The sequence below is a fragment of the Hyperolius riggenbachi genome, chromosome 3, assembly GCF_040937935.1.
Source record: "Hyperolius riggenbachi isolate aHypRig1 chromosome 3, aHypRig1.pri, whole genome shotgun sequence".
In the NCBI taxonomy this organism is placed as follows: Eukaryota; Metazoa; Chordata; class Amphibia; order Anura; family Hyperoliidae; genus Hyperolius; species Hyperolius riggenbachi.
The window spans coordinates 312,435,281-312,723,263 of NC_090648.1; the positions used below are offsets into that span (position 1 = coordinate 312,435,281).

The 287,983-nt window shown below is 42.8% G+C and overlaps 2 protein-coding genes across 2 annotated transcripts in view; both read right to left on the bottom strand.

The window, feature by feature from the left end:
* Positions 1-100,182: 100,182 nt before the first annotated feature.
* On the bottom strand, positions 100,183-233,510 carry MYRFL (myelin regulatory factor like). The gene is made up of 25 exons (XM_068273651.1): positions 233,456-233,510; positions 210,646-210,736; positions 206,259-206,317; positions 199,402-199,642; positions 194,740-194,831; positions 193,270-193,420; positions 191,755-191,950; positions 183,628-183,704; positions 181,318-181,428; positions 181,144-181,234; positions 171,651-171,851; positions 170,689-170,797; positions 169,393-169,502; positions 168,608-168,771; positions 166,859-166,943; positions 165,384-165,463; positions 162,738-162,812; positions 161,552-161,610; positions 160,388-160,540; positions 159,083-159,145; positions 151,953-152,040; positions 145,609-145,683; positions 112,615-112,723; positions 103,966-104,040; positions 100,183-100,775 (listed from the first exon to the last, which is right to left on the bottom strand). Exons 1-25 carry the CDS (start codon positions 233,508-233,510, stop codon positions 100,689-100,691), a joined length of 2,697 nt encoding a protein of 898 aa, XP_068129752.1. The 3' UTR covers positions 100,183-100,688.
* A 33,316-nt stretch (positions 233,511-266,826) lies between these two features.
* Positions 266,827-287,983, bottom strand: part of RAB3IP (RAB3A interacting protein) — a 49,650-nt gene continuing 28,493 nt past the window's right edge. Inside the window, exons 5-11 of the mRNA XM_068276686.1 lie at positions 287,653-287,730; positions 284,937-285,134; positions 281,518-281,646; positions 272,007-272,119; positions 268,813-268,912; positions 268,665-268,734; positions 266,827-267,172 (exon numbers count right to left, since the gene is read on the bottom strand). Of these exons, the coding sequence (XP_068132787.1) occupies positions 267,090-267,172; positions 268,665-268,734; positions 268,813-268,912; positions 272,007-272,119; positions 281,518-281,646; positions 284,937-285,134; positions 287,653-287,730 (771 nt within the window). The 3' untranslated portion in view covers positions 266,827-267,089. The remainder of the gene's footprint in view (positions 267,173-268,664; positions 268,735-268,812; positions 268,913-272,006; positions 272,120-281,517; positions 281,647-284,936; positions 285,135-287,652; positions 287,731-287,983) is intronic.

Consider the following 287,983-nt stretch of genomic DNA (forward strand, 5'->3'; position numbering starts at 1 on the left):
GTAAGTTTTTGTGTTCCGTCACCACAACGGACATGTGTGTACAGATCCTTAAAATAGGATCTGTTGTCATGTTTGTTGGTCTGTTGTGCTCAAGTGCAGAAAACAGAATTTTGGCTCATGGTATAAACCAAGCCTAACTGCTGCTTGGTTCCACTGCAGGTCTTCACTAGTCTGTTATTACTATATAGACCTACCACCATCCTTTATCTGCATCTCGAGTACCTTTGCCACTTTCTTATTCCAAGTTCTCCTGTTCTCACCTCCAGGGGTATTTGGACCCAGGGATGCAAGGAAGGCCATCCTTATCGACTGGTTTCAAACTCTGTCATCATCAGGGGATCCCCCGATGATGGCAGAGTTTGAAATCGGTTAGGAAGGAGACGGCGGCACCTCTTTATCTCCACTTTCTGGGTTCCTACACACATGTACTTGTGACTTCGGGGTACCCAATGCTTGGGCCCTGTATGTAGGTCCTGTTTTTACCTGATTTACTCTATTAACTATATGAGAGTAATACATTGCTGTCTGCACTTAGCCTTTGCGCTTGTGTTTTTATGCTCATAATTGGAGTTGGCTACTACCATTTCGGATCCAGAGGCTATACCAATACAGTATCCTGGACCTGTGGAGGTGACCACAAGCGCAGACGATCTAAAGATTACCGATAATGGCTTGTCAGATATCTGATTGGGGTCGTGAGTCCAACCATGCCTGCGCAGTAAGCCGGAGCCACTCGTGCACAGGCGGTTCCTTAATACTGCACCAGTGCAGCTATGCTCGTGCTAAAAGAGGACATGGGCCCCGGTCAGCTAGAGGGTCCGCGAGTGGCAACGGGACCAGAGGACAGTGAGGGAAGCATATTAGGATCCAGAGGCTTCCTTCTCCTTAGGTAAGTATGTGTTTCTGAACCTGGAGCTTCAGTTTGTGTTCACTTTACGGCTTGTACACGTTAGATGATTATCGGTCAAGATGATGGGTCTGGGCTGCTTCTGCCAAATAGTATGTGTACAGTGACCCGTTCCCCCTTGATGCGTGATCCACCTGGCGGATGTCAGGTGGAACAAGGGAAACATAGGATGGTTTTTAATTCATTGCTGTATTTTTGTATTTATAATGCAGCAGTGACATTGTTGTGCTACAGTTTATCACTGTATTTCATTTTCTCTGGTTTATCGCTGTCTCGTGCTTGAGAGTCAAGGATTTCCATGTTTATTGACCGGCAAAAAGTTTTTTCCCTCTCTGAACTGCTCAGCATTGATATCTCAATCCTAAAGGTAGAATGCAAATGCAAGTCAATTGGAAAACATCATCCAACAGGCTTCAGGCCTGCTATTGCTGTTGTTATTGTCAGGTTATTACAGCTTAACCGGTTCAGCGCCGCAGTGCCAAAAATCTCATGCATCCGAGCAACGTTCACCTCCCATTCATTCGCCTATAACTTTATTGCTACTTATCACAATGAATTGATCTATATCTTGTTTTTTCTGCCACTAATTAGGCTTTCTTTGGGTAGTACATTTTGCTAAGATTTATTTTTTTCTAAATCCATTTTAACAGGAAGATTAAGAAAGAAATGAAAAAAATTCATTATTTCTCAGTTTTTGGCCATTATAGTTTGAAATTAATATATGCTACCGTAATTAAAACTCATGTATTTTATTTGCCCATCTACTACACCCATCTATTACACCGTTTAAACGATGTCCCTATCACACTTTATGGTGCCGATATTTCATTTAGAAATAAAGGTGCATTTTTTCAATTTGCGTCCATCACTATTTATAAGCTTATAATTTTAAATAATATAATAACATACTCTCTTGACGTGCATATTTAAAAAGTTCAGACCCTTGGGTAACTATTTATGTTGTTTTTGTTTTTTTTTTATTGTATTTTTTTTTACTTATTTTTTTTATAAAAAATGTATGTGGGTAATTTTTGGTGTGGGAGGGAAACTGCCTATTTTAAATGTAAAATATTATTATAATTCTTTAATTAAAAATGTATGTGGGTGCAGTTTACTATTTGGCCACAAGATGGCCACAGTGAAAAAAGTCCTGGATGCGAATGATCTCGCATCCAGGAACTAAAATGCTGAGCAGAAGTTTCCTGGGGGCAGAAATACCCCGCTCTCTGGATAGAAAGCGTCGGTATTTCTGCGGGGAAGTTAGATCGGTGAATGGGAATTATATTCCCATTCACTGATCGGGGGGCTAGCAGCGGGCGGCGGGTGCACGCGCGGGCGCGCGCCCGATCGCACGCACCACGCAGGCAAAGCAGCAGTGCCTATCTGGACGAGAAAGCTCGTCCAGATAGGCCGAACCGGTTAATGTGAAACAGCACTAGTACTAAGAAAAAATATATTTTATACATTGCAGGGATTAGAGCAGCTTTACATTATTATTAGTAGTATTTATATAGCCCCCGACATCTTCCACAGCACTGTACAGTGTATATTGTCTTGTCATTTAACTGTCCCTCAGAGGAGCTCACAATCTAATCCCTACCATAGTCTTATGTCTGTATGTATCGCGTAGTGTATGTATCGTGCAAGGCCAATTTTAGGGGGAAGCCAATTAACTTATCTGTATGTTTTTGGCATGTGGGAGGAAACCCACACAGACACGGGGAAAACATACAAACTCCATGCAGATGCCAAATCCCAAATCCTGGCTGGGATTCGAACCGGGGACCCAGCTCTTCAAGGCGAGTATGCTAACCACTATGCCACCGTGCGGCCCGAATTGAGATCACACATGGTTTAACCCGTGTTGCCATGCGCTTTTGTATGTATTGCAAAGTAGTGGGTCTGCATCGCACAAAATGCATGCAGTACTGTGCACATGTGCTGTGTGAATTGCACGGAGGGGACCCATTTTTACGCACATTACATGCTCACTGTGTGCACTGTGTAGACAGAGCTCATCACTCAAACAAAACAAAAACTCTTAAAAAACAAACATAAAAACCCCCCAGTACTTAGGAAGATGTATCCCTAAAGAATGATGAAGAAAACTAATTGTGCGTCTAATGATACTTTATATAGAAGCAAATAGCTTAATTTAATTTCACTAGGTTGTCTTAATAAGAAGCACATACAACTTTATAAGTAATTTAAAAAAAGAACATAAAGTACAGACAATCCACAGTGTTCAATAGTACAATTCCTTCTCTTTTGTAACATCTTTACAAATTATACATACGTATTCTACCCACTCTGAAAATACCTGAACCCTATTTCTTTTGTTGAGTAACTTATAGAACGTTGACTGTGCCTACAGGGGGCAGTGTATGTATACTACAGTACTCTCAAGTATAAACGTCCTGGCACACAAAACTAATGACTATCTTCTCTGCATCTTGTGACACAATCAATCACTTCAGGAGTGCATTAGGTCAAAGACAGAGTAAGTATGAAAACACCTAAATAGTAAATATAACTTAAAATTAAAATCTCCATATCTATTAAAGAAAGTCATGCATAGGGGAGCTTAAGGAGGGTGACGAAGACAGTGAAGGAATGCGGGAGAGTAAGAGGAAAATGGGTTAAGGAATGGAGGGGTAGGAGGTAAAAGGAGGGTTAGGGATGGTAAGGGAAAAGGAAAGAGCTTTCGGAGGATGGCTGTTTAAAGCGGAATGAAACCCAGCATTTCTTCTTTGCTCTAAAAAATTATTTACAGCAAATTATGTACAACCAGCATTTTTTTTTTTTTACTAGAACAGCATTCAAAGGTTACACACAGGATTTGGAAGTTCAGTGCAGAGAAATCTGGACACATCGAAGTGTAGCTAATGTTATCTTGTGTTTACTTAAAGATACACTGAAGCGAAAATAAATCTCGCTTCAGTGCTTATATTCAGCAGGGGCATGTGTGCCCCTGCTAAAACGCCGCTATCTCGCGGCTACACGGGGGTCCCTTACCCCCCCAAATCCCCCCTGCAAAATCTACGACCACCTTGGTCGTAGATTTTGCTGCTGTTGAGGCAGGGCTAACGGCTGCAGCCCTGCCTCTCAGCGCCGTCTATCAGCGGCGCATCGCCGCCCCTCTCAGCGAAGGAAGACTGAGAGGGGCGGGGGAGAGGCGGAGATACGCGCTGACAGACGCGCGTGAGGCAGGGCTGCGGTGGTTAGCCCTGCCTCTATGCGGAAGAGATCCCCGGACACTACGGAGGGGATTTGGGAGGGAAGGGACCCCCGTTTAGCCGCGGGATAGCGGCGTTTTAGCAGCAGCACACATGCCCCTGCTGAATATAAGCTCTGAAGCGAGATTTATTCTCGCTTCAGAGTCTCTTTAATTGTATCAAGTGAGGAATGTGACACATTCTCTGACTGTGCAGAAGCTGCTGGACAGAGACAGGAACGCAAAGCTTTTCTGCCTTCAATACTGTAACGCTCGGTGAAGCACAGAGAGGTCTGATTACCGGTGATCTGCAGTATCACGGGAAATACAGACGTATACCAGATTATATGTGATCTGCAGTATCACCGATAATCCAATATACTAGCTAACCTCTGGTCACCTGAGTAGAGTGTTGTGATTGGTGCAACAGTAATGCAGAGGACAAGCCTCAGTGCAGCAAGGAGAACTGCACAGATTCCTTCCGCAGGTCTGAGCTCTCCAAGACGGGAGGAGTCAGACTGACAGTGGGAAGGGAAGTCCGAAAGTGACACTCAGGCGGAAGTGTCACTAACAGGACGGGGAACCGCCTCCAATCGTGAGGTCGGTTCTCGAGGTCGGACAAGCCAGGTCGTAAACAGACGGACAGATAAGTACAATATCAGTAGGCAAAGGCGGAGTCAAAGTACAGGCAGGGTTCGGCAACAGGGTGTCAGAAATATCGGGGTACAAAATCAGGAGGCAGAGGCGGAGTCAAAGTACAGGCAGGGTTCAGCAACGGGGTATCAGATATAACGAGGTACAAGGTCAAAGTTCAGGAGGATAGTCGAGGCAGGCAAAGGTCATAACAGATAATCACAATCAAACTAGTACTATCAACAGAATCTAGCTTAGTGTAGGATTACAGCTCCAGCTGGTCCCGGCACACTAACGGATCTGACTACGGATCTGGGTGCTCCCACATATGTGAACGCAACGCCAGACGGGGAGCAAGTGAACAGCCAGCAGTATATATACTCGACCCTCTTCCCAGCACCTCCCTAAGTGCTGAACCAATGGGAAGAGGAGTCAGAGTCAGCTGACCAGCCTGGTCAGCTGACTAGTCCTTGTAAAAGATAAATTCTTCCTGAGTGCGCGCGCGCGCGCGTCACTCTAACACCTGAGGGACTACGAGTCCCAGCCCCAGCAGCCCCGCTCTGCGGAGTCTCCGCAGCGGGGACATGCGCGCCGACCCGGCGCTCTGCCTGCCTCTCCACGGGGACAGCCGCCTCATGCTGGGAGGAGGCGGCTGCCTCCCCGTGTGCGCGGCCACTGGACGCGGAAAGAGCCGCCGACCGCTGGCTCATGGCGGCGGCTCTTCTGCGTTTTCTCACAGTACCCCCCCGAGTAGTGGACTCCGGACAGCTCCCTCCAGGCTTTTCTGGATGTACAGCATGAAATTCCTTCACTAACTCGTGCATGGGTTCCCAGGTACCCATTGCCTCTCCTCAATCCCGTACCCCTTCCAATGTACGAGATACTGTACCGAGTTCTGTACAGTACGTGAATCTATGATCTTTTCCACCTCATACTCAGGTTGGGCATCGACTAAGACAGGAGGAGGAGGAGTGGGACCCACCTGGACTGCGGGTTTGAGAAGTGATACGTGGAAAGACCTTACTCCGCGCATGCTGGTGGGAAGATCAACGGTATATGTGACATCTTTGATCTTCCTAGTAACTGGGAATGGACCCACGAACCTGGGACCAAGTTTATCAGAGGGTTGTTTTAGGGTCAGGTGACGGGTTGACACCCAAACCAAATCTCCTGGTTGGAATTTCCACTCTAACGAGCGTCTTTTGTCAGCCTGACCTTTCTGACTCTGGAATGCTTTTACAAGATTATTCTTGATGGTCCACCACATGTCCTTAAACGACCTTTGCCACGCCTCCAAGGCTGGGAACGGAGTGGCCGCAACTGACAATGGGGAGAATTTAGGCAGTTTCCCTGTCACAATCTGAAATGGACAGAAACCTGAGGATGAACTCTTTAAGTTATTGTGGGCAAATTCTGCATAAGGTAAATATTTAACCCAATCACTCTGTGCCTCGGCAACGTAGCATCTCAGAAATTGCTCTAACGACTGGTTGACCCTCTCTGTCTGGCCATTTGTCTGTGGGTGGTACCCCGAGGAAAATGACAATTTCATTCCCATTTGGTGACAGAATGCCCTCCAAAATTTCGAAACAAACTGGACTCCCCGATCGGAAACTATGTCTTCTGGAATGCCATGCAGTCTGAAGACATGGGTGATAAATAAATCGGCCAGTTCCTGGGCCGAGGGGAGTCCTTTCAGAGGCACGAAGTGGGCCATCTTACTAAAACGGTCAACCACCACCCAAATAACTGACATGCCTTCAGATCTCGGAAGCTCTCCCACGAAATCCATGGACAAGTGGGTCCATGGTTCACTCGGGGTGGGCAAAGGCTGCAAAGTACCCACAGATGCCAGCCGGGAGGGCTTGCTTTTCGCGCACACCGCACATTCCCTGACAAACTCTTTGCAGTCCGCGGCTAGCGAAGGCCACCATGCACATCTGGCCACGAGATCTTGCATTCTAGACGCTCCAGGATGTCCCGCGTTCTTATGAGAGTGAATCATCTCCAAGATCTGGAGACGGAATGGTAACGGAACAAATAATACCCCGTCTGGCTTCCCTTCCGGGATATCCTGCTGAAAAGGACTCAAGGTCTCTTTCCAGTCCTCCCAAGTCTCGGTGGCGGCTAACACCACACTTCGTGGGACAATGGTCTCGGGAACAGAGGGCTGTGCTGTCTCCGGCTCAAAACACCTAGAGAGTGCGTCTGCCTTGGTATTCTTACTACCTGGCGTATACGTGATCAAAAATGTAAATCTCGAGAAAAATAGCGACCATCGAGCCTGCCTTGGGCTTAACCTTTTAGCCCCCTCGATGTATTCCAGGTTTTTGTGGTCGGTATAAACCGTGATAGTGTGCTCAGCCCCCTCTAGCCAATGACGCCACTCTTCGAAGGCCAATTTGATGGCTAGGAGCTCCCTGTTGCCTATGTCGTAGTTTCTCTCTGCCGGAGAGAACCTTCGGGAAAAATAGGCACACGGGTGTAGTCTACCCTGAAGACCAGAACGCTGGGACAGCACAGCCCCCACCCCGATCTCCGAGGCGTCTACCTCAACAATAAACGGAAAAGAAGTGTCCACGTGCCTGAGTATAGGTGCTGAGCAGAACAACCCCTTTAACTTAGAAAAAGCCTGTAAGGCCTCGGGAGACCACTGAGTGGTGTCTGCCCCTTTTTTAGTAAGGCTAGTGAGAGGGGCGACTACTGTGGAGTACCCCTTAATAAACCTTCTATAATAGTTCGCAAACCCCAAGAACCGTTGCAATGATTTTAACCCCACCGGCTGCGGCCACTCCAGGACCGCGGAGACCTTGGCAGGGTCCATAGACAAACCTGAGGTGGAGAATATATACCCCAGAAAGGCAACCGACGTGACCTCAAAAATACATTTCTCGAGTTTGGCGTATAACAGATTCTGCCTCAGTTTGTCTAATACCATCCTGACATGGGTTCTGTGTTCCGGGAGGTTGTTAGAGAAAATGAGAATGTCGTCTAGATAGACTAAAACGAACTTTCCCAACACCTCCCGAAAAACCTCATTAATGAGTTCCTGGAAGATGGCCGGGGCATTACACAAACCGAATGGCATCACCCTATACTCGTAGTGCCCATCAGGGGTATTGAAGGCCGTCTTCCATTCATCGCCCTTCCTTATACGCACCAGGTTGTATGCCCCCCGTATATCCAGTTTTGATAATATCCTAGCCTCAGTGACCTGTGTGAACAAATCGTCTATGAGTGGTAACGGGTAGCGATTCTTCACTGTGATTTTATTAAGGCCACGATAATCGATGCAAGGCCGTAAACCCCCGTCTTTCTTTTTAACAAAAAAGAAGCCTGCCCCAGCGGGCGACCGGGACGGCCTGATGAAGCCCTTTGCCAAGTTCTCACGGATGTACTCCTGCATGGCGAGTTTCTCGGGGCCAGATAAGTTATATAAATGGCCTCGAGGAGGCATACAACCGGAACGAAGGTCAATGGGACAGTCAAATAGGCGATGCGGGGGTAATTTATCCGCGGCCTTGGGACAAAACACATCGGCATAATCTGAGTATTGTTCCGGTATACCTTCCACCTGTACCTTAGTTAGACCTAATGTCAGTCTCCCCAAACACTGCTGGAAACAATGAGGTGACCATGCTGTCAACTGTCCTGTGGCCCAGTCTATCTGCGGGGAATGAACCTGCAACCAAGGCATGCCTAGGATAATAGTGGAGGTGGACATGTGTAAAACAAAAAATTGTAACTGCTCCCCGTGCAATACCCCTATGGTGAGCTTCACAAGCGGAGTCTGTGACAGGGGACGATTCCGCTGCAAAGGGGAGTCGTCAACTGCCGTGACCTGAATGGAGGGTCTCACGGGAGTGAGTGGTAGACCCAACTCCTGAGCAAACTCAAAGTTCATAAAGTTAGCCGCTGAGCCGGAGTCAATAAAAGCTTCAGTGGCGACAGACTTATCATCCCATGTGACCGTACAAGGGAGAAGTAATTTTTTCTCTTTAAGGGGTGAGGTTTGTGTGCCTAGGGTGTCACCCCCCACTACTCCTAGGCAGACCCGTTTCCCGCCCTGTTGGGGCAGTTTAGCACCCTATGTCCTGCCTCTGCACAGTATAGGCACAGTTGTTCCGTCATCCTCCGCCTTCGCTCCACCTGGGTCAGTTTTGATCGACCATTTTGCATCGGCTCTGGTGGAGGCAAGGCCGGAAAGGGTGAGACAGGCGGAGATGCTGTTACAGAGGATGCAGCAACCGGTGCCGCGTACGAAGTCACCCTGACACGGTGACTGCCCCTGGCCTGCCTCTGATGGCGTAGCCTGCGATCTACTCGAATGGCCGATGATATGGCCTCATCAACTGTCTTGGGCTCGGGTACGGTTAACATTAAGTCGGAGACCTCCTCCGTCAACCCAGACAAAAAATAATCCATTAGGGCGAAGTTATCAAATCTAGAGGTGACTGACCACCTACGGAACTCCGCCGCATAATCCTCGACTGAACCTCTGCCTTGCCGCAAAAGTTTGAGCTTCTGCTCTGAGGACGCAGCAAGGTCAGGGTCGTCGTAGATTATGGCCATGGCCTTAAAGAATTCCTCTACCGAGGTCAGAGCGGTATCGGTAGGAGGCAGGTTATATGCCCAGGACTGGGAGTCCCCAGTCAACAAAGTCTTAATAAAGATGACCCGTTGGGTCTCAGTCCCCGAGGATCGGGGTCTTAACTCGAAATACGACAACACTCTACTCCTGAAATTCCGGAAGTCAGACTTGTGGCCGGAAAATTTATCAGGTACAGGCATACGAATGTCATCACTATGAGGGGATCGCACTGAATCAACTGACGTCTGGAGGGTTTTCACAGAGCCTGTTAGAGCATCGATTAAGGCTTTGTGCTGGCCCAGTGCTTGATGAATGTTATCCACCGAAGTGGCAAGCACAGTCAGAGGATCAGCGCGTGATTCCATCGGTTTTGTGGTCTGGCGTTCTGTAACGCTCGGTAAAGCACAGAGAGGTCTGATTACCGGTGATCTGCAGTATCACGGGAAATACAGACGTATACCAGATTATATGTGATCTGCAGTATCACCGATAATCCAATATACTAGCTAACCTCTGGTCACCTGAGTAGAGTGTTGTGATTGGTGCAACAGTAATGCAGAGGACAAGCCTCAGTGCAGCAAGGAGAACTGCACAGATTCCTTCCGCAGGTCTGAGCTCTCCAAGACGGGAGGAGTCAGACTGACAGTGGGAAGGGAAGTCCGAAAGTGACACTCAGGCGGAAGTGTCACTAACAGGACGGGGAACCGCCTCCAATCGTGAGGTCGGTTCTCGAGGTCGGACAAGCCAGGTCTTAAACAGACGGACAGATAAGTACAATATCAGTAGGCAAAGGCGGAGTCAAAGTACAGGCAGGGTTCGGCAACAGGGTGTCAGAAATATCGGGGTACAAAATCAGGAGGCAGAGGCGGAGTCAAAGTACAGGCAGGGTTCAGCAACGGGGTATCAGATATAACGAGGTACAAGATCAAAGTTCAGGAGGATAGTCGAGGCAGGCAAAGGTCATAACAGATAATCACAATCAAACTAGTACTTTAAGCTATCAACAGAATCTAGCTTAGTGTAGGATTACAGCTCCAGCTGGTCCCGGCACACTAACGGATCTGACTACGGATCTGGGTGCTCTCACATATGTGAACGCAACGCCAGACGGGGAGCAAGTGAACAGCCAGCAGTATATATACTCGACCCTCTTCCCAGCACCTCCCTAAGTGCTGAACCAATGGGAAGAGGAGTCAGAGTCAGCTGACCAGCCTGGTCAGCTGACTAGTCCTTGTAAAAGATAAATTCTTCCTGAGTGCGCGCGCGCGCGTCACTCTAACACCTGAGGGACTACGAGTCCCAGCCCCAGCAGCCCCGCTCTGCGGAGTCTCCGCAGCGGGGACATGCGCGCCGACCGCCGTGTCCAACGCCCGTGTGCGCGGCCACTGGACGCGGAAAGAGCCGCCGACCGCTGGCTCATGGCGGCGGCTCTTCCGCGTTTTCTCACAAATACATAATGAATAAAACCAGTTATAAATAAAATGCAAAGTCAGCACTCAAAGCAAAAAACTGTATTTTTGGGAACTTGTAATTTCTAAATGAATAATAATACTTATGCACAAATGCAAATATGATAACCGTATAGCATATAAAAAGTAGGAAAACATGTTTTTATTGAATATTATGGCAGGGTTTTATACCACTTTAAGGGTGTTTGGGAGGTGACAAAAAAAGCGAGAACAAGGGCTAATTGAGGGTGTTTAAGAGAAAGTGAATTTTGACTTAGGGCCCATTTCCACTTGCGCGGTTTCCGTGCCAAATCCGCAGTTTCCCCGCAGGCAAATCACGCGAGGGAACTCTGCCATAGGAAACAATGGCACCTCTGATGCCTGGCTCTTCTACTGACCACATATGCTATTGCTCCATTGTTATTGCCTGATGAAGCGGGATCAAACCTGTAAAACGCGTTGCATATTTGGAGTTCATAAATAAAATATATTGACTGTCTTTACTACAGTCGTTGTGTGTCTACTTGGAGGAGGTAAGTCCACCACTACCTCCTCTATTTACCAAGAATTAGGCTTTTAAGCTCATTTAGCTTCCTTTTATCCTTTTGGCGCCTCTGTTCGCCTGCATAATATTGAGTCCACCCTGTGTGGAGGGTTGAACCCCCTTTTTTCTCATCTACAGAGAGCGACTTCTTATTCCTGAGTGGGGTCAGAAAAATCTCCCCACCTGCCTTTACAGTGGTTGCCTAATGGTAACCCAGGTTTGTGAGTATTAATATTTACTCTATATAGTAAATATTTACCAGTACATATTACACTATTGGGGCTCTTGGTGTTCCTTGTTTTTAAACTTCAACTCCTGTCTGAGTTGCCTTCAAACCATGGTGTTGGAACTTGTTCCATGCAGCAAATACTCTTACATAATTAATTCAAACATCTTTGGAAAACATGAAAAGAACTTCTTGTTGTCTTAAATAAACTATATGCTTATAAAGGTGAATCAGGGCAAAATACTCCAGATGTAATATTTGTGAGTTACTGGTTTTCAGAACGACAGAACCACTGCTCACAAAAGCTTTTCATTTGGGTCATAGTGGTCCTGCTCCCATTCATTGCTACCCTCCGTATTATATGCACCCCATATTTTTTATCCTATTGCACATGCCCATAAAAATTTGTAGACCATGAGAAACTACTGAAAAAAACACAAAATGATAATAATAAATACACAATCATCAAACCCCCCCATAATAATATGTGACGACATTAAGATGCCAATAATAACAAATGCAGCCCCCATATCCCCTAAAATAACAAGTCCAACTAGATGGTGTAATTTATGAAGAAACTACATGATGTTGGCTTGATGTCTGATTGGCTGTATCTGGCTCAGCCCACTTTTCAAAATTTTACAGTTACCTGGAGACTTATTGGGCCAAGTTTGGGGTCTCTGGCTTGAAATCTGTGAGAATGACAGCTCTTTACATTTTATATTTTCTCATTGAAGTCAGTAGGGAAATCTGATTGGTTGTTTGTGACCCCTTCCCAAAATGTGACAGAATTTTTTAGGTTGACCCCATGATTAAGTGACCCGGGTTTGGTGAGGTTAACATCGGAGCTGTATGAGTGTCAAAAATTTAACACTTTCCAATGCAACTCTATGGGAAAAAATAAGGTCTTCAGGGGGCCGCCACAGGGGCATGGAGGGTGGGTTCATTTAACAAAGTAAAAGCAACCTGCATGGCTATGGGCTGAAGAAGTGTGCAAAGTTTTACTATTATACTACTAAAACTGTGGGAGGGGTAGCATATAGAACATGGCTTAATTTTCTTTGGCTGTTGGTAGCTCTGCCCATTTTTGGGCAGCCCCCCAAAATTTACATTTTATTTGGACTGACACCAACAATATGTGTTCTGAGTTTGGGGAGTGTAGCTTCAAAACTGTACCAGTGGCAGAGATTTGAAAATTTTCACTGTCAAAGTCAATGGGAAAAAAAAGGGGTCTCATGTTGTCCGCCACAGGGGCGTGGATGGTGGGGTCACTTATTAAAGCACAAGCAACTTCATTCCCTATACTATAGGTCAAAGAAGTACGAAAAGTTTGGTGCTTGTAACAAGTGGTGCCATGAATGTCTCCATCTCCATCATAAAAACTGCTGCTAAAAATGCTCCCCCCCCCCCCTTTAACAAGTGGTTCCACATTTATCCCTTACCCTGTAACAAGTGTTTCCACGAATGCTTCCTGCAGTAAGTGTTGCCCCCTCTCACCTTGCAAAGTTCCATTATTCCAATGTTAAAGATAAACAAATCTATTTGTCCATAAATATCACCCCATCCCAAAAATTGGTAAATAGAGGATATTTACGACCCCTTAACTGTTTACCATACAGTAAATAAACACTATCAACACTATAAACAAAAGTTTAATGAAACAAAACACTCAGGGTTTTTTTTTAAAGTATTTTATAAGTCAGTCAACATCTATTTCCACTTTTTTATTCCTCCTTTGTTCATCTATAATTCTTTGTATTTGTATTCTGGTTCTCTTTACCATCTAAATAAATCATAGTCATGAAATGTATTAACATTGACCTCAGACTTTTAACAATTAATCATTATCCACGTAGGCATATCGCTGACTCCTTTCTTGGTTGCAAAAACAAAATGTAATCATGTAGGACTACTGATTATTTATGAATAATCAAAATAAAGCAAGATAAATGTTTTTATTTACTTGTGTTATTCATTAGAGTAATAACATAAATATATCATTAAAGGAACTACCTTAATCTCACATGATTAGAACTATGACAAACGATTAATTTTACCAATAATGTATGAGAACCATTTTTTATATAACATCAGCTCATTGTTGGTCTTCAATTGAAAATGAGGCAACTAAACCAAATATTTCAATAAGTGGATGGCTAAAGTTAATTTCATAAAATAGAATAAAATTGCTTTAAAAAAACAAGAATTTGAAAGAGAGATAATGCTATTGAATAGTAGAGTAGAACATGATTAAGGCTACTTGCACACCAAGACGTTGCGTTAGGTGCTACGTTAAGGTCGCATAACGTGCACCTAACACAACGTATGGTGCTGCAAGTGAGGACGGTAGAGTGAGCCGCGTCAGGCGGCTCGATTCCTATAATGTCTCCCAGAGTGGCGCTGATTGGCCAGCGGGACCACGTGATGCGGAGCGAGACACTCCGCATCACGTGGTCCCGCCGGCCAATCAGCGACCGCCAGTGCAGTGAATATTAAGTAGCCATGTGCGCGGCTACTGTAGCTGGCTCTCCCCGCCTCCTCTCCGCCCCCCACTGCGCATGTGCAAACAGTCTAACGCGGCTATAGCCGCTCCAACGCCGTAGCATGCTGCACTTTCCGGAGAACGTGCAGCGTTACATGTAACGCAACGTGGGCTGTGTGAACAGCCCACTTGTGTTACATTGCTGTGCGTTGGGGGAGCGTTACAGGCGCACTTAGTGTGTAAGCAGCCTAAAACAAGGCAAATTCATAGTAGAAAAATTACATACAAATTAAAAAAAAAAGCAAAACAAGGTTTCATTATGAGAAAATCATATATTATTTATGAGTGGGTGAAATACATACAATTCTTGTATCCCATTAGACCTACGAGATTTTCCCCTTGGGTTTCCAGCAACCTAGTAGAATGCTAGATGGGACCTTAAATTATACCTGAGATGGAGAAATAATGATATAAGAAATATACATACCTGGGTCTTCAGCCATCCCCCTCTGACCTGATCGATCTTTCGTCATCCTCAATTTCCTCCTGGTTAATCTGCAACTGGCCCTAGTAAGTCCTCCAGTAGGATCAGGCGCAGTCCAGCCGTGCCAGGAGCGTTCTGCGCCTCTGCAGTAGTATTACGCAGGCACAGAATGCTTCCGGTGACAGGAGCGAGACGAGGGAGCACGTACTGCCTAGATGCGTATGTGCAGCTGGCCCCGGACCGGAGAACTTTTGCAGAAGTACCAGGAGGTGGAGTAGGACAGCGAGGGAGCAATTTAGCCGGAGGGGGCTGGAAGAAGCCCCAGGTATGTATATTATGCTTCATATTTCATAAAATTTAGATTGTTTTTATACAGTTTGAGACTCAGACAATTAGGGTTGATATCCTACTTCACCTAGAGTATTCTATGTATATTTCTTCTTTGCATCCCCATCTAAATTTCCATTTAACCTCCAATCTTGAATTTAATCTGGATTGGATTGTTTTCTAATCCTGTTACCTCTTGTGCAACATGGTTTTATACTTGTTACTAATTTGTATGATGCTACGTTTTGTATGATGTTACAATTTCTATGATTTTTCTTATTTGATTTGTATTTTCTGTGTCAAGGCCTTTAGCCCTCTACCACTGCCAGATTTTGGGATGTTCCAGTTCTGGTTATAAACAGGACAGAGCTTATATAACCGTGTTTTATATACATGGAGTTTAGTAATGACCAAGGACCAGTGTGGTTGGAAACATGTCGGCTCTCCTGTTTGGATATACATTTTCTAACATGAGAGAGACCTGATGCACTGGACAGTGACTGGATTTTTGCGATAAAATGACATTTGGTGCTTTTAGCTGAGGTGGCGCAGAGCAGATTCCTTCCTATATATACATATTTTATTCATGTCATACTAGGGGTCTCTTTAGCAGCTAGTGGTATTGCTAATAATAAGAGTGTTAACAGCATTTTTTTTTTTTTATAATAATTTCAAATTTCACTTTACATCTATCATTTAACCAGAGTATTTATTATTATTATTATTATTATTTGTTGTATTTATAAAGCGCCAACATATTACGCAGTGCTGGACATTAATTTAGGTTACAGACAATATTTAGGGGTGACAAACAGCAATATGACAATTCAGGAATACAAGAAAACCAGATCACACAGCACAGTATGAGTACAAGGTAATGCTTAGTCAGTCACTGGATGGGAGCATGGAGTTAGGCAAGTTAGGTTCACTCAAATGTATAGCATGGGTGCACAGTAATAGAGGTGCATGATCAGGTAGGACACAAAAGGAGTGAGGACCCTGCCCAAAGGCTTACAATCTATATATAAATATATATACAACTACAGACATTAACCAGAAAGAAAATGTTATAAAAATCTTGAAAGATCTTACCCACCAAATCCCTTATCAACCTCTATTAGATATGGCCAATGAGATGCAAATAATTCTGACTTGTATGCAAATATCATGCAAATTGTATGCAACGTGGAGTTGCCGACCATGGCAATTGCGTTGAAGGCAAGGTTGTATTCGAAGCCGCCATTTCCGGACCAGAAGCCGAGTCTCTCCCCATGTTCTGGCAGATGAAGCAGTGCAAAGTAAGCCCCCCCGACCACGGTATTTGCACTGAATGGGATCTTGTATTCAGCACTGCCAACACACATCCTCCGGTAAGAGCACAATTACATTTTAGCACTCTTGCACCTTCTCATCGCTGCATGGATTCACCTTAATGGCCCTGGTTAGGGCTTTATCAAATTATTTATCAGTGCATGCGACGCTCACACGGTTCCCAAGAAAACCGTGTGTGCGCCATTCAAGTCGCAAACGCAAATTCCATTGCAAAATAGAAAAAAATAACATTTTTGGTTTAAATCCACAGTTTTTTTCCTCTTCTTCCTGGCTCTGCTAGCAAACACTGGCTGTCCCTCGCATCCAAGTGTGGAATTTGTCACCTAGCATCTCTGGGTAGTTATATAGCTCATCCATCACATGAAGGGCAGATATCAGCCTGACAGAACCTCATAAACAGCGTCTTCTCCAAACTGATTGGCCCCGATCTCAGCAGGGAGTCTGACACGTAGCCTTGCTGTCCGAGCTTCAAAGACTTCTGGCCTGAGCTGAAAAAGACTCAGGAGTGATCCTTATCACTCCAGCTGGGGACTCCCAAAAGTTCAACCAACCTTAAAAACTATATTTAATAATAGGCACAGTTTTGTAATGTTTCTGGTGTTCCCAAGATAGCAGGTCCCTCAAATTCACGGAGTTTATTAGACTCCACGTGACACTGGTTCTGAGAGGTTTCTTTACCAATCGGACCCCCAGAACTGAAGTAAGACTGTTTTAAAATAGCCCTCTAATACCCCAGGGGTCTGACCCCTCAAGTTTGATATTATTGTTATCGATAAATTCTGATCGACCTAAAAATGTTATTAGATTGAACATAACCTGTATGTTTTTGAAGATTAGCACACCTATCATGATTCAGGTATATTCCTGTGTCCATGAGAAGGGGTGGGCACATCTCATGTTCCAAAGAGGTGTGTGATCCATGCCCCTAACTCCTCCTTGCTGAAGTGAGGGGTCCAGGGTCCTTCACCTTTAATCTGACGTCGAATTAACATCAATCGACCAGCCCGCAAGGACACGGGCCAAAACCTCCGTCTTGGATTATTTCTCACAAAGGCCTCAGGCCGCATGGAGTACCAATAATGGTATTTGAACTATACAATAAGACATTCTGTTTCTTTTCATCCTACTCTCTTTCTATCCAACCAATCTGTTCTGCCGGACAGGTATATTTACCTGTGGGCTAAAGTATGTTGTATGTGTATGTAGTTTTAGAATAAAACTAACTATTTTATTGTTCAGGCTTGTGCCTGTTCTGGTCATCTGATTGTTGCTACAACGAATCTGCCCTCTGAAGAGTCAGAGTCATACTACCGCATTTTATTATTTTCTTATAAATTGTTGATTTGCTAGCTGGGTTGTAAATAACCGTTTCCTTCCTTTTAGGAGTAGTTAGCGGGAGTCTCTTTCTTCCCTAAACACTAGAGAGTGGGGGCATTGAGATTACCCGATTTCCAGCGCGAAACCAATATTTTTAGTTTACCAATTGTACATACAGTTGGGATTGTACATGTATGGGCACCTCCAACCAATCTTAACCGTTTACTACGCACACAACAAATTTGCCTCCAGAATGCTCTAGTGCATGAGACCTGCATGGCAACAGTGGCCTAGTAATACGGGATTGGTGAGTGATTGTCCCATTACATATTGTCGGCAGCTGCGCGACCAATCTCTATGGTCAGTCTTTTCACCGTACTTCCTGCGTATGCTAACGGGAACAGATTAGACGGGATTGGCATGCTCTGTCGCATTAACCTCTGACGATCCAGCAACCGGTCTTTGTTGTCCGTCTGCTCACCGTACTTCCTGCGTACGTTAACGGGAGCAGATTAGACATGCAAGTGTTATTTATATTGGTTTCCGTGTGAAACAAGCACTGTAACATTTTTGTGGATTCATTTGATTTTTTGCAGATCATTTCATTATTTATAGGATTTTATAGTTTTTTTTTTCTTCCCAGGTTAGCTAGCATTTACTTACATTGTGCTTTATTTACCTATTGCATTGGCACTATATATTTATGGTTTACTGTTGTGAGTGGGAACAAAGCTCCACAAGATGCCCCTGTACCATGGACACATCAGGTTTACAACATATTTTTTTCTGTTTTTTAGTTCTTCTCTGAACCTAGGTGTGTCTTATGGTCCCGAAAAATACGGTAATAAACTTGAACTTTAAGTGTTTAATACTGGGGTCCCTCCAGGTTGAGGGACTGTTTCTCAGTAAATGACTAGCTGTTTGCTAAATAGCCTTGTGGAGACCCTTTATAGTGGCTGCAACGGGAGTGTGGAGCTAACACATACCGGTACATTGCTTTGATGTGGGAAATAAGAGAAGTCCATATCAAGGAAAATGCTGTGTTATGGTTAGTGACCTACCGTCAGGCCTTTTTGTTGCTGGTTAACTGTTTTTTAGCACCGTTGGCAAACAGATGGTTTTATTAGTGAATCTGATGTTAATGGTTAGGACCTGTTTCCACTAAACGCGGATTCTGGATGCAGAAAAACGGACTCTAATGAATGCTTATGCGCCTGTTTCCACTAAACACGATTTTTGTGATGCAGATTTCCCATAGGCATTCATTGGAGTCAGTTTTCTGCATCCAGAATCCGCATCTAGTGGAAATAGGCCCTTACTTGGGGTTAGAGGGAATTTTGTGGGGATTCGGGGAAGACTGCTCTCTCCTTACAACAAATATTAGAGTGTGTAGTGTTTTTCATGATTTATGATTTAGATAAATGGGGGTGTGACACTGGACTAAAGTCACGCAATCATCACAGTAGAATATTTCAAGGTCTTAACACCAGAAATGACCTCAACCTTCACGATCCTATTCACCTCTATTCTTAGGGGAAAACATTTTACTAACACAAGCAATGAAACCTATATAAAATGTATCCACAAGCAAGGAAAAGACCCCACTTCTCTGGCATCCTACAGGCTAATTTCCTTGATAAAGCAGAACATGAAAATTCTTGCCAAATGAATGGCAAATAGACTAGCAAGCGTACTGCCTTCACTTATACACCCAAACCAGGAGGGTTTTATATGGAGAAGAGCGGCGGTGGCAACAGTTAGGAGGCTCCTGGCAGTACTTGAGCAGGTAAAAGCTTGTCCCCAAATGAATAAAAAATTGGCTATTCTCACACTGAATGCTGGGACAGCTTTCAATGCTGTGCAGTGGAAGTGGTTAAATGAGGTCCTGGTAAAGATGGGATTTAATAGAGCTTTGCCTATTTTTTTTCACCTTCTTTACAAAGCTACCTACCACAGCAAGAATTTATTCCACAGCAAGAATTTATTCCAGGTTTCTTATCCCAACCTTTTGACTTGCTCAGGAGGTACACACCAGGGGTGTCCCCTGTCACTGTTGCTCTTCAGTATAGCCCTAGGATCTTTAGCCACATATCTTCAGTGAAAGGTTTCTATATCCTATGCAAACCCTACCCCTACTAATAAATCATTATAATATTACTAAACTGAAAAAGGCCATATCTAAAGCCATCTGGAAAGACAAAAAAGGCCACGTATTCAGCTGAAAAGACTGAAGATATCTAAACAGCTAGGGGAACCGAACATTCCAGATATCAGGAGGTACAAACTTGTACAAATAAGAGTGTTAACAGCATTTTTTTTTTTTTATAATAATTTCAAATTTCACTTTACATCTATCATTTAACCAGAGTATTTATTATTATTATTATTATTATTTGTTGTATTTATAAAGCGCCAACATATTACGCAGTGCTGGACATTAATTTAGGTTACAGACAATATTTAGGGGTGACAAACAGCAATATGACAATTCAGGAATACAAGAAAACCAGATCACACAGCACAGTATGAGTACAAGGTAATGCTTAGTCAGTCACTGGATGGGAGCATGGAGTTAGGCAAGTTAGGTTCACTCAAATGTATAGCATGGGTGCACAGTAATAGAGGTGCATGATCAGGTAGGACACAAAAGGAGTGAGGACCCTGCCCAAAGGCTTACAATCTATATATAAATATATATACAACTACAGACATTAACCAGAAAGAAAATGTTATAAAAATCTTGAAAGATCTTACCCACCAAATCCCTTATCAACCTCTATTAGATATGGCCAATGAGATGCAAATAATTCTGACTTGTATGCAAATATCATGCAAATTGTATGCAACGTGGAGTTGCCGACCATGGCAATTGCGTTGAAGGCAAGGTTGTATTCGAAGCCGCCATTTCCGGACCAGAAGCCGAGTCTCTCCCCATGTTCTGGCAGATGAAGCAGTGCAAAGTAAGCCCCCCCGACCACGGTATTTGCACTGAATGGGATCTTGTATTCAGCACTGCCAACACACATCCTCCGGTAAGAGCACAATTACATTTTAGCACTCTTGCACCTTCTCATCGCTGCATGGATTCACCTTAATGGCCCTGGTTAGGGCTTTATCAAATTATTTATCAGTGCATGCGACGCTCACACGGTTCCCAAGAAAACCGTGTGTGCGCCATTCAAGTCGCAAACGCAAATTCCATTGCAAAATAGAAAAAAATAACATTTTTGGTTTAAATCCACAGTTTTTTTCCTCTTCTTCCTGGCTCTGCTAGCAAACACTGGCTGTCCCTCGCATCCAAGTGTGGAATTTGTCACCTAGCATCTCTGGGTAGTTATATAGCTCATCCATCACATGAAGGGCAGATATCAGCCTGACAGAACCTCATAAACAGCGTCTTCTCCAAACTGATTGGCCCCGATCTCAGCAGGGAGTCTGACACGTAGCCTTGCTGTCCGAGCTTCAAAGACTTCTGGCCTGAGCTGAAAAAGACTCAGGAGTGATCCTTATCACTCCAGCTGGGGACTCCCAAAAGTTCAACCAACCTTAAAAACTATATTTAATAATAGGCACAGTTTTGTAATGTTTCTGGTGTTCCCAAGATAGCAGGTCCCTCAAATTCACGGAGTTTATTAGACTCCACGTGACACTGGTTCTGAGAGGTTTCTTTACCAATCGGACCCCCAGAACTGAAGTAAGACTGTTTTAAAATAGCCCTCTAATACCCCAGGGGTCTGACCCCTCAAGTTTGATATTATTGTTATCGATAAATTCTGATCGACCTAAAAATGTTATTAGATTGAACATAACCTGTATGTTTTTGAAGATTAGCACACCTATCATGATTCAGGTATATTCCTGTGTCCATGAGAAGGGGTGGGCACATCTCATGTTCCAAAGAGGTGTGTGATCCATGCCCCTAACTCCTCCTTGCTGAAGTGAGGGGTCCAGGGTCCTTCACCTTTAATCTGACGTCGAATTAACATCAATCGACCAGCCCGCAAGGACACGGGCCAAAACCTCCGTCTTGGATTATTTCTCACAAAGGCCTCAGGCCGCATGGAGTACCAATAATGGTATTTGAACTATACAATAAGACATTCTGTTTCTTTTCATCCTACTCTCTTTCTATCCAACCAATCTGTTCTGCCGGACAGGTATATTTACCTGTGGGCTAAAGTATGTTGTATGTGTATGTAGTTTTAGAATAAAACTAACTATTTTATTGTTCAGGCTTGTGCCTGTTCTGGTCATCTGATTGTTGCTACAACGAATCTGCCCTCTGAAGAGTCAGAGTCATACTACCGCATTTTATTATTTTCTTATAAATTGTTGATTTGCTAGCTGGGTTGTAAATAACCGTTTCCTTCCTTTTAGGAGTAGTTAGCGGGAGTCTCTTTCTTCCCTAAACACTAGAGAGTGGGGGCATTGAGATTACCCGATTTCCAGCGCGAAACCAATATTTTTAGTTTACCAATTGTACATACAGTTGGGATTGTACATGTATGGGCACCTCCAACCAATCTTAACCGTTTACTACGCACACAACAAATTTGCCTCCAGAATGCTCTAGTGCATGAGACCTGCATGGCAACAGTGGCCTAGTAATACGGGATTGGTGAGTGATTGTCCCATTACATATTGTCGGCAGCTGCGCGACCAATCTCTATGGTCAGTCTTTTCACCGTACTTCCTGCGTATGCTAACGGGAACAGATTAGACGGGATTGGCATGCTCTGTCGCATTAACCTCTGACGATCCAGCAACCGGTCTTTGTTGTCCGTCTGCTCACCGTACTTCCTGCGTACGTTAACGGGAGCAGATTAGACATGCAAGTGTTATTTATATTGGTTTCCGTGTGAAACAAGCACTGTAACATTTTTGTGGATTCATTTGATTTTTTGCAGATCATTTCATTATTTATAGGATTTTATAGTTTTTTTTTTCTTCCCAGGTTAGCTAGCATTTACTTACATTGTGCTTTATTTACCTATTGCATTGGCACTATATATTTATGGTTTACTGTTGTGAGTGGGAACAAAGCTCCACAAGATGCCCCTGTACCATGGACACATCAGGTTTACAACATATTTTTTTCTGTTTTTTAGTTCTTCTCTGAACCTAGGTGTGTCTTATGGTCCCGAAAAATACGGTAATAAACTTGAACTTTAAGTGTTTAATACTGGGGTCCCTCCAGGTTGAGGGACTGTTTCTCAGTAAATGACTAGCTGTTTGCTAAATAGCCTTGTGGAGACCCTTTATAGTGGCTGCAACGGGAGTGTGGAGCTAACACATACCGGTACATTGCTTTGATGTGGGAAATAAGAGAAGTCCATATCAAGGAAAATGCTGTGTTATGGTTAGTGACCTACCGTCAGGCCTTTTTGTTGCTGGTTAACTGTTTTTTAGCACCGTTGGCAAACAGATGGTTTTATTAGTGAATCTGATGTTAATGGTTAGGACCTGTTTCCACTAAACGCGGATTCTGGATGCAGAAAAACGGACTCTAATGAATGCTTATGCGCCTGTTTCCACTAAACACGATTTTTGTGATGCAGATTTCCCATAGGCATTCATTGGAGTCAGTTTTCTGCATCCAGAATCCGCATCTAGTGGAAATAGGCCCTTACTTGGGGTTAGAGGGAATTTTGTGGGGATTCGGGGAAGACTGCTCTCTCCTTACAACAAATATTAGAGTGTGTAGTGTTTTTCATGATTTATGATTTAGATAAATGGGGGTGTGACACTGGACTAAAGTCACGCAATCATCACAGTAGAATATTTCAAGGTCTTAACACCAGAAATGACCTCAACCTTCACGATCCTATTCACCTCTATTCTTAGGGGAAAACATTTTACTAACACAAGCAATGAAACCTATATAAAATGTATCCACAAGCAAGGAAAAGACCCCACTTCTCTGGCATCCTACAGGCTAATTTCCTTGATAAAGCAGAACATGAAAATTCTTGCCAAATGAATGGCAAATAGACTAGCAAGCGTACTGCCTTCACTTATACACCCAAACCAGGAGGGTTTTATATGGAGAAGAGCGGCGGTGGCAACAGTTAGGAGGCTCCTGGCAGTACTTGAGCAGGTAAAAGCTTGTCCCCAAATGAATAAAAAATTGGCTATTCTCACACTGAATGCTGGGACAGCTTTCAATGCTGTGCAGTGGAAGTGGTTAAATGAGGTCCTGGTAAAGATGGGATTTAATAGAGCTTTGCCTATTTTTTTTCACCTTCTTTACAAAGCTACCTACCACAGCAAGAATTTATTCCACAGCAAGAATTTATTCCAGGTTTCTTATCCCAACCTTTTGACTTGCTCAGGAGGTACACACCAGGGGTGTCCCCTGTCACTGTTGCTCTTCAGTATAGCCCTAGGATCTTTAGCCACATATCTTCAGTGAAAGGTTTCTATATCCTATGCAAACCCTACCCCTACTAATAAATCATTATAATATTACTAAACTGAAAAAGGCCATATCTAAAGCCATCTGGAAAGACAAAAAAGGCCACGTATTCAGCTGAAAAGACTGAAGATATCTAAACAGCTAGGGGAACCGAACATTCCAGATATCAGGAGGTACAAACTTGCATGTCGAGCTAAACATGTGAGTGACTGGGCCTCAGGAACTTGCTACTATTCCAATTATTCCTTAGAAAATTTGATTGCAGAACCCTGGTCCCTACTGGGTCTTCTCCACACCACTGGGATGAAGCTTGCACCCGGACTGAAGCAGAACCAGTCATTTATGGACACCATAAATGAGGAGTTAAGGAAACTTTTCAAATTAGCATGGAGAATTTCTAAGTACATGCCACTGTGAGGTCTCCCTTTCTTTGTCCGTGGGATGCTGCATGGAGCCTACACACAGTTCGAAAATAAGGGGATAGTAAAACTTAGTAATATGTTTGATATGGATAAGCATACTTGGTGTTCATCCCATCATCTATACCAGTCATATGGTATAGCCATCACTCATTTTCTAATCTATGTTAAGGTAAAATCCTGTCACCAACCATTTACCTGATGTGTCCAGCATTGCAAGGTTGACTATATTTGATCATTTTCCAAAACCAGGGGGGGAGAGACTTTCCTTATTAGAACTCCAGCACATTAATCATGCAAGGGATAATTTTCTATTGGTGTCGTACTGTATGATGTGTTTCTAGATACACAGTTAAACTTACAGTATTTTGATGCCATGGTTCTTTTTTAATTTCTTATGAAAAAGAGTTGAAAAACGAATAATAAGATACAGTATTTATTCCAAACAAAAAAAAACCTCTGTAAACCGGATATAACCAAAGGCATACAAAACAAAAGTTGGAGAATGTTATCCTTTTGAAAACAGGCACTGATTACAAAAGGTCTTCCTAAGATGTTCAGTAAAATGTAGCTTGTTAAAAAAGCATGGTAATCTCCTTGCCTCTATTTACATATCAATAACTGAAGAGAAACATGCATATGCATGAATGTCTGTATGCCCTTTTGGAAGAAAAGGAACTGACACAGTCTTTTCCCCATCTTTGATAAGGTCAAGTATAGAGCATAAATACAGCCTCCACAATGTTCTCCTAAAAATAACATACATGTATTTAACTACCTAGTGAAGTTATCAACCCTTACACATACATAACCGTAGACAACTACCCAGCATGTACTATAGAACAAAATAAAATGTGCTGTCATTTGATTTTCCCTTATAGAGTGCTCAGATGTAGAGCATAAACTGTGACTCCTTCTCCAAGGATACATATGGATTTAGCACCATTTGGACTTAAAGGGAAACCATAACCAAGGATTGAACTTCATCCCAATCAGTAGCTGTTACCCCCTTTCCCATGAGAAATCTTTTCCTTTTCTCAAACGGATCATCAGGGGGCTCTGTATGGCTGATATTGTTGTGAAACCCCTCCCACAGTGTGATGTCAGCACCCTGGTGCTGACATCACACTGTGGGAGCCTTGTTGCATTGTGCATTGTTGGAAATAACAGCTCTTTCCACAGACATCACCTGCCAGCAGTAAAAATGTCACCATGTGATAAATGTCAGAATGTAAATCGGGGAGAGGAAAGATTCTACAAGGGGCAAACACTGGCTAAATCATTTATAAATAATTAGTGTAAAAATGAAGCACTTTTTACATGATGTTATTTTCAGATCAGCTGAGTTTCTAACTGATTCCAATACTCTCATAGGCCTGGTGCATAGGCCAAGCGTTTTTGGTAGCATTTTTAAAACCGCTTCTGCCTGTCAAAACGCTTGGCTAATGTATCTCAATGGGATGGTGCACACCAGCGGTTTGAGGTTTTTAGCAAACCGCAAACGTGGCTCCTGCAGCATTTTTGTGGTTTGCAGATGCGTTTCTGCCTCAATGTAAAGAATAGGAAAAGCTCAAACCTCTCTGAAAAACGCTAGATCAGAGCGGTTTTCCAGGCGTTTTTGTTACAGAAGCTCTTCAGTAACAGCTTTTACTGTAACAATTTATGAAATCTGCTACACAAAAACGCTCCAAAAAATGTTAGGCATGTTTAGCAAACCTCTCTAAACATGCCTAGAATCGCTCTGAAAATCTGCTTCAAAAACCTCTAGCGTTTTGCAGATCTGCTAGAGGTTTTTGGTTTGCACTGCGCCTTATTTGGCTTTTGCAGCACTGTTTTGTTGTTTTTCTCAGGGATGCTCGGATGTGCCTCATCCACGAATTCGGAAATCCGCGTGGTTGCAAAAAAAAATCAGCATTCGGCCCCGCCGCATGCGGATTTTCGTCCGCGTCCACGCAACCACGCGGATTTTCTGCCGTGAATGGCGTAATCACGCGTGGATTCCCGCCCGGAGGCGGATTTTCTTTTAACGTTAATAACAAAGCCCCCATACATGCTACAATCCCCCAAATTGCATGGATTATCAAGGTGATAAGGGGCAACATAACTTCAACATAAAAAATTCCCCAAAATTTTTTTTTTCTAGAGAAAATGGATTTTAAAGTGAAATCAACACTTTAAATGGGGCTATTAATTGGTATTTTAAAAAGGGATATACGCGTTAAGCAGTCAAAGAGGTGAAGGCGAGTTCCAATGGCACTTGGCGGCGAAGGTACCGCTGGAGGAGGATGAGTGGCTGACGCCAAAAAGGCCCCAGAGAGGTTTTTGTAATTTTTTTTTTGTTTTTTTGCAGCAATTAGCAATGACATTGCAGCAGAGTTGTCAGTGGACACGGGCAGTGTGAACGCAGAGTGCAGTGGTGGTAGCGACTGAGTCAGGAGAAGGACTATGCGGGCGGTCAGTTCAGCAGCACAGAAGGACCACGGCAACATACTGGTAGTAGTAGTAGCAGCACAGCGTCATAGTGCTGGCCAAAAAATTAAAGGCACCCGGTGACCCGGGCAGTGATAACGCAGACAGAGTACATTGGTGGTACCGTGGTAGCGACTGAGTCAAGAGGAGGAGGAGGACAAAGCGGGCGTTCAGTTCAGCAGCACAGAAGGACCATGGCAACATACTGGTGGTAGTAGCAGTAGCACAGCGTCATAGTGCTGGCCAAAAAATTAAATGCACCCGTTGACCCGGGCAGTGATAACGCAGACAGAGTACATTGGTGGTACCGTGGTAGCGACTGAGTCAGGAGGAGGAGGAGGACAAAGCGGGCGTTCAGTTCAGCAGCACAGAAGGACCATGGCAACATACTGGTGGTAGTAGTAGTAGCACAGCGTCATAGTGCTGGCCAAAAAATTAAAGGCACCCGGTGACCCGGGCAGTGATAACGCAGACAGAGTACATTGGTGGTACCGTGGTAGCGACTGAGTCAAGAGGAGGAGGAGGACAAAGCGGGCGTTCAGTTCAGCAGCACAGAAGGACCATGGCAACATACTGGTGGTAGTAGTAGTAGCACAGCGTCATAGTGCTGGCCAAAAAATTAAATGCACCCGTTGACCCGGGCAGTGATAACGCAGACAGAGTACATTGGTGGTACCGTGGTAGCGACTGAGTCAGGAGGAGGAGGAGGACAAAGCGGGCGTTCAGTTCAGCAGCACAGAAGGACCATGGCAACATACTGGTGGTAGTAGTAGTAGCACAGCGTCATAGTGCTGGCCAAAAAATTAAATGCACCCGGTGACCCGGGCAGTGTGAACGCAGAGTGTAGTAGCGACTGAGTCAGGAGGACAAAGCGGGCGGTCAGTTCAGCAGCTCAGAAGGAGGACCATGGCAACTTACTGGTAGTAGTACCATAACACCAAAAAATTAACCAAGGTAGGCACTAGGCAGGTAGTAACTGTCTTTATAAAGGCAGGCATAGTTAACAACAGCACATGCAGCAGCCACTTCATGTCCCCCTGTGTCCGACAATAGGGGCCAGGAACTCACCTTCCACCCAAGCCTGGTTGATTTTCAGGAAGGTGAGTTTGTCCACAGAGGCGTGGGAGAGCCGAGAGCGCTTCTCTGTGACCACGCCACCGGCCGCACTAAAGCATCTCTCTGAGAGGACACTGGAAGGAGGGCAGGATAGGAGTTCCAGGGCGTACTGGGAAAGCTCGCTCCAGATGTCCAGTCTCTTGACCCAGTACTCCAAGGGGTCCACGGGGCTGTCGGTGTCATTGAGCCCGCTGGATGACCCCATATAGTCAGACACCATGGTGGTCAGTCGTTGCTTGTGCTGGTTGGTGGTGGATGCTGTGGCGGGCACCTCTGTTCTGGGCTGCTGCACTGCATACAGGCTCTTGCTTAGGCTCTTCAGGTCTCCGGGGCGCCAGTTGCTGCTGCTGCTGCTGGTGGTTGTTGTTGTGCTGCTAGTGGCAATGGCAGGCACCTCTTGCTGGCTTGGCAGAGCAGTTACAGTGGGGGTGGAAGGCTAGGGGAATGCTTCCAGTAGTCTGCGCACAAGGGCCTCCTTCAACTCCCTTGTGCGTTGCTCGGTGGTGGATGGCGTCATTAAGTTTCCCAGCTTCCCCTTCAGACGGGGATCAAGCATCAAGGTAATCCAGATGTCCTCCCTTGAACGCATCTGGATCACCCGGGGGTCCCTGCGAAGGCAGCGCAACATGTGCACAGCCATGGGAAACAAGTGGGCCCTGCCAGCAAGATCGTCCTCGCCATTGTCCCATAACGCATGCCTGTCCTCTTCCTGTGCCATGTCGTTGTCCTCCTCAAACCGCCATCCACGTACAACGCCTGCTGCACTCTGCTCCTCCTCCTCCTCCTCATTCAGGTTAGGGACCTCCAACTCTTCTACTACCTGCTGTGAGCCCTCCTCTGAGCTGGACTGTGCTGCCATCTGCTCCTGTTCTTCCAACTGCCTCAGGGCTTCATCCCCACGCTCAATTAAATTGTCCATTGCCTGCTCCAGTAGACAAACCAAGGGCACCCACTGGCACACAGAGGCCCGCTCCTCACTGACCATCTTGGTTGCCTCCAGGAAGGGACTCAGCACCAGGCATACTTGCTGCATCAGTGTCCACTGAGTGGCAGTAATCATGGGGACTTGCTGGTTGCTGGGGACACTTGGGTCTAGCATGTAGACCCTAAGAGCCAGCCTGTGCTGACACAGCCGCTCCAACATGGCCAGAGTCGAATTCCAGCGAACTGGCATGTCGATGATCATCCGGTGTTGTGGCCTTCCATACTGCTGCTGTAAGGTGGACAAGAGTGCAGAGGCAGTGGCTGACAGGCGGAAAAAGCGTACCACCGCCCGGGCATCCTGCAGCAGCTCGCTCATCCCCTGGTAGGTGCGCAAGAAGCGCTGCACCACAAGATTGAGCACGTGGGCCAAGCAGGGGATGTGCTGGAGGTTTCCCTGCTGCACTGCTGCCACCAGGTTGGCCCCGTTATCGGCTGCCACATACCTCACTTCCAGGCCTCTGGGGGTCAGCCACCTCCGCTCCTGCTTCCTGAGGGCGGCCAGGACGTTGGTGGCCGTAAGCCTCTCCTTCCCCAGGGTCACCAATTTTAAAAGGGCTTGGCAGTGCCGAGGCTTGGCGCTGCTGCTGCCGAGGCGGGCTTGCTTTCCGGGTGCAGAGGGAGTGTCGTGACAGGACCCTTCTGCATCCCCCCTGATCCCGCGTGGTGGCACCACTAGCTGGGCTGATGCGCTCTTGTCCTCCCTCCCTTCCATCAGTGTCACCCAGTGGGCCGTAAAGGACAGGTATCGACCTGTCCCAAATCTGCTACTCCACGAGTCCATGGTCACGTGGACCCGCTTGCCCACAGAGTAGTCCAGGGAACGGGCCACGTTTTCCACCGCAAACTTGTGGAGTGCTGGGATCGCGCTCCTGCTGAAATAGTGGCGACTGGGGACTTGCCACTCGGGGATGCCAAATTGGAGCAGCGTCCGCATGGCGCTCCCCTCCTGCACCAGGGAGTAGGGAAGCAGCTGTGATGCCATGGCCCGGGCCAGCAAGCCATTTAGTTTGCGGATCCGCCTGTGGCTTGGAGGCAGAGGCTTGGTCAGACCCTGAAAGGTGTCGCTCAGCAGGGTCTGACGACGCTAGGATGCAGGGGAGACAGAGGAGAGAGACGAACACTGGCTGCCAGCCTCAATGTCTGTGTCCTGAGTAGCCGAGGTGGAAGAGCGCTTGCGTGCTACTACTGCTGCTGCTGTGGGGGATTCACGACCCTGAGGGAGGGATGATGCTGCTGCGCTGGTGGGCCTTCTGCTCTCAGGAACCCCTGCCAGCAGTGCCTGCTTCCTCTTAAAGTCCGCATACTCGCGGCAGTGGCGGCTTCTCAGGTGGCCCTGGAGGGATGAGGTACCCATCTTGCTCAGACTTTTCCCACGGCTCAATCTTTTGCTGCATAACCTGCACACAGCATACCTTTTGTCATCAGTACATTCCTCAAAGCAATCCCACACTGGTGACTTTAATTTACTGCGGCCCCCACTAGCAGAGGGTGCAGCGGAACAATGTGTGGTAGTAGTTGCCGGGGGTTGCATGGTGGTGGTACCAGCTGAAGCAGTGTCCTGTCTACTTCCTCCACGCCCACTGCTGCCGATGCCCTTGCCCCTGCCTGACATATGGCGATATCCTTGCCTAGGCCGAGGTGACTCGTCATCCTGCTCTGCCTCTGACCATTCTTCCACGGACTCAGCAGGCTGCACATAGTTAGGGTCCACAACGTCGTCATCATCAGCAGCATCTTCATAATCCAGCTCTTCCTCTGACTCCACCGCCTCCTCTTCTGTCCCTACATCCCCAGACACAGACCCCTCTTCTTCATCACCAGAACTCAACAACGCTTGTGATTGTGGCCCGATCTCAATCTCTGCCACATCAGTCCCCAGTAAGTCCTGAGCTTCTTGCATCAGCAGGTTCCCAGAAGCCGGACTGAGGGACAGAACGCTGTCATCCTGGGAGGGCTGCTGACCAGTGGGTGCTGGGGTGGATGTCACAACATGCGTGGGACGTTGGCTGCTGCTGCTGCTGCTGCTTGGAGTGGTGCTCACAGTAGAGGTCTGGGAGGAAGTCATGATGTCCATGAGTACGTCAGGTTCCATTTGCTCAACCACCACACGGGGACCAGAAACTTTAAAATATTTGGACAATGGCGTCCGCTGATTTGGCCCAGGCTTTGCTGCCCCCCTTTCTGCTGCATCACGACCACGTACAGCTGGGCGTCCTCTCCCTGGACGTGGAGCAGTCCCAGAAGTGGCTGAGGCAATTGAACTCCCTTTCCTCTCACCCCGCGAAACCCTGCCAGACATGTTGCTAGTAATGAATCACTGGATGCAGTGGGCACAGTACAAGGTCACTGAAGGATGCACCAGGCACAGTACAACGGCACAGAAGGATGCAGTGGGCACAGTACAAGGTCACTGAAGGATGCAGTGGGCACAGTACAAGGTCACTGAAGGATGCAGTGGGCACTGGATATACAACTAGGTCACTGAAGGATGCAGTGGGCACAGTACAAGGTCACTGAAGGATGCAGTGGGCACAATACAAGGTCACTGAAGGATGCAGTGGGCACAGCAGTGGGCACTGGATATACACCTAGGTCACTGAAGGATGCAGTGGGCACAGTACAAGGTCACTGAAGGATGCAGTGGGCACTGGATATACAACTAGGTCACTGAATGATGCAGTGGGCACAGTACAAGGTCACTGAAGGATGCAGTGGGCACAGTACAAGGTCACTGAAGGATGCAGTGGGCACAGCAGTGGGCACTGTATATACACCTAGGTCACTGAAGGATACAGTGGGCACAGTACAAGGTCACTGAAGGATGCAGTGGGCACTGGATATACAACTAGGTCACTGAAGGATGCAGTGGGCACAGTACAAGGTCACTGAAGGATGCAGTGGGCACAGTACAAGGTCACTGAAGGATGCAGTGGGCACAATACAAGGTCACTGAAGGATGCAGTGGGCACAGTACAAGGTCACTGAAGGATGCAGTGGGCACAGCAGTGGGCACTGGATATACACCTAGGTCACTGAAGGATGCAGTGGGCACAGTACAAGGTCACTGAAGGATGCAGTGGGCACTGGATATACAACTAGGTCACTGAAGGATGCAGTGGGCACAGTACAAGGTCACTGAAGGATGCAGTGGGCACAGTACAAGGTCACTGAAGGATGCAGTGGGCACAGTACAAGGTCACTGAAGGATGCAGTGGGCACAGCAGTGGGCACTGGATATACACCTAGGTCACTGAAGGATGCAGTGGGCACAGTACAAGGTCACTGAAGGATGCAGTGGGCACAGCAGTGGGCACTGGATATACAACTAGGTCACTGAAGGATGCAGTGGGCACAGTACAAGGTCACTGAAGGATGCAGTGGGCACAGCAGTGGGCACTGTATATACAACTAGGTCACTGAAGGATGCAGTGGGCACAGTACAAGGTCACTGAAGGATGCAGTGGGCACAGCAGTGGGCACTGGATATACAACTAGGTCACTGAAGGATGCAGTGGGCACAGTACAAGGTCACTGAAGGATGCAGTGGGCACAGCAGTGGGCACTGGATATACAACTAGGTCACTGAAGGATGCAGTGGGCACAGGACAAGGTCAGTGAAGGATGCAGTGGGCACAGCAGTGGGCACTGGATATACAACTAGGTCACTGAAGGATGCAGTGGGCACAGTACAAGGTCACTGAAGGATGCAGTGGGCACAGCAGTGGGCACTGGATATACAACTAGGTCACTGAAGGATGCAGTGGGCACACAAGGATGTCACACTGTGTAATGAGATGCTCATATGCCAGTGAGCGAGCAGTGGGCACTGGGCACGGCACAAGGTCACTGACAGAATGAATGAACAGCGCTGGCAGAGAGTGGCGGCGCCGGCGGTGTGACTGGCTGCCTGCAAATAGTACAAGTGTATAACTGCCACTGGAATATGCAAGTGAACACTGCAGTTGCACTAACCTGCCTGCCTGCACTACACACAGATAATCCCCACTCCCACTACACTGACTACACTGCAGCACTGAACCTGCCTGCACTACACACAGTTAAATAATCACTAGACTCCCACACTCCCACTACACTACACTGACTACAACTAACTACAGCAATCACTCACTGACTAGCTAACTGTGTACAGTATAAGAGCAGTGTTAGCAAAAAAAACGCTTTGTTTTTAACACAATAAATGCACTTGCTCAAACAACAATGGCCTGGAGATAATCCTCTCAGCACCACAGTCTAGCAAGGACAGAGCTTTTCCATCATGGCCGCCGCTTTATATTCAGGAGGGGAGGGCATAGCTCCCCTCCTGTGATTGGTTGCTAGGGCCTGGCTGGGGCACTCTGATTGGCCTGCAATGTGTCACTTCCGCATAGTTTGACGCATTTCCGCAAACCACGACTTCAGCGCCGGGTTTCACGAGCGTGAATGCGGATTTCTGTCCGCATTCACGCGTAGCCGAAGCAGATTTACGTGGTTGAAAATCTATTCACGGCTTAGCGTGTCCGAGGCGGAATGCGTCAAAATGGTCGTGAATCCACGCGTAAGCGTGATCACGACCTGGCGGTGAGCACCACTGGTTTTTCTACCTACCCCAACCAATCCTTTTAATGCCTAATCTCCTACCTGATGTGTAACTATAATTTTACCAGTCCTATTTAACCCCTCTTCTGATGCCTACACATAGTCTTCCGTATTGTTTACTCTTTCATAATGTCACCATTTGAAGGCAATTCATTCCTAATATAAGAAAAATGGGGTATGGGATATCATAAACCTCCTTTTTGGCCTGTCTCACCCATAAACATAATAATAGTAATAGAAAAGGGGGATACGGGGAGCATTAGGCTAGTTACAAAATATAGCAAAATTTATTGAAAAAAGCTGCACATAGTATCACACATTCAAACCCCCCTTAAAAACAAGCAAAAAAGCCCTGGCTATGAGCCTCATGTGAAAAAAAAGCCAGGCAGTCCTCTCAGGAGTGCACTCCTATAATTGAAAAAAGACTGACATGTCAAATATTGATATCTTCAGGCCCATATGCTGCATAACCAGGTTGTAGGCAATTCCCAGGAATAGGACGGAAATCCTGCACATGTATATTGTAGATTATAAACCACCCGTGTGCTAAGCAAAAGCACTCCTCTGTGCAATAACACATACGCTCTCATTACAGACACATGGAGTGGTGTCTAACCTCTAACTCCTATTGCTCGCAACCCCTTAAACATGGGGTACCAGAGACTCACGTGACCCAAAGATCCGGCAGGCTTCCGCACGGAGGACCCAAGCACCTCTATTTCTGCGGCGCACATGTGTTGGTGAAGCCGGTCAACCTGGGCGTGTAGGACAGTCCTGTCTGGTAGGCGGCAAAGGAGGAGGAAGAGAAGCGGAGGCACGGGGGACATAAGCGTGGCGTGCGCTTCCGGGTAGAGCCGTCTCACGTGACGCGTTTCGTCACTCACACGTGACTTCTTCAGATGTGACGTCAGCGGCGTGGTTGCGCCCTTATATAGCCATAGCAACTACGTCAGCTGTTCAGTTCAGTCCCGGGAATAAGGATAATTAAAACTGATCACAAATGCACTGCTTTTGTTGAAAAAAAGGTTTCATATTTAGCAACACACCAAAGAGGCATAGTGAGTTCGAGGTAAAAGATCACAGGAACGCTTTTAGATTTAGGTCTCTGTTCAGACCTTGCGGGAATAAGCTGCCACACTCATATATGAACTTTGACTCCTTCTGTAAAAGTTGTTTATCAAAATCACCCCGTCGGGGGCTGATATTTAATTTGTGTATCCCCATAAAACGGAGTCCTGATGTATTTCCATTGTGCACCGTTCTAAAGTGTTGAGCTAGAGGATTAAGTCTCTTTTTGTCAATGGTAGTACTCCTGATATTGGCCAAGTGCTCACCAATTCGCGTATTCAATGGTCTGTAGGTTTTTCCAATATAGATTAAGTCACATGGACACCTAATCTGGTAAATCACTCACGTAGATGTGCAGGATATATAGTCATTAATGGAAAAAAATCTTGAACGGTCATGATTGTAAAATCGATTGCCAATCTGTACATATCTGCACACATCACAATCCAAACATTTATGCATCCCACTATTTTATTTCCTTTTAGGGGATTTGCTCCAGCCAAACTCGCTAGAGACCAATAAGTCACCCAGGTTGGTACATCTCTTGGCTGCCATATGTTGGTAATCGCCCACAATCTCTGCCATAATTGGGTCTCTTTGTAAGAGATGCCAATATTTTTGTAGAATCTGACGAATTTCAACGAAATGGGCACCATAAGTTGTAACAACTCGGGAAACTGACTGTAATTTAGGAGTATCATTGATGGGGGTTTCTTGTCCTTCCCTGGTTCTCTTTCTCAGCAATTCACTCCTATCACGGGCCAAAGCCCTGTGGTATGCAGTAATTACCACACGATTGGGGTACCCCCTTGCCAACAGCCTACCCCTCAACTCACCAGCTTCATTTTTGAATTCATCTAAAGTATTACAATTCCTCCGTATTCTGAGAAATTGTCCAGTGGGAACAGCCCACTTTTGTGCTGGAAGGTGGGAGCTGGCCGCTGACAAGAGGGTATTCCCAGCAGTAGGTTTCCTGTAAGTGTTAGTCACAAGGGAATTACCCTCCTTTCTGATCGTAAGATCCAGAAAAGAGATTTCATTGGGGTCACAAACATGCGTTAAGAAGATGTTTCTATTATTTAAATCTGCTTCAAAAACCTCTAGCGTTTTGCAGATCTGCTAGAGGTTTTTGGTTTGCACTGCGCCTTATTTGGCTTTTGCAGCACTGTTTTGTTGTTTTTCTACCTACCCCAACCAATCCTTTTAATGCCTAATCTCCTACCTGATGTGTAACTATAATTTTACCAGTCCTATTTAACCCCTCTTCTGATGCCTACACATAGTCTTCCGTATTGTTTACTCTTTCATAATGTCACCATTTGAAGGCAATTCATTCCTAATGCCTAACCCTCAACTCCTCTCAACATGTCACCCTTTGAAACCAATCAATTCCAGATCCCTAACCCTAATATTGCCCCAACATAAATCCCTTTGTGTTGCCTAGCCCTAAATTCCCTACTAACATTAACACCTTCCTGACACCATACTCCAACCTAAAAAAAATTCTGAAATCTAACACTAACCTCCCTCAACACTAGCCCTCCTATTTGACACCAAACTCTATCCAAAACTCCCTTTCCCTGGTAATTTCAGCTTCTCTATTATCTGATTGAGGGCAGAGACACACTGCAAAGTACTTTTCGATCCCTTTTAGTTTTTAAAAACATGCTCTCATTGAATTGCATACTTTTTTTTACCAAACATCAATGGAAGTGGGTTTTAAAAAATGAAAATGGATCCAAAAGCGCTCTTCAGTGTGTCCCTGGCCTCGGCTGTAGCATTCATCACCTGCCTATAACTTTGTTATTGGACATCCACACCAACCATGCTGTCTAATTTTAACATGAATCCACCCGCTTCCCTTTCCAAAATCAATTTGGAGCTGCAGCACTGCTCATTTCGTATAACATGAACACCGAATAATAAAACGCTGCCTGTTGTAAAACAAAAGTATCCTTGGATATGAGCCACACACAAAACTTCTGCCTTTTTTCTACCAAAATAAAATCAATTAAAACACTGCAATTAACAAAATAAGAAAAAGTGTTGGAGGCAACATATGTCTTGTATTTTAGCCAACATAAAATTAAAACATCTGTCAAGTTGTAATATTTAGTGACAATCTTTTGCTATGAGTGACAGTAATAGAATGCAGAGGGATATTCTGTGGTTGTAAGTAAACAATGTCAGGGAAAGTACTAAATTGTGGCAATGTTTTTCTTCTTAATATACAGTATGTTTAGCAAAAATGCAATCACTTTGGAAATGTACTACCAGTTACTGTACATCTTTATTATGATTTCCACTTGTGGGTCTCTGTATCCCAGCACATTCTGCCAGTGCTGGCAAGCACTGTACTCATAACTAGGTCCTCAGTTACCATGTGTCTTTGGGTCGGGGTTACTGCCTGGAGCCCAACGCTTACTAAACCTGGAAAACTGTGGAGAACACTAGAGAATACATGTAAATACAACACATTCACTTTATTCAAGTGGAAATGTTTTCAGACATCTCTTGGGTCATAATGTATATTATTATTATTTATAGGATTTATATAGTGCCAACATATTACGCAGCGCTGAACAAAAATACGGTTCCAGACAATGATAATAGGGGTGCCAGACAACACAATAGAGGTAATAAACAGTAAGATACACAATGCCAGATTGTGCACTGGCGTAGTAGTCCTAATAATTCAAGTTGTATGGAGTATAACTGAATGGTTGTTAAATAATCAGCCTGACCATACTCATATCCAGCCTGCGGTGAGAACCTCGTTGTAAAGGAGAACATTAGTGAAACTATAAACATTCTGCTTTAATGTAATAGTAATCCAATAAATCTGCAGTATTCTTTCAAGAGTAAAATACTTAGAGATGCCACTTTTTAATACCTGATAGATACTTAGCTGCTGACGGGACTGGCCTATTTCACCAGCAAAGACATCTACCATTACAGACCTTTAAACAAAGAAATACATTCCCCCATTGCTGGGCCGCTAATGTTTTCCAAGGTTCTCCATTGCTCCCCAGCTTCTAAATCAGCTTCAGTATTTATTCATTGTTTCTTGAAAACAGTATGAACAATGTTACCAGGTCATTGAGTCAGATCTATGTGATGGAAGCATTTTATTATGGTCCACCACTGTGAATCTCCAAAACCACCAAGTAAAATATTGTTGGTTGGTTGTGTCCACTCGCAGCAAGAGGACTACAAAAAGTGCTACAGATGGAGCATTCACAATGAGGGCTGGGACTCCACTCAGGCCTTAGGCTGTGTTCCGCATTGCAAAACTGACAGTGAACAGATCTTGTTTTATAAATAGGATACGGATCATTCACACTTGTCAGTTTGCAACGGATCAGTTGGATCTATTGCAGTAAGCAGAACACACTTCTTTCTGGTCCGCAATTGTCCTGTACTGGCAGATGTGTTTCCCATATAGCCTATGGTTAATCCCCATCCATCCCCGGCTCTAGCCAGATCACCACAGATAATCAGAGTGGACACTCCACTGTCTGCTCCCGCTGGCCACAAGTGTTTTGGCTGCAAATGGTAACCTAGCCTGAGGCTGCATTTGTTATCATCGTGAAACAAAAGTCACTGAAGTCAAAAGATCAGTATGATAGCCAGGGAAATGGGATTTTATACAATTCTCTCACCACAACTTTTACTTTATGAGGACTTCTTATGTACTAAATAATACATTTACTGTGTATCTTATGTACACATAAGGTACAAATGGCTGTTACAAATTAAAGTTGCTCACCCACTCACTTGTAAATCTAAAATACAATCAGGCCACCATGCTGAGGGTGGGCTACAAGTGTGTGTGTGTGGGGGGGCACAAAGATTTTGACTTGTTTGGAAAGGCTTCAGGGAAAACCATTATGGTGGTTTTGTGGATGAGGTTGGCAGGGTTTAAGAATGTTTTAGATTTACGGATGAGCAGGTGAGTAAATTTAATTTGTAACAGTCGATTGTACTGTATATGTAAATAAGGTACTGTATATAGTAAATTGAGTATTTAGTATGCTGGAAGTCCTCTTTAGGGGTGACTCTAATTACATACATGATGTTACAAGATTGTCCATTATCATTATGTACAACTTCTAAAAACGTATTGTACAACAATAATGACAATAATAATGAGATCAAAGCGTAACTGCATGGGGCTTTAATAAAAGTACTCCCGAAGGCACTTATTGTAGTTTAGTTGCATAGTAGAAGCAGTTAAGTGTTACATTTGTAAAGCCTTTTTTACATTTCTTGTAATTGGCATTGAACATTGAAACACTCCTCAGTTGGGTTAAGAATGATAAACAATTTTGTTCCAGGCAGAACCCACCTAATTTGCTGCCGCTAGAGGTGTGAATTACCGTAACCATTTTAGGAGGTATGACTAGTTTACTGTAAGTAGACAGCTTGTAGGATTTCACAAACTTATGCAGTTCATAACTTTTGGAGAACAAAACATTGCAAAAAAAAGGTATATGTTCATAATGAAGTTATGTGACCGGCTAGGTCTTTGGCACTCCTTGGGCAGACTTTGGAAGTACTCAGGTCCCCAAGTACTTCCAAAGACAAGCATATCTGTGCTGCGCGTGTGCAAGTTGGAGTGCAGTATGGATGCGCTGGTCTTCAGGAGTTCTCGGGGACAAGAGTAGTTCCAAAGGCTGCCTGAGAAGTGCTAAAGAGATTGTCATAACTGGTCAAATTACTTTAACGGGGGTAAGAGCAGGAACGGCAGAATGGATCGAGGACCAGGTATGTATGGTATCCAGAGCCTTTCCCCTCTACTTAGGAAAGTATGTAACTCCTCATTCTGGGTTCAATTTAACTGCATTACAACTGCAGAAGCAAGGTGTAAAAGATAATTAGATTGAGCTTATCTATGAAATTATGGCAATATATAAGATATCTTGTCCTAATTTATGAAAGCATTATTAGAGATCTCCAAGCCTGTCCAACAGGAATATGATATATGCAGTCTCTTGTAGGTATCAGCAGTGATAGGTATTGTTTTAATTAATCCAGACCACCTGCTTCTGCTGCTTTAGTTGCTGCATGTAACTGCAGTTACACAACCACGTATCCAGAATATCCAGAATATGATATGATCTGATATGATCCACATAGGGGTGACACGTCTTCAACCGCCTACTGGCAGGCAATTTTAAATAAAAAAAAAATCAAGGGTTGCTGAATCACTTATGATATCTAAACTGGAAATGCATTTAGATCTCTGAAGATGTCTATGGCTATGTTCACAATTATTTATGCTTTGGCGTTCTCTGACGTATACCGTGCATGTTCATATGATTTAAAATACACACATCTGTGGCGGCAATGGAATACATTGTATTGTAATGTAAAATCACAAAATGCCATGTGAGAAAAATACATTAGATGTGAATGAACCCATTGATTAACATGGGCTTTTAGTATTAATGCCTTTTTGCATTACATAAAAAATGTGTAGAAGCCCACACAGTGTGAAGGGGCCATTAAAGTAAACCAGAGACGAAGCACCCTCATGTATTTTACCATATATATCAGTGGAAACATTAGAGAAAACACCTACCCTGCTCTCTGCTTCATCCTTCACTGCTCAGCCTGCTTGTTTATCAGCCCTGATAAAATCCCCAACTGAGCATTCAGTCTGGCTTTGCTCAGGAATCATTATAGCTGAGTCTGTCGTCTCTGATGTCTTTTAAAGCCCAAGCCTGCCCCCTTCTGGCTCTGCTATAATTACTCGGCTATAATGATTCCTGAGCAAAGCCAGACTGAATGCTCTGTCGGGGATTTCATCAGGGCTGATAACAAGCAGGTTGAGAAGTGAAGAATGAAACAGAGAGCAGTGTAGGTGTTTTCTCTAATGTTCCCACTGATATATATGGTAAAATACATGAGGGTGCTTCATCTCTGGTTCACTTTAAATATCCAGACATTGATTGTGGTCAAGCGTGTCAGCGCTCCACAAAGTGAAATATCAGTCTTTGGTGTAGAGTAGTCTTTATAGCAGATTGACTAATTTATTCTTGGGTTAAGTTGATACTATGTTGAGAGGTTACAGAAAAATAATCTGACATTTGGAAATCTGTTATATCGTTAAATATAGCAACATTTAACTGATGATTTAATGTGCTCTAGCTTCAGTTATCTTTTTTTCTTTTTCTTCTTTGGCTGTGGTGTGTTACCGAGAGGCAGGCAATAGATGCGCAATGGAATATGTCTAAAGTAGCTTGAAACCCAAGGCCTAGAGAGAATAAGAGAGAGGAAAAAAAACAAAACAAAATATAAGTAATGATAATCCATCTCCTTTAATGGCACTGATTAAATGAGCAGAGAAATAGCCTCTGCAAGCCAGCATTTGAGTGCCACCAACCAAGGAAATAAATCCGCTATATGTGGAAGAGTAAAACACTATTCACACTGACTGCATACCATACACTACATAATGGTGCTAGGAAAGGCAGGTGGCAATTTATCCTTTGCTTTGCGCAGACACAGTCTCGAGATTTAATTAACTAGATTTTTTTGTAATGTAATTTTTAGTTGCTTTAGTGGAACTGTTTGCAGCAGCACATGAATTTAAATGGCTAGTTAGTACAAAGGCGCAGATCCTTCCTATTACTACTAAGTATAACTCTCTTCAATAAGCTGCATAAAGTCTATTTGATGTCAGCCAATATGCTTAAAGCAATCTATTCACAACTTTAATATTTTAAGTAATATTGGCTAGTGTGTTTTTGTTGTTGTAAGGATGCATTTATTTTAATGTGTACCTCTATCCAATATTTTCTTAGCTTTGGACTGAGCAGGAAAGGTGCAGAACTTCTGTTGGGAGAATTATGGGCTAGTGAATTGGAAACTGGGGTTGAAATGAGGTCAGCCAGAAGCCAAACTGAACTTGAAGTAAAAACTAACTAATCTAATCATGTCAAACTGTTCTGCAACTGATCTAAAACTGATATAAATTTTTATTTTTTTACTCTAGCCATATGTCTGCATGTGGGATTCATTCAATTACAACAATCACCAGCATTGAGTGCAATTGATCTTTTAATTCAAATGGCATTATACAGTTGCACTGCTCTGCCAGAATATTAGCTCCCCCAGTAGTGGCAAAGGATTAGTATGGACCTCTTTTTTAACCTCGCTTTCATCTGATCTTCGTTTTCTTTTCGTCTGATGTGGGGAGATGAGTTTTAACATCAAAATGAGGGCAGATGAGAGCTAAACTTATAAATGTAATTTATTAAGATACTTCCATATGCCGCACAATATTGATGTATCGCTACCACGATACTTCACTAGAAGTATCGCAGTAGGGATATGTCACTATCGCGTGGCATTTTGAAGTATCGGCCATTGCTAAGGAGCGCACACAACGCTGCCAGTAGTGCACGTAGCATGCCCGTACTAGAAGTAACTTGCGCTAATTACATTAACGCATGTAAGAAGATTTAACTTGCGCTGTTTCAGCATGACATCATTAATGAGTCAAGTTCAATGGCCCTTATTTAATACACCGTTTTTCATCTTCTGTTTAAAATCATTTTCCAGCAATTTTTCTGGGTATTTTCTTGCTTGCTGGAGCTTAAAATGCATTTTATTGATAACTTGTGAAAAATTACCTAGGAGAAAACTTGAATTGAATAAGGGCCCTTGTTTGTCAAAATTATTTTTCATTCATTATTATCATCTTATGTGAGCTTACCTGCTTAGACACTGGCTCATTGATATAGAGTGCAGATTTCTCCATCGCTGCCTGTTTTCCTCCTGCTCCAGAAATCCTTGTTCCAAGTCTTTCTTCTCCCTCTCTTTGCTCTGTTCTTCAAAAAGAGCAAGCTGAAAAGAACAAGAGGGTCAGAATGCTCTGGCATAAAGGTCTATCTATTCAGTCCCTAACAAAGTACTTATATTTCAATAGTAAATGAATGGAAATGCTCAATTTGTTCATGTCTGTGCTCAGCTGCTCTCATTAGACATCCCCATTGTAAGGCGCTCTTATAGGCCTACTTATGTATATGGCATACCCATTTAGCAAGAAAAGAATTCATAGAAGAACTAATAATACTGTTTTATGACGTCGTGATAGGTCAAGTGTGTGCCTTCATTTAATTACACACACTAAATGAGAAATAACAAAGAAGCAGACAGCTTAAACTAGGCTAATTTATATAGACTTGTAATAATATATATTTATTCATTTCATGTACTGTACATGTCATATGAATCTAGTGGAGTGTCAATGAATTGCAGATAATTACTGTATTTTTTCAGCATGTTGCTTGTGCAAGACATGATGAGAATATGGTATCTGAATTGAGCTATCTGGAGTTGCTTGCTTCTCCCAAACTATAAGCAGTTAAAGAGGAATTTTAGCGAAAAGGGGAATAAATCAATACATTGCAAAGTAAGAAGATTAAAAAAAATTGATATGCGCCATGTAATTTGTACATATTACTGGAACCACATTCAGCCTACACATCATCATATTTACTACTGGCAGACATGAAAATAAAAAAAAACCGACAGCACCAACTACCATTATTTCTAACCACACCTCCTAACCATTCAGTAGGCAAATAGGCTTTTTTTTATAGAAATACATATGCACAGATGGAGATACTGGTTGCTTGGCAGTTGGAAACAGCCGTTATTTCCTACAATGCAACAAGGCTCCCACAGTGTGATGTCAGGACCAGGTCCTGACATCACACTGTGGGAGGGGTTTCACCACAATATCAGCCATAGAGACCCCCCTGATGATCCGTTTGAGAAAAGGTGAAGATGTCTCACGGTAAAAGGGGTATCAGCTACTGATTGAGATGAAGTTCAATCTTTGGTTACAGTTTATCATTAGCAGAGTTTTTAATATACTAACAAGAGAACTGGCTGTGATTCCTATTTTAGCCAATGGCTGTTACAAGTTGGTGCGATGTCACATAATAGGATTCTTATGTAGACAACATTACTATCATCAAGTCCCTTTCTTTTCTTCCCATGCCCACACAATCCACACTATAAATGGTTATTAGTAGGGAGCCATTACTGACATGCATTTACATAACGTTGAGACATTTTCCACAGGCCTTTCCCAGTAATTATAATAAACAATTCAATACCCTAACTAAGACAATTAACTTATGAGTATGCCTTTGGGATATGGTCAGAGGCACGATACTCAGGAAGGAGCATACACACTGCTTGCACATATTATCCTAGCCGATATTTAAATATGGGACCCTAGTACATTTTGATCAACATTGCATTCATACAGTACACTTAAGTGTATGTCCCTTTTGTTCGCTAGATGGGTCTACTTTGCTAGATGGGTCTACTGCTGGGCACACACGATGCAATTTTCTGACAGATTTACTGTCAGATCGACTATTTACAACATGTCTGATTGATTTTCCATGGATTTGAATGGAATATCAATCGGAAATCAGATCGAACATCATGGAAATAGTCAATCTGACAGTAATTTTCTCAGAAAATTGCATTGTGTACACCTAGCATAAGGTTCATTAGAACACTGGGCACTTAGTTGTCCTTTTTATTAGTGCACTTGTTTTCCTAGATCAGGGTTTATGTAGCCTTCCAACAAATTCCCATATTCAGATTATCTAGGAAAGATCAGATCAACATTCATTTCCCCATTGATTTTTGTCAAGACAAAGTAAATAATGACAGTGCTTACTGATATCCTGGAGAGGCAGCTGAACAGGCAGAAACCAGGTGGAACCAGCAAGCAAACACATCCAGGATCCTTTCTAGCACAGTGTTCTATTTTAATAATAGTCACTTGTATATGTTGCCTCCCTGCTATTGCATATTGGTTTATTCTGAATGATTTCTGATCTTTAGCTGAAATGTTCCTTTCCACTAAAGTAACCAACATGTAACATTACATTAATACAGCTTTTTGTTTTAGGACAAAATAGATCCTTGGCTACATTTGTTCTAGACATAAGGATTATGATGGCCACATTAGTTTTATGACCCTTGCAAGATGGGGGCCCAGGCTATGAGGGTCACCAAGGGGAGGCAAAGTAAACGGTGCAAACATTGGGGAGGAGTCCCCATGATTTATAGTTAGGTCCCTGAATCTATGAGAATCTCAGAATTAGTAGTTCCATTTTTTATTGTGCAAAAAAAACAGCATTTGTTAAGTATTGGCAAGGTGTTACGCAGTATGAAACAAAAGACTGTGGCCGAGAGAACTTCTGGCAGGTCAGGTGGCAAGGCATAGTAAGGCCTTTCTCACGTGGACAGCGCACAGGCAATGCATCGACCTTATGGCAACTGCTCCAGTGGATTGGCCAGGCATTTGCAGGCCACTGCAGGCATTCAGCATAGTTAGTGAGGTGAGCTTGTCCCATGCCTGCTAGATGCTACACATAGCAGTTTTCTGCTGTACATTAACCACACGCTTTTTTATGTGAATATTTATGTGTATTCATTTTCCGCATAATAGCTTTGTTATTCTTATTTTGTTGCAATTGTTCTTACCTCTTCTAGGAAGCTGTTTGATCCTTCATCCTTAGTAAATTCTGCTGACCCTGATGCATACTCGGACCTAAAACAGAAACACCATAAAACATAATTTTTTGACTTTGAATAAGTATGTCATACATGTGACTACATCATTGTGAGTTTGAGATATTTTGATAATGCAACATAGGCTGGGTGCAGCTTCACCTTAGTTTCAGTGCAGTATCGGGCCTTGTTTACCAAAATCTACCAACTAGTTGGGTTCACTTTTTTGGGGGGAAAACATTTGCGATTGTTCTCCCCTCCCACTCTTTGATAAATGCTGATACAAGGCAAAGTAACACATTTGTGCCTATGTGCTAACAGAATGCATTGAATACCCATCAGCACTAGCATGATGCTTTACTAAGGCTGTTCTGCTTTCTGTTCCAGGTTCATCAGAATGATTAAGTTGTGTGCAGAGATAAAGCAAGCGTTGGGTTTCATTGACTCAGGTAGGAGAACAGTGGAGAACAATGAAAAGAAAAAAAATCATTAGATAGGAAAAGTTTGCAACCTTTAGGGCTCGTTTCCATGCACAGCAGAGCGATGTGGCTCTGCGCGTCACTCCCAGTGGGGGGCGGGGCTTGTGATCTCATTCATTATAATGAATGGGATTGCGTGCTGAAGTGACCCAAAATGCAGCGGTGAATCACCGCGCATGGTTGGAAACTGCAGACAGTGCAGGCTGAGCACTGTTAGCTGTCCCTGCGATCGCGTTTCCATAAGTGCGTCTGAAAGATCGCTTATGGAAACGAGTCCTTACTTGGTCATACCAGACTGGGTTAATAAGTTGGCATTTGTCTGATTGCAGCAATGTGCATGAAACCCATAACAAGATCCAGGGCATAGATTTATTTAAAAAAAAAATGTTATGACTGTAATGATATAGCTTCCAACGTGCCAACTTTTCTGCAGTGGTGTAGCTACGGAGCCAGAGGAAGATAATTTTTCAAAAATCCAATCCAGGTTTGCTGGATCACATACATTCGCCCGTGTTTTTCACTGTTCTCCATATCTAACAAATTAACTTCATCATGATCAGTTTCAAAGAGAGGCTTAAAGAGAAACTCCGACCAAGAATTGAACTTAATCCCAATCAGTAGCTGATACCCCCTTTTACATGAGAAATCTATTCCTTTTCACAAACAGACCATAAGGGGGCGCTGTATGACTGATATTGTGGTGAAATCCCTCCTACAAGAAACTCTGAGGACCGTGGTACTCCTGGCAGTTTCCTGTCTGTGAACCTTGTTGCATTGTGGGAAATAGCTGTTTACAGCTGTTTCCAACTGCCAAAAAAGCATGCAGCAGCTACATCCCCTGCCAACAGTAAAAATGTCACCATGTAATAAATGTCAGAATGTAAATCAGGGATTTAAAAGATTGTACAATGGGCAAACACTGACAATCATTTATACATAATCATTGTAAAAATGAAGCACTTTTTTATTACATTATTTTAACTGGAGTTCCTCTTTAAAGTGGACTTCCTTAGTAGGGATTAAAACAAGTTTTTATTGCCACCTTTAGTCCCCCTTGAGAAAATTCTCCTTGTCACAATAGCCCATCCCTTCTGCTGACCATCCAAAATGAGCAAGAAAAAAGTTTTGGTTGGAATTCTGTTTTAAGTTGCACATCTAATTGCGCTAAAAAAGTAATAAAAAATTACAAAAAGTTTTCAAAATTTTCCTCTGTTCTTGACCTGAATGTAGATTATTTCCCACAAACATTGCAAGCTAATATTTAAATCACAGCTCAATTACTTTGGCCTTGTTCTCGTCTCTGCTTGTTCTTTTCTCATGTCTTTGCGGGATGTACTTGTGTGTGAACGATACTGTTTGCTTCTCTGCTCTTTCCAATCACAACACTGTAAAACAAATGGAAATTAAAGTCTTAAATGTGAGACACTCATCTCTGCCTTATCGTATGATAAAATTGTCTGATTTTGCTATATGGATCAATTTTTTTTCAGGATATCGGTGTATGGTGTAGTATAAAGTTATATTAGCAATTTCAGTAAATTTACCTTGTTTATAATTTTGCTGGCATGGTGGGGGCTTTAAAGGTATTTTATTGGTAAGGTTTGAAAATATCTTGGAGTAAACAGGATATGGGCCATAGTGTCAATTGCTATTTTATCACTTGGTGAAAAACTGTTGCTTGCTATTTTATATTGGTGAAAACTGTCTGGCTTTCAGAAGATCACAATCTGCATTAAGATATTTTGCTTATATAAACCTGCAAGCAGTGATGTGTTTGGCAGTTAAATGTGCAAAAATATTTTTGACGACGACTTTTTCCCTTTATATTTTGTTGGACAAGAGAGACCTAGCAGAGGTAGCACTGTGTACATGCACATAATAACCCCTCAAAACTACAGATTGTTGTAAAGGGAGAAACAGCAGCAGTTGGCACTTGCAATCCATATAAAATAGCTTTATTTTTCCGACCACATTACATAAGATACAATACAAACATCAAAAATGCTTCCTACCCGTTTCCTTGCAAGCTGTGGGGTGAGGTGGGAGCTGGATCCAGTTTGAGCATGCAATCGAAGCCATAAAAAGCCACCCGTTCCAGTAGTAGCAACTCCACCCTTCTGCATTGTGTGCATGTGAAAGTGCCATATGTTTGTGTGTTCTACATATCCAATGCTGGTTTGATTTGTGACATTGAGGACTGTGGTGCCTGTTCTATCATTTTTTTCTACTTTTTTAAACTACAGATTGTAGTAGCAGAAGAGGACAGCTATCATCTAATGCCTTCGGAAAGCCTAAAGGTGACCATACATGTCATCAACCTCCTGCGATGTGTGACTATCACTTTTTTTTTAACAGCAAATACAATTTCAAAATGTAAGAAGAAAATAAACAGCATGCCCACCAACGCCTTATCTCCTATGCAGGCTGGTACTTGCCAGGACCTGCAAGTATGAAGATCTGTCCCCTAATCAGTGCCAACTCACATGGTTCTGAACACTGGGGAGTACCTTACAAGGAGGAATGGGCAAACAAACTTATATTAGGGGTGGGTGTTATAATCAGTGCATCTATTATATGGCGTGTATGACGGCTGCATATCTTATAGAAAGATATGATATCTGCATTTGTCATATGGAGAGTACACAAGAGCAATTATGGGTGGAATTGCAGTGTTTGCACTGAGGTCCATGGGGATCTGGTTGTGTCACTTACTAGTAGCCAATTGCAATGCAAGGAAAGGGCCAGGTTAACTATGAAAAATCTTGAAAAAGATAGTTGTGGTTAGTCTAAAGGTGCGTATACACGCACTACAAAAGGAAACGACGGGTCTGTCAGACCCTCCCGCTGGGCGGTCTTTAGCCGACAGTATGCACGTGTGGACACGCTGTCGGCAGACTGATAAGGCTGTTTCTGAACGATCCGCTGAGCGGATCGTTCAGAAACAGCCTTATCAGTCCGCCGACAGTGCATACACACGCGCATACTGTCGGCTAAAGAACGCCCAGCGGGAGCGTACGCACCTTATCTCTAGCAACTCCACCCTTCTGCATTGTGTGCATGTGAAAGTGCCATATGTTTGTGTGTTCTACGTAATCTACAGCAGTGTTTCTCAGCATTGTGACAGTAACAGTGCCCTTTACATGTATGCACTAATTAGCATTACCCTAATGGTGTGTAAATGCTTTTCAGACATTCCGAATAGCTTAAATTAACCTTGGCTATTTGCTTATTCAGTTTTCTTTAGGACCTGAGCACACTTCTGTCTGCTTTTTAGCAATGCTTACCAGTCTGTAATATTGATGTGCTGCTGAAAAGCTGACAGAAGCCTTACTGTGTTCAGGCCCTTATATATGATTTTTCATTTTCTAAAACTCAAAACTACTTATAATGGCAAGCGATTCAAGGTCGGTTGGCACACCAATTCAAGTTTCCAAGCACATTTATTGAATGACAATTGTTTCAGGGCCACAGAGGGTCCCCTTCATCAGATAAGTGCAGACATATCATCACTTATCTGATGAAGGGGACCCTCTAAATGTGCTTGGAAACTTGAATTGGTGTGCCGACCGAACTTGAATCGCTTGTACTGAACTGATGTTGCTTCTACATCAAGGTTGAGCACCCAACTACCCACGGCAAGGTGTGCCAATCCTAAACCTATACAAAACAATAATACAATAACATTTCTATAGCGCTTTTCTCCCAAAGGACTCAAAGCGCTTAGGCTCTCTCAGATTCAGTAATTGGTAGTAGGATGAAGTCTTCACACAACAAAAGTTATAATTCTGCAAATGCCAAACTGAACAGGTGGGTTTTCAGTCTGGATTTAAACACATCCAGGGATGGAGCTGTCCTGATCTGTTGAGGTAGGGAGTTCCAAAACGTAGGAGCAGCATGACAGAAGGCTCTGGGACCTAAAGTTTCCAAGTGGACTCTGGGTATGACTAGATTATTACAACCTGTGGATCTGAGAATGCGGGCATTGCTACGCAGCTGCAACATATCTTTCCCAGAACGTCATTTCGGACAGCACCCCTGGATGAGACCCATCTCCCTCCGCACTGTGGACAGGAAACTGTTAAAACAAACATTTGCATAAGCAATAGGCAGCAGTATATAAGATACATTCAAGCTACAGTACCTCAGTTTAGTTTCCTGTCCCGGACGGGATGCGTGGGAGATGTCTCCAGGAGTGCCATCCATGTCAGGCGGCAGGGGCAGCGTTTTTCAGGGCTCCAGGTGCAGCTGTACAGGGAGACAGTCTGGAGCCCTGCAGCGTGTAGGAGGCTTCTCCATTGGTGGCAGCGGATTTATGCGTACAGGCGCACGCATGGAAGAAAGGTCACTTCCGGTTGAACCGGAAGTAGTCACGCGCATGGCGTCCCGCGTGATCTGAGGTCTGAGCTGCGCGGCAGGGGCCGCGGCGGTGATTGGGATCAGCACTCAGCTGATCCCTGGAGGTAAGAGGCGAAATTAGCATACAATGGGCGGCAGCTGCCGCATGATTAATGAAATCAGCAGCATCTATTTAAAGTATGTGTGGACATGATTCAGTTGGTTTGTGACTGTGAATCATGGAGGACGCCGCTGGGTCAGCTCCTGCACAATCTGCTAAGACTGCCCAAGAACCCTCTCTGGCAAGTAGATGGATTACGATATTCTGCTTAGCTAGCTATACATTTGATATACATAATTATATCTGGAGGGAATGATCTAATGGCTGGTTATTTTTTATTATGTCTTATAGCCTAAAAGACAAGATAAAAGTGATAAAGCTAAAGAAGCTGAAAAGTCTGACAGATCTTCTGCTCATTCCAGCCAGCATGGATCTAGCAAGATGGAAAAGAAATGTGCCATTTGTAACAGCCATTTATCATCTTCTTCTACTAAGAAATTGTCTCGTCATTGTACAGATAAGCTTGTTAAGGAGGAATCCCCTGTCATATTCAAGGATTTAACGGGTTGGATGCGGGCTGAAATGTCCACAGCAATTAAAGAAATTAAGGATTCTGCTATTGCCTCTACCGCCTCAGCTGCTTCAGATAATCCTGGAACCAGTTCTGCTGTAGACTCAATACCTATAGTAATTAATCCATCATCTCCAAGTATAACGGTAGCTCCAGTCGTACCTCCTACTTCTAGGAGACAGAGAAGAGAAAGCGATATTGAAGGTTCTGGTTTATCAGATGGGGAAATTTCGCCTTTTGATGAGATTTCTAATGAAGAAGATGATTTATCTAAGCCTGATAAACCAAAGTTTTCATTTTCACCCGAATTAATGAAAGACTTATTGATTGCCATGCATGACACTATGGGTATCAGGTCAGAGCAGAAATCTTTGACACCCTTGGATGAAATGTATGAGAGTTTGGCGGATCCCCAATCCAGGTTTATCCAAGTCCACAATACGCTTAAAAATATGATTAAAAAGGAATGGGATAATCCGGAAAAGAGGGCTTTTTGGCCCAAATCACTATCCAAACGTTACCCTTTCAGTCCTGAAGACCAGGTTTTTTGGGGTATTCTGCCTAAATTGGATCCATCTTTTTCAAAGGTGTCAAAAAAGACTGACTTACTCTTTGAAGATTTTGGGAATCTTAAGGATCCAATTGATAAAAAGATGGACAATGTCTTAAGAAGAGCATGGGAATCTTCTTCTTTAACATTTAAGCCTGCCATAGCCTCCACAGCTGTAAGCAGATCTTTGAAGACCTGGCTTGTGGATGTACAGAATAAGATTGCTTCTGGAGTACCTAGAGAGGAAATTTTGAATGACTTTCCTAAAGTTTTGAATGCTTCTAATTATTTGATTGATGCCTCAGATGATACAGTTAAGTTAACTGCTAGAACTACAGCTTTGGTTAATTCGGCAAGAAGAGGAGTATGGGTGAAGACCTGGAGTGGTGACACTGCTTCAAAATCAAGGTTGTGTGGTATCCCATGTGAAGGGGGTTTGCTGTTTGGCTCAAAGCTGGATGATACTCTGGACGGAACAGCAGATACTAAGAAAAATTTTCCAGTTAAAAAGAGGCCTTTTCAGAATAAACGTCCCTTTCGTCCTTTATCCAAGAACGAGCCAGATCCCAGGTCCTCTAAGGGTAAAAGATGGGCCCCTTACAGACCACAAAAACCCAGATCCAATTTTGTTCCCTCTAAAAAGCCAGATAAACAATGACGCCAGGATCCCAGTGGGGGGGAGAGTTGCAAACTTCTTCGAGTTGTGGCAACCTCTGTTCCCAAACCAGTGGTTGCTAAAAGTAATATTGGAAGGTTACAATATAGAATTCAGCCAACTGCCTCCAACTCACTTTTGTATTACTCCCCATCCAAGAGATCCAGAAAGGGTTGTAGCTCTTCAAGCAGAAGTTCTCTCCCTACTACAGAAAAGAGTGATCCGAGAGGTTCCAAGATGCCAAAGGGAACAGGGGTTCTATTCCCCGGTGTTTCTAGTAAAAAAGCCACAGGGCAGTTTTCGTTTTATTCTGAATCTGAAAAATCTGAATCAGTCAGTAAGGTACAGAAGATTCAAGATGGACAACATCCAGTCAGTAATTCGTGTGTTACAAAGGGATGATTATCTAGCATCCCTAGACCTAAAAGATGCCTATCTCCACCTGCAAATACATCTATCCTCACAACAGTATCTAAGGTTTGCAATACAGATGGAGACAGAGGTAAGACATTATCAGTTTAATGCTTTGCCTTTTGGATTATCTTCAGCCCCATGGTTATTCACCAAGGTGATGTCTGAAGTCCTGGCAGTTCTTAGACAGAAAGGAGTTAACATTATTGGATATCTTGATGATTTCCTGTTTTGGGGTAATTCACCTGATAAGGTTAGGGAGCAAATTGATACTACAATAGACTTCCTACAGCATCTAGGCTGGATCATAAACTGGGAGAAATCTTCATTAATCCCTACTCAGTTTATAGAATTTTTGGGGTTTAATGTGTCTACTAGGGAGGAAAGACTGTTTTTACCTTCCAGAAAGAAATGCACTATTCTTAATACTGTCTTCTCTTTTCAGAAATCAAGAAGCATGTCATTGAGAAAGGCTATGGCTCTACTAGGTCTTCTCACTGCTTCCTTTCCAGCGGTCCAGTGGGGACAGTTCCACTCCAGGTTCCTTCAATTGTGGATCCTCAGATCCTGGAACAGGTCACTTACAGCTCTAGACAAGAAAGTACTGGTGCCTCACAGCATAAAAGTGTCTTTGATGTGGTGGCAGAATCAGACACATCTATCCACAGGACGTCTTTGGAGTTGCCCAGTTCAGACAACGATAACAACAGACGCCAGTGTATGGGGCTGGGGAGCTCACCTGAATTTTCTACCAGCACAGGGTCAGTGGTCTACGGAAGTAAGTTCACAATCCTCAAACAGGGAACTAGAGGCTGTCTGGCGGGCCTTACAACATTTCAGTACACAGATCAGAGATTCTCATGTCTTGATAAAAACAGACAACAGGAGTGTTGTGGCCTTCCTGAACAGGCAGGGAGGTACGAAAAGCAAAAGCTTATGGAAGCAGACTGCAAAGATCCTGTTCTGGTCAGAGGCAAACCTCAGCTCTCTGACTGCTGTACATTTGAGAGGGGCGTCAAATCAGACTGCAGATTCTCTCAGCAGGAAGAAACTGGACCAGAACGAATGGTCCCTGGATCAGGGGATGTTCCAGGAGATTGTTGCTCAGTGGGGACATCCAGAGGTGGATCTCTTTGCCAGAAGGGGCAATGCGAAGTGTCCAAGATTCTGTTCCCTTTATCCAGAGCAGTGCTGTCCAACTGGCGGCCCGCGGGCCGCATCCGGCCCGCCAGGCCACCTGCTGCGGCCCGCTCGTGTCCCTGGGATGCAGGCATGGCTTGCGCTATCGGCGCCATGCCTGCTCCCTCGTATTGTGGCCTCCTGTGTCCCCGCTGGCCTCTCCTATGTCCCCCCGCTGCCGCTGCCTCACAGATCAGACCTCACAGATCGCGGCGACTGAGGTAAACAGAGGGCGCATGGTACCCGCACGGAGTACGTCACATGCGGAAGTGAATCATTAGTCACTTCCGCATGTGACGTTCTGCCGTGCGGGTGTCATGCGCGCGCTCTGCTTGGCTTGCTTCAGTCGCCGCGATCTGTGAGGTCTGATCTGTGAGGCAGCAGCGGCATCGTCAGCGGGGACACCGGAGAGGCCAGCGGGGACACCGGAGAGGCCAGCGGGGACACCGGAGAGGCCAGCGGGGACACCGAGGTAACGGGCTCGTTACTGGTGGGGGCACCTGTCACTAGCTGGGGGGGCTCCTGACACTATCTAACTGGGGGGGGGGGGCACACTATCTAACTGGGGGGGCACCTGTCACTATCTAAGTGGGGGGCACCTGTCACTATCTAGCTGGGGGGGGCACCTGTCACTATCTAAGTGGGGGGCACCTGTCACTAAGTGGGGGGCACCTGTCACTATCTAAGTGGGGGGCACCTGTCACTATCTAAGTGGGGGGCACCTGTCACTATCTAAGTGGGGGGAACCTGTCACTATCTAGCTGGGGGGGTGCTCCTGTCACTATCTAAGTGGGGTGCTCCTGTCACTATCTAAGTGGGGGGCACCTGTCACTATCTAAGTGGGGGGCACCTGTCACTATCTAAGTGGGGGGCACCTGTCACTATCTAGCTGGGGGGGGGCACCTGTCACTATCTAAGTGGGGGGCACCTGTCACTATCTAAGTGGGGGGCACCTGTCACTATCTAGCTGGGGGGGTGCTCCTGTCACTATCTACCCTGGGGGGTGCTCCTGTCACTATCTAGCCTGGGGGGGTGCTCCTGTCACTATCTAGCTGGGGGGACACCTGTCACTACCTCAACTGGGGGGACACCTGTCACCTGGCATTTCAGCCCACACATCATCCCCAATCCGGCCCAAAACACAATTGCCAGGCACAGCAGTCAGTAGAGGAGAATTTAGAAGCCAGGTGAGAGGTGTCTACCATATTAAAGGGGCATTCTGCTTATTTATGTGAAATGCTGTCTATTTATGTGCCTCATGACTGCTGAATTTGTCGTGTTGGGGGCCTCATGATTGCTGAATTTGTCTTGTTGGGGGCCTCATGATTTGTTGGGGGCATCACGATTGCTGAATTTGTCTTGTTGGGGGACTCTAGATTGCTGAATGTGTCTTGTTGGGGGCCTCATGATTGCTAAATTTGTCTTGTTGGGGGCATCATGATTGCTGAATTTGTCTTGTTGGGGGCCTCATGATTTGTTGGGGGCCTCATGATTGCTGAATTTGTCTTGTTGGGGGTCACATGATTGCGAACTGTGAGACTATGGAAAAGCTGAATCGTCATCATGAGACAATAGCATTAAACCTACTTTTTTAGCTTTTTAAAACGGAAAATAAAACTGGGAGGTTCTAAAAAAAACCCCACATTTTTCAGGAGTAGGATGGATGAAATTGTTTATCTTCACAGTTTATTTTCAACTTGGATTTTCCATAATGTTCATGTATGAGTTAAAACAGTGGCGTAGCTAAGGAGCTGTGGGCCCCGATGCAAGTTTTACAATGGGGCCCCCCCCAAGCACTCTATACATAGCAATTGATACGGTGCACCAAAACCTGCCAATGGCAACTACAGAGTCAGAGGTGCAAGGAAGGGATGGGAAACAGTTTGTTAATGATTACCATTATTCAATGTATCTATATAAGTGATTATTATGAGCACAGGACCAATAGAGAGCTAATACTGTAGTTGAGGGAGGGCCCTTCGGGGCCCCTCTGGCCCAAGGGCCCCGATGCGGTCGCTACCGCTGCACCCCCCATTGCTACGCCCCTGAGTTAAAACGTTTGTATGTAGTTTAAATTGCTGTTGCCACTTTGCGATAAGTGACTTTTGGGTTGCAGTTTGGACACTCGGCCTCCAAAAGGTTCACCACCACTGTCCTAATCTAATGTCCCACATTGCTAAGTTCATGTAAATTTGTCTCCACCCGTGGCCACACCTGCATTCTGGTCCATGGCCACACCCATTTTTCGACGCGCCGCTCAATGGACCCCTCATGTTCTCTGGCGCGCGTAACTTCACCATTATTTTAAATTGCATTTTGTGAAAAGTGCTGCCAATCTAATTATCCTTTAATTGCATTTTTTCCGGGGGGGGGGGGGGGCGGCTCTAGCAAGAACCTTCGGCCCTCCACCATGGGGTCTGAAAAAAAAATGGCCCTCCATGCCCATGAAGTTGGACAGCACTGATCCAGAGGATACCCCTTGGGTAATAGATGCCTTTACGATCAATTGGGGGAATGCAACAATGTACGCATTTCCTCCAATCCCGTTAATCCCAAGAGTGATAAAGAAGATTGCTCAAGACAAAGCGTAAGTAATACTGATTGCCCCTCTATGGCCGAAGCGAGCATGGTATACAGGTCTTCAGTCACTGGCAGTATCAGCACCAATCACATTTCCACTTTTACCGAATCTATTGACACAGGGACCAATTGTCCATCCGGATCTGAGGCGCCTTCACCTATCAGCATGGAACCTGAGTGGGAGATCTTGAAATCTAAGGGTTTCTCAGACGAATTATCAGAAACTTTAATACAAAGTAGAAAGAAGGTTACCCGTGTAATTTACCAGAAGGCATGGAAGGTATTTAATAACTGGTGTATCGAAAGGTCATTCAATACAGCTTCACTCAGGTCTATTCTGGAATTCCTGCAGTGTGGATACAAAAAAGGTCTCAGGCTAAGTTCACAGTGGGACGTTAAAGTCGCACGTTAAAACAGCATTTAACGCAGAATAACTCACTGCAATGAAAAATCAATGCCCCGTTCACAGTGCACACGTTACGTTATTGACTAACGCTGCACGTTAAGTAAAAGTACTGCATGCAGTGCGTTATACACGTTATTAGCTGCGTTGGACTGTTTGCACATGCTCAGTAATGACTTGGATGCATACTTTTCATTGCCTGTATTTTTTACTGTATCTGCTGTATGCGACGGTAACGCTGCGTTGCCACTTTTTGGGCGCGTTGCGTTGTAAGCTTGCGGTGCGACTTTAACGTGGCATCAAAGCGCAACGTCCCACTGTGAATCTAGCCTGAGTGTCAGTACTCTTAAGGTACAGGTGTCAGCCCTTAGTGTGTTTTTGGAAAGAAGATTGGCACAAGAAGATCTGGTGATCCGTTTCTTTCAAGCATTGAAAAGGTTGAAACCTACAACTAGATCTAGAGTACCAGCCTGGGACTTGAATACTGTCCTACAGGCCTTATGTGAGTCTCCATTTGAGCCTTTAGAGCAGATTTCAGACAAATATCTAACTCTTAAAACTATTTTTCTTCTAGCAATTACTAGTGCTAGGAGAATAGGGGAATTACAGGCGCTATCCATAAAGGAACCTTACTGCATGATTTCCGAGGATAGGATAATACTACGTCCAGATATGTTGTTTCTTCCAAAGGTAGTGTCTTCATTTCATAGAAATCAGGAAATTTTTCTACCTTCCTTTTGTGAGAATCCATCAAATGACAAGGAAAGAAAGCTCCATAATCTAGATGTCAGAAGGTGTCTTATTCACTACCTAGAGCGTACTGTTTCCTGCAGAAAGACAGAGGCAATCTTCGTTCTGTTCGCAGGAAGATCCAGAGGTAATAGAGCTTCCAAAACTACTTTGGCGCGATGGATTAGACAAACAATTGTTTCTGCATACCAACTTCAGGGAAAACAATTGAAAACTACTATCAAGGCTCATTCTACAAGAGGTATTTCAACATCTTGGGCAGAGAGGGCAGGGGCCTCCATAGATCAGATTTGTAGAGCTGCAACCTGGTCAAGTCACAATACATTTGTGAAGCACTATCGTCTGAACGTATCTGCAAGCACAGATCTATCCTTTGGGCGAAAAGTGTTGCAAGCAGTGGTCCCACCCTAAATCTTTATCTCTTGTATATCGTCTCATCCAGGGGTGCCGTCCGAAATGACGTTCTGGGAAAGACCTCTTTACTTACGGTAAAGTCTTTTCCGGTAGTCATGAGGACAGCACCCCTGCAACCCGCCCTTAATTGGGTGGAAAAGAAGATAAGTATTTGTGTAAGCAGGATTTATGTCCGTGTCATTATTTGTATTAACTGAGGTACTGTAGCTTGAATGTATCTTATATACTGCTGCCTATTGCTTATGCAAATGTTTGTTTTAACAGTTTCCTGTCCACAGTGCGGAGGGAGATGGGTTTCATCCAGGGGTGCTGTACTCATGACTACCGGAAAAGACTTTACCGTAAGTAAAGAGGTCTTTTATGTATCCAGGGCCCAGATTATTCAGGGATTTAAATGTCAGTAGGCCGATCTTGAATTGGACCCTCCATTCTATAGGTAGCCGGTGAAGGGAGTGCAGGACTGGCGTTATGTGGCAGTGACGGGGTTGGTTGGTTAGCAGTCTGGCAGCAGTATTCTGTATCAACTGTAGGCGGTACAAGACATTTTTTGGAAGGCCAGTGTAGAGAGCATTACAGTAGTCCAGTCGGGATGTGATGAAGGCATGGACTAAGGTTGACAGATCTTCTGGGGGGATGAGGTGCTTGATTTTTGCAATGTTCTTCAGGTGAAAATAGGATGATTTCACCACAGCAGAGATTGACATGTTACCGCTTGGAAACCGAATCCAATGGATGCTAAACCTAATACTACTTATAATGGCAAGTGACAAGCACAAGTACCATCAAGTATCAGAAGTACCGTGTGAGCTACATGTGGTACATGCTGAGATCATGTGTTGTACAGACCAGTAATCAGTATTTGTTACAACTATATTTTATGGTTGTTAGTTCAAAATAACATAATAAATAATTTTACTATAGTGTAGTATTTCATAACTGAAAAACAATTGTGGTATCTTAGGTTAGCAATGATTTCATCAGCCTCTCACTGTGAATTCCAGGTACTGTGGCTGGATAGTGTACTGGTTAAGGGCTTTGCCTCTGACACAGGAGACCTGGATTCCAATCTTGGCTCTTCCTGTTCAGTAAACCAGCACCTATTTAGTAAGGAGACCTTGGGCAAGACTCCCTAACACTGCTACTGCCTATAGAGCGCATCCTAGTGGCTGCAGCTCTGGTGCTTTGAGTTCCCCAGGAGAAAGCACAATATAAATGTCCTGTGTGTTGAGCTCAGATTTTGAACACATGGAACATGTGTTCATCCTACAGTTTCAGGGGTACATTCGCATGTTAATTCACGAATGACAAGTTTTCTGCTTTAGGCCCGCTTCACAGTGGCATGGATGAATAACTGAGCCGAGTATGAACTGATTCATGGAGGAGACCAGTTTTTAAAAGGTATCAATTTTCCATCCCTAACCCTCTGCACGGTTATTGCGATGAATGCATCAATTCAGAAAAAGCGATGCAGACCCAAACTTACGGTCCATTTGGTGCAACGGCCGGCACGGATCTGTTCGAACAGTTCCTATTGAATAATAGAGGACCTGATCATCTCCCCTAGGGTCTGTTAAACTGACCTTTTTTTACTCCAATGTGAACCAGGCTTACACAACATGAAATTCATGTATTAACCAAACTTAGTAGTTGTAGTCATGTAATGGAATTTTTGAATAGCATAGAAAGCACACAAATAAGGTGTGCCACGTAGTCATTTAGATTATCATTATTATTATTATTTTATTGCTGGGTACTTAAGGCAGTGTGGTTCACTCCTGGGAGCTTAGTAAACAGTACCATGCTTCAGAGAGTTGAAAACAGTGCTAGAAGACATCCAAGAATCCAGAGAACGATATCTCTGATACAGCACTGCTTACCAGATCCACTTTACTGCATTCTACTTCATATTAAATGAGGAAAAAGCAAAAGCAGTTGTGATGGCTGGCATCAGTTCGAGTCCTTCTCTGACCTCCCTCTGACTGACAGCCGGCTACTGGAACATGCAAAGTAATAGATAGTGCCCAAAATCTAAAATACAGGAGCATTTGTGTGTCATTCCTGCCAGTCTCTTCCCAATTACTTGGTGTGCCCTGCAAAGCAGGATGGGAAATCTACTGAGAGTTACAAAAAAGAGTTGATTTTTTTTTCTTTTCTTTTTTTTTTTAGCTATGTCAGGTTTATGCATAGTTCAAAAAAAGTATTCAAAGCTACAATATAACAGATACATCTGTGGCTACCTAGATGAAGGGTAAGTAAGGTATTCCCTGCAATATCAACTCTAATAAAAAATATTATATATGGACACAGGCTGTCAGTTTAAAGGAAATCTTAAGTCTGAGTATGTTTAATAATAAAGTGATTACCGTGCAGCATTTTATGAGCGCTTCCTTATCCCATTAAAACCGCCGCTGTCCCAGCTTCAGAACGGCTGTTATCCTCTCCGTGATCAATTATTCAAAATGGCGCTGCTGGCCGGAACTACTTCCGGGTCAGCCAGCGCTTCTTCCCTGTAGCTGTCACTACTCGCGCTGTGCGTACTCGCACGGTAGTTTCACTGCTGGCTCGTGCACGTCCAAAGCTGCGAGTGCACGACCCGAAAGTTCCCAAAGCGCAGTTCCCGAGCGCAGTGCACGAGCTCGCACGATATGCTAATGGGCGCGCAGCACAGGAACTTGTAGCGTTGCTGTCGGAATTACGACCCAGCGCAGGAGGGAGCCTGCTACTGTTTATGATCCTGGGTCATTCGGCGACAGGCGCCGACAGGGGAGACTGACGGGGAGGATTGCCAGGCAATGGAAGGCTGCAGGAGAAAAAATACACTGCAGTAAGTGTCTTATGACAGTAATGTACCATTATGTACGTTTGCAGAGATTTTGCATTTGACTTAAGTGTTTCTTTAAAGGACACCCAAGGTGAAAAAATGATGAGATAAATAATTGTATCTATCCTCCTTCTCCTAAAAATGACATTTTATATTTCAATCTAAATTTTACATTTTTCATCTTTTCAATGACACATTCGTTGAAGTATGCCAGGGCTAAAATCCATGAACTATTGCCCCTGTTTATCTCTTTTCTGCCCTCAGAAGCCATTTTCTGCTAGAAAAGTGGTTTATAGCTGTAATTCCTTATCAGTGAGGGTTACCCTATTGTCCGACCTGGTCCTGACCCAGATAGAAACTGTCATTTGCATACCTGATTTTTAACTTTTCAGGCAGAAAAACTAAAAAAGGAATATAGCTTAGTTATTTGTGTGCTTGGCACTGTACATACACATGTTGGGTATAACTATAAGGAATTAATTATGTGGTTATAGCTCACTTCAAAATCAAAATAGTTTTGAGGTTAATTGCATCACCACATACTTGATATAGAGGAAACACATTTCACAACTAAATGGACTTTCAACATTTGTGTGTTTTGTGAGTGTCTGTACAAATATACAGAATATATGAAACAAAAAACAGATTGGGTCACATTTACTCAATATCAGTAAAGCTAAGTACTCACCTAAAGATGGACCAGGGATCCATGGCAACGACGAGGTGCTGAACGAGCGGATCCCCAATCCTTCTTCCGCAATCCCGTACCACGGAAACAAGCAGCGGGCACAAACGAGACTTCAAATGATTGTGGTAATTAGCATGGGAGTCTATGGGAATCAGAATGAAAGTCCGCGACGGTTGCGATTGCCGCACATTGATAAACATCTATTAACTGACTTTAAACAATGTTACACAATATTGCAAAAAACCAATCATTTGTCATGAAAAAAAAATTGCCAGTCACAGAATAAACTGACGCACAAATCGTGTTGTGGGTACAGGCCTTAAAGTTGCTGTGCACGGAGAACGCATGACAATTTTACCATCAGTCACATTGACTACTTAATCCATGTTGCACAATTAGCGCAACCTAAGTAACCTAGGTAATGCAGTGTTCCTGGGTACTGCATGCTAGGCAAGATTGCGCTAATGCGTGCTACGTAGTTAGTGTACATAACGGTAACATTTCTGTGTGCTCCATGCACGCCGCAACTTTACCAATATTTAGTGAATATAGCCCATTGTTACACAGAATTTTTTCCAAGGTAAAGGTCGACCTCACTAATCATTTCCTATGTGATTGAGGATGTAATACCTCTTTATTTTTTAATAAAGTTAATACAAAATATTACTGGTAAATATGTTATATGTAATATTTACCGCATGCAACCAGCAGGTTGTGCTCCAGACAAATTGAGAAGCTTGCAAAAAGTATGTGTTATAAGACCGAACCAAGGTTGACCACAGTTTGCAGCAACACAGATACTGAGATATGGAAATACTGTGCAATAATGTTTATTGCAAAAAAAATGTGCATACAAAAATATTGAAATAGAATGCAAATTAAATGCAACCCACATGCATTACACTCTATATACAGGGAATTCAACATACAAGGAAAAGCAATGTGCACACACACTTAAAGCCATAAATCTTGAAAAATATATACACATAATATACACATAGAAGATATACACAGAATAAATAAACCATTGCAGTACAAGGGATTAGGTAACAGGCAGGAAGCAAGGTCAAGACAGAGTATAGGTATGGCAACAGAGCGACAGACACAATAAATCAGGAACACTACAGAACCAGGATTGCCCAGATACCCAGACCTGTGAGCACAAAGCTCTGGCACAGGTTAGTTCTTGCAGGGCTCTTATATAGAGAGGCTACAGCTGCTGTATTATTAAACCACATAGGCCTCAATTCACTAAGATCATGCTAGAGATAATAAGGCAAGAGAAAACTTACCTCCACACGTGAGAGAGTTATCTTACCTCTTCATTCCTTAAGTTACCTCTCCTGTAGTTAATTTACCTCCTCTGTAGTTAATTTACCTCCTCTGTAGTTATTTTCACATGCAGCTAATTAACAGCCTGTCTTTAACTCTGGAGTTATTTTAAGGATTGGAGAGTTAATTTAAAGACAGAAGAGTTAACTTTAGGCTTGCCTGAGGTAAAATGTTTCCTGAATACTACATGCCTTATCACCATGGTAACAACTCTAGAAGAGTTATTAAAGACAGGAGATAAGTTTAGTGAATTGAGGCCATAGTCAGCACAAAGCACCCTTTGTAGAGACAGAGCTATCTGCAAACAGCATAGAGCCCCCTGCTGGTGCAACAGTGGAAGTCCAGGACACTCAAAGTCACTAGAGCCATCTGCTGGTGGAATAATGGAAGTCCAGAACAGTCCAAGTCAATGCTGCCAATAGCAGGCAGAAAGTTCCTAAAAGCATTTTTTACAACATCAGATTACAGTGTACAATCTGCAGAGTAGATTGTAGGCATTATTATTATTTAGTATTTCTATAGCATTGACATCTTCCACAGTGCTTTACAGAGTATATAGTCTTGACACTGTCTTTCCCCCAGAGGGGCTCACAATCTAATCCCTATCCTAGACCTATGTCTGGGGCCAAATTAGGGAGGAAGCCAGTTCACTTGTCCATATGTTTGTAGGATGTGGGAGGAAGCCATAGTGCCTGGAGGAAACTCATGCAGACATGGGGAGAACATACAAACTCCATGCAGATGGTGCCCTGGCTGGAATTCAAACCAGAGACTTGGCACTACAAAGTGAGAGTGTTTTGTCATGATCCTCAGTCTGCACTGAATGCTGTGCTTTGTAAAGAGACACACTACCTCTACCTATACAGTACAGAACTATGGAAAAATGCATAGTAGCTCAGTAACATTGTACCTTCTGCAATTGTATCTAATTGTTGAAAGGGTACCTTCACTCTTCACAAAACTGATATGATATGACGTTCGTGTTGCACAAACCATTTTATAAACCATTTTTTATGTTAGTAGAGGTGGAATTACATCATATCAGTACATAGCGCTGTTCTCTCAGTGATACTTAGCCTAGGCTGTTTAGCTATGCAGAATTCTCATCTTTGAATATTCTGCGAGCCCAGGAATATTTTGTGCTGGCCTCAGAACTCTCAGTAAACAAACATTCCGCAAAGCTGCACCTGTCAGCACTAAATATGTCGCCACCTGTGATAAATTACAAGATGTAAATCGGAGTACCGTATATACTCGGGTATAAGTCGCAAAATTTAGGACTGATTAAAAGTACAAAAGTGGGGGGGTCGACTTATAGACGCATAGTCCTAAATTTTGCGACTTACAGCCTGTGTGGGGCGAGGATGTGGGTTATGGATGTGGGGTGTGTGTGTGGAGGGGTTACTCACCATCCATCGCTGGGCGCAGTGTCCTCTCTTTTCCTCTCTTCTCCCTCACTCGCGCGTCTACCCCCTTAAGAGATGGTCCGGCTCCCGATGTCACATGACTTCGGGAGCGGAAGTTGCTGCGCGAGTAGAGGAGAAGCGAGCAGAAGAGAGGAGACTGCGCCCAGCGGTGGATGGTGAGAGAAGACTGCTGCAGCGGCACAGAGAGCGGGCATGGAGGCAAACATCCCACCTTCCACAGCCTCTATCCTCCATCTACTTCCTCTCCCACGCATCCCCTTGTGCTGATACCAGCGTCTCCTGTGATGATGTCATCACAGGAGACGCTGGTATCAATGCATGGGATGCCTGGGAGAGGAAGTAGATGGAGGATAGAAGGTGAGATGTTTGCCTCCATGCCCGCTCTCCCCACCACTGCAGCCTATTCATGGGGGCAACTGTACTGGCTACCTACCGATGCTACTGGCAACTATACTGGCTACCTACCTATGCTACTGGCAACTATACTGGCTACCTACCTATGCTACTGGCAACTATACTGGCTACCCACCTATGCTACTGGCAACTATACTGGCTACCCACCTATGCTAATGGCAACTATACTGGCTACCTACCTATGCTACTGGCAACTATACTGGCTACCTACCTATGCTACTGGCAACTATACTGGCTACCTTCCTATACTGGGGGCAACTATACCTGGCTGCCTACCTATGCTGGCTACCTATACTGGATGCAGATACCTGGCTGGCTTACCTATAGACTTACCTATAGACTTATACTTGAATAATTGGAAAAATCCACCTTGTGAGGGTCGACTTGTATCCGAGTATATACGGTAAGTAAAAGGTGAGGAAAGACTTTACAATGACAAACACTGACTAAACCATTTATAAATAAATATTATAAAAAAATAAGCAATTTTCTTTATTACATTATTTTCAGTACAGTTCATCTCTAACCACTCAGCTGCCTATTGAAAGATGAATTCCATGCTCCGATTAGGAGCCAGTTTCATTGGCTCCTGACCCTGTGATCGCATTAGCCAATCACAGAGAGATCATTTTAAAATAAGGGTCTGGTCCTTAATTCTTTGTGGACCGCAAGCCTTTTTTTTCATGCTGCTGTTTAGTGATCAATGTGATTGGCTCTCAATGATCACCTGGTAAGAAGTCAATAAAACTGGCTCCTTAGCTATAAGAGGAAGCTCGGCTGTCACATGACTACCAAGTCTTCGGCTGCAGTGAGCGGCTCAGGAGTTCGGAAAGCTGTGGCGTAAAATATACGCCACATCAGAGATAGAGAGCCGCAGGAGCGGTGTCGATTCTTACTTCCTCAGTCCTGAGCCAGTTAAAGAGGAGCTGTTAGGTATAAGGTCTCAGAGAAAATAAACACATATATCAGTAGCTAAAGATTGTCTGTACTTACATTACATATGCATTTCACTGTCCACGTTTGTACTTCACAGAATTTTTATATAGTATATGCAGAGATTGATGCTCCTGACAGCTCATGGCAGGTTCCATGTTTTTCTGCCAAATGTGTCGTCATGTCCTGCCTGCTTCCTGATCACAGAAAAGCTCTTACTGAATAACACAGTGTGCAGTGAATATTAATGAGCCATGTGGCTAGGAACAATAGCTGACTCCTGCAGTGTACTCTGCCCGGAGATTTATCAGTGCTACGCGCTGGACTGATTACAAGCTGCTGTAACGTCTCATTAGCAGCCGAGGGGAGGGCCCCGGAATGCTTTGCAGTATAGTATGCGGCTTGCGTCCTCTTAGGTCTAACAGCTTTTCTGATAAGCACACATCAAAGGTAACTGAGATTTTTATCTTCACTAATGGCTTTTTGGCTTCCTTCTAAACTGTTTAACACAGGAGAATAGAGGTTTAAATTAGCTTCTGCAGCCTGACAGTTACTCTTTAAGGAGGCAGGTAAACAGACCAGCTATCTAATATAAAAGACACTAGTAGACCCAAGCCCGTTTAAAAATGGGCTCTAGGTCTTTTTCCTGCCGCCGCTGCCAGTGCGTGTACCCGCCACGTGTGCGCTCCTGCACCCGCCCACCTCGCGCGCCCGCCCACCTCTCTCGCCCGCCCACCTGGCTCGCCCGCCTCGCTCCCTGTTCCTGTCCAGCTGTCCGTACTGCACACATGCACAGTAGGCAAATAACAGGGTCAGCTGGATGCAGCGACACAGGGAGATTATAGTATACGATATGTACCCTGTAGCTAGTAATTAATAACATGAATAGACCAGAATAGCATCTGTGACTGTCCTTGAAGAATAGCAAATTAGCTTGATAAAAATTTCTTAGTTACCGTAAGTATCTTTATAACCTATTAATGTTACCTCCATAAATCTGACAATACATGTACAGCAGCTCCTTAATGAGGATGGGCAACACAGGAAACAGGTGATGAAAACTCCAGATCTGTCACTGGTTTCCTCCAGGGAAAGATAAAAGTAAAGTATCTGTGATATTTAAAGTCCACTGAATACTTGCTGACTTGTTTGTGTTTGTTATAGTGATTCCCAGGAAGTAAATGCATCATGCATTATATAGACATTACTCAGAAGCAGCAGGTCAGGTTGCCACTTCAGCCATTGTAGTCTGTCATACTATCTGTCCTCATTTACTATTCCGTGTTATGTAATAGAAGCAGCGGATTTCCAGCTCAGAGATTGAAGTTACTTACATCAGCGTTGCCAGTGAACTGAGACACTCCTATAACTGACATTATGACAAACAGATCAGGACTTTAGTGTGAAATAGTTTTATAAAATGAAGGATCACTATATACAATTTTTTTTATTATGCATACAATTCAAAATATAAAATCATTTAATAAATAGAAAAAAAATGCCTTCTGGTTATATTTGGGCTTATGCAAGAAATGAAGTATTCTTCATTGTTAAAGCTGAACTAATAAAACAAACATTAAAAAATTGCTAGTGAATCTGGTAATATATTCAAGAAAGAATTATCGGGCACATTTACCAATAAAGCTGATGTACGTATTCAGATTTCCCAGCTTCTCATAACCCACTTTATGTTCTGTACTCCCATAGGACATAAGGCTGCACAGTGAGCTCATAAGACTTAAGCCACCTTAAAGGAAACTTTAACTGAAAAACAAATGGCTAGTTACTTACCTGGGGTTTCTTCCAGCACCTGAAGTCTTCCTGGTCCCTTGCCGTCATCCCATGCTGCTCGGTTACCGTGGTGTCACACTATACACACTGAATGCTCGCCCCTTTGCCACGCACCTTCTCCAATGCTCTCCCATAGCCAGGAGCATTTTGCACTTGTGCAGTAAGCAAAAATTGCTATTGCACATGCACAGAATGCTCCTAGCTGCAGTAGGCAGCGTGATAGAGGAGGTGCATGGCTGGTGTGTTGCCGAGTCTCCCGGTGTATGAGGGGGGGGGGGAGGCAGCAGAGGAACACAGCAGCAGGCAATCATGATGAGGGAGCAGGAGGACTTTAAGGGTCAGGAAGAAGCCCCAGGTAAGCAACTGGCCATTTTTTTCAGTTAAGTGTCCCTTTTAGTCAAACTGCAGAAGCAGTGTGTCAGAAATGAAGCACATTTTGTGTACTGCCATAGCAATTAAGAAGGTAAGTAGCAGCCAAGTGCTGCTAATCAGATTCATTTGGTTAATTGATCATGAGTAAAGGCGCGTACACACGCCGTACTTTTTCAAACGGCGGTCCCGTTAGACCCTCCCGCAGGGCGGTCGTTCTGACGATAGTTGACTGTGAGTACAAGCTGTCGGCAGAGCGGATCAGTCAAAAAAAATCTTGTCTGTCTGCCGACAGCTTGTACTCACGTGCAACTGTCGTCAGAGCGACCGCCCCGCGGGAGAGTCTGACTGAACAGTCGTTTGAAAAAGTATTGCGTATGTACACGCCTTAAGTGTGAAAACCACTATAAAAGCAGAAGTTTTGTTGGTCTAGAACAGTCAGGTATGTGTTAACACAAAGCCAATAAGATGAGACATGAACAGTTATCTTACAGCAATTCTTGCTGCCCATCAACCTGGGAAGGAATTTACACGTAAGGCTATTTCCAAACCATCTGAAGTCCACCAGTTGCCAATCTTTGAGGAGTGGAATCCCAGCAAATTTACCCCAAGGTTGATGGGTAAAATATAATCTGATGATTGCTGTACAACACTGGAATCACAGATTAAAGAATATTTGAACTGGGGAAAAAGTTGACTTTTACTTACCTGGAGCTTCTTCCAGCCCCCTGTAATCTCTACGGCCCCTCAGTGTCCTCCGGGCCCCCCTCCATTGTGCCACTGTCATCCTAATTTAAGTCTCTGACCCAGCTGGGTCGAGCGCCTCCTCAATCACACTTCTGTAGCAGGAAGGAAGCATTCTGCACATGCGTGGTTCATAAAGCCTTTGTAACGACTGTGACGGCCGCGGCAAACGGTGCCGCCGCCGCGGCTGTCCTCGTGTCCCTGCCCGTCTCTCCGGCGGTGAGGACGCCGAGGACGGGGCTTTCTGTAGCACATAGGGTCGCTGTCTTGCGCGGGTGCGCGCACAGACAGGACCTTTATGCCAGGAAGAGAGGCGTCAGCTGACCTGCTGGTCGACTGACGTCAGAGGAGACCCACGGCGCCCAGGATTGGCTGATAAGAGGGGGGCGTGCCAGTGAGGTCTCCTCTGCTTCATAAGCCTCCGGGCTTCATTGCCACATTGTCTGCTGTCGTAAATACTTGCGTGTTAGCGCTCAGACCTTAGGCTTGTTCCCTGGTGTTGATGCTAAGGATTTCACACCAAGACTAGGATATTGCTACCTTGTGATTGTTATTTGTTTAGACTAGTTCCCTGGGGTTGATGCTAAGGATTTCACACCCAGACTAGGTTGTTGCTACTGTATTGATCTCCTGTGTATGACTCTTAGCGATTACCCTGACTCTGATCCTGCTTTCTGATCCTGTACTTTCGCCTATCTGCCTACCTGTTGCTGAACCTCTGCCTGATTAACGATTACTCTCTTGTCTCACGATTCTGTACCGATACGTACCTTCCTATTGCTGAACCTCTGCCTGATTACTGATTACGGTCTTGTCTCACGATCCTGTACTGATACTTACCTCTCTGTTGCCGAACCTTGCCTGCTTGACCATTCTACTCACCAGTGGGTCCTCGCCACTGGTGAGATGTTAACTACGCCAGCTCTGCTGGTGAAACGGTTCTGCTAGGCCGCAGTATAGCCTTAATTGCCTGCTCTTCAGGTAATCTGTCATTGTAGCATTACTGTATCCCTTAGCCTGCAGTACATCCTGAATCACCCGCTCCTCGGGAGATTCAACCTCTTCAGTTTTGTTCTCCAGCTTGCTGGAGCTTGTACGCTAGTGCACGATTAGTGTACTGTTATTACCTCACCAGCCCCTCTGGTGAGGTCTCATTGCTATTAAAGTTACGGTTGCACCAAATCACTACAAACTCTGCTCTTTGTCTGCTATACTGGTATTATTGGTGATTCTGCAGATCACACACAATCAGGTATAGCGTCTGCATTATTGGTGATTGTGCAGATCACCACATAATCAGACATCTGAGCTACGACACCCAACCGTTACAGCCTTGTAAACACACATGCACAGAACACTCTAGGAGGCATGCTGCCAGGACAGTGCATGTACCATAACATGCGACCCAGCCTGGACAAAGACTTTAATTAGGGTGATAGCAGCACAATGGAGGGAACCAAGAGGACACCGAGGGGCTTTAAAAACTATGGGAGGCTGTAAGAAGACTCATGTAAGTAAAAGTCAACCTTTTTCCCCATTCAGATGTTTTAAAATCTTTTACAAGACATTATTTGCATGGGCTGCGTACATTCTTCCTGTGTTTACAAGGGTTTTAGATATGTCCTACTAAACACTAGATTTGGGAAGTTCCACATCGAGCATGTTCACATTTCATCTTGAAGCAGATTTAATTTTGTTGGGATTTTTAAGGTAAATGTCAATTAAGTCTTTAAAGTAGAATGACATTTTATCATTAGGTACAGATGCTAAAGAAGACCAGATTGTCAGTTTGGTGTAATTGTCTAGTGGCTTATGTTGTTTACAGACATTTCAGCAAAAGCATGTTTAATTAAGTTACTCTCAAATATACGCATACATTTCACATAGAAATCTCCACACACATAACACCGGGGGTAGCTGATACTTCCTAAAACTATTAGACACATTTTTTCTTTAGTCAGTTTCCAGTGATGGCGCTATAATAACTGGCCCATATGACATGCAATACTATCTCATTTTATCACGTCACATTTAGTATTACATTATATTTCCACCCTGGTTCAAATGTATACTACATTTAAAGATGAACTTAACTGAATATAACTTAATAAAATAGTTGATTTTTGTATTCATTTATAAATTATTTATTCAGTGTTTAACCATTGCAAAATATTACCTCACCCAATTTGCATATTTAAATTTATGAGACAAACCATTAAAAGCGGTTTGTGTAATCTCGCTGTACTTGCTATTTGATCTATGCAATTTCCTTGTAATGTTGCATTCATCAATAAACACTTTTGGTTAATGAAAAAAAAAAATCATCTTTACTTCTGGCAAGGTGAATTACTGTGGATTTCCCCCTCCCTGGGAAATGTGCAGGAACATCATGTGATTTCCCAGAGTACTCTGGGGCGGAAGGCTGCATGATAATATGGCCTAGACTGGTTCCATACCACTTTACAGCAATATATGGATATAATTAATAAGCATTTCTGGCAATGAACACAGAGGTGGGCACAGTACATTGTGTAGGGAGAAACTTTCCCCAGCTATATGTGGCAGGGTTCCAGGCATTCTTGCACTGTATCAGGGGCATAAGATCAGAGAGCTTGTTTACTGTTTTCAGTTTGTTATTGTCATCCTGGCCAGCTCCTGACTGTGTTATTATACACCGGGGAGGTGATGATGTACATAACATTAATACCGTTAACCCTGTTCGCAAAATTAAGATTCATGTTTAGTATCGAGGGGAAAAGAGCTGTCCAATTGAAATTTAGAATTGGAAATGTATTATGCCTATATGAGAGGAGTTTGGATCTCTGGAGAGACCTGGAAGTGGGTGGAGCTTGTATTCACAGCTCCTTTACCAGATTCCAATATAATTTAAACATTTTACTTAAATCTAATTCTACTCTGTGGAAGTGAGGTTGAGGTAAATAGTACTTGTGTAAATAAAATGTTAAAAAAGTATTTTTGGCACTAACATTTTTTGGAAAGTTCAAATGAGCTTAACCAGACCAATTACATTAGTGGCTTACAGTATTTCAGTACCAACAGCTACTTTTTATTTGGTGGTTTAGTGATATTGTTGCTATGCTTGGCCAGTCCAAGTTATTGGCTTGTGTGGCCCCATGTTGACTAAGTATATCAGAAATGTAATGTATCTCCATCCAAGTCATACCTCAAGATCAGTACAGTTTCCTGCTGAAAGATAGTATTAATTCCTATGTTCCCTCTAAACTCTGCTCATGTGACATGCAACAGAGCCACAAGGACACGCAAGATGTATGTTAATTCCTGCTACCATGTTGGTTGTGATTTTTCTCATCATGCCATCAATGACTTTTAGACAATACAATACAGTAAATTGTATAGAAATAGTTTGTTTGAAAGAAAAAAAAAGCATGCATCCATCGAGTTCAACTGAAAATTTTTTTTACAACACTGTCCTGTACTCTCACATATCCCAGTCGACACGGGGCAGGCAAAAACCCTTATAAGGTTTGTACCAATTAGCCTTAAAAGGAAAAAAAATGCTTCCTGACCACCAGGAATTACCTAATATTTATTGTCATGGTTGTCCTTTAATGCAAGGAAAACATCCAAATCCTCTTTGAATGCAGATACAGAATTTGCTATAACTACTTCCTGAGATAAGATATTCCAGAATTTAACCACTCTTACTGTAAATAACCCCTTTCTAAATAGATGTCAAAACAGTTTTCCACCATATGCAGATCATCCCCCCTTGTCCTTTATACAATCCTAGGGAGATAAAGCTTGTCTGCCAAACTTTTATATTGGCCTGTGATGTATTTATTCATGTAAATCACATCACTTTTCAGTCATCTCTTTTTCAAGCTAAATAAGCTCAGTTTGTCCAATCTTTCTTGATAAGTGAGACCTTCCATCCATCTAATTTTGGTTGCCTGTCTTTATAACTGCTCTAGGGAGTCAATGTCCTCTCTATGGTGTGGTACCCAAAACTGTACTCCATACTTCAGCTGTGTCATCACAAGTGATTTATACAGAGAGAGAAGTATGCTGGCGTCTATTTCATGAATTTGTTTCCTGTTTTGTGCATCCCAGAATTGTATTTGCTTTAGCTTCTGCTGCTTGGTATGAAATATAGTAGATTACTATCAACCAGTATTTACAAATCTGATGTCCCCAGCTACATGCCATTTAATTTTATATGGTGCCCTATTGTTAGCATGTCTGTGAGAAAACGCGGAAAAGCCGCCGCGTGTGCTCAGAACAAGGCGGCTGATTCCGCATCCAACGCAGCGGTTTGCTCGCGTAGGCCTACATCTGCCAGTATGGCTAAACGCGGAGAAACCGCCGCATGCTCTGATAGCGGTGCGGCTGGTTCCGCGTCCAGCGTGGCGGGTGGTACACAACACATGTCTGGTGTGGCTGGGACTGATAGTCCACACAGGTTCAGAAGGACGCACGCGCGCGCGCGCTGAGAGGCAGAACTTCTATGACAGCCAGAAGAGAGTCAGCTGACCAAGCCGGTCAACTGACGATTCAACCAGTTCCCATTGGTCCAGCACTTAGGGGAGGCGCTGGAGAGCGCTGTGCTATATATACCGGGTGCTGGTCATTCACTGGTTGTCTGCCATTGCGATCACTACATGGAAGCACTCAGACCTTATTGTCAGAATCTGTGTTATCATTCTGTTATACTTCAGACTAGTTCCAGGGTGTTGATGATCAAGGACCTCACACCCAAGATTAGGGATTTGTGTTACAATTCTGTTATACTTCAGACTAGTTCCAGGGTGTTGATGATCACGGAGCTCACACCCAAAGACTAGGCATTGTTTATTATCTGTTATGACTTTCTGCTTTCCTGACCACTCTTCTGTTCACTGATTCGGTACTTCGCTATATCTGATACTCTGTTGCCAAACCCTGCTTGCCTTAGGATTACCGAATCAGCCTCCTGTCTTTTGTACTTTGTATGTCCGTGTGTTGCCGATCTGGCTTGACCTACCTTGAGAGCTATCTCATCAGTTAAGAGATAGTTCACAGATCAGTCAGTGACATCCTCCTATTGGTGTCACTCACGCTCTGGTCCTTTCCTCTCCCAGTCTGACTCCTCCCTGCGGGAGATTCTCAGGCTGCTTAAAGGTACTCATACTCTAGGCAGTATTCCTTACTGCCTTTGTACCTGTCCTCCTGATATTGTTCTCAAAGTATTACTGTTGCACCAAACACTCATATCTCTCAGGTGTCCAGAGGTTAGTAATATATCTGATTATCAGTGATACTGCAGATCATCAATAATCAGGTATATATCTGTATTTTTGGTGATACTGCAGATCACCAATAATCAGATCCTCTCTGTGTTACACCGATCGTTACAATGTCCAAGGTGCATGGCCTTACATTTATTAACATTAAATTTAATCTGCCATATCCCTACTCATATGGCCATGCTGTTAATAAGTATGGCAGCCTCAATATCCCTCTAACTTCAGGTATGCTTTAAATTTGGCAATCTGAAAAATAGCAGTAATTCAGAAAAATAATGGCATTTTTATGGTAAAAAAAGCTAGTTTGCCTTTTAATAAATAGGTACCCAAGGATCCATTATCATTTGCTGAAAATGTAAGTTCAGTGAAGTATTGGGGCTACAGTTGTCCGTTGTTTTACAAACCTGTCCTCTACTTTCTGCATTAGTATATGTTCTGCAGGTATCCTCGTATCTCCATAGGTGCAACGATTGGTGTTTCAGTACATTTTGTGTAGGGATGGGGGACAAGCACAAAGCATGAACAGTTGGTGGAAGCTGAGGGCAAGATTAAACAACAGTGGTTTAATAGACACTACCATCCAACCACTCTCTCTGCCTCTGATGTACGTTTACCCTTGTCAGATGGGATTTTTAGGTCTGTTAAATCTCACAAAGAAAACAATAAACATCATATACACTTGTTTTCTTATTCTGTTTTACAGATACATCAAAAATGTATTGACATAGTTATATGAAACATTTAATTGTGTTTTCTTAGTTCCTGAAAGTAACAAATTGTTATCGCACTCAGTGATATCTTACCTTCCCCATTGTTACAGCTTCCTTCTTACTATCCATGCTGTGTCTCCTACGCTTTCCATCTGGTTCCCACGGAAAGTCAAAATGTGTTTCTTACTGCTGCTGCATCTTATCTGCCAATGAATCAATCAATAATGCATAGCTAAAGAATCTACAGTTTCCTTTCTCATACCACTCACATCCTAAGTACACAGACTTCTGAGTCATATCACCCAATCCCTGACACTTGCTGGATGTCACCTGTGATAGACAAGAGTCTATTGCTTGATTAAAGAGAGCAGTTTAAAGTGGTGTATGTATCTCTGTGTAGTTACAGATGCTCACTGCTGTGAATACACGGACTGCTATCTAAGAAACATATGTTCTTTTGCCAAGTGTCTGAATACTTTTTGAAAGTTTACAAACAGATTTTATTTTTTTATCATTTAGAACTATAGCTATTAAAACATTTCTTTTCAGTCAGTATTATGGCTTGAATAGTAACTGTAGCGAAGGGGGGGGGGGGGGAATTAATCAATACATTGCAAAGTAAATAGTTAAAAAATAGAAGAGAGATCAAGAAATCATTGATATTTGTCATTTGTTATATTGTTGGATCCACAATCAGCCTGCATGCAATCATCTTGACTACTGGCAGACAGGAAAAAAAACAGCACCAACTGCCACTATCTTTAACCACACCCCCTAGCAATACAATAGGCTAAAAGGTTGTTGTTTTATAGATATAAATATGCACAGAGGGAGATATTGGTTGATTGGCAGACATTTTTCCCCACTATGCAATGAGGTTCACAGACAGGAAACTGTCAGGACCTAGGTCCTGACTTCACACTGTGGGAGTGGTTTCACTACACTATCATCCATACAGACCCCTCCGATGATCTATTTGACAAAAAGGTCAAAGATTTCTCATGGGAAAGGGGGCATCAGCTACTGATTAGGATAAAGTTCAATCCTTGGTTACAGTTCCTATTTAAGGGCATAGACATACCCTTCTGGTCTGAATTTTCTGGATCCAATACTATCAAAAGTTTAGAGCTACCATTAGACTTACATCCCCTATCTGTGACAGTTTGCAATGACATCATACTGCGTGGCAGCCTTCTAGTGCCCCAGTGTGGCGTTCCAGCATTCTAAACCCCCATAGTGGCTCTTATTCAATTCCCTTTTCTCCTACATTTTCTCCTAGGAGAGAATTTTTCATCTTCTTTTTAAAATAACTTTACAGGGACTTTGCAATTGAAAAGTGCCAAAAGTAAGTGAAAAGTACAAATAAACTTATTCTGAGTATTTTCATGCTTGGTGGTAGCTAAAAAAAGCATTTTATCGATGAGGTGTGAAAATAGCACCTAGGAGAAAACTTAGGAGAAAATGTGAATTGAATATGGCCCAGTTTGTCTCAACTTTTCAGTGTCTCTCAAAGTCAGTACCAACTTTCCAGTACCCCTCAAAATACTGTATGTCCCAACTGTACGGTGCATTCCATAGGATGTCCCAAATTTCCAATGTACCACTTAGTGTGCCTAAGCTTTCCAGCATTCCCACTTTCTAGGGCACCCCAGGCACACTAAAGTCCGTTCCAACTTTCTATTGCTTTTATTAGTGTCTCAACTTCCCAGTGCCGCCTTGGCCCATGTGCAATTAACTTTTTCTCCTGAGTTTTCTCCTAGGTTCTATTTTCACAGCATGTCAATGCAATGCCTTTTAAACCGCCAGAAAATAAGGAAATGCTCAAAATAATTCTGATACTACTTTGTCACCAACATTTTTAATACCTTTTCAATTGCAAAGTGCTGAAAAGTTATTTTAAAGAGTAGGTGAAAAATTATCTCCAAGGAGAAAACACAGGATAACATGTTAATTGCATATGGGCCCCAGGCTCAATTTTCCAGTTCATCCCATTTCTTTTTTATTTATTTTTTGAGGTGTGTGTGTGTGGGGGGGGGGGGGGGTTTCCTCAAAGTTTGTCCCAAATTCAGTGTCCCCAGTAGTGTTCCATGATTTTCAATAAGTTACAGAGTAAGTCCAACCAAGCTTTCAAATCACCCTCCCAAATGAGTGATGCAGCTACTGTATATAGAGCCCCCAAAGAGTCTTACAGCATTCCTGTTTCCCCCATCGTCTGTCACCAGCTTAGAAGGGCTTCTGTAGCATATATGGATTTATTAGGGCCTGAGGACACTTGCACTATTCTGTGTGTTTCTGTGCATTTTCAGCACTTTGTATAATTGAAGTGTTGCTGAAAAATGCACAGAAGTGTGTTCAGGCCCTTAAGAAAATACTTAGTCCAAGTATTTAACGTCAGTGTTTTTCTCTGTTCTAAAATATTGTGATGTAAGTAGATTAAACAGTACTGGCTCTAAATTCAGGATACATTAGCATACATAGCCTCCCACACATAACCTTTCTGATACAGACAGTTCTCTAATAAAGCTGGACAATGGTCATTTGCATCAGTGATACTGCCTAGCCATTTGCCAGATAAAGGATTACTTGTATTTATCCTGTGCAATAAGTTAGACAAAGCCTACATGAAAAATATTGGAACATTTGAAAATTGCATTTCTAATTGAACTGTGAGGTTCATTTATTAAATCTAGCCATGAAGTATATGGTGAGATCTGTTACCTTAGCAACCAGTAGGTTTCTGTGTGCGCCATGACATAGTGATGGGTATAGCGATAGTAAATGCATTATGAGCAAACCAGTGCTTTTCCTGTGCTCAAGTTTTCTATAGCAATAAGTGTCCTTTTCTCAGATAGATAATACCACCGACAAATACCTCTGAGTGGGCAACCATATGTTACATTAACTGAAGATGTCCAACATTTTGTGTGAACTTCTATTCATCTACAGTAAGTTAATGCAGGTTCATGGAAAAGGATGCTTAGTTGAAATGGTGATGGAATAGATATAACTGCACTTATCCTGCAGATTTAGTAGTGCATTATGTGAAAGTGTTTTATATTTTATGACTATGCTATTACTAAACATTATTTAGTAACTGTATAACAGTTTAGTATTTTTGTTTAAATATTTTATATTTATTGGACTAATATTTAATTCTCACACTATGGTCATATTATTTGTTACTTTTGTATTTAAAAAAACAAAACCGAATTTAATAAATCAAAACAGAAGGTGTGAATAAACTAACACAGTGGGCTTATTTATCAGTAAACGGGAAAAGGGTCTGCTGTACTGAGCTCACCTAGCTGTCTCCCTCGCGGCGCCCCTTGCTCTTTATGCAGCTGCTCCTCCACCATTCATGTGCATCCCCCTTTATTATGTGTGTGCTTGAGATGATGTCATCACACACTGCAATGCGTAATGGAACAGCCCAGTCATCCATGTTGTTCCAGCACTTCTCCCTCAACCTCTGCAGCAAAACAAGGGCAGGGAGTGAGCCAAGCATAAACATTACCAATGAGCTGAGAAAAACGGGATGGTTTTTCAGGTATAGACAGACCCTTAATGGCAAGAGAGTGCTAAGCCTAGAAGAAAAGCCTAGAAGAAAAAAATATTTTCAAAGGTAAGTATATATCTTTTAAAGTAATCATTGCACCCCTCCAGCACTGCTACTTAATTCTGGACTCGAAAGACACACAATCTAGGCTCATCCCTCAAGTGAGGACAATTAAGTAAGGTAAAATGGAGGTGCTAAAGGGGGTGTGGCCAATCAAACAGCAAATTTAATTAACTCTTTGCATACTCTCATTCAAATACTCACTGCAGACCAACCATCCAGGCAAGGCCAGGATGAGGTTCTCCGGCACTTGAGGGGGAAATTTCAAAGTGCGCACCCACTCCCTCCTCCCCCCCCCCCACACTTAGTATGGGTAGACAGATCTACCCTAAGTATTAGTCAGGCTCCCCCCACCCAGTTTAGGTAGCCAGGTGTGGCCCCAGTATTAGGTAGCCCCTATCCCCAGTTTAAATAGTAATATGTTGGCGCTTTATAAGTACAATAAAATAAATAAAATAATAAATAAGATATGCCTCCAGTATTAGGCAGCCCCCTTCCCTAGGTTACATAGACAGTTTTAGCCCCAGTATTAGGTAGTCCCCTCAAAATGCAGGGTCGCAAGCAGAGCACTGTAGAAGTGCTTTAGAAGTATTAGGTAGGTTCCCCCTCATATAGATAGACAGATCTGCTCCCAGTATTAGACAGGCTCTTCCCCCCCCCCCCCCCCCCCCCCAGTATAGGTAGCCAGAAGGGGCCGCAGTATTAGGTATCCCTTTTTCCCAATTTAGATAGTCAGATATGCCTCCGGTATTAAAAAACATACACACGTCAGATTTTTCCAAACGACCGGTCGTTTGGACGTTTGAACGTCCGATAGTTTGGACGTCAAATCGGGCGTGTACACATGCCCGATTTGACGTCCAAACAACCGGATGTTCAAACGACCGGTCGTTTAAGACAATCTGAGCCTTTAGGTAGCTCCCTCCTGATTAACCCTTTGCACACTCTCTCTCACCATTTGGCTTTAAATAACTTGGGTCACAGTTTGGGAACAGCCCTGTAGCTAGTGAAGTCAGAATCTGGTCACCTGGTATGAATACCACTTCTGGATCAGCGAAGAGGGAATTTTCTTGAAGCTTGCCATGCATCTGCTAATGGTGGGATGATTGGCAAGCAATCTATTTTAAACCTTGCACCACCCAATCTTGATCTGATATTAGCAGAAACCTGATTCAGAATCAAACAATTCACTGCCCCTTCTAGCTTTGTACCTGCTTGATTAAAATCTACTACTATACCCAAACAAACGGCTTCTCATTGAACAATGCAGTTTTCTCCAGTTGTAGTAGTTCGGAGAGGGTGCTTGCCAGCATTGTTATCAGCGGTGTTCAAACCTGCATTGAAACTTTTCAGCTTTAGAAAGGTTGAGAAAGGTTTAAGAGGAACGTTACTGAAAATAATGTAATTATAACGTAATTAATAAAATAAAAAAAATATTTAGCCAGTGTTTGCCCATTGTAAATTCTTTCCTCACCCTGATTTACATCCTGAAATTTATCACAGGTGGCCACAGCTTTTCTTTGCTGGCAGGTTCATCCCTGCGCAATGTTTGTTTGTTGTGTGTTCCGAAGACAGCAGAACACCTGATCTCCCAGACTTCACTGGGAAAAAAGGGAACATAATAAACAGCCTAGATTAAACATCACTAGAAGGGCAGGTTACATACTAATATACAGCAGTATATAGATATAGAAAGAGTTTCTGGTGTTGTAACCAGGATAATTTATATAAAAGTGGCCATCCTGAATAATTTTCTACATCCTATTATATGTCACTAGAGTTCCTCTTTAAGGTTAGAGAGTTATAGTAAGAAGGTCTCAAACCTATTCTAGGTATTCTTAGGCTAGGTTTGGTGGTTATGGGAGAGTATCTGGTGGGGATGGGGTGCCAGGTCATGTGACTCTCACTTCATGTCTTTGGGTTCCTTTAACCCATTAGCAGCTTCAATAGAGATATTTAGTTTGAGATAAGTGCATTGCTTTTGACCTAAGCCAGCAGAACTCGTTAAGCTGTAAATTCTTGGAATGCTTTGGTCTCTCTCTGTTAGCAGAAAATACAGAAACTGAAAGCAGAGGTCCTCCGTTATTTTCTCACACTGCCCCCTAGTGTCAAGTGACCATAAATACATATTACAACAGTACTAGTTTGAAGCAAGAAAATGAAACAAGAAACAGGAAAAAAAAAATGTGCTAAACTAGCCTAGAGCACTTGTAAGCCTCTAAATAAATTGGCTGCTAAAGGGTTACACTGTCTGGATGATATGAGCCATACATCTGAAGAACACTTGTGATTATCCACACATAGCTTTTAATAATCAGTGCACTCTCTGATACATGATTACTGGTATCTTTAGCTGCCTGCTGTTACACAGTATAATGCCAGCTATACACTATTACATTTGTAGTAGATCCGGAATTGACCAGTATCGCCCTGATTTAAATCATGGCTCTGGTGTACTAAATTGCAGCACTGGATACTGGATCTGATTCCATCAGAAATCTGATGGATTATATTGATTGCACCACTTTCTCTGCTAGCGTTTTGCTGCTCGATTCAGTGTCAAGCAGTGGCGCAGCAATAGGGGTTGCAGAGGTTGCAACCGCACAGAGGCCCTCGGGCCAGAGGGGCCTCCCTCAACTATAGTATTAGCTCTCTATTGGTCCTATGCTTGTAATAATCACTTCTGTAGATGCTTTAAATAGTAATGATCATTATCAAACTATTCCCAATCCCCTTCTTGCACACCTGACACTGTGGCTGTCCTTGGCAGGTTTGGGTGCACTGTATCATTTGTTAAGTGTTGGGTGCTTGGGGGGCCCAATGTAAAACTTGCACCAGGGCCCAAAGCTTCTTGCCACTGTCAAGCCATGTAGCCACTGCTTGTGTTCTGATCCCACTAGTGCCCCCAACCCCATAACATAACCCACCATGTGCTACTGCTGCACTTAGGAACGACTTTTCCTGATTTATGTTTGGTCAAGTAAACCATCAAACTCTGATCTGAAGAACCTACACTTTTTTTTTAAATAGATTGTGAAGCTTTATTGAATTTAATATCAAATCCATTAGAAATATTGACTAACGTGTGGGTGTGTTTGCTGCACCTAACTTTGTGATTGATCACGGACAATCAAAATCACTGGAATTATTGAACATTTGCCATAGAAGTAAATGAATACAATTTGTTACAGATTAGTTCATTAAACTCACATAACAATAAGCTCAACTCCAGGCAAAAGCATTTTAAATGAGGAAGTCATCTGTAATATGAAAACATCATCACAACTTGAGGATCACTGCAGTTTGAAATGTCAAGTAATGTATGTAGACACTGCCTTATATGGTTGTACCAGCTCTGAATAAATCCTTTCATTCATCAGCCAGGTGTCAGATAACATATGAAAATACTGCTCAGTCCTCCCAGGAGATGCTAATCATAATGGCAAACTAGAATAGACACTTTCCTTTAATGCGTTGCGTTGAGTCCCATTTGTCAAAATGAGATGCAATGCGATGCAACTCAACACAAAGCATTTAGTGAAAAAGGGCCCTTGAAATTACTGGATTTCTCCTGTCTTAACTGCTATATAGCTGTTAGGAGTGAGTGACTATTCAGACTAATGTGATATGCGATGGATCTTGTCACTGTCACTACCTAGAAACGGAGTATACTGTTTACCTCTATTATTGTCTGTGGGGTTTTGTTTATTACTCTTACTTATGGGAATAAAATAATAAATGTTATATTAACCTTTCCAGAAATCAGAATTTCAAAGGCTAAGGCCCCGTTCACACTTGCGGTTTTGCAAAAACCGCACCGGATGTCCGGACCGCACCGGAGCCGGATCGGACCTGAACCGTACGGTTCCTGTCCGGATCCGGTCCGGATCCGGTCCGGTTGCATACGGTTTCCGTGCGGTATGAACACGGTTGCGGTCCGGATCCGGATTCTTAAAGAGATAACAACCTGTATAAATACCTGGGGTTCTGGGAGGTCAGCAGAAGCTCTGGGGTCATTGTTGGAGACAGCTGGACGTGTGGAGACCATCCTTGGATACAGAGACAGCAGTTGGGACCATGGATCCAGTCATTTTTTACGCTTATTACCTGGGAATTCTCTCCTTCCTGTTGTTTACCTACTACTATGTGGGGAGAAGGCGTGCTCCTCGCAGGAGATGGTGGGTGCACCCTCTACTAGCCAGGAGGCAGAGGAAGGGAGAGTTCCAGGCCCTCTACCGGGACCTCAGACGACACCCACAGAAGTTCTACAGCTACACTCGGATGTCTATTCCCCTGTAAGTATATAGGCCTAAATACACCAACCCCCACCATTCCTAAACACCCCACCCTCACCCCCACAACACCTCATCCCTGTATACCTAGCTAAACACACCACCCTGACCCCCACACCCCTGTATACCTAGCTATACACTACACCCCCACCCTCCACAACACTCCCAAACCTCTGTAAACACACCTCCCCCATCCTCCACCCAACACCTTGTCCCACAACATACTTTACAGCTTCTTCCTTTACATCTCCTGACAGGTTTGATACCCTTTTGGAGATGGTGAAGGATGACCTTAGGAAGAAGGATACCACGTTCAGGAGAGCAGTCACACCACAAGAACAACTACTCATCACACTGAGGTATGTAAAAACAAATTTTTTTATTGCAAAAACAACCACTTTCCAACATGGAAACATTCTTCCAACATGGAAGACAAAAAAATAACATATCTATGGTATAGCCCGGTCAGTTTTAAGGAACACCAACCACCAACTTTGTGCTGGAAGAGTTGTAGGGCATAGCTGCCCAAGTGTCTTTCGGGGACACCAGGCCCTAAAATTGAAGTGCTTCAAAAACCTAACCACTGGCACATGACCCTCTGAGCCATGGATGAAGGACACAGGGCAGTGAAAAGGCTAGGCCTCTCACCGACCAGTCAAGGTGTCCTTCATCCATGGCTCCAAGGGTCTTGTGCAAGTGGTTAGGAACAAGAACAAAGTGAGGAGCAAGAGGAACCGATGGCAGAGGTGCATGACTACAGGTGCAGTGCAACAGGCACAAGGTTGTGACCCAGGTAGTGTCTTTCGGGGACACCAGGCCCTAAAATTGAAGTGCTTCAAAAACCTAACCACTGGCACATGACCCTCTGAGCCATGGATGAAGGACACATGGCAGTGAAAAGGCTAGGCCTCTCACCGACCAGTCAAGGTGTCCTTCATCCATGGCTCCAAGGGTCTTGTGCAAGTGGTTAGGAACAAGAACAAAGTGAGGAGCAAGAGGAACCGATGGCAGAGGTGCATGACTACAGGTGCAGTGCAACAGGCACAAGGTTGTGACCCAGGTAGTGTCTTTCGGGGACACCAGGCCCTAAAGTTGAAGTGCTTCAAAAACCTAACCACTGGCACATGACCCTCTGAGCCATGGATGAAGGACACAGGGCAGTGAAAAGGCTAGGCCTCTCACCGACCAGTCAAGGTGTCCTTCATCCATGGCTCCAAGGGTCTTGTGCAAGTGGTTAGGAACAAGAACAAAGTGAGGAGCAAGAGGAACCGATGGCAGAGGTGCATGACTACAGGTGCAGTGCAACAGGCACAAGGTTGTGACCCAGGTAGTGTCTTTCGGGGACACCAGGCCCTAAAGTTGAAGTGCTTCAAAAACCTAACCACTGGCACATGACCCTCTGAGCCATGGATGAAGGACACAGGGCAGTGAAAAGGCTAGGCCTCTCACCGACCAGTCAAGGTGTCCTTCATCCATGGCTCCAAGGGTCTTGTGCAAGTGGTTAGGAACAAGAACAAAGTGAGGAGCAAGAGGAACCGATGGCAGAGGTGCATGACTACAGGTGCAGTGCAACAGGCACAAGGTTGTGACCCAGGTAGTGTCTTTCGGGGACACCAGGCCCTAAAGTTGAAGTGCTTCAAAAACCTAACCACTGGCACATGACCCTCTGAGCCATGGATGAAGGACACAGGGCAGTGAAAAGGCTAGGCCTCTCACCGACCAGTCAAGGTGTCCTTCATCCATGGCTCCAAGGGTCTTGTGCAAGTGGTTAGGAACAAGAACAAAGTGAGGAGCAAGAGGAACCGATGGCAGAGGTGCATGACTACAGGTGCAGTGCAACAGGCACAAGGTTGTGACCCAGGTAGTGTCTTTCGGGGACACCAGGCCCTAAATTATTAGTGCTTCTAAAACCTAACGACTGGCACAGGACCCTCTGAGCCATGGATGAAGGACACAGGTCAGTGAAAAGGCTAGGCCTCTCACCGACCAGTGAAGGTGTCCTTCACCCATGGCTCCAAGGGTCTTGTGCAAGTGGTTAGGAACAAGAACAAAGTGAGGAGCAAGAGGAACCGATGGCAGAGGTGCATGACTACAGGTGCAGTGCAACAGGCACAAGGTTGTGACCCAGGTAGTGTCTTTCGGGGACACCAGGGCCTAAATTATTAGTGCTTCTAAAACCTAACGACTGGCACAGGACCCTCTGAGCCATGGATGAAGGACACAGGTCAGTGAAAAGGCTAGGCCTCTCACCGACCAGTGAAGGTGTCCTTCACCCATGGCTCCAAGGGTCTTGTGCAAGTGATTAGGATCAACAAAGTAAGGAACAAGAGGAATCAAAGGCACAGGTGCAGGACTACAGGTGCTGTGCAACAGGCACAAGGTTGTGACCCAGGTAGTGTCTTTCGGGGACACCAGGCCCTAAATTATTAGTGCTTCTAAAACCTAACGACTGGCACAGGACCCTCTGAGCCATGGATGAAGGACACAGGTCAGTGAAAAGGCTAGGCCTCTCACAGACCAGTGAAGGTGTCCTTCACCCATGGCTCCAAGGGTCTTGTGCAAGTGATTAGGATCAACAAAGTAAGGAACAAGAGGAATCAAAGGCACAGGTGCAGGACTACAGGTGCAGTGCAACAGGCACAAGGTTGTGACCCAGGTAGTGTCTTTCGGGGACACCAGGCCCTAAAGTTCAAGTCCAGCAAAACCAAAAGTTAAAAAGCCCTGTGATGGTATCCTTCCTCCGAGGATCGGAGGTATTCAGAGGAGCATGTCCAGGAACAATTTGACTTTTTTTTTCAAATTGTATCGGCACCACTACTAGAAAAGGTGGGAGTTGCTGCCTGGAAATCTGGACTCTCTTGGGTGCTGGTCGTGGATGAGCTGGACCCTGACAGCGGTGGCCCATATTGACTGCCTCTGTAGCCGGTGTACATCTGTGATGATTGCCAGGTGGGCACCGCTGTTGGTTGTGGGGGTCTAAAAATTGGTGGTTGCAATAATGGCGTGTCCATGTGCTGTTTAATCACCTCCAGCAAATTGGAATGGCACGCCATCAGGTTTTGTGAAGGCACCTTTTCAAGATATGGTATTAGAGACATCACAGTGTGAAAACACGGGTGTGCCTGCAATTTCAGTAGTTCCTTGCTTTGTTGATGCATTTGCTGCATCATGTTCTGCAGCTGGCCCACCGACTGATGATGCTGCGCACGCAGTTGGTCGATTTCTCCTCTGTGCATCTCATGCATCATTTTAAGCTCGTCCCTGTAGTGCCCATGTACAGCGTCGAGCTCACATTGCAGTGTAGTGATGTGGGACTTGTACTGCTCCATGATATGGCCCCTGTCCTCATCTTGCAACTGCCGGGTTATGAGAGTTTGGTGGCTCTGAAGAATCCCGAGAAGTCCGGAGACAGCCCCGGACATCTCGGACTCTGTCTCTCTCCTTGTTGGGGGGAGGGTACCTCGACGCCTCACTGGTGTGGTGGTCCTCACTGGTGGTGTGGCAGCATCTTCCCGTCCTCTGGCCTGTGTCGGGGTTGCCCTGCGCGCTGGTTGTGCTGCAGTCTCTCGGTGCTCCTCACTTTGTTCTTGTTCCCCTGGAGCTTCCATAGCGGTCGATTGTGGAGGTTCAGCTTCTTCCACACTCGGTCCTGCAACCTCAACATCCAAGCTCTCTTCTGCCAAGTCATCATCAAAGGACGGAGTTGTGATTAAGGACTCCCTCCTCCTACTCCTCGCCTCGGGGCAATAGGTTACATCGGCGACGTCATCATCCACCAAGCTCTCCTCACTGCTGAACCGTGCCTCCTGGGTCGGTTCCTCTTGCTCCAAATTGTCTTCAGTCCTGTAGATAAAAAAAATATTTATTGGTGTGCCAAACAGCATGTGGCGTCAATTCACAGAGCTAGCAAACACTAGCAATCACTTTATCACCCGTTTCTACCCAACATTTGATAAAGCTTGTGAGAAAAGTTCGCTAGCCATGGGAATTGAGGCCATAGCAATACATGGCCGAAGTCATGGTAAATGAGCTCTCAGTTCCTGCCCACAGTAGTGGTACTTACAGTCTAGGTTCCAGGCTTGCATTGATGAAAGACAATTGCTTGGCAAATTGGTAGTCTTTTTGTCGCCTTCCCCCGCCACTGCCACTTCGTTCGGCAAGTTTTTTCTTCCGTAGCCATTTCACATATGCATCCCGTATATTGCGCCACCTTGTCTTGTACCTTTCTCCTGTAACGACATGAAAAATTGATTTCGATTATTTCTCTTGAAGGTACATCGCAACTGGACAAACATATACATCGCTACATGTCACATTTCGTATTGGGAAGAGCACGGTGGCAGGCATCGTCGTGAGGACTTCGAGGATCCTTTGGACACGACTGAGGGCCAGATACATGCCTGTGCCGGACACCACGAAATGGGAGGAGATCGCCCAGGGCTTCTGGACCGAGTGCAAGTTTCCTAATTGTGTTGGCGCACTGGATGGGAAACACATCCGGATTCAGAAACCCGTGGGGAGTGGCAGCCATTATTTCAACTATAAAAAATACTTCAGCATTGTTCTAATGGCAGTGGCAGATGCGGACTACAAGTTTGTGTACGTGGATGTGGGGTCGTACGGTAGTTCCAATGACTCTGGAATTTTCCAGCGTACGACCCTTTGCCGGCTGATGGAGGAAGGCAGACTGCGTCTCCCCCGTGACAGACCCTGGCCTGGGACAAGGGCACCGGCCTACCCCTATGTGTTTGTGGGGGACGAGGCCTTCGCCCTGTCCGACCATGTAATGCGTCCGTACCCAGACAGGGGACTTGATGCCAGCCAGCTACACTTCAATGCTCGGTTGAGCCGTGCAAGGAGAATGGTGGAGTGCACATTTGGGATCCTGGTGTCAAAGTGGAGGGTGTTCCACACGCCCATGCTGCTGAAACCGGGCAACGCAGTTGTCGTGGTGAAGGCAGCATGCATCCTCCACAACTTTGTGCGGCAGGAGGAAAGAGAGACTCCGGAACCCCCGAATGTGCTTCCACTAATGCCCCTGCGGAGGTATGCAACCAGGCCAAGGGTAGTGTCACTGCGGAACAGGGACCAACTGAGACTTTATTTTACCACACCACCTGGACGAGGGTGAATGTTTGGTTTTTAATTTGTTTTGTTGAAATGTGTTTATTTTGGAGTTTCAAGTTTGAGTGATTTTAAATGTATTAATTTTTTACAATAAATTGATGTATAATAATTGGTCATTGTGTATGTTTTATGTGCACAGGTGGGGTACATCGCAGGTGGGTGGGATACATCACAGGTGGGTGGGATACAGCACAGGTGGGTGGGATACAGCACAGGTGGGGTAGAGGTGGGTGGGATACATCACAGGTGGGGTAGAGGTGGGTGGGATACATCACAGGTGGGGTAGAGGTGGGTGTGATACATCACAGGTGGGTGGGATACAGCACAGGTGGGGTACAGGTGGGTGGGATACATCACAGGTGGGTGGGATACAGCACAGGTGGGGTACAGGTGGGTGGGATACATCACAGGTGGGATACATCACAGGTGGGGTACAGGTGGGTGGGATACATCACAGGTGGGGTAGAGGTGGGTGGGATACATCACAGGTGGGGTACTGGTGGGTGGGATACATCACAGGTGGGATACATCACAGGTGGGGTACAGGTGGGTGTGATACATCACAGGTGGGTGGGATACAGCACAGGTGGGGTACAGGTGGGTGGGATACATCACAGGTGGGTGGGATACAGCACAGGTGGGGTACAGGTGGGTGGGATACATCACAGGTGGGATACATCACAGGTGGGGTACAGGTGGGTGGGATACATCACAGGTGGGGTAGAGGTGGGTGGGATACATCACAGGTGGGGTACTGGTGGGTGGGATACATCACAGGTGGGATACATCACAGGTGGGGTACAGGTGGGTGGGATACATCACAGGTGGGGTAGAGGTGGGTGGGATACATCACAGGTGGGGTACTGGTGGGTGGGATACATCACAGGTGGGATACATCACAGGTGGGGTAGAGGTGGGTGGGATACATCACAGGTGGGGTACTGGTGGGTGGGATACATCACAGGTGGGATACATCACAGGTGGGGTACAGGTGGGTGGGATACATCACAGGTGGGGTAGAGGTGGGTGGGATACATCACAGGTGGGGTACTGGTGGGTGGGATACATCACAGGTGGGGTAGAGGTGGGTGGGATACATCACAGGTGGGGTAGAGGTGGGTGGGATACATCACAGGTGGGGTAGAGGTGGGTGGGATACATCACAGGTGGGGTACTGGTGGGTGGGATACATCACAGGTGGGATACATCACAGGTGGGGTACAGGTGGGTGGGATACATCACAGGTGGGGTACAGGTGGGTGGGATACATCACAGGTGGGATACATCACAGGTGGGTGGGATACATCACAGGTGGGGTAGAGGTGGGTGGGATACATCACAGGTGGGGTACTGGTGGGTGGGATACAGCACAGGTGGGGTACATCACAGGTGGGGTACAGGTGGGTGGGATACATCACAGGTGGGGTACAGGTGGGTGGGGAACAGGTGGGTGGGCAACACGTGGGTGACACAAATCCATAGCAAAAGTGGAATACATCACAAGCTTAAACCACAAGCCCCCCCAAAAACTACTAGTCAACATACCCTCTGTGCCTTGCTGTCTCTTGCTCAAGTTCTCAAAGTCCTCCACATACAGCTTGGCAATCTTTTTCCACAGGCCTCTGCATTTTTTGATGTTGCTGTGGTCCGCATCCCCCTTGTCCCAAAGGGCTGGTACCTGCTGCACCTGTAGGATGAGGTCTTCTGATGTGTAGGGCCTCACCCCCTCGCTATCAGACAGATCCTGCTCCATATTGCTGCCAAAGAGCTCCAGCATGAAGTCACTGCTGCTCCACTCTGTGAACGCTGGTGCCATGTGGTCCCCATCCAAAATGGCCACCATACCATAGAGTCAGCATAGGAAGTGTGGTACAACATCCGGTTTTTATAGCCAGTGTGTTGTGCGCTCTCCGGTTCTCATTGGTTTCCATTGGCCGGATGCAACATTCCGGCTCCGGTCCGGATACGTCAGCCGGACCAAAAAATAGCGCATGTTGGAACGGACGCCGGAGTCCGGATCCGGTCCGGCTCCGGTCCGGACGAAACGGACGCATGTGAACGGTCGCATAGACTTTCATTGCTATGCCGTGCGTCCGTTTCGTCCGGTCCGCATGCGGTCCGGCTCCGGCACGGCTCCGGCACGGCGATTCCGGATAGCAGCCGCTAATGTGAACCGGGCCTTAGATAAGTGTGAAATGGCAATGTGACCCCATAGCATCCCTACTAAGCTGGAAAAGCAAACTAAAGGTGCCCATATTTTTTTTTAGAATTAAATTAAATTCAATTACTTTTTTTGATTGATTGTATTGTTTGAAAAATCAAACCAATCTACTACTCATTTTTTTTAAATCAATGTTACCATAATTTTCCCTCACAGCCAGTAAATAATTATTGAAAAGTATGAGAATAACAACACATTTTCCCAATCAAAAAACAACTGCCTTAATTTTTTTCTATACAAACAATTATTTTTATTGGAAAATAAAACATGAAAATTGAGCTGAGTTATTATAAATTATAACAATAATTTATGTCTAATCAATATTATATATTGACTAAACCTGAAGTGAGAGAAAATTGAGTTTGCTCTCTTCATTTCCAATAGACTGACTGTTACGGATGAGCTCTTGAATTTACTGAAAAAAATAATTTTGAATACAATATACTATGTTGTTCTCACAAGGTTTTTTTCAGGACCGAGACTATGACTGGCCTTCTCTCTGGTTATATTTAAAGGTCACTACTGCTCTTCATCACATGATCACTTGTCATTTCTGCTTCCTGGTTCAGCTAAAAAAGGAAGCAGAAGTATAACACCACCAGCCAGTCAGAGACTTACCATATAAATGAATCACAGGTTCCACAGTTCTTTAAAGGGACTCTGTGACAAAAATGTCATTGTGTTTTCTACCATCCTACAAGTTCCTAAACCTATTATAATGTGCTCTGGCTTACTGCAGCACTTTATACTATCACCATCTCTGTAATAAATCAGCTTATCTTTCCCCTGTCGGACTTGTCATCCTGTGTCTGGAAGGCTGCCAACTCTTCAGTGTGATCTGCTATGCATGCCCCCTCTATGCACACTCCCCTGTGTGTGTCTGTTATTTACATTAGCCAGCTTTTCTCTGCTCTCTTATCTTTTACAAGCTGGATAAATCCTCTGTTCACATACTGATGAGTCACATACTGCAGAATTACAGACAACCCGGCAGAGTTGTCTACAAGAGTAAACAAACAATCAGCTTCAGTGAGCTGCAGGGGGAAAGAAACACACAAATGATCTCTTGAGATTCAAAAGGAAGGCTGTATACAGCCTGATTGTGTATGGATGTATTTTCTATGTGTGGACATACTGTACATCAACCTACTTCCTGTTTTGGTGGCCATTTTGTTTGTTTACAAACAAACTTTTAAAAACTGTTTTTGACTACTTTTAATGCGGCGGGGAGCGGCGAAATTGTGACAGAGGGTAATAGGAGATGTCCCCTAACACACTGGTATGTTTACTTTTGTGTGATTTTAACAATACAGATTCTCTTTAAGTTTTTTGGAGACACTTTGTACGAAATTTTGAATTATGTCATCAATATATAGTACACCAACCACTGTACTGTTGCCAGGGTTGCAAAGAAGTAAAATTTTACATTGATGGCAATTTTATAAAATTACACATGTAGCACGGACATACAGTTACAGCACTTTATAGAACTTTCTAAATAAGTTTACTGGCAGGGTTATGTTATTGGTAAAGCTTGTTCTCTGTACATACTGAGTATGTAGATGTCAGGTTGCATTTCTAGTAGAAGAGAGGTTTGTCATATATAATTGATTGCTTGAATTCATTTTCTTTTTCTTAGTATTATTATGATTAATGATTTATAGAACACAATCTCCTGTGGTGCTATACAAGGTAAGGCATTAATATTGCTACATAACACATTGCAAACAACAAAAAGGTGACAATAAACGAAACAGACTATTGTGACCAAACGCACAGCAATTACAAGAAACAACATAGGAGAGAGAGTTCTGTCAGTATAAGCTTACAGTCTGTCACAACAGAAACAGAAACTGCTATACCTGACATCCTTCTGACAACACTAGTTACTTGGATCTAATCATATTTGAAGCCTGAAGTTCAGAGAAAAGCAAGAACACTTTGGCCCTGATGCTATAAAAATTAGCTTTGGCCATTTTCACCACAAATGCCCAATCAAAATGTTTTCAAAAATAGACATTATAGACATTTTCATGAATGTGATTATTTATTTAAGTGTATATTTCTCTAATTACTGCATCTGAGCACTTATTTCCATGCATATTCCAGGAATGTTGGAAGATACTGAAAGCAGAGAATTACCATTACAGTGATGTAGAAGAGCCACATCTGCTCAGGTTTTCTGCTGGAAAGTTATCTACATTCAAAACGTGGAGGCAGGTGCCAGAAAAGCATGGCCCTGGTGTGTTCCCCAACCATGATATACTTTTAGAATTCTGCCAGCCCATTTGTTTTTACTATAGAACTCTTAATGAGCACCACGACTGGACAGATAAGTATTGGCTACCTTAGGAAAAGTGAGCACAGAGACAAAGGTAGCAGAATAGTATACAGTGGGTTGCAAAAGTATCCGGCCCCCTTGAAGTTTTCCACATTTTGTCATATTACTGCCACAAACATGAATCAATTTTATTGGAATTCCACATGAAAGACCAACACAAAGTGGTGCACACATGAGAAGTGGAACGAAAATCATACATGATTCCAAACATTTTTTTACAAATAAATAACTGCAAAGTGGTGTGTGCATAATTATTCGGCCCCCTTTGATCTGAGTGCAGTCAGTTGCCTATAGACATTGCCTGATGAGTGCTAATGACTAAATAGAGTGCACCTGTGTGTAATCTAATGTCAGTACAAATACAGCTGCTCTGTGAGGGCCTCAGAGGTTGTCTAAGAGAATATTGGGAGCAACAACACCGTTAAGTCCAAAGAACACACAAGACACGTCAGGGATCAAGTTATTGAGAAATTTAAAGCAGGCTTAGGCTACAAAAAGATTTCCAAAGCCTTGAACATCCCACGGAGCACTGTTCAAGCGATCATTCAGAAATGGAAGGAGTATGGCACAACTGTAAACCTACCAAGACAAGGCCATCCACCTAAACTCCTAGGCCAAACAAGGAGAGCGCTGATCAGAAATGCAGTCAAGAGGCCCATGGTGACTCTGGATGAGCTGCAGAGATCTGCAGCTCAGGTGGTAGACTCTGTCCATAGGACAACTATTAGTCATGCACTGCACAAAGTTGGCCTTTATGGAAGAGTGGCAAGAAGAAAGGCATTGTTAACAGAAAGCATAAGAAGTTCCATTTGCAGTTTGCCACAAGCCATGTGGGGGACACAGCAACCATGTGGAAGAAGGTGCTCTGGTCAGATGAGACCAAAATGGAACTTTTGGGCCAAAATGCAAAACGCTATGTGTGGCGGAAAACTAACACTGCACATCACTCTGAACACACCATCCCCACTGTCAAATATGGTGGTGGCAGCATCATGCTCGGGGTGCATCTCTTCAGCAGGGATAAGGAAGCTGGTCAGAGTTGATGGGAAGATGGATGGAGCCAAATACAGGGCAAACTTGGAAGAAAACCTCTTGGAGACTGCAAAAGACTTGAGACTGGGGCGGAGGTTCACCTTCCAGCAGGACAATGACCCTAAACATAAAGCCAGGGCAACAAAGCAATGGTTTAAAACGAAACATATCTATGTGTTAGAATGGCACAGCCAAAGTCCAGATCTAAATCCAATCAAGAATCCGTTGCAAGATCTGAAAACTGCTGTTCACAAACGCTGTCCATCTAATCTGAATGAGCTGGAGTGGTTTTGCAAAGAAGAATGGGCAAGGATTTCAGTCTCTAGATGTGCAAAGCTGGTAGAGACATACCCTAAAAGACTGGCAGCTGTAATTGCAGCAAAAGGTGGTTCTACAAAGTATTGACTCAGGGGGCCGAATATTTACGCACACCCCACTTTGCAGCTATTTGTAAAAAATGTTTGGAATCATGTATGATTTTCATTCCACTTCTCACATGTACACCACTTTGTACTGGTCTTTCACGTGGAATTCCAATAAAATTGATTCATGTTTGTGGCGGTAATGTCACAAAATGTGTAAAACTTCAAGGGGGCCAAATACTTTTGCAACCCACTTTAGTATTTTCAGAGCCTGTAGAGTACAGTGTTATAAAGGAATGTACTCACAAAATAGGGTTGCATTGAGGGCAACCAACTAAACTTGCTTTTGGAGAATAGCGGTCCTGACTCGGGGACCACCCCTGTACACAGGCTGCTCTCTTGGAAAAAGTCTGTACCCTATAAGCTGCCAAAGCTGCCAGTTGGCTGCCCTCCTAGTGAGGGTGACAACACAAAGGGGAGGAGATGAGGTTCCCAGGGGAAATAAAACAATTGTTGAAATGTGAACTGGGAGGTGGCTTACCTCAAGGATGACACCAGCAAAAATCAAGATATTTATTTGCACTAGGCAACATGTTTGGGGAGCATATTGACACTAACTTCATCAAATAACATTGAGGAAGTACTTAATGCCCGGCTTTAAGTTTAGACCAAGTGACTGACACTGTAATTTGGCCTGATAAGGTTTTTAAATACTCATGAAACGCATTGCCTAGTGCAACTAAATCTCTTGTATTTTACCGGTGTCATTTTTGAGGTAAACCATCCCCCAGTTTACAGATTAACAATTTTAAAAGTGTTTTATTTTCTTTTGGCATCTGATCTCCTCCCCAACTTAATGAGCAAGATAAAGAAGGGATGAGTCGCTGTTTGAAAACAAACACATCACTGTGCATAGAATCGGACATCACCAGTCTTGGCTTAGTTGTCTCTTGTAGTGAAAGTGTCTCAGTTTCTTTGATCATGGATTGTATGTTCCAGGTTACATTTAAAAGCATTATAAGCAATTCCTAGAATGGTAATCTGGTTGAACTTAATCATCTGAATGTTGCATTGAATTGATTTTCATGTATATCCTGTTTAAAGCAGGTGACAGATGGTTCTCCATCTGTGATTGGTTACTACATTGCAGGTTACTGTCTATCACTTTTATCTTTGCTTTTTTAGGTTGCAGAATTTCATGGGATTCCTGTCACGCTGTCACTCTGATAGCTTGTTCTCATCATTTATGCAGTGCAAGCTATTTAACACATCTCATCCCTTTGCTCAGACAGAGGCTAATGCTGGGAATACACTGTACGTTTTTTGCTAAGAATCGTTCCGATAGATGCCTTCGATGATAAATTTTCAACATGTCCAAAGCTCTGCTTGATTCGTTTCCGCTCGATTTCTCATAGAAGGGAATGGAAAAAAGATAAGAAAAACGAGGGGAAGATAAGAGAATCGAGCTGAAAATCGAATGGCTAATAGATTGCGTGCCAAATCGAACGCGAAAAACGTACCGTGTATTCCCGGCATAAAAGTGGTTAAAAGTGTTACGATGTGTGTTTTTATTGTTTATCTTTTTGGATCGATGAAAGCACTGGAAAAGGGAGTGAGGCTACCTAGTAATCCCTTTGGACGTACCATAACTGACCATGAACAAGCGCATGACCCACCTGAACGCTGAGGTGGTCTGAATCTGATGAGCAGTATAGGCAAAGGAGTGTGCAGTGTGATTACGGCGTGTGAGCACTGGTTATGTTCACAATCACAGGGGAGCATCTGTCAAGTAATTGAAACTTTATCATTCTATGTGGAGCTCTGATATGTTGCAGGTCGAGAGCGCAGCAGAATCATATGATCTGTATTGACTGTCCATTCTGGAAATCTCTGCAGACAACTCAAAGACCAAGTGGGAATACTGAAGAGACTGTATGTATGTTGGCGTAGTTATCGTCTTTTCATAGTTGATGATTAGTGCATCTTCTAGCTCAAGTCTCATGATAAATAATAGGCTGTGCAAACCATTCATTTATCTTTCGTGTACGCTATGCGCACTAGGGGCAGCATGCGTAAATAAACAGCGGGTGCTGCTTACCAATTTAATTGTTAATTAACATATTAGCCGCAGCGCTAGTGAATATCGCGGTAGCAACACATCACTAGCGCGCAGCATTGGTAAGCAGCGCCCGCTGTATAGTTACCCATGCTATGCTGCCACTAGTGCGCGTAGCGTGCAGGGAAGATAAATTAAGTCCCGCTGATTGATTAGCGCGAGCAACAGGAGGTTGCTTGCGCTATTTGCATTAATGAATCAAACCCACAGTATCAAATCATGTGTTACTACAAAAAGCACTTGGAATATTACTTATTCCCCTTAGATGTGCATCTCTTACCTTATTTTGTGGAGAGCAGGAGAATAAATATTTTGAGAGAACTTTAATACACTTTAAGATAGGCAGCATGCCTCTTGAGCCTTCTAGCTTAACATTATAAAAAAGTGACCTCAGTGCAATTTCACCAATGATTTTCAGTGTCTGATTGCCACTACACTGTGTGTGTCGTTTGGATTACAGTTTGCAGGAAAGCCTCTTTGTACTCAGCTTATTATGCTGATCACATCCTTGCTTCCATTATCCTTAGTTAAGTATCATACAAAGGCAAATTTAACTTGTGCAATTAGTTACAGTCCTAACTACAGAGGTTTGTCTCATATTTTTCTCTGCATCATAATTTCAGCAGAACAAGTGAATAATGCTTACGGTGCGGTTATCTTGCATGATTGACATCTCGTGCATTAGCACAAGTCACAGAGCACACACATTTATAAAAAAACATAGAAAACATGCTTCCTTCTCCTCTCTAATCTGACGTTTATCATTATATTACTATTTAACTGCTGTTCTATCATTAGCATCATGTGGAAAGTGCCAACATTCTTCTATTCTTTTCAGGCTCTAATTTTTACTCCATAAATGTTATGGAGATAATGTTCAATAAAAACTTCCTAACAACTAGCAGGTCTCCTTATACACACCTGGCTTGGGCAGATTTGACAAACCTTGGTACTAGACTGGCATCTGAGCACTTTCATGACATCTCACCGATGCCCTCAACCTTGTGTTTTGTTCTTATTGAATGTTCTGACGTTCTTCCACATATTGTATACGCTACAGCTTGTCTTGAATGGCTATGTCTAATTTTGTTTATTCTTTCAATAAAAAGAATGTTGAAAAAATATGTTTTCCAACTTTTTATTAGTCATACAGTTATCATGTTTGCTTTTGTGCATAAGTAATATTGTCAAATTACAAGTTCCCAAAGTACAGTTTATCTACTCTGAAAGCTGCCATTGCATTTTACTACATCTGCTGTTGTATTTATAAATTATAATGTTTCAATGAGAGTTCTCTGCTGTTTTTACCTTCTGCTATCTGTGCAAGCTGATACACTGCACAGCATTTTTTACAAATAGTAGCTAGATAGCTGCTAAGCTAACCTAAACAAGATAATGTTATCAAATGGGTTCCAACTAACTTCTGCAGCAAGCTTCCCACTGAATAAGGCCCGGTTCACATCTGCGTTTTTGGGCAAACCGGATATGGTTTAGCGGATCCGGTGTCCGCTTCACCGAATCCGGATAGCTCACTCCGTGGCCTGTTCACTGTTTCATAGTGAAAACGGATCTGATCAATGATTGATCGGATCCGTTTTCACTCAGCAAATACATACCTAATCTTGTGCAGCAGCCGGCGGTAGAGGCTTCCTCTTTTTCCGCTGTGATTACACAGTGCGTCATGTGACTAGTCACATGACGCGGAAGAAGACGGAAGCCTCTTCCGCCGGCTGCTGCACAAGATTAGGTATGTATTAAGCCTCCCTAGCCCACCCGCCTGGCTGTTGCACCCTCCCCTCACCCTCCTGTCGCTCAGGGTCGTGTCGGCCCATGACCCATCCCCCGTGGAACGGTCCGTTTCTTCACTAGTGTGAAGAAACGTTCCGTTTCTCATTGCCCCCAATGCAGCAGTATTTTTTTCTGGATCCTTTCCGCTAGGCAGAACGGTCCGGAAAATTAGGGCCTGCTGCATTTTTTGGATCCGGGGGCCGGAACGTATGGAACGTACCCGTACCAACGGACGCATGTGAATGGATCCATAGGTTAACATTGGATCCATTCACATCTGTTCCGTTTGTACAGTATACGTTCCGCTTGCGTTGCGGAAAAAAACGCAGATGTGAACCGGGCCTAAGAAAGTGTTGTGTCTAACTGTTTGAAGGCTGTTCTGCTACTTCTCTACATCTCACTGGCCTCTTAACAACTGCAATAAATCTACTGCCATGGTATTCTAAATACATCCTCATTTTACCATGTTCTTTAATGTCTTACTAAACTAGATGGAAGTTAAGCTGTAAATTATATGTGCCACAACAGAAACTTCTCATAACGGAATAAATGCAGGTGTTAAAACCTAGAAAATAGATGAAATATCCATAATTTATTTATTATGACAAATGTACAGACATATAGAAATATGCATTACAATAATTAACAGCATAAACATTTCGGTTCAGTTCAGACTTATAAGTATTTTTTCGTTATTAACAGCATTTCATCATTATTTACCAGTGGTTAGGACTTTAAAAAGAAACTCCGATCAAGAATTTAACTTTATCCCAATCAGTAGCTGCTACCCCCTTTTACATGAGAAATATAATGATTTTCACAAACAGACCATCAGGGGGCGCTGTATGACTGATTTTGTGCTGAAACCCCTCCCACAAGAGGCTCTGGTACCTTACGGTACTCTGGGCAAACTGCCACAATGTAACAATGTTCACAGACAGGAAATGGCTGTTTACAACTGTCTGCAAGGCCAGAACAGCTAGAAACAGGTACATAACCTGCCCACAGTAAAAATGTCACCATGTAATACATGTCAGAATGTGAATCTGGGAGAGGAAAGATTTTACAATGAGCAAACACTGCCTAAATCATTTATACATAATTATGGTAAAAATGAAGCACTTTTTTTATTACATTATTTTCATTGGAGTTCCTCTTTAAGTAAAAAACAGACATAACAGAAATGTATGGACAGATTACTGTACCGTTGCTTCCCTTCTACGCTGCAAAATGGCAAATAGAGCATGTTTGAGAGTTTTAAAAAAGTACATTTTAAAAAGGCGCCTGTTAAAATGGTGTGGGGTAATTTTAATGGTATTGTACTATCCCTGTTATCAGAATATTGGTAATTATACCAATATTCTCCAATATCAGTAACCACCCCCCCAATCCTCCCTCACCCCCCTGGCTGCCCACCCGCATGCCTCGAAGTCTGACCTCCCACCACTCCCAGTAGTAACTCTACTCTCCCAACTGCAGCCCTGCACTTCGACTCCCTGCACTCCAGCTGCAAACTCCAAGCACCGAAATATCATAGCCAGGCAGCAATTACCACAGTAATAGCTGCGCTTCTGGAACTGAACTGAAACAGGCAAAAAGTGGAAAACGTTTACACAGCGGGCACTGCTATAGCCATTAATTATAAAGCAGCCTCTGCTGAGCATATTGCATGTGTACTGCAGCCCTGATGCGTTGCAGAGAGATCTGGAGTGCCAGATTGTCTCTGTAGAGCAGGGGTCTCAAACTAGCAGCCCGCGGGCCATTTGCGGCCCTCGATACAATATTTTGTGGCCCCCGCCGGCAAAAGCAAAAGAGACACGGAAGCAAACTATTTTTGCCTATTTTACCTTATAGTTCGCTTCAGTGCTCCCAAATAATCCGCCGCATCCCCGCCGCTAAACGAGGGCTGCAGAGCCCCCAAATCCCCCGAGCAAACATCCACGACTGCGCTGAGGGGCAGAGCTTCCAGCTGTAGCTCTGCCCCTCCTGACGTCAATCACTGCACTGATCGCCGCCTTTCCCCGCCCCTCTCTGTAAAGGAAGAGTAAGAGGGGCGGGCAGAGGCGGCTATCCGCCGCGATTGACGTCAGGAGGGGCAGAGCTGAAGCTGAAAGCTCTGCCTCTTCCAGGAAATGCTGGCGGATTGCCCCCCGGGCGATTTGGGGGCTCTGCAACCCTCGTTTTGCGGCAGGGACATGTGAAATCCCTTATGCGGCCCAGCCTCATCATGACTTTGCCTCCTGCGGCCCCCAGGTAAATTGAGTTTGAGACCCCTGCTGTAGAGCCTATTGTTAATTTCCTTACCCCTTCTGCTTTGACATGCACAGAGTTGTCATCCTTCTCCCCTCATCCACTGCAACAGAATGTATCACTAGCCTGTAGGCTATCGCCATTTCTGTACAGCACCTGGGCCAAGGTATCAAGTGCAGATGACAATAATTGTGTAGGCTGTTCTAACCAGGCTACTGTCCTATTTCAGTGGCTCGTTTTACATAAAGAAAAAAAAAATGTTTCTACTTTACAAATTCCTAACTGTGCATGACTATTCTAATCATCAATAAGCATGCTTCAAGATTCTGGTTATACTAACCAAAAGCATACCCGAAGTACTATGCAGAACAAGAGAAAACTATAATCATAAATTTATATGAACTAAATACAAAAAAATATTTACAATTTTTTATTACACAGCTGTGTCAGAACTACAAATGAAAGCAGAACAGAGTTTATGGCTCAACTGTATGGGGATAAAATCCGGGTGCACATTTACAGAAGTGGCAGTATCCCTTAGGGCCCTGCCACCGGTGAGCATTGGCAATGTTTCTATGAATACCTTTGTAGTTTGGCTGATTATACATTTTTATTCCTATAGAGCAGTGGAGCGGGAGAGAGAAAGAGAGTAGTACTGCTCTGTGGTTATCACTAGAAATGGTTAATGAGATGCAAATAATTCCAACTTGTTGCAGATTTATGCAAATCCAACTGTATGCAAAAGCAAAATGAAAGGAGCGCTCTCTGGTGCATTAACTTTTTTAATATACTTCTCAAATGAATAAAATTGCACTTACAAGATGCAAGTAGATATAAAGCATATTGCAAAGAACGTCAGCGTCTAGAAATTGTATGCAGCTTGAAAATTGACTAATTGATTCCTACCAAGGTGGAATTTAATTGGTCTATTTTCAAGCTGCATACATTTTCATGCAAAATGTGCATAATCCTGCATCAACTCAGAATCACTTGCATCTCATTGACTAATCCCAATTGATCCATAGAAAGAAAGAAATCATGATCATTGCCTTGACCCCAAGCAGCTTCATGCTAAGAATTCTGGAAATATTTATATAGCTACCCCATCCTACTAAACATGGTTGAATTGACTGGCTATAATTAAGCCAATTGGGATTTAACTGAAGTTGCATATCCACAATCTCAGGGGAGGTTTTAATCTCATGCTGTTGATCATAGTTGTGATACAAACATAAGGGCTCAAACCCACTAGAAGCCTTTTCTAAGCACTTGCGATTTGCAGTACTATAGGCGATTTTTATAAAATCATATTGCTCAAGTGGGATCACACCCACAGCATTACATTAGCAAGAGCTTTTCAAATTTAGCAGATATCCAGAGCTGAAAGACCTGTAGTCAAGTGCTTAGAAATGGCTTAGTAACATACTGGTAGTGGGTTCCAGCCCTAAGGCAGATGGGGCAAACCTAGAAAATACAAGAATTATTTCATGTAATTATTTAGCAGTAAGTAAAAAATGCTTTTATACACAATGATAAGTTCTAATTGCATTGACGATAAAAGTAAAAATAATAATCTGTGTATAGGATTCCTCCAAAATTTGGATCAGTTGAACAGTTTGCAAGGTCCTAAAAAAAGAAAAAATGGACAAAAAATTACAAAATAATACTTATGTCTTTAGAGTGTCTTTTATTATTATTTGTTTTTTTTTTTTATTTGTTTTTTTTTAAATTAGAATTGCTACCTAAGCTTCAGACATGGCTTCACACAAGCTCCGCTGTCCACTATCACCTTCCTTTTTTAATTTGGGAGGGAAACATCTGGTATTACTCGCAGACCTGATTTAGGATGGGCTTGTGGATGGTTGCCCCTCAGGCAACTGTTGTGTTGTTTGTGAGTACCTTATTTCACTTTACAATCTTTGCAATATGGACTGGCTCTCAGTGTCTGTGTGATGAAAATGTAGATCTTATAAAATTATAAAATAATCATTAAAAGAAATTAGAATCCCTTTATTGTAAACTCCAAGGGACCGGGCCAAGTGGTTTACCACAGTAATCAGGCAGGAGCTTTCACAGGAAGCATAGGTCTCACCAATGGATGCAGCTTGTGGTCTCTAGCCCATACACCAGCCAGTGCTGAGAGTAACATGCATATAGCGAGCCCGCCCACAATCATGGCCCATGGGTCTCTGACTGATGTATGAAGCATGTGTCCGCCCACATTCCACTATAGTCGGATACAGAATACCGTTGAGGCCGAAAAAAGATTTACTATAACAGAAGTTGTATTACATCCGGGTTTACTATACCAAGAGTTACTCTCATATGGCACTTGGCTGGGACCTACACATTTAGGCCCATATGCAATTCACTTTTTCTCCTGAGTTTTCTCCTAGAAGATACATTTTCATTTTCTCTTTGAAACAACTTTTCAGCACTTTCAAACTGAAAAAGTGCCAAAGAGTAGGTGAAAAAGTATTATCAAAATTATAAAGAGTATTTTCTTGCCTGCTGGTGGTTTGAAAAGCACTATAATCACTAGAACTAAGCAGAAAAAGTTAATTGCATATTGGCCTTAGTTTACGCGTACGTTAAAAAGGGGCGCTGGGAAAAAAGGGCGCCGGGTTTTTAACGATAAGCATGGATAACGTTTAAAAATGTATTGTACTGTATTTCGTTTAAAATTAATGTTTTTTAAAGTTATAAATCATTAAATAATGTGCATTAAATCGGCAATTGTAAAAACGTTAATCTTTCGTTTAAATACTGAAACGTATAATAACGTTAAATTTTTTTTTACTAAGTAACCCTCTCTGTACCTACCCCTAACCCCTAGACCCCCCTGTTGATGCCTAAACCTAAGACCCCCCCTGTTGGTGCCTAAGTAAAGCTCCCTGTACCTACCCCTAACCCCTAGACCCCCCTGTTAGTGCCTAAACCTAAGACCCCCCTGTTGGTGCCTAAACCTAAGACCCCCCTGTTGGTGCCTAAACCTAAGACCCCCCTGTTGGTGCCTAAACCTAAGACCCCCCTGTTGGTGCCTAAACCTAAGACCCCCCTGTTGGTGCCTAAACCTAAGACCCCCCTTTTGGTGCCTAAACCTAAGACCCCCCCTGTTGGTGCCTAAACCTAAGAACCCCCTGTTGGTGCCTAAACCTAAGAACCCCCTGTTGGTGCCTAAACCTAAGACCCCCCTGTTGGTGCCTAAACCTAAGACCCCCCTTTTGGTGCCTAAACCTAAGACCCCCTGTTGGTGCCTAAACCTAAGACCCCCCCTGTTGGTGCCTAAACCTAAGAACCCCCTGTTGGTGCCTAAACCTAAGACCCCCCTGTTGGTTTTTTCGTTTAAAAATAATGTAAAAAAAAGTACTGTTTTTCGTTTAAAAATAATGTTTGAAAAAAAATATTGTACTGTTTTTCGTTTAAAAATAATATTTAAAAATGTATAAATCATTTAATAATGTGTAATCATGAGAAGCAGTAATAAAACATTAAGTCTCCGGGCGCCGCTTTTAAAACGTTATTTTTCACCGGCGCCCTTTTTTCCTATCGGGCGCCCATTAAACGATATTTATTATAGGAGTGAATGGCGGCGCCCGATTTGTCCACTAGCCTCAGGCGCCCGAATTTACTGTTTCCTTAGTTTACTATCCCCGAAGCTTTACTATATCAGAGTTTACTATAATGAGATTTCTCCATTTTTTTATTATTTCTTTTTTGCTTTTTCCTGCCTGGGACAACACATTCACCCCTATTAACAGTTAACTGTGGAGTTCCAATCATAACTTTCAGTGTTTGGTGCTAATTTCACCAGACTTAGCATCATATATTCCCAAGGAGAATTTTTTGTAATGTAAAACACTGAGAATTATTGTATTTTGGTTGCTTAAGCTTACTGAGCATTACTGGTTTCCCTAGTCCTCCTATCCAATAAAGTGCACTATTAGGTCTAATTCACAGTGCTCAGTTGTGTTGCAGAATAGTTCTGCATGTCAACTCACTGCCCATACAATTCTATGGACCTGTTCACAGTACTGCACTGGAACGGATCATGCTATTCTAACTCACTGCATACAGGCTTTGCATTAAAGTCTATGTTCAGTCTCCATTGCGGTTCATACACATTTTAACATGACCACTATGCCACTGACCACTGTGAATCCAGCCCAATTCCTACTTATTATAGGTCAATTACTAATTATAGGTCACTGGCATTGTCATCTTTGAATAAAAACAACATATTCAAGGAATAGTCTGTTACTTTATTTACATAACAAAACTAAGTGCACTTTGGGGGAGTCCACATCTGTCTGTATGCCCAACCAATAGACTTTAGTATATTTATGCTGGGAATACACAACGAGATTTTTCAGCAGATTTACTGTTCGATCAAATTTCCGATCGATTTTCTGAACGTTTTTCAGATCATTCATTCACTTCTATGAGAAATCGATCAGAAAAACAATTGAAAATCAGATAGGATCTGTCGGAAATTATCGATCGAACCATCTATCTACCAAAAAAAATTTCATGGTGTATTCTCAGCATTTTCAAAGCTGGTTAGAGTGTCAATAGTTCAAATCTTGACGTATTTGCAAACACAAAAAGTGTCCATACATCTCACTCTAGGTTTGGAGTGCACTGAACTGCAGACATTTTGTTTTCTTCAATCTTTTAAAGCATTTTACAATCAATGGAAAACAGTATTTAAAGGTTAATTCCAATAATTGATAAAACCAGGGTAATACTTATACTTAACATAGACTGAAGTTCTCCTTTAATAGTTACATCCTGTGGAATGTATAAAATCACTCACCGGAGTAGCAACACGGAAGTGATATTCACTGTCATACAGATGGGCTACAGGAAGGATCCAGTGATGCTGAAGACCCTAAATGATACCATAACACAACAACGAATTGTGATTTTTAAGGAATGTATTTGGTAGGCAAGTATGGCGACACATTAAATCTTTTCATCAGCATAGTAAACGTATACATAAACAGTATATACTGTGTAATATTAAAAAAAAAATAAACTGAAAAATAGCTATGCAAAGGTTTGTGTATTTGCAAAGAATTCCAGAAAATATCAGATTCAGAGAGCTCGGCAATCACGTGGTAGACGATAGGCTAGGGGTAGGGAACGTATGGCTCAGGAGCCAGATGTGGCTCTTTTGATGGCTACATCTGGTTCAGTTAGGGGTTGATTCACTAAGATACTGTAACGATTGGGGAATTATTTCCGTGGTCAGCGCACAAGATGCGTGCTGACACTGCGGAAATCCTCCACAAGCATATAAAATAACAGAACCCAGCTATGGTGCTATGCACCTGTAGAGGGAAATTCCCACCGGCAGATGGAGCTGTGGAGTGCAGAGGAATAAACCCTCTGCACTGCCACAGATGCCAGATGGGAATTGTACGAGGTGAAGCAATATAGGGCAAGATAGCCCTTGGAGAGAAAGATAGAGCACAGAGACAGAATGTATGGGTGTCCACCAATCTAGTCGCCACCCGGCGACGGTGAACACACAACAACGAAAACCAAGTGGGAACGCAATCGCAAGAATGGCGATTGCTAATAGCGACACCAGACTGAGTAATACAGAGCAAAGGAACAGAATAAAGACAGAACTGATAACAAACAGTAATCAAACACACAAGAGCAGACAGGACTAACTACACGCGGTCACCACACGTTAGGTGCAATAGCGACAAAGCGCGTGAGCGGCACAGTCGCCACATGAGAAGCGCAATAGCGACAAAGCGTACCAACCCTGACTAACCAAAGAAACACGAAAACAAAAGAGAACACGAACGCTTGCTAAACGGTTACCTCACCGAGGCGACAGCAAGCGTTTGTTCCAGACAGACAGACAGATAGAGCAGCCAGTAGCAACCGCTGCTCTGGCTACACTCCTAAGGCAGAATACAGAAGGAACCACCACCTCTACCGCTAGGGCGAATGCGATCCCAACAGACAGAACGATTTCCTGTCGACCGCCGCTGGCGACAAGACAATCGCAACAGATAGACAGTACAAAGCAATACAGGTAACAAACAACTTGACTATGCTAACAGGAATGCTAGGGCACTCCCAAGGAACTACTCTAAGATAGCAATATTAGCAAACAGTAAGCGAAGGGCTGAGACTCCAGGTAAGTAAGCAGGAACAAACCATCATGACCAGCAAGGAATTCTGGGAGGAAATGGTATTTATACTGCAAGCCATCAGAGGAAGCAGCTAAGCAATTTTCATGACAAGTGGATGCAAATTCCTCACCAGAACAGCAACTCTGCAGCTTGCAGAGTGGAGACAGGTCTCTTTTCCTGGGACCTGCAGCACTCAGACCTAACAAATGGTCAAAAAGCTGTCTGCCTGTGCAGACAGCAGAGCAGATCATTACAGATACACTGGTCAAGCAGCGCAGATGAGTGTGACAGCGCAAGTAACATTTTCAAAGTAGGCATGCTACTGCTGTAGCATGCACTACTAACTTACTCGCGCTGCCCCCAAAACTAACAGCTGCTCCAATTGTCCCACCCTCGAGCCAGTCAGGTACAGTTACTTTATAGGACGAAATCCCCATGCTTTGATTGGCCCAAAAGGCTGCCTGTCACTTGACAGGCAGCCTATTGGGCCAAAGTGCGGGGATCTTGTTCTACAAAGTGAATCAACCTCCAAGTCAGCTAGCTAATTGTACAAGCTGTTAGTCGGTATTTCTCCTGTCTGGATCTTTCGGAAATTTCTGATGTTGTCGAAGACGTATCTGACACTTACGCTGCCCGGAGGATCAACTTTGTACACATCACCATGGCAAACAGGGACGTGAGCCCTCTGTTGCGCATTCACACTGTCACAGTTTGAGACATATTGTATGGCTATCATGGAATTACTTTTTAAAATATGTGGAGTTTATGGCTCAGCCAAAAAGGTTACTGAACCCTGGGCTAGTGCCATAACTTTTTCACATTTCTTGCTACCCTCATTACAAAGCACAAAGCATTTTTCATTGCCCGGCCAAGCAGCCAGCACTGAGATATGGAGCAACTGCAGAGTGGAATTTGTATACTGAGTCCCACTTTAATAATTTGAAGAGTGCTAGCAAGAGTATGAAACAATTTATATCCAGATATCTCTTGGTGTCTGCTGTTCTATCAGTAATGCTACAGATGGTCAATAAGATGCCCATAGTTCTGGTTTGCATGCATATTGTCTGAAGCCATGTCTGAGCCATTCAAATGCACTTCCTATCAATTCTAATTGGCCAGGCTGCATACATACAATTTGCAAGAAATTTGCTTACAAGCTATGATTATTTGTATCTCATTGACATTTTCTAGTATTGATATTTAAGATTCAAAGTTGAAACATTGGCCTCAATTCACTCAGCTTTATCAAACACTTTATCAAACGTTTGATAATTTACCTCATGAGTAAAATCTAATTTTGAATTCACGAAGGTGTTAAAATTTGTTGAACGTTTTATCGATAAAACATTCGATAAATATATAACACCTTAGTGAAATCAAAATTAGATTTAACCCATGAGGTAAATTGTAAAACGTTTGATAAAGTGTTTGATAAAGCTTAGTGAATTGAGGCCATTGTGTCCTTTGTAACAACAAAAAAGCCAGTCTCTTGGGTCTAGAAATTGCATTCCGCATTGCCCATATAAGGTTTGCAGATAACAGGCAAGTATTTAGATTACAAATTGCATTTGCTAACAGATTGCCAATGTCATGTCTGGCAGTGCTTCAGGGAAGGAATTACCGTACTCTAAAAATTGTAGTACAAGCAAACAAATCAAAGCAGTCCTGAAGAGCAAAACATAACAGCTAAAAGAGAAAAAATGTAATTTGCTCCAGTGCAGTAATGTAAAATGAATCATAAGTCACTACATCTACAGAATAATATATTCTAGGTGTGCTTTACAAGAATCTGCAATACATGTAAATGAAAGTTATTTGTTTATTGCTGGAAAATGTGATAGAATTGGACAAAAAAACGTTTTTTTGTTTGTTTTTGTTTTTAGTATACAGTTTTAAACTTAAGACGTGAATCCTTTTATGTAGTAAATACATAAGACAATAAATACATTTTACTATAATTATATTTTAGAGTGAGATATATAATATTGCTTGAAAGAGTTGCTGTTATAAAGAAGTGGCTGTATTGCCATTCTTGCAGATTTTAAAAAGTAAGATTCATTGCTGAACGAAAAAAAAAAAGTAAAATCATTGCATCCCAGCAAGTCTTTGATAGGACACTCTCCAACGTACACTCCTCGTTCCCCCATGCGATGGTTTATTCTTATGGACTAATGAGAACGATCAGTGGACAGTTCAAAAATGTATTTTCTCACTAGGGGTTTATTTGAATACTGATTGGTCCACATGAAAGACCAATATAATTCCCTGGCAGAAAGCAGCTGACCCACATGCCACAGGGAAGGAGAGGGGAGGAAGCACACGCGCGGTGGTTACGGGCGGCGTACGGCGATCATGTGTATGCATGGCAGTTACACACGCATGGGGGGGCTCTGCAGCGAGCAAGATTCTTGAAAATAATTGGAGGATTACTGATAATATAGATGCAAATAAAGTTTTTTTTTGTTATATTTATTAGTGTTCTTATTTTAAATAAAGTACTGTAATAACCATTTGTTGTAAAAATCCCCTTTCATCTATCTGGGCGGGGCTGGGTATTTGGATGCCCCCTTACAATTAAAGTGGCACTCGTGGCCACGGAGACAGGATGCAGAGGCAAGGAGGATGTGTCACTGGAGTGCGGAGAGGTGAGTTTGCCACTCTGCAGTAATGAGGTCCTCCTTATTGGCACACGGGGGCAGAGGAAGTTGCCTCTGTAGTCTTGTGGGTAATCTGGCCTTAGTTACATAATCAAAATAGACCTTCAATACCAATAATACAGTTGCCCTTCCAGTAATGCTGATAATATAATGCACCTGGTTTTTTTTGGATGGTAAATTGGGGAAAGAATAAAAGAATAAACCCACACAGACACACTATAACAGGGCACAGAGATGCTTATTGTTTGTCAGTCATGTTTCTCAAACAAAACATCCAACTGAAAAATGCTTCCTCACCACATTCCTAAACTCCTATTTATTACTTTATATTTATGTATATACTTTATTATTTATTACTCATAGTGATGTTGCATTCCTACATTTAGTGTTGAAACCACCATTTAAATTAGGATGTCCATGCATTAACTTCTGAGCTCATATTTACGATTATTTATACCTGTACTATATTCTTGATATTCCTGATCTTTTTCGGATTATCTTTATAAAACTTTTACTGACTGATGGTATTTGCAGTCACATTAGGTAACATTTCAGCTTATCCCAGATGTTCCCCCTCTTCAATGCTTACAACAAGTGACCCCAGGGTTATAGGGTGTTCACACTGTACTACCACCGGCAGAGCATTTGGCCTTAGAATCATTTTGGGATGTTGGAGAAAACTAAAGTGCACAAAGAAAGCCCACACAAACACAGGGAGAACATAAAAACTACACGCAGGTGGACCCTTTTCCAATTAACTTTTTCCTCTAAGTTTTCTCCCAAAAAGGACAATTTTTCATCTCATTTAAACATAACTTTTCAGCACTTAGCTATTGAAAAAGTACTAAAAAGTAATATCAATATTTGTCATATTTTCTTGCATAATAGGAGCTTCAAATATATTTTATTGGTAAGGTTTGGAAATATCTCATTGCAGAAAACTAAAAAAAAAGTTAATACGATATATGCCTTGGTGTTCAGACCAGGGATTGAACCTGGTACTCTAATGCTGCCACTATGCCATCATGCTGCTCATTGCAAGATGTAGTATCCACTGAGCTTCTGTTTTAGTATCCACTGAGCTTCTGTTTTGTGTAGACATGCCAGCAAGATTGTCATTTTTACAAACTCAATTCATTTCTCAGATGTGACTATCAACAAATCAATGCCTAAAGAACAGTGGGCATCTAAGAGGCTATGATGGCATAGTGTAGGAGTAGGAAAAATAGTGTCCGATTGGTTCTGTATTACTGTGCAAGTCACACAAGTAAGGTTTTGTAATTATCTGCACAGACCTTTGGCAGCGGTGATACCATACTATTCTTTCTGAGGAAAAATCAATATTTCATAGACTGTTACAAAGCATATTAATTAAACTCTACCTATTGATCAGCAATGAGTATGATGAATAATACACAAATAAAGTAAAACTGAAATAGATTTTCCTCAACAATGAGAACATTTCTTCATTTTATGTATATATATATATGTATATGTATATATATATATATATATGTATATATATATATATATATGTATATATATATATACATATATATATATATATACAGTATATCTATCTATCTATCTATCTATCTATCTATCTATCTATCTATCTATCTATCTATATATATATATATATATATATATACAGGGTGGGCCATTTATATTTATACACCTTAATAAAATGAGAGTGGTTGGTGGTATTAACTTCCTGTTTGTGGCACATTAGTATATGTGAGGGGGGGGGGGGGGGACTTTTCAAGATGGGTGGTGACCATGGCAGCCATTTTGAATCCAACTTTTGTTTTTTCAATAGGAAGAGGGTCATGTGACACATCAAACTTATTGGGAATTTCACAAAAAAACAATGGTGTACTTGGTGTTAACGTAACTTTATTCTTTCATGAGTTATTTACAAGTTTCTGACCACTTATAAAATGTGTTCAATGTGCTGCCCATTGTGTTGGATTGTCAATGCAACCCTCTTCTTCCACTCTTGTCTTATGTGTATATATATATATATATATATATATATATATATATATATATATATATATATATATAGCCAAGCTGAATTATTGAATTATGCTACCCTTCAACAATGATGTCTTTAGCAAATAACCAATGATTGTTTCTTTAAAGTGGACTTTTACTCATTGCATAATTGTGTTCCTTTCATATAGTTTATAGTACATTCCTCAGCCAAATACTTTTTTGTTTTGTTTTAATACTCTAATTCCCTATAAACTAAACACGCCTCGCCCACAGCTTTTCACAGTGCCTTGGCATTTTCAGACAGTAGCAAGGGCTTATGGCCCATACTCACGAGGGACTTTTGTCGCCTCAACACGCGGCGCGCGCGTGTTGCGGCGACAGGTCGCCCGTGAGTATGGGCCGTCGCACGCGCGCGCACCCCGAACTGTCGCCCGCCGCTCATGTCGCCATGCGATTGAAAGTTTCAATCGCATGGCGACAGTCGCCACCGCACCTCCCCCGCAACTGTCGCTAGTCCGCGTGAGTACGCGGACTAGCGACAGCAACCTCCATTGTATCAAATGGAGCTTCCGGCGGGGGGAGGAGGAACGTCGGCGACAGCTTCCGCCTCGCCGCTGGTCCCTCTTCCGCGTGTGTACGCGGAGGGACCTGGCGAGAAGCTGTCGCCGGCCTGTCGCCCACACGCTCACGTGTGCTGGCGACAGGCAACATTTGCAGCCCGTGAGTACGGGCCTTAACAGGAGCAGGAGGAGGGGGAGGTGTTACTAGCCATTGATTTCAGAGGCAGAGGGGGGGACTGAATTTACTCATAGGTAAGCTGATAGCATCTCCAGCTCCCAGCCTGTGATAATGTGACTAGCAGAACATAGCTGCCCTCATATCACATGAATAAATATTCATACACTGTTGATGCTGTTCGCAGATAGATATGTTGTGTAAACTATCTAAACTTTAGATAACTTATATAGACAAGTTACTTGTTTTAGTTAGTTTTTCATCTCGGATCCACTTTAAAGTAAAACTGAGGTGAGAGTAATATGGAGGCTGCCATTTTTATTTCTTTTTAAACAATACCAGTTGCCTGGCAGTCCTGCTGATCATCTGGCAAACAAAGTCACAACCCTGAAAAAAGCTAATCCAGTCAGACTTCAGTCAGCGCACCTGCTCTGCATGCTTGTTCAGTGTCTATGGCTAAAAGTTTTCAAGGCACAGGATCAAGGCAACTTGCATTATTTAACCACTTCAGGACTCAGCCTTTACCCCCCTTAAGGACCAGCGCTGATTTAGAAGATCTGTGCTGGGTGGGCTCTACAGCCCCCAGCACAGATCAAATAACAGGCAGAGCGACCAGATCGCCCCCTTTTTTCCCCACTAGGGGGATGATGTGCTGGGAGGGGTCTGATCGCTCCTGCATGCGTGTGGGTGGCGGGGGGAGGGCACCTCAAAGCCCCCTCCACGGCAGGATTCCCCCTCTCCCTCTTCTCCCTCCCTGCCCCGGAGATCGGAGGCTGCACAGGAACGGATCTGTCCTGTGCAGCCTCTAACAGGCTCCTGCCTGTCATGTGACAGCGATCCCCGGCCGCTGATTGGCCGGGGATCGCTGATCTAGTACAACGCTGCTACTGTTAGCAGCGTTGTAAAAATGTAAACAAAGCAGATTATTTCCACTTGTGTTTACATTAAGCCTGCGAGCGGCAGCTCGCAGGCTATTCACGGAGCCCCCCGCCGTGAATTGACAGGAAGCAGCCGTTCGCGCGAGAGGCTGTTTCCTGATTAATTAGCCTGCAGCGGGCGACGCAGATGTGCGTCGCTGGTCCTGCAGCTACCACTTTGCCAACGCGCTTTATGAGTGTGCGGTCGGCAAGTGGTTAAAAGGAAATAAATTTGGCAGCCTCGATATCACTCTTACCTCAGGGTTCCTTTAAATGTATTAAAGGACAACTGTAGTGAGAGGTATATGGAGGCTGCCATGTTTATTTCCTCTTAAACAATACCAGGTGCTTGACTGCCCTGCTGATCTATTTGGCTACAGTAGTGTCTGAATCACACCAGAAACAAGCATGCAACTTGTGTCAGAAACACCTGATCTGCTGCATGTTTGTTCAGGGTCTATGGCTAAAAGTATTAGAGGTAGAGGATCAGTAGGACAGCCAGGCAACTGGTATTGCTTAAAAGGAAGTAACTATGGCAGCCTCCATGTACCTGTCACTACAGTTGTCTTTTAAGGCCTCTTTCACAGTGCAACGTTAAAGTCGCACGTTAGAAAATGTTCCAACGCAGACTAACGCACAGCAATGCGAAGTCTGTGCGACATTCACAGTGCACACATTGCGTTGTGTGTAACGTGTAGCAATATTTAGAAAGTGCTGCATGCTGTGCGTTTAGCAATACATTTCCTGTGTTATGTGTGTTGCACATGCTCAGTAATGTTTTGTTTTGTTTTTTTAAATGTAACGCATGCGCCGTTTTCGTTCCATCAGTATGCAACGAAAACGGCGCACCAAGAGACACATAACGTAGTACAAAATAACGTCCAATTTTATAACCTACATGCGCTGCGTTAGGGGCACGTTGTGCGACCTTAACGTCACATCAAACGCAACGTCTTAGTGTGAAAGAGCCCTAAAACCTCAGTCTTGATAGATTTTTTTGTACCTGACTTGCTTCTGGAGAATCATCTCTTTTTCTCCTTTTGTAAGTGCCTCGGTTGCAGATATTTCCCAGCGTCATCTTACACTGGTAGATGATCAGTGGTTCTTTAGTGCTGAAACAATAAACAACCAGTTTACAATACACGTGTCATGATCTGTTTTCGATGTTTTTTTTTCTGTTGGCTTCCATCATTACTATTGTGCCATCTTCTCCCCTGACAAACACACGTTAATAACATTATTGATTTCAGGCAGAATATATCCGTTTTATTTGAGTGTCTAAAATTACTAAACTATGTCATTTACTACCTTGATTTTTTTGCACCAAATCACAGTGCTCTTTCCCATATACAGGGACTTAAAGAAACGCTTGCTACTTAGCTATTGCAGGGACCTTGCCGAACAATTCTGATAGGTGGAGACATAATTAGGGAGTGGCAGGTATGTCACATGTACCAGGTGCCACATCTGCCAGGATATCAGATATTAGCAGGGAAAAAAATAAATTAAGACATTGCAAAGTGAGAAGTTAAAAAAAAGAGGATGGATCACAAAATAATTGATTACTACTGTAATTTGTTCATGGTGTTTGATCCTCTGTGCAGGTTAGCATCTTTACTGCTAGGAGTAAAGACACCAACTAACAATGTGATAGGCTAAAAGGATAGATAGATAGATGGATAGATAGATAGATAGATAGATAGATAGATAGATAGATAGAGCTTGCATGACAGTTGTCAACAGCTGTTATTCCCCACAGTGCAACAAGGTTCACAGACAGACTGTTCGGGCCATGACAAGGACAATGATGTCACACTATGGGAGGGGTTTCACCTCAGTGTCAGCCATACAGAGTCCTGGGTGATCTATTTTAGAAAAGGTAAAGATTCCTCATGGCAAAAGAGGATATCTGCTACTGATTGGGATGAAGATCAATTTTTCATTAAAGTTCCTATTTAAACACAGATTAGAGGGAAAAAGGGTTACAGGACACAGGAGGGGAAGGAACATTGGTCTATAGACACGCTTTATCAATCATATAATTACATAATGTTAGTGAAGAGATTCCTTAGTTTGAGAAAAACTTGGCAATTTAAAAGCAGTTACCATAGCACTGAAACTATTACTCCATTTTTCAATCTTGTACATGATCATAGAACTGAAGTGCTTGTAATTTCAGCATAATTTCAGCATCAACTTTATTTATTGACATTACTTTCATTATCTTACCATTTGAATTTTAATATGTTACTGGATATACAATTGCAAGATGAAAAATATTAACAGTAAAATAGGAACATGTAGTGAGAGTAGGACAAGTTTTATATATGTTTTTGTTTTTTGTTCTGTGTTTTGTCTTATACACTATCTGCACAGAGTTTGTATGTTCTCCCTGTGTCTGCCTGGGTTTCCCTTGGGCACTCCAGCTTCCTCCCACATCCCCAAAACATACAGAAAAGTTAATTGGCTTCCCCCTAAATTGCCCTAGACTATGATACATACACTACATGATACATACATAGACTTATTACTGTTGTAAGGATTAGAATGTGAACCCCTCTGAAGGGCCGTTGAGTGACAAGACAGTATATTCTGTACATCGCTGTGGAAGATGTCAGCACTATATAATTACTAAATAATAATATAGGCATACCCCTGTCATGGAGCTGTGTACAGATGCTAGTCAGGGCTGGATTTCTGCCAAGGCTATGTAGATCATGAATGATAATAGGCAAATTACAGAGCTTTCCTTTAATATGTTTTTACTTCATTACCATGAAGTAGATACATACAGGGATCATTTATCTATTTCTAATAATAAACATTGTTGGGAGGACTTTTGACTTTGTACATGTTGCATGACCTCTTTATAAACAATTATTATCAAAAGGGCCGTAGGCCAGTAAAAAAAAAAAGTCTAGGAGAACCTTAGGTGAGAATTAATTGAGTTCAGAAAATAAAAAAGAATTAGTATTGCATAAAAAATAAAAAATATTCTGGTACAATAGGAAGTCTTATAATCAAAGGGGTTCTGCCATGGGGATGTAAATTTGCTTCAAATTATGAAAATGTATTTATGGGCTTATGGGAAAATGAACATATATAAAAATAAATAAACTCAAAGGACTAGTAGGTGGAAAGCGCTATAGAGATAATTACCCATTTATATGAAAAGGGAAGGAAGAAAAGGTGAAAACTTTTATTGAATGTTTACATTAAAATGATCGGGAAATTAAACCTACAGCAATATGGAGCAAGACTAATGTGAGTTTTTCTAGATTTTGAAAAAAAAAACATATAGATCAAATTACTGCTTATTTCAAGCCAACAGTCAGCAATGGGTATGTCCCCTTGAGCAGTTGCTATTATAAATCTTGGCTTAGAAAAAAATACGTAAAAGCGATTCCTTACGTAAAAAGGCGATTCCTAAGGGTATGCTGCAATTTTAACAAAAAAAAACTCATCCCTTAAATTACGGACACATGAATTATACAGGTTTTGTGTCTAGTTAGATGAATTTTAGGCACTGGATATGTGTAAACAGCCCTAGAACCAGAGCATACCGATTTTTATAATACCTGTAGATTTTTATAATAAACAAATTAATTGCCACAGCTCCTGTAAGTGCATTTCCTTGCATATGGGGCACCTTTCAACAATATAGAGACAAGGGGCAAAAATTGCCCGTGGCGGTAGTCCCTAAATACTTGACCATCTTACCCACATAAAAGATAATGGGTGGGGCCAACCCCAACACTATAGTACTCCTAAAATATATCTAAACACATATGGGTTTCCAGCCGCCTTAATGTGCCAAGTATCAAAATGTATTAATCGGTTAAAGAGAACCAGAGACGAAGCACCCTCATGTATTTTATTACATTTATCAGTGGGAACATGACAGTAAACACCTACCCTGCTTTTAGTTTTAGTCTTCTCAGTCTAATCTATCTGTTATCAACTGTGATAAGAATCCACCGACTGATTCAGTCAAGGTTTGACCTGGAATCATTATAGCTGAGTCACTCTTCTGTGGAGTCTTTTCAAGCCCAAGCCTTCCCCCTCCTGGCTCAAATTTCATGCTTTACATACTGAGAGCTGTGATGACATGGGAGGGGCTGCTGCTACAGGAAAAATCTCTGTCTAACAGACAAGTGTGGCTGTGTGATCTGTGTGCTCTGTCTGTGCAGCCTGTCATTATTATCTACTGTATGCAGTTTCATTACTATGAGAGACACTTCCTACAGGCAGCCACAAAGCATACCAGAATATGAAGTTGAAAGCACACAGATGAAAGCCTACAGCAGCCCTTCTTGTCTATAGTCTCATATAGCCTAGACAGCACATCCAGAACACCTCATAACCTGGAAACAGAAGGAATATGAGCCGGCGGCCATATTGGATATTTCCTGGAGCAATAATGGATAAAAAACACTCAAAAAGGCACACCAGAGTGGCGAAATTATCGGGTAGAGCATTTATTCTTTACAAGCTATCAACTGATATGTTTATTTTGTGTGAATCGTTCATCTCTGGTTCCCTTTAAGGACATACAAAATCTCTAATAATACACATATGAAAAGAGCAACCATGATTCAAAAATTTAAAATTGCATATGCAAAAGCGAATGTAGCCATCAAAGCAGCAATAGTAATTAATGTTCCAGCTCAGTAATGCATATAGACAATTCCACACATGCACACTTCAAGCATCCCGCGCTTTCATACTGGTGCCATGCAAATAATAAGCAGTTATGGTGGGGGCCCCCTTTATACTTCCACAATCCGGCAAGCTCCAGGCAACAGCCACTGTAAATGGAGTTAAATTATCCCCTCACTCAGTGTCCATAGATTTAGTGCTGAAATAATAAGTACCCCTGGAACTATTGTTGTTCATGCATCCATATTAGGGAGGAAAAAGGGTAGATCTCACCGCAGGCGGTTACTGGCGTCCATTTAGCTTCTTTAATGCGTACATCGCAGTTTCATTCAGCGCTATAGGGTAGCCAAAGTGGATATAGGACCGTCCCATTTGCCCGCTCATCCCAATAGTTAGGTCACCTCATCCCGAATACAGTCCGGTTGCAATCCGGTTAGCCGTTTACTCCGGCGAGGCCAACAGCGGGAAGCAGGACGCCAGACGCTCATCAGCGCGGAAGCGTGGCTGGAAACTCAAGCTGCGTGGCTCCGCCCACCGACGTTTCGCGTCATGTGTGACGCTTCATCAGGGTGTGGCTTCGGCATACGACAGTGCGATTAAGAACAGTCTGGAGGCCCGTCCCATCTCCATACTCGCAGCGTAACTTGCAATACAGCGGGCTACTGGGTAGGCTAACAGCCATGCGTACATGTGTCAATCTCCAGTCAGCATTTATACGGAGCAGGCACAGTTACTAAGTCCCACAGCATAACTTGCAATACAGCGGCCTACTGGGTAGGCTGACAGCCATGCGTACAAGTGTCAATCTCCAGTCGGCATTTATACAGAGCAGGCACAGTTACTAAATCCCACAAGGGTTCATAAAGACATCATAAAGACAAGTCCACATTCCAGTCTAGAGAAGGGCAATTAGGCAGTACTAAAACAGCAGGCATCCAGACAAGCTATACTCCACAATATCAGGTATGGTCATCAGCAACTTTACTCAGTTCATGAGTCTACACTCCATTGATCACAAGGCCCATGCTGAGCAATCCACAAAGAGGATATATAAATGGATAAATACAGACCCATTGTTCTTTGTTATTTTTTGGCCCCTATCATACATGGCACCTACTATTCATTGTGGGTTCACACATATCCCAATCGATCAGTCATATTGTTGGATCCGCAAGAATGGAGTCAGGTCCAATTCTGCATATCCAAGACGCCTCCTTGCAGTACAATAGTTCATCAAAATCCCCCCTTCTTGTAGATACCTTCAGTTTGTATATGCCCTTAACCAAAGTGCCTGTTAATTCGTTATTATGATATTCTCTATAATGTTCATATATACCCCCCATTGCTTTACCTCCTCTGATTTTACCCAAATGCTCTAACACCCGCTCTTTCATGGCCCTTTTAGTCTTGCCAATATATTTGAGCTTGCATGGGCACTGTATCATATAAACGACACGTGTCGTATTACAATTGATAAATGATCGTATATCATATTCCACATCACCCATGCTGTTTTCAAATACATTTGTTCGTTCAATGAAAGGGCAAAGCTTACACCCGCTACATCTATATGACCCATTAGGTACGCCTCTCTGTAGCCATGTGTCATTGTTGGCACTGTACTCACTACGGACCAATTTGTCTTTTAAATTGGGTGCTCTTTAAGCAGTAAGTAGTGGGCGTGGGCCCACCACCTTAGCTATTTCGTCCGAAGCCATCAAAATTGGCCAAAACGTAGACAGCAATTTTCGCAAGTCCTCCCAATGGGTGCCATAACTGGTCACGAGCCGCATATGTCCCCCCCCCCTCCATACCGGACCTCCCCCCGCGAGTGGCCAAGAGATCCCTTCTGTCCAGATTCCACGCCCGTTTCAACGCCCTCCGCAAAACTGAATGTGTGTATCCGCGTTCGCGAAACCGTTCATACATATCCCTAGACTCATTCCGAAAGTCATTGTCATCAGAACAGTTCCTCCCTAAATGGAGAAACTGTCCATAGGGGATACCTCTTTTTAGCGAAGATGGATGATGACTGGAGGCATGAAGAAGCGTGTTACCAGCTGTAGGCTTCCGGAATGATGTGGAAACCACTCTATTTCCCTCAACTCTAAGGCGCAAATCCAAAAAGGATATCTCACTACCGTATGAGTATGTGAGTTTAATATTACGCTTATTAGAGTTGAGGGCAGAAATAAACAGTTCTAATTCACCTACACTTCCACTCCATGCCACCAGGACGTCATCTATGTATCGAATCCATAGGGCGACGTGCTCCCCAAAGTCTGGGTTAGGAAACACGTCTCTGCATTCCCACAATCCCAGATGTAAACATGCATATGCAGGAGCGCATGCCGCCCCCATGGATGTACCGCGCACTTGGCGGAAATATTTACCGCCAAAGCTAAATCAATTCTGCGTTAGAATCAATTGCATACAATCAACGAGGAACTCGTTATGGGCCCCCGCGGAGGGATATCTCTCGTGGAGGAAGAAGGACATTGCCAGGAGCTCGTCCTCATGTGGAATCGAGGTGTACAATGATTCAACATCTATTCCCACAAGGACCGACCGCAGGGGCAGCCCGAGACCAGCAAGGACACCCAGAACATCATGGGTGTCTTGAACATATGATGGCAGAGATCGTACCAATGGACTTAGTTTTTTGTCTATAAATTGCCCCATTCGTTGAGTAGGACTACCTACCGAAGAGATGATGGGTCTTCCTGGGGGATTAGAAGGGGATTTATGCAGCTTAGGTAGAACGTATATAGTGGGAATATTATATGTACCTACCTTTAGATATTCCCATTCAGTTTTAGAGATATGGTTATGGAAAAGACCATCATCTAACAGATCATTATAGGGACAGATATAGGGACGGCCCTAAATCCACTTTGGCTACCCTACAGCGCTGAATGAAACTGCGATGTACGCATTAAAGAAGCTAAGTGGATGCCAGTAACCGCCTGCGGTGAGATGTACCCTTTTTTCTCCCTAATATGGATGCATGAACAACAATAGTTCCAGGGGTACTTATTATGTCAGCCCTAAATCTGTGGACACTGAGTGAGGGGATAATTTGACTCCATTTTCAGTGGCTGTTGCCTGGAGCTTGCCGGATTGTGGAAGTATAAAGGGGGCCCCCACCATAACTGCTTATTATTTGCATGGCACCAGTATGAAAGCGCGGGTTGCTTGAAGTGTGCATGTGTGGGATTGTCTATATGCATTACTGAGCTGGAACATTAATTACTATTGCTGCTTTGATGGCTACATTAGCTTTTGCATATGCAATTTTAATTTTTTGAATCATGGTTGCTCTTTTCATATGTGTATTATTAGAGATTTTGTATGTCCTTAACTGATTAATAAATTTTGATACTTGGCACATTAAGGCGGCTGGTAACCCGTATGTGTTTAGATATATTTTGGGAGTAATAGTGCACGCAGTTTTAAATGTATTCCTCCCTCTATTAGATGATTGCCGGAGTACACACCCTGTTGGAACTCCTGAGTGGACGAAGAGCCATTATCTTACTGTCATTGAAGAAGTTGGTTGGAGATTCAGAACTATCATGCTGAGTGCATATCCTTTTTGTGCCATATTGTGGACACTGAGCCAGGCATATGCGGTTTACCTCAACCACGTTACTACAGTGGAATGTTCTCTACAACAGAAGTGACTTTTTCAACTGTGACTTCCCTCTACCTATGCCTAACCCCTGACCCCCCCCCCCTGCCAGGCAGGTGGTGCCTAACACTTAACACACACACACACACCCTCTTCCTAATCTGCGATTTGCGGCAAAGAAAGTGAATCTGGGTGCCAAGAGGCACTGAGGTGCAGCCACAAAGCTATGATTCAAAGCAAAAAAAGGTAAATTTGGGTGCCACAAATAAAATTGTAGGCGCCAAGGCATGCCGATATGCAAATTGTGTCAATTTGCATATCGGCATGCCTTGATGCCCACAATTTTATCGAGTGCCTCTGTGTGCCCAAATTTACCTTCTTCTGGAAGGGCTCATGTGCCTTTTTTTCCTGTTTTGCCACCTCTTTCTCTCTGCTCGGTTCCACCTCCAACTATGATGTATTCACAGGATTTGCTCCCTTCAGACCCAAACTCCCGGGAACTTGTCCATAAAGTTGGACAGCATGCTATGAAGGATTTCACTTATATAATGCTGGGAATACATGGTTCGTTTCTCCCGCTCGATTCTGCGCTCGATTGTTTTTGATGCTCGATTCTGCATTTGATTCTCTTATCTTCTGCTTGTTTTTCTTATCATTTTCTATCCACCCCTATGAGAAATCGAGCGGCGAAACGATCATACAGGAGATCGGACAAGTTGGAAATTATCTATCGAGCCATCTAAATGGCTTAAAAAACGAACTGTGTATTCCCAGCATAAAGCTTTCTATCTGGAAGATAAACATATAGGTCCAGGTCTAAGGCAGCTGTTTCTCAAGGAGATGGCTAGACATCGAAAAAGGGATTGTTATGCCTGGAGGAGTTTGCAAATGGATTAGGGATGCAGCAAATGAAAAACTTTTGCACAAATTAATAAATGTATTTAACATTTGATGTCCCTCTCCTAATATCTGACTCTAGTTCATCTTGCATACATGAAAAAAGGCACCTGGATAAATAGACACTGAGATACTGGGTTGTAGAATATCTGTAAAATTATGGATTTACTATTGGGAAATGGTAATTCTGATAGTAACATATCAGTACATTTTACCGATAATTTACTATTGCTAAACCTAACCCTATTCTCACGCAAATCCGCCCTCTATCGATGCCTAACCCTAACTGAGCTCCCCATCAATGCCTATTCCCTAAACAAACCCCCACCAATGACTAACTAACCAAATCCTTCCACCGATGCATAACCCTAACCGCACTCCACTCCTCCGCGGATGCCTAACCCAATCCCGCACTTATGCTTAACTCTAACCGGCCCCATCCCCGCCGCAAACCTGCCGCTACCTTGAGGCCACTTTAGCCTCAATATTTAGTAAATATCGGTGGACCAGAAGTTTGGGCTACCCATAGGCTCTCATGTTAATATTGACTATGTACAGAAAATTGGGCGCTGGGGCCACCTGCTATACAAACTGTGGCTTGCACCCACCAACTGTAGCTGCAATTTGTATAGCGAGTGGCCCCGCATCTGGTACCCAAATTTCCTTTTTCGTTCATCTCTTTGTGAAGCAGGTCATATGACTGCATCTCTACATTTACCTATGAGTGCTATCTGTTGTCTCTTCTCCTTATCTAATGTATTTGATAAATCATAAGTATAAGTTGTGAGTAGTCATGTGTGCAGTAGAATTACTGAGATCTGAGTAGAATCCTGTTATAAGCGTGGTTGAGCTGTACTAAATTTTGGTGAGACCATGAAATTGTGACTGAAAGAAAACAGTATTTTTCCATCACAGCTATGCTCTATTTACTTTATGCAGGGGGAGGTTAACGGAGGTAGAAAAATTAAGAGATCATCTGTATGCTTTAATATATTGTGTCTATTGAGAACTCCTGTGCAATAATACATTCTGTATGTTGCTGATGTACCTTTTCTAAGGACCATTATGAACTGTTATTCCTAGGTAGAATTGTTAAGGAAACCATTCAGAAGCCGTATATGATAATCAACATCCGCCAGAAGAAGCCGTTTATCTGATTTAATATTAGTGTGTATTTTGCTGCCTAAGATTCAGTAAACTTGCGTCTTCCCACGCAGCCTTAGCTTAAATGTTAGCATGCAGAAGACCCAAGCAGAGTTCCTTGTAATCATTCTGAGAAATGGGTGAGATGACAATTGGGTCAAGGGCTCTCCTGAGTGTTCTTCTACAGAGGCTTGTAAAGCTCCCATCAAAGCATGGATTGGGCTCTATGTGTCTGCACACGGAAATGAACAATCCAGTAGAAGCAATGGGGATTAAAATGAGAAAACAAGTAGATTACAGTGTGTCAAGGGAATGAAACGTCAAAGTAATTGAACAATAAAGAAGATTACTGCAAACAAAACAAGCCAACTGCAATCTTTCCAGTAGGCACAAGTAGGGATGTAAGTGAGAGTTTTATGAATCTCTTGCACTTTACAGGTTCATTCTATTGGTCGTAATGTCAGATGGACAGCCATACCTCACTCTCAAGAGTTAGATAACCGATAGAATCAATGAGATGGTAATTGTGATAAACATTGTGTCATTGTTTGTAGCGTAGTGTTTGTAGTTGGTGGCTGGATAGTGTAATGGCTCTGCCTCTGACACAGGAGACCAGGGTTCGAATCTCGGCTCTGCCTGTTCAGTAAGCCAGCACCTATTCAGTAGGAGACCTTGGGAAAGTCTCCCTAACACTGCAACTGCCTATAGAGCGGGTCCTAGTGGCTGCAGCTCTGGCGCTTTGAGTCCGCCAGGAGAAAAGCGCAATATAAATGTTCTGTGTTTGTTTTGTAGTTCAGCGGTAACTGCCTTTGATTGGCTCAATTGCAAACTGTAAACAAACTGCAATAAAATTTGCATCAGCTCAGAATCACCATCTCATTAATCGCTACTAATAATAAACGTCAACCTACACATTTGAGTATGCCACCTAGAAGTTATTGCAGTTTACAATGTTAACTTAGGCCTGGTTCATACATAAATCTGCACATTTCCGGTCCTGTCCAGTACTGCCCTGTCAGTTTTGCATCAGTTTTTTGCATCAGTATTCTATCAGTTTTACCTGATTGGACCAGAAGTGTACACCTTTTATGTGTGAACACAGTCAAAGAAACTCATACAAAACTGAAAGAACTGGGCCAGACTGGAAGTACACCTTTTATGTGTGAACACAGCCATAGAAAGACATAAAAAACTGACAGGACAGGACCAGACCGGAAATGTACAGATTTATGTATGAACACGGCCATAGAAACACTTACAAAACCGATGCTAACTGTCAAAAACTGATGGGACTGGGCACTTTTTTATATGTAAACCAAGCCTCAGTGTAACTTAGGAAGTAACAGCAAAGCAAATGTGATTAACAGTTTGCTAGGCAGGCATTATACATCTTTTAGAGCTATGCTGCCCAAAGTGATCATTCATGATCATTTCAGGTGACAGTCTGATTCCTAGAAAAACACATCTACTGCTTTGAACCCAACCCTGCTTGGGACAATAGCAATTAAATCTGTGCTAGAGCTCGCTTATTCCCCCCACCCCCGTACTAAAATTCCTTCTACTCCTTTTCTCCTTCCTTTGTCCATATTACTGAACATAATGAATCACAGAGAACCCAGCATACATTTCTGTATGGGACTGCTGTCATTGTGTCACAGAAACAACACATGAAAGATCATTTTGAGTGTAATTCGTGCAATTAGTGTAATGAGATCCCCATTATTCTTTTAAATAATATCTAAAGCTATGCATATGCAAATTAATTTACATTTCATCTTTTTTTTCAAATTGATCATCTTCTTCAGTAAAAAAAAAATTACCAGTTAATAAATAAAGAATTGATGTACCACACATAGCAATGAATGTACATTGACTCTGTAGTGAAGGACATGGCAGGAGAAAAGCATGGTAATGACACGCTCCCAAATTTGATCAAACGGACGATTCAGGCGCACCCGGTGCGACGTTATAGCCGCACCCAATGCAACGTTTTAGATGCATCCAATGCGCTGTTTCGCGTGGCGTTAAACTTTGCGGCCGCTAACTAAAAGCTTTGGCCATGCTAACTACTTAGCACCGTAGCTAGCACGCCCAAAGCTTTTAGGCGTGCTAACTAAGTTAGCACACTTTTGTGAATCGAGGCCAATAAGTCTGAATTTTATACAACAGCCATGCCAGGGTGATGTAACATCTGCTTCATTCAGCTGCAAAGCAAAACAAATAACTTTTTGAGCTTTTCATTGCTGTCCTGTTATCAGCAGTGTTTCCTTAGTGAAACAGAGGTGTTTTGGTTTTTGTTTTGCTACTTCAGGAAAGCCAAAGTTGCATTTGACTGTTGTTCGATTTCCTCATCTGCATAGATTAAAGCACTGGTCTATAAACCCTTGCAATGAAAAAAATATAAAAAGAAATCCCAGTCAAGTACTTAATAGAACCAGGGCCATATGTACTAATGTTTATCTCGTACAGTCACGTTAGTTCAGGTATGCTTTAACAATCTCGGAACTCCATATTAGGGCAAGGCAAAGCAAAAAAGGCCGTAAACACACTACATATGAAGAGAAAATAACTGAATTGTTAGTACTATAACCTAAATTTAATGCCTCAGGGTAGCCATTTGTTTAGATTCTTCCAGGTGAAACATTCATATGGAGTGCAATTCAGGGAGTAGACAATGCTACACAAATAGGAATTAGAGAACTTAGGTTTTGAATACGCTACCAAACCAGCTGATTAACTAAATTATATGTAAATTAAAATGTCAATTTTGTCACTGCAGAAACTAAACAATAAACAAACTCTATTTAACCCTGCTAGATGAGGAATGGAAAGACTTAAGGTAGCCATACACTGGTCGATTTGCCATCAGATTCGACCAACAGATAGATCCCTCTCTGATCGAATATGATCAGAGAGGGATCGTATGGCTACCTTTACTTCCCCCCCCTCCTCGCATACATTACCTGCTCCACCGGCGCGACTGCCCCCGGTCACCGCTGCTCCGTCTCCGCTCTGGTCTGGTCTCCGGCATGCTTCACTTCTTCCTGCCCGGCAGGAAGTTTAAACAGCACAGCGCCCTCTACTGTTTAAACTTCCTGCCGGGCAGGAGGAAGTGAAGCATGCCGGACCCGGAGACCAGACCAGAGCGGAGACGGAGCAGCGGTGACCGGGGGCAGTCGCGCCGGCGGAGCAGGTAATGTATTGCTGCTCTATTGCGTCAGTCGTCGGGCACTCGAACGCCGCTAGCGACTCGCTCCCTACCCGCGGGCGATCGACGGTAATTTTCCGCATGGGATCGGACGAAATAGATCGAAATTCGGCGTGTAGCGGGAACGATGTGACAGCAGATTCGATCCCAGTGATCGAATCTGCTGTCGATCTGGCGGGAATCGGCCTAGTGTATGGCCAGCTTTAGGCCTACCCACTCCAACACCTGTTTACTTTTTGGCTGCCAGAGGACGATGTGTGATGTTTTTGAAAATTTTAATTATTAAAAAAACAAAAAACAGTAAAAGATATTCCAGAATGTTTCCAGTAGAGCAAGTAATTTGGCATTGTTGTAACCTGATGATAACTTTGAACACAGCAAGTACAAGTTCACTGTTCCAAACCCGTTGCAAAGTTGCATAGATCAAATAAGGGCACCTGGAAAAAAGGTGTGTGGGGTATAGCCGAAATGTTATAATATTGTCTATAACCATATTTTATAATTTTTTTCATATAATAAAAACTGAAAAGATTGTCTATAACAATGAAAACGAAAATATATGTGCAATCGTAAAAATTTTAAAATAGTGTCTATAGCCATATTTTATCGTTTCTTCATGTAATAAAATCTGGAAATATTGTCTACAATAATGAAAATGAAAATATATGTACAATTGTGATACATATAAATACTACCAATATTTTACTACAACTAAGCCTAACCCTACTCTCACACAGAACCCTCCCTCTACCTATCCCTAACCCTTAGACCCGGTAGCAGGAAAAAAGGGCGCCGGCAGCTAGTGGACGAAAAGCACCACCATAGACTCTAATGCAATTATCATTAATATGGCGAAAAAAAGCATAAAAAAAGGCACCCAATAAATATTGTTCACAACATTAGAACATTAACATTTTTGAAGTCGTTATCATTTTAGAAGCTTGCAACGTTCTAGTTTTTGTCATATAATTTTGTTTGTATGTGCAGATTTTACATTATCAAATATATTATTGTTTCTATGTGTAAAAGGGTGTTTATGTATAGGGAGTGGTTAGGGTTAGGCACCACCAGAGGGGGTGGTTAGTTTTATGCACCACCAGGGGAGGGTTCTGTATAAGAGTAGGGTTGGGTTAAGCTGTATTGTTGAATTACGTTACGATTTTTAACATTAATATATTTTTGTTATCAACTCCCGTCTGTTTTAAAACCGTATTTATCGTTAACCAATTTCATTAACGAATAACCCTAAGACTCTCCTAGTGGTGCCTTACCACAAGACTCCTCTGGTGGTTCCTAACCCTAAGGCCTCGTTCACATCATACACGCTTCCGTGCGCATTTGGAAGTGCGTATGACGTGGGGACATGCAGGAACGGCAGGAGGGCATAGACAGCCATTCTGTCATTCACATCTACTGCGCTGCACAGCAGTATGATGCACTATGATGCGCTTGCGTACTGCTGCCTGCATTTTGCCGCAAGCGCAGAGCTGATCCCATCACTGTCTATGGATTGGATCAGCAGCGCAGTGGGTAGCGGCGCAGATGGCGTGCGATCGTACGCATTGCGTTCTGATCGCACTGCCATCTGCGCTGAGTAGATGTGAACGAGGCCTAAGACTCCCCTGGTGGTGCCTAAACCCTAAAATCCTCTTCCTCTAGCCTAACCCTAACCCCCCCCCCCCCTTTTGCACTGTAAATAACGTTAATACAAAAAACAATATTTAATCAAATTATAACTCTCAAAACGAATTTCAAAATGCTATAAAAAGTTAAAAATGATAATTTACAAACTATCAAAATGGAAAAATATGATATAAAAAGTTAAACTAATAATTTACAAATTATCAAAATGAAATTTATCGGGCACTGTAATTTCTTCTTTGGTGCCCAATAGCTAATATTTTGCATTAGCGCCTATGGGGCGCCCAAATAGTCCATTAGCCCCAGGCACCCTTTTTTTCCTGATTCCTGCAAAGTTACCAGCCACAGTCAGAAGCATTTGCAACTGTCAGTGCCTTGTCTTGCTTTCTTTTCCAGCCCTACAAAAAATTACCATCACATAATCTATCCAAAATCTGACTGGACTTGCAGGGGTCAATCAATCACTGGTAAATTTGATGAAAGCAAATCTTTCAGAAAATCGATCTGGTGCATGACAACTTTATGCATCTTAACCACTTGAGGACCACAGTCTTTTCGCCCCTTAAGGACCAGAGCCTTTTTCTCCATTCAGACCACTGCAGCTTTCACGGTTTATTGCTCGCTCATACAACCTACCACCTAAATGTATTTTACCTCCTTTTCTTGTCACTAATACAGCTTTCTTTTGGTGCTATTTGATTGCTGCTGTGAGTTTTACTTTTTATTATATTCATCAAAAAAGACATGAATTTTGTCAAAAAAATGACTTTTTTAACTTTCTGTGCTGACATTTTTCAAATAAAGTAAAATTTCCTATACATTTGAGCGCGAAAGTTATTCTGCTACATGTCTTTGATAAAAAAAAACCCATTCAGTGTATATTTATTGGATTGGGTAAAAGTTATAGCGTTTACAAACTATGGTGCCAAAAGTGAATTTTCCCATTTTCAAGCATCTCTGACTTTTCTGCGCACCTGTCAGGTTTCATGAGGGGCTAAAATTCCAGGATAGTACAAATACCCCCCAAATGACCCCATTTTGGAAAGAAGACATCCCAAAGTATTCAGTGAGAGGCATGGTGAGTTCATAGAAGATTTTATTTTTTGTCACAAGTTAGCGGAAAATGACACTTTGTGACAAAAAAAAAAAGTTTCCATTTCTTCTAACTTGCGACAAAAAAAAATGAAATCTGCCACGGACTCACTATGCTCCTCTCTGAATACCTTGAAGTGTCTACTTTCCAAAATGGGGTAATTTGTGGGGTGTGTTCACTGTCCTGGCATTTTGGGGGTGCCTAATTGTAAGCACCCCTGTAAAGCCTAAAGATGCTCATTGGACTTTGGGCCCCTTAGCGCAGTTAGGCTGCAAAAAAGTGCCACACATGTGGTATTGCCGTACTCAGGAGAAGTAGTATAATGTGTTTTGGGGTGTATTTTTACACATACCCATGCTGGGTGGGAGAAATATCTCGGTAAATGACAATTTTTTTATTTTTTTTACACACAATTGTCTATTTATAGAGATATTTCTCCCACTCAGCATGGGTATGTGGAAAAATACACCCCAAAACACATTATACTACTTCTCCTGAGTACGGCGATACCACATGTGTGGCACTTTTTTGCACCCTAACTGCGCTAAGGGGCCCAAAGTCCAATGAGTACCTTTAGGATTTCACAGGTCATTTTGAGAAATTTCGTTTCAAGACTACTCCTCACGGTTTAGGGCCCCTAAAATGCCAGGACAGTATAGGAACCCCACAAATTACCCCATTTTAGAAAGAAGACACCCCAAGGTATTCCGTTAGGAGTATGGTGAGTTCATAGAAGATTTTTTTTCTTTGTCACAAGTTAGCGGAAATTGATTTTAATTGTTTTTTTTCACAAAGTGTCATTTTCCGCTAACTTGTGACAAAAAATAAAATCTTCTATGAACTCACCGTACTCCTAACGGAATACCTTGGGGTGTCTTCTTTCTAAAATGGGGTCATTTGTGGGGTTCCTATAATGCCCTGGCATTTTAGGGGCCCTAAACCGTGAGGAGTAGTCTTGAAACCAAATGTCGCAAAATGACCTGTGAAATCCTAAAGGTACTCATTGGACTTTGGGCCCCTTAGCGCACTTAGGGTACAAAAAGTGCCACACATGTGGTATCGCCGTACTCAGGAGAAGTAGTATAATGTGTTTTGGGGTGTATTTTTACACATACAGATGCTGGGTGGGAGAAATATCTCTGTAAATGACAATTATTTGATTTTTTTTACACACAATTGTCCATTTACAGAGAGATTTCTCCCACCCAGCATGGGTATGTGTAAAAATACACCCCAAAACACATTATACTACTTCTTCAGAGTACGGCGATACCACATGTGTGACACTTTTTTGCAGCCTAGGTGCGCTAAGGGGCCCAACGTCCTATTCACAGGTCATTTTGAGGCATTTGTTTTCTAGACTACTCCTCACGGTTTAGGGCCCCTAAAATGCCAGGGCAGTATAGGAACCCCACAAGTGACCCCATTTTAGAAAGAAGACACCCCAAGGTATTCTGTTAGGAGTATGGTGAGTTCATAGAAGATTTTTTTTTTGTCACAAGTTGGCGGAAAATGACACTTTGTGAAAAAAAAACCAATACATATCAATTTCCGCCAACTTGTGACAAAAAATAAAATCTTCTATGAACTCATCATACACCTAACAGAATACCTTGGGGTGTCTTCTTTCTAAAATGGGGTCACTTGTGGGGTTCCTATACTGCCCTGGCATTTTACGGGCCCAAAACTGTGAGTAGTCTGGAAACCAAATTTCTCAAAATGACTGTTCAGGGGTATAAGCATCTGCAAATTTTGATGACAGGTGGTCTATGAGGGGGCAAATTTTGTGGAACGGGTCATAAGCAGGGTGGCCTCTTAGATGACAGGATGTATTGGGCCTGATCTGATGGATAGGAGTGCTAGGGGGGTGACAGGAGGTGATTGATGGGTGTCTCAGGGGGCGGTTAGAGGGGAAAATAGATGCAATCAATGCACTGGGGAGGTGATCGGAAGGGGGTCTGAGGGGGATCTGAGGGTTTGGCCGAGTGATCAGGAGCCCACACGGGGCAAATTAGGGCCTGATCTGATGGGTAGGTGTGCTAGGGGGTGACAGGAGGTGATTGATGGGTGTCTCAAGGTGTGATTAGAGGGGGGAAATAGATGCAAGCAATGCACTGGCGAGGTGATCAGGGCTGGGGTCTGAGGGCGTTCTGAGGTGTGGGCGGGTGATTGGGTGCCCTAGGGGCAGATTAGGGTCTAATCTGATGGGTAACAGTGACAGGTGGTGATAGGGGGTGATTGATGGGTAATTAGTGGGTGTTTAGAGGAGAGAAGAGATGTAAACACTGCACTTGGGAGGTGATCTGATGTCGGACCTGCGGGCGATCTATTGGTGTGGGTGGGTGATCAGATTAGGGGCTGATTGATGGGTGGCAGTGACAGGGGGTGATTGATGGGTGGCAGTGACAGGGGGTGATTGATGGGTGATTGACAGGTGATCAGTGGGTTATTACAGGGAATAACAGATGTAAATATTGCACTGGCAAATTGATAAGGGGGGGTCTGAGGGCAATCTGAGCGTGTGGGCGGGTGATTGGGTTGCCCGCAAGGGGCAGATTAGGGTCTAATTTGATGGGTAACAGTGACAGGTGGTGATAGGGGGTGATTGATGGGTGATTGATGGGTAATTAGTGGGTGTTTAGAGGAGAGAATAGATGTAAACCCTGCACTTGGGAGGTGATCTGATGTCGGATCTGCGGGCGATCTATTGGTGTGGGTGGATGATCAGATTGCCCGCAAGGGGCAGGTTAGGGGCTGATTGATGGGTGGCAGTGACAGGGGGTGATTGACGGGTGATTGACGGGTGATTGACGGGTGATTGACAGGTGATTGACAGGTGATCAGGGGGGATAGATGCATACAGTACATGGGGGGGGGGGGGGTCTGGGGGGGGATCTGAGGGGTGGGGGGTGATCAGGAGGGAGTAGGGGGCAGATTAGGGACTAAAAAAAAAAATAGCGTTGACAGATAGTGATTGATGGGTGATTAGGGGGGTGACTGGGTGCAAACAGTGGTCTGGGGGGTGGGCAGGGGGGGTCTAAGGGGTGCTGTGGGCGATCAGGGGGCAGGGGGGGGGGAAATCAGTGTGTTTGGGTGCAGACTAGGGTGGCTGCAGCCTGCCCTGGTGGTCCCTCGGACACTGGGACCACCAGGGCAGGAGGCAGCCAGTATAATAGGCTTTGTATACATTACAAAGCCTATTATACTCATTACATGCGGCGATCCGGGTGCTTGTAACCCGCCAGCACTTCCGAACGGCCGGCGGGTTACAGCGACTGGTGGGCGGAGCCAGTCCTCGGCGGCTGATCGCGTCACGAATGACGCGATCGCCGCATAGCCACTCCCGCAGCCGCCTCCGCCGATGGGCGTATTGCGGTCGTTTGGGCCCGGACTTTGCCGCCGCCCATCGGCTGGGGGCGGTCGGAAAGTGGTTAATGCCTTCTAATTTCTTATTTCCTGCATGAAATAATCCACTCAGTAGCTCGTGCTGTTTGTTGTCTCTGTGTTCTAATTTTTTGGGCTCTTAGAGACCGAAGAACTACTGATGTTGTTTGAATTAGGTTATTTTATATAATTTTTTTACAGAGTGCTAAATTACATATTCAGAAATAATTTGTTTGTTTTCTTAAGGTCTTGTCTGAAGTAATCAGCAGTTCATTTGTTCCTTCAGCCAATTATCTGAGTCTGAATTTAACATTTGGCTAGTAATATTAATTTAAAAGTGGTATTGACCATAGAAACAAAAAAAAAAAATCAAAAATACTTCAGTACAATCATTGTTTGTTTCATAATTATTATTGGTAGAGCATGCAGATGAATGGCTGTAAAGTACATGCCAAAGGCATTCTGGGAGCATTTTGGAGATCATTAAACTAGTATATCAATTAGCAGTCCACAAAAAAGAATCCCTAAACAAAACAAACAAAATTGTTCATGATTTTTCATTGCACTGGATAGGATAATTGTTCACAGCTCATTAATATTATACAGAAGAAAAATATTCAGTGGGATCAAGACAACAAAATAATTGTTTGTACTTAAACCGTCTATACTAATTTTACAACTAAATAAATGGACTATTATTACCGGTAATATAAGTATATATAGGGATTGTAGAGCTAAGGTGGACTCCAGCCTCTGCACCCTTCCCAGAAAAGGTGCAAGGACAGCTGTTGCATGCATCAATCCTGTGAACTAGTTAGAATAACAGAGTAGATGTTAAGATGAATAGGGTTAAAGAGTGAAGATATAACTGGGGGGGAGGAAGGGGGTTGGAAGAAATCTTAGGTAAGCAAAAGTCCACTCATTTGTCAGGGCTGGATCTTTGGAAAGGCCACAAAGACCTGATTCTTGGACGACTGCAAGCCAGGGGGCACCTGGACAAGATGGAGGGGTTACTACATATGAAGGAGGAGGGTGAAAATGGGGAGCAACACATGAAAAACAAAACTGATGCTCAAGGGAGCTGCTCATGAAAGATAGAGGCTGCTGTACATGGATGATACACATGGAAGAGGGGCTGCACATGGAATGGAAGGGGGTCTGTAGCACGAGAAAGGGGCGTCACAGCATACTTGGCCTACGGGTACAAAAGGTATAAATGTGGCCTTGTTCTTTGTTCCAGTTCTGGTGTGCTTTAATCCTTGAATCATTAACAGTAGGTTCTGTAGTAAGCAAAATATCTTACAAAAATCGACTGATGCTGTATTATATCTGAAAAACATTTTTTTTACATTTAATGTCGTTTTCAATGAATTCTATACACTAGAATGAAGGCTATTGTGTTTTTTAAGCTGCAGTTTCCATGGGCAGTTTGAGGTTTAGAAAGCGTTATCCATTCATTCTCCCCTTTGTGCGCAACTGTTTTTATAAATTGCTTGAGATAAATACTGAAGGACATGACCCACTTCAGGCTGCAGTGGGAACAGCTGCAATGCCATATAGTTGCTATGGTACTGGTAGAAAGTGATAACATAGCTTCATAACAAAATATGCAGCATATCCAGGTGTACCGACTTGCTGCTCTTACTCAATCATTTTGGAAATTAAAGAAAAACTTGAATCTAACACAATGTGCTGAAAATCGGAGTCTACCAAAATACATAAATGTTCAACAAGCTTTCCCACACTGAAAACCTCAGTCCATCGCCATTGCTGGAGTTCCCCTAGCATATGACAAGCTGCAACCTATTCTAAGAACACATGACAAAAATGATAAACAGAGACTTAGATGGAATATTAAAGTAAAAGCACTGTCAGCTAGAGTACTGCAAAATGGATGGATTAGGTATAACATAAGGAAAACAATATTTGTCCTATCGCTCTGCATGGTAATCTGGAGTCATATTGTTATTTTTAAAGATTTGGGTTTTTTTTTTTCAATCTTTTGCCTATTTTATATGCTTAGAATCACAGACTAACCAGCAAGCTCATGGTGACCCAGAACTCATTGGGGTGTGTTAGTAAGGGGGCTTTTAGGACCATTGTAGTCCCTTACACACCCCAATGAGTTCTGGGTCACCATGAGCTTGCTGGTTAGTCTGTGCCTCTCGGATTTACATGCGCTACTCCATAGAGCCAAATTAATCCATGCCATGCACTGATGAGGATCAAACAATCTGAAACAGTCTGTATGCATGTTGGATTATTATGGCTCTGTACATATTTACAAGCTGACACATCATTGCATTCCAGCGGTTCTGGAGGTGTGTTTAGCTTCTAAGGGTACAATGGTTAATTTGCATATATTCAGCAGTGGTGCCTGGGAGACATCTCGAGCTCACTCCAACCTGAATTATCGCAAATTCTTTCTGTTTTAGGAAAGCAAACTTTTGTTTTTGATATGCTTAGAATGTATAGCCAATTCCAGCCATTTGTTTGGGATGTCAGATTGCAATAGTAAACTGTAATTTTATTGTTCATGTCATTAAATTGATTTGTACCATATAAAAAATAATATTGTTCAGAACTGGGCAGTGCCAGAGTATCAATCCAGCTCATAGAAACTAGATTCCATTCCATTGTAGCAGGGGCGCCTCTGGCCATTTTGTCACTCCAGGCGAGAAAACCTGTGGTACACCCCCCATGAGAATAATCGTAACGTGGCAGCATTTCACCAGAAAATAATCGTGTTACAGTAGTGGTTCAGTGCAATACTACGAGCCACCGATCTACCGCCACTGTACCACTGTGTCAAATTGAAAAATGTTCTGTTTAACCATTGAAAGCCACGCCCTGTTTTGGTGGGCTCCTGGCTGGCAGGACGTAGATTTCAATCACCGTCCACAGCACGCCTTCGCCGTTTCCGTCGCTCCCCGCCGATCGCGCCTCTCAAACCCAACGTGTCTTGCCACATCTCACAGGCTCTGCCTGTCTCTATGACGGCAGAGCCATGTGAGCCGGTCAGGAGCCGATTTCATTGGCTCCTGACCATGTCTTTCAATGTGAGCCACTCCCATTGGCTTACATAGATAGACACGGTCAGGAGCCAATAAAAGCGGCTCCTGACCGGCTCACATGACTCTGCCGTCATAGAGACAGCAGAGTCTATGTCCTGGGGGTCCCGGCGTGCGGGGATGATGGCGGTTGTGGCGGATATGCGCGGCGATTCGTCGGGATTCAGTCGTTATTGTACTAGAAGTCTCTGGTCCTTAAGGGGGCACAGACCACTGATACTTAAGTGGTTAATTTAAATTTTTATATATTTATGCACCGGATTGATCGAAAGTATTATCGATGCAATTTTCTTCTGGCGGACACAAATTGCTTGAGCTGCAGCCACTTAGAATTACTCAGTAGGCAGTATCAGTGTTAGGGAGTCTTGCCCAAGGTCTCCTACTGGATAGGTGCAGGCTTACTAAGTAGGAAGAGCTGAGATTTGCACCCAGATCGCCTGTGCCGGAGGCAGAGCCCTTAACCGTTACACTATCCAGAGAGAGGGGAGAAAAGCACTTTTATTTAGCTTTCCTGTATGACAAGAAGACAGCCAGCACTAGGGGAAGGGAGTAAAGAGGAGTGGAGAGATACTGAGAATAGCCTGAGATGGAGCAGAGAGCTTATCTGTATTGCACATCACACAGAGGTGACGTGCCTGTAATGTGACTCCTGTCCCTGCTGGTCTCTCACACAAGGCTGCAAGCAGCCTTCCTGGAGTCTAGGGACTGTCAAACTTTTCACCCTGTCTAATACCTTATCCAGCTCTCCACATATGCAGTCTTTACACTGGTGAGACAGCAGACAGAGATTTTTCCTACAGACTCTGCAGGAGGCAAGCTTTCTGCATCATGCTGTGTACATTTACCAGCTTGCTGTTCCCCTGTACATTGCCTTATACACTGTACCAGCAGCCTGGGGGGAAATCCCCCCCCCCCCCCTGGCAAGTCCGTTATGGAATGCCTTGTACCTGCTTCCATAGAAAGACACCATCCTTATCTTCTGATGTGTTTTCTTTCCAGGTCATAAGTAGGGGCGGGACAGGAGTGCACAGACAGACACACTCTAGAAGATCCCGTGATAACTAATTAGGGAATGTCATACATGTGTTGTTGTAGAGAAAAGGTTTGTAGATTCCTTATGAGAGGCTTAGCAGATGCTTTCATGAGAACTTTTTCTCTCCGCGGGTCCGTCGGCACCTCCCGCTGGGCGGGTTTTCAGCAGACTGTAGTGCGTGTGTACGCACTGTCAGCGGACTGATAAGGCTGTTCCTGAACGATCCGCCGGGTGGATTGTTCAGAAACAGCCTTATCAGTCCGCCGACAGTGCGTACACACGCACTACAGTCTGCTGAAAACCCGCCCAGCGGGAGGTGCCAACGGACCCGTCGTTGGCTGCTGTCATGCGTGTGTATGCACCTTTATAGAGACTAGAGATAGAGAGTGGTTGCTGTCATTCTGTAGTTACCCAACCAGAGACCTGAAGATCATAAATAAAAACAAATGCCAGGAAGACAACCAGTTAATGGCAAATAATTTATTATGCTCTAAAAAAAGACTCCTGTGTATGGTCCAGTAGTACCTAAAGAAGCAAACTGAACAAACAATGGTCATAAAACAACATGGTTTGATGTCCCAGAGCAATAAATATAAATATAATATTAATGCATAGAGAACACTGCCCTAACTCGATATATGAATCATACAAATGCTGTGTTCCAATATTAGAGCTAATCTAAGCTAGGACTTATCTAGACTAGAACTAGTCCAATGACGGTCAGAAAACTTGGACACACCCTTATCACAGTCTCTGTTGGGGTGTTACTTGCTTACATGTAAATAAGAACAACTAAGGTCTGCCACTGATTGTGCAATGTACAGAGCTGAACTGAAGGGATTGGCTTTTTCTTAGCTACTGTGAGTTTCACTTCAATGTATTGCTGTATATTGGTATAGAACCCACCCTCACAGTAATGTTTAGTCAAGGCCAGGGATGTCCAACTCCAGCCGTCAAGGCCCGAGATCTTCACACTTTTGATTTAATTGATGGGACATTAGGAAAGGCATGGGTCATCAGGTAGAACACATTTCTGCATTTCTCTGTCCATCCTAGACACTGGCATGGCTCTGCCCCTCGAGGGCTGGAGATGGACATCCCTGGTCTAGAATATTTAGCTATGCAGCCTGCCCCAGAGCACTCTGAAAGATCAGGTGTTTCTGCTCCCTTAGCAACACAAAATAAACAAACATCCCATCGTGATGCACCTTTCCAGCAGTACAGATGTCACCACCTGTGATATATTTAAGAACGTAAAACGGCGAAGAAAGATTTATAAATGGCCAAACACTGACCAAGTCATTTATAAATTAATATTATAAAATATAAGCAATTGTAATAATTATGTTTCATTTAGTAAAGTTCCTCGTTAACTTTACTCTGACATTTGTAAAGATGCTCTAAATACCTTGTTGCTATCTTTCTCATCTTTTTCTTTTAGTATGTCTGGTTGGAAATTCTGTTACAAAACATCTGTGGTTTCTTCAATTCTCAGGTAGGAATTTTTTTTTGTATCATATAATAATCTTCCCTAAAGGGCTTAATCTACCATACAAACTTATTCTGTAAGTTGCAGTTTCTGTCAGTTATAACTGAAAGGACTACTAAAGAGCAAGGTAATGTCCATGTTTCCCTATGGCTCAGGTGGGCTATATTACAGTTTAACAGTGTGCTGACCAGAAAACTGCTATGGGATAATGGCCATTTTCAATATGGAGGACAGAGAATTCCGTTGATTACAGTGGACAAACAGAACGCAGGAGAATAAAAAGAGATTGATGAGTAGACTATACGGAAGGTAGGTATGACGTGTATGTTAATTTTGACTTTTAATTTTCCGTTCAGGTTTGCTTTAAGCCTTCTGGCCCTTAATCAGTGTTATTTTAGCTTTAGATAGTGTAGAAAGGAAGGAGTACCTACACTGGGTTTTATTGCTGTCTTGTTGTCTCACATCAAGTCTTGTCCAGATAGGGAAGGGAGAAACCTCTCCAGCCATGATAAACAAATGTAAAGCATTTTTGTGGTGAGTGAGAAAGTTTGAAACCAGGATAAGCTTTTAGGGCTGGTGCACACCGAGCGGCTTTTTGGGCGTTTTCAGATCCGCTTGCGGCTGCGGATCTGCTTGGTCAATGTATCTCAATGGGGTGGTGCACACCAGAGCGGCAGGCGTTTTGCAGAAACGAAAAATGCCTGGGTGAGGCATTTTTTGGATTGCGGATGCGTTTCTGCCTCAATGTTAAGTATAGGAAAAACGCAAACCGCTCTGAAAAACGGCACTTCAGAGCGGTTTTGCAGGCGTTTTTGTTACAGAAGCTGTTCAGTAACAGCTTTACTGTAACAATATATGAAATCTACTATACTGAAAACCGCAGCAGCAATCCGCAAAACGCTAGCAAAACGCCTCATAAAAATAAAAAAAAGCGTTTAAAAATCTGCTAGCGTTTTGCGGATCTGCTAGCGGGTTTTGGTGTGCACCAGCCCTTATTGCAGGCTCTCATTTCTGGTCTGTTGAACAACTTAAGCTGGCCATACACTGGCCCGATTTGTGGCCGTTTCGACAGCAGATTCGATCACTGGGATCGAATCTGCTGCCAATTGTTCGCGCTAAACGCACCCGCCGATCCGATTTCCTCCTGAAATCGGATCGGTCCGTCGATCGCGCCGTGCGGTAAAATACCGTCGATCGCCCGCGGGTAGGTAGCGCGTCGCTAGCGGCGGCCGATCCGATCGGGTATACATTACCTGACGCTGGCTCCCGGGCATCTTCTCCGCGCTGCACCGCTCTGTTCCTGCTTCCATCCCAGCGTACATTAACTTCCTGTGTCACTGCAGTGACTAGAAAGTTCAAATAGAGGGCGCCCAGTGTACGCTGGGATGCGGTGCGGGGTGCAGCGCGGAGAAGAGGACCCGGAGCCAGCTTTAGGTAATGTATACGGGGGGGGGGGGGGGGGACGGCAGGCGGCAGGAGCAGCTCAACAGATTGTGATCGGTTTCAGGCTGAAACCGATTCACAATCTGTTTGCAGTAGGCAGCCATGAGATCCCTCTCTGATCAGATTCGATCAGATAGGAATCTGTCAGCTGGCCGATCTAATGGCAAATCGACCACTGTATGGCTACCTTTATTGTATCATTAAAGCCACAAGGCTCCATGGAGATCCCAGGCACTGGAAAGGAGGGAAATTCTATCGATAGGAAAAACAGACAGACATAAAATCCCCTACAAGTTTCTAACTTCTTTCTACTCTATCCACAGAGTTCATAGAATTCCAAGTGAAAACTAATCCTGGAGAAGGCATGTAAACATTCGCTATCTTCCATGCTTCCTTTTTAGGTTGTAACTTCTATCTAGCTAAGGATGGCCATACACAATACAATCAAATTGATCTATTTTTTTCTTCCAAATAATACAAAAATAATTTTATTTTTATTTATAAAGGAAAAAATGTTTTGTTTCTGTAAAAATTGGATGTGTTGGAAAATTCAGATAGAAAATTATAAAAATGGAATGCTTTATTTATTTGATTTTTTTTTTAATTCAGAAAAATCGATCATAAAAGTATGCTATATTAGTTCAAGTTTTCAAATTATTCGATCAAGCGGAAGAATTGATCAGATTTCTTTGGAGGAAATTTTTTTTTTAAAATTGTTTATGGCCACCTTTAGAAGTGCTAAAATGAGCCTAAAAAAAGGCATATACAACTATAGTACATTAGGAATATCTTATTGGGAGCACTTTTTAACTAGCAAGATGCAGAAAAGGTGCCATGTAGATTAGGTGAGAAAAAGGTCAGGACAGCATTTTTCTCACAAATGATTCATTTTTCCTTGGGACTGATCCACAAACCAGTGTTACACTGTAATGCCTGGCTTATGCACAGATTACTGTGACAATTTAAATGCCGAATTCCTGTGGTTTTAATACAAGGTGCATTTTTTTCTTCATATTGCTTTGATGAGTTAAAAATATATCACTTAAACAACCAAGCGAGTGTTATATATTTTAAAGTTAAACAACGCGAAATTATGCTTGCACGGAACAGATAATGCATATGTTTATGTATATAACTAGTTAATGCACGAAACAAAATGAACAGTTACAATAACCTGTTTTTAGTGCATTATGCATTTCGCTGCAAGAACAGGGCAGCACGGTGGCGTAGTGGTTAGTGCTCTCCCCTTGCAGCGCTGGGTCCCCGGTTCAAATCCCAGCCAGGTCAACATCTGCAAGGAGTTTGTATGTTTTCCCCATGTCTGTGTGGGTTTCCTCCAGGCACTCTGGTTTCCTCCCATATTCCAAAAACATACAGATAGTTTAATCATTACTGTCGCCTGGATGTGATTGTCACGTCCAGGCCGCAGCTGCTGGGCTGCTGGACGCTGCTGCGCTCCCGTACCACCCCCGTTAGCCCAGAGATCAATGAATGGGAATATAGTTCCCATTCATCGATCTAAGTCCCCGGCAGAAAAACTGATGGTTTCCCCGTCATCCTAGTGTTTCCTGGAAGCGAAAAAATAAAACAAATCTCACTGTATACACAAATAGTAAAACTACATCTATATACATTTTTTAATAAAATAAACAGTATTACATTTAAAATTAACTGTTTAACTCCCACACCAAAAATTACCCAAATAAAATTTTTAATAAAAAAAAAAATTGCAATTAAAAAAAAACATAGTTACCTATGGGTCTGAACTTTTTAAATATGCATGTGAAGAGGGTATGTTACAAACATTTTTAAATTATAAACTTGTAAATAGTGATGGACGCAAAACTGAAAAAATGCACCTTTATTTCCAAATAAAATATTGGCGCCATACATTGTGATAGGGACAAAATTTTAATGGTGCAATAACCAAGACAAATAAAATACATAGGTTTTAGTTATGGTAGCATGTATTATTTTAAAGCTATAATGGCCAAAAACTGAGAAATAATGATTTTTTTCCATTTTTTTCTTAATATTCCTGTGAAAATGCATTTAGAAAAAAGTAATTCTTAGCAAAATGTACCACCCAAAGAAAGCCTAATTAGTGGAGTGATAAAGTTATTGGAGAATGAATGGGAGGTGAAAATTGCTCTGTTGCATAGAGTGAAAAATCCCCGCGTGCTGAAATGGTTAATTGTCTTCCCCCCTAAAATTGGCCCTAGACTATGATACATACACTACACGATACATACATAGACATATGACTATGGTAGGGATTAGAGTGTGAGCCCCTCTGAGGGACAGTTAGTGACAAGACACGATGTACTCTGTACAGCGCTGCCTCTATAAATACTTAAATAAATAAATAAGAACATGTATGCAGTTTTGTTAGTGAATCAAGACGATTATCTCTTTCATTTAATTACTTTTTCAACAGCTAGTAAGCACAATCATATAAAATATGTCACGCTAAAAGTAATATCAAATAAGTAAACAAGCAACAACTTATTTTGAGGTTTTTTTCTGTGTTTCCTAGCTGCTCAAATGCTACATTTTATTAAAACTGCTTCCTACCAGAGGACGATGTAATAACTCACTGCACTCTCCTATAACAAACAATATATAGTTCATTTAGGTGTGATAGGTAGTGATAAAGTTATTGCCAAAGTAATCAGAGCTGCGCTGAACTGTAAAAACAACCTTAGTAGTAAAGTGGTTAAAACAAATAAATTACGAGAGATAAGTCATGAGAAAAGCTTAGTTCATCACATTCAAGGAAAGAAAACTACAGTGAAATGCTTTGTCACTAAAGACCTTCATCCCTTGATTTGCTCTCTTATTGATAGTAGTGTTCATAATGATGCCCATCTTCCACATGAACCAAATTACACTCATCTTTAACCTCTACAACTGGCATAGAATCCTCTGATCATTTTTCATAGAATCCACTGCCATATGTTATGATTCAGTATTAATCTCCAGTACACTAGAAGGTCACTCAGAGGATTTGTCTGACTGAGCTACAGGCACTGGTCAAAAGTAGGTTGTACAACCCTGGAAAACAAGGGAACTAAAAATCATCATCTCCTTTCAATAGCAAACTTATTTATGTTTTGTTTTGTTTTTAATTATGGCAATGCAATGTTACAAGCTACATAAAGAAGTTTCATATTCTTGACCTATTTGTCATATTTTTACCCTTCTTCTCTCTCTTCGCTATCATCCAGAAAAACAGCAATAAGAGAAAAGAATCAAACATTCAGCTATAAGCAGTCATGTAACTAAAATTCATAGGGCCCCCCAATCTTCAGACCCCTACCCTTGCCTCCCCTTGGTGCCCTTCGGGTCCTTGGGGCCCGTTTCACAAGGGTCATAAAACAAGTGTGGTCATCATGATCTTCACACCCATAACAAGTGCAGCCACAAAAACACCTGACCTGAAGTAGAGTCCCCTGTATCGGAGGATGGGAATTTTAGTAGTTGGGGGCCCCCCATAGCTCTTGCCTACCCTCCCCCGCCCCTTCACCGCAGGGGCTTCTCCCCTCTATTTACACCCCTGGCTGTGAGAATTTATCATCCCTTGAGCTTAATTAGTAGGCTTCCAAAGGTAGCTCATATATGCAATCTTGATATCTCTGCAGTCAAATATCACACCATACCTCAACCAATGAACACTTCATGACTTTGATGAACAGAGGCGCCAGCAGAATAAAAACAATAATTAAAAGTTTTAAAATATGCTGGGGAGGCAGTGGTGGACTTACCTCCGAAAGCAGACTAGACTACTTGTCTGACATAAATAAACACTTTATTAGTACCCCAATAGATGCAATGCGTTTCGCAGGACCAAGCCCGCTTCATCAGGCAATAAAAAAGGGAACAAACAGTAGCTCTCAGGTAGCACGTATACCGCCTCTCAATTAACAGTTAGTTAACACAGTACCCTGTAATGCTGACAATTTGGCATACTAGGAAAGATAAGCGTGGTGCTTAATTCATGTCACAGTGTTGTGGTTAGCCTAATATCACACAAAAACCATGCGCAACCTTTACAGTTTAGCTCTTCAATAACGGTTGTGACACCGACATCCTCACATATGAAAGAATTTCTATCAGGATCACGTTGTTGTTTTAATATGCATTTACTCTTTATTAAAACGGCTTCCAAATTGAGGCAAACTATTCCATAGCAATTAAGCTGCAGAGAAGCAGCTTCTTAAAGTCCAATTAGCATACATGCAAGTTATCACTGCTAGCAAAATAGTACAGTATATGTAGAGATCTCTCTAATGTGAGTCTGCATGCAACATACAGACACAAGCCAGCTGTAAAGCAGTTCAGCGAAAAGTAGCAGGCTACTAATGGTGGCCACTAATGATCCAATCTTTTTCATCCAATCTTACCAAATCTATGTAGTATAAGGGTACATTGAGTGAATATACTGAATGAATGCTTCAGGCAGTTACCTTATATTACATAGAAATGGTAAGATTGGATGAAAAAGATTGGATCATTAGTGGCCACCTTAAGTGGGGCCGCTTGAGATTTCGGCTAAGAAGAGTTCAAGCAATAAAGCAAGGGTTCACTTTAGCCGGACGGATTAGCTCTCACTATATTCAGTGACTTTTCTCATGACCTCTTAGTTAGTTCTTGGCTTCTGTATTATGCCAGGCATGTAATTTGCTTAAAGCTAATGGGAACCCATATTTAAATTAAAAAAAAGTCAGATACTCACCTAAGGAGAGGGAAGGCTCGGTCCTAATGAGCCTTCCCTCTCCTCTCCCGGTCCCGCTCTGGCTCCCCCGTTCACATCCCCCACCGATGTGACTCTGGAAGTCTTCGGGAGCCGAGTCCTCTTGAAAGACAGGCGGCTCCATACTGCGCACGCGCGAGTGTGTCATAGAGGGCACACGCGCAGTGTAGAGCGGCCCATCTTCGGGAGCACTCAGGCTCCCGAAGCATTTCCGAAGCCTCCCTTCGGCCTCTCCTTAGGTGAGTATCTGACTTTTTTATTTAAATATGGGTTCCCATTCACTTTAACTGGGCACTCTGCACATGTATCAGGAAGAGGGCTAGGCATTTACCATCAGGGCTCGTTAAGCTCAACCCACTTATGTGCTTCACGTGGGCTAACCATGCTACATCAGGGTGTCAAGAATCAAATAATCACTTACATGTTGGAACTGGGTATACAGCAGAGCCTAGATAGTGTACTGGTTATAGGCTCTGCCTCTGACACAGGAGACCAGGCTCTTCCTGTTCAGTAAGCCAGCACCTATGCAGTAAGGTGACCTTGGGCAAGACTCACTAACACTGCTATTGTCTATAGAGAGTGCCCTAGTGGCTGCAGCTCTGGTGCTTTGAGTCCGCCAGGAGAAAAGCGCAATATAAATGTTTTGTGTCTTGTCTTGTCATAAGAAGCTAGAGACATTATAAACTGCAGCAAACAGTATACTAGTAATGGTTTTGTATGCCAGAATGCATGGAAAATATGTGATCAGTTTCATAAAGCGATAGGTTTGTAAGCCTCTAATATATACTGCTATTTTCTGTGTAGGCTAAAACAGGAAGTACACACAACAAATCAGAGCCTTTCAAATCACCATACCAATCCAATCAGATGCTTCTCCATGTGTTCTGCTACACTTGACCAATTCTAATAGATACCCAGTCAAATGACTTCTAATTAGCACCTATGCAATTAAGTAGATTCGCCCGGTGGTTTGCTCGAGGGTTGGAGGTCGCCGACTGACTTAATTATCGGCTGAGGCGGTCCTTATCAGCCACCTCAGCTGACTTAAGTCAGGTGTGTGTACGGGCCTTAACCATTTCAGCCTGCGGGTAATTTTCACCTCATGGACAAGAGGAATTTTTACATTTCAGCTCTCCTCCCTTTCATTCCCCAACAACTTTATCACTACGTATCACAGCGAAATGATCTATACCTTTTACCACCAATTAGGCTTTCTTTGGGTGGTACACTGTGCTAAGAATTATTTTATTCTAAATGCATTATAATGGGAATAATAAGAAAAAATTGAAAAATTCATTATTTCTTAGTTTTCAGCCATTATAGTTTTAAAATAATTCATGCTACCGTAATTAAAATGAACACATTTTATTTGGCCATTTGTCCCGGTTATTGTGACGTTAAAATTATATTCCTAGTATAATGTAAGTAACTTTGTTCCCATTCATAAATCTAACGATCAGCGGCGGTTAGCGGCGAGAATCGACAGCAGGCGGCTCTATTTCCAAATGAACACTGTTTTTGAGCTAAAACAGTGTTCATTCTCGTCAGACATGTTCGGATTGGCACAGGAGACTTTTGTCCCCTGCAGCCAATTCCCCCCCCCCCCCCCCCCCCCGTTGCTGTCAACATCGCGATCACAGGCATTTGCCCGCACAATCGCCCGCACAGCACCCCAAACTGCAGGGACGTGACTAGTGCGTTCTTGTGACTGTAGCAGCTGCCGCCGCGGATGTAAGGCTCGCATCCCAGTGGCAGTAATGGTTAAGATACTCAGATCGAGAATATTGTAAAGATGAAAGGACTGGTTCATTTAAACCATCTTGTTCCTGTGAAGCATTCTGACTGGTTTCTCTAAAGTTCTCAAACATTTTCAACTTTTCAAGACAATTCAGCACATCGTCCTTTCGCACATGTATTTTCCTGCTATGACATCTGGATTTTTCCAGCTCAGCAAGATTGTTATGCTGCATCCTGCATATACTGGCAACAGACATGCCCTAATCATCACAAAACATTGTAGTGATATCTGTAATCGGGTATTGGTTTGGAAGTTTTCACATATAAACTCCCATTGGAGAAACTGTTCAGATACATGGTTGGAACCTGAGGTGATGCATAAGGAAGAATGCTGCTTAATTGGTGATGGTTTGTATATCTTTGTAGACTGATTGGACTAAGCCCCAGGTACACAAAGTCATATCCCTCAGAAATGCTATGAGATGGATCATAAGTGAGAGGTTTTTATTTCAGGAGTACCTTATGCAGATAGTTAAAGAACATAATTTGGGAAAGTCTTTTATGCCTGGTATACACCATGCAATTTCCTGTCAGATTCACGGGTCAAATCGATAATTTATGACAGGTCTGATCAGATTTCTGATAAATTTTCCGATCAAGTATGTAAAGACTTGATTGGAAAAATCGATCAGATAAAAAATGGGACCTGGAGGAAATTATCGATTTGAGATGCCGATCTGACCTGAAATTGCATGGTGTGCACCAGGCATTACACACCTACACACGTACAAGATGACTTGTGTGATTCTACTTACTTAATCTCTAAAGTAATCCGCATGTTGGTTGGAATATATTTGCTCACTGGAATGGCATAGCTGTAAACTCCAGATCTAAAACAAGAAGACAAATATGATTTAACTAAACACGTTATATAACTATTTTCTGTAATCATTCACTTATTAATTGGTTTAGAAAAAAAAAACACAAGCCTGGCTTTAATTGTCAATATTTTTACAAGGCCATATTAACCTCTGTAATCTGGCATCTCATCTAAAATGTCTATATTATTCTTCAGTTGGAAAGTCACATTTGTCTGAAATGGCAAAATACTTCTTAAAGGTAAACTTAAGTGAGAGGAATATGGACCCAGCTCTCTTCATTCTCCCATAAACAATGCCAGTTACCTGATTTATGGGCCAATGCTCTGCTTCTAATAATTCAGTGACCCTGAACACAAGTAAAAAAATGCCATACTGAACTTACCTGTGGCTTCCTCCAGCCTCCCGTAGTCTGTGAAGTCCCCCAGCGTCCGCTGAGCTCCCTCCTTTCTCCTCCTGGTGGCTCAGTTAGCTGCCCGACTTGGCTGGGTGTTGTGCAGAGCTGTGCTGTTCTTGAAAGAATGAGTCACACATGTGTAGAAATCTCTCACATGTGCATGAGCGACATGGCCGCGCGGACGGGCCACGCATACGCAGATGTACACGACTCCTGGTCAAGTTGCGCAGCTAATGGAGCCACCAGCAGGAGAATGGAGGGAGCCTAGAGGATGTCGAGGGACCTCACAGACTACAGGGGGCCGGAGGAAGCCCCAGGTATGTACAGTATGGCATTTATTACTTGTGTTCTGGGTCACTTTAAATAACTGGCCTGGAATGAGCATGCAAATCAGATTCTTTGACTCTGGTTGGACTTCTTGCTAGCTGCAGGAGCGTAAAAAATTAAAAAATGTGTTTGATTGGACATCATTTTTAAATGCCTGTCAGAAACAACGTAAAGGAACTTTGTACAACGTTCAAAGGAAATAGGCAAATTACCCGATGTCTACTTTTGAGAGGCTAAAGGTGTTCAGTTCCTATTCTTTTTTTCTCTTTACTGTTAAACTAATTAAAGTCAATCTCAAGGGAAGAAGCTTTCAAACGTATGCTATGCATAGAGTTTATCCTTTCTCCAGAAGACTAGCTAAATATATCCTGGGTCAAGAACCTAATGCCTACAGTGCTTAGACCCCTCTCCATCTATCATTCACTATATCTGGTTCTGTCCAAAAATGTTTGTATTTTGGCTAGAGATCATTAAACTTATTTTCGTCAGTATGGATTGCCCAATCGCTTCAGATACTAAAATATGCTTGTAAGGTATCTTTACTGAGATATCTTGCCTCACATTGAATAAAAAACCCTTTAACACAAACTCTTACTCACAGTTAGGAAAGCTGCAACAACAAAATGGATATCACTTGATACACCTTGTATTGGGTCACGGATCATTAAAAAGAACTACTATCTTCTGTACAATAACTAGCATAGCAAATAGAAACAGCCTGGCAAAATATAGTTGTGTACAGCACCCGTGGTTAAATATACAGACACCAGTTTGTTTGGCCCAGGTTTCCCTACAATAGTACCCCAAATTCAAAAGCTGTATGCCTTCTAATACTGTAGTAGTAGAATAGTCTCAATATACCATAGTACTTTCATTACAGTACAACACAATATAGTTGTATGCTTAGAAGAAAGATTTAGGCCCTGTTTACACGGAAGGCCCCTTTTACACTTAATCAGTTGGTGTGCATTAGCATGCGTTAGTACGCGTTGGTACGCGTTAGTATGCGTTTTTTCCATAGCAGTGCATTGTGACAAAGATTTCAGTTAAAACGCGTTAAGTGTGAAAGGTGCCATAGGAAAACATGGGCATTACTTTGAAAATCAGTTTTCTTTCCGTTTTAACTGAGAGCAACTGATTTAGGGCTGGTTCAGACGGACGTTTGGAGGCGTCGCGTTCGTTGGCGTCGCGGCGGCAATGCGTTCGGGCTTTCAGCAGCGTTCGCATTGCGTTCAGATGCAGTCGCGTTTTTTCTTTCCCAGGGGAACATTACCCGTCGCGGTTAACCGCCCCTGGAAGCAACATGTAGCTTCCAGGGGCTCCTTGAACGCCAGTGAAAATCGGGACCCAAACGCCGCGTTCGTGTAAACGTGCGTAAAAGCTTGGTACAAACGCTCCCATTCACTTGAATGGGAGCGTTTAACGCTAAGCCCCGAACGCTGGCGGTAAACGCTGCACAAACGTCCGTCTGAACCAGCCCTAAGTGTAAAAGGGCCCTAATCAGTTGGTATGCGTTAGTACGCGTTAGTACATGGTTTTTCCATAGCAGTGCATTGGAAAGAAGATTTCAGTTAAAACACGTTAAAGAGAAACTCCAATCAAGAATTGAACTTTATCCCAATCAGTAGCTGATACCCCCTTTTACATGAGAAATAGAATGATTTTCACAAACAGACCATCAGGGGGCACTGTGTGACTAATTTTGTGCTGAAACCCCTCCCACAAGAGGCTCTGAATACTGCGGTACTCTGGGCAAACTGCCACAATGTAACAATGTTCACAGACAGGAAATGGCTGTTTAAAGCTGTCTGTAACAGCCAGAGCAGCTAGAAACAGCTACATAACTTGCCCACAGTAACAATGTCACCATGTAATACATGTCAGAATGTGAATCTGGGAGAGGAAAGATTTTACAATGAGCAAACACTGAATAAATCATTTATACATAATTATTGTAAAAATTAAGCACGTTTTTTTATTAAATTATTTTCACTGGAGTTCCTCTTTAAGTGTAAAAGAGGCCATAGGAAAACATGGGCATTACTTTAAAAATCAGTTTTCTTTCAGTTATAACTGACAGCAACTGATTAAGTGTAAAAGGACCCTTAAAGAGAACCTGTACTGAGTAAAAATATTTTAAATAAACACATGAAGTAACTTCAAATGAACATTACATAGTTACCTTGCCATCAGTTCCATTCAGAAGCTCACCATTTTCTTCTGATAATAATCCCTTCCAGTTCTGACAATATTTTGTCAGATCTGAAATATATCAGTTGCTGTCAATAAAATATCAGTTGCTGTCAGTTATAGCTGAGAGGAAAACTGATGTACCAGGTAATGTCCATGTTTCCCTATGCCTCAAGTGGGTGATGTTACAGTTTAACTGTGTGCTGACCAGAAAGCTGTTATGGGTAATGGCCATTTTCAAAATGGAGGACGGAAAATTCCCTTGATCACAGTGAACAAACAGGACACGGGACAGGAGAAAGACACTGAGGAGTAGACTACATGGAAGGTAAGTATGACTTGTGTATGCTTATTTTGACTTTTAATTTTCAGTTCAGGTTTTCTTTAAAGGGGTTCTTCTGCGAATGAGGAAAAAAATAAAAAGTGGTTTATGCATAAACTATTAAACATCCTTCTAAAATAGTGTAAAAAGTTTTTTTTTAAAAAATGAATGGTTTCATCAATACAACATGTAATGTAAATAGTGACGGATGACGGCTGGGAGGCTAATCCATTTGTTAGGGGTGTTTTTTTTTACTTTCTTTTCATAACATAACTCCTGCCTAAGTAGTTTTCAGTGGTATAACCCACTTCTAGCAGGAACCACAGTTATAGCCCTAAATGCTGAGCTCTGCTGAGCTGCTGAATATGTGTTTACATTGTTGCTAGGCAACCAGACCCCGGGTGCAGAGACTCGTTTGTGAAGAGTCATAAGCTGCTGGGAGAATCAGTCCCATCTACACCATATGATGCTTTGTCAGATTCGATTCAATTTCATTTGATTCAATCTGACATGTCCAATTCATGATTCATTTTAATTCGATTCAAACTGAATCGAATCATGAATCGGACATGTCAGATTGAATCAAATAAAATCAATGAATTGAATCAAATTGAATCGAATCTGACAAAGAATCATATGGTGTAGATGGGACTGATTCTCCCAGCAGCTTATGACTCTTCACAAACGAGTCTCTGCACCTGGGGTCTGGTTGCCTAGCAACAATGTAAACACATATTTAGCAGCTCAGCGGAGCTAAGCGGTTAGGGCTATAACGGCGATTCCTGCTAAAAGTGGGTTATACCACTGAAAACTACTTAGGCAGGAGTTATGTTTATGAAAAGAAAGTAAAAAAAAAACACCCCTAACAAATGGATTAGCCTCCCAGCCGTCATCCGTCACTATTTACATTACATGTTGTATTGATGAAACCATTCATTTTTTAAAAAAAAACTTTTTACACTATTTTAGAAGGATGTTTAACCACTTTACCCCCGCGCGTACGTATTTCTCCGTCCCTTTTTCCATCCTTTAACCCCCAGGGACGGAGAAATACGTACTTTCCGCGCTCCCGCCGCTGTCCGCGCTCCCCCTCGTAAACACGCCGCCCGCCGCTAGTAAACATGCCGCCGCCCGCTCGCCCGGAGATCAATGAACGGGAAAATCCATTCCCGTTCATTGATCTCAGCCCCGCAATGATCCGCTGCCGCTCGGCTGAGCAGCGCGACCATTGTGGGGAAAAAAAAAAGTTCTTAGCCTCTTTCTACTTCCTTGCAGGTCGCATAAACAAAATGTTCCTGTGGCCATCTTGTGGCCAAATAGTAAAACTACATCCAAAGCATTTTTCACATAGAAATAAATTAGTTTAACACACAAAATTAACCCTTTACCTCCCACACTGCCCACATTTTTTTTCTTGTAATTTTAAAAAAAAAATTACAATTAAAAAAAAATACATAAATAGTTACCTTAGGGACTGAACTTTTTAAATTTTTATGTCAAGAGGGTATAACACTGTTACTTTATAAACTATGGGCTTGTAATTAGGGATGGACGCAAAACTGAAAAAAATGCACCTTTATTTCCAATTAAAATATTGGCACCAAACATTGTGATAGGGACATAATTTAAATGGTTCTATAACCGGGACAAAAGGGCAAATACATTTCATGGGTTTTAATTACAGTAGCATGCATTATTTAAAAACTATAAAGGCCAAAAACTGAAAAACAATAATTTTTTTCCCACGTTTTTTCCTATTTTCCCATTAAAACACATTTAGAATAAAATAATTCTTGGCATAATGTCCCACCTAAAGAAAGCCTAATTGGTGGCGAAAAAAACAAGATATAGTTCATTTCATTGCGATAAGTAATGATAAAGTTATAGACGAATGAATGGAAGGAGCGCTGAAAGGTGAAAATTGCTCTGGTGGTCAGGGGGTAAAACCCCTCAGTTGGGAAGTGGTTAATAGTTTATGCATAAACCACTTTTTATTTTTTTCCTCATTCGCGAATGAACCCCTTTAAGTTTGTTTGTTGCTTTGTTTTCTATTATTCTTTTTCCCTGGAACAGCTGAGTTAGCTGCATTTTATTCTTTAGTATAGTCTGTTCTTCCTATAGTACACCTGCTATGTCTTCATTGCATTATTTTCCTATTCTTGCTTGTGTACTGCTCTGTGCTTTGCATATATACCATTGTTATATACAGAATGTAAACAATTATTCATGTTCTCAATAAAATTGTTTTAATAGGGAAAATAATTGCAATTTGCTTGTATCTAATCACCCCCCCCCCCCCCCCCCTCCCTTTCCCAGCACTAAGTTGCATTAACATAGCACCTACACAATAACCCAGCCCCTTTACACACATGGCTATATTATATCCGGGCACCTATTACCGTTCCCCCACCAATCTGCCAATAGCTGGAGTTTGCCAATACTATAGGCGAACCCTGGCACCCAGATTACACACTGAGCGCTGCTAACCCGCTAACTGCACAGCAGCAAAGCAGGAGCATCCACCAGGCAGCCTAGGTAGGTGCTTAGGGCCTAGTGGGTTTCAAGTTCAAGTTTCACTACCTTGCATGGGCCCCCATTACATCTTAATCCATTTCTGCACAACAGTCTATAGCAACACCCAAATACCAGCTGGCCTTACGCCAATTTTAACTGCTTTGAAGGTGCAGCGCACATGAATAGTACCAAATGGCCAGATGGTTACTTTTGTGGCTTAATACAGTAGTTCATCTCATTGTGTTACATGTCACTTTATGTACCCTGTAAAACAATATAGCACTGTATTATGTTCTTCTCAGCCACAAGCTTTTTCTGCAGGCAGCTCACTCTCTCAGATTAACTTCAGTATTTACAGATCGCCAACCTGCAAATGTTGCAGAACGTTGCCAAAGCTAAACTAAGATTGTCAGTTCAGAAGAGGTACATGATGGTTACATTAGGAGGCTAACTCCCAGTGTATATCAGAGTCATGCTTTGCCTCCCAGCCTGGTGAGCCTTGACAACAATGAGATACAGTGTTTCTCTTACCCACACTGCAGGCTTTTCCTGCAATAGTGGCGATCAATTACTTGCTGATTCTCCACAATCTGTATAGAGCTGATCGATGTGTCAATCCCTGAAAGAACATGGGAATAATAAAAGAATGAATAGGACAGTGATAAATAAACCTACAAGAGCCATAAACACTTGGCAAAAAAGGGCTATAATTCATGAACAAGTCAAAAAAAGCAATTGAAGTAAATTCACGTAATAGCTGCATGCTTCAGTGGATATGGGGATTAAATTCATCAGAAGCGTTTTCTTCCAGGAATCTAGCTGTTGTGCCCTTACTAGGAAATGTTTGAGCCATGTTACATATTTTTGGGATACATTCATAAAACAGGACTGGGCAATTAACACTTCGTTAGCAAAGCCTCCTGACCTATATCAGCTTTGAGCTGCATAATATATGGCATTGAAAAAAATGTTCAACTCATAACGGCAAGTCTTTCTCCTATTCTTTATATTGAAATATTCATCTGCATAATCAGCAATGGAAATGAAGCTGTTCTTGGCCATTTATTACCTTCAGCCTGTGAGCAGTGGGTTATAAATTACTTCCCATACTTTCTATTCACTTTTGTGAACAATTTAGAAAGAATATGAAAAGGATCACAGAGTAGAGAAAAGTTTACACTGATACTCAATATACATAATTGCATATCAAGTGACCAAGATGGATTTAGGTCTCATTCACACTATGCACACTGCATAATGCAATACACACTGAATGTCATATTTCATAGATTGTTCACGTTCTATGGTGTGTGTGTTTTTGGCATGCGTTATCCAGAAACCTAGACAGCGCATTAGGGTAATGCAAGCCATTACAATATACATATGTGAACATGATAATACAACACATTTACCCATATGCAATAATATATGCAATTATTTTTTCTCCTGAGTTATCCCCTAGGGGATAATTTTCAAATTCTCTTTACCCTCCCTCGCAGTATGATTCCTTCCTGATTTTAGGGTCTAAAAGCGGTACAATATTTTTCATGTGCTTTTAGACCCTAAAGCAAGAACAAAAATCCTACCACAAGAGAGTCTGAAGCAGCCCCTGCACTTACTCACCCCCCTGGGATCCAGCGCAGCATTTCTCCCTCCTTGCTTCGGGTGGTGCTGTAACCCTATAGTGAGATTGCCGGCTGTTGTCATGTCATGACGACAGTCGGCGATCTCAGTAGGGAGATGCAGAGCCTCCGTGGACAGGAAGAGGAAAGTGAGGAGGTGAGTGAGAACGCCCCTGTGCGCAATGCTGTGTATGGACCTCCTGGCGGCTACCATGAGTGTAGCTCAGGGTTACCGCTCTGAGCTGGGGTTTTCTACCCATAATGTAGCTCGTGGTTACCGCTAAAGAGGTTAACCAGTTCATGCAAAACATACGTTTTAAAACAATCTGTTTTGCATAGCAGAGGATCGGAATGCAGGGGGCGCACACACGCGGCCACTTTTCCCTGCCTATGGACGGGGGTGAAATGGTTAAAAAAAACTTTTAAACATTTTAGAATTGAAAAATTAGTCAAAAGATGCTGAAAATGTACGATCAAAATTATTTTGAGCATTTTCTTGCTTGCGGTGGTTTAAAAAACATTTCATGTCAAGGTATGAAAATATCACAAAGGAGAAAACTAAGGAGAAAAAGTAATTGCATATGGGCCATTGGCCCTTATTCAGTTCCCTTTTACTCCTATGTTTCCTCCTAGGAGATCCCTTTTCATCTTCTCTTTAAAATAACTTTTCAGCACTATGCAATTGAATAAGTACCAAGAATTATATAAAAGACTACTGTCTTTACTCCCTCAAAGCTACAATCATCCGATTCAAGCCCTATCACATTCCTCTGTACAATTGACTTTTAGGCCTATGAGCGCTGCGCCCGACCCTTCCCTACTCTCCCTCACCCTCTCAACCCATGCCTATAGTTAAGTGTTAACTTGTTAATGTTCAATGCTTCCCTTTTGTTCTCCTTAAATTTGATATACTATTATGCTGTTCTACAGTAATCATATTAGGCAGATCTCATTTGGACAATTTCTTCTGACCACCTCTGCAGAGACCACTACTTTCTCCTGAATATCCCTCTCACCCTCTCTCATTTCTAAGATATAATTGCTCCTCTTTTCCCTACCCCTCTTTTTCGAATGCGATACTTCACCTAGGATTCAAATGTTAGAGTCCAATGACTTGGACTGAAGATACTGTAACCCTTGCACTCCTTCCATTCTTGTTATGTGTATCTCACCTCCTTGAAAATACTGTATCACACTTCCTTGTACAATCTGCCTATTTGTAATGTCCTTTTTATATCTTTAATAAAAATCAGTGTTACAAAAAAAGACTAGTGTCAAAATTATTCTTAGTATGTTTTTGCTTGCTAATGGTTTAAAAGCCATTGGCCCATATGCAATTATATTTTTCTCCTGATTTTTCTCCTATTTTCTCCTAAAAAAAGGTTTCTATCAAAATTCTTTTGAGTATTTTCTTGCTTGCTGTTGGTTTAAAAGGCATTTTATCACAAGGGCCCAAAAGCAATTAACTTTTTCTCCTGAGTTTTCTTCTAGGAGATATTTTTTCATCCTCTCTTTAAAATATCTTTTCATCACTTTGCAAATAAAAAAAGAACCACAAAGTCTGTGAAAATTATTTTAATTACATTCTTGCTTGCTGGTAGTTTAAAAGGCAATATATTGACAAGTTGTAAAAAAAATCACCTAGGGAAAAACTCAGGAGAAAAACGGAATTGCATATGGGTAATTTTATTGATTGGTGCCCATATGCAATTAACCTTTTCTCCTGAGATTTCTCACAAGATATATTTTTTCATCTTCTCTTTAAAATAGCTTTTCAGCAATTGAAAAAGTACCAAAAAGTAAGTAAGAGTATTTTCTTGCGTGCTAAAGATTTAAAAGGCATTTAAAAGGCATTAAAAGGCCAATGGGCCATACGCAATTCACCTTTTCTCCTAGGAGGTATTTTTTTTTTACTTTTTTCAAAATACTTTTCTGCATTTCACAATTGAAAAAGAACCAAAAGTAGTAGAAAAAGCACTATTAAAATGATTTTGCAAATTTTCTTGATTGCTTGGAGCTTAAAAAGCATTTTATTGACAAGGGCCCATATGCAACAACACTTTTTCTCCCACGTTTTCTCCTAGGACATTTGTTTTCAACTTAAATAACTTAAAATAACTTTTTAGCACTTTGCAACTGAAAAAAATACCAGAAAAAGTGAAAAAAAAACACTATAAAAATAATTTTGAGTATTTTCTAGCTTGCTTGTGGTTCAAAATGCATTTTATTAAAGGGACTCCGAGCAGTGCAGAAAATATGGAAAGATGCATATCATTTTAAAGCTCTCTTTCTCCTCTTTCCAATGATATATAAACCACCACCCTACGTCTTTTAGTTTTCGCTATTTTCGCGATTGAAATTGCCGCGACCGCGATTTCGATCGCGAAAATAGAGAAAACTAAAAGGCGTAGGGCAACGATGTAGGTGTCGTCAGAAAGAGGAGAAAGAGAGCTTTAAAATGATATCCATCAAGCCATAGTTATATTGTATTACACAGGACGACACTTTCCCCAGTGTCAGCAGCTCCATTCTGCTGAATGCAGCTGCTGACTTTGACAAAAAGTCGCCCTGTGTAATACAATATAGCTATGGCTTGATGGATATCATTTTAAAGCTCTCTTTCTCCTCTTTCTGACGACACCTACATCGTTGCCCTACGCCTTTTAGTTTTCTCTATTTTCGCGATCGAATACGCGGCCGCGGCAATTTCAATCGCGAAAATAGCGAAAACTAAAAGGCGTAGGGTGGCGGTTTATATATCATTGGAAAGAGGAGAAAGAGAGCTTTAAAATGATGTGCATCTTTCCATAGTTTCTGCACTGCTCGGAGTCCCTTTAACATTAGGTCCTAGGTGATATATTTCCAAATTGGTAATAAAATGCAGCATTCCCCAACCCTGTCCTCAAGGCCCACCAACATTACATGTTTTGCAGAAAACCACAAACCTGCACAGGTGAGGTAATTAGTTTCTCAGGAGAGCTGATTAACTACCTCTGTGGATTTCCACAAACCATGCACTGTTGGTGGGCCTTGAGGACAGGGTTGGGGAACAGTGACCTAGGAGAAAACTCAGGAGAAAAAGTGAATTGCATATGGGCCCAGGGTCCATGTGCACTTCACTTTTTCTCCTAGGCGATATTTTCCCACCTCGTCATAAAATGCTTTTAAACCACCAGCAAGTAAGACAATACTAAAAATAATTTTGATAGTACTTTTTCACCTACGTTTAGGTACTTTTTCAATTGTAAAAGCATTAAAAGTTATTTTAAAGAGAAGATGAAAATTATCTACTAGGAGATAACTCAGGAAAAAAGTTAATTACATATTTAGATTATAAGCTTGCAAGTGTAGGGCTCGATCTCCCTTTTGTGCTTTGTTACACATTTAGGCCTCTTTCACAGTGGGACGTTGCGTTTGATGCAACGTTAAAGTCGCATAACATGCCCCTAACGCAGCGCATGTAGGTTATGAAATTGGACGTTATTTTGCACTGCGTTATGTGTCTCTTGGTGCGCCGTTTTCGTCACATACTGATGGAACGAAAACGGCGCATGCGTTACATTTTTTTTTATTAAAAACCATTACTGAGCATGTGCAACACACATAACGCAGCAGATACATTGCTAAACGCACAGCATACAGCACTTTTTAATAATGCCACACGTTACACACTAACGCCACTTGTGCACTGTGAATGTCGCACAGACTTTGCATTGCTGTGCGTTACTCTGCGTTAAAGTATTTTATAACGTGCAACTTTAACGTCGCACTGTGAAAGAGCCCTTATACATATAATTTATGGCACTATTATTACCAATTCTGTACTTTGTACTGATTCTGTATTTTGTACCTGTTCTGTATTTTGAATGCTTTATAAATCAATAATAATAATAATTATATGGGCAAAGGTGTGACAAGATCAACTTGGAGAAAACTAAGGAGAAAAAGTTAATTGCATATGGGCCAATGTGTATAAATATCACCTAGGAGAAAACTTAGGACAAATGTGAATTGTCTTTGAGTTTTCTCCTAGGAGATAATTCATCTTTTGTTTAAAATGTATTGTCAGCTCTCTACAACAACAAAAAAGTAGGTGGAAAAGGCACTGCCAAAATGATTCTGGGTATTTTCTTGCTTGCTGGCATTTTATTGATAAGGTCTGAAAATATCACCTAGGAGAAAATGTAAGTGAATTGAATAAGGGCCATAGTGTGAGGGTAAGCCTCAAGATCCTCACAGACCTTACATTTTCTGACTACTTGTAATTTTAGAAGAAATGGCCATCTGCTAGGGATAGGGCTGGATTTCTGGAAAGGCCACAGAGGCCTGGGCCTTGGGAGGCTGCTGCCCCTTGTGCCTAGACATGGGAAAGCAAATGCTGAATATGGAAGAGAAGACTGCAAGTGGAAAATAGAGGCTGAATTTAGCAGCAATCTATGCAAGAGGAGAGATGCTGCTTAAAGTGAACCAGAGATGAAAATAAACTGATGAGATATAAAATTGGATTTGTCCTCCTACTCCTAGAAATTACTTTTTTAGACATCCCATGGTTTTATTTTATGTATAAACCTTTACAAATTAGTTTTAATGTTGTATTGTCTCTGCTAAATTGCAGTGTCTAATGTATCCCAGAGGGAAAATACATGAACTATTGACCTTGTTATCTATCCCTTTCAGTCAGAAGCCCAGTTATCTGATTAGGAAAGTGTTTATAGCTGTAATTTGTTATCCATGAGGGACACTGTAGCCCGACTCGATCCTGACTGAAGAAAAACTGTCAGATGCATTGCTGGATACTCACTCTTCTGCCTTGTTCACATTATAGGCGTTTTTGTAAAATTTTAAGCGCGGGTGATTTTCAAAATCGCCTTGAAAGCGTTTGTGCAAGGATTCGCTATGAGAGAGCTCATATCAGAGTGGTTCATTTGTGATCCGCTTTGAAAAGCAGTGCTTGGGCCATTTTTGATGCGATTTGCCTCAATGGAAGGTGTAGGAAAAACACAAAACGCTCACAAAATCGCTTTAGCAAGCGATTGCGTGAACTTTTTATTTTTTATTTTTTAAATACACTGTATTTATTATGTAACTGTTACTGGAAATCTTAATAATGGATGGTGTTGTTACTTGGCTTGCATAATCTCGCTGTTCAGATGGTAAGGGGACAAGGGGACAAGCACAGACAGACAGAACCTCTCTGAGAAGATTGCTGCCTATGGCAGTCACACTCTGTGATTCGGGAAGTTGACAGTGTTTGGGCTTATGACCAGATACTTTAGAAGAAACTTATCAGACAGCAGTACCTCAAACAGCTTCTACAAGCACAAAAATGTGTTCCGTAACAGAGTGCTGGAGCTGAGCCTTAAAATATATTTTATAGTTTAAACTTACTAAACTAAATAGCTCAGCTATTAGAAATTATGTACAATTTGGTTTAGGCTATCAATATTTTAGGTTTAGAAAAACTGCACATCAGTTTTCAGAGCTCTGCAGCAAAAAAAAAAACATATCCTGTAGAAGAGTGCCCTCTGCTGGAAACTGAATAACTGAACAGAATATGTTCAATGCACTGAATACTAAATAAGCACATAAGCATGTTAACACTGCAATGCATAAGATCAGCCACGATTAAACAACCTGCTGACACCAGGAAGTTATGCACCATGTAGCTTACACTGCAGCCACATGCAAAAACCGGATACTAAGCAATTTTATTATGCACTGTCCACAATATTGGCCTCAATCACTAAGCTTTATCAAACACTTTACTGAACGTTTGATAATTTACCTCATGGGTAAAATCTAATTTTGAATTCACTAAGGTGTTATAGATTTATTGAACGTTTTATCAAAAAAACATTCGATAAATGTATAACACCTTAGTGAATTCAAAATTAGATTTTACCCATGATGTAAATTATCAAACTTTCAGTAAAGTGTTTGATAAAGCTTAGTGAACAGAGGTCATTGTGTATATATTTTTGTAACTACACTATATTTAACTCACAGGATGAATTTTGTACATACAAAGAGCAAACTTACAGTCACTTGAAAAACCTGGTTTATCAATCCATCTCTTGTTAGCTGCAGCTTTAACAATATTTTCTGTAAAATATACACACATACATAAAAGTTATTGCAAGAGCTCTTTTTTTCACAAATTCTTATCAAGTAGAAAAGAAGAGATAAAATAAATTTGAAACTTGTTTTAGTAGCCATTAAAACCTGCCCATCTGGGACCACCTTTGATATTACAGCAAATTAAACTGTTTTTCTTGGTAGATTTTTTTGCAAATATTGTGGACTAGTTAGGAGATAAGGTTAATATCTCACAAACCACTGTGGGCAATAATTCTAGATGTCCGTTCTCCCCTGATTCCTTGAGGTTTGTCCTCAAAGATGTCCGTTCTCCCCTGATTCCTTGAGGTTTGTCCTCAATTAATCTTAACTAGGTAAGGTGTCCTCCACTAGTCTTTATAAAAGGGTAGTTTTACTAGATAGGTTAAATATTCCTGAGAACTCTGTATTAATGTAATTGTGTGACCAATATGAGGACTGGTAAGAGGCCTAGAGGACCATTTTTGTTTAAATGTCTGCTCAGCCAAAGGATCAGTTGATCAGTTATGAGTTTCTATTTGGTGAAATAAAATCCAAGGCAATTCCCAGTTCTAAAGAATACATCTGCTCAACCATAAAACTACTACTAAATACAGGGTGAAGGAAACCCTTTCCACCAGTTAGAATCAGAATAAGGAAAGTGCTGGCCATTGTGCAAGCTGTGTGGTTTCAGTCACTCCGTGGATAATCTCAGCTTGCTAGAAATTATTCTGGTTTCTGGCCTGTCTACACATTTGATTTCAACACAGGCCCAGTGCACTCCAAAACCGCTAGCAGATCCGCAATACGTTAGCGGTTTTGGGAGCTGATTTCAGAGCGATTCTAGGTATGTTTAGAGAGGTTTTCTAAACATACCTAGCGGTTTTGCGTGCATTTTTGTGTAGCAGATTACACATATTGTTACAGTAAAAGCTGTTACAGAACAGCTACTGTAACAAAAATGCCTGGCAAACCGCTCTGAACTAGAGTTTTTCAGAGCGGTTTGCGGTTTTCCTATACTTTACATTGAGGACGAAACGCTTCCGAAAACCGCAAACGCGCAGCAGGAGACGCGTTTGCGGCTTGGCAAAAACCGCAAACCGCCGGTGTGCACCATCCCATTGCAATACATTAGACAAGCGTTTTTAGAGGCGGATGCGGCCGGCGGATCGCTCCAAAAACCGCTCGGTGTGCACTGGGCCTAAGTCACAAAGTGAATTAAATGAAATAAAGGTAATTATTTGTACTTGCTTTTGTCTAATATTCGTCCTCTCTCTGAGCTGAGATCCTTGAGTCTGGGCTGTTGGATGGAACAGCAATATTCTTGGTGACAGGGCAGCATATCACAGAAACTAACCTCCATCCCTCCAGCTGTTGTAGTAATTGCACTGGATGTTTTCTCAGCTGTGTAATCAAAAGAAGACCAGTAATAGTAATAATAAGAAGAACCTACAAGTCCAAATGTACTAAACTGTAGAGGTACTCTCTAAATACTAATCTCAATAAGCTAAAACATCCCCAAACAATTTTAACTCTGTTAAAGGGAACTTGAGATCATGGGGCCACAGCAATAAAATATACAAACCTAGGGTTTCCTCCAGCCCCCTGCGGCCTAATTGCTCCCACAACGTCCTCTTCTGTGTCCCACGTTTGCCAGCAATTGGCCCTGGAAAGTCCTCCAGTCCGGGGCCAACTGCGCATGTGCGGCACTGGCCGCACGCTCCCGTGCGTTCATTCCGCCGGTAGCATAGTACTGCGAAGGCGCATAACACTCCCGGCGATGGGAGTGAGACAGGAGAGCGCGCCTGGCTGGACTGCATCTGCGCCAACTGGCCCTGACTGGAGGATTTTCTGGGGCCAGTTGGGGGCGAACGGGCAGTCAGAAGACGACATCGTGGGAGCGATCAGGCTGGAGGGGGCTGGAGGAAGCCCCAGGTATGTATATTTTATTGCTGTGGCCCCATCTCATGTACATTTTAAGTTTGAAATATGCCAACCCCAACTTTCAGTCCATCAATGGATCATACTCGTCCCACAAATCACGCACGCGTACACACACACACACACGCACGCACGCACGCACGCACACACACACACACACACACACACACACACACACACACCTGTATTACTTGCAGTGTTTATTCAAGTTATGTATATAACATGTCAATATATTGTTTATAGTTTCTCGCTTTTGAAAAATTGTTTAGTTAATCGGAATTGGCTAAACAGTTTTATTCTTGCAGGCTTATGTGAGAAATTAGATACAATGAAGACATTTATAAATAGTGTTGCCTTCATCTACTGCATGATGTCCCGCACAATGCCCATTAAAGTGTTATCATTCTGTCACTGAAAACAGTAAGAATAATCTGCAATATGACTTTCTACATCACATTAGATACATGAGCATACCCATAACAGTCGTGTAAACCGAAGGCACAGTGGAACTTGCAACGCTTGTGAAATTATACCTATAGGAGAAGAGAGAAGAAAATTTTGGAGCCGATGGGAAGGAAAATTTTAATGTAAAAATCATGAGCTTATTTACTAAGGTACACCCAGGTTGGAGATCACTCAAGATGTAGGGCATGAGTCAGTGACCCCATCTGCTCATGATACAACCCCATCTATAAGCACTAATGTTTCTGGCTTCCTGAGTGACCTGTAAACTGTAAGACAGAACAACAAAAGTTGTTTACGTAATACTTTTAATGACTAGCTGTACAAGATTCCCTTGCAAGCTTTTGAAACTTTAAATTTCTTCTTCAGGCATGAGCTGATCCAGTTCTGTAACAGTTCTGTATCATATCTGAAGAAAAAGCTTATAGCTTCAAAAGCTTGCAAGCCTGCATGTGTTAAACTGGAAAAATGGCTGTGACATTTCTTATATGGGGAAAATAGTGGCTCTATCTGGCAGCACGGTGGCGTAGTGGTTAGCACTCTTGCCTTGCAGCGCTGGGTCCCTGGTGCGAATCCCAGCCAGGTCAACATCTGCATGGAGTTTGTATGTTCTCCCTGTGTCTGTGTGGTTTTCTTCCGGGCACTCTGGTTTCCTCCCACATCCCAAAAACATACAGATAAGTTAATTGGCTTCCCCCTAAAAATTGGCCCAAGACTACAACACATACACTACACAATACATACATAGACATATGACTATGGCAGGGATTAGATTGTGAGCCCCTCTGAGGGACAGTTAGTGACAAGACACTATGTACTCTGTACAGCACTGCGAAAGATGTCGGGGCTATATAAATACTAAATAATAATAATAATCTGTTATATAAAGAAACTGTACTATCAGATAAATTTTATTACTGCAATCTAATATGGACAGTAGAAAATAGATATCCAGGATCAAGCCGCAGGGGTAAAGTATACAAATTTAGGGTGAATCATGATGGCTAAGGTAAGAAGCTATACAAAGACATTTTAAAAGCATTAAAATATAAAATACTAATAAATAGATTCAGAAAAAGATCTCTGAATGATGGCTTTATCATGAGGACTACATATTAATAGACTTTTTCTACACTACAGTAAAGTGAGCTATGTTGTGTTAGTGAAATAATTCATCATGTAAAAGCAAAGCACTCACTGTGGTGGTTGCGGTTCTCGCTCAAAACCTTCTTCTTGCACATATAGAATATACAATGTAGAAATGGTCATGGCACTGAAAAATACATTATGCTCTTCAGTTACGGTACTCATTACCATCCATAAATACAGTAAAAGATGTGCAAATACATTTTAATGTGTGGAGTCGCAATTCCCAGGTTGTGAAATATAAAATTCATTTAACACATGCTTAAAGCAGACCTGAAATTAGAACTTCCTCTTTGCTCTAAAAGATATGCAACAGCATAATAACCTTTAAAGAAAAACATTTCTTTGTTACAGCTGATACAAATCCTAAAATAACTTGGCACTGTTTCTACTTCCTGCTTTCATGGAAGCAGACATATTGTTAACATCCTGTTCTTTCAAATAAGCTTATCTGCCATGTCAGTCAGGTGACAAGGGGAGATATCAAATTACAATTTGTGATTAGACACAAATGAGGGGAATTAGACAGGCTAAACTCTCTAAATACATACAGGGTGCATTTCTCTGTTTTCCTTCTGTCCTGTACAAGAGTTCAAGTCCACTTTAATGTTGGTATATATACACATTTTATGATGGTAAACCTTGGCAAAACAAAGCAACCAAACCAAGTTTCAACTGATGAATTTGACACTATATCTAGCCATATGTGGTCAACCTCATTGCATTGATTATTAGAGCGCATATTTGGTCTTTGGTCTGTAATGATTGTTAACTGATGCTTTGTTCCACTGAAGGATCAGACTGCAATATGTACAGTACAGCCACTTCAAGGCTAGGTTCCCACTTGAGCCAGACTCCAAAAGCAGGTGGGACCAGACAGTGTAATGTCCACTCTGATGGTCCTCTGTGGTCTGGCTGGAGCCTGGAACAGATGTGTTTCCACCCAGGCTATATGGAGGATACAGAGGAGTCAGGAAGCTACTAAAAATTTAATAAAGCACAATAAATAGATAAATAGGAAATTATGTCATGACATCACTTACAATACATCAATAAAAGAAAGAAAACTGGTTCTCTCCTCAACTAAACCAAACCTGAAATTACACGCTATAAATTCTTGCCTAGAGCGGCAGGAAGAGCCAGGAGCGCTGCTGAGTAGTGAAAGAAGAAATGCCTCTCAGCCCACTCAGGTATCAGTTTACACAGCAGCAGCTAACAGCAGCGCCTGACTGGACTCATAACTGATTCACTGACTGATTAATTCAGTTCCTTCAGCTCAATGATTCAAAGAACCACAGTAATGAGTCAGTGAGAGAAGGCTCCGAGTACAGCATCAGCTCCTAACTCCTGACTCTTCACTCTTTTCACTGATTCATTCAGTTCCTCTCTCTCTCTGCTACTGGTAACTACGTGGATGCAGAGACCGTAGCAGGATTAGCAGCCAGGCATGGACTGCCCCCCAGGCCACTTTTAATTCAGTGATTTAGGGCTTGTCCTGTGTCTGGTGTATTCAGGTGTGTTGTTGTACAGCAATGTGAAACACTAGGCTAGCTGATAAAAGTGCAATTAGAGGACAGGCTGGTAAATATACACAGCATTATGCAGAGCTTGCCTGGAGGGTCCCTGGGAAAACATCTGTCTTGTCTCTCTCTGGGCTAGTGCAGGACGAAAATCGCAATAGCAATCGCTAGCAATTTGCAAATGTGACTTGATAATTTGGGCTGAGGCTGCCATGATAGCGGGCCTCAAGTCTATTTCCCCACAGGCCAAAAGGTCCCAGTCCTCCCCTGGTAGCAGCATAGTGTGTGTGTATAGTGTATATCTACTGTGTGCTGTAAGTGTATAGTGTGTGTGTGTATAGTGTGTGTGTGTGTGTGTGTGTGTGTGTGTGTGTGTGTGTGTGTGTGTGTGTGTGTGTGTGTGTGTGTGTGTGTGTGTGTGTGTGTGTGTGTGTGTGTGTGTGTGAGAGAGAACTGTGTGTACTGTGTGTGTGTACTGTGTGCATAGTGTGTGTGTGTGTGTGTGTGTGTGTGTGTGTGTTGTGTGTACTATGTGTGTGTACTGTGTAGTGTGTGTGTTGTGTGTACTGTGTGCATGTGTATATTGTGTGTGTGTGTGTGTGTGTGTGTGTGTGTGTGTGTGTGTGTGTGTGTGTGTGTGTGTGCCGCAATAAGTATATTTTATGGTGAAACGCTCTGCTGCATTACAACTATTTTCTGGAGAACCCATGCCTCAATAAGTGTATTTTCTGGTGAAACGCTGCTGTATTATGATTTTTGGGGGTCTTGGGGGTGGGGTTCACCACGGGGGTGGGGGGTATGGGGCTGGGGGGCAATCACGGGGGGGAATGGGAGGCGCCACAGGATTTCTCGCCTGGAGTGACAAAATGGCTAGAGACGCCCCCGATTACACAGCTATGTAAGCTAACTCTTAACTGCCTGCAGATTGCAGAGAAACTATGATTTCTAGCCCTAGTTAAAAATCTCTTCCCATGGAAAAAAAGAAAAAAGGAACAAGTTTTAAGTTGGAATGGTACTGTATGTTTATCTCTGGAACACTTTAAAAGTAATAAAGAGCTTCCATTTTTTATTTTTTATTTCCTGAAAAAATGCTATTATGACTTCTGCAGGAATTGTGAAGTTCCCTATGTTTATAATACAACATGTAATTGTTTTTAGCATCTTACAAATCTGCTTACCAAAGAGCCATAACACTGATCAATGCAGTTACTGTAATGTGGAAAATTCTTTTGGGACATTGCTGTTGTTTGGTTGGAATCTGGAATAAGCAACAAAATACAATCGTCAATCTCAAAAATGTAACCATTATCTAACAGTTGTGAGGATTAGCTTAGAAAAGCTGTGAGTGTTCTCATAATATATGTGTAAATAAATTACATAATTAATATATTAATAATAATGCATATTAATAATTAATAATTATTCATATCTGTTTACTTGACATTTTCAAATCCTAGTGGTCTCAAATGACAGCAAGCACAAGTACTGTGCTAACATTAATTCATATGCAGTAGCGTCGCAATACAGTGAAACCTAAAATATCATGAATGATGCTGTTTACTAGATGGATAATGGTGGTAATTTGTGGAAATGGCCAAATTGCAGATCTGGGCCTCTATTTTATGACAATTTCACCATAAAGACACATGCACTTGTACTACAGTATCTGTAAACAAACCTCTTATATTGCTCCTGTTGCAAGGCACAGTGAATGTTCTTCCTAGGCCCATAGGTCTAGCCATGCTTAGCAGAGGGAGCCTGTTTGGTTTATGAGTGCATTGTTTGTTCCCTCCATGACACTAAGAAGGTGCTCCTTACCATTCACAAAGCACTATATGCATGTATAGCCTCTCATTCAGCTGAACACTAAGCAGCACTGTGATCAGTGACCTCAGTGGAAGTGTACCCTGATCTAATTATGCAGCTAAGCTGTGTAGAGAAGTAGAGGGGGTGTTAGATATTTTTTAACACAAACTCTATGATGAAATTTATGCTGTCCATATGTGGGGATAATTGAACAGCATCATTTTTTCACCATAATGCCTCTTTAACTGTCCCTGAGAGGGGCCAACGATTGTAGTCAAGGGCCAATTTAGGGGGAAGCCAATTAACTTAGCTGTATGTTTTTGGGATGTGGCAAGAAAACTGTGTGCCCGGAGGAAACCCACACAGACACGGGCAGAACATACAAACTGGGATTCAAGAGGCGAGTGAGAGAAAGTTAACCACTACACCACCATGCTGCCCATATGAACAATGAACTATAATGTTACTTTCCAGAAATGGCTTTCTACATGTTCAACATATTCTCTGTATGATGAGGAGAAAATAAATCATCACTTCATACATACTATTATACTGTATCCTCAGAGACATAGCTAAGTCTGATGGGGCCCAATAGGAGCCTATAACTGGTATTTCAGATGCAAAAATCTAATGAGATTTGGGCCTTCCTAAAACAATACTGAACACTACAGTGTACTATACTATCATTCATACCATTTATTTATGGTAGACACAGAAAATCATTTTATGCACACATTCTTTTGCTAAATGCATTACCTGCCTGCATAAGCCCATATGTAACCAACGGGCCCTATTGCAGTATCATTGACCTGCTAATCATTACACCTAAGTACATCATATAGTTTACCTCAGAGGTTTCAATCTTCCTTACACTGGTCCTTTTTACTTTTACTGGGTAAGGTTTCTTTTGCAGAGGTACATGGCTGGATTTACTATGTCCGTAAAAAGAAAATGAAGAGGGAAAAAAATGAAATTATTCAAATTGGATTCTACACTGGAAAATATGGATGCTACAGGCTATCAGAACATAATGAAGATGTGATCTGTATGATCAGCTGATAAATGCGCAAAGCTCTGATTTGCGGTGATCACATCCTGTTTTAGTACATGATTGTTACCAGCAAATCAGAGCCTTACAAACTTATCAGATGATCACATGCCTCTACTGGAGCATCACAAACGGAGAAAAGTTGGATCCTATATAATAAAACGCCTCTGTCCCTGCGTCATCCTCCTGTCCCTGTGTCCGTGTGTTTTGGCTATAGCGCATGTGTAGCCGTTGGAACAAGAGGCGGATGGGGCCGGGGGGTGGCGTGTGTGCATACGGGTATGTGTGCGCGTGCGGGTGCATACGCACTTACATGCGGCGGCGGTCATAGGGGCAGGAGGGAAGGTGGGCTGTGAGGGACTAGAGCCCATTATATTAACAGGATTGGTCCACCTAGTTTAATAATAAATACCAATAAATGATAAGCACTCCTTAGAGAAACTGAAGGAGAAAGGCTGCTTCAGAAGTTCCTGTCATGCTATGCTTCTTCTGCGGCAGGTCAGCACTTTTAAGAAGGCGGTGCACTAGAGAAATACATTTTTATTCTTTGAGGCTCTAAAATCTGAATTATAATGGATTCATAGTGCTGTGTTAATATTATTTGGAAACAATAAGTATTTTAATTAGTTGTCTCTGTATTTTGATCTTTAAGACAAGCAGATGTTGCCATCATCTTTTTCATATCATACATTTATGCCTTACCAACGTTAACATGGTATTAAGATCAATTTTAGACAGGCCTGTGGTAGGAATGGCTGCTGAGGCAGACTATGCATGCTGATTTTCCAAGCAAATGCCCATTCCAATGCTTCCCGCCTCTTTTTTCGCTGGACCTTCCCCTTGGCAATAACAATCAGTCACATGACTATTTTTTCTGCCTAATGCAGGAAAAATCTTTTGAGACAGGCTCAGTTTGCCACAAGATCAAACTCACAGTCCCATCTCACTTGCTCATCAGGATATCTGTGCTGATTGTATTTGCACACAATTGTATTTGTATTTGCAAAGGAATGATATGTACATATGATCTTACTTTCAATGTAAATATACCTGTACATTTTATAGTAGTACAGATCTTTGATCATAAACACAATTGTAATTTCCTTACTTACAAACTAAATAAAATCGAATTGGTCTAAGATCATATTTATGATAAAAGACCTATCCTGTTACGATCTTATATAAAGTTTAACAATAGGATCGTATTAACGTATTTGTTTTATATTGTCTATTTCCCGAAAATGATTTGAATGAATTTCTCCAACCAATCGGACGTTCTAAAAAATTCTGATGAAACTGCCAGCGGCTATTCTGCTTATCCTTATATGAAGGATATGTGATATGTGATCATAGCTTCATAAAACATGTTATAATCCATATAGTAAACTAGTAGACACAGGCTTGTTAAAATTGGTACAGTATTAAGACTTTGTACAGTAAATAATATACAGTATATAATAAATATATAATTGTACAGTATATAATGGTTTATACATATGCACAGTGATTCTGTCATTCTTTGATCATATCATGTGAATGTGCTCTCACCTGGAAGGAGACCTCTCGCAGGAAGATTGTCTTAAGCTATTCATGTGCTTTAGCTTGGCAAGCTTCTGATTCCATAACTCAAGTTCATCAATCCTTGTTTCAAGGTTATTGGTGAGTTTGCACAATTGTTTTACAGCACCTACATTTTCCATAAAAATCTGGTCCTGAAAGAGAAAAGGACAAACGTATGATGTCAGAAAGTGTCTCTGGCGTAACAGAAAAACTGCATCTGGACAGAATTAGCAAGTGCCAGAGTGAAACAAGTATACTGCAAACCTCCCAACTTTTTGAGATAATAAAGAGGGGCATTTAGCCACACTCTCAATAACACTCTCGCAACATACATCTCTAATAATAGCCCCAGCATATCATAAAGATTTCATTTAAAAAAAACATGGGTTATTAATTCAAACCACACTGATCCTTTCTATCCTGGTTCATTTTCCTTCATATTAACATTTGAAAATAAGAAATATATCAATGTAAAGGATGGGAATAAAGTCAATTAACCAGCTTTTCAGTAGAAAAATACATACATTTACATAGATCTGTACATGAGTCTTGAAGGAGGGGCACATGAGGAAGAGAGAGGGACAGAGGGATTGGGTTCCCAAAGAGGGACAGTCCCTCCAAAAAAGGGACAGTTGGGATGGGAACTATGATACTGTAGCAATGAAGAAAAGTTATGACCTTATTCAAGAAGCAAATAGTACACTCTTGCACCTGACAAAATACCACAAAGATGAATCCATTTATGCAGTAGAATCCGGGAAACAAAGAATTACCTTATCTACCATCAGGAAGTTTTCTATTGTCTCTCCATTTTCACACATGACATTACCAGTTTCCTTGACAGCATGTGGTAAAACATCCCTCACCTCCTGGGCAATTATACCTGACAGGCAGAAACAAAGTTCTTTAATACAAGCTGACATGTATTGCATCAGTAATAGCATAATATAATAATTGGTCATCATACTCAAAATGGGAAACAGTTAACAAAGGAGTCCCACAGGGTTCAGTACTAGGTCCAATCCTGAAAAACCTTTCCCAATAGCTATTGCTATTTACCACCACAGGTGCCAACAGTTTGCTCCTGTCCATCCTTCCTCTCTCCTCTCCATAAAGCAGAACACACTGATCAGCAGGAGCTTGTTTGTAATGTATAGCATTATTGCAAATGTGTTTGGGCCGTTATTCTAGCTTTAAGTTACACTTTGTTCAAGAGTACATTTTTCAACGAAGGATCCTGTACACACTGGTTAAATCACATGCAATTTTTTCAATTGCAAAACCTACATGAAAATTAAAAAATTGCATCACACCACTATGTACAGTGCCTCGCGATTTGCTTTATTTTCATAAATGCAATTCTAAAATCGCAGCACAACGCAGCCAGAGTGTATAGGCCCTAAGATAATATATTAACCACTTCAGTACCAGCACCCTCTGCCCCCTTAAGGACCAGAGGGTGCTGGTACAGTAAACCACCGCTTACCGACTAATTGCCGCTAAAATCCGCGGTTCCGACGGTCACGCCGCTCTGTCCCCGCTGCAGGCTGAGCGCTGTGCGCCGGTCAGAAGCCGCTTTCATTGGCTCCTGACCCTGTTACTCAATGTAAGCCAATGGGAACGGCTTACAGGAATGACAGGGCCAGGAGCCAATGAAAACGGCTCCTGCCCGGCTCACAGTGATCTGCTGTCATAGAGGCGGCAGGGCAGCACATTGCGGCGGGGACAGAGCGGCGAGGATGGGCGGGGGCGCGCAGTGAATGGGACGTTGAGTTTACGTCCGGTCAGAACCGAAGCGCCCCCTGCCCGCCGCAGATTTAAACTGAGTCCGTCCGCAGGTAGTTAAATAAACTGAGGTTCTGATTAACATTAGTAAAGTTCCTGGGCTGAAGTGAGTAGCTAATTGGGGCGTGATAATGAAACCACATCTCAGCAGCTGTCATCCAGGTTAAAAAGAAAAAAAAAGGCAGCAGTGGTAACCACTATGGGAAAGTGATGACAGCAGAAACACTGTCTTCTAGCTTTTAATATTATACTAAGATAAAAAAGAAAGCAAGCAATTGGATCACCTGTTTCATGAGTTTTGTTTATTCCCATGACTGTTGCAAATTCTGGTTTATAGTCGTACTCAACCAGCCTCATCTGAGCTATTCTTCTCAGCTGCTCCACCGAGTCAACCTGAATGAGGGAAAGAAAAGAGATGACACACTTTACATTATTTCCTCTCCAGCCATGTCGGCCATTATAAATTTCATTTAAAATCTTTTAAACGAAACCTGTACTAGCAGAACTATAGACACTGTCATTGCTCACCCGTTATGGTCATCATGCTGATCCTCTGCTTTCAAATAATGTAATAAAAAAAGTGCTTCATTTTTACAATAATTATGTATAAATGATTTAGTCAGTGCTTGCCCATTGTAAAATCTTTTAAATCCCTGATTTACATTCTGACATTTATTACATGCTGACATTTTTACTGTTGGCAGGTGATGTAGCTGCTGCATGCTTTTTTGGCAGTTGGAAACAGCAGTAAACCGCTATTTCCCACAATGCAACAAGGTTCACAGACAGGAAACTGCAAGGAGTACCATGGTCCTCAGAGTTTCTTGTGGGAGGGGTTGCACCACAATATCAGTCATACAGCGCCCCCTGATGGTCTGTTTGTGAAAAGGAATAGATTTCTCATGTGAAAGGGGGTATCAGCTACTGATTGGGATAAAGTTTAATTCTTGGATGGAGTTTCTCTTTAAAACTGTTGTCAATTGTAGACAATTCTTGCTGGCCACAGACTGAAAAAAATGTCTGGCAGTATTAGAAAAATTAACAGTCCAGCACTAAAATGCTACATAGTGAAAAGCTGTTTGCAGACAAACACAACCAAAATCCAAAAGGAGGTTCTCATTTTACTACCATTCAGATTCCATTCTCTCTTTCTCTTACTTTAAGAAAGCCACATCTCATATGTCACTAGAATGGCATTGTCAGAGCACCGTACATCAAGTTGGCACATCATTGCCCTGAGGCTTACCTCTTGGATGTTCCTCTTTGCTCGGCTGTCAGATGGATGCATGACTGTCCCCATCACTTTCACATTGCCACAGACGACCAGTGCTTCATCTGGTGTGTCAGTATTAATTCCCACCCGGCCATGAGACACCACAGTCTCCGGGACATGCCCTCGCTGCCACAGGACATCATTATCATTCTCAAACTGCCCGGGGTTGGATGCCTAAGAAATGGAAATGTCCGAAATACAATGACATCAAACACTTCCCACAATGCTTCCCGTACAGAAAAAGCATACATACATTTCTCACATTGTGTATGTTATATGTAGTAGCATATTAACAGAGTTAATCCTGGATGACCTTAGTAAAAAACATTCTTTTACCAATTACATTTTTGTTTTAATGAATATTATATGCACACTAAACTATTCTAATGGTAGGTTGTTAGGCCTAGTTTACAATACAAATCAAAAGCGCTAAGCGTTTTTTGTGAGCTTTGGGGGGGGGGGGGGCACTGTTTTTTGTGCGACTTGCATTTTTTGTAAGCTAGTGTGTAAGCGTTTTTATTTTGTAATTTTCGATTTTCTGTGTGCAGACAAACAGGGTGTAACGATTGTGGAATCGTCTCCGTGGTCAGCGCACCAGACGTGCGCTGACGCGGCGGATTTCCTCCACAAGCGTATAAATTTGCAGGAACCCAGCAGTAGGTGCAATGCACCTGCAGAGGGAAATTCCTGACGGCAGGTGGAGCTGTGGAGTGCAGAGGAACAGCTCCTCTGCTCTACCACACACGCTAGACAGGAATTGTACGAAGGGAAAAACTGTAATCGCAAGAGAAGCGATTGAGAGTGAGCACAGAGACAGATTGTGTGTGTGTGCATAAAACTAGTCGCCAACCCGCGACTGTGCCCACACCACAGCAGATACGAAGCAGGAACGCGATCGCGAGAGGTGCGATCGCCAAGCGTGACACAAGGCTACAGCAAGGCGGAGCACGAGAGTAGCAAAGGCACAGCAAATCATACAATGAGGAAATATGGAAAATAACAAACGCTAGCTAACCGCGAACACCGCACTCATTCGCAACAGTGCACGCGGTTACGCGCGGTCTCCACGTGATAAGCACAATAGAGACAAGCACGCCTAACTAACCATCGACAGACAAACATGAAACAGAGGACGCGAACGCTTGCTTAACGGTTACCTCACCGAGCCTCCAGCAAGCGTCCGTAGCAGACAAGACAGACACACGAAAACAGGGACAAGCGAGAGATAGGATCCACAGCACTAGCGAGAAGCGAGTGCGATCCAGGTACAGAGTAGCAGAACAGAAGGATCCACAGCACTAGCGAAAAGTGGCTAGCGCGATCCCAGGAGACAGAACAGAAGGATCCCCAGCACTAGCGAAAAGTGGCTAGCGCGATCCCAGAAGACAGAACAGAAGGATCCCCAGCGCTAGCGAAAAGTGGCTAGCGCGATCCCAGGAGACAGAACAGAAGGATCCCCAGCACTAGCGAAAAGTGGCTAGCGCGATCCCAGGAGACAGAACAGAAGGATCCCCAGCGCTAGCGAAAAGTGGCTAGCACGATCCCAGGAGACAGAACAGAACAGATAGCTGGTAGCAACCGCTGCACCAGCTATACTCCAAGAACAGAGATCAGAACCATTTCCTGTCGACCACCGCTGGGACAGGACAACAGCAACAGAACAAACAAACAGATAAACAATCCTAACTGCACTAGGGAAATCTGCCTAGCACAGTTTCCAGGAATTACTCTAAGATAACTTCAACAAGAAGTAGCATGGCTGACACTCTCTAGGAGTGTGTACTACAAACCCTGAAGGAATGACCAGCAAAGGACTGTGGGTAATCCCAACCTTTATACTGCCAGTCATCACAGGAGGCAGGTAGGGGATTTGCATAACGAATGCATGCAAATTCCTCAGCAGCAAGCTGCAATACAGACAAAAAGTCTCTCTTAAAGAGACCTGCAGAATGCAGACCTGAACAGTGGTCAAAAAGCTGCCTGTTTACACAGGCAGCTGAGCAGATTCTCACACAGGGTTCACAAAATTGCTGTTCAAGTGCTTTTAAAAGCGATTTTAGATTTTTTTCTATACCTTTCATCAGTGGTGTAGCTAAGAAGCCGTGGGCCCCGGTGCAAGTTTTACATGGAGCCCCCCAAGCACTCTATACATAACAACTGATATGGTACACCAAAAACAATCTAGGACAACCACAGTTTCAGAGGTGCAAGAAAGGGATGGGAAACAATGTGTTAATGATTACCACTATTTAAAGCATCTATAGAAGGGAATATTACCAACACAGGATCAATAGAGAGCTAATACTGTGGTTGAGGGTGGGCCCCTTGGGGCCCTTCTGGCCCAAGGGCCCCGATGCAGTTGCAACCTCTGCAACCCCTATTGCTACACCACTGCCTTTCATTTAAAGTGTACCAGAGAAGAAGATATAAGAAAAATCGATATTTACCCGCTGCTTCCTCCAGCAGCATAAACATGTGAGTGCCTGTCGTCCTCCCGCGGTCTTCGGTTCAGCTGTGATCAGCTCTGGTAATTGTCTCAATCGTGTCCAGTCTAGGTCTTCTGCAAATGCGCAGTAGGGCCGCGCATGCGTAGAAGACCCAGACTGGATGCGACTAAGACAGTTACCGGAGCTGATCGCAGCTGAACGACAGACCGCAGGAGAGCGGCGAGGGACTCGCACGTGTTTAATGTGTTTATGCTGCTGGAGGAAGCAGCGGGTACAGCAAGTACTACACATTAACTTGAAGGAACTGGAGAGCCACCTGTTTTAATTTGTGCTACTAGACTAGGAGCCAGCAACAGACCACCACATAGACCTCTGCAAAATCATACACTGATTGCTGTCTCATGCACATATAAATTTTTATTACTGCCTTAGCTGCTTGATACTGAATCACCACACATTAAAATCACATACATTTAAAATCACTACCTGGCCAGGAGCGCTATCAATTCATGTGTGGGACCAGACCCATGTATATATGTTGCGTCATCGCCCGGCCTAAGCCTATGCATAAAACGCTTAACACCACATGGGTCAATACGGTCCTCAGCCCACCACTGCTACACCCTGCACACTGTGCGCCGCTGATTCAAACAACACACTCGCTGCACGGGATATATATCCTCAAAAAGATGGCTCAATACGGAAGTCCGCCTCGGAGGGATTTGACTTGGTATACATATAGAGATCCACCTCGTGGAACACACTGGGGCCTGCTATCCATCTAATCTTGGCTGAACAAGTAGCGTCACAGAAAAGCTTGCGGTACTTGCGCGTTTAGAAGGCGGACTCCAGTCCGCTTGGCTTCCAGACTACAGTGCACTGAGTCACTTGTTCACGTAGATGTCTCCAATGTCGCTCTCCTCAGAGGCTGATTATCTCCTGGTTCCTGGCTTATGGCTCTTGCTTGATACAGCTGGGGATCCCGGCGGTGTGGAGTATCGCTCAGCGTGCCGGCATTTGCACGTGGAAGGCCAGCGCGAGCACTCCTGCGGTAGCCACTTTTAAATGTATGTGATTTTAATGTGTGGTGATTCAGTATCAAGCAGCTAAGGCAGTAATAAAAATTTATATGTGCATGAGACAGCAATCAGTGTATGATTTTGCAGGGGTACAGCAAGTATCGATTTTTCTTATATCTTCAGCTCTGGTTTACTTTAAGCACAAACGCTCAGAAAACAGTGCGTTTGCAATTGGAAAAAAGCTCATGATGAGCACACTCACATTGGATTTCATTACACAAGCACTTTTAAAAACGCTAACGCTTTAGAAAAAGAAAAAAAAAAACTCAAAGCGCTCATAGTGTGAACAAGCCCTTATTCTGATAGTATGAAAGGTTTAGTATTCCTGCTACAAACGGATTACTTCACACTTTACTGTGCATGAACATAACAAAAGGGGAGTAGATTAAAGGGCCCATAAGAGTTTTCCCTGTACTGTACACAGCTGTAGAAAGGGCATGCACCTTACAATGTTCTCTCCCACCTCCTGCACTTGGCTGCATTGAAAGTACCCGGAGAGGTGATTGGACTGCTAGTAAAGTTCAATGAACCCTATTAATGACATAGCAGAGTACATTTTACATTGCAGGTGAAAGCAACACGTCCTATTCATCTGCTTTCTTCTGCACTTTCCTGATGTTCAACTACACTTCAAACTGCTGATTAATAGGGTTCAATGAACCTTACAAGTACAACTGGATACGGAAGGTTCAAGAGTGCTGTTTAAGTTCCTGTGTACACTTGTCAGCAGAAAGTGGAGAAGTATAACCACACCATGTATTCAGCCACGTCAGTGCACTGAAGATGCAAGCTCACAAAAATGTTAATATTTCGTATGTATATACGGAAGTGTGATGGAGTATGAGCTCACTAAAATGTGCTTAAAGGGGAACTTCAGCCTAAACGAACATACTGTCATTAAGTTACATTAGTTATGTTAATTAGAATAGATAGGTAATATAATTTTCTACCCACCCTGTTTTAAAAGAACAGGCAAATGTTTGTGATTCATGGGGGCTGCCATCTTTGTCATGGGGGCAGCCATCTTTTTGGTTGAAAGGAGGTGACAGAGAGCATGAGACACAGTTCCAACTGTCCTGTGTCCTGATCACCCCTCCCAGCTGCACACACTAGGCTTCAAATGTCAAATTCAAAATGTAAAAAAAAAAAATTGCACCAAAACAGCAGAACGAGAACAACAACATCAAAAATCCCATCATGCTTTGCACAGCATCAGGGGAAAAATGCCCGGGCAGTTTTCTTCTGTGCAACTAAAAATGAGGCTTGTATAAGAGAAACAAAGTTCTGATGCTGTGAAACTGTTAAAGAAACACCAGGCCTTTTCAGTGCTGCGTCGATTTTTAGTCTGGAGGTTCACTTTAAAGGACCACTGTCATGAAAATATTAAAATTTAAAATATATGTAAACACATAAATAAGACGTTCTCTTCCAGAGTAAAATGAGCCATAAATTACTTTTCACTTATGTTGCGGTCACTTACAGTAAGTAGTAGAAATTTGACATTACCGACAGGTTTTGGGCTAGTCCATCTCTCCATAGGGGATTCTCAGCATGGCCTTTATTCTTTATAAGGACACCCCCTGAAAAAGATTAAGGGTACGTTTCCTCTAACGCGAATTCGCATGCGTTCCCAGCATGCAAATTCGCATAACCAATAAAAGTGAATGAGCTTGTGTCCACTTGTCAGGAAAACGGAGCGTTTTCTTCTGCAGGAAAAATCTGCACAGCAGAGCCATCCGAATTCGGACACCGCACACACCACATGCGATTTGCATACAATGTATTTAATAGGGAATTCGCATGGCGTTTTTGTATTTGAATTTTCATGCGAATTTGTATACGATTTTGCATGCATTTTGAAAAAGCACACAGGCACTGCCATGGTTAAATTCGCACACAGAGTCATCCATGCGAAATCATATGCGAATTCGTGGTAAAATTCGCATACAACCGCATGCGATTTTGCTCCTGCATGAGAATTCATCCGCGGAGAATCTGCGGTGATTCCGCACCGCACTAGTGGAAACGTACCCTTATATAAAGATGCTGGCCAGCCTCCTGCTCAACAAACACTTTTTTGGCAGTTGGACGGAGCGACTGCCATTCACTAAGTGCTTTAAAAAAAAACATGGGAACCTCCCATGAGGACATGGGCTAGTCAAAAAACCTGTCCGTTCTGTCAGGTTTCTACTACCTACTGTAAGTAAAGGCAACATGGGAGAAGAGTAATTTATGGATCATTTTACTATGGAAGAAACATACTTCTTGTCTGTATATGTTTACATAAATTTTAAGATTTTTGTGACAGTTGTCCTTTAAAATGTCTTAAATAAGATCCATATTTATAGTGTAAAACGTTCAACTCTTACTGAATTATACCCACATTCAGTAAAATATCGATGAATTACAAAAAAAAATAAAACAACATTTTACCGTAAACTGTAGTTTACTTCCGGGAAAAAAAATTATCAAACAGGTCTCAGTGAATTGAACACAATGGCCTCAATTCTAGTAGCTATGTGAGATAAATGTTCTTTTGTAGGTAAAATACCTTATGTGGTATTTTCCTAATTTTTTAGCAATTCTGTAAGATTTTTCTCCATTTCCAAACATGAGGTAAAACATGGCGTAAAACCTGAGGTAATGCATAAAGTGAGGTAAAGCATGAGGTATTTCAGGGGTAAGCATGTAGTAAATAAATAATAGTAGTCTTTAATTGTCTTCTATAAGTTAGGGTAGTGTTTGGAAGATGTTGTTTTTTTTTGAGGGGGGGAATGTGTATTTGATTATGTAGCAACCTATGAAAAGTATGTTTATAGGCATCCCTTATAGAAAAAAATCCAGTAAATATTTGGGGCTTGATTCACAAAAGAGTGCTAACTGTTAGCACGGCCGTTTTTGCGCAATTGAACGGTTTCGCACGCAAATGCGATTTTATTGCGCATAATCGTTATCGTTTTCGCGCAAAACGATAATGATTTCGCGCGTAAATTCCCGTTCAATTGTGCACGAAAATTCGCGATCGTGCGCAAACCAAAACGCCCGTGCTAACAGTTAGCACTCTTTTGTGGATCAAGCCCTTGGAGTTTTATTTCTACTATTCTTTTCTATTACATAGCCTGGATAGGAACGACACTAAAAGAGCAAAAGGAACTCCACTAAAAACTGCAAAATGCACACAAATTTACTTTACCTTCAGGTACAGGCAGGTCTTATGCTGGATACACACGGTGCGTTCGCGCACTCGATTTTCCCGTCGATTCCCGTCGATTCGTTTATTTCCAACATGTCCGATTTTGATTTCGATGGATCGTTAGGTCGATTCGGCATACTTTGCATGCGAATCGACCTAACGATCCATCGAAATCCAAATCGGACATGTTGGAAATAAACGAATCGACGGGAATCGACGGGAATCGACGGGAAAATCGAGCGCGCGAACGCACTGTGTGTATCCAGCATTAAACTGATCGGTAAATTATGTGCTAACATGCTCCCTAATTTCCATGAGAATGGCTATTTTTGGTAATATTAATGCAAATAACCTCACGAATTACCTCATAATTTACCTCATGAGGTAAAACATGACTAAAACCTACCAGAATTGCTAAATGTCATTACCTCATGATGAGGTATATTACCATACATGAGGTAATTTATTTGATAACCCTACCAGAATTGAGGCCAATGTGTCTATTTATTTATTGCTTTGAAGCTTAGGGTGTTTGTGGATCGCTAGAGTGGATGACTTCACAGCTGCCTTTTAAATTCATGCAGAGCTATCCAGACAGCCCCTGATGTGGTCCATTTCTACCACCTTTCATCTCTTGGGTCTTTCTAGTTCAAAGCTAATTGAAGATTAACGTAATGCAATATGTAATGTCAGTCTGACAGCTGTAGACCATTGTGAAATAAATGAATGACTTCACATCTACACACAAGAGAAAAGAATTCACATGTGCTGATATGATTAACTCTATGTGATGGGAAATAACAGGGTCTAGCTCACGGGATGGGCAGTAACTCATCATCAGTGAAGGTATTTTTGGCATCTCATGCAGTCACACATTTAATAAATGCATGAGCATTACGCAGGTGCCAGGAAAACTCCATTCCCTTTGTTTCATGATGAGAAGACATTCCTATGAAAGGCTTTTCTTTCTAGTCTTTCTTTTCTGGTTAAATTGCATTTTAATGAAATCAGTAATTGCATTTGGCATTATTGAATGAAGTGTTACTGGAAGACAGTGTACAAAAAAACAAACCCATATTGACATTCATATGCACATATCTGTGGTCCAAATATGGTCCAAATAATTACCAGATCTCACTATTCCAACAGGTAGTTAGCACTGGTATCTGCTAGGAAGGTCTGAGATAGTTTGGGTTGGAGGTGGTTACTGTTTTTAGTTTACAGTTAGAGTTAGACCACGGTTCATTAAGAGTTGGTATTTAGGCTTAAGTCAAAGAACTGTGTTAGTTTAGGTGTAACAACTGAATGGAAAAAAATGTAGATGCTAGTTCACGTTAAGGAACACAGCAAGAAACCTCATAGGTATGGCACCTTCTTGAACTGCTAGGTTTCCAATAGGTTGTAGTAATCTACGCCCACATTATTTGGCCAATCACAATGCTTGATGCTGTAGGAAGCTACTGTGATTGTAGAACAGTTCCCTATGAGGTTTCCTGCTGAGTCCCCTAATGGCCCATACTCACGGGCAGCAAATGTTGCCTGTCGCCAGCACACGTGAGCGTGTGGGCGACAGGCCGGCGACAGCTCCTCGCCAGGTCCCTCCGCGTACACACGCGGAAGAGGGACCAGCGGCATGACGGAAGCTGTCGCCGACGTTCCTCCTCCCCCCGCCGGAAGCTCGCCGGAAGCTCTGTGTACCTCAATGGAGGTTGCTGTCGCTAGTCTGCGTACTCACTGGTGCTGGGCACTGGAGTTATGCTATAGAATAGCTGAACTCCGGCTTCCATAATTAGCAGAGTTTTATTTAGCAGAGGAAGTGGTGGGGATTTGATATAGAGTACGGCTATTATGTAGCTGAACTCCATTTAGAGGCAGTAGCCCTCAGCAGAGTTAGTTATTGGTGGGGGGAGACAGAGAATAGCAGCGATAGCTATGGGTGGAAGGCTAGTGTTGGGCATTGGTGGAAGGGGACTCTATGTTAGGCAGATAGCGGATAGGAAGTTAGTTTTAGACATAAGTAGGGGGTAAAGATTTCTGTTAGGCATAGATAGGGGAGGGGGGAGATAGTGTTAGGCGTTGGTGGAAGGAAAGTTAGTGTTAGGCGTGGGTAGGGGAGGTGGAATTAGTGTTAGGCGTAGGTAAGGGAGGGGTAATGTGAGAATTGGGTTTGGGTAAATGATAGTAGAAAGTCGGTAAAGTTACATATTCTCTGGACCACCAAGTAACCTAATAAACATGTTAGGATTTCAGGGAGACCTACCTTGCATTAGGCTAGTTAATAAAAGCAATGCTAATGTAAACAGATACGCTGCCTATACCGACTGAATGGATTGATTGTAACTTTTCCCAGGAGTTCCTCTTTAAAAGATGAATTACAGTATTTCCTATTAATATTCTCTTTAGGCCTGGCACAGACTGAAGACAACAGATAATGGAAGCAGTGTTGCTTTTTGCTGTACAGAAGGCAACATAAGCACACAGCTGGTAAATAAATGGTGCCATTAGCTATGGTTGGGATGCCTGACCTCAGAAACCTCTGAATGTTTTCACGCTCTGCAATGTCTGCAGACTAAAGAAGATGAACATCACAGGAATTGCCACAACCAGACTGAATCATGTCAGCACATATGAAGTCCTTTTCCTTGTTAGTGGTAAAAAGCAACCTTTGATCAATTACACCATTCTATATACATTACTGGCATGGCTTCTCAAAGTCAACCATATGCATTACATGCTTACATACTTACTCTCACAATGATCCGCTCAGAGACATGAGCTACCACCAGAGCGGACTCTTTATTACTGACAGCATACAGACCTACCACCAGCATGAAATACCTGTAGAAATAACCAGAGAAGTGTGTTACATTTAATATGAATAAATACAAATACTATACATCAGTGTATGCCATCCATTGTACCTCTGATCTGGATTTGGTTTTCCTTTCTTCCTCATGTTATTTGCTGTTGTTTCACCAAAGTGTAGCCTTCCCAGTGTTACTTTAGTGACCTGGTCTGGGGGCAAATTTACCCTATAGAGAAACAGAGGTTTTTATTGTATTCTTTTAAATAAAACTGCACATAAAATAACGGTACTTCCGTATTATCCCATCTGGAAAGTTTGGCAGATTTTTGTTAAAGTTCTGTTTGCTCCCCAGGAAGATCTGACCATGTATGGGAAGCTGAAAGTCCCGGCTTTCTGTTGCACCGGGTCCCGAGTCGGTATGATGCTCAGTTCCAAAGTTATGGGGTTTTGAAGGAGGGATGTCCCCTTAACTTGGCTGCAGAAAGTGCAATTACAGAAGTATGGGACGAACACGACATGATAATAAGCAGCACACCCGGTAGGTCGTCTTCTTCCTTCGCAGCATAAATCTGTGTCTTCAAAACTTATGTCAGGTGCCCTGGGTCTCTCATTACAGATGAAGGAGCAGCGCAGCTATGCACCCTCGTCTCCTCTCTGTCTTACCGGTATGGGCAGGAGACTCAATACCACTGTGCTCTCTGCAGAAAAGTGCAGGGGACCCCCCCCCCCAACCTCCCCCCCCCCCCTCTAACTTGGGAGTAAGGCATTGCATTGACTCAGGACCCAGTGCCAAGGAAAGCCGGGACTTTCAGCTTTCCAAAAATGGTTAGATCTGGCTAGGGGATCAAACAGAACTTTAACAAAAAACTGCCAAACTTTCCAGATGTGATAATACACAAGTACCAAAATAACAAGCTACTGGTTGTAGTAATAATGTGTACTGATGCCCAGAGATCTGTGTGTCAACCATTGTGAATGGTGAACCAATCCAACCAAAGTAACTTGTAAGCTCAATTGGGTGGAATAACCTCTAAAAAGTGGTGAAAGTGTCAGCAATAGAATAGCTTTTATCTTAGATACAATTTTAACAAATATGTACCATATTTTTCGGACCATAAGAAGCACTTTTTTCTCAAAAAAATGGGGTGAAAAGTCAATGGCCCATATGCAATTAACCTTTTTCTCCTCAGTTTTCTGATATTTTCACACCTTATCAATAAAATGCCGTTAAAGCCACCAGCAAGCAAGAGAGTCCAACTTACGAATGCCCGCCGAATGAACAACCACTGGCCCATCATGACGACGTCATCGTCATGGAATCCTCGTCCTGTGCTCCCCAGTCCCTGCTTGGCTTTACAGAGTATACAGGTGAGCGGAATCAGCAGTGTGTGTGTCTCACCTTCTCCTGATTGGGTTATTACACACAACCAGCACTAGGTACGAGGGAGAGAGAACATTGCTGAATGCTGCAGTGCCCAGAGCAGGTCAGACACACACTGGGTTTTTAAACTTTAGGACCTGTTCACTCTATGCAATAAAGGTAGTGTATTGCTTGCACAATAATTGTGACATGCCAGGCAAAGCGCTGCAGTATTAAATAAGGAGCTGTTTACCTGACCACGGAAGTATGCCCAACAATTAACTGGGACTATCTCTCCTGATAAAACATTGCTAGTATCTGGGGCTAAAGTTGCATAAGGCAGTGTTAACACTGGGTAAGCATTTGCAATATATTAGAGGACCAACGTATGTTAGGGATCCTGTAAATTAGACTTATTCAAAAGGGTAGGTTAGCATTGGGCATTTATGAAACAAAGAGTTAAAGGGAACCTGAAGTCAGAGGAATACGGATGCTGCCATCTTCATTCCTTTGTAGACAATGCCTGTTGCCTGGCTGTCATCCTGAGCTTCAGGCTTTTGTTGTTTTGAGTCACACACCTGCAACAAGCATGCAGCCAGTGGAGTCAGACCAGAGTCACAGCATCTGATCTGCAGGCACATTCTGTACCAGTAACAGAGGCAGAGCATCAGCACAGAAATCAGGCAATAGGCATTGGAGAATCAAGATTGGGAGCTACTTTGGCTGAAGGGAGCAGGACCCTAGCGCCCACTGTCACTAGGGCTTATTTTAGGGGGATGTCTTATATTTCGAGTATACTCGAAATACCGGTATATGCTAGGGTTTATTTTAACAGGAGGTCTTAAATTCGGGGAAACACGGTATGTCACTTCTTAAACTGTCGGAATCTGACTGAATCTGATATATGAAGCAGTGAGAACTATAAAAAGTAGATAAAAAAGCAAGGACACTAATGCATAACATTCACCCACTGAGAGGTAAGTTTACACTTTATATTACACAACAAAACAGCTGTTCTGAGCATCCATCATATCTGTGAAAACTATGATAAAAGGTGCTTCTTACTTAACAGGATTAAAGGGTCTCTTGCTGCGATCTGACTGAGACTGTTCAATGGTGATTGTCTGGTTCGTAGCTTCAACCTATGGGCACATAAATGGCAGATGAAATTCAATGTTAAAAAAATGTAAAGTCATGCATTTTGGTCGTACCAATGGTTTAGCACCATACAAAATAAATGGGATACAGATGGGGACATCAATATTGGAGAAGGACTTAGGAGGACTTAGGAGTACTCATCGACAACAAGTTAAATAGTCGTAAGGCCACGTCTGGAATATGGAATTCAGTTCTGGGCACCACATTACAGGAAAGATATTGCAGTTTTAGAGCAGGTGCAGAGACGAGCAACAAAGTTGATACGAGGGATGGAAGGTCTCACTTAGCAAGAAAGGCTAAATAAACTGGGTTTATTTAGTCTAGAGAAAAGACGCCTCAGAGGGGATCTAATTAACATGTATAAATACATCAGAGGGCAATATAAAAGCTTGGCGGATAAGCTTTTTGTCCCTAGGCCTTCATAGTGCGGTAATGTAAACCTTGTTTGTGTCGGTAAACTGAATGAAGTGTATTCATGAAAAAAAAAAAGGGGGATGTTATCGCCAACAAAGACCTGGCGAGTTTGCTCTACACAGTAGCATTTTAGGTGACAAATGGAGCCCTTTGAACTTAATGTTATGGATACAGAAGAGGAAGGGTGGTTGTAGTATCACCCAGGTTTTTAGAAATCGCACAGAGTTAGATAATAATAAATAATTATAAAATATTATAATAAATATATATATTATTATTATTATTGTTTATAAAGCGCCAACATATTCCGTGGCGCTGTACAATGTAAGAAAACAAACAAGGAATACATAATGATACAGACAATGATATACATCATATATGAACACTTTTACAAAATACAGAGCTGATGATTACAATAGCAAATTTAACATGATGACTAAAATGTATAAATGTACAACAGAGTGCAAGCAATTAAAATAACATTCCATGACACAAAAGGGTGAGAGCCCTGCCCTTGCGAGCTTACAATCTAAAGGAAGCTTACAATCGAAAGGATATATTTATATATATATATATATATATATATATATATATATATATATATAAAATTTATAATAAATAAGTCACATGTGTCTAAAACTGCCCACTTCTACCCAGCATGCACCTTGTCATTAGGAAGTCAGCGACAAACTACCGCACTCAGCAAATTATACCAACAGCTTCCCGCACCACACCGCACACTTACCGACTGCTATCGCAATCACCTCGCACTCGGAATTTTTTTAATGAATTCACTGCAAAAACCCTCACTGCTAGCGGTAATTTCCTGTCCTTCTCTGAACTACCGCACTCACTTTTATGAATCGAGGCCTGTGTGCCTTTTAAATTAGCATAGGTATAGACATTATACCATGACTGCTGTTCCTGCACTAGGAATGTTACTTGCATTTTTAGATGATTGTCTTAAAGGACCACTATCTCGAAAATCGTAAAATTTAAAATACATATAAACACATACAGACAAGAAGTATGTTTCTTCTAGAGTTAAATGAGCCATAAATTACTTTTCTCCTATGTTGCTGTCACTTACAGTAAGTAGTAGAAAGCTGACAGAACCAACATGTTTTGGTCTAGCCCATGTCCTCATGGGGGTTCTTAGGGTTTTCTTTATTTTCAAAAGCACTTTGTGAATGTCCGTTGCTTTGTCCAACTGCCAAAAAAGTGTGTAGCGAGCAGGCAGGCTGGCCAGCAGCTTTTTATAAATCCATTTCAGGGAGTGTCTTTAAAAATACCATGCTGAGAATACCCCATGAAGAGATTGACCAGTCCAAAACATGTCAGTTCTGTCAGACTTCTACTGTCTACTGTGACAGCAATATAGGAGAAAGTAATGTATGGCACATTATACTCTGGAAGAAACATACTTATTATTTGTATATGTTTACATGTATTTTAAATTTTACGATTTTTGCGATAGTGGTCCTTTAACCACTTGAGGACCCACCCTTTACCCCCCCTTAAGGACCAGCGCTGTTTTAGGTGATCTGTGCTGGGTGGGCTCTGCAGCCCCCAGCACAGATCAAAGGGCACTCAGAGCGATCAGATCGCCCCCCTTTTTTCCCCACTAGGGGGATGATGTGCAGGGGGGGTCTGATCGCTCCTCCTGGCTGGCATTTTGCGGGGGAGGGGGCACCTCAAAGCCCCCCTCCGCGGCGAAATCCTCCCCCTCCCTCTCCTACCTGCCACCCCCGGGAGATCTGGGCTGCACAGGACGCTATCCGTCCTGTGCAGCCAGTGACAGGACGTCCCCTGTCACATGGAGGCGATCCCCGGCCGCTGATTGGCCGGGGATCGTCGATCTGCCTTACGGCGCTGCTGCGCAGCAGCGCCGTACAAATGTAAACAAAGCGGATTATTTCCGCTTGTGTTTACATTTAGCCTGCGAGCCGCCATCGGCGGCCCGCAGGCTATTCACGGAGCCCCCGCCGTGAATTGACAGGAAGCAGCCGCTCGTACGAGCGGCTGCTTCCTGATTAATTAGGCTGCAGCTGGCGACGCAAAACTGCGTCGCTGGTCCTGCAGCTGCCACTTTGCCGACGCACGGTATAAGCGTGCGGTCGGCAAGTGGTTAAGTCCCCTTTCTTATTGCACTCTCTCTGCCACTAGCAATACCTTACATGAAAAAAACAAGATCCACGAGGGAACTGCACACCTACCATGGAGGTGCAGGATTAGAAATATCAAATTGTAAAATCCAGATAATCCGTACACTCTGTATGAACCAAGTTCAAAGTTTTAATCAGAATATCGTGACATACGCCATTCCATCGACCAACGATTCGTTTCGGGGCCACGCAGGGTCCCCTTTGTCTAAGGGGACCCTGCGTGGCCCCGAAACGAATCGTTGGTCGATGGAATGGCGTATGTCACGATATTCTGATTAAAACTTTGAACTTGGTTCATACAGAGTGTGCGGATTAACTGGATATTACATGAAAAAAAAACTGTTGAAAAAGCCTGTAGCATAATATCTTCATGAAACTGAAAGGTGAATTCACATTTCCATTAAACTAATAAAAGGAGGTTTTTTTTTTTTTTTTTACTGAAGATATTATATTGTTGACTTGAAAATGCACTTTGTTGGTCTTCACAAAAATAAAAAGTGGTCTACATGACAGAGTGTCCTTACTACTTCCAATAGATGTTCTTATTTCAATATCAGCAGCCCGCCCATGCAAAGATACTGTATTTACAGATAAGTAACCTGCCTTTTTATTTCTGAAAACGATGAAGCAGTAAGCTTCTGCACTCTGAGGTAAAGGCCTGCCGCTTTCCATAGGCTGCTCAGTGGATTATGTGACTCTCCTCAGAGCTACAGCAGTTATTATTATTCCAATAATACAATGTATCTGTGCACTCACACAATCAAAGTCCCAAAAGGCAAAATTAGAGTCCTTTGCTTAACTAAAAACTTGGATCGCAGCATCAGTCATCAAGCATAAGATGCAAATTCTGATATTCCTCCAAAACACTGCGCTCACAATTTCAATAAATCTTGATTTGGACTTGCACTTGATTACATTTGGAGGATTTTATAGCTGTCTGGCAGCCACACTTCATGGTGAGCATCTGTGAGACCCTGTATTGTGGTGGATACACAACGAATATCATTCACAGCACTGGGTGATGTGGGAAGAGGCAATATACTAATACAGTATTACGCTATGTTGCATCTTTTGTTTTTCTCTGAGTGACATCATTGGAAGAAAGATTTGTTGAAATTGTGAGCGCAGTGTTTTGGAGGAATATCCGTTATTATTATTTAGTATTTATATAGATTTGACATCTTCCGCAGTGCTGTACAGAGTATATTGTCTTGACTTAACTGTCCCTCAGAAGAGCTCACATTCCTATCCTAACTATAATCATACAGACACATGCAGAACATACAATCTCCATGCAGATAGTACCCTGGCCGGAATTTGAAGCGAGGATCCAGCGCTGCAAGGCAAGAGTGCTAACCACTATGCCAACGTGATGCCCAGTTAGCAAATTATTCTATGAAAAAGTCTAATGTCAGACTTGCTTTAAGAGGCTGAAGAATTAAAGTGGGCCCAAATAAAAAATACAATATTTAAGAAATAAAATCTATTTTCTAACTTATAATAATAAATAGCAGCCTTTTTTCAGCTGCATGATGACAAATAAAAATAATTTGCATTTATTGGAGGAACCTCTTCCTTCCTTTCATATTGCCGGGGCAGAATCTGGCAGACTGGTGAAGGAGATGAAAAAAACAAAAACAAAACACAGACTGCTACTGATGATATCACAGGGGAGGTGATCTCAGCTTGTGGGAGATTTCACATAGACGACACCCTGTGAGGGAGGGTAGCTGATGAAAAACACACCAATGATCTAAAACCTCAGAAGTAATGGCTGCCACCTGTATAACCCTAGTTATGAAAAGAGAAGGGTGAAAAGCATGCACTGAAATGCTCATAGGCTTGAAGCAGTGTTTATTTATCTTTGTATGTGTCAGAGTGGTGCAACTAAATATTTTGAATTAAAAAAATGTTTAGTTTGGGTCCGATTTAAATTATTAGCACATTTAACTCATCTTAAAAATGTTAAAAGAAAGAACTTCTAGCTATATCTGTTAGAGTATGTCCACAAATTTGAAGTAGCAGCAATAGCTAGGATCATGAACATGTCAACTTCTGTTAAAGATCAGAAGTGAAGCTGAACTAATACAGTAAGTAAAAAAAAGCACTTATAAATCCTTGTCGGTACCTCTATACTCCTGAACACCCTGCAAACCCTAAAACCTCATTCATGTTAGGTACATTTTTTACAAAGCTAGATTGCAATGTGTATGGTCACAGCAGATCCAATGAACAAACCGCTCTTTCCGTCCATAGACATTTTTGTATCTGTTGGTGTCAATTGTTGCATGCTTCTGACATTAGACAACAAGGGAGATCTAATATTGGAAGTAGAGTATTACACCACGTTAGCCATCAATAAAAGGATGACGTTTTGAATCAGGATGATACCATTTAAAAGCTTTTGGCTAACAAGCCTTCTTCAGACTCAACTGTGATAGTTGTGGTTGAGTAAACAAAGGGTCTTATCTATCTGCCATAAATTAGCCAACATCCTTTCAAGACTCCTTTGGATGTTGTGTTGTAATTAAAAAGTTTTGAATCAGGATGATATAATTTACTTAAAGAGGAACTGTAGTGAAAATAACAATGAATAAAATTGCTTATTATTTACAATATTCATTTATAGATTATTTAGTCATTGTTTACCCATTGTGAAATCTCTCCTCTCCCTGATTAACATTCTGAAATTTATCACAGGTGGTGACATCTTTAGTTCTGCCAGATGATCTGTACGGAATGTTTGTTACTGCAAGTTCTATGCAAAGAGGGAGATATTGCTTGCTTGGCAGTTGGAAAAAGACGCAGTTTCCCACAATGCACCGAGGTTCACACACAGCAAACTGTCAGGACCTTGGTCATGACATTACACTGTGGGAGGGGTTTCACCACAATATCAGCCATGCAGTCCCGCACCCTCCCCTCCCCTTCCCCAGTGATCTAATTGAGAAAAGGAATAGATTTCTCGTTGAAAAGGTAGTATCAGCTACTGATTGGAACGAAGTTCAATCCTTGGTTAAAGTTCCTCTTTAAAACAAAAAGGGTAAGCTTTCGGGTTACTCTTGATATAAGTTCGATTTTATTCAATAAGACCAGTGCCACAAATACTCCATTCTGAGAGCTTTTTACACGATGGCAATTAGAAGCCGTGTTTGCAGAGCTCTTGATGAAGGATCTATATTTTAACATATGTCAGAGTATAAGGTAGCACTCTTCTAACACCTGTTGTGAATTTTTGAGAAAAACGTAATACTTTGCAAGGATTAACGGTTTTGTATACATGCTGTACAGCTTAAGACACAATTACACAGCATTCCTAAAATGGCCTGACAGGAGTGTGGAAGCTTTCTGCTAATCAGAGGATTAGTCCAGGTGCTGAAAATAAACAACACATACTCCAGCCCTGTGCAGCTAATTACTCCTGCAGCCAGGTGACATTTCATGTACAGTGTTATGGCAACAGGGTACAGCGAGTGCTGCTGCCACGGTTGCAGAAAAATAGAATTTAAGCTTACTGTCAGCTTTGGAAACTCTTAGCTGGCTGAAATCCATATGGAAAGAGATTTGTCAATAACATTAAATAAGTAAAAGATTTTTTTTAGCACGGATGTATGTGTGTCACAATGTTATAAAGAATAGTTGTAAGGCTATGACAGAGGGAATTATGTAGTGCTTCCCACTACTTACAGTAGGTAAGTATCCAAATCTTACCCTTCTTTGATAACAGGTTTGCTTTAACATTTACTGCTTGCATCCAGCAGGTGGCAAATCTCAAGAAGGAGCTCTAGTGGGGAGAGGCACGTTAAAGTGTTGTGGCTCTGAGATCAGATCACTGCACAAGCAGGAATCCAATTAGCCAATTAAGTGGTTGCATTGCATTGCAGAAAGTCATGCAGTAAGGCAGGGAACACACTTGCAGGGCCGTTTCCCCTGCGTTTCCGGGTTTTGCGGTCGCGTCTAACGCGTGCGTTTCCGCGTTTATGCGATTGCATGGCATGTACTGCCATGCAACGTGCGGAAAAAAGCAGAAAACTGTGCGTTTAGAAAACGCGGAGAAAAACGCGAACGCAAATGCGCACAAACGCATGCGGCACAGCGTTTCCTGCGCTAGGCTATTAATTTCAATAGCCTCTAAAATCGTGCGCGTTTTGCCGTTCACGGCAAAACGCGCAAAAACGCATGTAGTGTGTTCCCTGCCTTACAGATCAAGAGCTCAGCCACTTCCTGCAAAATGGACTTTAATAAAGATCTATTTATGCACTAATTAGTGCAAATAGGATGTTTTACAAATGTCCACTGTTCCCAAATGCACATGCACCATGACAGCAAGAGCATGTGCCTGTGCCCATTGTAACCCTTCAATGCATGGCATAAAGTGGTTAAATTAATGTTCATATCAAACACCAGAATATGGAAATATGTTATGTTCATGATTTTGACTGTGGTGCAATTGCTGGTTCCAGATTAAACCCAAGTTTGAGTACATCTCTAATTGCTGATTTTCTGGCACTCTCACTCACAATGGTTAAAAATTACCAAGAATGGTGTGGAAAAATAAAAAAACATCCACTGAAAATCATTTCTGCAGACAGAAACACCATGGGCCCATATGCAATTAACTTTTACTCCTGAGTTTTCTCCTAATTTTTCATCTTTAAAATACATTGGCGGCTTCTGTGCATGTGCGCCACACGAGGCCCAGCTCACGTGGCCGGTAGTGTTATGCGCGGGTTCTATGTTCTGCACAGAAACCGCCTACCTGGCCAAGTCAGCGACTACTATAGAGGGGACCCCAGAAGAGCGGCTGGCAGCATATCTGCAGCAAGGGACACAGAGACTGCAAGGGGCTGGAGGAAGCACCAGGTAAGTAGATCAGCATTTATTATTTCTGGCTCATGTATCCTATAAAGACTAGAAAAACATAGCTTGGTCTGATGAATCTCAGTTTCTGCTCAGATACACAGATGGTTATATCAGCTTTTTAATATCAGAGTTTGAATCCATGGATGCAGCCTGCCTTGGGTCAGCAGTCCAGGCTAGAAATGATTGTGGATGTAGTAGAACATAAATTCATGGCATGAATGTACGATTGAGCTGCAGAATTCGTTCCCATAGAGTAGAATCTCAAAATAATGTCTGTAAAATCTTTTTGCGTCCATGCCATGAAGAACTGAGGCTGTATTGAGGGCAAAGCGACACTCTACTCAGCATTTGTATAGTGTTTTTAATAAAGTGCTTATGTAAATGTAATCCTAATCATGTTTTTATTGGCGGGGGTGGTAGAAATCTGGGGGGGTGGGGCACCAAAGTCTAGTTTTTTCTCCGATCATTGTGAAACCTAAGGCTGCACCCTGCTTCTCATAATACCACATTTCCCTCTTTAGTAACTTTTTGCAAGTATTATCCCCATATTTATATACAGTACCCAAATACAAAGCTACAAAAAGCATCTTACCTTGACTCCAAATACTTTCAAGGAGAAACTCTCAATTGGACTTAGTCCCAGCTGCGTTTTGAAATATTTAGGGTTCCCGAGGACCCGTATATGAACGGTGACCTGGAAATGGTTTTTCTTCTGGCAAACATAGGCATCGTCTACAGTTGAGAAGTTAAACCCTTTGTCTGTGATCACTTGGTATCCCACAGTAGTACTGAAATAAAGAGTACACTGTTATGGGGACACATTCAGATCTATACATGTGCATGTTACACTGTAGATAAGCAGAGGCTGGTTGGATTTATGTTCATTGCACTATCCTTGTTCTCATCTATTCCTAGACAATCACAACCCCATACATCCTCACACAAATATGCCAAAACAGCAGATTGCTACTGCCACCTGAAAGTAGTCCTCTGCCATAAGAAATTGAAGTTTCAGTTAGTAGTAACTGCCCACCAAGAAGCAAGGATGAAGTGCTCCTAAAAAGGACTGCGGCTGCAAAATTTTCAACTTCCCGGCAAAGTTGCCCCCGGCCACTATGCATCACAGTAAATGTGAGAACATCTCTGTACCCACGTCCACAGACAAAAAAACGTGGCACGCATAGCAGCAGACGCATGCGCAACTTCTCTGGGAAGCTGAAAATGCAGCTGGAGAAGATGGTGGATCCCATACAGACCAGGAGGAGAGGAACAGCATCCCGTAGGTAAGTAATGATGCTCACCTCAAACTCCCCCCCCCTCCATACAGGTGCTCAGTTGCCTTCAAGTGAGTCAAGCATTGGGGTCGACTTATAAACAAGGTTGACTTATAGTTCGAGGAAATATGGCAATATAAAGAAAATATTAATTAAATTATATTTAAAGGGTATCCGGAGTGACATGTGACATGATGAGATAAATGAGATGTGGCTGTAGAATGCAAAACATATTAGTAACTAGGCTGTTTTACTTTTATTGCCTGAAAGAGTTGCTTTTCAGACATGCAAGCGACAGCTCTTGTCTTGTTGGTAACTTGTCGGGAATATAGTAAGATTCACTGAGCAAATTATAGCCATAAAAGTTATCCTGGCAGAATACAACTTCTAAGGGCAGGGGAGAGATAGAAAAAGGCCAATAGTTCATTTATTTTAACTCTTGGAAACTTAATAGACTGCCATTGAGCAGAGACCATAAAACATTTAATCTAGTTTATAAATGTTTACAAATAAAATAAAAACATGGGATATTTAAAAAAACGCCATTTTAGGAGTAGGAGGATAAATATAAGTGTCTATCTCATCCGTTTATTTTCACCTCGGGTTCACTCAGAAGGGGAAAAAAAAGACTTATACAGCACCAGTCTATATTTATGGCAATTTTATACCAAATGTGGACTTTCCCTTTAGTTATAGAGACTAACCACCGGTATGTATTTCCCCAGACTGTTGTGTACAAATGAACAAAGTATGCATTACTATCTTATTTATTTTTAACTTGTTTAGCTGAATTAAGGAGCAAGGTACAACTGCTACAACAGAAGAAGACTTACATTGGCTCAGACAGGGTATTGTATAAAGTACCCCAGTGTGCTGTCTGGTAGGGCTTCCATGTCAGTGACTGGTAACTTTTATCCATCAGAGGAGCACCTTGCCCATCACTTTCATAGTCGTGAGCATCCATTACACAGTCTGCAGATGGTGCTACAATGACAACAATGGCTTCAACAAAGGTCCGGAACAAATTACCAGTATTATATTATCATAGCTATACAGTATAACAAATACAATCTCACAATTAACTCAATGCTCCACTATTTAGTTACGCTTTAACATTTATCTATTCTTTTTGCACAGTGCTTTATATTCATAGTGTGAATAAACATACAAAAATAGGTTCTTCCATTATTTATATCTGTTACTGCACCTCTTCCATCACAAAATATTCAATTTACTAATACTGTTTGCAAAGTCCAAACTCTTCAAATGGTTTATTGTACATCATATTTTTTAGAAGAAATATTTTGATAATTATGGGATGGCAAGTCCCTAAAAGTAGCATCTAGAATTCTCTATAGGAAGAATTATAATGAGATTTTGGAAAAGTACATAACTATTCAGAGTTAAAATGCTTTCAGATATCCCGCTGAAAATATTTAGATAGAGCAGAGTACAGCCAGAAACTTCTAGAAGTGCCTGCACCAGTAAAAGGAAGATTGGGATCTAATTGGCTGCGAGGAGGAACATTTCTAAGTTGTTTTGCTCCAGTTTCATAACCAAGACAAACTCTGTAGAAAACATTGCTCAGAGAGATCTGATTGCAGTGATACTTTTTAAATTGAAGCAACAGAGTTTGAATTGTTACATAAACAGTGAGAAAATAACTAACAAAATGCTGGCAATAGAAAGCAGTAGGACTGAGTAGTGCAATGTGATATAAGCTGTACCTCTGCTTGTGCGCTAACATTATGTCTTTCTGCTCATACTCCAAGCATACCCTTCAACGAGTGGACCTTATGAAGTGTACATACAAAACTGTCACTGGGAAATTAGGAAGCAGGGTGAGCTAAAAAACGGCTCACCCTGCTCCTGCAAAAGTCTCAGTGGCGTAAATTACTTTTCCCCCTCCCGGCCGCCATGCACTTAGGGGAAAGGCGGAATACAGCTGCCGGCTGAATTATGCTGTTTTTAAAGTAATTTGGGCTCGGTCTTTTGACTGTGCCCAAATTACTGTCTGAGAGCCCCTATAGCTGTAATTCTTATTATGGCCTATGGCGTGCCTAAATCTCTAGCGCCATTTTTTTAACAGAACTGTGAGGCCAATTTATCATGGCCGGTGCATAAAAACATGGAGCAGATTGTCCAAGCAGCCCATGAGATTTCAGTTGCTCAATAGAACTAGCATTCTGTATGGCCGTTGTGCGTAAGATCTATACTCTTTTCCAGTTTTTGCATGGATCCTAATAAATCATCCTCTTTGTGAACAATTTATGCTGATTTCATTTAAAATAATGCAAAATTACTTTGTCTTGTATCGACATTCCATGTTTGCTGCCAGTTGTCCCTGTCTTCCAGTTGAGAATATTTCCTTTTCTTGGATGAGGAAAGTGCAGTCCTTGAAAAAATGAAAATAAATACAATCACTGAGCAATACTGCTATAAGGAGAGGGAAGGCTCTGGGTCCTAAAGAGCGCCTTCCTGTTTCTTTTTCTGGTCCCATCATCCTGCGCTGGCTTTCATGTTAGCAGTCTTGGACCGCTCGATTGAAGACTGCTCTCTGCCCCTGCTCCCGAAGACGGGTCGCTCCGTACTGCACATGCACGAGCACACTGCCTCGCACGCTCACACATGCACAGCATGGAGCTTTGGGAGCACTCGGGCTCCCAAAGACCTCCGAAGCCTCCTTGTGGTGGGAGATTTCAACCCGGGATACAGCACTGGTACGCGGGAACCGTGAGAAAACCGGGACGGCTCATTAGGACCTAGAAGCTTCCCTTTCCTTGGGTAAATATCTGTTGTTTTTTTTGTTGGTTTTTTTTATTATTTTATTTAGCTTCAGACTTGCTTTAAATTGATCCCAAGGTGAGAGTTATATGGAGGCTTCCATATTTATTTCCTTTTGAGCAATACCAGTTGCCTGGCTGTCCTGCTGATCCTTTGCTTCTAAAACTTTTAGCCATAGACCATGAACAAACATGCAGCAGATCAGGTGTTTGATAATACTGTCAGAACTGCATGCTTGTTTCTGGTGTACTTAAGACACTACTGCAGCCAAACAGACCAGCAGGGATGCCAAGCAGCTGGTATTATTGAAAAGGAAACAAATATGGTAGCCTCCATATCACCCTCACCTCGGATTCACTTTAAATGTACTGTCCATTACTTTCTATACAGATTTAGAGAACACTGACCCAAGATGTGTCATATTGGTCTTTTTGTGGCAAATTATTACATAAGGAAACAATGAAAATATATGTTCACACAGAAAACACACAGACACACGTTCCTTTTTAAACAATTATAGTTCCAGAGTCTCTCATTGAAGATGTGATTCAATTGACAAGCATCTTGCTTCTAATGTCTGTACACAGTTAGCCTGGCAAAGCATGTTAAATTGCTAAGAACAAACTACTGTAGGCTTTCTTTTAGTAAAATACTTGGTGATTTCTGAGCAAGTTGCCAAGCATGGGGCGGTCTTCAGTATTTTGGCTTTTTTTTTTTTATTTATTTTTTTCATTTATTTATTTTTTCAAATTTTACATTATTCATTTATTGGTATTCCTCAGTAGCAAGGAACCCATTGATCAGTTCATTGACCAATAAGAAACACCTAGTAAATACGAGAGTTCATTGAAGTGCCGCCGTAGTATTACGTAGGGAACCTCTTCATCTTTGAATCTGCCACACGGCTCCCCACTAGTCCATTGATCGGGGGAGGATTCTCACTGGTCCAGTCAATGAACCAATGGGGAGCCATGGCAGGAGATTTAAAAAAAAAACGTACTTTTCTTTACTTGAGATTAAACCATAAACAGAATGTTCAAAGCTAAAGAAACATAACTACTTTAGCACCACAGGTCTATTATTAAAATTGAGGCAGGGAACACACTTGACGGTTTTCGTGCGCGTTTTCTGCACAGAAAAACTGAGAACTCATGTTAATCAATGAGCAAGTTCACACTTAATATGTTGTTCACACGCAGAAAAAAAACAACTGACAGCCTCAATTCACTAAGCTTAACTCCTGTCTTTAATAACTCTTCTGAGCTATTTTACAGTTATCACAATTATATCACCATGGTGATAACTGTAAAGAATCAGAATTAGAATCAGAATCATTTATTTCGCCAAGTACAACGGGTTGTACCTGGAATTATTTTTGGCACATACAGGGTCGGTGATGGTACAGCAAAACACAAGCAGTAATGTACATTACATTTAGTAGTGAGTACACAGTGCATGGGGACATAATAATTAGTTACATAGTTACATAGTGGATGGTCCAGAGGGGACATCCAAGTGCTATGTGAGTGGAGTCGCTACCTTCTCTGCAGCGCTCTCAACAGCTCTGCAGCTATTCGGATGCCCTCCAGAATGCCTATAGAAAAAGTAGTGTAGAGAGATAGTAGAGAAGAAAGAGGGAGAGAAAAAAGAAAAGAGAAAGAAAAAGTCCCTGCGGGTTGCGGCAGTGCAGTAGGTGGCTGGTGGCCTAGTTGCATGTCCCAATGGCCGGGCATTAGCCATTTCTGTGGCTTAGTCAGTGCGGTCGGTCAGTCTGGCAGTATAAGGTCCAACAGAGGGGCTGCGGGCACCCAGCTTGATGATGGAGCATATGGCCTCTGGTACCCCTTATGTGCCTTTGGTGTAGAGGCTCTGGTGGCTGCGGCCTGGTCCATGGCCTTGGGCTGGAGGCCTAGAGAGCGACAAAGGGCTGTGGGCGCAGGAGACCTGGCATGATGGAGGAACCCGGGCATTCAGTATCTGTGGTGCTGTGGCTCTGGCAGCGGTGGAGGAGAGCACCTGGGGACCATGCTGGGCTATTAAGGACTGGGACCGGTGGGGATCAGTGGCTTACCGTGCCAGAGGTTGGACAGAGGCTGGTACTGGTCCAGCACGACGATGGAGAGCTACTTGTGTGCGGCCAGGACTTGCCTGCACTGGTCGGAGCAGCTTCAGGGGGCAGCATCCTGTAGAACTGTGGTCCTGTAGATGGAGCAGGAACGTCTCTTCCCCACGTGGCGATGCTCCGAGAGCAAAGGATGGGACCGCTCAGGAGGGATCAGAGCTCCCCCAGCGCCTGGCGGGACCACGTGGGAGGGCCCGTGCAGCCCAAAAGATGGACCGCATTTGACCCCCGATCCGGGGATGGGGCATGCCGGCAGCAAGGACCCACCCGCATCTGCCGACCAGGCTGCAGAGTTTGTTCCGGGGGCTGCAGGTCACAGCGAAGGTGGAGCAGGCTGACGGATGCCTGCCACCCGACGATCCTCCGGCCGCCCACGTGGAGGAGCCGACACAAGAGCCCCGGACCAGCAGACATCTAGCTCCCAGAGCCTTGGTGGCAATGGTGGAGCCGGCTGACGAAGTGTGCAGCAGTGGCAGACACAATGCCGGCGGAGGCCCTCTTCAGGACAGCACCGGGAGCGGACTGGCGAAGGAGGCAGCGCAGGCAATGAGCAACGCTCGGCTGCATGGCGCCCGTCCTGCCCCCCGGCTGCTACAGGTCACCCTGTAGTGCGAAGCTCCCGACATCCCCGAACCGCTGGGCAGCCGCTAGACAGCACGCAATGCTCGCTCCTTCCCTGGATAGAAAGAGGAGATCGGGCAAGTACAGCAGGGGTGGATCAGGGGGAAAAAAAACAAAAAAGTCCGGAGCCCTGTGGCCGCGGCGTCTGAGTCCGGCGCCATCTTGGATATTCCCAGCTCAGAAGAGTTATTAAAGACAGGAGTTAAGCTTAGTGAATTGAGGCCATTTCTGCATGATGACTGCACATTTTGTCAGTTTTCTCTATCAATTACATCAGCTGCTGTGAAAAAACGCGTGCGTTTCCTGCATAGAAACACACTTGGTGTGCAGAAAAAGTACGCAGAAAAACGTGCGCAGAAAACTGAAAGACAAGTGTGTTCCCTGCCTGAATAATATTTTGGTCTTTCCTTTGCACTTGCCAACCAGCAGGGCAATGTTAACCACCTGGTTCACTTTCCTAGATGTTTTATTGCCTGCAACGGTGACTATGAAACCTACAAACCGATTACACTTAATCAGTTGGTACGCATTTTTTTTTCGCCATAGCAGTGCATTATGAAAAATCTTTCAGTTAAAGCGTGTATAGTGTGAGCCATTGGGAAACATGGGCATTACTATGAAAATCAGTTGTCCTTTCAGTTATAACTGAGAGCAACTGATTAAGTGTAAATGGGGCCTTACACAATTATCACATATGATGTAGATATTCTCTTTGGAATAGTCAATTACATGATCCAGAGATCTATCCACAAAGTGCTGCTAATGGAGTGGGAGTTTCTCCCTCTGCCCAGAGCAAACACCTGAGCTTGCCTTATCTTTCAGGAAGGGGGTGGTCAGGATCAGCTTCACAACAAAAGACTTGTTGTTGTCCTCTAAAAGCTCCTCACTCAGTACATCATGTGAGTGATGATTGGATAGGAGGAGAAACCATAGGCTGCTATTCAGCGGGGACACGCGCCTGCGGAACAGGTAATGTATTGCCGCTATCGTCGGTTATTCGAATGCCGCTATCGACGCACACCCGACCCCCAGGCGATCGAGTGACATTTTCCGCTCAGACAGATCACGGGATCGATTTCGAATGGAAATCGGTTGATCGGTCAGCGTTTGCGCATCGATTTCACAGCAGATTCGATCACAGTGATCGAATCTGCTGTGTATCGGCGTGAAATCGAGTAAGTGTATGGGCACCTTAACCAAATTCCATATGACTTTGGCTGGATTTGCAATGTCGACTTCCTGTGCCAATCAGGTAATAAAAAATAAGTCATACAAAAATGATCTATGTGCCGTTCACAAAACATTGTGCATTGTAATTCATGATCTGTCCTACAAAATTTGCATGAAAATATATCCATGAAATAAGGTTTGAAGTGTATTTGTTAAAATAGTAATATAATGGCAGATATACTGATAGTGACTGATTTACAATAGTAACCTGTTTGGGGATAACCTCTGTGGGGTGTATGAATAGTTATAATCCATGCAAGATGAAGTAGGGGAACTATTCCATGAAGTTCCGTGACTATTCATTTTCATGCAGCATTCCTGTGAAGTGCTGAGAGGCTGCACTCCTGATGCAGGGTTTGTAGACCTCTCCAGGTAGCGGCAGGAACCAGAAGAGGAAGTAGAATGGGAGGGCTGATAACCATTTGGCCAGCAGGAAGTGTGATTTAAACCTAGAAGAGAAAGCAATCTTCATCAAAGCATACAACGAGGAGACACTAATTTACATCATCTAAATAAATTATAATTTACTTCTGTTTAATATCTTAGTCAATGTAATCACAGAAAAAAGGTTGAGAGCCATATTTGGGTGTTTTTTTTTTTTGTTTTTTTTACTTGCCCTTCAAAATGTTACTACATATAAACTAATGTATCCAGTCAAATACAATGCTAAGGCCCCGTTCAGACTGCAGAACGCAGACCGCAACGCATGCGGACCGCAACGCGTACGAACGCACGCCATCCGCGTTCGTAAGCGTTGTGTGGCTGATCCCATCACTGAAAAGTGAATGGGACAGCCATGCGTTTTTACAAAAAATGCGTGCAGCATGCGTTCCCGGACCGCACAGGTCCGGAACGCATGCAGTGTGAACATCAGACATTGCACTCTATGCAATGGCTGATGTCGTGCGTGTCGGCCACCTGCACGCATTTCCAAAACGCGGCTGGAAACGCGTGCAGTGTGAACGGGGCCAACGTATACCGGTAGGAACACACTAGGCAGAATCGCATATGCGTGTTCCATAGCACATAGTGGAAAACGCATATGCGATTGTGCCTAGTGTGTTCCTACCCTAAAGCTGGCTATACACTATACAATTTATGATCAACAAAACGGTTGGCCAACTAAAAACCAACATTGCGGTTCAGCAATTTGATCGTAATATTGATTGCAATTACAATCATAAATATTTAAATCCACTTTAATTTATGATTGATTAGAAATTTTTGTTTTCTCAAACGTCTCATTTGGCAAAAAAAGTTGAACTCCCATTTATGGACATTTCCAGATGCATGGCTTTCTTTACACTTGGACTGTATGATGTATACATATTCATTTCATCCTATATACAGTATAAACCACTAAAGCATGCATAACAGATCTAATGTATAGGCATGTAGCGCTACTGGCATCTGGGAACACATGAAAAGAACTGGAAGTAAACGGCAGCAAAACAAAGCTATGTGTACTAAAAAGGGGTAATCTAAGCTTCTGGCTGACCTGTTACACAGTCCCAGAGATGCCAGATATGAATAGGAAGTTATTGCATAGTGCCTCTATCTCCAGAAGGTAAGGAAAACGTCTTTGCTGCGAGTGTGTGACTTTGCTATCAGCAGAAAATACTTTTCATGAACATAAATCATTCATTAAAATAAGTCATACCAAACTCATTTGCGGTTGTCCATGTGGGAACCATTAATCAGTAAATGTTGTGACTTTAGATGTAAAGATTAAAATAAACCAAGAAGGTACTAAGTATTGTTGGTTAAAGATATCCAGTGTAAAGAAACCTACGCTTTAAAAAATAGCTTGCATACAGTTTCTATATGATGACCATAATAGTAGTATTAGAATACAATGCTCACTTTTCTGGTATGTTGGGTTGTTGTGGATCTGTAAACTTTAACGCTATAGGTTTTCTATACACCAGCGGTTCTGGATGTAAGCCTGGCTTCAGGGGCATAAGGAGATAATTTGCATATTCAGCAGTGTGCATTGTGGGTAACCATAGCTCCACACTTAACCTTCCTGGCGGTAACCCCGAACATAGTTCGGGGTAAGCCGCGCAGGAGGTTTTCTCCGGCCCTGCTCGGCCAATTTTCTTAATTTTTTTTTTGCTGGACGCAGCTAGCACTTTGCTAGCTGCGCCAGTACACCGATCGCCGCCGCCCCGCGCCCGATCACCGCTATCCGTTGCGGCGCGCCCCCCCCCCCCCCCCCCGACCCCGTGCGCTGCCTGGCCAATCAGTGCCAGGCAGCGGCGAGGGGTGGATCGGGACTCCCAATGACGTCACAACGTCGCTGACGTCGGTGACGTCATCCCGCCCCGTCGCCATGGCGACGGGGGAAGCCCTCCAGGGCGGGGGGATGCCGCTGAGCAGCGGCTATCATGTAGTGAGCCCTGGGCTCGCTACATGATTTAAAAAAAAAAAAAAAACTGCCGCACTGCCTCCTGGCGGAATTTTTCATACCGCCAGGAGGGTTAAATCTGAATTAATGCAAGTACGTACCTTCTGTTTTATTAAGGAAAACAACACTAAGCATTGCTTTTTTGTAGGTGTCTTTTAGTCCCCAGTACTTTCCTGGTGGTTTTGGTCACCCCAAGCTGCTTGGTCACTTTATACCAGAAAATGCAGGAAATGCTTCTGAGGCTAAAATCAGTGGGCATTCTGATTCATTTACTGCATTCTACTGTATGTCACGACAGTGGGTTAATCTTGTGGAAATTGTACTGGTATGTTCTTTATGGTGAGACATATATACACACACAGGTGTCCAGTGCTGTGGGTCTCCTACAACCACACACACTGTGCTGCTCTCCCCTAGCTCCCGATCATGACTCGCATCATTCATGTGATCAGAAGCCTTCGAATGGCAGCACATGGTGTGCCACTGTGAAGCATGGAGGAGACCTGCAGTGTTGAAGCAGGAAAATATTACAACCGCTCCCTGCACTACTCTGCATGCTGGTGGTGAGAGGGAGGATGAGGAGCAGGTGCTTAGAACCCCCCCCCCCCCCCCCCCCCAATCCTGGGCTATGCCTCTGATGGCACTGACATTTTCTTTTCAAAGCACTTTTCAAAGTACATTTCACAATTCTTATCAGAGGCACTCCAAGATGACATAATTCTCCCACTATGTAAAGTCACCTGACTAAAGCACTGGAGCTTCTTTACTTCCAAGGCTTGTATACAGATTAGATGGCTTTTGACCAAGGCAATCAGTCAAGGCCGTTTATGCCAAGAAACTAGCGTGTGAATGGTAGACCTGATGTGTCGCCGAGAAATCCGGAGGGTTCGATCATCTTGGCCAAGTGCATTCCTCCTTATCCCTCATACTGGAAACCACTTCTTAATGCACTGCACCATCATCCCGCCTCACCAATCCATAGCAACAGAATGTATTGCTTGCTTGTAGGCTAGGAATGCATCTGTACAGCATCCAGGCCCCAAATTGTCACCCCAGGAATTGAAGCCCGATACCTGTGAGTGACAGTCATTGTGTGTGCATACTCACCTTTAGAATGTATGTGTTCAGACTACCTTACAAAGGGGAACTGTAGTGAAAATAACATAGTGAATATTTTTTTACAATATTGCTTTATAAATTAGTCAGTGTTTGCCTATTGTAAAAACTTTCCTCACCCTGATTTACATTCTGAAATGTATCCCAGGTGACAACATCTTTTTTGCTGGCAGGTGCATTGTTGAGGAATGGTTGTGTGCTGTGTGTTCTGACGGGTGTAGAAAAAAAAACATCTGGCCTCCCAGAGTGCACTGGGAGAAGAAGGGTGCATAGCTAAACAGCATGGGCTTCAAATCACTGGGAGGGCTGGGTTTCATAGCAATATACAGCAATATATAGATATTGGAAGCATTTCTGTTGCTGAAACCAGGACAACCACAGTAAAAGTGGGTATCCTGAATAATTTACTGCATTCTACTATATGTCACTACAGTGCCTCTTTAAGTGCTCCATCTTACCAAGAACCATTAACCACCCTGGCGTTCTATTAAGATCGCCAGGGCAGCTGCATGAGGGTTTTTTTTAAATAAAAAAAAAAATATTTCATGCAGCCAACTGAAAGTTGGCTGCATGAAAGCCCACTAGATGGCGCTCCGGAGGCGTTCTTCTGATCGCCTCCGGCGCCCGGAATAAACAAGGAAGGCCGCAATGAGCGGCCTTCCTTGTTTTGCTTAGATCGTCGCCATAGCGACGAGCGGAGTGACGTCATGGACGTCAGCCGACGTCCTGACGTCTGCCGCCTCCGATCCAGCCCTTAGCGCTGGCCGGAACTATTTGTTCCGGCTGCGCAGGGCTCAGGCGGCTGGGGGGACCCTCTTTCGCCGCTGCTCGCGGCGGATCGCCGCAGAGCGGCGGCGATCGGGCAGCACACGCGGCTGGCAAAGTGCCGGCTGCGTGTGCTGCTCTTTATTTCATGTAAATCGGCCCAGCAGGGCCTGAGCGGCACCCTCTGGCGGTAATGGACGAGCTGAGCTCGTCCATACCGCTAAGGTGGTTAAATAGCGGGTCATAATCAAAGAATAGCAGCGCAACACAGCTGAGGCTTCTACAACATTTCGCTGAGTACATGCTTATAGCTTACGATTTGAAAACACAGACTTCCTACTTTATTTATAGACTGATAAATTATATTAAAGCCCAACGTCATCCCAATTAAGCTTTTGAGCTTAGATTTGCTTGAGAAGAGTAAGCTGATTTGTTACTACACTGGGGAGATTTGCCCTCAGTTCTTGTATATTAAATCTAAAAGGTGGCCATACAGACTGTTTCCCAATCCACCGACCCAACAATTACTCCCTCAGGCTCTTTCACATTACATAACATGTACTCAAATGCGTCCTACGGCGTGCCGTCGGGAAGTTGCGGTTCAACGCTGATCAGGGATGTTAGTTCTAATTGACCCAACGGGGAAACGCTTGCGGCGGATGATTACAACGTAATGCTCTGGAACACTTTGTCTAATGTGAAAGGTAACATGAAAGTCAATAGACTTTCATGTCACCCCGCTTACCGCCTCCTAGCAGCGATCCGTGAAAACGCACGGATCAGCTCCTAGTGAGAAAGAGCCCTCACAGAAAATTCCACAGACAATAGCAATTTCCAATGTGCATGCAGACAGCAATAACATCCAGTGGAAGATTTATGCCTTCCGTGCTTGATTCAAAACTAAAAGCAATGTTTTGAGTGGAATTAGGACTTACATTAGAATCAGAAGCACTTGTATAATATAGCAGTACTGCATTAGCATTTATGAGCATGGTAATTTAATCTCTCCTATAACTGTACCGGAGTACCTGAGACATGCCAAACAATTTATGTGCACTGGCTGTCAGGCAACTGCACAGAAGTCAGTGTAAATAATTAAACACTGATTAGATTTGATCCTTGTACACCTGGTGGCCTTTTTCCACAGTCATTAGGATTTTATCAAACCAATGATTGTGTCTGTAACTTGGTGTTGTTGGCATTTGCCTTATTTGAAAGCATTTCGGCTTTACCGGTCCCAAAACTCGGGATTTAGTAGGTCCTGAATATTAACTCCTTTGAAGTCAATTGTGTAAAAGAGAAAACAAAATGTATAGTTTGTCTCTGAAGGGCAAGTACAGCAGCAATATTCACCAGTATGGCATGAAAAGACTACCATACGGCTGAGGAGCACTGTGCCATCAAATAAAAAGTTGGAAACCGTGTACACCTGGGTGGAGAATAGATGCCATTTTAGGTAAAGAAAAATATGAAAAAGGTTCAAATTCAGAAAACGACACCTTTGTGAGGTCCCTCCACCTAGCTCAGGCTATTCTGGAACTTGAAGCACCAGTACTGTATATGCTGATAGTCTTTTCTTGTAGCCTGAACCTCAGCTGATGTCAGGTTATCACGTGACTGTAGCTGTGCATTGCCCTCTCCCTGCCTATATCCTTAGCTTTATTTATTTTATTTTCATTTATTTATTTGTGGATAAGAGAAGCCCATGCAGGGATTTGGTTAGGCTGGCAGTGTGACTGCTTGCCCCCTTTAGGAGTTTGTGGAAGGCATGACCAAGGCTAGCCTGGTTCATTTTGATAAAAGTGAAGCAGTTCACATGGTCTGTGGACAGGCAGAGGACTCAGATGATCACTGCAGCAGAACAGCAGAGCTTAAGGTCCATACCCATGGCAAGATTTCATCTGTCAAAATGACAGACATCATGTCAAGACAAGACAAGTAACATTTATATAGCGCTTTTCTCCTGGCCGACTCATTGCGCCAGAGCTGCAGCCGCTAGGACGCGCTCTATAGCCAGTAGCAGTGTTAGGGAGACTTGCCTAAGGTCTCCTACTGAATAGGTGCTGGCTTACTGAACTGGAAGAACCGAGATTCGAACCCTGGTCTCCTGTGTCAGAAGCAGAGCCCTTAACCATTACACTATCCAGTCACCTGGATTTAAATAATAAACAATAACGCACGGTTACAGGTGGCTGAAGTCTAGCGATGCTTATGCATTTTGAAAAATTGACATGGCGGATCAAATGGAATCAATTCCTTCAACATCCCCCTGTGTAAACAATCTTTCTGCTAAAGTCTAGGGAACTCCCCCCTATATCCTCCCCCGCTTAACGATCCTATTGTTGGCAATCTACTTACAGTCTATTGCTGTTGGCCACATCCTTTCGGTAAAGATCTTTACTATAAAGATCGTGGAAACTTGGATCATCGGCGGTTTCTATTTGATGACCTCACCTTCTTCTGTATACTTCTACCCTCTTCTTGTATTTTCAGCTGTGCACCTCTTATTTCCTACATACTTCAGTTTCTTCTGTATTTTTGTTTTGTAGTCTTTGGTTCTTCTTTTACCCTGGTTGTAATCACTATTTATGTCCCTGCCATAATACTGATCAGGAGCCCTGTTGGTGGATAATCTGAATTTTCAAAGGCTTCCTATTGGTCTATTGTATGGTTTAAGGAATTCTAAATCTTGTTGCAAATGAAAGCATCCATACCACTGGTTTATAATCATGCACAATTTTCTTTAAGAATATTTTTTCAGCATTATCAAACCTTACCATTCATTTGTGGTGGAGAACATGGCTCTGATCCAGAATCAGGAGGCGAGTCTGGTAACCTGGTTTAAATTAAATATAAACGAATGTATAATTAATATCATATACAATTAGTTATATTTTCTACGAGAAACAAAAACTAATAATGGCAATTAAAACTTTAAAGAGCAACTGTAGTGAAAATAAAGTAATGAAAAAAATGCTTAATTTTTACAATAATTATTTATAAATGATTTAGTCATTGTTTACCCATTGTAAAATCTTTCCTCTCCTTGATTTACATTCTGACAGTCATCACATGGCGACATTTTTACTGCTGGCAGGTGATGTCTGTGGAAAGAGATGATGCATTTTTGGCAGTTGGAAACAGCTGTTATTTTCCACAATGCAACAAGGGTCCCACAGCGTTATGTCTGCACCCTGTTGCTGACATCACACTGTGGGAGGGGTTTCACCACAATATCAGCCACAAAGAGCCCCCTGATGATCAGCTTTCTCATGGGAAGGGGTATCTGCTACTAATTGGGATGAAGTTCAATCCTTGGTTACAGTTCTCTTTTACTGTATCCAACACACAAGAAAAAAATCATCACTATCTCACACAACTCTACTAAAAATAAATTATTGGATATCATTAGTCTTGCAGAAACAGGCACAGATAACAGTCAAAAGTGACAAGAGAAAAACATCCTATCATTTAACTTCTAAAACCATGTAAACACAGAGGCAGGGATTGGGATTCAATCCCTTCTGTGACAGTGCAGTGCTGATGCTGTACAGGCTAGCGTTTCATCTGTTGCTATGGAGGATGGTGGAAGGTCATCAAGTGGAGCACAATGGAGCAGACTACCTGGGAGTGGGGGAATGGAGAAAATAAACGTGATTGGGTGGTGCTTGAGCGTTGGGGATCGCTAAAGATCAATCATGCCTGATCTTTAGCAGACATTGGGCTGTTTTTTTTTCTAAGGTTTAAAGAGATGAATCCTCCAGGAATTGCCTGCATACTCTCACCACACAAGGCCAGGCTTTGTTGTGCACCAGGAGGAACCCAGGACTCCTATCACCAGCACAGGATCTTACAATGGGTCCTAGGAATTCTTCCTGATACCTAATGGCAGTCAAGGTGCCGTTGTCTAGCCGATAAGAGGTCTGTGCGTTCCTCCATAAACATGTCTTCCCAGACTATAGGCTCATACACACGGGGCACAACTGTCGCCACAAACACGTGGCACGCGCATGTTGCGGTGACAGGTCCTCCGTGTGTATGAGGTGCGCGCCACGAACTGTCGCTACTCAGAGCTGTCGCCAGGCGATTGACTTGGCCAATCGCCAGCAACAGCTGTCACAGCAACCGTCGCTAGTCCGCCACGCATACTGCGTGTGTATGTGTGGACTACCGACAGCTACACACAGCTAGAAGGGAGCTTTCGGCGGAAGCTCCCTTTTAGCTGTGGGTAACTGTCGGTAGTCCGCACATACACACGCAGTACGCGTGGCGGACTAGCGGCCTTCCGGCAGGGGGCCGAACCTTCGGCAGCAGCTTCCGCCGCGTTGAGCTTTATAAAGTCATGGAGCACTTGATCAATTTTAACTGTATTTTTTTTGTATTGTCTGTTTAATATTGAATGGCACAAGTTATTAACCATCAATATTGTTAGGATCAAAGACCACAGGCATTTCCCAATGGACAGTACAAGAGTGGTACTGCAGGAAATTAGGTAAGTCTATCATCAGCACCACAGTGTGGTCAGTTTCTGCCAGTGGTCACTTTCTAGTTAGTCAGGTGTGGCTACATCTGTCAGTGGGCACAGCAGGCTCAGGAAACAAGGAACTGGACACTAGTTAGTTTGAGTGTCATAAAGATCATGTCAGGTAAGAGGAAGGTTAATTGGGGATTTATGTTGGGTTTCGTTCATCTAAGGGCTAAGATCTGGGGTATCAGCAGCTGTGGCCACTGTATTTCCTGCGGTGTAAAAGTGTATGAAGTTGCATAGTGTTTCGCAGGTAATATCTGTTGAATACACTTTACATACTGTAATAGATTATTGGTAGATATGATTTCCCTGTCATGTGCCCAAATGGGCCCCACCAGCCAGCCATCATGCCCCCCCACAAATCTGAAGTTGGAGCCACCACTGGCCCTCAGTCAGGTCATTCTCATAAAGTCTGTTAAAGTCTGATTGGCCAGAGACATTCACACTAGTGGCCTGCTGGAGGTCATTTTGTAGGGCTCTAGCAGTGGTCATCTTGACCCCCCCCCCCCTGTCCAAAAGAGCAAATACATGTTCTGCTGATGGGTTAAGGAGCTTCTACTGCCCTGTGCAGATCTCACAGAGTAACAGCCTGTCTCCTGGAATCTCATACCCTTGAGGCTGAACTAGAAGACACAGCAAACTTTTTTTTTTGCAAAGGCACGTATTGTGGTGCTGTCCTGGAGGACTACCCATGTAATCTCTGTAGGACCCAAGTAATGCCTCATTCTTCCAGTAGTAACACTGACCATAGCCAAATGCAAAAATAGTGGAGGTAAAAAAAAAGTCAAAAGATGGCCAGATTGATATCCCAGAAATTTCACTGACTTGATACCATACTCTGATTAAATAAAGTTCCTTTTTGACAAGTTAAAAAAGGCACTAAGACCTCTTGGTCAGTACACCACAATTCTGTATTTCAGCAACATGTCTGGTCTTGGCCTCTTATGTTTATGACCCTGTTTCATTGTTGTATCTGTCAGTCACCTGCTTTCTTGCCAATAAAACATGTGAATGTTTATGTATGTATGTATGTATATATATATATATATATATATATATATATATATATATATGTTTATGGTTTGATGGGACATAGGTCCCGGAAACTTTAACACACCTCATTTTAAGATCCCATATGTTCACTGCAACTAAATAAGTCATTGCAGCCTCATGGAAAAAAACATTCTTAAGTTTATAACAAGTTAAGATTAGATTGAGGCACTGCATGTTTTTTGAAAAAAATGGGGCAATACACAATGACAAACCTGCACACAAGTCTAGTCCTCATTATACTGATGATGATAAAGGCCCTCCCTTGAATAGTGTGTGAACTTGGGCAGCTTCTTCACATACTCATTTGGACACCCCTAAAGTCTCACTCAGTGTAAATGGAGATGGCCTAATGCTCCGCATTGTTTTTCCTCATAAGCCGACGCTACTCTGCTCTCCTCTGCTTCTCTGTCTCTTCTTACACTCTTCTTTGCTTTTTCTCTTATTTCAACTGCAACATTCATTCCTCCTTTACCCTTTCTTAATTTAAATTTGTCTCTTCTGATTTAATTGTATCACCCAATAGGACAGGGTTACTAGATGTGCGTTGAGTTGAATCCTTGCAAACAGATGGCATTCCGCCCTTGCAGGAAACATTCCACAATGTGTAGCACTCTGTGCAGGTACCAACTTTGTAGGTAAGCCTGGAAATAACAGGCATATTCTTACTATCTATTTGAGTATGCTTACAGTATATGGGTTCGATTGTAGAAGCCTATTTATGTATACAGATATCGACTTAACTAAGGGTTGGTTCACACGGGCTTCTGCTGAGCTTTCGCTCGGCGCCACATTCAAATGCCAACATTTAGATGCTAGCTTTTGAAGGCTTTTGGGAAGCGTTCAAGGCTAGCAGTTCTGGTCTCTGTTATTGTTTCCTGGCGTTTACTGCCTGTGAAAGCAACATGTTGCTTTCGAGAATAGATGCAACGCCGGGATCTACCGCTTGGCTTTCATGAAAGCCTGCAAAAGCCAGCTCTAAACGCTCCCTTTCACTTGAATGGGACGGCAGTAGATCCAAAAAAACGCTGCATCTTAAACGCCGCGTTGAACGCCACAAAAACACCCGTGTGAACCAGCCCTAATATGGACCAAATTGTCAATATTTAAAATGTAAAGAACTTGCTCGTGGCACAGGTTTATCATACTAACTGTAATACTGAGTGTGTGTGTATATATATATATATATATATATACATATATATATATATATACATACATACACACAGACAATAAGGTAAATAAAACAAGATCAACTTACATTCCTAATAGAGAGAAATAAGGTAGAGTTGATACATTTTGTTGAATACTCTACTTCCCCGCATAATAGCTTGCTTTGTAACAGACATGATCAATGGATAATTTGCTGCCGAGTATAGAACTTCCCTAGTCTGCTATTATTTTATAAAGTTGCCCACACAAATAACCATAAAAACAATACTTTCTGGTGGAATAAAAACTTTTATCAAACCAATGAAAATTGAAAGTGTTAAAAGTGTTTCTATAACATACACAATTTACATGTCACATGAATCACTAATCACAAGAGGTAATTCAACAAGTGAGAGATGTGACTGATTACTTACAGCACTCCAAATGCAAAGTCATTACTGATGTACTCTTCCAGCATTCTCGTATCCACCATGGGGCATTCCAAGGCTCTGTGTACATCCTGTCCTGCAAACCACATTTTACGGTCAATATACAGAATTGTAGATTGATCTATCATTTCAGTAAGGCTGGATTTACAGTGGTCAGTTGCATAATGCATGTGTTAAAATATGTGTGAACTGCAATGGAGTCTGGACATATACATTAATTCCAAGCCTGCTTGCAGAGCATTAGAATAAGGTGATCAGGCCCACAGAATTGTATAGGCAGTGAGTTGACATGCAGAGTTATTCTGCAATGCTACTGATGCACTGTGAACTAGCACTAACACTCTTTTGTAGGAAGTTTTTTTTTTATCTTTAACCCTTCCCTCTTAGTACCTTCTACAAAATGAAGAAACAAATAAATATTTTGCATAAGTGTACCACCTCTTAATTAACTACTTTATGAAACGCCAATTGGCGTCAAATCCTGGAGGCGTGTTTTGCTGGGGATCGCGTGCACTAATGCGCGTGCATCCTTGATTTAATGACAGTCCGTCGCTAGGAGACTGTTAGACAGCGGAAGCGGCATCTATTTACATTGTACAGCGCTGTACTGGGGACAGCTGTGTCACTCAGCTGTTCCCTGGGGAGGCACAAGAGCGATCGACTCTCATAGGCTGATGCCTGTGACAGCTGTTCGCGGTGATTGGCTGGCGGGAAGGGGGGGGGGGGGGCGGGAAGAAAATGTAAAAAAAAAAGTAAATTTTATTTACAATAAAAAAAAAAATACAATTAAAAACTAAAACAAAAAAAACAGCAGCGATAAAAGCCCACCAACAGAAAGCTCTGTTGGTGGGCAGAAAAGGGGGGAGGGACTTCTTCTGTATGCACTGTTGTGCGGCTCTGCAGCAAGCCATTAAAGCTGAAGAGCCCTAATTTGAAAAAAATAGCCTGGTCACTGGGAAGGGGGGGGGGGGGGGGCGGGGGGAGTTAAAGCCTGTTGTCCTTAAGAGGTTAATATGTGCTTTGTCACATTTCTGTAAATTAAATATAAACTCAAAGTGTTTTGTGATGCTTTGTTTTTGTGATCTGCTTCAGATCATGCAGCAGCATTTCAATGGAAAAACAGGAAAAATATTGGGAGAATTTTTTTTATTTATTAAAGTGTACCTGAGGTGACATGATGAGACACGTGTATGTACTGTGCCAAGCATATACTGTAACTAGGCTGTGTTTTCTTTTCCTGCCAGAAAGAGAGGTATGCAAATGGCAGTTTCTCTCCAGTCGGAACCTAGTCGGACTATATTGTCAGGACCGGTTTAAACCACACGGGGGCCCTGGGGCAAAAGTAACTTGGGGGCCCCCCTACATCCCCCCCCCCCCCAGCAAAGTCAGCCCCCGAACAGACTGTTGCCCCTCGTGGTCTCGCATAGACTTTTCCCATGGCCCCCGCACATTGTGTAGCTCAGCTGCCTTGTAATAACTCACCTGTATCAGCTGCTCCCTCCTGTGCTTTGCCTTCAGCCCTGCTGCCCGTGTCTCCTCCATCCGGCACATGTTACGTGTAAATAACATGCACAGGGTCATAGAGGCAGGCAGCGTGGCTGAAGAGGGAGCACGGGATGGAGCTGCTGCAGGGATAGGTGAGTTATTATAAGGCAGATGGGTAGGAGTTTAACTACATCAGGCCCTCTACAGAGATTTGTTGGTAGACACCCCTCTTGGACGAGAACAGAGATATACAAACAGAATCAATCAGTAAAAAATTAAGAGTGTCGCCCAAGAATGTCCCACAAAGCTACGTATGCCATGTTCCAACAAGCTATTCAGTCAACTATTCAGACATTTAAAAAAAATCACCAGGATTGCACTTTTATTTAGCTTTCTTGTATGACAAGAAGACACAACCAGCACTAGGGGAAGAGGGAAACCAAGGTGAATGAGGGTGGGCAGGTGCCAACCAAGAGGGCTTCTGAGAGTTTTTCAAATCAACAGTGATTTGGAAAGCGCTTGGCTAATGTTACCCTATGACGGTGTTTTCACAGCAGCGTTGTGATTTTTTCAAAATCACAAACACACTGCATGTAGCATTTTTTTGAGCGATTCATTCAAAAATCGCACTCACAAATTGCTAGCGATTGCTATTGCGATTTTGGCTTGTACTAGCCCAGAGAGAGGAGGAGTGGAGAGAAATTGAGAATAGCCTGAGATGCAGCAGAGAGCTTATCTGTATTGCAGTCCCACATCACACAGAGGCTACTTGCCTGTAATAGGATTCCTGTCCCTGCCGGTCTCTCACACAAGTCAGAAAGCAACCCTCCTGGAGTCTAGGGACTGTCAAAAACTTTTCAACTTGTATAACACCTTATCCACACATGCAGTCATTATAACAATGGGGAGAGACAAGACAGATGTTTGCCCACGGACCCTCCAGGCAAGCTCTGCATCATGCTGTGTATATTTACCAGCTTGCCTGCCCTCTAATTGCACTTTTATCAGCTAGCCTTGTGTTTCACACTGCCTTACAACAACAAACCTGAATATACCAGACACCCTAAATCACTGAATGAAAGCCGCCTGGGGTGGGGGAGATGGCCCCCCTTCCCCCCCTGGCCAGTGTGGGTCTGCCTGCCACTGCAGCTGAGCTGAACATGCAGGCATATGGTAACAGTCTGAAAGACCACCTGGGGGGGCCCAGCAGAGGTCAGAGGCCCCGGGGCATTTGCCTCTTTTGTCTCTATGGTAGCGCCGGCCCTGTATATTGTAACCCTCACTGATAGGGAATAACAGCCATAAAAACATTTCCTAGCAGAGAACAGCTTCTGACTATAGTGGATAGATAAAAAAAGCAAATGGTTTGTATATTTTAGTAGTGGGACACTTGAAACACTGTGTCATTGAGCAGAGACAAACATTAAATTTAAAAGGTCATTTTTAGGAGTAGTAGTATAGATAAAATTTTGTACAATCGTAATCAATAAATAGTAAAAATAAAGCTTACCTCCAAGTAAAGACATACACCTATATATGGGGTAAAAGGTAATGTATTGGTCAGACACAAGAAATTAAAATCTGTACAAGATTTTTGGGGCGCCTCCACCACTGGGTGGAGGTGCCCCAAAAACATTTTCTACAATATTTTTTGGAGCGCGACCCATCCAGCTGAAGGACCCAAGACCCTGAGTAAGGATGAGTTTTCCTCACTGGCTATTAAATTGTGGTTGCAAGTGTTGCAACCCACGTTTGTGAGCATCACTCTACAGACCTGTTTTTCCTATCTCTTCTGGAAGGTCCCTGTAACCTCCAGAACCCAACCCCTTACAGATAAAATGTATCATCAGTTTATTTCACCTTGAGCTGTGACACTGTAGGATTCACTTTTACCTGCACTGGTAGAGGCCATTACATGATTATTCTAGCTCACATTAAATAGAAGCATTCCCCAATAGATCAGAGTCTGCGTTTCCATACACATTTTACTTCTTCTGAAAACTTTGTACATCATGGTCTGCAGTTAAATGAACTTCCAAAACGCAATCCTAAAATTCTCCCAGGCCAAACGCAGCCACTCTGTTGTTCCTTCAGCTGACTATTCTATTTAATTCCAAATCCAATGGCTGTTTGTGGAATTTTTCTTTAGAATCGTAGAAGCATTTACTGGTGACTTTTAAAAGTATATAAACTAATGCTGGGAATACACAATGAGATTTTTCACCAGATTTACTGTCCGATCAATTTTCCGGTCATTTTTCCAATCGATTTCCATTCACTTCTATAACAAATCGATCAGAAAAATGATCAAAAATCAGATCGGACCTGTCGGAAATTATCTATCAAACCATCTGTCAAAAAATCTCATGGTGTATTCCCAGCATTAGGCTGTTCTGTTTATCTTGAAGATGGCTATAAACATCAGCATACAGACGTGTATGTAGGCACAATACAAATACAATCACAGAACCTACTGACAACCAACAGACTCATAAGCATGCTCAGATTCAGCCCGGTGCTTGTAGTGGCTTAGCAAATAGCAAGTCAAAGTATCTATATGAATAGCAATAAAATAAATGTGAACCTCTAGAATATTAAGAATACAGGTTCCTTGAAGCCTTCTGATGAACTGTAGGTGATAACACACAAACACCAGTGTCATAAATACAGTAATGGCTTCAAAACTGGAGAAAAAGTTTCAAAAGTGGCAAACATAAAACTCTCACCACTTTTTTGAAAATTGCAAAAACAATAATGTGCAGGAAAAATAGTGAAAAACCAGAGCAGCAGTGCATCGGAATAGTAGATACACTATGGCCCCGAGGGTCCAGTCCATGTCTACTGAACCTAGAGGCAGATGTGCGCCATATTATGCAATGAATGGCAACATTTGCTGTCTGAAATAACTGTGCATGTCTGGTATGTGCCTTGGGGTAGCATAGCAGACAAACCCAGTGTAACGATTGGTGTCAGCAACACAGGTTTTTCTGATTATTGGTGATCTGCAGTGTCACCAATAATACAGACGCTATACCTGATTATGTGGTGATCTGCAGAATCAGCAATAATACCAGTGTAGCTAGACACAGGACACCCAATGTGATATAGTGTTTTGTGCAACAGTAATTGGAGAGATTATCTCCCGAGAAGCGAGAGATACAAACACTTCTGCAGCTTAGGATTCCCGGAGGGGCAGGGAATCAGGCTGTACTGCAGCCAGTGGATACCTGAGGAGCAGGGATCACTGTCTGGAGTAATATTGATGATGATTGGTCTGCAGCTAGGGATTCCCTGAGGAGCAGGAAATCAGACTGTACTGCAGCCAAGGATTCTCTGAGAGGCAGGGAGTCAGGCTGTACTGCAGCCAGTGGACCTTGGATAGGTAGAGACTCACTGACTGTGTTGCACGATGGTCTCCAGTGGAGCTGGTGACCATAGGCCTGATATAGCAGCTAATAACCACCTGAAGAGCAGGCGTCACAGGTATACAGTAACGCTGATCACCCAGGGACTAGGTGACAGCCAGAAAGGTCAGACAAGCCAGGTCGGCAACAAACGGACAGACAAAGTACAGAAGCGGAAGACTGATTCGGTATCCTGGTACAGGCAATGTTGGCAACAGGTAATCAGATGGGCGGAAGTACCAAATCAGAGGACAGGAGAGTAGTCAGGAAAGCCAAAGGTCATAACAGGTAACAGAAATCTCTCTCAATCCTAGTCTTAGGTGTGAGGTCCTTGGTCTCAACACCTGGGATCAAGTCTAACAGATGATAGTAGCAATCTCCTAGTCTTAGGTGTGAGGTCCTTGGTCTCAACACCTGGGAACTAGTCTAACAGATGATAGTAACAATATAGCAATCTCCTAGTCTTAGGTGTGAGGTCTTTGGTCTCAACACCTGGGAACTAGTCCAACACATAAACAGTAGCAAGCAATAGTGTGAATTCCCAGCTCCGGCTGGTTCTAACACACTGTGGGATCTGACTCAGGTCTGAGCGCTCACACGTAATGTTCGCAACAGCAGACAACTTACAAGTGACCAGCAAGTCCTATATATACTAAAAGCGCTCCACAGCGCCGCCCCAGTCACTCAGCCAATCCGGAGCACAGCCGGAGTCAGCTGATCGGCATGATCAGCTGACTCCCCTTCTAGCAGCATAAAAGACCTGTCGCCTGGTAGTTCTCCATCTGTGTGTGCTAGAAGGACCAGGCAAGGCAGCATCGCGCTCCTGCGTGGCAACAGCCACCGACTGGAACGTGGAGATAGCCGCCATGCCGCTCTCCCATGCGGCGGCATCTCCGCTATTCATTACACCCAGAAACTAAAAATGGACATGCGTGAACAGACCCATAGGAAAGCATGTGGCCATTGGTTTGCTGCCATCCACACTGGGTAAGGGTCCGACAGGGGACCTAGTGTGAATCTAGCAAGGCCAGTTTAAACGGCAACCTCAATCTCAGGGGAATGACACACACAAACATCTCTGAAGTAATTAGTTCATTAGCAAGGCTACCAGCAAATTATTATTTGGTACACTTTTATACCAATTCCAACAAACATAATATCAATAATAGCTCCCCATCTTGTATGTGCAAATGTGACAATTAGAGATGACCAGCTCCCTTAGGAATAACTCTACTGCAGGAGAATTTATAGAGAAATACATGATCAGTCAGAACAAATGATTAGTTTATACTTCATGGATTAACTGGTCACAGTTAGGTCTCATGTCTTCTTCCTGTTCTATCCAACACAAGAAACACAAGGCATGATCACAATTAGCCAATTAGAGACGTACAAATCAGTCTTTTTTCAAATAGATTATGTACTTTTCCATTCTCCTCCAATATAAATTCTGGTTGGGTAATTGGGGGTGACAATGGTGTTTGTTCATGATTTTCGTTGCGCTGATAGCGCACATAAAGCTTATCGCGAGTAATGCAAATGGATAGCATGCATCTTGTAAATGGCATAAGCGCATTATGCAGACAACATATGGGTTACACATTCTACATGTGTTAAGACACTCTGAATATAATTTTTCTTTTTAAAACAGAATCTGAGGCGAGAGGGATATGGAGGCTTATATATATATATATATATATATATATATATATATATATATATATATATATATATATATAAAATATATATATATATATATATATATATATATATATATATATATATATATATATACATACACATACATACACATATATATATATATGCTTTCTACATGCTTGCCACATGCTTTCCTATGGGTCTGTTCACGCATGTCCATATACATATATACACATAGCCTGGCTGTCTTGCTGGTCCTGTGTCTCTAGTACTTTTAGCCGTAGACCCTGAGCAAGCATGCAGCAAATCAGGTACTCTGACTCAGGTTTTACTGGATTAGCCATATGCTTGTCCAAGGGTTTTGACTCAGACACTTCTTCTGCCAGAAGATCAACATGGCTGCCAGACAACTGGCATTGTTTACAAGGAAATACACATGGCAGCCGCCATCCCTCTCACCTCAGGGTCCCTAAAAGTGAGCATGTATTGTTTCCAATGATGCATCACTCCCAAATTGCCAATCATCACTTTATGCTCCTGAAAGCAAGGCTGCACATCTAGGCCACTGGTGTATTTGACATTTAACCTCCTTAGCGATAACCACGAGCTATACTCAGGGTGGAAAAAAGCAGCTCAGAGCGGTAACCCCGAGCTACACTCGTGGTAGCCGTCGGGAGGTCCATGCAGAACGTTGCATGCAGCAGGCATTCTCACTCACCTCCCGGACGATCCAGATGCTGAAAGCCATCACTCTTCCATTCCACGGAGGCGCTGCATCCCCCTGGTGAGATCTTCCGACTGTCGTCATGACAACAGCCGTCAATCTCACTATAGGGCTAGAGCGCCACCCGGATGATGGAGGGAGAAATGCAGCGCTGGATCCCAGGGAGGTGAGTAAGTGCAGAGGCTGCTTCAGGCTCTCTCTCGTGGCATGACTTTTTTTTCCTTGCTTTTAGGGTCTAAAAGCACATGAAAAAATTGCATCGCTTTTAGACGCTAAAATCAGGAAGGAACCATACCGCCAGGGAGGTAAACAGAGCAACATCAATCCAACATACATACAGCCTTTTTCTCATCAGTGCATGGCATGGATTGACAGGGCTCTATGAGATAGTACCAGTGCTAAGGAATACCCAGACAGCTCATGGCAACCCAGACCGAAAAGCCTTCTTTCGATTTATTTTAACCCCTTATAGTTTCCTAGTGGTTCTGTGTCAGCATTAGCTATATATTTTTTCTATAGACAGACATATCACACTGCAAGATATGTGTGTCCAGTTCAAGCATCAGATTACTACCACAAAAGTCAGAAATGTGAGTAACAGAAATTACCCCCAAAGCTACAACTACCAATTCATATTATGTGACAGTTCCCTCCATCCCTCCAAGTAGCCCTAGTCAAAAGTAATGATGTATCCTAATGGACATTTCTACGTCCAGATCACACACCCACACGCCTTTACAATAGTAAGACACTGGCAGGAGGGAATTTTCATCTACAAGATATTAATCGTGGTTGCAGATGAAAGAAAATGGTTGTAAATCCATTCTTAAACACCTCCACAGATAAAATTCCATATACACTTGGGACTGGAGCAATATAAACACCGTGACAGGTATCATTCATCGTTTACCTGCAAGAACAAAATTAATATTTAATAGCAAATTAACCTATAACATATGGGAGACCTGAGAGGCCAGCCCCCTAATCAGCACCAAGTTGAAGATACCAGTAATACAAGCATGCTAAATACGCCTACACAATGAGAACTAGCCTTGACCTCACACAGACAGGACTCTCTGCTATGTAAACAACCGCCTGCTCAGACTGCGCAGTACAGAGTATGAAGTTTCACTACTGACTGGAGAAACTGGCAATACACATGAGGAACCGAGAGACAGAGGCGGGACAAGGTCCTCCAGCACCCAAGGCTAAGACACCAAAATGCGCCCCTCCATCTCTGCCACCCCAGCAGTCACACACTGATTGCTATTAGACTAAGAGGTGCCACAGGGCCCACAACCTCCCCAACACCTTAATATCTAGTTATCTGGCTTGCAGTCACTGCTATGTATCCCCTTTTCTTATTTCTTTCTGCTTCAAACACAATTAGGAATGACAGCTGAATGAATTGTGCGCCCCCTCCTACAGTGCGCCCTGAGGCTGGAGCCTCTCCAGCCTATGCCTCGGCCCGGCCCTGCCGAGAGATGACAGAGTAATGCGATAGCCATGTCTGCAGGACAACCATCTGGAATGGGAATAGCTAAAATACAAGGCTCTGGACAGTAATAATTACTTTTATTAGGGAAAGGAAGTAAATAGCAGTTTCTATGGAAATGGAAGAACCTTCATTATGTGGGAGTTGCAGCACAAAAACATCTTACCAACAGTCAACTGTGAAAAGGAAAACTGTAGAAATATAGTTTCCAAAAATGCAAATATGACACACTTACAGCAAGATAAGATTTATGGCAGTGTTTAAGTATTTCTACAAGCTTGCCAAAATGAAAACAGACAAACATAAATGAAAGATGTAAAATAAAGGTTAAAAGTTCCTTATAAGCAGCCTTAATCACAAAAAAGAGGCTAGCTCTCTCGCCTTGCAGCGCTGGATCCCCAGTTCATATCCCAGCCAGGGCGCTATCTGCATGGAGTTTGTATGTTCTCCCGTGTCTGCATGGGTTTCCTCCGTGTACTCCAGTTTCCTCCCACATCCCAAAAATACAGATAAGTTGATTGGCTTCCCCCTAAAATCTGCTGCCCACAGGAACATCCGTGCATACTTAGTATGCACAGCCGTACCTGCAGCTGCACGCACACCACAACAGCTGCACTAAGTGCACCATCCACACTGAGCAGCCACCCACATACTTACAATACTTACAGCCTTTGGTTAATATAAGTAAGAGTGTGTGAGTGTGGTGCAGCCATCGGGGGCCCCCCAAAGCACTGGAAGGGCCACATGTGTTGGCTGCGGGCCTGTGGCTCACGAACCAGCACACCACGTTCCAGCACTGAGAGAAGAGTGACATCAGCTCTTGAATGTGGGGAGCAGATGAGTAAACCCGCTGCCGCTACAGCGGACTTTCTATACTTGGGCACCACCTATATCTGGCTACCTATATTGGGGCTGGAACCACCTATACCTAGCTACCTATACTGGGGCACCACCTATACCTGGCTACCTATACTGGGGCACCACCTATACTTGGCTACCTATACTGAGGGCACCACCTATAGCTTGCTACCTATACTGGGGGCACCTGTACCTGGCTAAACTATACTGGTGCACCACCCATACCAGGTTACCTATACCGGGGCACCACCTATAGTTGAATACCTATACTGGGGGCAACTGTATCTTGCTGGCCTATACTGGGGCACCAGCTATACCAGTCTACCTACACTGGGGCACCACCTATACCTGGCTACTTATACTGGGGGAACCTATACCTGGCTACCTATACTGAGGGCACCTATGCCTGGCTAGGGCAGGGGGTCGAGCTGAGACAGAAGGGGACAAAAGGTAACACAGGGGGATAAAAGAGGCACAAGGAGAAAAGAGATGAGATGGGAACATGAGGTAACACACAGGGCCGCAAAAGAGGCAGAAACTGAGGTGAGACAGAGGGGGACAAAAGAGACACAGGAGGAAAAGAGGGGGACAAAAGAGAACGGATAAAGAAAAAGAACGGACCTACAAGTCACTATCTCATTTGTTAACCGGGGACTACGTGTATTTTTCTAGTATTTGGCTCTACCCACAACATGCCATGGGCACGCCCACTTTTTGCAGCATCACGCTGTGCATGCCACTTTCTTCAGTGTGGGAGCCATGCACATTTTTCGCTGCAGTGCACTTCGTGCACGGACCCGGGGTGGGGGGGCCTATGGAGGGGGGGCAGGGGCCCCAAAATTTCTGATGGCGGCGTGTGTGTGTGTGTGTGTGTGTGTGTGTGTGTGTGTGTGTGTGTATGTATGTATGTATGTATGTATGTATGTATGTATGTATGTATGTATGTATTATATATATATATATATATATATATATATATATATATATATATATAATTTTTTTATTTATTATTTATTAATTTAACACAGGAAGATATGTAGTAGGTACTTTTTGTCTTCTGGGACAGGCACAGTGTGAAGCAAGTCTGGATAAAGTCCTAATTCATAATAGTCCAGAGCGAAGACACAAGGCAAAGGTGGAATTGTCACAAGACGAGGTGGCAAGTTGTCTAATGTAGGGGGAGGGGAAGAACATGTCCTTAGTCATTAATAGTTCATAGTTCACTATTAATAGTTAATGTGATTACTGGTACTATTTTTATATGTGGGATAGACAGTAACTATTGATAGTATCTGGGGCTACCGAGTACCATTCTAGTGTGCCTGTGTGTCATTAGTGGAGTAATAAGAATCAGGGTAAGGTATGATAAGAGCAGATAGTTCCTAGAAGTTCCTAAACTTATACTTGGCAAAGAGCTGATACAATTCCTTAAGGTTAGCAGCAGATTACCCATGAACAAACTGATTTAATACGGTCTTCTTTCTTTGATTTTTGTACACATGTACATCTGGATGACTCTTTATACCGATAATCAGCAGTTCCATAGCCAAGATAATACAAAGCAATAGCAAACAAGGCTTAGTATAGATGGCAGCCTTAGTATGTTTCCTTACAAAAAGGGAACACTTCATGGCAGGAATGTTTAGGGACACTGGCCCATATGCAATTCACTTTTTCTCCCAAGTTTTCTCCTAGGAGATACATTTTCATCTCCTATTTAAAATAACTTTTCATAATTTTGGAAATGAAAAAGTAGTCGAATTGAAAAATTATTTTGAGCATTTTCTGGCTTGCAGGTGGTTTTAAAGGGCATTTTATTGACAAGTTTAAAATTACCATATAGGAGAAAAAGTTAAATTGCATAAGGACCCATAATGGGTGAGTACAAAACACGTTCAAAGCAGCAAGAAGGACTCTCTGGACATCATTTTAATCTAGTACTGTCATACTAGTATAAAGCCAGAAAAGGCTATCAAATGTTTTTGTACTCAATAATATAAGCAGAAACAAAGGTCTTTTATTTTTGTTTATATGTTCAGTTCAGTTGTATTTTAGTCTTTACATATGTTGTTTCATACTTGTCGACATAGTATGAATTCTGATCAAACGTATTAAACTTGCCAGTTAATATTACGTTGAATATCTTTTAATCCAACTTCAACAGAGAAATCAGTCTGAAGCTTTTGCAATTCAATAGCGCCTTAATAGCATTAGGGATAAAGGTGATCTGAGCCTCCAGAAATGCTGCCATTGCTAGGAGCTGAAATGGTGTGTATGGTTGGTGGGGTTTCTATAGTATCTGATCATTTTTTTTCATTGCTTTTTTATACCTTTGTAGGAAATTGTGAGGTACAGCTGTACTGTAGTATATTTAATCAGTTCATATAGAAAAACTCTCAAGGGGATTTCCTGACTGCCGTGTTCTAGGTTGAAGTAAAGTTTAAAATGAAGGTTTTTAGAGGTTTCTTGCTGCATTTTTTTTTTCAAGTTTGAGCTAACTGTAATAAGGTATCCTATTATATACTTTGTGGACCAAGCACATGCTTATTTGAGAAAAAAAAATCATATCACTCATTTAAAAGAATAATTTAATATGCTCAAGGGCTTGGGAAAAAGACTTTTGGAAATAAATTCTAAACCAAAATTTATAAGCATGACATTATGGTCAGATGATTTTTAACAATACAGTATTTTGTATTTACCAGCACTGAGTTGGGAATATGAATTTTAGGAATGAGATTAGATATTGTGACCTATTTCATAAAACAAACGAAGGTGCAAGACCTAAGGAAAGTACTTTTTTTAAGGGACTGCACATTTCATGTTGCGCTCATGTTCTAATCTGGGAAGGTTCGATATCTGCGAATCAGTTCATCGCGGCGTGCGGCTCTGAGAGCCGAGCGCCAAAGCTGAGCACCGTCATAGCAGCAATGCTATGATGCGCAACCTGCGTATTGGTAATTAGGGGCTCTGGTGGCTGCCTGACCCCGAATTACATTTCCCTCCGAGTTGCGACAACTCAGAGGGGGAATAGTATTTAACGCCACCTCGGAGTTTAGCGGCAGCAGGAAGAGCCGTCATTCGGCTCTCCCCGCACCGAACTGAGCGGCGCCGAAATAATATGTACTCTGAAATCTGTTCAGGTTTCCATTAAAGAACACATTCAATTCTCCATAAGCTGGTATTGGCCCTTTTAATATTTTGGCTACTTTACAGAAAGTTCAAGAGCATACGAGTTCACTATGCCTATTTTGCATAATATAAAGGCACCAATTAAAACTATCAATCTAATAGGTTGCCCATGGCAGCTTGCAGAATTACAACTCTATTGTGTTTTCCTGAGAATACACATTTTAAATTGAAGCCTCTAATGAAACATGTTAGCTTCATTATTTCAACCACAAGATGGTGGGCCTAGTCCTGGAAGTCCACCATGCAATTCCGCAACTGCTGAATGTTGCCTGGCAGGTTACAGACTGCCCTACCATGGGTTTGCTGGGTTAGAATACTGAAAGTTCGGGCTCCAAAGCTTGTTTGATTAGCACATTTGATTTTGCCAATATAACAAATTATGATGAAACAGCTTAATTCCATTATTTACAAACAACTTTTGTCAAAATATTTTGCCTGCCATACAAATTCCCTGTCCCCAGTGACACTGTCCCTCGCTGCTGAGATTTCAGATGGACCAAGAAGATGCATGCCTAATGCGAAACAATTGTTGACCAAAGGGGTCTCTATGCTGGGTGTACCCGGAGAGGGTGATGTATTGCTGAAATATTGTCTTATCTGTTGAAGATTGCTACATTAAACACTGAGGTGTGCTTTTTACTGGTGCCCACGTGCTTTTTTGCTGTTGATTGAAATTGCTGACTTTGTCCTATACGTGGAGGCACAGAGGAGTTGCAAGAGCTGTGTTTTTTGAATCTTCTGGAGTTTTCTCAAGCGGACTGTTTGTGTGCATGAACTACTGTATCTACTGTGAAATGTAATCCCAGTGACACTGTAGTTGTTAATGTTGGTCAGGCAGGATCTTCAAAGATAGCAAAGCTTTGTTCCGGTTGTACGATCAGGACATCAGTACATAGTTCACGGATTCAACTTTCTAATTGGCTGAAGATGGACACAGGACTGCAAACAATGCTGTGTTCTAATCTGTCATTATAGTAACAAAGCCAGTATTACATTGTGTTTGCCTAGTAAAGTACCATGATCAAGAAAAGAGTTTACATATTATACAAAATCTGAATTGTTGAATAACCAGCTACATTTCATCCTCCCTAAATTTTTACTAAACTGTACCAATTACTGTACATGTTTTCAAGATAAAATACTGTATGTGGATCGCTAAAGGTAGGCTAAAACAACGTTGTCAGTGTTTCACACTTAATAAATTGAGGTGAGCTTTATGAAACCAAATTTTAGCTTTTAGGGTCTCTCTGCACTCAATAAGGTTGATTCTTTATGCCACACGAGTGTGCACATGCTATGCGTGGCAGTGCTGCGTAGTGTGCGCTCCTCAGTTATGTGAGCTCCTTTCTAACTTACACGTGCTCCTTTTATCTTCTGCAGGATGTGAAGTAGAACAGCCACTACTACGTTAATGTAGTAGCGGCCACGCTAGTGAAGTATCACAGTTGCACTACTTTACATCACGCAGAAGATTAAAGGAGCGGGCGTAACTTAGAAAGGAGCTCATATAACTTCGGAGCTACACTACGCAGCACTACCACGCACTGGTTTTTAACTTGCACTGCTACAGCAGTACGTGCCTGTGTTACTCCGCCAACCATGTAGGGCGCATGTATGGACGAAGGACAGTCCCTAGAGGCAGCAGAAGACAAGCGGTGGCGACGGAAAAGTAATGTATAATGCACTGAGCATGGGAAGGTAGTTACATTGCACATTAGGGGACAGCATCGGGCCAGTGAGGCGGCGTCACAAGACTGATTCCGGATCAATTTCAGCATGGTGTATGGGCAGCCATCAGATTCGATTAGAGAAAGATTTGTCTCTTGGTCGAATCTGCCCATCATCGCTAGATGTATGGCTACCCTAACTCTCTGGATTTGCAGTGTATTATACAAATAGTATTGCTTTCATTCTTGCACTATGCAGTTACGGGGTTTTAAATTTCCACTGTGCTACTTAATTGAAGGACACTTTCATCATCTGGAACAGAGCCCCAACGATTGCAAGATACAACCAGAACCTGACTATTGGCAGCGCACACACACACATTGGGCCAACGATAGGGCATGACAGGGAAGAGAAGTGCATGGGGCTCTGGGGATTCTGGGGCCCAGCCAGGGGGACCCTACCATGAAGCAAACTGAAGCACAGAAACTTGACAAGTATTGTGGCTCTTGTTCACAGAGGCAGACCAGAGAGGCATGTAAACGAGACAACAGAGACTGATGGACAGAGCGATGGGCGTAATTTACATTAAATGTGCATTTAATATTTACATGAAATTTGAATGCAGCAAGAAATTATTTGCATCTCTTTGAACATCCCTACTAATTTTTTGACACACCAAATGGTTTGGTTTGTATTAGCTGATTAAGCCATGAACTTTATAGGCAGGCATGTTAAACCATGAAAAAAAAAGTATGCAATGTGGCAATTAGCAAGTCGCGCCTCTCTGATTCTCCTCTTAAGAGTGGCAGCATGGGATCCTCAAAGTGACTCTCCTAAGTTCTGAAAACAAAAATTGCTCAGTGTCATGGTTTAGGGGAGGGCTACAAAAATGTATCTCAGAAGTTTAAACTGTCAGTCAGTGGCATACCTAGTGCTATTTACAGACACACACCCTCATCAAGCAAATGTTTCCGGGGGGGGGGGGGGCAGGGAGCATGTTAAAGGATACCCCAACTGAAATGTGACATAAGGAGATAGACATGTGTACTACCTGTGTGACCCTCACTGATAAGAAATTCCCCTTTTTTATCTCTTTCTTGCTCTCAGAAGCCATTTTCTGCTAGAAAAGTGTTTTATAGTTGTAATTTCTTATCAGTGAGGGTCACACTGTAGTCACTTCCTGTCCGAGTCAGGACTTAGTCAGCCACTTGCTTACCTTATATTTAACTCTTTCAGGCAGAGAAAGAAAAAAAGGAACACAGCATAGTTATTTGTGTACTAGGCACTGTACATACACATGTCTATCTCATTATGTCACATTTCAGTTGGGGTATCCTTTAAGTGCAATGTGGTAAAACATTTGTAAACAGAAGTGAGTGTGGTGCACTGCTGTGCAAAATGGGCGTGCCCATGACATTCTATAGGTGGAGCTAACCATAATGCATCAGTGTAACTCAAAAGGCAGTGGGCCCGAGCTTCCTCTCAAAAACACAGTTAGGCAATGTGTCCCTCAAGGTAATTTAGACACCCCCCCCCCAGAAAAAAAAACACCCACACAAGGCAATGCCCCCCCCCCCAGAAAAAAAAACACCCACACAAGGCAATGCCCCCCCCCCCCCATACACACACACACACACCATAAAAAGGAAAATACACAAAAAGTAGTGTTTCCCCATGATGTGGTTGAATGAGAAATTGGCATAAATTATGTGCAGACAATAAATCTGCAGAATGTGTGTGATGCTATCGTGCCAATATGGACCAAAATCTCTGAGAAACGCCATGAAGAAGGCAGTTCTGAAGGCAAAAAGGGGGCAAACTTTGTACTAGCCAGATGTACCTGATAAAGTGGGCATCTAAATATATCTATTTTCCTGTCATTGTGTTTCTTTTGGTTCATGTATTAGCGTACCATTTAGTTATCATGAGCTCCCAAAATGCCAAATGCTGTAACAATAACCCCAAAGTATCAAATGCAGCCACTATGACCATCAAATAATGAATGCGGCAAACGTTACCTCTGACACATGAAATGTGCACTCTTTACGTACAGCCCCCCTTCCCATGGTGGCCGTCACTCTGTACATACACTCAGACACTCCAAATACTTCATGAGGCAGTGAAGGGCGCCTGACTTCATTTCTCCCTCCCTCTCCATGGGCCTCCTCCTGTGTCCCCCCCAGTTGCAGAGCGCAGCTAGAGTGATGATATCTTATCTGATCCCGATGTGCTCTCCATCCATCTTTGTCACCAGCCGGCCACTCTCTGCCTGCTCTCGTTGCACGTCTCATGTAATCACGCAACATGCAGAGAACAGGAATTGGTGAGAGGCACCCTGATGACAAAGACAGATGGAGAGAACATTGCGATCAGGTGAGATTCTATCACTCAAGCCGCATGCTGCACTCTGTATCTGGGAAGGGCCACAGGAGAGGGGCCTATGGAGAAGGAATGAAGTTAGGCCCCCTTCCCCGCATCTCAAGACTCACTGCATCACCTCTGCCAGCACTGCACTTCTGGCCGGGTGTCATGCAGAGCAACGTGCCCCATGCGCCTCCCATTTGGTAGGCCACTGCTGTCAGTGTGAACTGTAAGATGCTGATTGTGTGAATGGTTACAGACAATCCACAAATCACCTCTCCAAGGACCTGCAAGAATATCTTGGTGCAGATGGGGTATCTATAAATCATTCTGCAATTTAGAGCAATTTGCAATAATTTTCACATCTACATAATACAATACAATACAATACAATAACATTTCTATAGCGCTTTTCTCCCATAGGACTCAAAGCGCTTAGGCTCTCTCAGATTCAGTAGTTAGTAGGATGAAGTATTCACACAACAAAAGTTATATTTCTGCAAATGCCAGACTGAACAGGTGGGTTTTCAGTCTGGATTTAAACACATCCAGGGATGGGGCTGTCCTGATCTGTTGAGGTAAGGAGTTCCAAAACATAGGGGCAGCATGACAAAAGGCTCTGGGACCAAAAGTTTCCAAGTGGACTCTGGGTATGACTAGATTATTAGAACCTGTGAATCTGAGAATGCGGGGATTGCTACGCAGCTGTAACATATCTTTCAAGTATCCAGGGCCTAGATTATTCAAGGATTTAAATGTCAGTAGGCCGATCTTGAATAGGACCCTCCATTCTATAGGTAGCCAGTGAAGGGAATGCAGGACTGGCATTATGTGGCAGTGACGGGGTTGGTTGGTTAGCAGTCTGGCAGCAGTATTCTGTATCAGCTGTAGGCGGTACAAGACCTTTTTTGGAAGGCCAGTGTAGAGAGCATTGCAGTAGTCCAGTCGGGATGTGATGAAGGCGTGGACTAAGGTTGGCAGATCTTCTGGGGGTATGAGGTGCTTGATTTTTGCAATGTTCTTCAGGTGAAAATAGGATGATTTCACCACCGCAGAGATTTGAGTTCTGAAGTTTAAATCCCCATCAATTAGAACTCCCAGGCTACGCACATGATCAGAGCTGCGTAGATCCGTGCCTCCTATTCCCAGTGGTGAAGACTGCAAGTTAAGTTGTTTTGTTATCATGCTCTGACCTCCAATCAGAAGGACTTCAGTTTTGTCTGCATTTAGTTTCAGCCAGTTGTCATTCATCCATTGCTGTAGTTCACGTAAGCAGGCGTTTATAGTTAGAGTTGGGTCTGTCACACCAGGCTTGAAGGAAAGATATAGTTGGGTGTCGTCTGCGTAGCAGTGGTATGTCAGGCCATGTTTTTGGATTAGTTTTCCCAATGGTAGCATGTAAATCGTGAAAAGCAGGGGAGAGAGGATTGAGCCCTGGGGCACCCCATACTTAAGTGTTACAGGGGTGGACAGGAAGGGCCCCATAGACACTTTGTGGGTTCTGCCACTCAAGAAGGATTGGAACCACTGAAGTACTATGCCATCAATGCCGCAGTATTCCTGTAGCCTGTTTATCAAGATGTCATGGTCAACTGTGTCAAAGGCTGCAGAAAGGTCTAGCAGTATGAGGATCGAGCACTCTCCTCTGTCTCTTGCCATGAGCAGGTGGTTGCATATTTGGATGAGGGCAGTTTCAGTGCTGTGGTGTTTCCTGAAGCCAGACTGGAATGGGTCATAACTGTTATTTTGTAGGATTCTGGCTTCTAGCTGGAGGTATATAGCTTTTTCAATTAGCTTGCCCAGAAAGGGGAGGTTAGAGACAGGTCTGTAGCTGGTCATTGCATCTGGGTCCAGGGAGGGTTTTTTGAGGAGAGGCCTGATGATTGCTTCCTTCAGTAAAGCAGGAAATATCCCTGATTGTAAGGAACAGTTAACAATTTTGAGGAATACCGGTACGAACAGGTCGGGGCAGTTCAACATGAACTGTGTTGGGCCAGGATCCAGGTCACAGGTAGTTAGGCGGACATAACAAGGTGATGAGAAAGAAGCCCAAACTGCCACAAACAGAGTTGCTAGTTATATGTAAAATTGCATTTAAACAAAGCCAGATTAATTTTAAAACAAAGTGGTTTGGACTGATGTGACAAAAAATTAGTTGTTTCGTCATAACAAAAAAGCACTCTGCATGGTGCAAGGAGAAAACCATATTCCAAGGGGAAAAAAACTGCTACATACAGTCAAATTTGGTGGATGTTGCATCATGCTGTAGGGCAATGTAACTAATTCAGGGACTTGGGCTCTACATGTCCTGCAATTGTGATCGCACTAGTGGGTTCCCCACCACTCACTTTCATTGGTTTTTGTGAAACACCGGCAATTGTTGGCAATTTCAAAAAGCTGCCAAAAATGGCCTAATGGTTCCCAGCCCTTAGTGACAGGCAAGAACATTACTGGCGTATATAAACACACTACACACCATCTACCCTAGTGCTTCGTACACACTCTAGATAGTAAGTGTCAAACTCTAGTCCTCAAGGACCATATCCATGCCCGTGTTTAGGATGCAGTGAGAAATGGAGAAGTGTATTCTACTTAATGAACCACACCTTTTCTGAATCAGTCCAATCAATTAATTAGAGCTGTGTCAAAGATCTGTGAGGACCTCGGCCCCTAAGGACTGGTGTTGGAAATCCCTGTTCTAGATGTTTTTTCGCCAAGGTAGCTGCTTGAGGCCGCCTCTGCCGGAAATGTAGCGTGTGCAGGGTGGCATCAATGCTTCGCCAAGATGGATTGTCTCAGGGTAGCGCAGGCCAAGAATGTTGTTCTAATCCTTCCACCTCCCACTCCACATTGTACTACCTTCCACCCCCATAGCAACAGAACGCATTGTTAGCCTACAGCACTCGACCTCGCACTGATGGCTGTGGGATTGGGTCCTGATCCCGCACTCCGCTCGTACGTGAGCCGGCTCACCAGCGGCTCCTCAGTGACTCTCTGCTCAATATGAGCCAGCGGCTCTTCTTCAGTGACCGCATGTCCAGAATTCCTCCGCAAAAGGGGGTAGATGTGCTGGCTGCTCGGCGGGTGGGGGAAGGGAGGCCGCGGCGTGTGAATGGATGATACCGGCAGGGCTGCCTACTATAGCAGCGGCTCCCTCCTAGCAGCGGCTCACAGCGGAGGAGGGAGCCGCTATGTGGCGGCCACGAGTGTAACTCACATTGCTGTTTAAAGCGGCAATTCTTATCTCATCAGTTCAGGTGACCCTGCAGAGGGTCGGGGCCTGTAATGAATCCTGGATTTAGATAACAGAGCGCCTGAAACTGACAGGGGAAGCAGTGATCGTCTGCCCTGAGGTCTGATATTCCAATAAGGTAACTAACATTTTTTCTAAAATTCGCCACGTAAGTCCTTTAAGAATTCATTATATGAAATTTAAAACTAAAGTAGTATGTGAGCAGATGATCATACTAACATCACCATAAGCTTGCAAGTTACTGATCATTCTTCCTCTCTAAGCAAGCAATAATATACCCTGTACCTGTATGTCAAGCTGCCTCAACATCTGCCATCCCTTTCCTTTTATTGATAGTGTACAGCCACAATAAGCACACTTGTTGACAAGGTCCTATCCTGTTTGTGATCACTGTGCCTTCTACACCCACATCCAATCCTTCTCTGGCTTTGAGACTAGGATCACAGTGGTCAATTGTATTACTCATGCATTATAATGACTGAACTGCATGGAGAGAGACTGGCCGTAGACAAAGCCTACATGCAGCGAGTTACAATAACACGATCCAGTATTGTGTACAGGTCCATATGGGCATTGTATGGGTAGTAAGTTGACATGCAGAATTTTTCTGCAATGTAAGTGAACACTGTGAACAGGGCCTGACTGTAGCCATCGCCTGTTTCAATGGTAGCCCTTCCTATAGCCGCTTTCATGGCAGGGAAGACCAGGCTCCCGCAGAAACCATTGTCAGTACAAAATGCCCACGGTTTTACCATGACAGAATTTTGAGAGGTGCCATTTATGACCACTTTATGTTGATAGTTGCCTGGCTGAAAAGCTGATGCTCTGATTAGAATACTAAACCTTTCACTTGGAACAAGAATGCAGATTTAAAAAAAAAGTGTTAGAATGCTTGATCTGCATTAGTGATAATCATAATCTTACATAAAAATTTGCAATTAGGATCACAAGTAATTACAGATTTGAAATTCAATTGATTTCCCTTAATTAATTCATAATTTTGTGCGGATTTTAGCAATTAAGGGCTCTTTCACAGTGCGGCGTTAAAGTCGCACGTTACAACAACATGTAACGCACAATAACTTACAGCAATGAAAAATCAATGGGCTGTTCACAGTGCAGACGTTGCGTTGGTGTCTAACGCTGCACGTTAAATGAAAGTGCTGCATGCTATGCGTTACACACGTTTTTAGCTGCGTTAGACTGTTTGCACATCCTCAGTAATGTTTTCTGTTCTTTTTTTTAACGCATGCGCCGTTTTCGTTCTATCACTGTGCGACGAAAACGGTGCACCAAACGCAGGGCTATATAACGTCCAAGTTATAGTCTTTCAATGCTTTGCGTTAGGGGCACTTTTATGCAACCTTAACGTTGCATCATTACTGTGTAAGAGGCCTAATAGTAGCAAAAAAGTTTCTGTACCATGTTAGCCAATCAAATTATATAGGTAGAAAAAATGTTTTGTAAAAAAAGAATACCTTTTAATGGCTAACTGATAAAGTAAAATTACACAAGCTTTCTAATATCTAGTCCCCTTCTTCAAGCATATTTCCAGATGTTAGCTGAAGTAAAACGCTGATGCAGGTAAATAGTAAACACGAAGATAACAGTTGTGCTGGTTACTGTTTATCCATTAGGTGTCAGGTGATCAGCAGGCTAATAGCAAACCCCCATACATGCTATTCTTACAACAATTGCTACATATATTAAGAGGAATAGTGGGAAGTCAAAAACATTTTCAAAGAGACCTTGTAGTTGTTGAAAAAATAGTTTTTAAAAGGGCAAGGAAAGGAAAAAGTTTTTATAATTTTGATAAAATTAAAATTTTCCCAGTTTAGTAACTATGTTTTTCTTTGCCTTTTTAAGACAGATTTTCCCCCAAAAATACAAGGCCTTTTTGAAGAAACTTTTTTTTCCTGTGTTCCCATTATTCCCCTTAACATTTTTGGTGACTATAGCATATTAAGGGGGGAGGGGGGGGGTTGTTATTAACCGCTAAATTCGGCACAAAATTATGCATAATTGTGGTTCCCGATTACAGTTACAAACAAAATGAATTCTTTTTTTCCCCGAAAATTTTGCATTACAATTTGCATCATAATTGCGTATTATGATGCAAAATTATGATAATGCAAAATTCATGCTCATCACTAATCTGCATACTTGATCCAGGCAAGTTATTTAGAAAGGGTTAGAGTCAGAATAGCAACCTCACACTTGGGGCAACTAGTACTCTGTAAGAGGAAGTCAGCAATGGCTGCTTCCATAGGTCTCTTATGGCTTGTATTCTTTAAAAAGGGACACCACCGCATTCATTTTAACAAATCAACGCTCTGGTAGCAGTGCACTTAATTGTGGAGGTGAGCAAATAATATAACAAGAATCTTATGACAGCAGTTGGGTCGTCTCATAACTAAGCAATGGATGGAGCAGAATAGGCATGATCTTAAATTAAAAGGTTTCATAAAGAAAACATTAAATGGACAGCAAGCAATCTACAAAGTGTAGTCAATAGCAATTTTTTCCAGCTCATCTAAGTACACTAAACAAAAACTATAGTCTACATAGCCTTTAAATCAGTCTAATTACGCCATCCACACTTACTCCATTTGAAAAGTATTAAACGGGTTGTAAGGTAAAATGAAACCAGACTACAGAAAACCACTTGAATCTATGCTTCTATATTTGATTTTTACCTTCAAAGAACTGTTGCAGTGCTTCGTTTTCACCAACTACATCCAGTCGATCCATAACAATCTCCCCCGAAGATCTTTGAATGGGCTTTACAGACGTCAATATAGTGAAACTTTAGAAATCCAAAAACAGTTTTGCTAGGCCATGCTTCCAGAATGCATCTGTGTTATATATTGTCAATACCTTTGAGGTAGAGCACCTTAAGTTGATGAAGATCCTCATATACATAACTTCTCATCTTGAGACGCTCATTTTCCAGAAAAAATGTCCAAAAAGAATGATGGACTATAGGTGAATATAAAGTGACGAATGAGTGTATTCCCCAGAACTCAGCAGATTACACTGCAGCCATCCCTTCCTGGTCTAAGGACCTTTAGCCCATGAGCTCTGTACAGCACATGCGTAGACAGCAGGGTAATAACCATTAATTCTTATCTAACGTTTGTCCTTCCATGCAGCAAAAATATTTTTACAATGCATGCTATCAAGAATCATGATACGCCTCTTTGCAAATTGTTTGGATGGTTAAAAGTAGTTAATGGATTGGGAAATAGGACAGTTCTTTAGTGAGCCGTGAGGAGACGAGTTATGTTAGATTGGTGGACTATTTCACTGACTGTTAATGCCACATCTGTTAAAACACATTAACATTACACACAATTTAATTCATGTGTTATAAAGTATTACATTTACCGATATCTAAAGGAACAGTGGATTACAGCAGTAAGGGATAGAACTCATGCCTTCTAGACCCTGGTAGCAGTAGGGAATAGAACTCACGCCTTCTAGACCAGGGCACTATCTGTACAGAGTTTGTATGTCCATGTTTTCATAGTTCTCTTCCAGGCATTCCAGTTTACTCCCACAAAAACTGACCTTAGACTATATTACATATGACTATGGTAGGGATTAGATTGTGAGCTCCTCTGAGGGATCGCTAGTAACGTATATACTGTGTAAAGCACCGCAGAACATGTTGGCAGTATATAAATGCTAAAAAAATTAATAATGTGCTAATGGTTGATTGCCGCTTCCAGGAAGGCCAGCTGCCAATTACTGCAGTTACCGTAGTATTGCTGTGACTGTCACCACTGCTCTAGGTTCTTGCATGTCAGTGAGGTTTCTGCTCAAGCAATGTAGAGGAATAGCTTGTTTTTCCCCTCTGTCCATTATTGCTGGTATTTCCAATTCCTGTCTTTGCTTGAGTCTGGGCCCATATGCAATTAACTTTTTCTCCTGAGTTTTCTCCTAGGTGATATTTTTAAACGTGTCAATAAAATGCCTTTTAAGCCACCAGAAAGCAAGAAATTACTCAAAATAATTTTGATAGTACTTTTTCAATTAAAAAGTGCTGGAAAGTTATTTTAAATAGAAGATGAAAAATTATCTCCCAGGAGAAAACGCGGGAGAAAACGTGAATTGCATATGGGCCAGGATGACACATTATTTACACTGCACTATGGGCCAGGATGACACATTATTTACACTGCACTAACTGTAAACACAGAGTGCAGTTGCAAACTCATGCAAGTAGTCCTCTCATAAAGCCTTAGCCGTCAAGGTAATTTTGGACCAGGATTCCAGAATGGGAACTAAGGTCTTGGGTGCACAATAAGAAGGGAGTTTCTTATGGGGGTACGTAGATTGGGGGAATGTATCTGAGGGCACATACACTGCTTGCCCCCCCCCCCCTCCAAAAAAAGTGTAGAGATGAGAGAATTGAACTGCTGTGCACATTCTCCTAGAGCACATCCCAAAGATCATCAATGGGATTAAGTTCTGGACTCACTGGTGGCCAATCCATGTGTGAAAATTATGTCTCATGCTCCCTGAAATACCCTTTCACAATCTAAGCCCAATGAATCATGGCATCATCATCTTGGAATATGCCCATGCCATCAGAGAAGAATAAATTCACTAATGGAATAACCTGGTCATTCAGTATATTCAGGTAGACAGCTGACCTCATTCCTTGGGAAGCAATCATCCATGTAGAAATTATCAAATTGGAGGCTCTTGCCTGAATATTTGCTTTCTTGCTTTGTTAAATCCAGATGGTGATTCTTTTTTGAAAAGACAGTGTACACTCACCTAAAGGATTATTAGGAACACCTGTTCAATTTCTCATGTATGCAGTTATCCAATCAACCAATCACGTGGCAGTTGCTTCAATGCATTTAGGGGTGTGGTCCTGGTCAAGACAATCTCCTGAACTCCAAACAATGTCAAAATGTGAAAGAAAGGTGATTTAAGCTATTTTAAGCGTGGCATGGTTGTTGGTGCCAGATGGGCCAGTCTGAGTATTTCACAATCTGCCCAGTTACTGGGATTTTCACGCACAACCATTTCTAGGGTTTACAAAGCATGGTGTGAAAAAGGAAAAACATCCAGTATGTGGCAGTACTGTGGGCGAAAATGCCTTGTTGATGCTAGAGGTCAGAGGAGAATGGGCTGACTGATTCAAGCTAATAGAAGAGCAACGTTGACTGAAATAATCGTTACAATCGAGGTATGCAGCAAAGCATTTGTGAAGCCACAACATGCACAAGCTTGAGGAGGATGGGCTACAACAGCAGAAGACCCCACCGGGTACCACTCATCTCCACTACAAATAGGAAAAAGAGGCTACAATATCCACGAGCTCACCAAAATTGGACAGTTGAAGATTGGAAAAATGTTGCCTGGTCTGATGGGTCTCGATAGAGTCAGAATCTGGCATAAACAGAATGAGAACATGGACCCATCATGCCTTGTTACCACTATGCAGGCTGGTGGTGGTGGTGGTGTAATGGTGTGTGGGATATTTTCTTGGCACACTTTAGGCCCCTTAGTACCAATTGGGCATTGTTTAAATGCCACGAGCTACCTGAGCATTGTTTCTGACCATGTCCATCCCTTCATGACCACCATGTACCCATCCCCTGATGGCTACTTCCAGAAAGAATGTACCATGTCACAAAGCTCAAATCTTTTCAAATTGGTGTCTTGAACATGACAATGAGTTCACTGTACTAAAATCGCCCCCACAGTCACCAGATTTCAACCCAATAGAGCATCTTTGGGATGTGATGGAACGGGAGCTTCGTGCCCTGGATGTTCATCCCACAAATCTCCATCAACTGCAAGATGCTATCCTATCAATATTGGCCAACATTTCTAAAAAATGCTTTCAGCACCTTGTTGAATCAATGCCATGTAGAATTAAGGCAGTTTGGAAGGTGAAAGGGGGTCAAACACCGTATTAGTATGGTGTTCCTAATAATCCTTTAGGTGAGTGTACAATAAGAGGGTGTTGGCTAGAGGCAAAAATTTCACACAGACTTATCTAGAGGTGGGTACAGATATTTAGGGTGTATTCGTTTGGCCTTGTTATTGGTTAGGAACCTTTCTGAAGTTAACTGGGAGTTTTGGCTGGGGGCACAGAGATTAAAGTGGAGCCAAATTAAAAATACAAGATTTTAGAAATAAAATCTTTTTTCTAAATTATAATAATAAAATAGCAGCCTTTTTTTATCTGCATGATGACAAATATAAAATATTTTACATTTATTGGTGGAACCCCTCCCTTCCTTTCAAATTGCCGGACAAAATCCGGCAAACTGGTAGAGTATATGGTGTCTGGCAATGGAGGAATTGCTAATGGCTGCCACCTGTATAACCCTAGTTATGAAAAGAGAAGGGTGAAAAGCATGCACTGAAATGATCATAGGTTTGAAGGAGTGTTTATTTATCTTTGTATGTGTCAGAGTGGTGCAACTAAATATTTTTAATTTAAAAAAAATGTTTGGTTTGGGTCCGCTGTAAGGAGGACTTGTCTAGGTACAGTTGTGTTCAAAATGATTCAACCCCCACTGAAATTGAGTGTTTTGGCCAGTTTGACATTTTGATCATTTCAGTCATCTTGTTTACAATTAAATCAAAGAGGCACTTGTAAGTCAGACAAATATAACATAACATTTATAATGAAATAACCACAAATGTGTTTTCTGTGCTCACATCATCAGTTTTATTCAACCCCCAAGTGACATTCATTCTTAGTACAACACCCTTTTCCAGTTATAACCGCTTTTAAACGTGAAGCATAGCTTGACACAAGTGTCTTACAGCGATGTACGGGTATCTTAGCCCATTCTTCATGGGCAAAAGCCTCTAGTTCAGTCACATTCTTAGGCTTGCGCGCTGCAACTGTTTTCTTTAGGTCCCACCAGAAGTTCTTAATCTGATTTAAGTCTGGTGACTGCGATGGCCACTCCAAAATGTTCAAGCCTTTAATCTGCAACCATGCTCTAGTGCAGAGTTCCCCAACCCTGTCCTCAAGGCCCACCAACAGTACATGTTTTGCAGATAACCATAAACATGCACAGGTGAGGAAATTAGTGTCTCAGCAGAGCTGATTAACTACCTCTGTGGATTTCCACAAAACATGCACTGTTGGTGGGCCTTGAGGACAGGGTTGGGGAACACTGCTCTAGTGGACTTGGAGGTATGCTTGGGATCATTGTCCTGTTGAAAGGTCCAACATCTCCCAAGCCTCAGGTTTGTGATGGACTGCATCACAGTTTCATCCAATATCTCCTGGTACTGAAGAGAATGCATGGTACCTTGCACACTCTGAAGCTTCCCTGTACCTGCAGAAGCAAAACAGCCCCAAAGCATGATTGACCCCCCGCCATGCTTCACAGTAGGCAAGGTGTTCTTTTCTTCATAGGCCTTGTTCTTCTTCCTCCAAACATAGCGTTGATCCATGGGCCCAAACAGTTCTAATTTTGTTTCAGTCCACAGAACACTATCCCAAAAAACTTTTGTGAATAATTTTGAACACAACTGGATGTAGATTGGGACAATACTTCTGAAGGTTGGTATCATTACGTGGAATACTGCTTTTAGTAAAATAAAACATTTTTATAACTAAAATATTAAATATAATTTAAAGGTTAATCTTTATTACTATTCTATATGAACCAAACATTCTGCTAAAAAATTTTTTGTACACAACAGTATTACTAAGAAAGAAGGGTAGACTAAAATCGGAATAGCGGTTTTCAGATCAAAATGGGTGGGCAGATGTGGCATTGGAGCAGTGTTTTTTTTTATTTATATAGTGCTTACATCTTCCATAGCGCTGTACATAGTACAAAACAAATAGTGGGGAGCATAAATATATGAAAAGCTCAAAACTGTATAATCAGGACATCCAGCAATACAAATACAGACATTGTTGTGTGGCTTGAGACATCACCAATACTGGCATTTGTTCGTATGATAAATTACATCAGAATAAAAATGCGAGGAGGAGGTCCCTGCCCAAGCAAGCTTAGTAATGGGGTGGAGACATTTGGGAGGGAGACACTTGCTTTTTGTAGGTTTGTTTTGTACTAAATTGTACTATAAAAAGGCAGCAGTGGCAGCGGACAGATCGACATTCTATTAAATGCCTACTGACATATGGAATGTCAAGGGCTACATGGTAGTACCGAGGTAAATACTCATATAGTGTAAATCAGATATTGATCTTTTTCCTGATCTAAATCCCAAGGCCAGGGCTTTAGATGGTAGCAAGGTCATACTGCATAGCTGTTACTAACACAGATACAGCTAAACAGTCTTATCTTGTTATCCTTGCTCACTGTGCAAGAAAGCGTTTTAACCTTTTCCCCATGTCACCCAGCATCATTATAAAAGGGTTAAATAAAAGCAATGAGAAATGATTTCTTACAATTCGTATCACCCATAGTAGTTGTAACCATAGCCAAGAGCATTTGTAATCCAATGGAGACAGTAGGAGGGATGACAGGGCACTGCAAAAAAAACAGTTTCTTCCTGTGCATGGGGGAAGCACATGCTTGTTTTTCAGTGTTTATGCCTAGTACATACAATGAGATTATCAGGCAGATTTCCTGCCAGATCGGTTATTTTCAACACGTCCGATCTGATTTCTATCAATTTTCGTAGAAATGAATGGAAAATTGATCGGAAAATTGATCGAAATCAGATCTGACATGTTGAAAAGAATCGATCTTGCAGGAAATCTTCCTGAAAATCTCATTGTGTGTATGTAATGAATAGCGGAGATACGGCCGCAACAACAAGTGGCATGGCGGCTATCTCCGCGTCACAGCCGGCGGTCTCCGCCGCACGGCTACATGCTGGTGCTCTGCCTGGTCCTTCTATTGCTCAGAGACTAAGGGCTACGCGCGCGCGCCAGGCAAGTCTAGAAGTGGAGTCAGCTGATCAGGCGATCAGCTGACTCCAGCTATGCTCCGGATCGGCTGAGTGACTGGGGCGTTGCTGTGGAGCGCTTGCAGTATATATAGGACAGGTCATTCAGTTGCTCCGCGTCTGCTGTTGCAAATGCTACGTGTTAGCACTCAGAGCTAGTCAGATCCCAAAGAGTGCTAGAACCAGCTGGAGCGGGATCCACACTTAGCCAGATTCTGTTGATAGCTTAACCCTCCTGGCGGTATAAAAAAAATCTGCCAGGAGGGAGCGCAGCAGTTTTTTTTTTAAATTTTTTTCCCAGGGCTCGCTACATGATAGCCGCTGCTCAGCGGCATCCCCCCGCCCTCTTCGATCGCCTTCGGCGATCTCCGATCAGGAAATCCCGTTCAAAGAACGGGATTTCCTGGAGGGCTTCCCCCGTCGACATGGCGACGGGGCGGGATGACGTCACTGACGTCGGGACGTCATTGGGAGTCCCGGGCCACCCCTCGGCGCTGCCTGGCACTGATTGGCCAGGCAGCGCACGGGGTCTGGGGGGGGGGCGTGCGGCGCGACGGATAGCGGCGATCGTGCGCGGGGCGGCGGGGATCAATGTGTTCGCGCAGCTAGCAAAGTGCTAGCTGCGTCCAGCAAAAAAAAAAAATTAAACAAATCGGCCCAGCAGGGCCTGAGCGGCAACCTCCGGCGGCTTACCCCGAACTAAGTTCGGGGTTACCGCCAAGGAGGTTAAAGTACTAATTGTATTTTATTATTTGTTATGACCTTCTGCTAGCTTGACTACTCTTCTGTTTACTGATCCTGTACCTTTGCCTATCTGATATAGTTGCAGACTCTGCCTGAAATACTACTCTGATCTAGCTTTCTGTCTCTGTACCGTATTTGTCCGCTCGTTGCCAAACCTGCTTGTCTGACTCTTCTATCCTCACCAGTGAGCCTAGTCACTGGTGAGGGATTCTCTGATAGTACCACCTGCTTTGTCTGGTGAATACAAGCTGCAGTACTATCTGAATCACCTGCTCCTCAGGTGGTCAGTAGCTGCAGTACAGTCTGAATCACCTGCTTCTCAGCTTCTCAGGAGATTACTAGCTGCAGTACTATCTGAATCACCTGCTCCTCAGGTGAATAGTCACTACAGTATTATCACCTCTACCTGCCCCTCAGGTAATAGTGACTACAGTACAGTCTGAATCACCCACTCCTTGGGTGATCAGTACACTCGTTAACATAGTTCCACCCGCTCCACGGGTGAACTATCTTACTATTGCATGGATCTCCAGCTTGCTGGAGTTTGTATTCCTGTGTTACATAGATATACTCATATCTCCCAGCTCCTCTGGGAATAGTGAGTATCTCTATCATTACTGTTGCACCAAACACACACCCTCACATTGGTTGTCCTGGTCCTGGCTATACCAGTAGTATTGGTGATTCTGCAGATCACACATAATCAGGTATAACGTCTGTATTATTGGTGATACTGCAGAGAAATCTGTTCTTGCTGACACCAATCGTTACAGAACAGCAGACCAAACATTATGGACGCACTGCGTAGTCATGTTGAAGTCCTGACCACCGCGGTAAACAATCTTTCCGGGGTAATCATTAACCAACAAACCCAGATTACACAACTATCTGGGGCAGTTCAGGTACTTCAAACATCTATAGATACAGTGCGATCCCCTCCAGTCACAGACCTTCGCATGTCCATACCTGAAAAGTTTTCTGGGCATAGATCTGACTTTCAGAATTTTAGGAATCGTGTGTTGTCTTATTTTGAGTTGAGACCCAACCTGTCAGGATCTGAGAACCAGAGGGTAACATTTATAAAGACCCTTCTGTCAGGAGATTAACAAACATAGGCATATAGTCTGCAGGCTGAGCATAAGGCCTTATCCTCAGTTCAGGAGTTTTTTAAGGCCATGGCCATTATATACTATGATCCGGATATTGCTATCACTGCTGAAAGGAAACTAAAGACCCTCAGGCAGGGTCGTAATCCAGTGGAGGTTTATGCCGCAGAGTTTAGGAGGTGGGCTGTATCAGCTAGATGGGGAACATATGCATTGTTAGATTGTTTCCTGTCAGGATTATCTGATGCAGTTTCTGATTTGATGTTAGGGCATCCTGAACCTAAATCCCTAGACGCAGCGATTTCGTTGGCGGTATTGGTTGATCGCCGCCTTCGCTATCAGAGACAGACCCGTGGGAGAAACGCTATAAGATCTGTTTCTTACGCCTCTTCTCCACCCTCGCTACCTTAAGATGAACCGATGCAGTTCGGTCACTCTAGATTAACGCAAGTGGAAAAGAATCACAGAAGGTCAGAAAGACTGTCTATACTGTGCTGAGGAGGGTCCCATTGTTCAGAATTGTCCTAAGAAGTCGAGAAACGCTGCCGCCTAGGTGTAGTCAAAGGTAATACCCTAGGCGAGCTGTTTCTACCTCTAAACAATAACCGATTGCTCCTCCCTTGTTCCATTACCTGGGAGGGTCGGGCCATGGCCACAGAAGCATTCGTGGACTCGGGCTCTGCCGCTAATTTTATAGACTATGACTTTGTGAAAAAATTGGGTATTCCTTTACTACCGCTGGATCGTCAGATTCTGGTCACAGCGGTAGATGATTCTCCGTTACAGTGTAGACAGCCTCTTTCCCAGACTCCCTTGTTGTCATGTACTATAGGGGTGCTACATAAGGAGAAATTACAGTTCTTTGCCCTGCAAATGGCAACTTCTACCATTATCCTCGGTATGCCCTGGTTGCAAATACACTCCCCTCAGATTGACTGGGCTTCCGGTCAGCTACAGAGCTGGTCAACCCATTGTCATCATCATTGTTTGGAGAGAATTGCTGTTTGTGCCACCAAGGTTCAGGTGAAAGGGGTGCCAGTGCAGTACACGGAGTTTTCTGACGTATTCTGTCCCAAATCAGCAGACAAACTCCCACCTCATCGAAGTTTCGATTGTCCCCATTGAGTTAAGATCAGGTTATATGCCTCCTAGAGGTCATCTCTATAATTTGTCTGGGCCCGAGAAGCTGGCTATGCAGGAGTACATTAAGGAAAAATTTGGCCAAGGGCTTCATCCGTCCTTCCAGATCTCCAGCGGAGGCTGGATTCTTTTTCGTGCAGAAGAAGGACGGTGGGCTCAGACCTTGTATTGACTATCGGGGGTTAAATAAGATCACAGTGAAGAATCGCTATGCACTGCCTTTGATAGACGATCTGTTTGCTCAGGTGACCAATGCCAGTATTTTCTCTAAACTGGACCTTCGAGGGGCATACAACCTGGTACGCATTAGGGGTGGTGACGAATGGAAGACAGCGTTCAACACGCCCGACGGGCACTACGAGTATCTGGTAATGCCTTTCGGGTTGTGTAACGCGCCTGCCGTCTTCCAAGAATTGATTAATGAAGTTTTTAGGGAGGTTCTGGGAAAATTCGTGCTACTATATTTGGACGATATACTGATCTTTTCCCCCAACCTGACGGAACATCGTAAACATGTGAAGTTTGTGTTACGTAAATTGAGGCAGAACTCGTTATACGCCAAATTGGAGAAGTGCCTCTTCGAGGTCACTCAAGTCCCTTTTTTGGGGTATATCATTTCCACTTCAGGCCTTTCCATGGATCCTGAAAAAGTCTCTGCTGTGTTGGAGTGGCCGCAACCTGTGGGTTTGAAGGCACTCCAGAGATTTCTTTGCTTCGCCAATTACTACAGGAAGTTCATCAAAGGGTTTTCCTCTGTAGTATCACCCCTAACCAACCTTACCAAAAAAGGGGCCGACACTTACCATTGGTCGGCTGAGGCACAGTCTGCCTTTGCTACGCTTAAAATGCTATTTTGTTCTGCTCCCATTCTGAGACACGTGGATGTCACCTTCCCCTTTATTGTTGAGGTAGATGCATCAGAGATTGGGGTTGGGGCTGTACTGTCTCAGTGCTCTGGTTTACAAGGCAAACTCCATCCCTGTGCCTACTTTTCTCGTAGGTTCTCTCCAGCTGAGAGGAACTACGATATTGGCAATCGGGAGCTACTGGCCATTAAGTTAGCCTTTGAAGAGTGGCGCCATTGGCTTGAAGGGGCAGAACATACTATTACAGTCTATACTGATCATAAAAACTTAGTACATTGAAGGGGCCAAAAGACTTAGTCCCCGACAGGTCCGCTGGTCCCTGTTCTTTTCAAGGTTCAGATTCGTGATCACGTACACCCCAGGAAGTAAGAATGTCAAAGCAGATGCGTTGTCTAGGTGCTTTGAGCCAGAGACAGTTCAGCCTGCAACCCCTGAGACCATCTTACCTCAGAAACTGGTGGTAGCTGCCACGGAAACCTGGGAGGATTGGGGAGTTACTTTAGGGCCTTACTAACAGGATATCCCAGAAGGGAAGCCCGAGGGGGTTCTCTTTGTGCCACTTCCCTTTCGCTTACAACTCTTGCAACTATTCCATACCCATAAGAATGCAGGGCATCCCGGAGCTGCTCGATTAATGATGTGACATATGTGATTGATCTCCTAGCCAGCATGAGAGGTGTGAGATCATTCCATGTTTCCTTGCTTAAACCTGCTGTGCATGTTTATTCCTCCCCCCCCCCTGTGATGATTGACGACCAGCCTGAGTATGAGATCGAGAAGATTTTGGATTCTCGATTGGTGCAGAATTCTGTACAGTACCTGGTCCATTGGAAGGGGTATGGCCTAGAGGAGAGAACCTGGGTGCCGGATTGTCGCATGCATGCGAGGAGTTAAAAAAAGTTTCATGAGTTACACCCGGAGAAACCGGGTAAGAAGTGTCCGGGGTCCACTCCTCAGGGGGGGGGTACTGTAATGAATAGCGGAGATACGGCCGCAACAGCAAGCGGCATGGCGGCTATCTCAGCGTCACAGCCGGCAGTCTCCGCCGCGTGGCTACACGCTGGTGCTCTGCCTGGTCCCTCTATTGCTCACAGATTATAGACAGTAGCTGCAGTACAGTCTGAATCACCTGCTTCTCAGGAGATTATTAGCTGCAGTACTATCTGAATCACCTGCTCCTCAGGTGGTCAGTAGCTGCAGTACAGTCTGAATCACCTGCTCCTCAGGTGAATAGTCACTACAGTATTCTCACCTCCACCTGCCCCTCAGGTAATAGTGACTACAGTACAGTCTGAATCACCCACTCCTTGGGTGATCAGTACACTCGTTAACATAGTTCCACCCGCTCCTCGGGTGAACTATCTTACTATTGCATGTATCTCCAGCTTGCTGGAGTTTGTATTCCTGTGTTACATAGATATACTCATATCTCCCAGCTCCTCTGGGAATAGCGAGTATCTCTATCATTACTGTTGCACCAAACACACACCCTCACATTGGTTGTCCTGTTCCTGGCTATACCAGTATTAATGGTGATTCTGCAGATCACACATAATCAGGTATAACGTCTGTATTATTGGTGATACTGCAGATCACCAATAATCAGAGAAATCTGTTCTTGCTGACACCAATCGTTACAGTGTACTAGGCATTAGAGCAGTGGTCCTCAAACTAAAGGCCCTCGTGCCGAATGCGCCCCCCTGATGCTTTTTTACTGGCCCTCCACACACAATGTATTATTTGTAGATGCGGCAGCAATGCTGGCACCACGTTTTCACATGAAAGTCAGCAAGAAGTAATTCGCTGGCTTCCAATCCAATTCCGTATTAGGTGGCACTGCTGTCCAATTGTATGGCAGGTTGTCATCTGGGTATGCTTCACTGTCTGGTGCGCAAGAACATTGTGGTAGTGGTGGTTGTGGGGTGGTTATATAAAAGCAGTGTGTGCGCGCATGTGTAGGGGTGGATAGCTTGCAGTCTTTGCAATTACTGGGGAAAGGGAGTTTTTTTTTTTGGGGGGGGGGCTTTTGAAAATACAGTATGTATTTTGAACACTGATTGCTTTGCATGTGGGGAATTGTGTTTCAGGCACTGTTTACACTACCTAGGTTCAATGTACTGTTTTTCTACACCAGCAGTCTTATGTATGTTGACCCACCCCTTGGCTAAAAAAAAGTTTGGGGACCCCTGCATTAGAGGTTCGGCATGCTAGATATCTCAAACACACTGTTAGATCAGATTCCTGTACACACTCTAGAAACTTTGCTGACATGGCACCGACTGGCTGTCTCCACTGAGTTCCCTCTAGTGTGTGTAAAAGTCTTTAGCATAGGCAGGGCAATGGAAGGTACACACGGTTTTACCAACGCAATGGGGAATATGGGAAGGACTTATTTCACACTTAGCAGCAAGGCCATGCAGAGGGCCCTTAAGTGTGGGGGGGGTGCTCAAATTTTAAAAAAGGGGCCTCGCTCCCCCCCCTCCCCAAAAATGCACAGTAGTGCCAACAAGTGGCGGGGAACTCCCCCCCCCCCTTAATTCCCTTGCCCTTTAGTGACATGTGACCTTAACATATTCCCCCCCCCCCCCCCCCCCGGGTGGATGCCATTGAGATACCAAGCTTTGAGGAACTTCCTACTTGTTGGCGCCTGTGCTTCCTGGGTCACTGCATCTCTCTGCAACCAGTCCACTCCCCACCAAAATGGAGTCCTAGGCAAGATTACACTTTTTGCCCTCCACTGGTGATCATTTATTTAGATTTGGTGAGGGCTAGCATCCACCAGGCCCCTAAACTCTCTCCAGGCCCTAGGCAGCTGCCCAGGTTTGCCTTGTGGAAGATCCAGCATTGTATGCCATACAGCACATGCTGCCACTATGCACCTCAAATAAAAACAGCACCCACACTACAAATTCCGAAATCATGTACCCACAGAACATGTCCTATCATGTCCTCTAATTGCAGGATCAGATTATCAAAACTCATTTCAGAATACTTTTCCACAAACATTATGAGATATGTAAATATGTTACCACCTGTTCAGATTGAATCAAATATTAGATCAAATATTTTTTTATTATTATTATTTAGTATTTATATAGCGCCGACATATTACGCAGCGCTGTACAGTATATATATATATATATATATATATATATATATATATATATATATATATCTTGTCACTAACTGTCCCTCAAAGGAGCTCACAATCTAATCCCTACCATTGCCATATGTCTATATTATGTAGTGTAAGTACTGTAGTCTAGGGCCAATTTTTTTAGGGGGAGCCAATTAACTTATCTGTATGTTTTTGGAATGTGGGAGGAAACCGGAGTGCCCGGAGGAAACCCACGCAGACACGGAGAGAACATACAAACCAGGGACCCAGCGCTGCAAGGCGAGAGAGCTAACCACTACGCCACCGTGCTGCCCAGGGAAAAGGGAAAGACTACAAACAAAGGAGTCACATTTTGAAAAAAAAGTTGTAAAGTCTGTCAAGTCTTTAGAACTTTGCTGCAGTGAGAGACAGATGTTTTTTACGAACCCTAGGGAGCAGGGACAGTGTACAAATTACAAAGTGTGTGTGAGTCCTTATCTGTGTGGTGGACACATGCAGTCAATATAACAATGGTGTGAGAGCAGAATACGTTTTTTTTTTTCTCCATGCACTTAGCTGTCAGTCTCTCAAACTTTTCCCCCCACGGGCCTCCTGTGGCGTCTGGGCCCCCCTGCGGAGGCATCCCTTGCAGGGTCTATTGTTACGCCCCTGGACTGTGACATGCAGCCCTGCCTTGCCTGTCAGGGCTCTGCACTATGTCACACACACAGCATTGTAAGCAGGGGAATCCTGTGAAATCTGCTCCTCCTTGCAGAGGTCTTATATACACTGACCATACGTCCCGGGACAGGTCCCGGATTCGGGGTCCCCTGACCCAGGCTGCATGAGTTCCTGGGAAACGTCCCGCTTTTAGCTGCGGGACGTCCCGGCCTCGGGACTCTGGCCACCGTACCATTGCATGAACTGGCATGCGGCATCTAATAGACGCCGCGCCTAAGCGCTTTGAGTCCTATGGGAGAAAAGCGCTATAGAAATGTTATTGTATTGTATTATTGTATAACCCGCTATGCACGCCGCAAACATCCAGCCCCCCCCCCCCCCCCCACCCGTTGGACCCAGAAAAACTGGTCACTGCATCTTATATCCCCAGAGCAGATGACACTCTCACTAAAAAAAAACAAAAACACATTGATACCTGGCTGGCTGGGGGAGAAGACGACTGTGGAACAGAATATGCAGGTCTCTCTCCTGTTGCTGCTACTGCCTGGTCTGGATGGAGTTTGTGGGGGGGCAGGCTCAGTCGACTGGCTGCCTTTCTCTCATTGGCTGGGGAGACACACCAGCATACAAGAATGCCACTGATTGGAGGGCGGGGGAAAGAGATTGAAGTCTAATGCTTCTCACAACGTGGCCCCTATCACAGGCAGCTGCTAAGGGATTATTTATTTTGATGGATGACAGGCAGTACGACAGAGAACATTTAATGTACTTTGGACAGACTGACGATTGGCAACCCTGATATGGAGGGGCCTTGGGGGCTATAGTTCTCAGCAGGGGGAGTGCTTGTGCATCCAGAGCACTCCCCTGTGCGCGTGCCTGTTTAGCAGGAGGGAATGAGACTGATGAGCTCCAGTGGTAGTCACAAAGAGGTGTTCTTGCTTGATGGAGGGAGGAGATTAGTGGGGTCAGATGGTCAGCTCTATATTGGGGAAGCAGCTCCCACTCCACTGGCATCAAAGAACCACTGGACCAAGCCAGCCAGGTACTTTCAACACATCTATTGCAAAACAGTACAGACTTGTAATGCATAACATTACCAATTAATGCAAAAATTAATATCATATGCATTAAAAAAAGAGGATAAACAAAGACTAAATTTTAAGCAGAGGGTGCTACATTTGAGCTTATTTATAAGGCGATAAAAAAATGAGTGTGAACCAATCACATTCACTATTTGGACTACAGCAAACATGAACTTGATTGCCTATTATTAACCACTTGAGGACCCACCCTTTACCCCCCCTTAAGGACCAGCGCTGGTTTGAGTGATCTGTGCTGGGTGGGCTCTGCAGCCCCCAGCACAGATCAGGGTGCAGGCAGGGAGATCAGATTGCCCCCCTTTTTTCCCCACTAGGGGGATGATGTGCTGGGGGGGTCTGATCTCTCCTGCCTGCTGTGGGTGGCGGGGGGGGCACCTCAAAGCCCCCCTCCGCGGCGAAATCCTCCCCCTCCCTCTCCTACCTGGCCCCCTCCTGGAGATCCGGCTGCACAGGACGCTATCCGTCCTGTGCAGCCAGTGACAGGCTGTCTCCTGTCACATGGTGGCGATCCCCGGCCGCTGATTGGCCGGGGATCGCCGATCTGCCTTACGGCGCTGCTGCGCAGCAGCGCCGTACAAATGTAAACAAAGCGGATTATTTCCGCTTGTGTTTACATCTAGCCTGCGAGCCGCCATCGGCGGCCCGCAGGCTATTCACGGAGCCCCCCGCCGTGATTTGACAGGAAGCAGCCGCTCGTACGAGCGGCTGCTTCCTGATTAATTAGGCTGCAGCTGGCGACGCAGTACTGCGTCGCTGGTCCTGCAGCTGCCACTTTGCCGACGCACGTTATGAGTGTGCGGTCGGCAAGTGGTTAATATACAGTACTGTATCCATTCACCCCATCTCACGTACCCCAGACAGTGAGTATATTACTTGTTCCTCCCTTCCTCACATGAAATTGAAGGTTTTCTACAAAAACCAGGATAGAAGGAAATGATCTGGAACTTTATAATAGCTATCGGTTACCAACAGTTTGGATAAAATGTTATATGCTTTTTACCACTGCTTCCATCACGTCAGGTTTGTCTCCTCAAATTCCAAATAGTCTCACTTGTGACCTACTGTGCAGGACAGATTCTGTATTTCCCATTTTCATGTACCAGAAATTGATAGATAAGAAGGATTTCACTTTCCAGGAAAATGTAGTGTCAGTAAGAAAAGTATTTGTAAGGAATTTTATGCATAAGTATATACACTGTCAGCATCCATTTTGTCTTCTCAGCAGCCATCTTAGGATCCATATATCTATTGTAGCAAGCTTTTAGTTTAGCCAGATCTTGAAGACTGAACCTGTCATGCTACACTGCATTCTCACTTCCCCAATTCTGTTCTATCTTTGTTCATCTCTTCTACTTACAGGAAACTTCTTATTTGCCACCCTAAAACTGTCACCCAGCACCTGCAGAGAAATGTCATGAGTTTTTGCTGGGAAAATTCTCTCATTTAAATCATGTATTATGTAAATATTGCTGGAATTTCTATGTCTACTGAGTTTGCGCAGGATGTACAAATTACTGTATAAATATAATGATTCAAAGGCAATAATTAATCTGTTTGGCAACCACAACCTGTCTGTGTGTCTCTTATTGTGGCTGACCAGCTGATTCAATGCCAGTACTGGTATAGAAATCACAGAGTATTATTTCTAGGTTTTCTAGGTCATCACTGAAGGTCCAGTGGGTCTGTAAAATGACCACTTCCTTTCAGCTGGGGATCTCGTCCTGGGATTCATCGAACGCCCCACTACTCCAATTCATGTAAGTATTAATTAGGTCTTTGTCTTGAAGACTGTTTTTTTACTTATATGAATTGTCGTGGGTGTTGATGCAGGCAACTCAGGGTATTGAATAGTATTGAGACCTGGGGTCAAAATTTTTTAAAGGTATAGTTTTTCAATATATAGACCTTAATTGGAAAAAAACAGAGGGACAGGTAATCAGGGAATCAGGTAATAGGTAATAGGTTTGGCTTTTGGTAAGTCTAGGTTTGACTTTTGGTAAGTCTAAATTTTAAAATTTTCGGACTTTTTAGGTAAAAGTCTGAATGAATTGGGTGTTAGATTTTTTGGGAAAATCTAATTTGTCTATTTGGGTCTGATCAACTCAGTAGTAATTTCTTCAGGAAAGAAAGAGTTCCTTTTGGTAAGGAATTAGAAATGATTTCTTTTGGTAAAAATAAGGGTTTAGATAGTCGCCATAGTATATTGATTATGTGGGTTCAAATACTTTGTGATTTCTAATATATGTTTGTCTGGTCGTCTGCTTATCTTATCTGTTGCATAGAAGTATAAGATAATTTGTTGGTATTTGTGTGGAACTTCAAGTCCAAATCATTATATAGAGTGATTTGGCTCCACTGTATTGTGTTCCTTACTAAATAATAGATTGGGTTTAAAGAGGATCCCTAGACTTGAATAATATATATAAGAATCCCTAGACTTCAATAATATAGTAACCTGAATAGATGGCCAAGAAAGTATATTATAAATTTGAATTGGGTGAGATGGGCCAGAATATTGTTAAGTTAATTCCTGCCCCTACGCCTATGAGTTTTGAGTCATGTGTAGAGTTTGTTATAAGGGTCTCTGGAAAAAGATCTTTAGTTCACCCGTGGGTAGAAAATATAATGGAAAAGACCAGGGAAGTGAATTTTGGTCCACGGTTCCCCTTGGTTGGTGGTGGTGGTCTAGTACATATGAACTTGGTTGGGGACTTATGTTTAAAGAGGGAAAAAGATTTGTCACATAATATTAACTGGGATTATCAATATATGTACCAAGGAGCAAAGAATTGGTTAGAATTTGCCCCACATTATTATTACCGAACAGTTGAATAATAATGTGTGTTTTATGTATGTCTGTTGTCTGTCTATAGGGTGCGCCAGCGATGATATAAATTGCTATAAGATTCTTACTGTATTTCTGAGAGAAGGTTAGTAAAATTAATATTAAGAACACACATGGGATTCGGATAAGAGCGGTCATTTACTGAAATCGCCAGTATAAATTCTATGTACGTACAAACTGGTTTCAGACGCCACCTTTGGAAAAGGTCTGTTTGTACTGGGTTTTTGTGATGACCGATCATTAAAATTATCTGAATTATCCATGGGTCATGTAAAATAAGCTTTTCTGTAAAAAGAAACATCTCAGAAATATAATAATGTAATCAGTTTCCTGTAAATTAGGATCTAAGTATGCAATAATATGTATCATAATGTATTCATATATGTATTGTGTACAACCTGACACATATGTGTGTAAATTGGGAGATTGTATTGAGTGCATGTATGTGATATGTATGATAGAGAGGTGATAACTGCAGGGACATAACAATAGGGGGGAGGGGTACAGAAGGACTGACCGTACCCATGCCTTTGGTCCACAAGGGCCCCGAAGGGTCCACCCTCTATCACCGTATTAGTTTTCTATTGGTCCTGAACAATAGTAGTCTTTAACACACTGTTGCCAGTGTGTCCCAATCCCCTCCTTGCACCCCTGACACTCTAAATGTCTTTGGTAAGTTTTGGCACGCTGTATCAATTGCCCTGTATAGAGTTCTTGGGGGGGGGGGCTGATGTAAAATCTACACCAGGGCCCGTAGTTAGAATTCTCCTTTAAGTTTGAAAGGGTTAAAAATTAGCACACGTCATTTTTAAGGGATCTAATCTGCGCCCGCCAACATCTGTGTGGTGAGGAAGTAAAAAGTATTGCTTTTTAATCTAATAAGGTCTAACATTAAAACAGTAGATAAATTAAGAAACATATATGTCTGTAGATGTGGAGAAATATCAAGTATTTCTGCATATATACGGATGTATTTTTGATAGTGGCAGAGTCTGAAAAGAGAAAGGGTTAAAAATGTCATTTTTTAAATGTGGGTTTTTTTTCCTCTGAGAAACCTCCACCACCAGCAAGTAGAAAGAGGAAGTAACGTACTACTTTGTAATTCCTCACTACTAAAGAAAAAAATGTATGTAAAAGTCTTTCTGAATAATGCAATATAGCTGTATACACGTATACATGTAATATATATATATATATTTTTTGTGGGAGGAAACCGGAGTGCCCGGAGGAGACCCACGCAGGCACGGAGAGAGCTACCCACAAAAGATATATACACCGTGCTGTCCTTATATACGTATATAGGAGTAGAAAGGAATCCTATGTGTTGGATTATTGGAGTATTTGGAACAGTGAATAATTTATATATATTTCTTTTGTCCCTATCTTTCTTTAATATACCTGCTACTGTGTTGTTCATTACACACGTGGCAGTCTGTAAATAAATCCACACGTCTAGTATAGGAAGTTTTAAAAAAAGAATGATTTTTCTCCTGAAACTTAGTGTCCTTAAATTAAACTAGATTAATTAATTGATACCAACTGTCACCCAGGTCCATATGTATCTGATTGAAGTTTCCCATACTGCAGAATAGATTTTTGGAAGTTTTATACGTGTCCAAAAGAGGTTCTGATACTTTTTCATAGGTAGTATAGTGAAATCATATATCATAGTTTGGGGCCAATTTGGAAGGTAGCCGGTTGATTTGTCTGTGGGTTTTTTGTGTGTGAGGAAACTGAGTCCCTGGAGGAAACCCATGCAGACTCCGTGCAGATGTTAACCAGGCAGAGATTTAAATAACATTGCAAGGCGAGAGCACTGGTTGCTACGTCACCGTGTTACCTTTAATGTCATAGTGTAAAGAGAATTGAGGTTTTAGTACAACTTAATAACTTTATGGATATGATGACAGTCGTCACTTAGACCCATAAAACGTGTACTTAAAGTTAGAAATTGTATCACATTTATTTTAAAGTAATAGTTAGTGGTGTTCATTTGAACAGAATTTCTATGGATTACTGAAATAACATTGTATTTCAGAGTCGTATAGGATTCATATATTATATACAGTGGTTCCATGCAAATCAATCCTAGACACATTGAGGAAAAACTTTTGCTCATATGTTGGTAGGGAATGTTCTAATTAAAACTCCTAACAGATAGATATCCTATATAAAAATGCACCTACCTTTTTGTTGAAATGCTGTCCATACTGGCCTAGTCCACCAGAATACAAAAATAATAATAAATCCTCATCACAAATCTATCTCTCTTCGCCACACAGAGAGAAAGAAAAAAAAAAAATGCTCCTCCACATTGTTAAAATGAAATGCAACTGCCTACACTCTGATTCAAATAGGTATCACTGTTACGGAGATATTGTATCTGATCGTAGTTCTGTAAAACAATGACTGCAATTTTGAGATCCGTCAGCATGATTTGCATATAAACACTGAATTTCCTGTATTTGAATTTCTGTGAGTAATATGCTGTAACTGCATAATGCTTTAGCAGAAACGCCATTTAAAGCTTCATATATGGGTCCAGGTCATTATTGTGATCATTTCCTGTAATTAATAAGAAAATATGTTTTTTTAAGCCCAAAACTCTTACAAGTCAATTAAATTAAATTAAATCCTTACACTCAGCATAGGAAAATAAGTACATTTTTCTTAGCCTTAGGAAAATAGCTTAGTTTAATGCTTGAACCTTTTTGACAACCTGCAGAATCATTTGATGTTGATATGACAATTATTTGGATAGATTTTTGGATTTTTGACTGAATTTTTCACTGTTCTGAAGACTCTAGAAAAAATACACTGTTTCATAGTGTACTGTTTGGAAGCTTTACCCCTGACAGGATTTTTAATTTCAGTTCTGCTTGATCTGTAGTTCAGTGTCTGTTTAGTAAGGAGGCCTTAGCCTAGTCTCTGTAGTGCTGTCTTTTGTATATGTACCTATAGAAGTGTGTCTCGGGGACAACCATAGGTATAGTACCTTAAAGCGCACTATGTGGAAAAGGACACTATAAATGTTCTGTGTATGTCTGCAGCTTTAAATCTAAAAGGGGACCCAACCTTACTACAGGGAGACAGTGCTGGCCACTGTTCCACTGTACTGTAACCCTGCCAGATAGCTTACTAACTCTGATCAGACATTAAAATAAATTTAATGTATGCTCAAATGGGGGAAAGAACTAGCTCAGTCGGTAGAGCATGAGACTCTTAATCTCAGGGTCGTGGGTGAAAGGAGGTATATGGAACAGTCATGTTAGTTTGTTGTCTATACACATGTCCAGCCTTGTCCAGGCCTAGTGATCTGTGTCATGCCATTTCATGTAGTGGTATAGTAAGAAGGGGTAGTGAGATATTGCACTAGGGCCACCTAAGGTCTTTAAATACATCACTATTTAGGGTTTGGTATGATTGTGGAAGGTATGATGGAATGAGAGTATGACTTGTAATCAAAGAATGGAGAAATGGGAATTCATTATGGTGTAAAAAATTCATTGGGAATTTATCCTCTCTGCCATGTATGGAGTCACATACTCGCACGGGTACAGCGACACGACGTCATGCGAACGGGGTATTGCGAGAGATCCGTTAGGGTCATAGAAAGATCCGCTAAGTGTGTGTTGAAGTTCATGGTGGAGAGTATGAATCCTATTAGTATTACAACTACTAGGAAAAATAAAATGACTTATTGGATTTTTGGGAAAAACCTGATGCTCGCACATGTCTTTTTATTCTTTCAGAAACAACTTGCCAGACATCTATCCTGAGGAGGATAAGACAGCCTGACCGGAGTCCATCCGGAAGTCATCCATCCAGAGGGAGTCTGAGGCTATCCTGAGTCTATCTTTACAGAAGGATTTCTTACTGGATCCGCTGTTTTGGGTGAAATAGTTCAACTAAGGCCTGAATCCCAGAAAGAGACTTTTTCATCAGCTCCATAGTTGCGTGTGTCATCTGTTGAAGAATGGAACAAGATCTGGATCTCAGACCCAGGAAGATTGTATGGATTGTGGGACATTCTTATGTGTATTGGGCTCGTAGGAAAGCTACTAATAGTGACTATGGGGAAAACCTTGGGTTATCTAGAAATAACTTCATGATCTATTGGTTCAGTATTAGAGGGATGATTTGGAATATGTTTTTTGGTAGGGTTACTTCTTTGATGCGGAAGTTTCCTATGCCAGACATTCTTATTTGTCACTTGGGTGGGAACGACGTGGGTAAAGCTCACACTATTGATTTGTTACACCGCATGAAATATGATTTTATGCGCATTCATGAGATCATTCCCCAATGTGTGTTGGTTTTTTCTGAAATCATTCCCAGACGGGTGTGGATTTTTCCCCAAGATAGATTAAGGACCATTAAGACATTCATTAATAGGGCCTTATCTAGATCCCTGCCAGCTATAAGGGGTTTTTCTTATTGGCATAATAAGCTTGAGGGTTCCCGGCCTAACTTATTCCGCCCGGATAGGGTTCACTTGTCTGATCAAGGATTGGATATTTTTAATGCCGATCTTAGATCAATGATTGAATCAGCTGCCATGAGGGGTGGGTCACTATATTAAGGATATGATAGGAAGAGAGCTAGTTGTAAGTCACATTATGGGTTAATGCTTTCTGAAGAGTAAAAGCCTTTATTTTGCTATTTTCAAGTAAAAAATTAGAATTAGGGTTTTTGTAAGTTATATAATGGGTTGACATGTAATGAGCAGATATCTCAATTACTAATAAGGCCAAATGCTGATAATCCAGGGATTTTTTCTGATCGCCATTTTGGGGTCAGGAAGGAATTTTCCCTTTTTGGGGCTAAATACACTATGCCTTACAAGGGTTTTTCGCCTTCCTCTGGACCAGCAGTGAAATGGGCCGGTGTGGTACTTTGTTTTTGGTTAAACTTTATGTACACACATCTTTCCTCAACTCAGATAACTATAAAATTGTATATTTATCAGACAGTAGAATATATATATCTACATACCCACGCATACGTGTTGCTACACATATAATTCAGCAGACCTGATCTCAGTGGGCAATTTTCAGGTTACAAGTTTTGGCCATAATTGTCTTGCTAAGTTTTGCTAGAGTATTATATTTTGTCCTATCCTGATTGTGAGTATAATTGGTGAGTGCTCATATGTTTAATTAGCAGAGTCCTTCTAGTATGGTCAAATCTGAAGGTAGCCATCATTACAGTTGTCCTGTTAGTCCTGATCTTGAAAGAGTATCTATAGCAGCGGTTGCTATTAGTTACATCTTTTTCTGCTTTGATTTGTAGTGTGTCTGTATAGATATTTACCGCTACTGTGGTAAAACGTCAATTAGCTAACATTCCTTTTCCTTGTTAAATCAGAGTTATATCTGTTTATCTGAACAAGCATAACAGGATTTTGGTCAGTATGATTGGTGCAATGGACTACAATTTCACAGCAACACAGTTGCCTTGGGCAACTGGATTGGTATATTTAGTAGGGGATAAGTGGAAGGCCAGAGATGTTGAGGATCTCATGTAGCCTTATTCCCTAGATTTCTGCTGTGATCTGTATTCCCTTTCACAAATGTGTCCTGGACTGAGGCCTGTAGCTACGTTTTGACCTGCTTGATGAGTTCTGGCAGTACTCCTGTATTTCTGATCTCAGTCTCTGTACTCTGGGCATTAAGGCCTGAGTATGATTGTAGTTGGGTGGATGTCCACTCCCTGGGTTAACAGGAGTGTGTGACCTAGAGTAAAGGATACAAAGATAGTTTGGAGTACAGTGGCTGATGGAGGGTCAGAAGTCTGCCATGCCTCACAAATGGGTTGTAAACTAAATTGTAAAGTCAAGACCACCCTTTCACAAATATAGCCACCTTATGCATGCGCTAGTTGCTATCATAAGGGTGTTTTTGACCTTGGCCTACCTAAAAGCCTAGTATTTAGACAAGCCTTTTTTTAGACAGGAGCAGATGGAAACTTCTCTTGGAGTAAGTGCTGATATAAGACAGTTTCTTTCTTGTATTGATCTGAGAGAAACATTCCTGCTGCAGGCTAATTTATACACATGAGTGTACCCTCACATGCAGTATGCATAAGATTTTTGTTAGATTACATCAGGAAAGAGAAGTGCAGACAACTTCTCATGTTATGTCCGTTTTCGCATCGGAGGACTGTGACCAGAATTTTGCCCACTGATATGGTAGCTCTGTATAAGACTAAATAAGTGACATTGATATGATTATCTTTTTTCATAAAGATACAATTAGATTGGCATCCCCCAGGATACTAATCCTTGGGGGACGATACTAGCATAGTCTGTGTAGCCATTTTTCCTTCGGAAAATGTCTAAAAAGGAGGGAATTGTAAGGAATTTTATGCATAAGTATATACACTGTCAGCATCCATTTTGTCTTCTCAGCAGCCATCTTAGGATCCATATATATATTGTAGCAAGCTTTTAGTTTAGCCAGATCTTGAAGACTGAACCTGTCATGCTACACTGCATTCTCACTTCCCCAATTCTGTTCTATCTTTGTTCATCTCTTCTACTTACAGGAAACTTCTTATTTGCCACCCTAAAACTGTCACCCAGCACCTGCAGAGAAATGTCATGAGTTTTTGCTGGGAAAATTCTCTCATTTAAATCATGTATTATGTAAATATTGCTGGAATTTCTATGTCTACTGAGTTTGCGCAGGATGTACAAATTACTGTATAAATATAATGATTCAAAGGCAATAATTAATCTGTTTGGCAACCACAACCTGTCTGTGTGTCTCTTATTGTGGCTGACCAGCTGATTCAATGCCAGTACTGGTATAGAAATCACAGAGTATTATTTCTAGGTTTTCTAGGTCATCACTGAAGGTCCAGTGGGTCTGTAAAATGACCACTTCCTTTCAGTATTCAAACATAATCCAAGGTTACATTCCATCAACATTGTTAGCATGTAGCATGGTATGCACAACACAGGCTGCATAACTAATATGTGTAAACACGTCCTATTCTCTCTAGCAGTGCTTATCACTGCCAACATTTCCAATTTATTATCTTCGCTCAACTGCATTTACATATCCATAACTACTAAAAAAAACAAACTACAGACTAGATAAAACGGGCAACATATAAATACCTTTTAACAAGACACTTGCACCTGGACATGCATTTCCTGACCCCGGATGGTCAACCATACAATCAGATTAGGTACCATTAATGGTGCCAATGAACAGCAAACAATCATTGATCGTTCCACCAATCCAAATTTTAGAATTATTTTAGTCTGATTGGATTACTTATTTTCCCCTCCGTTGGACCCTAAAGATTAATTCCAATCGATTGCAACTATTGGATCAGGAATTTAAATTAATGGTCTCCTTAATGGGAGCCCGAGAAGAATAGGGCATACGGTTTTATACTTACCTGGGCTTTACCCCCCCTGCTCGACAGCCATCCACTCGGTCCCCTCCATTCTCCCTCAGTTGGGCCCAGCAAATTCCCTGACTGGCCCAGTTGTGCTTTACTTAGCAAATTGCTAAGACTGTAGGAACATTTCCGGGATATGGAAGTGCAATAGGGGCGGGGCAAGCCCATGGCCGGGACCGCGCACATGCAGTAGAGTGCAACTGGGCTGGATCGCAGACTCCACTGCGGAAGAACACAGGGGACCAGGAGGATGTGGATCGAGCAGACTGCCTACATGGGGCTGAGGGAAGCACCAGGTAAGTACAAATCCTTATGTCTTATTAGTTTCAGGGTCTCTTTAAGGGGTTGCTCATACAAGAAATGTGTTGCATGTTGAATTTGAAGCTAGGAACAAGAGGCTCCATAAGTGTCCGGGTGACAACAAAAGGATGTTTACAGGAAGAAGAGTCATATACAAATATCTCTGTCAAGGTTTGTCCAGTTCACAGTGCACTGGAGAGATTAAATATTCTGAAACTACTCATTTAAATGAGACATTAATACCTCAAAGCAAAATGTCAGTACATATTAACTTTTCATTTGCATACTTAAACATACATCGAGCCTGGATTTCAATCAATTCAGTAACCTAGCATGACAGTAATCCAATACCCTGGTAACATGTTTGCATAGCACCAACTTGTTTCATCTATAAAAGGATTATGAATGTGGAAGGAATCTAATGAGTAGAGAATATTTACATCAGATTTTGCATACAGGAAGAAGCCAACTGGCTAGACATCAGCAGACTGAAACCTCTGCCAGTTTCACATACTGCACAGGGAGATTTCCTTACAGAAACTGGACTCCTGCTTATGCTCCAGAGGCAGAGCAAAACCTCATACAAACGCTAGTAGACTGTTCTCAGTCGTGGGGGCCAGTCAGAGAGGATTTCTAGCACGTGTACAGCTGTCCCCAGGGTCTGCTGCAATTGATTAGTAATCAAGCATGCCTGATCTTTAAAGGGAGCCCGGGGTGAGAGTGATATGGAGGCTGCCATACTTATTTTCTTTTAAAAAATGCAAGTTGCCTGGCTGCCTCCCTGTTCCTGTGATAATATGCTATAGACCCTGAACAAGCATGCAGATCAGGTGTCCTGACTCAAGTCAACTGGTATTGTTTAAAAGGAATTAAATATGGCAACCTCCAAACCACACTGACTTTAGATACAGTTTGTCAAACAGTAATCTGTAGACAGCCCACTTTTCTTCATACCCTGCCCATGGAAGCCTTGCGTTGTTCCCAACACAGTCATCCTTTCTCCCTTCTTCACAGGCACAGAAAGTGCAGCTTAACTGTTGCCAAGTGCCACATTTGTACAGCATTGGGGCACCACAGAATAACCCCCTGGAAGAACACAGAATTCACCAACAGAGCAGATGGATAGTGAAGGAAATATGTACAGGAAAGCTGTGACATTTCACAGTGACGACTTTGCACATGCGGTCAAGTACAGCAAACTATTCTTGCTTCAGCACCTGATGGTTATTTGAAACCTACACAGTAAAATTTATTGCACATTTGTTTCAGTAAACTACCTGAACTGTTGGTACATTATGATCTTTCACATATATCTCAGATCAAATCTCTCAATTTGTGTGGTCAGTATTGGAGCAGAACTAGGAATTAGGTCTGGTAGGGAGTTTCTGGTTAGCAACAATAATCAATGTCAGGAACCGGCCCCCACGGCAAGCTTGCAGAGGCAGGACCTGATGTTTTTTGACCCAAATTGAGGAGCAGCCTTATTTAGGGGTAAAACAAGGATGTCACCCTCAGCTACACCTTGCAAGACTCAGTCACCAACAGCAGTCTTTTGTGAATGAATCTGCTAGACACCATACACATACAGATTCCTGTGCTGCAAGGAAATCTGTCTCTGTCTTTGGCAATTACAACAATTTCATACACTTCTGCCAAGCTGCACACACTCAGGCTGGCATTCTGGTGTCCATACACGGTACAATAAAAACATTTGATTTTCCCGTTTATTTGGCCAAAAGGATTGAATCAAAAGAAAGTCCCCAAAAATCTTTTTAGATAAAGAACGATGATCCCGTTTTTTTCAATTAAAATCTTATCGAACATGTTGGAAATAGAAATTTACCATTGCGTAATATCCAATTCCAGGTGCGGGAGGACACAATGCTGATTTTGATCAGGGTAACTCTTGCATTGTTGCAATCTCCAGAGAATGACACTTGCTGGAACTCAGAGTGGACCATTTATATTCCTAAATGTACCTCCAGGTTATGCAAGCAATTTTTGCGGAAATTATTTTCATTTCCCGCTTCCTCTCAAAATGGGCTAACCCCCCCCCCCACCCCACCCCCCCCCCCCACACACACACACACACACACACACTGTACATGTATTCAAATGTCAAACATATTGGCTGCCTGAATACACAACTATTAATTTGCCTCAGAAAGCTTCCTATTTTGACAAGGACTCGAATACACTTCACTGTCTCTATAGACCTCACCTGCCTGGTCTTCTCATTTGGTTGACACTAATGAATATCTCCATACACATACAGGGGTTTGTAAAAGTATTCAGCCCCCTTGAAGTTTTCCACATTTGGTCACATTACTGCCACAAACATGAATCCATTTTATTGGAATTCCACGTAAAAGACCAATACAGAGTGGTGTACACGTGAGAAGTGGAATGAAAATCATACACTATTCCAAACATTTTTTACAAATCAATAACTGCAAAGTGGTGTGTGCGTAATTATTCAGCCCCCTTTGGTCTGAGTGCAGTCAGTTGCCCATAGACATTGCCTGATGAGTGCTAATGAATAAATAGAGTGCACCTGTGTGTAATTTAATGTCAGTACAAATACAGCTGCTCTGCGACAGCCTCAGAGGTTGTCTAAAAGAATATTGGGAGCAACAACACAATGAAGTCTAAAGAACACACCAGACCGGTCAGGGATACAGTTATTGAGAAATTTAATGCAGGCTTAGGCTACAAAAAGATTTCCAAAGCCTTGAACATCCCATGGAGCACTGTTCAAGCGATCATCCAGAAATAGAAGGAGTATGGCACAACTGTAAACCTACCAAGACAAGGCCGTCCACCTAAACTCACAGGCCGAACAAGGAGAGCGCTGATCAGAAATGCAGTCAAGAGGCCCATGGCGACTCTGGACGAGCTGCAGAGATCTACAGCTCAGGTGGGGGAATCTGTCCATAGGACAGCTATTAGTCGTGCATTGCACAAAGTTGGCCTTTATGGAAGAGTGGCAAGAAGAAAGCCATTGTTAACAGAAAAGCATAAGAAGTCCCGTTTGCCACAAGCCATGTGGGGGACACAGCAAACATGTGGAAGAAGGTGCTCTGGTCAGATGAGACCAAAATGGAACTTTTGGGCCAAAATGCAAAACGCTATGCGTGGCGGAAAACTAATACTGCACATCACTCTGAAAACACCATCCCCACTGTCAAATATGGTGGTGGCAGCATCATGCTCTGGGGGTGCTTCTCTTCAGCAGGGACAGGGAAGCTGGTCAGAGTTGATGGGAAGATGGATGGAGCCAAATACAGGGCAATCTTGGAAGAAAACCTCTTGGAGTCTGCAAAAGACTAGAGACTGGGGCGGAGGTTCACCTTTCAGCAGGACAACAACCCTAAACAAAGCCAGGGCAACAATGGAATGGTTCAAAACAAAACATATCCAAGTGTTAGAATGGCCCTGTCAAAGTCCAGATCTAAATCCAATCGAGAATCTGTGGCAAGATCTGAAGACTGCTGTTCACAAACGCTGTCCATCTAATCTGACTGAGCTGGAGCTGTTTTGCCAAGAAGAATAGGCAAGGATTTAAGTCTCTAGATGTGCAAAGCTGGTAGAGACATACCCTAAAAGACTGGCAGCTGTAATCGCAACAAAAGGTGGTTCTACAAAGTATTGACTCAGGGGGCCGAATAATTACACACACCCCACTTTGCAGTTATTTATTTGTAAAAAAAATGTTTGGAATGATGTATGATTTTCGATCCACTTCTCACGTGTAAACCGCTTTGTATTGGTCTTTCACGTGGAATTCCAATAAAATTGATTCAGGTTTGTGGCAGTAATATGACAAATGTGGAAAACTTGAAGGGGGCCGAATACTTTTGCAAACCACTGTATTCACGTCATTACAGCACTCTTCAAAGGAAATGGAATGCAAATGAATACACTTCACAGGAGGAGGAGGATATTTCACACACAGCAGACAGAATGTGGACAAGCTAGCTACCATGTCCTGTTTATGTCACACTTAATTCATCCTCCCAGGAAAGGGATCAAATAAAATGCTAGTGTTGCTGTTAACGCAGATGTGATTTTTTTTTTGATTACCAGCATTTATTTTCATTTGTTTGGCTTAGTATGAATACATTTTGAGGATTTTAATTGTCCTTAACAGGGAATCAATGAATATCAAAACTGAAAATGCAATACAGTATTTTCTCTAGAGCTCCACTGGCTGAACAGGCAAGTTTTTGAAAGGCCTTATTTTACTTGCAGTGTAAAGATAAAGGCAGTTCTAAAAAGAATGATAGTACCTAGTTACTAAGGGCCAGTACATTCATCCAATTTTGATCGGCCAATTTTACCACTTCCATGTAGTATGAGAGCTTGCCTACACAATCTGCTAATAATATTCAAAATCACGTGGCCCTCATACTACATAGCCAAATTAATCCATGCCATGCACTGATGAGGATCAAACAATCCGAAACAGTCTGTATGCATGTTGGATTATTATGGCTCTGTTCAAATTAACAAGCTGACACATCATTGCATTCCAGCGGATCTGGAGGTGTGTTTAGCTTCTAAGGGTAACAATGGTTAATTTGCATATATTCAGCAGTGGTGCCTGGGAGACATCTCGAGCTCACTCCAACCTGAATTATCGCAAATTCTTTCTGTTTTAAGAAAGCAAACTTTTGTTTTTCATACTACATAGAAATGGCAAAAATTGGCCAATCTTGATTGGCCACTATTTAGTCAATTTTACCACTTCCACTTAGTATGAAGGCCAATAGCTTTAAAATACTCTGAACAGATTGTGTAGGCAAGTTCTTGCATTGCATGAAGGTGGCAAAACTGACAAACCATTGGCCAATGAGGAGTGGATGGGTGTGTGTACTAGGCTTTAGTCTGGGAAGGTTGCTTTACCTATGCAGAAGAATTTTACCACAAGAGTACAGTGCTCCGCCAGCTGTGGGTGGAGCTCCAAAAACCCTTTGTGTGATATTCCATGCATTTCTAATGTGAGAAAAAAAATAAATAAGTTAAACAATACTTTAACATCTGCTTGTCAATATCAACCTTCCTGGTGGAGTTAGGCTCGGCTTGGGGAAAAAAGAAAAAAATAAAGCAGCCAGGAGCGGTAATCCTGAGCCTGACTGACTACCCGCCGGGAGGTACAAGGAGACCGTGGAGGTGTTTCAACTCACCTCCCCCGGGATCCAGACGTCGGAGCCATTCTTCTTCCACTCCTGGGAGGCTCTGAAGCCCTCGGGTGAGATCGCCGTTTATTGTCATGATGACAGACGGCGATCTCACTATAGGGTTACCTGGGAGACGGAGGGAGAATTGCACTGCTGGCTCCCAGGGAGGTGAGTAAATGCAGGGACTGCTGCAGATCTCCCCGCGGCATGATTGTTTCCTGGTTTTATGCTAGGTACAGACCATACAATTTTGTGTTAGATAGATGGTTCGATAGATAATTCCCGACATGTCTGATCGTTTTTCTGATCGATTTCTCATAGAAGTGAATGGAAATAGATAAGAAAAGATAACAGGATCGAATCGGAAATCGATCAGAAAATTGAATCGGAAATCGATCGGATGGAAAATCAACCGAAAAAACGCATCGTGTTTAGCCAGCATTAGGCACTTGATAGGTCTGCTGAAGAGAAGACTTGCAGTATCTCCAGTGCTTTTATTTGGCTGTCTCCTACATTAAAATACAGACAGTTTGTGTTCCCTTTTAAATAGAATGTTACCATGACTGTCTGCAAAGAGCTGCTGACAGAAGAGACAGAAAGCTGGGCAGTGAGCGTGACAGCTCCTACTGCTAGATACACAGCCATGGTCACTCTCGCCTAAACATCACTTATCAGATGCTTCTGTTTAGCCAAGCCTTATACCTTCATGGCTCAGCTTGATAAGCAATTGCAAAGCCATCATACTGTCTGGCAGTATCCTCCATATTTCATCACAGTAAACATTCATATTTGCTAGTCACTGCCATCTGCATCTTGATCTTCAAAATATTTCATGATGCCCCTTCTATCGTGACAACTAGAGATGGTCAATGGGATGCTAAGTTTCAGCTTGCCTTCAAATGTGATGCGAGTCATACACCACTTGGAATTGGAACATTCAGCAGCACTTCCAACAATTTGTATCAAGCTCAATGTCAAACTGAATACAATTTGCAATACATTTAAAGTGGACCTGAACTCTTGCACAGGACCGAAATAAAACAGAGAAATGCCCCCTGTATGTATTTAGAGAGTTTAGGCTGTGTAATCCCCCCCACATCTGTGACTAATCACAAGTGCAATTTGATCTCTCAGCTGTGCCAGCTGCCATGGCAGTTGAGCTAATTGGTAAACACAGGATGTTAAAAATATGTCTTTGCAAATTTATTGCAGAATTTAAATCGGCTGTAACAAAAATATTTTTTTCTTTAAAAATGATCCTGTTGTGTATCTTTTAGAGCAGAGAGGAAGTTCTGAGTTCAGGTCCACTTTAAACCAAGCCAGAATTATTAGCATGGAACATCTGACAACCAAAGTGTATTTTTGCTACGCTGCTCCTTCAGCATCTTCATCCCCTCTTCAAATTGTATAGTAAGATAATACTAATAAATGCCTCACACTGCTGCTGTGTCCTTTCCTCCAGCAGGCAAACTCTTTCTCATAACCCCCTGCAGCAAGACCATATAATCAGCAAGCCATGCCTCAGCAGGAGGTGTTTACTAGTAAAATGGTAAATTCATAATATATGTGCAGGGAACATAGACCAATTAGGCAATGCAATCATGTTAACATGGACCATACTCTGAAAGCTATGCTTACCACACCATCTTGATGAATGCATGCCACAAAGAACGAAGGCCATTTCAAGGCAAAGGGTGGCCCTCCTCAGTATGAAGCTGGGTACACACAGGAGGTGACATTTTTGAAAATCTAGGAATCAATCTGCCACAGACGTCTGTCAGGAAGGTTTAAAAAGACTGATTGTTCTAAAGATGCTGTACACACAAATATCAGTTTATGCACAAGCCCCAAGAAATGCATGTGTAGTTAATTTACTTCCTTGTTTTCACGCATGTGCTGTGTACACAAAAGTTACGAAATAACTGCAGATCTCACAAAAGCCCTGTTTAACGAATAGTCTGCAGATCAGTTCTACCGGGATGGATCTGAAAGATTGAGAGACATATCTTTCATCTTTGGAGGGTCTTTTGTAAACTTTTTTTTTACAGTGATTATCTGCAGATTATCTTTGATCTTTCATTTTCCAAAGACTTATCTTTCGTGTGTACCCAGCTTTAGTATAGTACTTCAAGTGGTCAGTGAGAGTTCAATACATGATCAGTGCTCCAATTTAAGTGCCGTTTGAAAATGGACCAATCATTTTAAACCCAGGTTTAAATTGATTGGAATAATTTGAAGATGCATATATTTTTGTATACAAATTTGCATACTCAGAAGTATTTGTATTTCATTAATCATCCCTAGTCATAATAGTGGACAGCGAGGAATAGTAATTAATAGAGATAAAGGCCCATATGCAATTAACTTTTTCTCCTAAGTTTTCTCCTAGGTTGTATTTTTACACCTTGTCTTAAAATGCCTTTTAAACCACCAGCAAGCAAGAAAATACAGTACTCAAAATAATTTTTGATAGTATGTTTTCACCAGCTTTTGGGTACTTTTTCAATTGTAAAATGCTAAAAAGTAATTTTAAAGAGAAAATGTAAATTATCTCCTGGGAGATAACTCAAGAGAAAAAGTTAAATTGCATATAGGTCAAGGTATTCAGCTTTAGGTGGGTTTATGGCTACACACTGGAGAGTGGGAAAGAATACGGCAGAGACAATGGAGACTCCAAGACAGTTTACATTTTATACTACACTTTATTTTTTGAAATTTGTATGTGCCACTAATAATTTACAGAGAATAGGTATGCCAGATCCTGACTAGTACAAGCTGTCTCCAGCATACACAGGATAGCTCAGATTGACATGGTGTAGTTTGTAGAATACACAGGACAGTAGTGTGTGATTGCAGTGATATAGCAAGCAGAACCCTGTGTTGGATAGTTCCTTCAATCTACCTAATATGGAAGATTTTAAGTTCAAGTACATTCCATTAGTGTCTTAAAGTTCCTCTTTGAAAAAGCCAAGTTTTGCTCGAGACATCTCTTTCCTCAGCTGCATGATCTCCCAGAACATCTGTTCAACTGTGCAGGAAAAAACAAAAATACAAGTCATTTATAAAGAAATAATGGGTCTACCCAATACTAAGGATGCAAAGTGCTTGAATAGAATGCAGGCCCAAACCATTACCCATAAGATTATTTATGGATTTTAGTGTCTAAAAGCGGTGCACATTTTTTCACACGCTTTTAGACCCTAAAAAAAAATCATACCACTATATAGATCTGCAGCATCCCTGCACATTACACACCTCCCATGAATCCAGCTCAGGGTTACCACTCTCAGCTGCAGATTTCCGTCCCGAGCCTGACTCGGGATTACCACTAAGGAGGTTAAAGAACAACCGAAGTGATAAAAATAGGGAGGCTGCCATATTTATTTCCTTTTAAACAATACCAGTTGCCTGGCAGCCCTGCTGATCTATTTGGCTGCAGTGGTGTCTAAATAACACCAGAAACGACATGCAGCTAATGTTGTCAGATCTGACAATGTCAGAAACATCTGATCTGCTGCATGCTTGCTCAGGGTCTATGGCTAAAAGCAATAGAAGCAAAGGATCAACAGGCTAGCCAGGCAACTGGAATTGCTTAAAGAAACTCCGTAACAAAAATTGCATCCTGTTTTTTATCGTCCTACAAGTTCCAAAAACTATTCTAATGTGTTCGGGCTTACTGCAGCACGTTCTACTATCACCATCTCTGTAATAAATCAACTTATCTCTCTCTTGTCAGACTTGTCAGCCTGTGTCTGGAAGGCTGCCAAGTTCTTCAGTGTTGTGGTTCTGTGATGCATCTCCCCCCTCCAGGCCCCTCTCTGCACACTGCCTGTGTATTATTTAGATTAGGGCAGCTTCTCTCTTCTCTCTTATCTTTTACAAGCTGGATAAATCGTCCTCTGAGCTGGCTGGGCTTTCACATACTGAGGAATTACAGACAAGGGCAAAGCTGTTTGCAGGAAGAAAAGAGCAGCCTGAAACTTCAGTGCATGAGAGATGCAGGGGGAAAGAAACACACAAATGATCTCTTGAGATTCAAAAGGAAGGGTGTATACAGCCTGCTTGTGTATGAATGTATTTTCTATGTGTGGACATACTGTACATCAACCTACTTCCTGTTTTGGTGGCCATTTTGTTTGTTTATAAACAAACTTTTTAAAACTGTTTTTAACCACTTTTAATGCGGCGAGGAGCGGCGAAATTGTGACAGAGGGTAATAGGAGATGTCCCCTAACGCACTGGTATGTTTACTTTTGTGCGATTTTAACAATACAGATTCTCTTTAAATGGAAAGAAATATTTTAGCCTATGTTTGGGCACCTTAACTATAAAATCTAAATTCTGCAGTTAAAATGATATCGTTAGTGTCCAGCTTTACTTTCAGGATTGTAATAAGGCATTTCATTACACAAAGTATATTGAAAGAGTACAATAAGAGGCACTACCCATTTTCAGTAAATGATATGTAAACTACATTTGTATATTGTGATAGACACACATATACACGATTCCTCACTCACCATCCTGCTGCTTTACCAGTCCTTGATGGATGTACCGGATATAAGTGAAGAAATTACATACAGAGGCAATCTGAAATATAAACAGAGAGTAAATTACTGTGTGTCAGCCCAGGATGTGGCAAGAAAGGATATGGTGACCATTACTCACCCTATATCTGCAACCTGGAGAAATGTAGTAGTAATTGCTAGAGTCTCCCAGTTTGATTCTGTGCTTACAAGTCTTTGTTTGACCGCTTAATGCACATTTCCTGTGAAAGGAAAACAGAAATAAAAACTAATGAAATAAATGAATGATGGAACATATATATAGCTTAACAGTGTCATATGTAACGACAAACTTGTGGACTGAGGCTTCTCCCATGTAATCTGTAGCAGCTAAATGAGCTAAACAGCAGGCTCTGTATACTGGGTTACTGCTGCTCTGCTTAGAAGGTTCTGCTATGAAAAGCGAAGGTACAGGAAGTGGCTTAACCACTACAGCCTTTAGTGTTTTTTCACCTTATGCATCAGAGCAATTTTCACCTCATTCATTCACCAATAACTTTATCACAATTAAATAATCCATATCTTGTTTTTTCCGCAACCAATCAGGCTTTCTTTGGGTGGTACATTTTGCAAAGAAATATTTTATTCTGAATGCATTTTAAACTGGAATATTAAGAGAAAGAGAAAAATGGAAAAAATTCATTTTTGTCAGTTTTCGGCCACTATAGCTTTAAAATAATACATGCTACCATAATTAAAACCCTCGTATTGTATTTGCCCATTTGTCCCGGTTATTACACCATTTAAATTATGTCCCTATTACAATGTATAATGGGGCCAATATTTTATTTGTAAATAAAAGGTGCATTTTTTCAGTTTTGCGTCCATCACTATTTACAAGCTTATGATTTAAAAGATTTTAGTATTATAACCTCTTGACATGCATATTAACCTGCTGGGCGGTCTGGACGAGCTCAGCTCGTCCAGTACCGCCGGAGCCTGCCGCTCAGGCCCTGCTGGGCCGATTTGGCTCAAATAAAAAGCAGCACACGCAGCCGGCACTTTGCCAGCCGCGTGTGCTGCCTGATCGCCGCCGCTCGAGCAGCGGCAAAAGAGGGTCCCCCCCAGCCGCCTGAGCCCAGCGTAGCCGGAACAAAAAGTTCCGGCCAGCGCTAAGGGCTGGATCGGAGGCGGCTGACGTCAGGACGTCGGCTGACGTCGATGACGTCACTCCGCTCGTCGCTATGGCGACGATGTAAGCAAAACAAGGAAGGCCGCTCATTGCGGCCTTACTTGTTTATTCTGGGCGCCGGAGGCGATCGGAAGATCGCCTCCGGAGCGCCTTCTAGTGGGCTTTCATGCAGCCAACTTTCAGTTGGCTGCATGAAATAGTTTTTTTTTATTAAAAAAAAACCCTCCCGCAGCCTGCCTGGCGATCTTAATAGAACGCCAGGCAGGTTAAAAAAGTTCAGACCCACTTTTACTAACAACTGTGTGGTCATAGGGCCTCCCTGTTCCAAAACGTGGTCACTACCTCTTTCTCTCTTCTAACCTATCCATCTTTTCCTCTCTCTCCTCCTAAGCTCAGTTAAGTTTTTCTTTATCTACCCTTTTCTCACCCTTCTCTAACTTAACCTGATCTGAAGGTGATACTCTTACTGCAGGATTTCCCCTCATCCGCAATGTAATAACCTAAAGCCTTCACCTGCCTTCACTGGAGGGTAGGCGTCAACGTTGCTATCCCCCCCTTACTTAGATGGGATGCACTCCTGTCCAGCCCAAAATGGGTTATTTGAATGGACAGGTGCGCCTTCCCAAATCAATGGCACCTCTATGTTATATACCCGTCAAACCCCCTTCTTTGAGATATAGCAAAATAAGTGACATGCAACTTAAGCATATAGTATTGAATGACTACACTAAACAGTATTAGAGTTTAGATCTGCTCTTTGGAAAATGTCATTGGCACTTTTATTACTGTACTAGTCTCAATGTATCCTGCATATGGACAACTTATCCTTTTACTCTCGTTTTTAATGTTATGTTGACAATATAAGTGTTTTTGAAAACTCAAAAATTTTATTGGAAATAAAAAAAAAAGTTCAGACCCTTAGGTAACTATATATGTTTTTGTTTTTTTATTGTAATTTTTTTTTAATAAAAATTTTATTTGAGTATTTTTGGGTGTGTGGGAGGTAAACAGTTAATTTTATTCTTTGATAATTCTTTATTTTTGAAATATAAAGTTATAAAACAGTACATACATTAATATAGCTGGTAGGTACATTCTTGTGAGGACACGTATAAAACAGTAAACACATGGAAATAGTTACAGCAAGCTTTCCTATTCATTGATCTCCGGGCTACCGGGCGGCCCGCGCACCCCGGCGGTTTTGGCCCTGCGAACCCCGGCTGCTCCGTTTTTCATGGACATAGCTCCTACGTATGCATATTTGGACGTAGGAGCTACGACCTGTGGGCTAAAGTGGTTAAAGTGTTCTAAATAAAAACTTTTATACATAACTGTGATCCGTGCCCCATACGCACGGATCGATCCCACGCCGCCTTCCTCAGTCTTCTCGCAGCTCCAATACCTGGTCCCCGCACTTCCGTCAGTCGGAGCCAGGCTGATGCAAGTGAAGTGCGCTGTTTGCGTATCCCTCCAGCAGCTGCTGGAGAGATACGTAGAGGGCACACTTCTCCTGCATAGCTGGCCGCGATGACGGAAGTGCAGGGACCCGGTACCGGCACTGCGAGAAGACTGAGGACGGCGGCGTGGGAGCGATCCATGCGTATGGGTCTGGAGGAAGCCCCAGGTATGTATAAAACATTTTATTTAGAACAGCTCTGGTTTCCTACAAAAAGTGGCTTCCAACCAGGTGCTTTAAAACATGCTCCACTGAAAAACGTAAGCAGTTAAACTCTGACATGTTTTGTGTTTTGAAATTGAACTGATTTCATGTAATCCACAAGAACTTCCAGAGAGTCATGGCACTGGACTGAAGGTTTAAAAATGTATAAAATGTGTATCCAGAAGTTGGAACTAGCTATATAATATAGTGTACCACAGCAAAATGTCACTTTACTGAGTTTAAAAACTATTCTTTCTTTGATTTTTTTTTAAATTAATTTTCTCAAAAACTACAAGGTCTTTTTGAAATAAAATATTTTGATTTGTTCCCATTTTCGTGCTGTTCATATAGATGGGTCATTTGTAAGTCGGCAGTCGTAAGTCGGAGACTACCTGTAGTTTTTTTTTTTTACTTTAAGGTCGACTTTACATAAAGCCATTCTGCGCCCATATACAAGGAATTTTTCCAAGTACGGAAAAGGCTCAAGAATAGCATGCATACTCACTTTGGTCCTCCGCATTCTACAGCTGAGGCCTTCACAAATCTAACAGGCTGAAGACCTTCAGGTTCAATGCTCAAGGTATTTTTTTCAACTGCCTCCAGGACAGCTGCTGCCAGCTAGATGAAAGAAAAAAGTTTTACTTGTGCGTTTTTCCTATTGATCATCTTAGATTTTATACTATAGAAACATAACAAAAAGCTAATTTTAGATTGGTATGGGCTGATCATATAGCAGCAGCCACACTGTATGTATTTCTATGATGAGAAGGAGATATAAACCAGTACCTGTGTGCATCAGCATCACCCCAGGAAACACTGTAAGGTAACTGAGAACAGTGTTTTTCCTAGCGAGTCAAAAAGGAGTGAAAAGGGTCTGTATATTGAAAGCAGATGCAAAGTATAATACTGCGCGCTAAAGAAGATTATTATTAGCATTTCCAGCACATGTCCAAGTTCAAAGTCACAATGCGTCATTTCAGGAGAGTGGGGCTGAGCCAGGCAATCACTCCTTTAGATCCCTTCCCAACGAAGAGGTCCTTGATGTAGAACTTTTCTAAACCCAAAGAAATTTGCATGGCCCCACCCAAGGTCTAAGCAATAAATTACAGGCTTGATTTTGGACATATGCCCTTAGTGGTGGCCTGCAAATACCTTCTGCTTCAAGTAGGCAATATTGTCTATTGCTGTACATCATAAAGAGTCAAACAATGCATTTTATATCACCAACTCAGACAACATTTTCATATCTCCCAAAGGACAGCCCCTTTTTGGAAACCAAATCCCTTTGTCACACTTTTTTTCTGGACTGATGTACAGATCTATGTAAATGTATGTAGTTATGTACTGAAAAAATGTATTTTATTGACTTTAAACTTTATTCCCATCATTTAAGATGTATACATTTCTTAATTTGAAATGTTAAAATGAAAGAAAACTAATGGTGAAGTGTAGTATGAATTATAAAGCTAGGTCTTTGGTTGATGAAGGGTTTATGGTATGTGTGACTAGGAATGTGGCAGGGGTGTAATTAGATGTGTGGCAGGGCATGTCTTAAACTGTCCTCTTCTTTTTTTATCCCATAAAGTTGTGAGGTATGCATTTCAGGGGTCTTAGCACTGCAAAGTTGAAAAATGTTTGTACCATTACCGAATTCAATGGCATCAGTATTATGATTCTATAGTGGTTTATTGGATATCACATTTGTCTTGTAGCACCAGGGTAGTTAGTTAACATCATACCAAGCAAGGCTTTTATGAAAAGGAATATAGAGTCCTGTATAAAGCAAGCAACATATCACAAATATAGCCCTTCATCTCATTTTTATGATCCCAGTTTACGGTCATTCTAAAAAGGTGCCCATGAATGATCTAATTTTTAGCGAACAGTTGTATTTATCAGGTTTATCTTATTGTACTGTATAAAAACAGAAAAGCTAGTGTGCTTATTCGAGCCTTAACAATCCTATTATCGCTTGTTTCCTACACCTGGTCCAGTTGCAGGTAATTGTAATACAAGCCCTGATTGGAGCCTCTTATTCCTGCCAGGGCGTAGATTTCAATGTCCCATCGCACTCCACTCACTCCACTCATCTAATGATGAGGCAGTCTCAGTGATCACAGTCAAAATGGGTGGTAGGGGGAAGGTTCCGTCCTTAACCGCTTAAAGGAGAACTGTAGTGAGAGTTATATGGAGGCTGCCATATTTATTTCCTTTTAAGCAATACCAGTTGCCTGGCTGCCCTGCTGATCCTCTGCCTCTAGTACTTTTTGCCCTAGACCCTGAACAAGCATGCTGCAGATCAGGTGTTTTTGACATTTTTGTCAGATCTGACAAGATTAGCTGCATGCTTGTTTCTGGTGTTATTCTGCAGACAGATGGCTTAGCAGGGCTGCCAGGCAACTGGTATTGCTTAAAAGGAAATAAATGTGGCAGCCTCCATGTACCTCTCACTACAGTTCTCCTTTAAGGACGAGACACTTTTTTTCCATTCAGATCACTGCAGCTTTGACGGTTTATTGCTCAGTCATACAACCTACCACCTAAATGAATTTTACCTCCATTTCTTGTCACTTAGGCCTAGTGCACACCGGAGCGTTTCCGCTGCGGTTTGCGATCTGCTTGCGGGTGCGGATCCGCTAGGGTAATGTATTTCAATGGGCTGGTGCACACCAGAACGGGAGGCGTTTTGCAGAAACGCATACTCCCGGGCTGCTGCAGATTTTGGATTGCGGATGCGTTTCTGCCTCAATGTTAAGTATAGGAAAAACGCAAACCGCTCTGAAAAACGGCACTTCAGAGCGGTTTGCCAGGCGTTTTTTGTTACAGTAGCTGTTCATTAACAGCTTTACTGTAACAATACATGAAATCTACTACACCAAAAACGCTACACAAAACCGCAAAACGCTAGCTGAAACGCTGCAGAAAAATAAGAAAAAGCGTTTCAAAATCTGCTAGCATTTTGCGGATCTGCTAGCGGTTTTTGGTGTGCACCAGGCCTAATACAGCTTTCTCTTGGTGCTATTTGATTGCGGTTGTGATTTTTAGTCTTTATTATATTCATCAAAAAAGACAAAAAAATGTTTTTTTTAACTTACTGTGCTGACATTTTTCAAATAAAGTAAAATTTCTATATACATTTTTGTCTAAATTTATTGTGCTACACTACATGTCTTTGATCAATAAATAGACGCTTATTGGATTTTTTTTTGTTAGGGTAACAGTTATAGCGTTTACAAACTATGGTGCAAATAGTGAATTTCCCCAGTTTGAAGCATCTCTGACTTTTCTGAGCACCTGTCATGTTTCATGAGGTGCAGGAATTCCAGTATAGTATAAATACCCCCCAAATGACCCCATTTTGGAAAGAAGACATCCCAAAGTATTCACTAAGAGGCACGGTGAGTATATAGAAGATTTTATTTTTTGTCACAAGTTAGCGGAAAATGACACTTTGTGAGGAAAAAAATGAAATCTGCCACGGACTCACCATGCCCCTCTCTGAAAACTTTGGGGTGTCTACTTTCCAAAATGGGGTCATTTATGGGGTGTGTTTACTGTCCTGGCATTTTGGGGGGTGCTAAATTGTAAGCACCCCTGTAAAGGCTAAAGGTAATCATAGGATGTTGGGCCCCTTAGCGCACCTATGCTGCAAAAAAAAAAAAAAAGTGTCACATGTGGTATCGCCATACTCAGGAGTAGTGTAATGTGTTTTGGGGTGTATTTTTACACATACCCATGCTGGGTAGGAGAAATATCTCTGTAAATGACTTTTTTTTAACACACAATTGTCATTTACAAAGATATTTCTCCCACCCAGCATAGTTATGTGTAAAAATACACCCCAAAACACATTATACTACTTCTCCCGAGTACGGCGATACCACATGTGTGAAACTTTTTTGGCAGCCTAGTTGCACAAAGGGGCCCAAAGTCCCATGAGTACCTTTAGGCTTTACAGTGGTGCTTACAATTTAGCGTCCCCCTCCCCCAAACACACACACACACACACGCCAGGACAGTTAACAAACCCCATAAATGACCCCATTTTGGAAAGAAGACACCCCAAGGTATTCAATGAGGGGCATGGTGAGTTCATAGAAAATTTTATTTTTTGTCATAAGTTAGCGGAAAATGACACTTTGTGAGGAAAAAAATGAAATCTGCCACGGACTCACCATGCCCCTCTCTGAAAACTTTGTGAAAAACAAAACAAACAACAATTTCTGCTAACTTGTGACAAAAAATAAAATCTATGAACTCGCCATGCACCTCACGGAATACTTTGGGGTGTCTTTCCAAAATGGCATCATTCATGGGGTCTGTCCTGGCATTTTAGGGTCTCCGCGATCATTACATGTATGGCCAGTATTAGGAGTTTCTGCTATACTCCTTATATTGGGCATACGGGTAATGCACTCTGGGCTGAAAGGAAAAATGAACGTCAATCAATCAAATCAATGTGGATGAAAAAATATCTGCCAAAAAATTTGAAAAAAAAGAGGGGAAGGAGTCTGCCAGGACATAGGAGCTGCCACCCAAAAACGTCCAAACCCACTCAGCTCGTATGTCCTGGCAAACCCGATTTCTCCATTCACATCAATCGATAAGGGTGAACAAATCATTGCCAGAGTTCTTTTTTGATACAAAGTGCTTGCCAAAGCATATGAATTCCAACACCGCCCCTCAGCTCATATGCCTCGGCAAACGTATCTTTTTTACTGCGGAGGAGAAATCTCGTCCTGCAGCGCTGCATGCACCGACTTGTGTGTAATCTGACAGATGCACAATGCTTCTGTCAGGATGCACCATCACTGCTGCAGCTGGTTGGTCGGTCCACCTGGAAGGGTAAAGGATGGAAAAAAGAGAGAAGGAAAAAAAACAAAACAAAAAAACAAGCAAGCAGCATAGCAATAACTTCATTAACATTAACTTTTATACGTTTTATTGAACACTTTTAATCCAAACATTAACATTGGGAACCAAACATTAACTTGTTTGTAGGTCAGCTGACGCGCCTTCTTCCAGCATAAAGGTCCTGTCTCCGCGCGCGCCCGCGCGATACAGAGACCCCATGAGCAAGAGACAATGCCGTTCCCGGCGTACCAGACGCCGCCGGAACGGTTTAGGCCTGTGAACAGGGAACAAAGGCGGCTGCGGGTATAGCTTGCGTATCCGCAGCCGCCATGGTTGCAGATGTTACACTATGTCTGGAGTTCCCTACGCTCTAAAAGTGTATCTGTTCATGATACCTCTGGAAACACTCCCCTAGGCATAGGCCAGGCTGGTCAGGACAGGTGGGACAGTAAACAGTGGTATCATGCCTTGTTCCAGCCCTGCTGCAGACACGACAACGTTTTCTTGGGGTGCGTTTATTTGGGGTACTCGAAATGAGAAAGGCGTAGTGCCTTTCATGTAGCCGGCTAACTACATTTTGGGGTTGGGTCACGGCACCTCCTGGATACAGGAGTTCCGTAACGATCGCTTCCTGGAATTTAAGGAAAGATCCAGTTCTCCCAGCCTTACTGTACAGAACAAAGCTGTTGTAAATAGCCAATTGAATTAGATAAACAGACACTTTTATACCAGTGTCTGGTTTTGCGGGAAACTAAATAGGGCCCTAACATCTGATCATTGAATCCACCCCTCCCATGTTAAAGTTATAGTCGTGTACGTCAAGGGGTTTTTCCAGTGACCTCAGTTGCCCATTGAATTTGCACTGTCGTGTCTGTGTGAATGGTGGACAGAAGGTTAACGTCCCTCTTGTCCTTCCATTTCACCGCGAGCAGGTCATCAGTACACAAGGCAGCCCTCTCCTCACGTGCAAGTCGGGTACTAACGAGCCATTGGGGAAGCCCAGGCGACTAGGCCGCATGGTGCCACAGTAGTGGATTCCATCTATCTTGAAATGCTGATAGAGGGCCACACTTGTGTAAAAGTTGTCCACATAAAGATGGAACCCCTTTTGGAACAAAAGGTGACACCAAGTCCCACACAATCTTGCCACTGCTCCCCAGCTAGTCAGGGCATCCGACCGGCTCCAATCTTGAATCTTTTCCCTCATAGACCCTAAAACGAGATGTATAGCCTGTGGCCCTATCACAGAGCTTATACAGTTTCACCCCTTACTGGGCATGCTTGCTTGGGATGTACTGATTGATGCCAAGGCGCACTAGGGACTTGTCTACGCAGATGTTCTGTTCAGGGGTATAAGCATCAGCAGAGCCATGTTAAGGAGAAGGCCCAAAAAAGTTTTAAGTTCAGAAACTTGGAGTGGTTTCCTCCGGAAAGGCTGGGCATAGTAGCTATCCGGGTTGTTGGTGATGGCATAACGGTTGGTCTCAGCCACAATTAAGTCGTAGAGATCATCGGTGAAGAACAGATGAAAAACGTCTATGGCCGGTCCTAGATTATCTGTCTCCACCTGGACTCCAGACTGGGCGGTGAAAGGGGGTAGTACGGGTGCGGCGGAACCAGGGGAGTGCCAATTGGGATTTGCCAGCACCTCTGGAAAACTATGGGTAGTACGGGCCTGTTTTCTTGGTGGCTGTGACTCGGATTCCTAATGCACGTGCCATTGAACCAGTTTCAACTTCCATTCTGGTGCTCACCACTTCACCAGAGTCTACAGAAGTACTGGTGCTAGGTCCAGGAGATGCTGCGCTGCTGGTGTATGCCTCACCATGAAACCTCAGACCAGTGCTAGCACCACTCTTCTGCCCTTGAGGCAGATCCTGCGCCACCTGCGGTCCAGTGACATGGGGTGTGGTAAGCCTGGCTCTAGCCGGGACCTCAACCTCGTCATCGCTATCGGTCAGCGAGCCACTGCTCTCTACAGGTTCGAACTCTGACCCAGAAGATTCGTCGAATGAGTCGTCCCAATCTTCCTCATACAACTGGGCCATGTACCTGTACACCTCATCATCGAAATACCCCTTTCTTGCCATGGTGGACTGCTAAATTCCTCTGAGACTACCCAGGAAAAAGAGCACCTACCTAGCAAAGGGAGTACTTGTGGAGTAGAAAGCTGTGGTCACTGAGTTATGATAAAAAAAAAAAATCAAAACTGATCTTTACAGTGCCACAGCTATTGTACAGTGTACAGAGAAAAAAAAATTCTGTCACTGCGGTGGGGCGGGCTGAACGCAAGTGCAGCTGAACGATCAGGCCTGATCGGGCAAACACTGCGTTTTTAGTGGATCCTAGTGACCCTAATATAGATCTCACTGCGATCAGTAATGATCACTTACAGATACTATATAGTACCAATGCTGATTAGCGACAGTGATGATGCTAATCAGCGACTAATTAGTGACTGTGGTGCAGTGGGCTGAGCGCTAACTGACACTAACACAGGGGCCTAGCTAACTGGCCTAACTGTTAACACTAGTGATTAGGCCTGAACGATATATCGTTTTTGGATCGAAATCGCGATCCTGGAAATGCCGATTCCGGGATCGCCATGGCAACGATATCCACCCCCCTCTGCAGCCCGTCCAGCGGTCCCCTCTGCCGCTCTGTGCAGCGGCAGTTTGCGGTGGCTCATTGCGTACACTTCTCCACTGGAGGCGGGACACTCTACCACAACTTCCGCCCACTGTGCAGCTCTGCCCGCAGGCTCTCACACTCCTTCTCCCAACATTAGCTGGGCGGGCGGCAGACTCCGCCCACATGGCTGTCAATCACCGAGTACTACGAGTGGCAGACTCCGCCCACCCAGGCCCGCAGGCTCTCACACTCCATCCCGGCGGCTCAATATTCCCTGCATCTCCACATCAATCATAAGCTGGGCAGGTGGCAGGCTGAGTCTGCTGCTGACAATCACTTATTTGTACTGGGTGATTTGTGTCACTTTTTTTAAAGTGGTATGATGAGCAGCAGGGTCTCACTTGGCAACTCCCTCCTCCCAGTGCTTCAACATCATTTGCTGGGCGGGCAGCAGACTCCACCCGCATGTGTGTCATTTAAACTATGTAACATGGCCAGCAGACTCCGCCCACACTCCTGTCAGCCAACTTTTGTATGCCTTTGCCACGCTGCTCTGTGTGTCAGCGTGATAATGATGATGACTGCTGTGGTGTGGCTGACTGTGGTGATCATTCTGCATTCTGCAAAGCTGAAGTGGGGGGCCTGGGGGCACTGTTGAATTTGAAATTCGTGAATCGAAATCATTCAATCTTTTCCTAAAATCGTTCAGGCCTACTAGTGATAGTAAAAAAGTGACAGTTTTCACTAATCACTGTGTTTAGATCACTAGGATAGTGACCGGGGGGGGGGGGGGGTGTTCAGGGGGCAATCAGACAGCAATGGGGGCAATCAGAAACAATCACAGACAATCAAAGCCAATCAGAGGGCAATCAAGGCAATTACAACACAATTAGAGCCAATGAGAGTGATTGGAGGCAATCAGACGGCAATCACAGCCAATCAGCGCAATCAAAGCCAATCACGGAACAATCAAAAACCAATCACGGGACAATCGAAGTCAATCACAGGGCAATTGAGACAATCGGAGCCAATCAAGCGTTACAGACAGGAGATTAGAGGTACACAATGGCAGGGGGTGATCTAAAGGCGGGGGGGGGGGGGGGGTGATCAGAGGGGGATCTAATGGCGGGGGGGGGGTGATCAGGAACCCGCAGTGACAGGGGGTGACGGGGTGATTGATGGGTGATCAGTAGGTAATTACAGGAGAGGACAGATGTAAATAATGCACTGGCGAGTTGATCAGAGGGGGTCTGAGGGCGATCTGAGGGTGTGGGCGGGTGATTGGGTGACCGCAAGGGGCAGATTATGGTCTGATCTGCTGGGTAGCAGTGACAGGTGGTGACGGGGTGATTGATAGGTGATCAGTAGGTGATTACAGGGGAAAATATATGCAAGCAATGCACTGGTGAGTTGATTAGAGTGGGTCTGAAGGCGATCTGAGGAAGTGGGCGGGTGATTGGGTGCCCGCAAGGGGCAGATTAGGGTCTGATCTGATGGGTAGCAGTGACAGGTGGTGACAGGGAGTGATTGATGGGTGATCAGTGGGTGTTTAGAGGGGAGAACAGATGTAAACAATGCACTTGGGAGGTGATCTGAAGGCAGGTCTGTGGGCGATCTGAGTGTGTGGGTGGGTGATCAGATGCTCGCAAGGGGCAGGTTAGGGTCTGATCTGATGGGTAGCAGTGACAGGTGGTGACAGGGGGTGATTGATGGGTGATTGACAGGTGATCAGTAGGTGATTACAGGGGAGAATAGATGTATACAGTACATGGGGGGGGGGGGGGGTCTGGGGGGAATCTGAGGGTGTGTGTGTGTGTGGGGGGTGATCAGGAGCCCTTAGGGGGCAGTTAAGGACCTGATCTAAAGGATAGCGTTGACAGATAGTGACAGGGGGTGATTGATGGGTGATTAGGGGGGTGATTGAGTGCAAACTGTGGTCTGAGGGGGTGATCGGGGGGGGGGGGGGCGGGGTCTGTGTGCCTAAATGTGTGTGTGTGCGCTTACTCACAGTGCTGCCGTCCTCTCTGGTGGTCGATCGATCACTGTGACCACCAGGGGAGGAGGCAGCCTGTATAATACACTTTGTTTACCTAACAAAGTGTATTATACCCTTTCTATTGGCCTGTTTAAAAATTTACAACCCGCCGGCGCTGCTAATTGGCCGGCGGGTTGACGTCACAGGTGGGCGAAGCCTACTGCCGGCGATCGCCCGTAATCCCCTCCCCCAGGTGCCGCCCGGTGGCGTTAGGCGGTCCTGGGGGTGCCACTTTGCCGCCGCCAATTGGTAGACAGCGATCGGCAAGTGGTTAAGGGGCCAGAGCCTTTCAGTAAGGTAAGGGTTAAACAAATGGCCGATTGGTGTGGTGGATTTTTTTTCTACAGATACAGCTATAACTGGTTTAGATAGATCACAAGTTGAATTTTTAATACTAAAATTAATAATAATAAATATTATATTTTCTTTCGATCCAAGCAATGTTACTGAAAATAACATTTGCTAAACAGGCACCTTTAGTCATGCAATCGCTTACCTCATTCTTTGGAAATGTTAAACAAGGACATATATCCTCTTGATAAATTCTTTGTAAGAATGGGCACGTTCTACTCATCAAAGGTTCCTCTTTCCACACTTTGAATTCATTGTAAAGTGTTAAATCAATCTATGAAAAATATAAAAATAAGAGACTTATAAATATTACTAAAAAAAAATTCCCAATGTAGAACTCTCAAAAAGATGTATGATTTAACCGTTAGGGCTCTTTTTCACGAACGGCTGACAGCAGCACACTGCTTGTCAGCCACTACGGTTTCTGTGCAGGGCACTTGCAGCGACCACTGCATCTGCATCCGAGCTGGCGGTAGCCAACCCTGGACGCTAAATGCAGATTTTTAGTTTTATTTTAAACTGGGCGTTAACTGCACTGTATGTCAACTGCTGACACGCATATGGTATGAATGATCCCATTCTGTTGTAATGTTTTGCAACCAAAGGGTGCTTGATCCCGGCAATTGGTAGCTAAATGGCGCTTTACAAGCCTCCAGCACTTGCAGCGGCCACTGCATCTGCATTTGAGCTGGCGGTAGGCAACCCTGGATGCTACATGCAGATTTCTTTTTAACTGGGTGTTAACTGCACAGCATGTCAACCGCTGACATGCATGTGGTATTAATGTTTCCATTCGGTTGCATTGGTTTTGCAAACGAAGGGCGCTTGACCCCAGCAATTGGTGGCTAAATGGCACGTTTAACCTTGTTGCCTGAAAGAGTACTTAGACAGCTTTTCATCTGAAAGAAGGCAGAAGAGGTGCCCAGAGTGAATAAAACCAAGTTAAAGAGGAACTATTAGCTAAAATATGCCCCCACCCAAAACACATATGTAAGTAGATAAATACTTGCTCTACTTACATAACAGATGTATTGTAGTGTCCACATTTTTATTCCTGTGTTTTATAAATTCTAGAGTTAGATGACTCCTGTTCCTGGCAGGGGCCATCTTGTGTGTTCTGGCTGGATTACCCCCCCCCCCCCCCCCCTCCTCCCCTCACTGTTTCTGTGCACAGCGGGGAGGAAAAAATGCAGCACAGCCACAGACTCACCTGCTAATGGATCCAAGTGCTGCAGTTCCCATGTATTCTCTGAACTACCACCGGAGGCAGTGCAGAGAGTATAGAAGGATACTGCAGTGCCTGGAACCATTATTCAGGGACTCTGTGTGCGCCGCCTTTATCCTTCTCCGATGTTCAGTGCGGAGAAGAGAGAGAATCCGGCTGCAGTGGGCGGCAGAAGGGCTGAGGGGGGGGGGGGGGGGCGCGGACCTGCTACTGGAGGAGGGAAGCAGAAGACAGTGACAGTAGATAGCCTCTGGCCCCCCTCCCTGCGCTCTTACAGCGGCTGGACCACGGAGAGAAGGGGAGACCAAGGCGGCCAATCTAAGACCAGAGAAGTGAGTGACAGAGGCATCAGCCAATCAGGCTGATTCAGCATGCCTGTCACTTCTGTTCTGCGGCCGTGCATACGCTCTTAGAGCCTGGGGGCATGAGGAGAGAAACTGCACATAAAAAAAGAAAAAAAAATAATGTTTTTAAACTTTTCAATTGCCTGATTAATATCCTTTTTACTAATATATCAGCCTGCAATGTACAACTAATTGTGTATTTTAATGTTAACAGATACTTTTTAAGAAAAAAAAAATGCTGCTAGCTGGGATTTAAGAGCCTCTATGGGAGTACCAGTTATCTGACTTAACTTAGTCACTAATGATCCAATTTTTAGCAAAGAATCGGAGCTAACAGGTAGATGCAACTGGAAATAAAATGTTGTAATACATGGATTGACACCATCAACAATCCAATCTGTAGTTCCTAACCATCACAACCGATTAGAGTAGCAGTTTTTCGGATCTGCAAAATATCAATCGAACGATCACTTTTAGAATAGTTCGCAGTCGATTGGAGACACCAATCACAGTTATCACTCTTCTGAACGATTTCGATCAAACTTCCAAACTTCGCTAAAAAATTGAACCTTTAGATAGCCAACACAGAACAGCCAGCCTATCCTACTCTGACTCTACAGAGGATCATCATTCTCTGAACAATGCCCCTCCTCCAGTCTGCTGACAGAGTAAGACAGATCAGCTGTGCAGTACTCTAACATCAGCTGGCTAACAGTCCAGGCATGCCCTTGATTGCAAGCTGTGTCATGTGTGTGCATTTCATAAGAAAATATCACGATAAAACAAATTACTGTAACAAGATGCAAGTGAAATTCATATACTAATTATTTAAAGGATTTGTGCTCTAAACCATCTGCATAACAGCTTGGAACAGTCCAGCATTGCAGCAGCCTGTATTTGGGGTTGCAATTCATACGACATTAATAAGGATCTGTATGCCTACTGCGATGGAAGGAATGGCAAGAATTAAGACCAATAATCTCTGATGGGTCATTAGGCCAAAAGAATCTTACAACACATATATATATAGCACCATTACGTTCTTTGTGGTAACTCATAGAAACAACTTCAAACACTATCTAGGCAGACCAAGAAAACCCCAGAGGAGTCTATTACAACTGCACTAAATATCCACATGCTCCTTTATGGTTGGAAAGGTCATCAAATGGCAGAGCTTTGGGAAGCTCATGCCTAGTTACTACCCAAGAAGCAAGGAAATACTAGAAAACAGAATTCCATCCACTGTATATTACCAAAGTAACAGCGTCATGCAAATTAACCTACAAGGAAAACTACATGCAGCCGTACATGAGCCATATGAACTAGCATTTCACAGGTGGGCATTTTATGTTTATTTCCTTCATTTGGGTGAAGAACTAGTCCTATAACTCAAAGGCCTATATTTCTCTATGTTCAGGAGCACATGCCTCTATATAGCTTTGCATATAGACATGACTGGCCAATCTGAGCACATCACAGGCTAACACAAATTCAACAATTTTTTTTTTTTTTTTTTTTTACAACAAAAGGGTCTACAGAATCTTAGGACACAGAACACAGACATGCCTCTTGCATTTACAGTGAGTAAAGGTGATATCACTGATTGGGGAACCATGTAATAAAAATAGTCTTTCAAAACCTGCTAGGCTAGGCACAATATGAAACAGAACCTAGAAGCAGATTAATATATCAGACAGCAAAAAAAAAAAAAAAAAAACTGCAAGAACTAGTTTCTCAACACAAACTACATGAGCTGTAATGTTTGTTAAACATGTAATAATGATCAGGACTAGAAGTCAGACAACCAGCACAGGACATATTTCCACTTATTTTCATGTACTGTATTTGACAAAGGAGAGAACATTACAAGGAATGTGCACAGTGAAATATGATATGCATTTGTGATAATCACTACATAGGAACAAACTACAATGAATCGCATGATAAAAAAGTGATGCATATATAGTACTGTAATTCCATAATTATTTCTCTTACCTCTTTACATTTCTTTGCTATTGGCTTTACAGTGAGATCAAGATTGCCTCCACCCATAGCACTGCTCATGCTTTTGTTCCGAGAATGGCCTTTTTTGAATGGGGCCTTTCCACCAAGCTGCACATCTTTTGTGGGGGAAGTTGGGGATGTTGACAGAAGGGCCTTCAAAGCTGCAACCTCTGCTTGTAGCGCATCGATCTGGAAAAAGGTTTACAGTGTAGATAACACAATCTTTACAAAAGCTAAATTATCAACAATAATTTATTTTGTATGATAAAATACATTGTGGATGAAATATATATATATATAGCACAAGCAAGTGTTCTCCACAGAATAATATTTTCTAAACCTACCTGTCCCACCATCCAGATTTCAAACAGGATCAATTTGAGGGCTGCTTCTCACCAAGAGCGCTTTCCAGATCTCGAGTTCAGAAAAGTCCTTGGTTAATGTAAACAATTTAATACTTGAGATACTATATAGATCTGTGTTGTGTTTTCTGGCAATTAAAGGGGCACTACAGCAAAAACTGTAAAATGTAAAATATGTGCAAACATATACAAATAAGAAGTACTTTTCCAGAGTAAAATGAGCCATAAATTACTTTTCTCCTATGTTGCTGTCACTTACAGTAGGCAGTAGAAATCTGACAGAAGTGACAGGTTTTGGACTAGTCTATCTCTTCATAGGGGATTCTCAGCATGGCTTTTATTCTATATAAAGATATTCCCTAAAAAGAATTTAAACAATGATGCTGGCCAGCTTCCCTGCTCGCTACACATTTTTGTTGGCAGTTGGACAGAGCAACTGCCATTCACTAAGTGCTTTTGAAAATAAATGAATCCCTGAGAATCCCCTATGAAGAGATGTACTAATCCAAAACCTGTCACTTCTGTCAGATTTCTACTACCTACTGTAAGTGACAGCACCATAGGAGAAACGAAATGTGTGGCTCATTTTACTCTGGAAACAATGTACTTCTTATTGGTGTATGTATGCACATATTTCAAATTTGACTGTTTTTCGCTGTAGTGCCCCTTTAAGTTAACTCTTATACTATGTATTGCAGCCCAAACACTCACAAAATGCATGTCCTACATTTGCAATTTACAACATAGCAAGCGTTCTAGTGTGCCCAACACTATTGAATTACACTAGCAAAATGTTTTTAAAAGCGCCGGCATTGCAAGAGCTTCAAAAATGTGCTCAAAATCTCTCTAGTTTGTCCCAGCCCTCAGTGAGCATGCTAGTGTGTTGCTGCATACCTACTCCATCATACAAGTTTTCCCAAATAAACTTAAGATGAATAAAATCAAAGTGGCACACCCTGCTATTTCAGTTAATTTATACATGAGTTTGTCAATAAAAAAAACAAAAACTGAACTTCCAGACAAATTTGGGCTTTAAAGAGACTCTGTAACAATTTTTTCAGCCTTAGTTCTTCTATTCTATAAGTTCCTATGCCTGTTCTAATGTGCTGGGGCTTACTGCAGCCTTTCCTAATTACACTGTCTCTGTAATAAATCAATGTATCTTTCCCCTGTCGTGTCTGTCGGGCTAAGGCTTTGAATGTGTGGAATGTGCAGGGCTGCTTGTCATTGGATAGAAGCGATACACACCCTCTGCAGGCCCCCTACAGGCTCTGAATGACTCACACACTCTGTATATGTGATCCTATTACAAGCTGGTTAGTTTGTTTGTAAACATTGCCTAAAACTGTTAATTACAAGCCAGGATTGCAGCAGAGAGTGGCAGAAACAGCACAGAGGGGCACAGGAGAAAATAAGGAATAGAATGGTGTGCTTTTTAGTGTAAGAATATTAGAGTACAGATTCTCTTTAACAGCACTGTACATCAATAAGTATTATTATGTAAAGAAACACTGTATTAATCCTCCATAAAGCATTTTATAACAATTTGCTCAGAGAGCACCAGACATTTGCTGTACACAGCACAATTTTCAGGGAAAACATACAAGCGTTTCAGGTTGCATCTAGTAATGTTTTGTTCCAGTCTAGGCAACCAGGCCTCAGTGCAGATCAGGCTAGGCATGAACATCTAGATTGGAACAGACATTACAAGATGCAACCTACATCACTTCTTACATATTTGACCTGAAAATTGTACTGTGTATGTCAAATGTACAATACCTCTCAGCAAGTTTTTGTAATGTGATTTAAATGGATGGAATAAAAAACAATATCTTAGATGTCCTGAGGAAGATAGATGAAGCTATGAAAAATACACAGTATATGTCAGTATTTTTTTTTTATAAAATCTTGCATATTGTAAAAAGATTCTAAAACTTAATCAGTGGTAATAGGAAACTACAAAAACGAATGTACGGTATGTCCAGTGGCATAGCAATAGGGGTTGCAGAGGTCTCGACCGCACCGGGGCTCTTTTGTCAGAGGGTCCTTGTAGGGCTCTCTCTCAACCACAGTAGTAGCTCTTTATTGGTCCCGTGCTTGTAATGATCACTTCTATAGATGCTTTGAATGATAATAATCATTAACAAGCTATTCCCCATCCCCTTCTTGCACCTCTGACACGGTGTTGTCCTTGGCAGGTTTTTGTGCACCGTATCAACTGCTATGTATAAAGTGCTTGGGATTGGGCCCATGTAAAACTCATACAGGTCCTATAGCTCCTTAACTACGCCATTGGGTATGTGATTTAAGCAAAAAAACAAAACAAAAAGGAGATATTAACGTACCTTTCCCTGTGCTTCTTTCAGCTGTTTCTCTGCTGTGGCCTGTTTAACATTTGCTTCTCGAACCATTTTATGTGCTTCCTAAAAATATAAAAATAGCGTATTACAAATATTATTTGATCAGGGATTTTACTATTTAGAGGGCTTTTACGTAGACCACAAAGTAGATATTTGCATGTAGAGTCCTGTTTCACGGTTTACAAAATACTGTTGAAAAGCAATATATGTAATGTAAGTACAGTAATGGTGTGCAGGTTAGCACTCCTGTTTAACACCTATACAGATCCTGGGTGGAGGTCAACCCTGGAACAACAATTACATGAAAGTAGATTGT

Coding starts and splice junctions, on each gene's coding strand:
- MYRFL (XM_068273651.1), bottom strand. CDS start 233,510: ATGGATCGACTGGATGTAGTTGGTGAAAACGAAGCACTGCAACAGTTC. Junction 169,503..170,688: donor AAACAAAACTCATGAAACAG/GTGATCCAATTG, acceptor TCTGCCTGTCAG/GTATAATTGCCCAGGAGGTG. Junction 160,541..161,551: donor GGTTTACACGACTGTTATGG/GTATGCTCATGT, acceptor TTGATTACACAG/CTGAGAAAACATCCAGTGCA.